Raw genomic sequence first — 258,344 nt, 5'->3', positions numbered from 1 at the left:
CCTTCTAATGTAAATCTTTAGAGCCCTCCGGACATCCACCTTATGCCACAGTAGCTCCGATGGATGACTCCCATGAGAGCAGAAATCCGGAAGAATGAGTTCCTGCTTCCTATGAAACGCTGTATTTATCTTTGGTACAAAGGTGGGGTCCAAGCGAAGAACCACCCTATCCGGATAAAAGACACAGAGGTCAGGTCTCACGGATAATGCCGATATCTCCGACACCCTGCGCGCAGATGTAACAGCTACAAGGAAGGCTGTCTTGATGGAAAGTAGCCTAATTGGTATAGACCTCAACGGTTCAAAGGGAGGCTTAGTTAAGGCCTTAAGTACCCACGTGAGGTCCCAGGATGGAAATCTCCTGATAGGCGGAGAATGTTTATTTGTGGCTCCTTTAATAAAGTCTCTGATCCAAGCATGCTGAGCCAAGGGACGAGACTCCGGAGTCTGAATCATGGTGGCTAGGGCTGCCACCTGTCGTCTCAAAGTATTAGGGGCTAAGCCACGTTCCACCCCTGCTTGCAGAAATTCTAAAACAGTAATTACAGAAGCTTCCCTAGGGTCCTGTGAATCTTTGTTGCAAAATTTACAAAACGCAGCCCAGGTCGCCTGATAAATCCGTGAAGTCGATGGGCGCCTGGCAGCCTGCATGGTATCTATGACCTTCTCTGCTGCTTCAATTTATGCCTTTCAAGTGCCAACCTGTCAAGTGTAGCCATTGAGGATCTGGGTGTTTCAGATTCCCCTGGCTCAACGAGATGATCTGATCCGGGATCCTCCACGGAGGTGACACTGAAAGTTCCACCAAGTCCGCGAACCACGGGCGACGTGGCCAGTACGGTGCTAGTAAGATCACCTCCGCTTCCTCGTGAAGAATCTTCTCCACCACCCTCGGGATGAGATTCACGGGGGGAAAGGCGTACAGGAGACCGGGAGGCCAAGATGACAGTAGGGCGTTGGTCCCTTCTGCCCTTGGATCCGGAAACCGTGTGAAAAACCGCGGGAGTTGAGTGTTCTGGCTGCTGGCAAATAGGTCCACTAGGGCAGAGGTCCCCAACCTTTTTTGCACCAGGGACCGGCTTTAAGCTAGACCAGTTTTCCATGGCCCGGTGGGGGGGGGGAGCTAGCTGTCAGCGGCGCCGTAAAAGGGGCGATCAAGAGAGGAATGGGTGAATGAATGGACGGAGGGTGGGAAGGAAGGAAGGAAAGAGGGAAGGGACAGGAACAAAAGAAGGGTGCAAAGGAAGCAAGGAAAGGTGTGAAAGGGGAGAGTAAGAGAGGAAGGAGTGAAAGAAGGGAATGAGGGAGGAAAGAAGGGAGGAAGGAAAAGGAAAGCAAGAAATGGAGGGAGGAAAGGAAGGAAAGAAAGAAAGAAAGAAAGAAAGAAAGGGGGAAGGGACAGGAACAGAGGAAGGAAGCAAGGAAACTTATGAAAGGGGAGAGTAAGGGAAGAAGGTAGGAAGGAGAAAGAAAAGAAGAAATAGAGGAAGGGAAGGTAAAAGAGAGAAAGAAAAAGAGCAAGAAAGAATGAAAGAAAGAGAAAGAAAGAAAGGCAACTTCAAAGAAAGGCTCACTGAGCATCTCTCACTCTCTCTCTTTCTATCCCTCTTTCTTTCTTTCTCTTCCTTTCTCTCTCTCCTCTTCCTTTATCTCCTCTCTCTCTCCCTCTCTCTTTCTCTCCCCCCTCTCTCCCCCTTTCCCTCTCTCCCTCTGTTGCTATCTCTCCCCCCTCTCCCTCTCTCTTTCTCCCTCTCCCCCTCTTTCTCTCTCTTCTTCTCACTTTCTCTCTCTTGTTTTCTTTCTGTCTCTTTTGCTTTCTCTCTCTCACTCTTTCTTGTTTTCTTTCTCACGCTCTTTCTCTCTCTTGTTCTCTCTCTTGCTATCTCTTTCTCTCCCCCCCTTTCTCACTCTCTCTTTCTCACTTTCTCTCTATCTTGCTGTCTGTTGCTCTCACTCACTCTCGTTCTCTCTCCGTTCTTCTCAGCGATGACGCGCGCACGCCCTGCCCGCCTCACCTTTGCGAGAGCACTTTCGCCCCGGGCTCTCAGCAAGGGGGTTTGCAGGAGAGGCGGGGCCGGCGAAGGTGATATTGAATGTCGGGGGAGAACGGGCGGTTGCGCGCGCTCCCTATCCCCCTGCTAGCCCACTCGGAATATTCAAAATAAGAAAAGCCTTCGCCGGCAAACATTTTTCTTATTTTGAATATTCCGAGTGGGCTAGCAGGGAGATAGGGAGCGCATGCAACCGCCCGTTCTCCCCCGACATTCAATACCACCTTCGCCGGCCTCCGCTGAGGAAAGCCTTTGCCGGCATTTCCTCTCGGCGTCAAGGAGGCGCAGCGGCGGGCGGAGAGAGGGAAGGGGGGGCAGCGGCGTCCCTCCTGGCCTTGGCGGGCCGCCCAACCCTCCCCACCTCCTGCAAACGCGGCGGGCGGCGGGGGGGAGAGCGAGGAGCCGGTTCCGGCGGGCGCGGGGCTTGGCTGGCTGGCGGGGGGAGCGCCGCTGGTGGTGCGGAAAGGCTGAGGGGGCCCTGGCGCCGCGGACCGGCTGAAAAGCCCCAACGGCCCGGTCCCGGTCCGCGGACCGGCGGTTGGGGACCTCTGCACTAGGGGAACCCCAAACCTCTGGGTCAACTGGTAGAACAGGTCTGTATCGAGTCGCCACTCTGACGGGTCCAGTGTAGTCCTGCTGAGCCAATCCGCTGTGGAATTGCTGATCCCTGCGATATGTTCCGCGGTCAGCGACGCTAGATGGGTCTCGGCCCAGTTGAAAAGCCGCATAGTTTCCTCCATAAGACGTTGAGACCTTGTGCCCCCCTGGTGATTCAGGTGGGCCCTGGTTGCTACATTGTCTGTTAAGATAAGTATGTGTTTGCCCTCTACTAGGGGGGCAAAGGCCAGCAGGGCTAGAAACACTGCCCTTAGTTCTAAGAAGTTGATATTGACCGAAGCCAATTCCTCCACTGTCCATTGTCCTTGGGCCATATGTCGTCCCAGGTGAGCACCCCACCCGTATAAACTGGTGTCTGTGGTGAGAATGAGACGGTCCTGAGTGCGAAAGGGGGAGCCCTCCTGGATTGCTGCGGTGAGCCACCACTTCAACGACTCCCTGACTCTCTTTGGTAGGGAGATAATCCTTTGTGAGTGGCTGACCTTGGCCCTCTGAGCTGGTAAAAGAAACCACTGAAGGCCTCTTATATGGTGCCTGGCCCAGGGAACTATACCTATGGCTGACACCAACGTTCCTAGCACTTTCGACAACAGTGCCAGCGGGGCCTTTCTGAGGCGGATCAAGCCGGAAACCAGACGATGAATATTCTCCTGTCTCTCGGGAGACAGGGTTACCTTGCCTGATATGGTATTGATGATGGAACCCAGGTGTTGTAGTCTGGTTGCCGGGGACAGCTGACTTTTCTCCACGTTTATAGTGAAGCCATGCGCTTCTAGTGTCCGTATTGTTCTGGCTAGGTCCTCTCTGGCCTGCTCGGGGGACCTGGACAAAATAATTATGTCGTCCAGGTAGGCCATCAGTCTGATAGAATGAGACCGAAGGCTGGCCGTCAGGGCGTCCAGCAACTTGGTAAAAGTCCGTGGGGCCGAGGAGAGGCCGAAGGGCATCGCCCTGTATTGGTAATGTACACCTTCTGAACAGAACCTGAGAAATTCCCTGTGTGTCGGGTGCACAGGTACGTGGAGGTAGGCCTCCTTTAAATCTATTGAAGTCAACAGGTCCCTGGAACGTATTGAGGGAAGAATAGTCTGTAAGGAGTGCATGTGGAACCTCCTGTATTTGATGTAGATATTGAGTTGTTTCAAATTCAGTATCATTCGGTATCCTCCTGAAGTCTTGGGTACCAGGAAGATCCTGGAGTAAAATCCCCTGCCAACTTCTTGTCGAGGTACCTGTTCGATGGCTTGTATTTCCAATAAATGGGCAATCTCTTTGCGGATCTGCTGCCTCTTGTGTAGGTCCCGAAGCCTCGGGCAACTTACAAAGTGATGAGGAGGAGGCCCCATGAATTCCAGACGAAGTCCTTCCGATACGGTGGCTAGAACCCACTTGTCCGAGGAAGTGAGCAGCCAGGAGGGGCTGAAGTGTTGCAGCTTCCCTCCTAAAGGTAGAGGTCCGGAGGCGTCATTTGGAATGACGATATCCCCTCTGGTTGCCTCCTCGAAAGGGCCGCCTGGACTGCTGGAAGCCTCTGGAACGATCCTTTTTTTTTTTTTTTTTAAATAATTTTATTTATTGATTTTTAACAATTTAAAATCACACAACATAAAACAGTGCATAGTGAAATGTGAATTGTGCCCATCACCCCGACATACACACATTCCCCACCACCAAATTGGGGGTATTTCTTTTTTAATCCACTTAACCCAAGAGCAATATATCTGTCTACATATTATAGAGTGATTCTAGTTTATTTCTTGTAGCTTGGTCTCGGATTCTGCTCGTCATATATCGTCTTACCTTGTCCCACCGTCCAATCAGCTGTCCCAAATCAGTTTCATTATCCAAATTTATCCTTTTTTCCATAATTTCAAATTGAATATGATCCACCATGTACCTATACCAATTTTGCATTGTCCATTTTGTCGCATCCTTCCAACCCAAAACTATTACTGCCTGAGCACTTTCTATTGCTGCTTTTTTTATTTCTCTAAATTCTCCCATCGCATTGCTTTTTACTAATACTGCCATTTCCTTAGTGATTGTCCATTGTATATTTAACATTCCATTGATATCCTCTTTCACTTTTTGCCAAAATTCCTGCACTATCGGGCATTCCCAAAACATATGCATAAACACTCCTTTATCTTGACAACCATGCCAACAATTCCCCCTAACATTCTGCTGAAAATGTGCAAATTGAACGGGAGTAAAATACCACTTATGTAATATTTTCCTTCTCATTTCCCTAATTCTTGTATTTTTAATTTTCCTTATATCTTCTACTATATTTTCCATTTCTTGTACCTCTACTAATATCTCATTTTGCCACCATTTAGTCAATCCATCAATCGTGTCCCCATCTGACTGTACTAGCAGTTTGTATATATTAGTTGCTTGCGCCTTTATCCCCTCACTTTTTTCTCTTATTATTTTCTCTAACCCTGTCTCCTCCCGCCATAATACTTCTTTATTCTCCCTTTCATTTAGATATTTACATATTGCATTTATTTGTAGCCACCTTCCCTTACCTAACCACCATTCTATGCGATTTCTACTTGGCCTGCCATCCTTCTCGTATAACTGTTCTATCTTAGTTATCCCTCTTCCCTTCAACTCTCCTATAACCCTGTTTAAGTTAATTTCGTTTTCTCTATTTATTACATAAAGCGATGACAGTTTAGATTTATATAATCCTATTTTCCCTTGCCATTTTTTCCAAATTTCCATAGTCCCTTTCATTGGGCCTATTAATTTTCCTATATCTCTCCTATTCCACTTCCTAAAAATTAATTCTCTATTATTCATCCCGTTTATCTGTTTTTCCAATTTCGCCCATTTATTTTCACTTAATTGCAACTCCATTAACCTTTCCATTTGAAAAGCTTCCCTATACAGCTCCAAACATGGAACACCCCATCCCCCCTCTTTTTCATTCGCAATTAACCACTTTTTTCTTATTCTTGGTCTCTTATCTTCTTCAATCCAATAATTTAATTTTTTGTCCCACTCTTTAACCTTACATACCGATAACCCCCCCGACAGCACCTGAAATAGGTACATCATCTTGGGAGCTATCATCATTTTTAAAGCTCTTATTTTAGAGAGTCTCCTTAGCTTTTTATCTTTCCAGCTCCTCATCTGTTTCAACATTTTCCTCCATGTTATTCTATAATTAATCTCTTCCATTTTCACTGGGTTTTTTAATAACCAAATTCCCAAATATTTTATTTTTTTAAGTCCTAATTTCAACCCTGATTCTTTCCTAATTTCTATCTGTTCTCTCGGATCTGTATTTAAACACATAATCTCTGATTTTTCCATATTAACCGACAGTCCCGATTCCTGCTTAAACTCTTGTAAAATATTTATTATACCTTTAATCATCTCCATCGGGGTCTGGGTCAATATAATTGCATCATCTGCAAATAAATTTATTTTCATTTCTAATTTCCCTATTCTATATCCTGCCCAAGTGTTATCTTGTCTTATCTTATTAGCTAAGATCTCTATTGCTATTACGAATAATTTTGGAGACAGAGGGCATCCCTGCTTGGTGCCGTTTAATATTTTAATACTCTGCGTTCTTTGTCCATTCACTCTTATATATGCTTCATTTCCTTTATAAATCTCTTTTATAGTTTCACAAAATTTTTCCCCCATATTTAATTTGTTACATAATTTATATAAATAACTATGGTTAACTTTATCGAACGCTTTATAAACATCTAATTTCAAAATTCCCAATTTCCTTTTAGTAGCGGTAGCATGGTGCATCACATTCATTACATTTCTAATTGGTTCACTTATTTTCCTTCCCTTCACGAATCCATATTGATCCTCTTCAATTATTTTTGGTAAAATATTTTCTAATCTATTTGCCAGTATTTTCATAAATATTTTATAATCCTGATTTGCCAAACTGATCGGACGGTAAGACCCAGGCTCTCTTAAATCTCGACCCATCTTCGGAATGGTAACAATTTCTGAAAGCTTCCATGTCTGCGGGATATCACGATTTGACAATATATTATTAAACAATTTCCCCAAATGCGGCAGCAAAACATTCACATAAGTTTTATAAAATTCCCCTGTAAACCCATCTGGGCCCGGTGCTTTGGCTTGTTTTAACCCTTTAATTACTCTAGCAATTTCATCTTGTGTAATTTCTGCATTCAAAATTTGTTTGTCTTCTTCACTTACTATTTTCCCAACCTTGAGGACTTCTATCTTCACTTGCTCCTCTTTATACAAATCTTCATAATATTTCCTCATTATCTCCTCTAACTGGTCATTACCATATCTAACCACTCCACTGGTGTCCCTCAATGCTAAAATACATGATTTTTCTTTCCTCTTCTTCAGATATCTCGCCATTTGCTGCATTGATCTTGTCCCCCAACTCTGTATTTTTTGTCGCATCGCCATTCTCATCTTATTCCATTTAATCTCATCATACACCATCAACTGTTTCTTTTTCAATTTCAGTAAACTATTCCAATCTCTACTTTTCGTCATTCTTAACTGCTCTTGTATCAAATCTATTTCCCTTATCTTCCTTTCCCTCTCTCTACCCCACCTCTTCCTAATATCTGCTTCCATACATATGCATTGTCCCCTCATGAAGGCCTTACATGCATCCCATACAATTGATTGTTTAATGCCCCATGAATTCCAGACGAAGTCCTTCCGATACGGTGGCTAGAACCCACTTGTCCGAGGAAGTGAGCAGCCAGGAGGGGCTGAAGTGTTGCAGCTTCCCTCCTAAAGGTAGAGGTCCGGAGGCGTCATTTGGAATGACGATATCCCCTCTGGTTGCCTCCTCGAAAGGGCCGCCTGGACTGCTGGAAGCCTCTGGAACGATCCTGATAAGATCCGCGATCATACCTGAATGATTGCTGGGAATATTGATTCTGGTGAAAACCTCTCTGCGCCTGTCCTTGTCCGGTAGAAGCATCCCAACGTGGGTTCTACCTTCTAGTGTAGGGAGTAAAACGACGGTCCTGGCGTTTATTGGACTTAAGGAGGACCTTCCTCTTGTCCTTGTCCTCTATGAGGACTTTATCCAAAATGTCACCGAAAAGCATCGATCCCTGCAGCGGAGCTGATGCCAGGCGCCATTTTGATTTCAAGTCCGCTGGCCAATTTCTCAGCCACAACAGTCGGCGTGACGACAGTGTAGTGGCCATGCCTCTACTGGCAAACTTAGCTGCGTGTAGGGTGGCGTCGGCGGAAAACTCAGCTGCGGCCTGCAGTTTGCTGATATCCTGGCGAAGTCTGGCCTACTCCGGGCCGAGGCGTGACTGCAGCTCCTGGAGCCACATCAAAGGGCCGCTTCAAAGGGCTCTCGCCGCTTCAAAGGGCTCACCCAGCCGCTTCAAAGGGCTCACCCAGCCCGTTCTCGGCCGTCCGGAGCTCGCCCAGGCCAGCCGCGGTGATCCCAGTGCTGGCGGCGGCGGCGGCGGAAGTCTCTGCGGCATTCCTCTCGCCGCTTTACAGCTGATTCGGGCTCCGGCGCTGCTTGCGAGCCCCTCCGGGGACAGCCGATCTCCTCGAGTCTCCCAGTGGGGGGGGCGGACCCCCCCACCTTCGGCTCGCAGCCCTTGTTTGACCGCTGGGGCCAGGGACTCTGGGCTGAGGTGCTCCTCTTGGGGGCAGTTCCCTCGGGGGGAAGCAGCCCCTAAGGAGATCGTTGGGGGTGTTGTCCGCGGAGGACAGAGACCCCTTCCTCCAACGTTGATCAAATCTGTAAGGAGACAAAAGAAACAAGATTAAACTGGTAATAACACCATTAACTTTACTTAGCAAAACTCAGTATGTCTCTACTCTGGGACTGAGTTTTTAAAACTGAGCTCATGGGGGGACTGCAAGGGGGCGGTACCTATTATTATGTAAATTTTTTACTCAGTCTCTACCAATAGGATTGGTTAAATACCCATGTTGGACTCTCCTTCCAGATGCAGTGGAGAATACTGCTGTACGTATAACTGCTTTCCAGTTGCCTTTTGGAAAAGCACCTTTGGGACAACCATGACCTGAATGATTTAGAATCTACATGGAGTGCTTTACAACTAACCAAAATTAGAAATACATCAGAAATAAGACAGGATTCATGCTCTTATAGCAACATGGTGTTTTCTGTCAAACACCATTTGGAAAAGAAATTACCTGGAAGATAACACATTAAACAAATAGAAAAGTTACTAAAATAAATCTCCACTTAGAATGGTAAGTCTAAGTCTTTTAATATCCAGCCAATGGTAAACCTAGCTGACCGTGTCTATTTTGGAAAGCAAAGAATAATCAGAACAAGTAATGTTGAACTATACAGTGAGGGGGGAAAGTATTTGATCCCCTGCTGATTTTGTACTTTTGCTCACAGATGAAGAAATGATCTGTCTGTGATTGTAATGGTAGTTGTATTTTAATAATGAAACAACAAACCAGAAAAAGGCATTTCAAAAAAGTTATAAATTGATTTGCATTTTAATGAATAAAATAAGTGATCCCCTTTCAATCAGCAAGTTTTCTGGCTCCCAGGTGTCTTTTATGCAGGTAATGATCTGAGATTAGGTGCACACTCTTAAAGGGAGTGCTTCTAATCTCAGCTTGTTATCTTTATAAAAGATGCATGTCCACAGAAGCAAGCAAACAAGCAGATTCCAAACTGTCCACCATGGCCAAGGCCAAAGAGTTGTCTATGGATGTCAGGGCCAAGATTGTAGACCTATACAAGGCTGGAATGGGCTACAAGACTATGGCCAAACAATTTGGTGAGAAAGTGACAACAGTTGATGCGATCATTCCAAATGAAAGAAACACAAAATAACTATCAATCTTCCTTGGTCTGGGGCTCCATGCAAGATCTTACCTCATAGAAGTTCAATTATCATGAAATTTTATTTATTTGTTGGATTTATAAACCTCCCAACTCCTGCCAGACTCTGGACAGTGAATGGTGAGGAATCAGTCCAGAACTACACAGAAGGATCTTGTCAATGATCTCAAGGCAGCTGGGACCATAGTCATCAAGAAAACAATTTGTAACATACTACATACTATATGAAGGACTGGAATCCTGTAGCATTTGCAAGTTCCCTCCGCTCAAGAAAGCATATGTACAGACCCTTCCGAAGTTTGCCAATGAACAACTGAATGATTCAGAGAAGAACAGGGTGAAAATGTTGTAGTCAGATGAGACCAAAATCAAGCTCTTTGGCATTAACTCAACTCACTATGTTTGGAGAATTTCTGCCTATGACTCCAGGAACACGATTTCCACCATCAAACATGGAGATGGAAACATTATGCTTTGAGGGAGGTTTTCTGTTAAGAAGACAAGACAACTTCACTTCATCAAAGGGATAATGGATCATATCTTGAGTGAGAACTTCCTTCCCTCAGCCAGGGTATTGAAAATGGATCCTGGATGGGTATTCTAGCATGACAATGATCCACAACACATGGTCAAGACAACAAGGGAGTGGCTCAAGAAGCAGCACATTAAGGTCTTGGAGTGGCCTACCCAGTCTCCAGACCTGGATGGGTGCCAACAGGCTCAGACTCAATCCTGGCAAGATGGAATGGCTGTGGGTACTGGCCCCCAAGGACACATCCATCTGTCCGTCCATCACCCGGGGGGGTATTATTGATCCCCTCAGAGAGGGTTCGCAACTCGATCCACAGCTAACATTAGAACACCATCTTTCAGCTGTGGCGAGGGGGGCGTTTGCCCAGGTCCCCCTGGTGCACCAATTGCGGCCCTACTTGGACAGGGAGTCTTTGCTCATGGTCACTCATGCCCTTATCACCTCGAGGTTCAACTACTGCAATGCTCTCTACATGGGGCTAACTTTGAAGAGTGTTCGGAAACTTCAGCTCGTCCAAAATGCAGCTGTGCAAGCAGTTTTGGGCCTTCCAAGACATGCCCATATCTCGTCATCACTCTACGCAGTGTTTCCCCACCAGTGTGCCGCTCAGCTTCTGGTCTCGCAACTTTTTGCTGAGAGTGCGAAGAGCAAAAAGTTGTGAGACCTTTTGGAGGAGGAAGAGAAGCTGAGCTTCCTTATTTGCGCCTTCCAAGTTTTCCAGCAGCTGCAGTGCCCCACCCAGCTGGAGCTTCCCTGGCAGCGGCAGCAGCAGGTGAGCTTTGGGGCCCGGAGGGAGGGCGGCAGCAGCAGGAGGGCGGTGGCAGCAGCGGCACCGGGCAGTAGCCGCTGGGCAGCGGCAGGGTGGTCGGCTGCGAGCCAGAACTCCAGGACAGAGGCACCGACGGCGGCGGCTGGACATGTTGCTAGACACCGTACATGCTGGCATTGCATGGCTGGCACTTGCCTGCTGGCTGGGCCGGGATGGAGGCTCCAGCCCCATGCCCAAGCCCAGCGCAACGCCAGCACGTACGGCATCTGGCAACACATCCAGCTGCCGCTATCGGTGCCTCCGTTCCAGAGCTTGGCCTCACAGCTGACCACCCTGCCGCTGCCCCATGGCTACTGCCCAATGTCGCTGCTGCGGCATGGTGTACAAGAAAGAGAGAGAAAAAGAAAGAAAGAGATAGCAAGAGAGAGAAAGAGATAGCAAGAGAGGGAGAGAGAGAAAGAGAGAGGGAGAGATAGGGGGAGAGAGAAAGAGAGAGAAAACAAAAAAGAGAGAGAGAAAGAGAGAGGGAGAGAGAAAGAGAAAGACAGCAAGAGAGAGAGAGAAAGAGGGTGGAAGGAGGGTGAGGGAAAGGCATAGAGGGAGGGAAGGAAGGAGAAAGAGAGCAAAAAAGAGAGGAAGGAAGGGAGAAACAAAGAGGGATGGAGAGAGAGGGAAAGAAAGAGGAAGGAAGGAAGAGAGAAAGGGGGAGAGAGAGAAATAGAGCGAAAGGAAGAGAGAGGTTTTTTTTGTCCAAACTTTTTTTAGCACCCCCCCCCCCCCCCACTCAATGTTCCCCAGGATTTTGTAAATATGAATAATGTGCCACGGCTCAAAAAAGGTTGGGAAACACTGACTCTGTGAACTACATTGGCTACCAATCTGTTTCCAGACACAATTCAAATTGTTGGTTATGACCTATAAAGCCCTATATGGCATATGACCAGACTATCTCCGAGACCGCCTTCTGCTGCACAAATCCCAGTGACTGGTGAGGTCCCACAGAGTTGGTCTCCTTAGGGTCCAGTCGACCAAACAATGTTGGCTGACGGGACCTAGAGGAAGAGCCTTCTCTGTTGGGGCCCCGGCCCTCTGGAATCAGCTCCCCCCGGAGAGTCGTACTGCCCCCACTCTCCTCGCCTTTCGAAAGAGTTTAAAAACTCATCTTTGCCGCCAGACCTGGGGTTCCTTAGATCTTCCCCATGACCAATGAATGTTTTAGTTTGGTTGTTGAATGAATGGTATTGATAGTTTTTTTTAAATTAGAATTTTAAAGATTGTTTTTTTAATGTATTATTAATTGGATTTTTATTACTGTTTCTTGTTTTTTTGTACATATTGTGAGCCGCCCCAAGTCTTCGGAGAGGGGCGGCATATAAATCCAATTAAATCTTAAATTCCATTAGAAAATCTATATGGAGGGAGCTGAAGGTTTGAGCTGCCAAACATCAGTCTCAAAACTTTAATGTCTTGGAGAGTCAAAGAGGAGTGGAACAAAATCCCTCCTGAGATGTGTGCAAACCTGGTGGCCAACTACAAGAAATGTCTGAACTTTGTGAATGCCAACAGGAGTTTTGCCACCAAGTACTAAGTCATGTTTTGCCAAGGGGTCAAATACTTATCTCATTCATTAAAATCCAAATCAATTTATAACTTTTTTGAAATATTTTTTGTTGTTATTCTGTCTCTCACCGTTAAAATAAACCTACCATTACAATTGCAGACAGATCATTTCTTTGTCAGTGGACAAAATCAGCAGGTAATCAAATACTTTTTCCCCTCACTTGCATACAAAGTTTGAAATCTGACTGTTTAACAGGAACTACAGTTGTATGGGGGTTCTAATATTGAGAAGTTGGAAATATGTTCCAGATGTCATAGACTGGTCGTTGGATATAAATAATATATCTGTTTTAGTAAAATGTAGCAATTTATGTCACAATGGTTGAAATTTTGTGGTATTTTATATTTTGTATTGTCAGATTATTGCATTGATCAGTAAACCACTGACTATTGTTAAATATAATATATAAAATGAGTTTCATCCTCCTATTTTCCACATTCCTTTTTAGTTTATTTGGGGTTGGGAATTTTCGTAGTCCCCCACCCACCTTTTTTCTATTAATGTTTTTAAGATTAAGAATTGTTTTGTTAATTGTGTGCGTTAATAATGTGCAATGAAAGGACAAGACATAATATGACTCAGCCCTGACATATAATTGAATGGGAGACCAACCAGTTCAGTTTGTCAAGAAAACTGCATAGATCTGTCCATGAAGTCAACAAGAATCAAGCTAAATTCATGGTTGGCTTTAGTTTTTCATGTGAAACAAAGGAACATATACATAAATGTTGAAAATCAAAACAACTTGCTTAAAATATTCAAGATTTTTATTCACTTTATCCATAGTTTGTTTTCCATTTCTTAACAGTTTATTCCCTACTTTTTATGGCATTGCTTTAGGAAAGAATAAACGTGGATAAAAATTTTCTGGATATTTTTCCTATTCGCTTTTCTACATTGACATTACACCTATAGTGTAATATTGTACAGAGTTGCAAGTAGGATATGCCACAAATGCCATTTAAACCCAACAATTTCCATAGAAGGAGTTAATTTTTCCAATCACAAATCTGTGAAAATCATCAAAATTTTACTCCTTTAACCCACTCGCACATATTTACAGGCTTGAAAGTTATCTACAAATAAAATCATTTGTCTCCCCCACACCCCCGACCGATGCATATATTGCAAATTGAATCAATTATTTACAAGTTAGAAAGCAATATTTTACTTCTATACATGTTATCACCTCAGTAGTGATTAAAATACACTTCTGGTGTATTTCAGTGAAGTTCATCATTTCAATATGAACATGAAAACTTTATGCTGCTCTGAAGCTATAACAAAAGAAAGCCTTCTACATTAATTGCTAATAAAACTTTGCCTTTGGATATTTTTCACAATAAATCAGGTTATTCATCGTGTCCAAAATATACATTTATACTCAAATTTGTTTGAAAGACAGTCTATAGTTTAAAAAATTATATAAACAAGAAACTCATGTGTATACATATGTTCATTGTGTAATCTTATTAGGAAGGAAATAACCAAGATTAAGAGAAATTATTGTCAAAAAGATGTTTGAGACCTTGGTTTTTTTTCTAGATAATGCAAATGGCAAAGACACAACCAACTTCACTTCATTAGAAATTTCATGAAATTTCTACAAAAGGAAGAAAACTGAACATACAAAACAGCTATTGACAAATTAGCAGAAATGTGATGTCTTATTTCCTATAAAAATAAGGTTCAATTGCTCTGAAGGTAGGCGAAGTAATCAAGAACAGATACACAATTTTGGAACACATGCACATACTATATAGCTTAATAAATGAATTTGGATTTTAATTTCATTTTGCCTCCTATATCTGGAATTATCATTGTTTTTGAATGTGATGGAGGCTGATTACTAAGAGGCTACATATATTCACTAATAAAATAACTGTGTAAGCTAATAATTGATATGAGCAGCAGCTAAAATAATTACAGTGAAATTTAGAGAAATGTTTATGTACAAAAATACATTGTTTCTAAGAACTGGAAAAAGTTCTACATATTAAACGTATTTACATGCTTTGATTTTCACACAATAAAAACACATTTATTTTGCCTTGATTTCTGGAACAAATTATACACAAATACATCAGATTATTTCAGACATTTTAAAATAATCATTTATACAATACATTTACAACTAAAAGTAATCAGTTGGTGGAAATGCAGTTTGTTGCACCACAAATTCAAACTAGGACCTTAAATGCACCTATAACCAGATTGCAAAAACCATTAAGGCTCCGTGAAGCTCTTGCCTCTTCAGCTTACAGTATGGTATGGAAGCTTGTGTGTACATACGTACACACATGCTCTTCTACTATATATATGGCTCTGCAGTCCGTAATAAATTAACAACTGTAACAGGAAAAGAAACTTTGGTGTTAAAAATATCAAGTGAAATATTCAACAAAATCAATTTAGTTAAGACCCAATATCTTACATATAATCACTTAAGTATTACTTTTGGGGGAAATCTTAGACTAAGTTTTGTGTCTTTACTCCAAACCTAATGACTTGTGTATTTAATTTTAACTTAACCACTTTTGTGCCACTGTGCTACTTGCATCAATGTGTGCATGCATATATGTGTATGTGTCTCCGCATATTATCCCATGTGTTGACAAAATGGTTCTTTATATGGTACAAATTCAAGAGCATCAGTAGACTGATAAATCTGTTATGTTTCAAGGCACAGAAGAAGTTAAGTCTTCAAGAAATAAATATATATCTATATATATCTATCTATATATATATCTACATAATATGTATTATTTAAAATCTTGTAGATAGTTATGGGTTTAAGAATCGTTCTATTACACAGAAATTTTGAAAAGTACCCTGGTCCAGGAAATCAGACAATCATGTGACTAGAAAGGCACACACTTTAGTATTTAATTGCCACACTGCAAGACTTATACTGTATGTCAATCTGAACTATTATTTGAGCAGGAACCTAAGTATTGAAGTTGCTCAAATTAACCATTTGCAGTAAGCATCTTTTATTTCATCAGCAAAATGACAGAGGAAAAAAATCCCAGAATTCATTTTACACAAAAAGTAGCAATATAAACTAGTTGTTACAAGTATCACTGTACATTTAAATTGATACAATTGTCTGATGCTTCCAGGGCCAGTAAGGACTAAGTTGCCATAGGTCTATTAGTGTTAAAATATCTCAATGATGAACTACCAAGTTATGATCTCTTAAAGTGCATTTATATTCAAGTCTCATGTGCATATTTCTACACATCAACAGAAAAACGTCATGTGACATTGACTTCCAAAATGTGATCATCTTTGCTGGGAATGACAAGGATTTGCATGCCAGAGCTGGAATTGAAGACCTGTCCAGGGGGAAATGATTGAAGTCGGGGCATGGGCAAACCTTTGTGTTCTGCACTGGTTGTTGAATGTATGCTACCTCTGCTCTTTATGCTACTGTTGTCAGCTTGATCATCCATATTTTTATCCACAGAGAGATTATCATTTTCAATCCAGCTATCTGTAAAAAAAATTAAAAATGTGAAGCTCTGTTTCACATTCATCTGTACATTTTTTAATTATAATTAGTTTGCTTTCACTCATTATTATCTAAAATTATCAAAGATTATTTATGAATGCATTTAAAGTAGTATATTAACATAAGAAGAAAATCTGACAAATTTATGACATCAGTTTCACTAAAAAGAAAAAAAGCACAACAGTTCTCAATCGTGCCAATGGTGGCATGTGGAGCCATATCTAAGGCACGCGAGGCATTGCCCTATGTCAGTTCCAGCGTGCTAGCCAGCTGATTTTCGACCTTCAGAACGGCTGGGGGGAGGCTGTTTTCACCCTATCTTGTATATTTTTTGATCCCTGAAATAAGTGCTTGGCCTTATTTCCATGCATTCAAAAGCCCGATTGGGCTTATTATCGGGATTTTGGGGGGAACAGGGTATATGTCATCAGAACAATAAGTTCTACAAACAACAAGATATAATACCTTATAAATTATTATTGAAGTCTCAAAAGCCTACTGTTTTTAGTTACTTTTGTGTTGGGTCATTGTTTCATAGATATTCCTTTACTAGATTTCTCAATAACAAGAAATTGCTAAAACTCTTCAGCAAAGACAAGAGTTTCCAATGTTCTGCCTTCACTGGAAAAGTTCTTAAATAGTCAGGGAGACATTTAGAGATGTATCAGCTCAATTCCATTTACATTAACATAAACAAATTTATGGTAATTTTTGTGTCATAAAATGATGTATAAGATTAACCAGATTTCAATTCCATGGGAGTTATATTTGTCAGATTTTGAATGGTGACGAATGTTTTAAACTATATTGGAGTTTTTAAAGTCTTTTTAGTCATATTAATTGGATATTTAGATGTATTTGCTATGTTCTTTTGATATGTTGTAAGCCGCCCCAAGTCCTCGGAGATAGGTGGCATACAAATCCAATTAATAAATAATAAATTTTGAACACATTCTGTAAGTTAGCTTATTTGAAGTACCTTGATTTAAAAATTGTTGCCCTATAATGCATTGTTTTGCCAAGTTCACATTTTTGTTCAAATTAAATTTAGCATTTTTCAGGAAACATCCACATCAATACCTATTAACCCAAAATAAATGTCTTTAACCATGAAGAATTTTGATAGTGTAATGCTATGAAGTAAAATTCTGTAGAGAAAGGACATTCTATAATTTTATGTTAGCAGTTTCTCACATAACTGTTAAATACACACATTCTTACCAGCATCAAGTTGCATAAAATGAGCAGAGTGATGAGGGAGATATTTAAATAGTTTAACATCAGGAAAAGGGAGGTATCCAGCAAAGAGGGGCATTACTTCCATATGCACTTTATGGGTTGCTTGAACTGCTACTGGCATAGATATTACCCCTGAGCTCTTTCCACAGACTGCCCAGTTACTACTGTCATCCACAACTAAAATAAAGAGAAAATGTTATTCAAAATCAACTATTACTTCAACTGGTCACAATGTAACATTGGAGATAACATCCTGTAAAGCAATCTTTTGTAAATTGATATCACCTGGTGCTTAAATTTACAGATTTGACATGCTTATAAAAGAAACATGGAAGTGTAACATATTTACAAGATGGAATTTTCAAGCATCCCACTTGTTAAGGTAGCAGTAAAACATATGTTTCTTTTTTTATATATTTTTATTAATTTTCTTTAAACACACGAGACAAACAACATTTAACATTAAAGGAGCTACCATTGCTCCACTTATCTTAGAAGTCTAGCTAGTACAAAAAAAAATCTAACTATAGTCAGATCAATACAGAAATACAATCAATTAATTAAGCAAATAATAAGAACAACATTTAATATTATTGATATTGTTTCTATCAAATAATATCATATCTGGAAAAACACAATTTTGTTAAAAAGTTTAGGATTATGATTTTACTAGTACTTTTAAAGAATCAACTTGACTACATTTATAAGATTCTTCTCTAAACATGTACACTGTTGTGTTTATAGTGAAGAACAATTTGATGAAACCATTAAGGTGTTGAGTTAGAAATTGTAAGACTCGGGCTCTTGTCTTTCCTCAACTCTGAAAAATCATGGGGCAACTTTGCTATTTGTCAGCTCAATTCAGTTCCACCTCACAAACATTGATGGGACAAACAGAAGGACTCAGCACTGTGTACACTGTCTCTAGTTCTTGTACAAAAAGTAGGATATAAATCTAATAAATACATAATATCCTGAAAATCAAAAGAAAAATGTTTGTTTTGGCAACTGATGCTAACATTATGGTTCAGTAAGTTATCAATCAATAAGTAATCAAACTAAATATTGAGTAATAAATATTTACTAACCTTCATACATCAGTTTGGTTGTACAGTATCCATCCGTTTCTGTTAATGCTTCATCTTTATCCACCTCCAGGAGGTCTAAAAGACGGGTAATTGACACTTCCAATGAACAGAGCGAGCCTGTTTTACAATATTCTGCCCCCAATGGGGGGGAAATCTCAGCTTTCACATTATATAATGTCTGGCAGGAGTATAATAATATTTATGGTCAACACACAAAAGATAACTTTTTCATACTATTCAAATTGATCAGAGATAATATATTGGATAGAATACCTTAATCTCTGAGTTACTACAAACACAGCATCACAAACATCCTATTGGGGAGGGGGGGAGGAATTCCCATACAAGTAAATTTTTTATGTTTAAGACTGACATTTATAAAAATTGCTACTGTTGCAATAACATAAAACATTTTGCTAGTCACTGCTTTGTAATTCATGTTTGGTACCCCAAATGCAAAATCTTAATGGTGATTACACTAGATAGATAAAACTTTGAACAATGAAACAATGATTATATAAAATGCTTTATTGCAAACTTGTATAAGTTTCCAACATCAGCAAGTTCAATAATGAGACTGTACAGTGGAACCCCGACATAAGAGCTGCTCGACTTAAGAGCTACTCGAGATAAGAGCTGGGAGAGGAGAGACATTTTTTTATTTTATTTTATTTATTACTTGGATTTGTATGCCGCCCCTCTCCGCGATACGAGCCGAGAAGAGCCGGGCTGGCTTACTTTCCTTCCTTCCCGCGCTGATGCAGAGCCACTCGAACAAAGCGTCGCGCCCCTCTGATGCTTTCGGCGGCTTCCGAAGCGACGCTGGGCTCTTTTGCCGCCAAAAGCGTCAGGGGGGCGTGACGCTTTGTTCGAGTGGCTCTGCATCAGCGCGGGAAGGAAGGAAAGTAAGCCAGCCCGGCTCTTCTCGGCTCGTATCCCGGCACTTGGTGAGTGGAGAGGCGGTCGCCTCCCCTGCCGCCCCACTCTGGGGGTCCTTGGCTTCTGCTGGGGGTGGGGGGATCCGAACGCTGTTTTGAATTTCATATTCCGAGTGGCCCAAACGCCAAAGGCGAACTTCCGCACCTCAGGAGTTAGCTCGCAAACGGCGCGGCTGTTTTAAAACATCGCTGCCGGCCTGGGGGGGGAGAGGGAGAGGGGGGAGAGAAAGAGAGAGGGAGAGAGAGAAAGAGAGAGGGAAAGGGGGGCGAGGGGGGAGAGAAAGAGAGAGGGATAGAAAGAGAGAGAGAGTGAGAGATGCTCAGTGAGCCTTTCTTTGAAGTTGCCTTTCTTTCTTTCTTTCTTTCTCTCTCTCTTTCTTTTTCTCTCTTGCTCTCTTGCTCTTTCATTCTTTTTTCTTTCTCTTTCTTTCTTTCTTTCTCTTTCTTTCTTTCTCTTGCTTTCTTTCTTTCTCTTGCTTTCTCTCCTTCCTTCCCTCCTTCCATTTCTTTCATTCTCCCTCTCTATTTTTATTTCTCTTTCATTTTCTTTCTTTCTCTCTTGCTTGCTTTCTTTCTTGCTCTTTTTCTTTCTCTCTTTTACCTTCCCTTCCTCTATTTCTTGCTTTCCTTTTCCTTCCTCCCTTCTTTCCTCCCTCTACAGGATTGGGTGGCAGTGAAGTTGAATAAATAACTACAGTTTAATGAATAAAAATAAAAGTTTGCCATGTTGATTGTTTTGGGTAAAAAGAGGAAGGGAAGGAAAGCTCTCAGCTTATCATCTTATTAATAAGTAAAGTTACATTTATTCTTGCAATGTCTTTTTGCATAATTTAGACTAACTTTGTGAGTTTTTTGAGGGCTGGAACCAATTAAAATTATTTACATTAATTCCTATGGGGAAAAGTCGTTCGAGATAAGAGCTGCTCGACTTAAGAGCGCAGGTCCGGAACGAATTAAACTCGTATCTCGAGGTACCACTGTACTAGAAACCCCACAGGGTGATCACAGTTAATGTAAATCCTTCTTGATTCTACAGTTTTAAAAAGCCGCTTGCCATAAAAAGACAGAAATAGGGCAAGTATAAAATATAAACCAATAAATGTCAAGTACTACAGTGGAAAAGTAGTATCTCCTGCACCAATTTTAATATAATTTGTCATTACTTATTGCATTCTAGTATTCTTACAAGATATTTAGCAACTTACAAAAAAGTTTTCCAGCTGGAATTCATAAGTGTACGGCTTCAGAGAAAAAGAGTGATCTTCCGAGAATGCAGAACAAAAGTTCATTGAAAATATGCACTGCAATGATGGGGGAAGCTCTTTTGTCCACTTCAATTCCCAGACAAAAAATATTGCTTGCTTACTGTAGATGTGCTAAGAATGAATTTTTAATTAATATTACATTAGAACTGTGTTGGCTAGCAACGGGTAAAACTGAAATATTTTCTAAATAAATACAACAATTATGAGTTCATTTATATATTTTCAGAACCAATGGCTTAACTTAGAAAGAGCTAATGTTGTCATTTAGGGAAGAAATGTATACTGACAGTAGATTACCTCACCTAATAGTTTCATGTAGATGTTAAATAAGAGTTGGGAAAGATTAGAACACTGAGAAACCTCTTATCTAGGACAAGAATTCTTCCATTTAACAGCACTTTTTGAAACTCACCCCAGAAGCAGAAACAGAACCATTACAATACTACACCACTCCTAACCCTGCCCCCTGCCAAACTAGTCCAAAAGGATGTCATGAAAGATGGTACTGAAAGGTCAAGGAAGGTTGGACTGATTGCATTACCTCTATCTAGTCTGGCCAACCATCATCAACAAAATCAACACCATCCTCAGTACTATATCCAGGTCTGAAACCCAACAAAAGCAGATAATCTGCTTTCTCCAGAGCACTTTCTCAACAACCTTCCCTACTGCCCAACATTACTGGATCCAGCAACAGTTTCTTTAAAAGATGGGCACTGCCTCTGTAAGAGCTAGAGAGACTACCCCTTCCCACAAATATGCAAACAGCATAATCTGAATCCAATTACAAATTTCATGGAAGGCCTTAACCAAGCAAGACCTAGATCTAATGCACAGGTGGCCATAGTTATAGCTTAAGCACCCTATCCACTTCTTTGGTACCAACAGGCTCAAACGCTTCCCAATTACTACAGTAACTTCTTCTTTAGTATAAATATTCTGCAGAAATATAATCAAATGTTTTGCATGCTCCTTAACTATTGATATATTCTACAGTGTGACACAATCTACACAATAGCCTTGCTTTAGCCAATGAAGGAAAAGCAAATTATCTTCTTAAACTTTCATTCTCTTTCTAATATCAGCTATCTGAACTCATGTTTCTCTATTTTCCTGAAGTTGTCTGGCCATTTCTATTTCTATGTATGGATCTATTTTTTTTTGCAAACTCTGAAAGCAAAAACTTTGTTAGTATTTAGGAATTAATGCAAATGTTTAGTATTTTACACATTCTTTTTTAGTATAAATTATGTATGCCAATCTTTCAAAGTCTCTAGAGCAGGCCATTTTGTTCTTTGTTGAAAAAGTGCAATTAGCATTAACCTTTTAATTTCTTTTTGTCCTACATGTTTAAGGAGTTCAATTATTTGAAAATAAATGCATTGTAATTGAAAACTGCAATTCAAATCATGAAAAACAGATTTTCATCTAATACCAGTCAAATAAAATTACATGTCTGCAATACTTTCTCAAAACCCTATCTCTATTGCTGCTTTTCAACGGCCTGTCAAAAAATCACAATAGCATTTACAGTAAGATTATTGGGGGGAAAAACAGCAGCCCAAACTGAAGCTAATAGACTCTCCATAAAGGTGCATTAGATGAGACAAGGGACTCTTGAAGTTCCATTTGTTCTTCCCAAATACTTTTCAGGCATTACAATAAAATGAGAGCTTTCATAATCATTTTTAAAATAAACACTTTGTTTTTTTGAAGCCACATATATGAAGATATTTATAACTTTTAAGATGCATAACAAAATTTGTGAAATTGAGCTGTAGTTCAAATCTATGTTTGTCATTACAAGAAATACATGTAAAATAATTACCTGTTCAGCTTTAGGATTTAGAGGTTGAAGACTTAAATCTTTATAAATGTCAGAACTTTTGAGATTATTGTCAGAAAATTGAAAACAGATTTCTGACATGTTCTGCACACAAACTTGTATATATTTCCTAAAGTAAGAAAAAATTAAATTAAAAATAAGAAACTATTATAGACATTTATTGCTATATACAATTTAACTGTGTGTGCATGCATGTATATAGAGTCTTGCAGCAGAATTAACCAAATGAAAACAACAGTTTTAAAAAACTGAGAAAAACATGCCAAATTTCATTAGATTATAGCCTAACCCTGAATTTAAATTATTTTTAAGCAAAGATCTCATTTGAAAGGTTAAAAAAAATCCCACCACAAAATTGACAGTAGACATCTATACATATCTACTTGGAAGAGTCAAGCTGAATTCAATCAGCTTTCTCCCAAGGAAGGTTCTGGTTTAGGGTTGCAGCTTAAAACATAAAAGGACCCAAATATAGCCTTTCATTTAAAAAGTATTTTCAAACCTCTTTGCTCATTCAAACTACCTACAGTAACTAGTAGTTTCGATAAGAAAAGCTTTTATGAGGGAATATGTTCTATGCACAACTCTCGGAGTGAACCCACCAACACAAAAGACCCTTATTTCATGGTAAAATCAAACTCTTTATTGATGAATGCACACATAGTGACAAGCAGATTTGAAAATGGCAAGGAAAAGGGAGTTATTTCTCTCTCTGGAGCTAAGCATCAACATAGTCTGGGAAAGGCCCAAACTTGGCCTAATTGGAATTTCTTAGATAACAAGCCCATTTATCATTAGTACCGTATTTTTCGGTGTATAAGACACACCTTTTTACTTCAAAAAAGTGTGCCAAAAACTGGGTGCGTCTTATACACTGAATGCTGTCGGGTGGCGGTTGATGGCGGAGGTGGCAGCCTTACTGTAGTCCTGCGGCGGTGGCTTTTCACACAGTTTGGCGGCTGGTGCCAACCGCCATTACCAAGCTGCATGAGAAGCCGCTATCACCAGACAACGGGAAGGCTTCTGCCGCTACTGCTGTCGGTATGGGCGAAACCTGAGCTTCTGTCCTCTGTCGCGTGACCACCTCTCTCCCTTGGTAGGTTCATTTCACTTTCTCCTCTGTAAACCAACTTCTGTAGCAACCTCTAATGCCGCTGCTGCTTCCTCCTCTGTAAACCAACTTGTTTTGTTCCAACAAGGGGAGGACAGGAGGCTGCTGCTTTCGCCACCACCGCCGCTTCTAATGGAGGCTGAGGCAAACAGGCAGCGCTGCATTCTCGTCAAACCGGTTTCAGCCATCCTCCTCAGCCGCCCCTCTTTGGACGGAACTGAAACATGGGTGGCTAAGGAGGAAGGCTGAAGCGGGTTTGACGAGAACGCAGCGCTGCCCATTTGCCTCAGCCTCCATTAGAAGCAGCAGCAGTGGTGAAAGCAGCAGCCTCCCGTCCTCTCCTTGTTGCAACGAAACAAGTTGGCTTACAGAGGAGGAAGAGACGAGTTGGTTTAGAGAGACCTCCTTTACTGGGATGAAGTCTCTTTGCATCCCAGTGCTGAGAGTCACCCCGGCTCGTCCTCTTCCCTCCCCCACCCTTTCCCCTCACTTCCAGCGCTCCCTCATATATGAAGGAAAAAACGAAGAATATGTTCCTGGCGTGGGCTTTGGAGACAATCCTGATCAGGGTAGGGATGGCAGCGAAGGAAAGTGTGTGTGCGGCAGGGGGAAGGAGAACAGGGTCCCTGTGGCAGGCAAGGACAGGCAACATAGGTGGCGGAGGGGGGAGGAATTGAGGGTCATTTAGGGTGAAAGGTGCACAGAGTGGCAGGTGACAAAGAAGCACCGCAGTCAGGTTTTTGGCTGGAGCCAGGAAAAGGGGATGAGGATGAGCCCCTTAGCCCTTCAAAGATGTGGAGCCTGGCCTTTGGGATCGGGCAATGCAGTGAGTCTCTCTCGGAGGTGGATCCCGGCAGCAGAGGAATTCTGGGAGTTCAAGTCCACAAGTCTTGAAACTGTCAGGTTTGAAGACTCCTGGGTTAGGGGTGCAAGGGACTTCAAACCTGGCAAGTTTAAGGCTTGTGGACTTTAACTCCCATGCCTGAGGTAGCATGACTGGTGGAGGAATTCTGGGACTTGAAGTCCACAAGTCTTAAAGCTGTCAAGTTTGAAGTTTGTAAAAAGTGTACAAGGTTTTAAAAGTGTACAAGGTTTTAAAAAGTATACATGGTTGTAAAATGTATTCTGCTACACTGGTATTTTATTAAACAATATAATACTACACCATTTGGTTCAGAATACAGTGGTACCTCGGTTCTCGAACGCTTTGGTTTTCATACATTTCAGATACCGAACAAAATTTTCTGCAAAAATTTGCTTCGGTATCCGAACAAAAATTCGGATACTGAACAGAAAATTTTGTTTACTATCCGAAATGTAAGATCTGAGGGGACGAGGTGAGAGGGAATAGGAGTCGGAATCCCGACACGCCCCTCCTGGCTGCCCTCTTAACAGCCTCCCAGTCTCTACCTTGTAACTGCTCCAAGCTGCAGGAAGGGTGTGTCTTATACACCGGTGTGTTTTATACACCAAAAAATATGGTATATGAATCAGCTCACCAAGATCCCAAGCAAAAATCCTTCAGCAGATAATGTCTTTTATTGAGGCAGAAACCATGGTTTTGAAGCCTTGTTAAAGCACACCCCCATCTACAACGTCTCCCATCAATGGCGTTGAAACTCCACACCCAATTACCCCAAATCCTTTGCCTTTATGCTGCCTGGAAGTGACATCACATCCCAAAGAGGCTAAGACTGTAAGCTACTATCTTTTACTATGCAACTCCTCTCCTCTCCCCTTCTCAGCAATCTCCTATATGAGGATATATCCACTGACTATCCACTGCAATGTCTTCCTCATTCCCCGACTGGGACCACTCCCCCATTGTTATATCAGCCTCCTCTAGTGGTTCCTTGGATTCACTCAGGTCACTTTCTCCCTCACTCTCTACATCAACTGGCAACCTCGCTGAGGGGCCTGGCTCATCCTCCTCAGAATCTGACATGACCTGAGGTGGACAAGGAACACTCACAACAGAATAGAAAATGAGAATACTGAATAGGTTACCTTATGCCTGCTGTTAATAACGAATGCTTGGCTTTAAAAGGAACACTGAAGGTAAGTGAAATAATAGTGGAGTAAATTGACCACGGACAATCAATGGTGACCTATATGAAATATATAATAAAATTATATGATATATTGCTTAAAATTTCTATTTAAATAAATGTTTAAATTTTGGGCATGGAAGAATAAGTGAAGAGCACAGCATAGCATAGCAGAGTGATGGCAAACCTTTTTTGGCTTGTGTGACAAAAGGGTGTGTGTGTGCATGCCCACACCCATAATGCAATGCCCTCCCCCCACGCATGCACACAACCCCTGCGTTCCCTCTGCACATTCGCACAGCCGCCTGCACTCTCCCCGCGCATGCACACAACCCTCACTGAAGCCCCAGACTTCCGGTAGGCCCTTTAGTCAATTTTTTGCCCACGGTTCAGGAGGCTTTCTTGAAACCTGGGGAGAGTGAAAATTGCTGGAAAGAAGGCCAAAACTGACACAGAGCAACACCTTTCATGCCCTCAGGTACCTCTACTTAAGAATGCCTCTACTTAAGAACTTTTCTAGATAAGAACCGGGTGTTCAAGATTTTTTTGCCTCCTCTTATGTTGTGGTTCAGCCTGAGCAAGATCAAAGACCAGCTGCGTCTCTGCTGGCTCCATGCCCGGGGGAGGCTGAGAGCGAAGAGGAGAGTTCTTGGCAGCCAGACTGGGGAGATAACAATCTGGAAAGTGACGAGGAAGAGGGGCCTGGGAGGGGCTCTCTCAAGCAAGTAGCTTGGAGTCTCTGGAGTCATTGGATGATGAGGCACAAGCTATCATTAATATGCGACAGAGACGCATAGATCAAAGGAGGCAGCAACTGAATAGATATTATCAGCGTTGAATGAGGAACACCAGGGCTTGGGTGTGGTCCTCATTAGCAGGGAAGGGTTTATAAGGCATGAGAACCATTCCAGCAGCGTGGAGTGTTATCACAGTGGAATTGGAGTTATCTGCCTTTTCTCTCAGCGTTTTGTTCCTGGCTCGTGGCCCAGCAGTCTTGAAGACCCGTGGGAGGTTTGTGCCTGTTAGCAACAGCCTCGTTTGTCATCAAGGATCCTGTGTTTTTGTATGAACAATTGCCTTCGTGTATCTATTTGGAGTTCCAGTGCTTTCCTGACTTGTAAGGACATTTTCTGTTGGCTTCTTTTCTCTTTACTGTTATAAAACTGTGTTTGGATTCAACCGGTGTGTCTGGCTTATCTTTTTGGGTTGGTCATAGCTTCCGGAGTGACCCAGACAGAATATCTTAAGAACCATTTTCTACTTAAGAACCAGAACCCTGAAAATTTTCCCAGTTTCCTGCCATTCCCCCTGGGTTTCTCTCTCTGGCGCAGTGTATGGGAGGCAGCCTTGCCTCAGGTGTATGGGAGGCATGTGCTCCTCCTCGCCACCTCAGAGTTCCTCTTTTTTAAAAAAACCTTAAGGTTTTGGAATTCTTTGATTCCCCTCACCTCATCTTCTTCCATCGGGAGCAACTGTCCTCCTCCTCTTCTTCCTCATCCTCCTCCCACCCAAATTCTAAGCTTTTATTTCTTCCCTAATGGGTTTGCACGCATCATTTGCTTTTACATTGATTCCTATGGGGAAAATTGCTTCTACTTACAAACTTTTCTACTTAAGAACCTGGTCACGGAAAAAATTAAGTTCTTAAGCAGAGGCACCACTGTATTAATATAGAAGTATTTGCCAGTTTGAAATATGATATTGACATCTGAATTTCATTTTTAATTAATTTAAATATTAACCTTTATTCATAATTTTTTACCTTTTGGTCAATTGTAGTCATGCTATTGTAAGACGTTTCTTTCTCTTTGCCTTTTTTCCGACACTCTTTACTCGATAGATTCTCATTTTCCATCATACACATTGGGACTGATGGCGAGTATAAAACTTCAAGTTCAAAGGTAATCACATGATAAGCAGGAATCACTGGTAAGCTGATGCTAGTGATTTTTTCAGATGACTGAACAGTTAATGATGCTTCTGATACCTTTTCTACAATTGCATGAAATATAAATTAGAGGCTATAATTTACATATGAATTAACAAATTATTCAACTTGTAACATATAAGCAAACTAAGTAACTGTTTTGAATGTTCCAAGCATGAAATAAAACATGTATTTCCCAGTTTTATTTTATTTGTTCTGAGCATTGTAACCGTTTCAAGAGAGAAAGGAGACAGAAGGAGATAAGTGTTTTCCTATCCAGCCAGCGCCACATTAGTGATCAGCCATGCCTCAAATTCTATTGCTTTAGACTGGATGAGCTGGAGTGGGAGATAAGTACTCACAATAAAATAGGACTTAAATTCCTTATTAGTCAGAAAAATAGCTGAGCAAAGGTTTTCTAAATTATTGTTATGAGAAAATTAAGGTTATGCATGTGTGTTGTATTATTTTGCAGGCGCATAATCCAAACATCTTAATAATGGTTGCTTGATTGCTTATGATTTGGCATAAATTATTGTTATTTGGTATAAATCAGTTTTGTTTTAATATAATATTTTTAGATACATACATGTTTATGTACATAAAATTATTGTATTAATAAAAAAAATATTTCTTAAGATCTCTATACATGTTCCTATGCCTTGCGGAAATTGACTTTCAAGTGCAACTGAGGTGGCTTATTTTGTTTTCCTATGAAAAACTCTACATCAACAAATCTACTTCAGAGGCATGTTGGCACTAAGATTGAGAATTCATGTGAAAACATATCCTCGTTAATTGACAACAGCAACAGATGTATGGATGAGTGCTAAGGCTTAATGTTGCTTTTAATGGTATTTCCCTGTGTTTTAAACCAGAGGTCTCCAACCTTGGCAGTTTTTCTGGCTGAGGAATTCTGGGAGTTGAAGTCCAAAAGTCTTAAAGTTGCCAAAGTTGGAGATCCCTGTTTTAAACAGCAAGGGAGAAAGGAGAAGTAAAACTTCAGAAATAGATTTGATTCTACTTATTTTTATAAATGTATGTATTAAATTTGGAAACTATCCATCCTCCTCGTGGAGAAACATATTATATCAAATCATAATTATGTTATGTGTTAAAATCTGCAATTTCATTGATTGTTTATAATGTGAAATCTCTTTTATCATAGGATTAAAATATAACAAAACTGAATTCCTTGGTGTAACAACAAAACTAAATACCTTGAGTATTTGAATAAATCACAGCTTTGCTTTCAGGATGGTACGAGACAGGCATGGCATCAGCATTACTTAGTTGTAGTGCATCTCCACTCTTTATAGTATAGTGGCCAGTAGTCACTGTAAATTTTACCTTCTGAGGAATGCCAGCCAAAAGGCTATCTGGAGAATAATGAGTTGAAAATAAGGGGTGTGGCAAAGAAATCATTGCTTGCACAACATAATTTGGATATTACTGAATCAACTACACAGATCTGTTTTAGTGTGTCTAATTGCCTAATCCTCATTTTTATCACATATAAACATTTAAAGACACAATACTGCGCCTGCAAGAGTTCAAAAATACCTTCCATCCTTCCATCCATCCATATCTAGTCTAGTCTAGTCTAGTCCAGTCCAGTCCAGTCCAGTCCAGTCCAGTCTAGTCTAATCTATCATGTCTTCAGGGAGGTTTGACTGTTTACATCAAAAACTCCAAAAGGTGGTCCAATAACTGCTGAATTAACAGCTTAGTTAAAACAGAGATACACAAAAGGGACAAACAGAACACTCATAAAGAAAGCACCATTAATTCTTTTATATTGGGACCACCACAAAGGTAATCAATATTGTTTACCAAAAAGTTTCAATGAATCAAATCACAAATTCTTTGGAGAAACATAGAAAATAGATGGCAGAAAAAGACTTAATGGTCCATTGAGCCTATCTTTAAAGTTTCTAGGTATCTAGAGCTGGCCATAGTATTTCAAATGGGCTCTGACTAATATCCTATACAGTGAGTTTATGACCTTCTTTTTCTTGCTAGTGATCTCTCTAATGATGCATCCTAAAATTTTGTTTGCCTTCACAGCTGCCTGGTTACACTGTTTGCTCATCAAGAGGATTCTTTTTCTTTCAAGTGCATGATCATACAGTTAGAAACAATAAACTGCAGTTTTCACATTTTTGATCAACTTCCCAGCAATACCAAATCATTTTCCATGTTATGAATGCCCCCAGGAAAATCAAGTCTACTATCAAGTCTATTGCACATATGAGTATTAGTTCAGCATTCACAAAACAATAAAATGCTGCTCTCAAATATCCTGTTTTCTATCACATAATCTATCACATGAGTGTTTCATCTTCATTTAATTATCTATGAAAGATTTCAAGGAAACTACTTTACAAGTAGGGTTTATTTGAAGAACATCTCATTTTAGATGAACAAGGAGCTGTGTTTTAATCCATTAGAAACAGCTTAAACTTTCACAATAAACGCAGAGAATGACGGCAGTGCCAGTAACTCATTCTATTATGTTCCATATTTTATGATATTTTCATATATTGCAATAGATACACATTAAAAAAAATAGTGCCATTAGATGGGCAGTGAAGTTCATTTGACAGTTCCCCTGGATTCATCAATGTATGATATTTTTACTTTAAAGCAACAATTATATACTGCAGTAAGGAAAAGTTTGTAAACTCTTTAGAACTATCTGCAGTAATGCAGTTTTGTTACTTCTAATAAGATGTAAGATTTAAACTGCTTTTAATGGAGCATTCATAATTTTTTTTTCTCAATGCTGAAGCTCCTTACATATTGTAATCATTAATAACCATTTTCAAGGTTTAAATGTATAAATTCCCAAAACAGATAACCAGTAACATCTTAAAATATATGTAAGTTATCATTTAAGAACAATCAAACTATACTGCTCAAAAAAATAGAGGGAACATTCAAATAACACAACCTAGATCTGAATGAATGAAATATTCTCATTGAATATTTCATTTGTAAAACTATTCCATTTGCACAACAGCATGTGAAATTGACTTGTGTTGCTTCCTAAGTGGACAGTTTGATTTCACAGAAGTTTGATTTACTTGAAGTTATAGTCTGTTTTTTAAGTGTTCCTTTAATTTTTTTGAGCAGTGCATATTTGGTCCAAGTACATTTAAAAAAAAAAAAAAGATTAATGGAAGATAGCTACAAGTTAGTTTGCAGCTTTTTTGTTTGAGAAATAATTTTAAAACTATAAGAAATAATAACAAAGTACAACTTTTAATTATTTGCTTACCAGTACTTGGTTCCACTTTTAGCTGTGGCTCCTGAGAATAGATATCATACTGCACAATTGGATAAATATGAAGTAGGGCAAACTGCATTTTGCCCACCGAAATGCATAACTGCCTGAGTGTATATGTTCCAGGTTCTTTGCCCTATGAGAACATTTGAAGTATTTATAGATTAACATTCTTAATGTTTAACTGAAGGCTATTTGTACAAAGCAAGAGATTGTGTAATTATATGTTGATCTGGTCAACATATAATTACACAAAATAGAATGCATTTTTCATCCTCAACCACTGGTATATTCTATATTTTTATGAACAGAGCAAAAAGACTTAGCACAGCTTCAAACGCACTTTTACATTAAATAATTTGAAGTCACATTAATTTACAGAAGAATAATATCTTGTTGCTCCTTCCATCGATTTCATCCTGTGAATACTGAGTTCAACTAAATGTGTTCTGTTATATGTAATAGGAAAAACATATATAGGCCAGCCAGTCATATACTGTACAGCTCTACTTTACACAAATAAATTCATGGCATTAGGAATTGTGCTATTTCATGTACATACATGTTTGAATTGGCCACTGACAATTAAATTTTCACATATGACCAATTATTTGGTGGTCTTCATACCCGGCCCCTCAATATCATGAGAATTTTCAGTTTTAAGAATGGAGGTTTTTTTGTTTCATATTCATCTATTTCAAACTGAGTTTTGGGTTTGCTTTGCTTTTTGTATTTTTTCTTCTCTGTCTCTTTGTTTGTATTTATTTCTTGTATTGGTCAATGTTTTTATGTACACAGTACAGTGGTACATAAAAACTTGTGAACACTTTGGAACTCTCAATGTTTCTGCATAAATATGAGCTAAAATGTTATCTATTCTCTAAAATATTATCTATTATCTATTCTCAAAAACATTTCATTTGTTCACCTTGCTGTGTGGCAAAAGTATAAAACATACCTGGGTTCTGAAAGTTATTTTATTGATCCCTGCTTCCAGTATTAAATTGCTACATTTTAATACGTGGGCCCCATCCTCCAGAGCCAACCCTATAGGTATTTCCAGTGAAGAGCTGCTCTCCTGTCTTCGTAACAGCATATGCACATTTTTGCAGATGATCCCTGTTGTGTTCAAAGAATTATCTGAGGGACTTCTTTCATACATTTCATACAACTCCAGCCCTTGTAAGCCACTTCTTGAAAGAGAGACACCTACAATTTCATTTGGAAAGTTGATAATACCATTGGAAGTCTTGTGCTTCGTAAGCCATTCAGCTGTCTTCCGGTAGCTATTTTTTTCAATGCTGAAATGGACATTAATAGCAATGTGATCCACATTCACTGAGATGGGCATCAGATTTACCAGCGTCAGTTCAATAGATAGGGTTCCACCCACATGAACCACAGCATTAGGAGGATCAAAATGTAGATTCTTCAACTGTGCGAAGGAATGCATGGAAAGCATAACTTTCTGCCCTGGGAATAAAATATAAATGGGATTTATGATACCCTATGTTGGCAGGATCACATTTCCATTTATCTAATTATAATAACCTTAAGGAGAAAGTAATTTCTTCATAATGTAAACATATTTAACTCAATAAAAATATATTACATCATTGATCCTGATTACATCATTGATCCTGGCTTCTGTGATTTCAAAAATATCAAAAATAAAAATATTCAAAAATATTTCAAAAATATTACTCACATACTTCAACTGTATTTTTCTAAAGACTAGAAACTTGTTGCTCTAAAAATCTAAAATCTAAAATTGAATTATCATATTTTGTAAATGTGATACAATTAATGGATTTACATAGAATTTAAAACTTAACTGCACTGAAATTATTTGTAATAAAAAAATAAATAAAAGGCAGGCACAAGTAAGAATCTTGAGAAAATTAAGTTATTATCTTGACATTCGCCGAATGAAGTTGATAGCTTTTAATGTAGTTTGATTTATTCCCTCAAATCTTACCTTCTGTTTCTGAGGGTTGTTTGGCAAAATCTAATATTTCGTGGCAAAAATGTTTCCGCTCTTCTTCAGTTAAATTATTATCACCAGCTAAAAGACTGCTTGTCTGAAGATAGCTGGTACAAAGATAAGGAAGGATTGGAAAACAATGTATAGACCAGTGTTTCCCAACCTTGGCAACTTGAAGCCAACGAATGCTGGCTGAGGAATTCTGGGAGTTGAAGTACAGATATCTTCAAGTTGCCAAGGTTGGGAAACACTGGTATATACAACTCTTCATAAAAACATCAGCTAATTATTTTATCTTCCATTGAGCAGAAATACTAAAAAAAAATTATAATGCAATAATTTTAGTAGTTCAGTAGTGATTTCATGCAAACAACATTTTTCTATATTCTTGATGCTTTATTTAAAACTGTAATTTAAATATGAACATGTGAAAATATGTATTTAAAGCAATTAATTGGGAGCAAGAGAAAGGGATCACACACACACTTTCTCTGTCCTCAATTTACTTCAAGTTCATTTAGTAACTATTCAAAGTTACAATGGCACTGAAAAAAATTGACTCATATCCATTTTTCACACAATCCTTGCTGCATCCCTTTAGTCAGACATTGGCAACTGACTCATATGATGGTTGCAGTGTCTCAGGGTCACGTGCTCATTGGTAAGCAAAGCCAGATTCACCTAACAACTGTGGCAAGAAAGGGCATAAAATGGGGCAACATTCATTTAACAAATGTCTCACTTAGCAACAAATTATGGGTTCAATTGTGGTTGTAAAGCAAGGACTCCTTCCCTCCCTCCCTCCCTCTCTCTCTCTCTCTGTATATCAATCTATCCGTCTTTTTTTTTCAAAGTTACATTTTTATTTTTAAATATTAGAAATAAAAAACCCAATGTGAACGGAATGGGAAATTTATCTTGTACCACCACTTGATGCCTGGGCAGACAGAGGATTAATTCATGGTACATCATATAGGGGGGGAGAGGAGAACAATGGAGGTTGAGCTTTATGTAAAAATTATGTAAAAAGAAAGCAAGCACAAATATACAGTATATCCGTTTTTAAAAAAAACCAAATTAAATAATTCCTACAGTGGAAGAAAAGGTTTTTGCTTGAAAAACACCATGAGGAATTTGCTTGGTTCTTTGGCAGCCCTGTCTAATGTAATGTTATTTAATGTAATGTTATTTAATGACCAAAGGGGCACCGGGAATTGAGGTATGCTGAATGCTGTTTGCAAATATAGAGAAGATATAAATAAAGAAAAGAGTGAATCAACTAACTCTGATTGAACAAAAGGAGTAGATTATTCTGAGATCATATCCATCTTTTTAAAAAGGATACTTTTCAGTTTGCCCAAGGTGCTTCTGACATTCTGCTAATTGCTTTCGTGTATGTGTAATAAGCAATGTCCATCCTTCAGCGAGATACGTTTTTAATGCACCTTGAAGATAAACCTCGGCTTTTTGAGGACTCTTCTTTTTCCTTAGGAACAAATTCACCAAGAGGAAGGGAAAAAAGGAAAACACATTAAATGCATTCATTTTAAAACTTTTATTTGTAAACCCTTTCTTTAGCTATTATCTATTACAACTATCAACTAATGTATAAGTGACAAATTCCTCATTTAATAAAGTAAATTCACTAATAAACATGTAACATTAGACTATAACTAAGCAATATTTTCAATTTTTGGTAGGTTATGTATTATTTATTTATTTATTGGATTTGCATGCCGCCCCTCTCCATAGACTCGGGACGGCTAACAACATAAAAACAGCATGTAACAATCCAATACTATAACAACTAAAAAGAAAAAACCCTGATTATAAAACCAAACATACATACAAACATACCATGCATAAAATTGTAAAGGCCTAGAGGATGTGCTAGTCAACAGAAAAAGAAAGTCTATTAAATTCTTCCCTAAACATTTATTCACATGCAAATACAACATTAAAAGTTTCAAAATCACAAAATACTCTCATTCCCTATTCTACATCTAAGATAATTTTTTTGTATTGTACAGAGAAGCCTATAAATTAGTGTATTTTATTAGCAAGAACTTTATTAAAAGTGTAACACCTTAATATACATAGGATTCCTTTTGCCCATTTCAAGAATCAATAAAATATTTAAGTGACAAACACAGTGTTCTAGTATCCTGGTTCCATAGACAGAACAGCATAGTTTGGCAATAATTGAATATTTTCCTCAAATAGAGAATGTGTGCTATTTCTGGCTACCACAAATAGCAGAATTAAACATGGCTTGGAAAATATTATCTTTTAAGATTTAATAAGGCTGCACCATCCTGTAATCGGTGAGATATTTAGCATCTGCCAAGATATGGGCAGGGAACCTGGAATTTACAGTTCTCCAGCTATTCAAAAGCACTACAGTGTGCTTTTATGGTTAAAGATGGAATGCACATAGTAGTTAGAGATACCCTTTTTAGAATATTATGAAATGCAACAATTCCAATAAGTTTATATACATGTAAAACTCTGCCAGATCCTTTCCAACAAGTTTTGCTGAGCGATTCCTTCCAATATTTTTGTACATTTCAATAGTAGCATGAGAAAGATCCTGTGGAAAAGAAACAAAAGGACTCAGGGTATATTAGACTGTTACAACTCATCCTGGTTCAAAATCAGGTTTAATTTAGCTAAATTCAGGAACATAGGTCTCCTAAAGTTGGTCTAAGCAAATAGACCTCCAAGATTCTATAACCTAAGATATTATTCAAGTCACCATTCAAAAATCATAAGCTTTTTAATGATAGAGCTCTTTTATTTATTCACCTTTCTTACTGTTACTAAGAGCATATTGAAATGAAACAGTTGACTTCAAAATTAAAATAATTTCCACTCCAGAATTCATATATAAATATAATATTTTTGAGGAAGTGGATTTGATTGATGTTCTTAGCCGAGATGTTTCATTTTGGATGTCCAAATTTTTTCACTTTATCTTCATTTTACTAAAAGTGATTGAGTTGCTAACAATTATGCTATTTTTCAAACTAGATTCTAATTCACACCTAAAAATACTATATTATTCTAACTACTAGTTATGTAGTTAGTGTTCAACATATTTTATAAATATATAAATACATAAACCATCCTTACCAAATAATGTTTTTCAAAAGCTTCTACAGATGATAAAGCTTCTTTGAGTTTCTTATAAGGAGACTGTGCTGTATTGGCTTCAGAAACAAAACATAATAGTAAACATAAGATTCAAAAGCATCATCCAGAGCTTTTCACTAAGTGTTCTGCTAAGGATTTCAATTTTAATTCTCACTATTGATGGATGGAGGAAATTCAGATGCAGCTATAATGCTACAGCCTCCATTAAAGGGGAATGTTCACTAGCAACTCTGCAACAAAAATCCATGCTATGTTTGCAAAGATAGAAACCTGCCACCAGCTATTACAGGTAGAAAGCTAAAGATAGTTTTTACATTCATATCAGATTTGGCTTTCAATTCATTTGTTGGTCCAAAGAAGGACAGCTGAATGGACTGTGAACATCTCTGTTTCTCAATTTCCCCTCCCTCTTGGGATGATACAAACAGTTTGAATTATTATATAAGGAACACACTACCCTCCTTTATCTTATTGGATATACTCTTCTGTTTTTCAACTTTCTTTTAAATAAAACACAAGTATTGAAACGAGATGTAAGATTCATTATTATAATTTAAGATATAGTTGGTAATAGTAAGGATATTGTTTATTTACATTGTTTAAGAAACATAATAACGATATTAAGAAATATATGTGCTACGATCTATAATGTATGATGTATAATGTTATTACTTTTCCAAATTTCTTCATTTTGTATCCTTTCCCTACTTCTCCCTTTCTTCTGTTCATCCTTTCCTTCCCCCCCTTTTTTTCCCCTTTTCTCTTTTTTTGTATTTATAAATAAAGTATATTTAAAAAAAACAAAAAACACAAGTATGTCACTAGCATGTACCCAAATAAATGCAAAACCAGAGATTCTAAACATTAATTATTACTTGAAAAGCATCAGTCTGTTTCATTAGCAGATATGTCGATACCTGTTTCAGGACGCTCAGCTCCAAGTCCTGCCAAAAGGTCAACTGTTCTATTAAGATCTTCTGAATTGGGACCTTTTTCTGACACAAGTCCACATAAGTACCCCAAAGATTTCAACTGTAAGAGAATTATAAACATGAAGTAACTTCCTTTTATGGTAATAATGTATTTTTAAAAAGACTTAGAAGTTTTTGTTAAAGTTTAGAAGTTGGATACTGACGAGTTTCGATAAAAATTAACAAAATTTAAATCTGCCTCTTAATATTTTAACATAGTTAACTGTATGAAATTTACTAAACTAAGATGTATAAAACATTATTTTGCAAATTTATTTTTTCAAAAGAATAAATAAAAGCAACTTGCAAGAGTGATATTTATAGGACATAATTAAGAAATTACATATATAATTGCATAACTGCACAATTGGCCTAATTGGTTTCCCTACACACTGGATTATACATAGATATATAATTAGGTAAACATAATGACCCAGCACATGATGTATGGAAAAGAATGACATATTGATAAAGTAACATGAGTGAGAAAATACTAATTCTCTCAGCATTTATAATCTAGTACAGTGATGGCGAACCTTTTTTGGCTCGGGTGCCAAAAGGGTGTGTGCGAGCGCAATGGCATGTGCGTGTGTGCCCATACCCATAATGCAATGCACTACCTCGCACTACCCCTCACGCATGTGCACAGGCCTCACTCAAGACTCTGGAGTTCCGTTAGGCCTATTGGGCTGTTTTTTGACATTTTCAGGGTTCAAGAGGTTTTCCTGAAACTTGGGGAAAGCCAAAATGGCCGAAAAGAAGGTGCAAAACCAGCTGTCTAGCATGCACATCAATGTTCCCTGTAATTTTTTTTCGGTGTGGGCAGAAAAGTATAGTGTCTGAGCGGCACATTTTCATGCCTGAGCACAGATGTCACCCAAGAGAATTTCAAAATAAAATACCATGTGTCTATAACAGTGACCTCAGAATGGGGCAACTCTGCTAAGTATCAAAATGCCACTTAAATAGCTGAGTTACTTTCAAACTACATTTTGATTTTCTTTCTCTCCCTATCTCTCTTCCTTCCTCCATCTCTTTTTCTCTCCCTCCCCCTCTCTCTTCCTCTCTCTTCCTTCCTCCCTTCCTTTCCTTCTCCCTTCCTTTTTTCTCTCTTTTTTTCTTCCTTCCTCCCTCTTTTTCTTCCTCTCTTCCTCCCTCCCTCCCTCCCTCCATTTATATTTATCTCTTCCTTCCTCTTTGCTTCCCTTTCTTTCTCCCTCTCTTTCTTCCCCCTCTTTCTTTCTCTTCCTTCCTTCCCTCCCCCCTTTCTCTCTCCCTCTTTCTCCCCTCCTCTTTCTTTCTCTCTCTTCCTTCCCTCCCTCCCTTCCCTTCCTCCTTCCTTCCTCTCCACTTCTCTTTCCCTCCCTCTCTTTCCCTTCTCTTTCCCTTTTCTTTCTCTCCACTTCTCTCTCTCTTTTCCCTCTTTCACCCTCCCTGTTCTCTCCCCGCGGAGGACCCACCCGACAAGCCTCCCCCCTCTGACCCCGGACTCCCATTCAGTCCCCATTCTGAAAACGGGAGCCAGCAACTCAAAGAGGAGGAGGAAGTGTGTGTATGTGTATGTGTGTGTGTTGTGCCCGGCTCAGCTTTTGGCAGTCCTTCCATTACCTCGGGTGAAATCAAGGGGGATATTCACCTCGCCATTGTCATTCTGGCCTCAGATGCAGAGGTGCCTCAGTGAGCGGAAGCGGAGACTCACCGCCTCCTCCGGGCGCAATCTCCGTCTCCTCCCTCAGGGCTGCCTCAGGGTGAACTTCTGCACCCCACCATGTGCCTCTGGGGATGGAGGGGAGGCTGACTGCCGCTTTTTCCGCACAGGGCGCTGCTCCTGCTCGCAGGAGTGTGTGTGTGTGAAGGAGTGGGCTGAGCAGCAGCAGCAGCAGCAAGCAGAATGACGGCCACTCGTTTGCTCCATCGTTCTTGTGTAAAGGAGGCAGAGGGGCGGGAGTGCTGTGAGAGAAAACAGCGCGGGGGTGGCGCTGTGAAGGTGCTGTCTGTGAAGCCTGAGGGAGGGCATGCGGGCGCCTTTATTGAATGCTGGAGGGGGCGGTGACAGCTGTTTCACTTAACAATCCCGCCACTCAAGGGGAGAACTTCTGTACTTTCTACCTCTGCACTTTCTATGGCCATGTGACTGGGCTGCCTGGAGGGAAGCAGCAGCTCCTGCCTGAGGAACCCATGGTGATGGCCGCCAGCTTAGCAGGAGGTGCCAGCGTTAGACACAGGCAATGGGAGAAGGAGAAGAAGTCGCGGATGCCCCCAGCGTCGCCTGCTGCGGATGGGCCAGTGCCAAGCCTCCCGGTTGGGGCTGCTGGGAGAGATTCTCCGCCTTTCTCTTTAAAGTTTAGGGTGGAGTGCTCAGCCTACCCCCAGAGGTGCATGGCAGGCTGGCAGTGGAATGGGGAGCTTGATCGCGCGCGACTTTCAGAGGAGGAAAAACCTTTGCCGGCGGAAGACTTCCCCACACTTTCCTTGGCGCTCCCCCCAACTCCGACACCCGGCTCCCCCACGCAGCCTTGGAAAAGACTGCGCTGGGGGTTGTTTTTATGTGGACGGCCGCGCGGCCCCGCACCTTAGAGGGAACGCTGATGCACATCCGTGCTAGAGCTGACATAGACCAACGCCTTGTGTGCCCTCAATTGCTGCCCCGAGTCTACAGAGAGGGGCGGCATACAAATCTAATAAATAAATAAAATAAAATAAAATAAAATAAAATAATAAAATAAAATAAATAAATAAATAAAATAAAAATAAAAAAGACTCCTGTGGCACCTGTGCCATAGGTTTGCCATCACTGATCTAGTATATAATCATCTAGATAGAGTGTTTGTGTGTGAGAGAGAGTTTTCATAGAGAAAACTTGCCAACTGGATAGATGAAGTTAGATACACTAGCTTGAACCATAGCCATCCAAATACATTCTGATGATACAATCTTGTCTGAAGAAAATACGATTACACTGCTATTCCATATATTAGTATATTACTGCATCAGTAAAACAATATTTCAAAAGTAAAATATTATATAGAGGAATATTTTTAATTAAAGGTATCATGATTTTAACAAAAAATATAGAATACTTCTTTTTTTGAAATCTATTTTAAATGTGATTTTTTGGGGGGGGGGGGAGAGTCACAGTCCTATGTGTTCTCAGGTCATTCCAGAGAGCCGGGGTGGCACAATGGTTAGAGTGCAGCACTGCAGTTCAAATCTCACCACCGGCTCAAGGTTAATTCCATCCTTCCGATCTGGGTAAAATGAGGACTCAGATTGTTGGAGGCAATATGCTGATTTTGTAAACAGAGAGGGCTGTAAAGGCACTATGAAGTTTATATAAGTTTAAATGCTATTGCTATTTCTGCTCACCTTTTCAGTAGCATAACTCCATAATCCAACTGTGTGGGAAACATTAGAATCAATTTGAGACCGATCACAACAACCTTCTATTCTTTGCAAAACCTCAAGGCAGCTTAAGAAGACCCAACAATCCAAAGCCCCAGGAGGAACAGAGACCTTAAAATAAAATCAGTTAAGAGATCAATCAGTATGAAGTTTATTATTACAGTTTATTATAACTTAGGACAAAAAAATATTTTTGAACGATTTTAATATGCCATTACACAACACAAAACTAGCTCTACAGAACAAAAAACCGATTGTAAACTGAAGAGGACAGAAATATAATGTTGTAATGAGTTTCCTTAAATTAAATATAAAAAATTACACAATATATTTAAAGTAAATAAACAAAAGCAAGAAAGAATGTAAGTCCATGTATCTGTAGTGCCAGCCAGAAGGAAGGGAGAAAAGGAAAAAGGATGTGGGAGAAGACAATCACAACAACTAAGAAAGAATAAGAAATTCATCCAAATCAGCCAGATATTGACAGCTAAAAAATAAGTACAGTGATACCTCGTCTTACAAATCTCTCATCATACAAACTTTCCGAGATATGAACCCGGGGTTCAAGATTTTTTTGCCTCTTCTTCCGAACTATTTTCACCTTACGAACCCGCCGCCGCCGCTGGAATGCCCCCCCCTCTGGACTTCCGTTGCCAGCCAAAGCGCCCGTTTTGGCACTGGTGGGATTCCCCTGCTGGGATTCCCCTGCAGCATTGCAAAATCCGGAGGTGGGGTTTCCCATGGAGGGGAGCCTCAGGGAAATCCCACCAGTGTGAAAACGGGTGTTTCGGCTGGCAAAAGGGGTGAATTTTGGGCTTGCACGCATTAACCGCTTTTCCATTGATTCCTATGGGAAACATTGTTTCATCTTACGAACTTTTCACCTTATGAACCTCATCCTGGAACCAATTAAGTTCATAAGACAAGGTATCACTGTACGTCTTATTTTCTAACGGTATACTAAAGTCCTCCTACACAGACAAAAACTGACAAAATATTTGGCAAATATAAAACAAGAAAACAAAGAATTACTTAGCAAAAATTATTTTTAAATATGTGCTCTTAAATATAATACTTGGACCATACTGACTGATATCAATAAGATTATCGCTTTTAATCGCATGCTGTGCTTCTACAGCCCCATACATTGCAAATTAGGTAGATAAAATGAGGAGAGCAGTAGTAGTGGCAAGAGAACTTCTGTTTTTTTTTCAATAGTAGAGATTGCACATAAGTAGATAGGATTACAACAGAAATTAATCTTTAATTTAAAACATCTGTTAAATTAAAAGTGGTAATATGAGTCTTCTACATGTCAATGCTTCCATTCTTTTATTTAAAATGTAATCCTATGCCAATGGGAACTTTAAAGTCCTGCCTTATTCACACTCTTATTCAAAGATTTACCTATAAACTTCTTTCCAAGACATCTCCATGCGTTTTTACTGACCCAACTAAATATTCTACCTTCTGCAATTATGCCAGGTAGATTTACAAGTGTCCCATTGTTAAAAGGCTATACTCCTATCTTTTAGGGCCTAGTGCATGCTTTATTGTACTCTTCTTTTTAAAAATTATTCTCTACTAATAGAGAATACTTTTAAGTTACTATCCAGATAAATCAGACACCTTATATGTTTTTCTTTTTCTATCTGATTCCAATTCAGGCATTATTAATAAGGTGGTGAAAACTTGTTTCTGCGACCATGGTTTAAAATTTATCACTTCTTCCAAATGGACATAATCACAGTCAAAGTTAGAACCATAAGGCTAAAAAATCTATATGAATAGAAATAACTTTATGAAGTTAATTGCAAAGAAAATGGAAATAATGTAATAATGCAGCACTTCTAAACTTATTGTGAGTTGGATCCATACTTTTCCTAGGCCTTAAGAAATAAGTAAACTTTGGCATTATAGATTGCTGAATTACAGTTTCTAGCGGCTATAGACAGTACACTGAATGACACAGGATAGAGGGAATTCTGAAATTTCTAAAATGGCACAATCTAAACCTAGGCACAATGTTTTAATGTCTAATGTATCAAAAGACATTTTTTAAAAATTGTATTTTCTGGCATCCAAAATATGAAATCTACTACATTATCAGAAACATCATAGAGAATCACAGAAGAAATAGGTGTATTTTCATTTTTATACATTTAGTCAACTTTTCCCCCAGAGGTGGAGTGACTTCATCCTGTATTCATACCTAAGAAATGGCCAATGCTATCTGCCTTAATTCACCTAAAATACTGATGCAACCTATTTTTGTAAAACAAAGACTGAATAAACTGTTTAAAAAGTCATTTGGCTATTTATAGAACCGTTACTCTAGACTACTTAATGGGCAACATTGTTTTTCTCAGCTGAAATGTAAGCTTATCAAGCTTTTAATTTCTTATCCAGTCTCAAGACATCAGATGTATGTTGATTCAAATGTGAAAGAGACAATTATTGCAAATTAAAATGAGATATAAAACAATTTTTATGCAAAATTAAAATATGCTTCCTGGAATTTCTACCCAACTAACATAAATCACTAACTGCTAGCAATCCTATTTGAAATTATACATCATCTCTATAACCTATCGCAAATGAAACATTTCAGATGCTTAAGCTTTAATTATTTGTTGGATATTTAATTATTTGTTGAATTACCCAGACTTACTTCAAGAAGCTTTAGCTCTTGCACACAATTATGAAGAAGTTCTAGTGCTCGCTGAGATACTTCCCATGGCCTCTGAAGAAAGATTAGTAATGTGCATTGACGAGAAAAAAGGTAACTGCGCAGATCTAACAGAGTGGCTTCCTGGTTCTGAATCAGTTCTCTTTTTTCCATATCTATTGGTTTACGAAGAACCAACCCATTCCAGCTTCGTACTGGCTGACAAAAAAAAGTCAACCAATTTGCCCCATCTATGATAAGCAAATATACACAATAAGGAACAGAACATATAAAAATATGTGAATATTCCAAAATTCTTTGATATTTTATCAATAACAAGTTTAAATAATCCCCATGGCCTTTAATGAAATGTTGCAAAGGAAAAATAATCAAGGAAATACAGAAATATACTCTTTAGCTACTTACCACCAGCACCAAAATTGACAACATATTGAGAAAACAGGGCATCCAGTTCATCATATTGCACCAGGGCATCTTCAAATTGCTGAAGCATTTCAAATACGAAAGCCAATTCTTCCTTTTAATACAAATAAAAAATATTATACATACACACCCAAACACAAACACTTAAAAGATACATGCACATAAGCTATCGGGTGTCAAGATTCAAAGTGTGCTTTTGCTGTTGCAACCATAGTCGCTTCTCAGCTTGCCAAGGAGAAGATAAAATGTAGAGAACAGACATCAAGAAGACGAGTGTAAGAACCAAGGATACTTCAGCAGGTGTTTTTCAAAGCCAAATACTTTTTCTCATAACAATACTGTTCTGGTCTGGCTGGCTACTCCAAGAATACACTCTTTACTACAGGTTTGTATTTTCAAAATAACACTTCTTTATTTACTTTCTTCCACATTAGAATTCGTCAGTATACATCTCTGGTATGCAAAATGCATTCCAAACTCACAGACGAAATAAATTCTTTCTAAATGACAGGCTGTCGACTTCAAACATCTCCTTATCTCTGGGTCAGGTTCACGCTACTTTAAAACAGTTTTATCATGCAATATAAAAACTCATTTCTCCGGAGAAATGGTGAAAGCTTCCATCTTGTCTATTTCACTTTGCAGAAAAGCATCCTTCATTTTCAGTCAATTCCGGATGTGAGGTAATTAATTAATTTACACACTTGTAATAGCATATTCAAAACCTCTCCCCCCCAAGTTCGTCTTTTCTCTTCTCTGACCTCCTAAATTTGGCAATCAACCAAGGACTTTTCTCTACACCCCCATTATCTGAAGAAGCATCATCAACCATACTAACATCCAATGGATTTTCTATTAAGTTCTTATCACCACTATCCTCCTCCACATTTCTTAAATCAGGGTAACTGACAGCCTCTATGTCTTCCTCCTCTTCTGAATCTGACATTTCCAAAGGCTGTCAGGGAACACCCACAACAATGTAACTGGACTATTGGTGGAAGGGAGAATCCTATTCTTTGATTATGTGGGTTTGTGCAGGAATTAATTAATTAATTGATTTTTAATCATCAATACCAAATTACTATTGTACACTGTTTTATTGTCGCTGTTAGCCGCCTCGAGTCTCTGGAGAGGGGCGGCATACAAATCTAATAAATAAATAAATAAATAAATAAATAAATAAATAAATTAGCTAAATCTGGTTTTGCCCTCTTCAGTGCCAAAATGATGTACTCAATAAAGTTTTGCATTCACAGATTGGATTGTCTTGACTGAGACTGCTTTGGTTGGGTTTGTCAGTCAGTTGGAGCCACAGTAGTGCAGGGTTAGAGTGGAGTACTGCAGGCTACTTCTACCGACAGCCAGCTGCCTGCAATTTGGAAATTCAAAGCTCACCAGACTCAAGGTTGACTCAGTCTTCCTTCCGAGATGGGTAAAATGAGGACCTAAATTGCTGGGGGCAATATGATGACTGTAAATGCTTAGAGACTGTAAAGTGGTATATAAATCTAAGTGCTATTGTAATTGACTTTGGATTGGCTTCTTATACAAGCAATGCTAAACCAGAGCTTTTTCTCGTGATTTTGGCTTATAGTCATTTTTATCATAAAAAGTTCTATTATTACATGAGTAGCAAAGCAAACCAATGTAAAAATATTATTTTAAATAATTATTTTTCATATATTGTTTTACTTTACCTGGACCATAAAGTAGTCACAAAAACTCCACCCTGGTTCTGTCCTCTTCTCTCTCAAAGTTCTCATGTCATCCTCAAATTTGCCTAGGTTTTTGGTAAAGGACATGAGAAGAAGTGTCCTAAGTTTTGTCAAGAAGGCATTCCAGGATTCCTGAGAGCGGGAAGTGTCTTTCAAAGGATCAGATAGAACTACGCATCTGTAACAAGTGAATAAATGAATATTTAGTCAAGGTTACACAATCAAATGGAACATAGTTTCTTTTTTCATATAGGCAAATGTCCCTGATGTCTTTTCCAGAGGACTCACCCTCCCATTTCTGCCCCATGTCTTTTAACTTCGGATTTCAAGGTTAAGAATTCTCTTTCTTGTTCAAGAAAGCACCACATCAGTCATATGTTGCTGTGACTTTCTCCTATAAGTGCCCCATGATCAAAATGTTCTGCAGTGTATTTTCATTAGAGGCTATTCTTATACAAATTTTGTACATGTAAATATTTACGATGCTTATATTTATATCGTAATAAAAAAGAAAAATTTAATCGTTCTATTTTTTTGGCTGTTCTCATGATAATTTCCCAAGAAGTCAAATTCAAAGTTCCGAGGGGTGGTGATGGTGGTGATTATGCAACATACAAGTTTAATAAAGTGTTATATACATTCACATCACCACACATTATAAATCTACATACAAAACTCTTAATATGTGTTACATAGATACATGTGATTATTACAAAACAATTGATAAATTTATCCAATAATATCACAATAGCATCATGGAACAAAGAAAATTTTATAATTTTTTTATAAAGTTTTATAATATGGGTTTTTAGTTGTTTTTATTATTGGATTGTACATGTTGTGTTTATTATTGTTGTTAGCCGCCCCGAGTCTGCGGATACATACATACATCCAAATCCAATAAATTATTATTATTATTATTATTATAATTATATTATAAAATCAGAAAAATCAAACAATAACAATGGAGTCTGCGGAGATGGGCGGCATACAAATCTAAATAATAAATAAAATAAATAAATAAATATAAGAATATAAGCAATCTATATTTACCTACATTTGAGAATAGGCGTTGATTGCTTACCTGAACGCCTCTTCTCGTACGGTGAGCGGGTACAGCAGTCACATGGGTTGCTCATGTCCAATCCGGTGGAACTGAGCCTAGTGTTAAAAAAGCTTGCCGGATCCGCCCCTTCCCCAGAATTCGCGAATCCATAGACTAGGCTCAGCTGTGAAGCTCTGTAGTGTTCAACTCTCATTGTTAGAGGAAGAAAGTTATAGGAAGGTAAAGAAGACACATACAAGGGCGGGAAGTGACTGCTGTACCCGCTCACCGTACGAGAAGAGGCGTTCAGGTAAGCAATCAACGCCTATTCTCCGTACTGAAGGAGCGGGTCCAGCAGTCACATGGGACATACCCAATAGATGGTCCCTAGGGTGGGATTAGATTGCTATCGTGTGAGATAACGGATTGGAGTACCCTTCTGCCGAAGGCAGCGTCCGCTGAAGCGTAAGAATCAATCTTGTAGTGCCTGATGAAGGAATTTGGCGAGGCCCAAGTGGCTGCTTTGCAGACCTCCTCCAACGGGGCTTGAGTCGCCCAAGCGGCCGAGGTGGCTGCGCTCCTGGTGGAATGCGCTGTGATGTTCCTTGGAACTGAGAGGGAGGCCGACTCATAGGCCTTAGATATAGTCCCTCTGATCCAACGGCCTATTACTGTCGAAGACACTTTGGCACCCATGACTCTGGGGTGATAGGCTATAAAAAGTGCTTCTGACCTCCGAAAGGGTCCTGTGCGTTGGATATAGATTCTCAGCGCTCTAATGAGATCCAGGGTGTGCCATCTAATTGCCAAGGGATGGTCTCGTTGGAGGCAGAAGGAAGGTAGGACAATATCCTGAGATCTGTGGAACATGGAACTGACCTTGGGTAAGAAGGTGGGGTCCAGTCGCAAGACTACCTTGTCCTGATGAAATTGACAAAGGTCCTGCCTGATTGAGAGGGCAGCCAGCTCCGAAATGCGTCGGGCAGAGGTAATAGCCACCAGGAATGCTACCTTAAAGGATAGGTACCTGAGGGACGCCGATTTTAGGGGTTCGTATGGTGCCTGCGTGAGGGAATGGAGAACCCGTGGCAAATCCCAGGATGGATACCTGTGGACCTTGGAAGGTCTGAGGTTGGCTATGCCCTTGAGGAATTCCTGAACTTCAGGGAAGGATCGGAGAGGCTGTCTGCGGGGACCCCCCAGGACAGATGAAATGGCTGCCAGATGACGCCGGAGGGTGCTGGTGGAAAGTCCTTTATGGAAGCCTTGCATAAGGAAGGAAATAATTCTGTGTATGGGGATGCACAGAGGGGAGAGACCTTCCTGTAGACACCACTGGTGAAACTTGGACCACGTGTGGTCGTAGATTCGATTGGTCGAACCCCTTCTGGCCTTTAAAATGACCTCCACTGAATCGGGGTCATGACCACGCAGTTCTAAGTCTCTCCTGATAACAGCCAGGCGGTGAGGTGGAACCACTCCGGGTCTGGATGGAATGAGGCCCCCTGCCGCAGCATATCCCCCGAAACGGGGAGTCGCCAAGGGTCCTGGACGGACAGCTGTTGGAGATCCGCGAACCAGGGCCGGCGGGGCCAATGAGGGGCGATCAAGATTACTCGGGCCCTCTCGGTGAGGACCTTGTGAATCACGTCCGGGAGAATTGGAATTGGAGGAAATGCGTAGAGTAGGCCTGGAGGCCATGGACTCCGGAGGGCATTGATTGCTTCCGCTCCCGGGGATGGAAATCTGGAAAAGAAGCGAGGGAGTTGGGCGTTCGCATTGGTTGCGAAGAGATCCAGGATTGGTAGGCCGAATCTGAGGCTGATTTGATGGAACAGGTCTTGATGGAGGTTCCACTCTCCTGGGTCTATCGTTGCTCGAGATAGCCAATCCGCCTGGACGTTGAGGCTCCCCGAGATGTGGTCGGCTAGGAGCGACCGAAGATGTTTTTCCGCCCAAAGGCCTAACTTGAGGGCCTCCCTCATGAGGGCCTTGGATCTCGTGCCCCCCTGTCTGCAGATATGGCTTTTTGTGGCAATGTTGTCGGTGAGAATGAGAACGTGCCGGTTGGGAATGCGAGGAGAGAAATGCTTCAGAGCCAGGGAAACGGCTCTTAACTCTAGCCAATTGATTGGCCTGGAAGCTTCCTCCGGGGACCACGTGCCCTGGGCTATCATCCCCTGGGCGTGGGCGCCCCATCCCGATAGACTGGCATCTGTGGTGATGACAAATTGATCCGGGCACCTGAACGGGGATCCTTTGTCCATGGCCGGAGACTTCCACCACTTGAAGGATCTGCGAACACTTGGTGGGATGACAATGCGACGATTTGAGTTGCTGTGCCCCGATCTCTGAAAGGGTAATAGGAGCCACTGGAGTTCCCTAGCATGAAGGCGAGCCCAGGGAATGATGCCTATGCATGACACCATCTTCCCCAAAAGGGAAGACAGAGCTACTATGGATACTGAAGAATTAGATAAAATGTTAGAAATTAACTCCCCTATACTGAGTTTTCTCTCGGGAGAGAGAAAAACCTGGGAGGATTCTGAATTAATAATGGATCCCAGGTGTAAGATGGATGTGGAAGGTTGGAGGTGACTTTTATCAAGTTGATGGAAAATCCATGGTCCTGAAGGACTGACATGGTGACAGAAAGGTCTGTTTTCACTTTCTCTAGGGAGTTCCCATGAATCAAAATATCATCAAGATAACATAAAATGTGGATGGGAGACGCCCGGATATAGGCCGCCAGGGACCCCAAGAGCTTTGTAAAGACCCGAGGGGCCGAGGAAAGGCCAAATGGCATCGCCCTATACTGGAAATGCCTGCCTTGAAAGGAAAAACGTAAAAATTTTCTGTGGCATTTGGCTATAGGAATGTGGAGGTAGGCCTCAGTGAGGTCTAAGGAGACCATGAAATCTCCCGTGTGGATGGCGGCCAAAATAGAAGATAAGGAGTGCATCTTAAACTTCCTATATTTGATGAATAGGTTTAGCTTCTTTAAATCCAAAATAGCTCTCCAACCTCCGGAGGACTTTGGAACCATAAATAGGATGGAGTAAAAACCCAGGCCCTTCTGACCGGACGGAACCGGTTGAATGGCTCTGATGGACAATAGATGAGAAATGGCCTCCTCCATACGGTTACAATCTGAGGAGGACCTGGGAGAAGGGCAGGAAATAAAACGTTTCGGGGGAGGAGAAATAAATTCTAAAAGAAGGCCTGTTTGAACAGTGTCAATGACCCAGGGGTCCTTGGAGGTGAGACGCCAATTAGAGGCGAAATGAGCTAGGCGACCCCCTATGGGAATAGAGGAAAGATTACCATCTAGGTTTTTTTGAAGCCCTGTTAGAGGACGCTCCCCTTTGGAAGCGAAAACCTCTGCCCCTGGAGTTCCTACCTTGGGAACGAAAGCGGGGGGAATACTGACCTGGAGATCTCTGATAGGAAGCCGCTTGATCTTGCTGGCGCCCTGGGCGACGAAAGGACTGCGTTTTGGTAGCCTTTTTTGTGGTTGGACCCAAAACTTTCTTCTTGTCCGTGGTTTCCGTGAGGAGTGGATCCAGAAGATCACCGAAAAGAAGGTCGCGCTTTAAGGGTCCCTGGGATAACTGCCACTTCTGGCGTACTCCCGCTTGCCAAGGGCGAATCCATAGGAGTCTTCTTGCCGTTGTAGAAGCTGCAATAGACTTAGCAGAAAATCTAGTAGATTGCAAGGTGGCATCAGCCACGTACTGGGCAGCTCAAAGACCTTGTTGAAGTCTTGTTGACCTCTCAAGTCATCGGGAGGAATATGCTGTTGAAGTTGGCGAAGCCACAGAAGCATGGCTCTGGAGAAAAAGGAAGCTGCTGCAGAACTTTTAATGGCCCAGGAATCTGCGGTGAATCCTCTTTTGAGCATTTGTTCAATCCGCTTGTCCTCTGGGCGGAGGACTTCCTCCGCCTCGCCTGGCACAGCCGCTGCCGAGTGAAGGATCTTGACAGGTTCATCCGGTTTGGGAAAGGATAGAAGCTCTTCATAGGAAGAGGAAAGTTTGTACAACTTTCTGTCCTTGGTGGAGGGATTAAGGCCAGAGGCTGGGAAATCCCACTGTTTGAGTAAAGCATCTTTAAACAATTTAGGCATAGGAATTACCTCGTTATCCTCCTGTTCCTCTGTGAAGTAAGGTAAATTCTCCTCCGGGGGATCAGTGGAAGTGGAGGCTTGTTTCTCCTGGGCCGCTAATCCCGTAGAAATTCTAGCTTTGAGGAGGAGAGATTTGAATAATTGAGAAGGAAAAATGGTAATTGGAGAAGGAACCTTTATTTGGGATTCCTCATCATCTGAGAGACCTTGAAAGGGATCCTCATCATCCTCCATATCCTCATATTCGTCCTTAGAGGAATCTGAATCATCCTGAATAGGAGCTCTAACCGCTGGGGAAGAACCCAAGGGGCGGGAGGGACGAGAAGGAGGAGGAGGTAAGGGAAGCTCATTGATGGTGGAGAGTTTGGCATCAATGGCCTTGGACAACACAGTAAAAATAGATTGGAACTCAGGAGGTAAACTAGAAATATCAGCAGGAATGGCAGAAGAATCCCTAAAGGCCTGGGAGGATCCTGGCTGGGGGGAATCTTCAATAATATCTGGTTCCTCTGGACCTATGCCCCATAGGTTAGGTTGGGGTCTGTCTAGGTTAGGCTCATCCAGAGATAACACAGGGACCCCAGAAGGAGGTAGACTAGAAGCCTCTGGGGGGTCTTGACTACTGAGTACTTGGGCCTGTACTTTCAAACGTTTTGCTGATTTGTCATGGATTCTTTGTAGGGCTAGGTCCCTTCTCTTCTCGGCCCTGGTGACCTTGGTCGAGGGGCGGGCCCCTGGAGAAGAGGAGGAAGAGGCCTGGGGGATACTAGTAATCTCATCGCCTGTAGGCCTGGCCTCTCTGGGACCTTTAGTTGTGCCTCTCTTGGGAAAAGTAGCCATAGTCTGACCATTAACAGAAGACAAGGCTGAGCCAATAACTGAATAATTAAGGAGAAGAATTTCAAGGACTTCCCAAGAGGAATGGATCCTGCTTCGAGGCCTCGAAGCTGCTGAGACTTGAGGTCAATCTGGGCAAACCCAGAGTTCGTGTCCCCAAATCCAGCGGGGCCAGCCTCCCTAAACTTTTTAATTAAGTAAACCAAGGCACTCTGGTTGGAGGCTTAGCCGGTGGAGAATTAAGCCTGGGCGTCCCAAGGCCCGCTCCGGGATCCACGCGGTGGACTGAGGCCTACGCGGCTGGCAGGAGGCCAACACGAGAGGCCTAAATTTAAAAAGGGCGTGAAGGCCTTCGCGCCGAAAAATCGCTCCGTAATATTTCTTAAAGGGGAAGCGATCGACTAAGTCCAGGAGACTAGAAGACGTCTCACTCCGCAGGAGGTATTTCTTAAGCCCTTTAATAATATACAATAATGAAACAATAAATCAATAGATTAATACTTGCACCAAGACCTCCAGGCCAAGGATTAAAAGAATCCACAAGCGGCAGCAGGGATCGTACACGGCAAAACCGCCGGGGGAAAACGAAACCGCAACTTCTCCAAAGGAAAAAAGCCGAGCCACAAACGGCTGGCGCTATTAGTGCAAGTAAATAATAATGGTAAAACAATTCTTACTACTTTTGAAGGAAAAGATCGAAGGGAAGGTGTTAGAATGTTGAACGAGCTATCACAATACAACCGCAGGATATGCGAACTGAGCGAATTCTGGGGAAGGGGCGGATCCGGCAAGCTTTTTTAACACTAGGCTCAGTTCCACCGGATTGGACATGAGCAACCCATGTGACTGCTGGACCCGCTCCTTCAGTACGGAGAATTACAATTACAATTTCTTAGTTATATAGTTACATTTTGCTTGATTATGTAGGTAATAACTTCTTTTCAAAGATAAAACGTTTTCAAAGCAGGAATTAATTAGCAATCTCCAAACTAATTTTTCACATATAAAAGGGTTAATCTTTGTACCTTTATAAATAACCTATGTTATTTTAGTCTGTTAATGGCTTAGATAGAAACACTAAGAACATACTGCTTCTAAAGGCTTCAGTGCATATTCAACGATGATTAGCACAGGTCTATGTTACAATATCAAGAAATCTTACCTTTCACTCTGCTTATTACAGAAATCATTTCTTATTTTATCTACTATAGACGTTCGAGGAAGGATATTTGTTTTGTTTTTTTTCTTGGCATCACACTCAACCACAACAATTAACCAATCCATTGAACTATGAACTTTCAGGACATTCTGCCATTTGGTGATGTCATCTTTTACAGTAGCTTTATATACTTCTGTATCCTAAGGATGTAAATAATGAATCACAAGATTACATTTACTACATAAATAAGGTTGAACTGCTTTTCTGATAATAGTAGCAGCAAAAATATTCACAATTATCAAGCTGAATGAAAAAAGGCCAATATCTTTTTTTTACAAAGAAAATCTTTTCAGACCAGAAATATATTAAACTAAGAACCATTTTTTAAAACACCTATCCCATATGTGTACACAATCCTCGACTAACTACAGTTCACTTAGTGTCTATTTGAAGTTGCAATGGTACTGAAAAAAGTGACTTATGACCATTTTTCACACTAACAACGATAGCAGCATCCCATGATCATGTGATTTACATTCGAATGCTTGACTCACATTTATGATAGTTGCAGTGTCCCAGGAGCATTTTTGCGATCTTTTGACAAGCAATATCAATGAGAAAACAAGATTCACTTAACAATGGTTTTAATAATTTAATAACTGCAGTGATTCATTTAACAAATTGGGCAAGAAAAGTCATAAAATGGGGCAAAATGCACTTAATAAATTTAGCTCACTTAGCAACATAAATTTGGGCTCAATTGTGGTCGTAGGTTGAGGATTATCTGTACTATGTGCTTTTTATAGCTGTGTGTTTCCATTGTTTCTTAATTTAATGTTTTATTTTGCAATATAAATATGTCAAGGTACAAAATCAAATACACAATATCTTCAACCAGCAAGACTTTTGTTTTGAACACACAAGATTACTTACACAACATTCTGTCCAATAAATATGGAGAAAAGGAAATGTCAGAAGAGCTTTGTTCCCTTCTTTAGGTAGTAGCTCTTCTTTAAATTGTACAAAATTAGATTCCAGATGGATCATCTTAGGGGCCCGTCCATATGACCTGAATAATATTTAGAAAACTTACATTAGTTGACCATATTGTCAGGTCCAAATAAACAGGAACAGGGATTGTGTTCAAAGCACTAAGGGTTTATTCTTCCTACCTGTTATACAAGAATCTTAGTAACTAACAGTTCAAGGTAACTAAATAAGGGTCAATGAAATGAGGGGCTGGACTTGTCTTGCATGGCTACACAATCACTTCAAACTGATTTTGCATTTAATCCATCCCTCCAACCTGCTCATCTCCTACATGTATACTAAACAAAGCTAAAAGAACAGACAGCATGCAGATAAATATTTATAGAAAAGGTAAGAAGGAAACAGTACTTAGTTTGGATGTGAAGATTTAATAATTTATATGAAGTATCATGTAAATGTACAAATTTCATATAATTTTCTGTTATAAAAAAACCTAAAATTTATAGAAGCATGTAATGAAAGAGAAAATGCTATACTGGATGTTTATTATTCTCAAATGTTTTCCCCAAAACATAGAAACATGCCTTAAAATCTTCATGCTTTATTTTAATTAAACTTTTTTATTTAATTATTTCAAGATATTACATTTTTTGTACATGATATGATTATGATATATGAAGATTTACTGAATTGAAGCCAGAATTCATTTTAGTTTTACTTAAGTAATTTAAAACACAATAAAGAAGCATATAACTAAGTTATATTGCCACATGCATTCCTCCTTAGCTTTGGTCTTATTTCAACTACTGACACATTTAACTGCTATTTCATATGGAAAATCATTGCTTGATATTTTAATTGTATGTTTAAATAGACTTTATTTGTATAATAAATGATTCTACATTGCTGGTACATACAGTAAATACATGAACAATGAAGGAAAATATGTATTACCGTCTCCATTCCATGGGCTCTTTTGGGAGCTGCTGAGAAAGTGTTGGATACAGAGAACTGAAAAGGCTCTGATCACCAGCACCTAAGAGACAAAAATATCAGAATCTGAACATTATTCTTGTTCAAATAAAGTTATTTAAAATAAAGTTACATGTATTATATATCTTGATGAACTGGCATAACCATTGGCAAACGTTTTGAATAAAATGCTAGTTGTTTTTGCATTTATATTTCTCAGTGAAGAAGATATTAAAGTTTTACAGATAAATACACAATCATAATCATAACCAGTAGTGCCCAAACTTTCTGGTTCCATGGACCAGCGGGAGCGGTGGCAGTGGGGAAGCGGTGGTTTTAACCCTGCACATGCACAAATAAAGCTTTGCGCACTTGCCCACCACTTATGTGGCCCAGTTCCCAATGAAACAAAAGAAGAAAGAAGACACTAATGTGAGCAGGAATTTATTATATGCAAGCTCAATGTGATTTCTGACAATTCTTTTATAAGGATGCCAGAAAATGGAACCATACAGATACCTTATACTTTTTATCCATATAAATACATCTACAGTATATCTAAATTAATTATAAATTAATTAATTAATTAATAGAACAACAACATTCAACACAAAAATGTTTGAATTTACCAAAAAAAGAAGAAGACAGATAATCCTTGAGTTTCAACTGTTCATTTAGTGACTGTTCACTAAAAAGTTATTTATGACTGTTTTTCACACAAGCATTGCAGCATCCCCATGGTTATATGATCAAAATCTGGATGCTTGGGAATTGGTTCATATTTATGACAGTTGCAATATCCCAGGGTCATGTGATCACCTTTTGTGACTTTCTGACAAGTAAAGTCAATGGGGAACAATCATATCGCTAACTTAAGAACTGCAGTGAATCTCTTAAGAACTGTGGCAACAAAGGTTGTAAAATGAGGCTAAGCTCAGTTGATAAAAAATCTCTCTTAGCAACATATATTTTAGACTCAATTGTGACCATAAGTTGAGAACTGCATGTAAATTGTATTTTTAATTTTACTTATTTTGTTTCTAAACGTCTGAAATGAATAAATTCAGAACTAATCATAGTACAGTGCTACCTCTACTTACAAGCGCCTCTACGTACGAACTTTTCGAGATACGAACCGAGTGTTCAAGATTTTTTTGCCTCTACTCACGAACCATTTTCAATTTACGAACTCTTCTCTTGGCTGCTGCTGCTACAAGCAGCTGCCAAAACAAGCGCTTTTAAGTTTGCAGGCTCTTATGATTGCAAGGGAACTGGAGCCAGGTTTTGCTGTGCGGTGTCTTTACCTACCCATCCCTTCTGCTAAAAAACGGCGCATCCGAAAAGCTCTCCGCAGCCGCTCCAGAATGGCGAGTGGATAAAGCAAGGCTAGCGGGATGCTTGGAGGGGCAGCAAAAGGGGACATATGGAGGAAGTAAGGCATCCAGCCGCCCCCTTTTGCTGCCCCTCCAAGCCCCCCCTCCTATTTCTCTCTCCATACATCCCCTTTTGGTGCTTGTCCAACCACCCCCTCGTATTTCTCCCTTTATATGTCCCCCTTTGGTGCTTGTCCAAGCCCCCCCCCATTTCTCCCTTCATATGTCCCTTTTTGGTGCTTGTCCAAGCCCCTCCCCCTCTTATTTCTCCCTTCATATGTCCCTTTTAGGTGCTTGTCCAACCCCCCCTCCTATTTCTCCCTTCATGCGTCCCCTTTCGCTGCCTCTCCAAGCACTCCGCTAGCCTTACTTTATCCATACGTCCGCTTTCGCTGTCTCTCCCCGCCTTCCGTTCGCCTCGCTTCTAAAGTTTTGGATTTTCCTGATGTGTTTGCATGCATTATTCGCTTTTACATTGATTCCTATGGGAAAAATTGCTTCTTCTTACGAACTTTTCTACTTACGAACCTGGTCACGGAACTAATTATATTCGTAAGTAGAGGTACCACTGTATAAATAAAAATTTATGCTTATATGGAGAAAATGCTATAATCCACCTTATAATAGTACCATCTGTTGCATTTGTTTAACTTTGACTATCTAAAAACTACAACTGGGACAAAATTCCAACTATCCTATAAGTGACTATACTTTGTATTTGATAATAATCAGAAGAGAATTATACATTACAAAAAAATATGGTGATTGAATGAAATTGGGAGGAGGGCTGTTACTCATTTGATATGAATAAATGGGACGAGTGGGACAAAAGTATGGAAAAAAAAATGGTTCCAGCTAGAAACTTAAGAATGACTTAAAATGGTTATTAGTTAAATTCAGCCTAGAAGAAAGACCTTTGCTTCAGCGTATCCATTCATGTATATCGATTGCAAAGAAATCAACCTAAAATATGATTATTTATTTATGATAAAAAATATTTTAGAGAATTAGTGAAACTTGATTGCTTCTGCCACTGTCAGGGAATCACCGGCACCAGAGTTGAGTTGAGTTAATATTTCCAAATGAGTTTTAAGTATTGCAAAACAAATATATTTAATAACTTTGATTTGAAGAGAAGGATGCTGAATAAGAGAATTGTTTATATTTAATATCACTTAAGCTATCCCATTACAGTACTACTGTATATAAGTTACACTTAAAACGTACAAAGCATAGGCAATAAACACAATACTTTTTCAAATATTCTGATAAGAGCATAAACTTTCAATTTATTTCAGGCTTTGCACTTATCAAGAGCAAGGAACTGCCAACATACACTTAGTAGTTCTCCAACTGCCCGAAAAGAAATATACTTTATGCCAGAACAAATATCTCCTCTGTGGCTTATCACAGCCTCGAAAGCTCATTTTCTTATTAGAAGAAAAACAAAAGTCCTGGATGGTACTTTCCTTGCTTCCCTAGTTTTGGAGGCCTAAAATAAAATTCCATGTTTTTTTCAGATTACAATTAATCCAGATTAGTTGTATTTCCTATTACTTGATGGATTTTTCATGGAACATGTTTTATTGCTTGGGCTATTATTAAATTGTAATCCTAACATCGTCCTTATTGAAAGGCAGCCTCATAATTATATATGGAAATCTATAAATATTGATATAATAACATAAAAATTAAAGATCAAACAAATTATTCTCTTCCATAAAAAGAGAACAAAAAGAGATAAAAAGAAAAAGATGAAAACATTACACAAAGAGAAATGAATGGAACCATGGATATATCAATGTTATTAGAATGTTCATCAGACCAAATCTGAGATTTGAGTAGAGACCTTTTTAATTGCTATTTCCCATGTGAATTAACACAACTGTGGTCTTCCAAAAATATGGGGCACAAAGATTTAGCGATCAGGGACCTGTTTTCATGACAGACAAACCAACCCTTTTTGTCAGAAAATAGGCGTTGATTGCTTACCTGAACGCCTCTTCTCGTACGGTGAGCGGGTACAGCAGTCACATGGGTTGCTCACGTCCAATCCGATGGAACTGAGCCTAGTATTAAAAAAGCTTGCCGGATCCGCCCCTTCCCCAGAATTCGCGAATCCATAGACTAGGCTCAGTTGTGAAGCTCTGTAGTGTTCAACTCTCATTGTTAGAGGAAGAAAAGTATAGAAAGGTAAAGAAGACACATACAAGGGCGGGAAGTGACTGCTGTACCCGCTCACCGTACGAGAAGAGGCGTTCAGGTAAGCAATCAACGCCTATTCTCCGTACTGAAGGAGCGGGTCCAGCAGTCACATGGGACATACCCAATAGATGGTCCCTAGGGTGGGATTAGATTGCTATCGTGTGAGATAACGGATTGGAGTACCCTTCTGCCGAAGGCAGCGTCCGCTGAAGCGTAAGAATCAATCTTGTAGTGCCTGATGAAGGAATTTGGCGAGGCCCAAGTGGCTGCTTTGCAGACCTCCTCCAACGGGGCTTGAGTCGCCCAAGCGGCCGAGGTGGCTGCGCTCCTGGTGGAATGCGCTGTGATGTTCCTTGGAACGGAGAGGGAGGCCGACTCATAGGCCTTAGATATAGTCCCTCTGATCCAACGGCCCAGTACTGTTGAAGACACTTTGGCCCCCATGACTCTGGGATGATAGGCTACAAAAAGTGCTTCTGACCTTCGAAAGGGTCCTGTGCGTTGGATATATATTCTCAGCGCTCTGATGAGATCCAGGGTGTGCCATCTAATTGCCAAGGGATGGTCTCGTTGGAGGCAGAAGGAAGGTAGGACAATATCCTGAGATCTGTGGAACATGGAACTGACCTTGGGTAAGAAGGTGGGGTCCAGTCGCAAAACTACCTTGTCCTGATGGAATTGACAAAGGTCCTGCCTGATTGAGAGGGCAGCCAGCTCCGAAATGCGTCGGGCAGAGGTAATAGCCACCAGGAAAGCTACCTTAAAGGATAGGTACCTGAGGGATGCCGATTTTAGGGGTTCGTATGGAGCCTGCGTGAGGGAATGGAGAACCCGTGGCAAATCCCAGGATGGATACCTGTGGACCTTGGAAGGTCTGAGGTTGGCTATGCCCTTGAGGAATTCCTGAACTTCAGGGAAGGATCGGAGAGGCTGTCTGCGGGGGGCCCCCAGGACAGATGAGATGGCTGCCAGATGACGCCGGAGGGTGCTGGTGGAAAGCCCTTTATGGAAGCCTTGCATAAGGAAGGAAATAATTCTGTGTATGGGGATGCACAGAGGGGAGAAACCTTCCTGTAGACACCACTGGTGAAACTTGGACCACGTGTGGTCATAGATTCGATTGGTCGAGCCCCTTCTGGCCTTTAAGATGACCTCCACTGAATCGGGGTCATGGCCACGCAGTTCTAAATCTCTCCTGATAACAGCCAGGCGGTGAGGTGGAACCACTCCGGGTCTGGATGGAAAGAGGCCCCCTGCCGCAGCATATCCCCCGAAACGGGGAGTCGCCAAGGGTCCTGGACGGACAGCTGTTGGAGATCCGCGAACCAGGGCCGGCGGGGCCAATGAGGGGCGATTAAGATTACTCGGGCCCTCTCGGTGAGGACCTTGTGAATCACGTCCGGGAGGATTGGAATTGGAGGAAATGCGTAGAGTAGGCCTGGAGGCCATGGACTCCGGAGGGCATTGATTGCTTCCGCTCCCGGGGATGGAAATCTGGCATAGAAGCGAGGGAGTTGGGCGTTCGCATTGGTCGCGAAGAGATCCAGGACTGGTAGGCCGAATCTGAGGGTGATTTGATGGAACAGGTCTTGATGGAGGTTCCACTCTCCTGGGTCTATCGTTGCTCGGGATAGCCAATCCGCCTGGACGTTGAGACTCCCGGAGATGTGATCGGCTAGGAGCGACTGGAGATGTTTTTCCGCCCAAAGGCCCAACTTGAGGGCCTCCCTCATGAGAGCCTTGGATCTCGTGCCCCCCTGTCTGCAGATATGGCTTTTTGTGGCAATGTTGTCGGTGAGAATGAGAACGTGCCGGTTGGGAATGCGAGGAGAGAAATGCTTCAGCGCCAGGGAAACGGCTCTTAACTCTAGCCAATTGATTGGCCTGGAAGCTTCCTCCGGGGACCACGTGCCCTGGGCTATCATCCCCTGGGCGTGGGCGCCCCATCCCGATAGACTGGCATCTGTGGTGATGACAAATTGATCCGGGCACCTGAACGGGGATCCTTTGTCCATGGCCGGAGACTTCCACCACTTGAAGGATCTGCGAACACTCAGTGGGATGACAATGCGTCGATTTGAGTTGCTGTGCCCCGATCTCTGAAAAGGTAACAGGAGCCACTGGAGTTCCCTAGCATGAAGGCGAGCCCAGGGAATGATGCCTATGCATGACACCATCTTCCCCAAAAGGGAAGATAGAGTGACTATGGATACTGAAGAATTAGATAAAATGTTAGAAATTAACTCCACTATACTGAGTTTTCTCTCGGGAGAGAGAAACACCTGGGAGGATTCTGAATCAATAATGGATCCCAGGTGAGCAATGGATGTGGAAGGCTGGAGATGACTTTTATCAAAATTGATGGAAAATCCATGGTCCTGAAGGACTGACATGGTAACAGAAAGGTCTGTTTTCACTTTCTCTAGGGAGTTCCCATGAATCAAAATATCATCAAGATAACATAAAATGTGAATGGGAAACGCCCGGATATAGGCCGCCAGGGACCCCAAGAGTTTTGTAAAGACCCGAGGGGCCGAGGAGAGGCCAAAAGGCATCGCCCTATACTGGAAGTGCCTGCCTTGAAAAGAAAAACGTAAAAATTTTCTGTGGCATTTGGCTATAGGAATGTGAAGGTAGGCCTCAGTGAGGTCTAAGGAAGTCATGAAATCTCCCGAGTGGATGGCGGCCAAAATAGAAGGCAAGGAGTGCATCTTAAACTTCCTATATTTGATGAATAGGTTTAGTTTCTTTAAATCCAAAATAGCTCTCCAACCTCCGGAGGACTTTGGAACCATAAATAAAATGGAGTAAAAACCTAGGCCCCTCTGATCGGAAGGGACCGGTTGAATGGCTCTGATGGACAATAGATGAGAAATGGCCTCCTCCATACGGTTACAATCAGAGGATGACCTGGGAGAAGGGCAGGAAATAAAACGTCTTGGGGGAGGAGAAACAAATTCTAAAAGAAGACCTGTTTGAACAGTGTCAATGACCCAAGGGTCTTTGGAGGTGAAACGCCAATTAGAGGCGAAATGAGCTAGGCGACCCCCTATGGGAATAGAGGAAAGGTTACCATCTAGGTTTCTTTGAAGCCCTGTTAGATGAAGCTCCCCTTTGGAAGCGAAACCCTCTACCCCTGGAGTTCCTACCTTGGGAACGAAAGCGGGGGGAATACTGACCTGGAGACCTCTGATAGGACGCCGCTTGGTCTTGCTGGCGCCCTGGGCGACGAAAGGACTGCGTTTTGGTAGCCTTTTTAGTGGTTGGACCCAAAACTTTCTTCTTGTCCGTGGTTTCCGTGAGGAGTGGATCCAGAAGATCACCGAAGAGCAGGTCGCGCTTCAAGGGGCCCTGGGATAACTGCCACTTTTGGCGAACTCCCGCTTGCCAAGGGCGAATCCAAAGGAGTCTTCTTGCCGTTGTAGAAGCTGCAATAGACTTAGCAGAAAATCTAGTAGATTGCAATGTGGCATCAGCCACGTACTGGGCAGCTGCAAAGACCTTGTTGAAGTCTTGCTGACCTCTCAAGTCATCGGGAGGAATATGCTGTTGCAGTTGGCGAAGCCACAGCAGCATGGCTCTGGAAAAAAAGGAAGCCGCTGCAGAACTTTTAATGGCCCAGGAATCAGAGGTGAATCCCCTTTTGAGCATTTGCTCAATGCGCTTGTCCTCTGGGCGGAGGACTTCCTCCGCCTCTCCTGGCACAGCCGCTGCCGAGTGAAGAATCTTGACAGGTTCATCCGGTTTAGGAAAGGATAGAAGTTCCTCATAGGAAGAGGAAAGTTTGTACAACTTTCTGTCCTTGGTGGAGGGATTAAGGCCAGAGGCTGGAAATTCCCACTGTTTGAGTAAGGCATCTTTAAACAATTTAGGCATAGGAATTACCTCGTTATCCTCCTGTTCCTCTGTGAAGTAAGGTAAATTCTCCTCCGGGGGATCAGTGGAAGTGGAGGCTTGTTTCTCCTGGGCCGCTAATCCCGTAGAAATTCTAGCTTTGAGGAGAAGAGATTTGAATAATTGAGAGGGGAAAATAGTAATTGGAGGGGGAACCTTTATTTGGGATTCTTCATCATCAGATAATCCCTGGAAAGGGTCCTCAACATCCTCCATCTCCTCGTATTCATCCTGGGAGGAATCTGAATCATCCTGAATAGGAGCTCTGACCGCTGGGGAAGAACCCAAGGGGCGGGAGGGACGAGAAGGAGGAAGAGGTAGAGGAAGCGCATTGATGGAGGAGAGTTTGGCATCAATGGCTTTGGACAACACAGCAAAAATAGACTGGAACTCAGGAGGTAAATTGGAAATATCAGCAGAAATGGCAGAAGAATCCCTAAAGGCCTGGGAGGATCCTGGCTGGGGGGAATCTTCAATAATATCTGGTTCCTCTGGACCTATGCCCCATAGGTTAGGTTGGGGTCTGTCTAGGTTTGGCTCATCCAGAGATAACACAGGGACCCCAGAAGGAGGCAGGCTAGAGGCCTCTGGGGGGTCTTGACTACTGATTACTTGGGCCTGCACTTTCAAACGTTTTGCTGATTTGTCATGAATTTTTTGTAGGGCTAGGTCCCTTCTCTTCTCGGCCCTGGTGACCTTGGTCGGGGGGCGGGCCCCTGGAGAAGAGGAGGAAGAGGCCTGGGGGATGCTAGTAATCTCATCGCCAGTAGGCCTGGCCTCTCTGGGACCTTTAGTTGTGCCTCTCTTGGGAAAAGAAGCCATAGTCTGACAATTAACAGAAGACAAGGCTGAGCCAATAATTAAATAATAAGGAGAAGAATTTCAAGGACTTCCCAAGAGGAAAGGATCCTGCTTCGAGGCCTCGAAGCTGCTGAAGAGTGAGGACAATCTGGGCAAACCCAGAGTTCGTGCCCCCAAATCCAGCGGGGCCAGCCTCCCTAAACTTTATAATTAAGTAAACCAAGGCACTCTGGTTGGAGGCTTAGCCGGTGGAGAATTTAGCCTGGGACCCCCAAGGCCCGCTCCGGGATCCACGCGGTGGACTGAGGCCTACGCGGCTGGCAGGAGGCCAACACGAGAGGCCTAGATTTAAAAAAGGGCGCGAAGGCCTTCGCGCCGAAAAGATCGCTCCGTAGAATTTCTTAAGGGAAAAGCGATCGACTAAGTCCAGGAGACTGGAAGGCGTCTCACTCCGCAGGAGGTATTTTTTAAGCCCTTAAATATATTTATACGATAAATAATCAATAATGTAATCGATAAATACTTGCACCAGGACCTCCGGGCCAAGGGATTAGAAGAATCCACTAGCGGCCGCAGGAATCGTAACCGGCAAAACCGCCGGGGGAAAACGAAACCGCAACTTCTCCTAAGGGACAAAGCCGAGCCGCTTTTTTACTTTTTTCCTTTAAACGGCTGGCGCAATGGTGCAAGTAATAAATAAAGACAATAAATCTTACTATTTTTTGAAGGAAAGATCGAAGGGAAGGTGTTAGAATGTTGAACGAGCTATCACAATACAACCGCAGGATATGCGAACTGAGCGAATTCTGGGGAAGGGGCGGATCCGGCAAGCTTTTTTAATACTAGGCTCAGTTCCATCGGATTGGACGTGAGCAACCCATGTGACTGCTGGACCCGCTCCTTCAGTACGGAGAAAAACTTTCAGCTATTGAGTTTTAACTAGCATAAAAATTGTATGAAGCAAATTTAAATCTCTTTCTATAAATTAAGTTGCAAAATTCATTCTAATTGCAATATATTGAGTAGCATAAAAGCAGCAGTTATATAATCATGGATTACTGAAGCTACAAGCCACTGAAAATAATTACTGAAAACAATTATTTAGTTTAAATATTTATAAATTTCTCAGAAAGGAGCTTCTATAGTTACAAATAATTTTAAATATCTTTTGAAATAGCAATATTTACCAGCTAAAACTAAATAATATTTAGATAGAAGATAATAATTCTGAAATAGTTTGCAAAGTTATAGTTATAGGTAGCAGAAAAGACCATGCCCCTTTGGTTCCCCAAATGAACAGAGACTGTGGAAACTTCACACTGGACTTCAAGCATCTTGCAGTGTGTGCCTCTGCATTCTTCCTCTATACCCCATATTTTGGTCCTTGGTTTCTAAATGAGATGCAAAAGTTTCCACAGTCTGCGTTGATTTGAAGAACCATGTCATCTGCTGGTGTTGGTCCACTGTGCCTCATTAAGTCCAGGGTCAACGTGGCTGTCTACCAGAGATTTTGGAGCGCTTCATGCTTCCTTCTGCAGATGAGCTTTATGGGAATGCTGACTTCATTTTCCAGCAGAACCTGGCACCTGCCCACACTGCTAAAAGCACCAAAACCTGGTTCAATGACTGTGGGATTACTGTGCTTGAATGGCCAGTAAACTCCCCTGATCTAAACCCCATAAAGAATCTATGGAGCATTGCCAAGAGAAATATGAGAGACCGAACAATGCAGAAGAGTTGAAGGCCGCTATTGAAGCATCCTGGTCTTCCACAACATCTCAGCAGTGCCACAGGCTGATAGCTTTCATGCCACGCCACATTGAGGCAGCAATTGCTGCAAAAGGAGCCCAAACCAAGGACTTAGTACATATGCATGCTTATACTTTTTAGAAGTCCGATACTGTTCTATGTTTTACTGACTGCATATAATATTATTTGGCAATTTCTTCCTCTTTTGAGGCTTTAGCAGCATATATTATCTGTTTTGCCTCCTGTCTCATTTTATACACCTCTCTATCAGCTATACATCCAGACTCTTTATACCTCCTATAGGCAGCCTTTTTTTCATTGACTATAGCCCCTTACATCATTGCTAAACCATAGAGGTTTCTTCTTCCTTTTACCTTTAGTTATTTGTCTTACATACAGTCCAGTGGCTTTTAAGATGACCTTTTTTAATACAGTCCACTGGGTGCTCGCTCCTGCCATTTTATCCGTCCCCTTTAATTCATTATTTAAATATCCCCCCATTGCATTAAAATTTGTTTTTCTCAAATCCAATACTTTGGTTGCAATATAGGATTGCTCACAATCAGTTTTTACATCAAACCACAAACATAGATGGTCACTGCAACCTAAATTTTCTCCCACCTTGACCTCTGAAACCCAATTCCCATTCATAAAAACTAAATCTAGAATATTCTCCCCTCTAGTTGGTGTCTTAACCAGCTGTGCCAGAGCTTGAGTTGGAAACTGACCAAGGAAAGATTCAACCTGGAAATAAGAAAGAATTTCCTGACAATGAGAGCGATCAACCAGTGGAACGGCCTGCCAGCGGAGGTTGTGGATTCCCCAACTTTGGACACTTTTCAAGAGGAGATTGGACTGCCATTTGACTGGGGTGCTGTAGGATTTCCTGCTCAGGCAGGGGGTTGAACTTGATGACCTATAAGGTCCCTTTCAACTCTAATAATAAATAAAAATAAAGGCCTCTACTATATTCTTACTTTTGCATGTAAGGGCACTGGGGATATTCCAGTCAACATCAGGCATGTTAAAATTACCCATAACCACAATATCTCCCTTTACTGCCATTTGGGTAATTTCATCCACCATCTTGTTGTCATATTCCTCAGATTGCCCTGGAGGCCTATAGATCACCCCAATTCTAATGACAGAACCTTCTTTATTTTGCATGCAAATCCAGAGAGTCTCCAGATCTTTACATGTATTTTGAATTAGTGTTGTTTTTAGACTTTCTTTAACATAAATGACTATTCCACTTCCCCTTCTCTCTATTCTATCCTTCCTATACAGTGTATATCCTGGTATGGATATTTCCCATTCATTAGAATCCTTAAACCATGTCTCAGTTATGGCAACCAGATCCAAATTATCTCTAGATATTATGGCCATTAACTCACAGAGCTTGTTGCTCAAGCTTCGAGCATTCGTGCACATTACCCGAAGAACATTATTTTCATTATTAGTTTGCCCCTTATCAACAACAACTACATCTATTTTATTTGCAGCTCCCTTTTCATAAGCTTCCAGAAACTGATTTATCCTCATTGGTCGGGGACAGAAATCCTCCACATCAGTTACATCTCTGTCCCCTTTACCTAGTTTAAATGCCTGTCCAAAAAAGTTCTGAATTCCTCACCGAGCACCCGGGTACCTCTATATGATGGATGCAAACCATCCCTCTTAAACAACTCCCTATTAGACCACCTACTGACATCATGACTTACATAGCCAAAACCTTCAGCTTTACACCACTGCCTTAACCACACATTAAACTCTCTGATACAAGTTGTTTTATCCTCCTGGCCACAAACCAGTAATACCTCTGAGAAAGTCACTGAATCATTTTACCCAGCTCCACCCTTAGACATTGAAAATCTCTTTTTACTACATTAACATTTCTCTGGGACAAATCATTTGTGCCAAGATGCACCACCACCATCGTGTGAGATGGTGGATTTGGGGTTTTCATGAGCTGTACTCCATAATAATCACAATCATGACAAACTGTGGCTTGAACTATCTTGTCTTGCATGTAATGAGTCTCTCTCATATATTACATTTCATCTTTTAAGTTGCATTACTGAAATAAATGAACTTTTGCACGATATTATAATTTTTCGAGTTTCACTTGTATATTGCATATGATATAATTTGTATGACAAGGACAATTAAGAATGCTACTCTGTAAATCATAAATATCTAACACCCGAAACATTGTCATAGCTGTATAAAGGCATTTCAAATATCTATTGGAAATGTAACTGTGAAGAAGGTATTTTCTATTATCACTGGTGAACCTGTGATAAAGCAAAGAAATACTGTAGCCAGATTTTTTTGTTTTGAGTCAGATTTTTTCAATACAAAGTTGAAAGCAGAAATTTTTCTTTTAAGGCTATTGGTTAAAGAACTTGATAGAAACAATCTCAAATGCAAATTATTATTATGGATTACAGCATTCCTGTCAAACAGGATTACAGCATTCCTGTTAAACAGGCCTCAAGTGGTTAAAATAGGAAGGACCATATCTACCCTTGTCCCTGTTAAAAGCGGTGTCCCCCAAGGTAGTGTACTGGGACCAACACTCTTCATTCTCTACATCAATAACTTTTGCAATCACATCTCTAGCAACTGTGTCCTCTTCGCCGACGATGTAAAACTCTTCAACGCCACCGATAACACAGCTATTCTCCAAAAAGACCTAGACTCTGTCTCTGATTGGTCTAACACCTGGCAGCTCCAAATCTCAACCAGCAAATGCTGTGTCCTCCACATCGGTAAAAAGAATCAGAACTTCAAATATAAACTGAACAAACAAAATCTTGCAGATAACCCCCCACTCAGTAAAAGACCTCGGAATACTAATATCAAATGACCTAAATGCCAAAGCCCGCTGCAACAACATCGCCAAAAAGGCTTTAAGTGTAGTCAACCTAATCCTATGCAGCTTTTGCTCCGGAAATCTCACACTAATTACCAGAACCTACGAAACTTTCGCTAGACCCATCCTCGAATACAGCTCATCTGTTTGGAACCCATGCCGCATCTCGGACATTAACACCATCGAAAATGTCTAAAAATACTTCACCAGAAGAGCCCTTAACTCCTCCACTCGAAACAGAATACCCTACGAATCAAGACTTACAATCCTAGATCTTGAAACCTTAGAACTACGACACCTAAACACGATCTAAGTATTGCCCACAAGATTATATGCTGCAATGCCCTGCCTGTCAAAGACTACTTCAGCTTCAATCGCAACAACACAAGAGCACACAACAGATTCAAGCTTAATATTAACCACTCCAAACTTGACTGTAAAAAAATATGACTTTAGCAATCGAGTTGTCGAAGCGTGGAACTCACTACCAGACTCCGTAGTATCATCCTCTAACCCCCAACACTTTACCCTTAGACTATCTATGGTTGACTTCACCAGGTTCCTAAGAGGTCAGTAAGGGGCATACATAAGTACACCAGAATGCCTACCGTTCCCTGTCCTATAGTCTCTCCTATATCTCCTATATCTTCTCTTCTATCCCTTCTATCTCTTCAATCTCTTCTATCTTTTCTGCCATTCTCTCTAGTTATATTTTACTCCTATATTTTCTCTTCTTTTCTCTCTTTGATACATTCTACTGGTATATGTTCTCTATAACCTTCATTGTGTATTATTGTGTATTGGACAAAACAAATAAATAAATAAAATTCATAACTTATTATATGATGAATGAGAATCCTATATGCGCAAAAATGGAAACACATGTCAATTTCCATAATGGAAGAATGGATGGAAAAATTGATGGAATTGGCAGAAATGGCAAAATTTCCATGTGGAAACTGCTTTGAAAATCATATGAAACTTTCATTTTAGGTTTTGATGATTAGATTAACTATAAAAGGCTATTATTTACTAAATATGTAACGCAAAATGTGAGGTTGTAATTCTTTTACTTATTCTACTGCGCTGGAAAAAAATGGAAGTCACTGCATTTTGTTTCCTCTTTATCTTGGACCACGCTCCAGTTCCTTTATGATCTTTCTTATCATTTATATTTTATAATAAACTTTAATAAAATTAAAAATGCTGCACTGTACACACATAATATTACACATAAAAAGACAATTTACTAACTAGTAAGTACAGTAAGCTGGACACATACCTAGTATAGCCATCAAGGCAGAGGACACATCAGAGCAGCTTGCCTAACTCACCCCAAAGTTAGATTTGACATGAATACTAAATGGGGGAAGGAATCTCTAAATATATTATCATCCTGTTCCTGGCAATGCTATCCTCTTCCTGGTGCGTAAATAAAAATCCACCAAGATGTGAGCTTAACAAAATGTATTGAGGACTAGATCCTATCACTGAAAAATTCTATCCCTTAAAGTAATCTCCCAAGCAGTCTAACTTTAGTGTGGACCGCTGTCTTTTAAACCATACTTTTATTTTGCAGCACTTAAGGTTCAAGCCTTGTATGAAAATTGTGTAGATTTTAAATTTGCAATTAATTTGATTTTTAAGTTAAGCTATTCTACTGTATAGAGACAGTTATCATACAGGTTCCTTGACAACTATCACTTGAAAGTCTATTTCAGGGCTATTTTACAAATAAATCAAATCCCAGGGATTAGGTGAAATTGAATTTTTCTGCCTATTATTATACTAAGTCCCTGGTTTCTTATTTGAATAACATAGCCTACTAGCTCCCAAAACTGGGAAATAAGCATATTACCATATTTCTTTATGCAGATGACAATGTTTTGTTTTCTCTCGCTCTGGCTATTTTCCTTAACCCTGCTGCCCTGTTCAAAACCACTATACACTTGTACTGTTTTCGAGTCTGTGTGACTTGCACGGAAAATTCTTACTTGTTTATTTTGCTCATAAAGGGCTGTGCCCCCCTGTTTTTTTCAAGCATGTCACTTTATAAATTTTTCTAGGCCCCTAATTCCAAATATTTTCAATAACTTTGGCATTGAATTACCAGTTTGAACATTTCTGAACATAATGAAATGAAAATTGAACTGAAAACATTGATGCTTATTTGTTTATTTTGCACATAAATCCCCCCTGCTGTGTTCAATTATTTCAATTTATATAAAAATTATGCTGTTAATTTCAAAATTACATACTTGTTTTTCGCATTTGGAGCCTAAAAAAAATTTAAAGTGAAAATGGTTGCAAGCAGCCGGGGGGGGGGGGGGGGGACTTATTTCTGATTTTTAAAAACCAATAAGCATTATTTTTTATTTCAATTTTCATTTCATTGTGTGCAGAAATGTTCAACGCAGTTTCCAAGGGAAATAAGTTTTCAAATTGACCAAATATAAGCACTTAAAATAAAGAATTTTGAGTTCAAGTCACAAACTCGAAAACAGTACAAGTGTGACTTTTTTTGCCCAGCAAAAACTAAGCCCCCCCCCCCCGCCCAAAAAAATTATGATAGAGAGAACCCCTGAAATGATGAAAAGTCATAAAATTTCAAGTTTCAGAAATGCAGGGAAAATTTTTTACAAGGTCTCAAACTTCGATTTCGAGTCTCACAGACTCGAAACATAACAGCAGGGTTTAAAATGGAGCTTCCTTAAGATATCCCTTGCAACTTATTGAGGCCTCCTAGCCTGCATAAGTTTACATGCACTGGAGGCCAGGCCTCCCAGGGCCTACCTCCTATTGAAGCACCTCCTTATTCCACTTAGTGACCCCTAGTGCCACTTAACTACCACAAATGGGAGAGCTGAGAAGACAGTCATTGAGTTAAGTGGTCACATGAATCTCATTTAATGACCACTTCACTCAATGACCAAAATCCCAGGATCAATTGTGATTGTAGGTCAAGAATTATCTCTAAATCAACTCATAGTGTCAAAATATAGAAGAATTTAACATTAACAGCACCAACAATGACTATTGCAAGGAAATTAAATTTACTAAATAACTAGATTTTAATTTGCCACAAAAATTAAGACAATGATGCCATCAGCTACGGTTCTGAAGGAGAAATCTCTCATCAAGGTACCAGAGTTGATCAGCTCTTCATCCCATCTTTGAATTCTTATGGTTCTCACTATCGAACATAGAAACATAAAAGATTGACGGCAGAAAAAGACCTCATGGTCCATCTAGTCTGCCCTTATACTATTTCCTGTATTTTATCCTAGGATGGATATATGTTTATCCCAGACATTAACAACCCTCTGATATCTATGCTTCAGCCAGCTGCAAATCCACTGGACTATCCAGAGATTAAATCCAATCTTCACTAATATATCTATCAGCTCTTTATGTGGAACATAAAGGTTTTGCTGAAGTCCAGATAGGCAATATCCACGGCACCACCTTCATCCAACACCTTTGTGACATAGTCAAAGAAATCAATGAGATTAGTCTGACATGATTTGCCCTCAGTAAAGTCATGCTGGTTTGGGTCCAACAAGTTATTGGGTTTTAGGTGCTGATTTATCCTCTTTTTGAGTACAGTCTCCATAATTTTAACTATAACTTGATGCCAAGCTAACTGGCCTGTAGTTACCAGCTTCTTCTCTACTGCCCTTCTTGTGGATAGGCACAACACTGGCCATTCTCCAATCATCAGAAACATCTCCTGTTAAAAGGGATTGGTTAAACAAATCAGTCAGGGGGGCAGCAATGACAGATCTGAGTTCTTTATTTGGATCAATTTTATATTCTGTTCCAAAGTTCACTGTAATTGCTATATTTTGTACCAACTGCAGCGACATTATCCTGTAAGGCATTGTAAAATTGTAGAATTCATTGCATCCTTTTAATTAGAAAGTTACCTTAACCTGAACAAAATGGAACTTCCAGTTTCAATAACACTCACTGCCAGGGAATACAAGTTGCTGCGGAAGATTATTTCCTTCAAGGGTTTGATTTTAAATCTTCTGAAGGATTTGGTTGCCCTTTGTAGGAATCAGGATGCTGATTCAGAAGCATATTCCCTGAGACAATAAATGTTATTGTCAATAAATACATTTATTCTCAATAAATATATTTTCAATAAATACCGGAGGAGAAAAAAAGAGGAAAAGAACAATACTGAACTGGGCTGCAGTCTTCACAGGAAGACCTGCAAATGTAGAATTTCCTGAAATTTTGCATTTGGGTTTGTTTTTCTTTTTTCCAGAGAAATAAAATAAAATGGAGAACTTGGCATACATTTGGACTTATTCAATCAAGTAAGCAGAACAGCAACATTAATTTATTAATGTTGATGTTCTGCCTACCTCACTGAGTTGAGAGAGGACAGACAGAGTCCTCATAAATAAAAAGTCATTAAAAGAAAACAAGTCCTGAATCTGATCTTTGGTCTTTTCTTTTTTTCTGAAAATGTCAACTTCATGTGCAAGCTGATATACAACTAAATTGCACAACTTGCCCTTTGTATATTGAAAAAAAATACTGTGTTTCCCCAAAAACAAGACAATGTGTTATATTTTTTTGAAATAAGCGCTTCGCCTTACTGTCATAAACTCAAAAGCCCGACTGGGCTTATTATCAGGGGATGTCTTATTTTGGGGGAAACAGTGTATTATGATCCAATATTGTAAAATACCCACACACATCAAATTCTTCCTAGCACATAGTTTTAGAGTAAAGGTTGGATAGCTATTAATACAAAGAATTTTCCTGTGCATTTTATATATGGTATAACAGCAGTACAACCTTACAGTGATTTCTGCCATTTTATAAACGTAGGAAAAGGTACGAGAGAAATGCTAATAGTAATTTCATAATATCAGAAAGTCTCATACTTTATCCTATTTTTAAAGAAAGTATATGGAAATATCAAATTTCCTGGAAATGTTGCTCTCTTTCCCATTTTTAAACCTCTAAATCACCTACTAATCAACAGAAATTCCTTCAGGATAGAAGGAATCCAATTTTTACCATCTCTGGTTCAGCTCTTTATGTCATCTTCCCTGTTATTTCAAGAGATTTCTTAATATTCAAGACGTTGGTTGGTGTCTAGGAGAGGCTATCGGGGGGAAAATAAGCAACATCTTCCTCGTGAACTCCAGTTGTAGGATTTCAGCATCCGAGATGATATTAACTGCCATAAGGATTTGGAGAAGGGGAGGCAATTCATTTATTAAACTTTCTGTCACTCCAATCCTCCCTCCAGACTGACTCTAAGAAAAGTGGAAGTACAACAACAACATCAGCAACAACAACAACAAATCAAAAAGCAATAATTTGGCCAACAAGAAAAAGGATCAGCAATATTTTCTAAATTCTGAGTAACTAGTGTACTTATGTAATTGCCATCTGAGATTAAAATGAACCTACAATTGCTTTTAAACAATACTTCAATTTGCTTTTTGACACAGATGAAACCATTTTATTCAAAAGCCCTATAAAAGGAGGGGGGCAGTCCTGAACTTTAGCACTAGGATGATAAAAACTAAGAAGTAGGTTAAGATAAAGCTAAGACTGATTATATAACAGCTGCACCACTTCAGCAATCCTTTCAAGATATCAGAATGCTACTCTTAAATGAAAGATAGAATGATGTATGAAAAATCAGATTCACAAAGAGATAGAAAGTTTCCAAAGACCCTGCCAAGTAAATGGTTTTAAGGTTATAAATTTATAATCACAAAAGTAATTTATAATGTATACTTGCTAAAATCAAAAAAGTTATTTAAATCAAGCCAAATTACATCATGCAAAATGGTTGAAAGCATAAGCAAGAGGACTATCTACTTTTAGAGCTGCCTGAACTGAAAGTAATTTTTCCCAAGCATGAAAATCTCACAGTTTTTTAATTAAGATAAAAGCAATAATGACAAAATCATTTAAATTACTTTTTGATTTTAGCAAGTATACATTATAAGTCCTTTGTTATGAATATTTAATTATTAGCGGTGTATTTACTTCTAGAATATGTCAGATATTTTAAAGGGATTATCTTTTTATCTCAATTCATCTACGGTATATCAATTTGTTTATGGTCTGTCTGCAGACAACCATAAACAAATTTTCTTGTCTACAGATTTTTATTTTAAGCGACTTACATAAAATGATTTAAAAAATACAGAAATTAGAATACAAAATTTTAAAATGCACAAAATAGAAATGTAATCAATTTACACAAGTTCTGCTATTGTCCCAGAGATCCGAGGCAAAGTACAGATAGTCTTCGACTTACAGCGATTTATTTATTGACTATTCAAAGTTACAATGGAAATGAAACAAGTGACTTATGACCATTTTTCAAACTTATATGACCACTGCAGCATTCCCATGGTCATGTGATTGGCATGTATTTATGATACCTTCAATGCAACCTTTAGACAAAATCAATAGGGAACTCAGGTTCATTGAATAACCATGTTATTAATTTAACACAGTGGTCCCCAAACTATGGCCCGTGGGCCGCATGTGGCCCACTGAGGCCATTTATCCGGCCCGCGGGTGAGTGACAGGAGCACAGGTACATACTTTTATTTTAGCTAAATTCTCTCCTTAATGTTCCTTCAAAAGTACAACACCAATTATATTTCTAACTTATTAATCATTATGCCAAAGTGCTTCCTTCTTTCTTTAGACTAATGTCAGACTAATCTCATTGAGTTCTTTGACTATGTCACAAAGGTGTTGGATCAAGGTGGTGCCGTGGATATTGCCTATCTGGACTTCAGCAAAGCCTTTGATACGGTTCCACATAAAGAGCTGATAGATAAATTAGTGAAGATTGGACTTAATCCCTGGATAGTTCAGTGGATTTCAAGCTGGCTGAAGCATAGACATCAGAGAGTTATTGTTAATGGCGAGTATTCTGAGCAGAGACAGGTTACAAGCGGTGTGCCACAAGGGTCTGTTCTGGGTCCTATTCTTTTTAATATGTTTGTGAGTGACATAGGGGAAGGTTTGGTAGGGAAGGTTTGCCTATTTGCCGATGACTCTAAAGTGTGCAATAGGGTTGATATTCCTGGAGGGGTCTGTAATATGGTAAATGATTTAGCGTTACTAGATAAATGGTCAAAGCAATGGAAACTGCAGTTTAATGTTTCCAAATGTAAAATAATGCACTTGGGGAAAAGGAATCCTCAATCTGAGTATTGCATTGGCAGTTCTGTGTTAGCAAAAACTTCAGAAGAGAAGGATTTAGGGGTAGTGATTTCTGACAGTCTCAAAATGGGTGAGCAGTGTGGTCGGGCGGTAGGAAAGGCAAGTAGGATGCTTGGCTGCATAGCTAGAGGTATAACAAGCAGGAAGATTGTGATCCCCTTATATAGAGCGCTGGTGAGACCACATTTGGAGTACTGTGTTCAGTTTTGGAGACCTCACCTACAAAAAGATATTGACAAAATTGAACGGGTCCAAAGACGGGCTACAAGAATGGTGGAAGGTCTGAAGTATAAAACGTATCAGGAAAGACTTAATGAACTCAATCTGTATAGTCTGGAAGACAGAAGGAAAAGGGGGGACATGATCGAAACATTTAAATATGTTAAAGGGTTAAATAGGGTTCAGGAGGGTAGTGTTTTTAACAGGAAAGTGAACACAAGAACAAGGGGACACAATCTGAAGTTAGTTGGGGGAAAGATCAAAGGCAACATGAGAAAGTATTATTTTACTGAAAGAGTAGTAGATCCTTGGAACAAACTTCCAGCAGACGTGGTTGGTAAATCCACAGTAACCGAATTTAAACATGCCTGTGATAAACATATATCCATTGTAAGATAAAATACAGGAAATAGTAAAAGGGCAGACTAGATGGACCATGGGGTCTTTTTCTGCCATCAGTCTTCTATGTTTCTATGTTTCTATGTTTATACATTTTTCTATAAACCAAGACAACCTTGTATAGCCATTCAGATGTTAACAAAAGAAAATTAAAAACAAAACATAAACATATATGAATTTCAGATTTCTTTCTCCCCCCCCTCTAAATAGTATGTTCCCATTTTGTTTTTTACTTTAAAATAAGGTATGTGCAGTGTGCATAGGGATTTGTTCATAGTTCTTTTTTATACTCCGGCCCTACAACAGTTCGAGGGACAATGAACTGGCCCCCTATGTAAAAAGTTTGGGGACCCCTGATTTAACAATTGCAGTGATTCACTTAACTATGGCAAGAAAGATAGTAAAATGGAGCCAAAGTTAACAACTGTCTTGCTTAGCAATAGAAATTTTGGGGTCAAGTGGTGTTGTAAGTATTTTGTTCAATTTCTCTGAACAAAAAGAATATCTGTACTGTGCTATATAAAGATTGAAGGCACTAATATAAAAAATAAAGCTGCTATATGAAACAATACTAATCAGCAGACAGGCCTTTCACAAGGCAAGAAAATCAGGAAGGGAACCCTAAACATATCATATTACGTCCCCGTCCCCGCCCCATCTAATGAAGGCTCCAGGTCATATCTTACATTAAAATTCCTAATAATTTATTTTAGACACCACAATGGCTGTGTGTGTGTGTGATAAGCAAACCAAAATGCGGCTACAATTCAGTCATAGAAGAAATCAAACAATATTCTCTTTGTGCTATGCAGCGTATTATTAAGATCAGTGGCATACAAAATATTTTACAAGAGGTAATTATTATAACTGTTCCTGTAAAAAGAAAAACCAATATCAGCCTTCAATTGTTAGTACCTTTACTTAAATATTTAAATATACAAGGTAATACTATCATATGATTGCTTAATTCCTCTATTGTTTGTCTACTTCCTCAGTGAGATCTATTAAGTCCAGAGAAAAATAGGACAACTGAGAATGTTTATTAACTCACTGGAGATTAGCTTGCTTCAAAGTCCTCCATGAAACTCCACATCCAATATGTAGTTTGCAAGCTAAATATCCTAGGTATAAAGGAAAACTTGCCTCCCAAAATATTGATCTTCCTTTAAAAACACAGTGGTATCTCTACCTACAAAAGCCTCTACTTACGAACTTTTCTAGATAAGAAGCGGGTGTTCAAGATTTCTTTGCCTCTTCTCAAGAATCATTTTCCACTTACAAACCCAAACGGAAAAGGCAGGGAGAAGCCTCTGTGGGACCTCTCTAGGAATCTCCTGGGAGGAAACAGGGCCAGAAAAGGCAAGGAGAAGCCTCTATGGGGCCTCTTTAGGAATCTCCTGGGAGGAAACAGGGCTTCCACCCTCCCTGTGGTTTTCCCAATCGCACACATTATTTGCTTTTACATTGATTCCTAAAGGAAAAGTTGCTTCTTCTTACAAACTTTTCTACTTAACAACCTGGTCACGGAACGAATTAAGTTCATATGTAGAGGTACCACTGTACCATGTTTTGGCAGTTCCTAACATTTTAGAAAACTTAATGAAGAAAATGAAAGAATACAGCATTCAGTAATTTTAAAAAATCTCTAACTATAAAAGACAGTGACAAGTAATTCACAATGGAAAATACAGTATTTACTGCTTGCTATCATTGTTGGGCTGCTGAGAATTTTTTTATCTTCTGGATGATCCTTTTCTTTGCACAAAATTTTCTTTGCACAAAATTATTTTCATTTTGTTTTGAAATTTGTCACATACGTCCATTCTTATAAAGACTCTAGATTATATTCCTCACTATAAAAACAGAAATATAATATTCTTCACCCTAGGCCAATTACTACCTCACCACCCAAATCACCATTAAATTCTGTGATAGTACAATTTATAAGCAAAAGGCTTTTGTTGCACCCTACTTTGATAAGCCTCATTGTAAGAACAAGGCAAAGAACTGAAAATAATGAGAAGATTCTGCAGGGTCCATCCTAAACAACCCAATATTCCTCACTATAAGAAACAATATACAGTGTTCCCTCGATTTTCGTGGGGGATGCGTTCTGAGACCGCCCGCGAAAGTCGAATTTCCACGAAGTAGAGATGCGGAAATACACCATTTTTGGCTATGGACAGTATCACAAGCCATCCCTTAACACTTTAAACCCCTAAATTACCATTTCCCATTCCTTTAACAACCATTTACTCACCATTATTACTGGTACTCACCATTGAATAAGACACTTAGTGATCCTGATATTTATAAACATAATTATTTATTAACAATAATAATTTTTTTTGTTATTTATTTGCAAAAATCATTAGTTTGGCAATGACGTATGATGTCATCGGGCAGGAAAACCCACGAAGTATTTTTTAATTAATATTTTTTGAAAAACCGTGGTATAGGCTATTCGCGAAGTTTGAACCCATGAAAATCGAGGGAATACTGTACTACAAATTATATATCCTGTGTAAACAAGAAAGTTACAGACTCTGAAAAATAGATGGTCATGTTGCTGAAAAGAAAGGACAAAAAACAGATATGAACCCACTCCTTTATCTCTCTTCAATATCCATTTTATGCTATCTAAAATGGATATTGGAGCGATTTTGTAAAGAAGTAGTTTGTTTTACTGACTACAGCAAGATCTTGATATAGATCCATGATGGCAAACCTATGGCACGTCTGCCACAGATGGCATGTGGAGCCATATCGGAGGGCGCGCAAGGCATTGCCGTATGTCAGTTCCAGCCTGCATGCACGCACTACCCAACTGATTTTCGGCCTTGGGCAAGACTGTTTCGCCCTCCAGAGGTTTCAGGGAAGCTTCCTTGAAGGCTCCACAGACTGAAAAACAGCACAACGGGAAACCAGAAGTTCATTTTCTGAAGTTCCAATTTGACCGTTGGGTGTTTTTTTATTGTCCCAGGCTTCAGTGAGGCCTGTGCGCATGTGCAGGGATGTGGGGCAATTGTGTGCATGCACAAGAGCAACGCAGGTGGGATGTACATGCATGGGGGGGAATGGGTGTGGCCATGTGAGTCCATGCTAGCACACACATACATATCCTTTTAGCATGCAAACCAAAAGCTGAATATTAAAGCTAATGGATATTCCAGAATAATTTATTCTTCTTAAAAACCTTTATCATGAATTAGAAGCTAATGTAAGAAATGTATCTGAAAAAACTGTATGGGCCAGAATAGGAAATGAAATAAAACAAGGACTAATACAGTATCTACATCTCATGCAGGATATATATTTAAAAATGGCAGAATTGAAAAATATGCCATGAGATTAAAACTGGCAGAAATACTCTCAATCTGAGTTATGTAGATTATGATATTCTGTTTGCTAAAGGCAAAAATATTTGGGAGACCTAATTATAAAAGTGAAAAATAAAAAGTGAAAAATCTGAGTTAATGTAAAATATCAAAACAAAATGAATCAATTGGCTTATTTTTTTCTAGGATTGAATTTATTGGTGGTAGCAGAAAACTGAAGTTTTGGTTTGGTTTATTTTATTTTCTAGTTCAAGAGTAATTAAAGGAGTGAGTGTACTGGCAAAACAGATTAATCCCAAGAAACTGGAAATAGCAAACTTTGGTAAAATTGTGACTGATAAATACATTTTAGGACAAATATCAAACTAGTTAAAGATCTTTTTTGAGGTAATGAATGACAATAAACACTGAGAAAGAGAGAAGAAAAAAAGATAAATGTCTTCAAATTAAGTAGTTGAAGGTGGTTATCCAGAGTACTATGGACTAAGCATTCAATCCTAGAAAAAAATAAGCCAATGTTTCCTTGAGACAATGATCAGCAAGCAAAAACTTACATATTTCAGACACTTGCAGCAAGCAGATGATGGACTAGAAAATTACTATTGTATAGTTAACAAAGTTTAAAAAGATAAATTGGATGGATTGGATGAAAACACTATTATAAGTTGAGATAGCAAACACTGGTATACAATAACCAAGAATGGAATAAGTCACAATGGCTAACTAACTGCAATGCCTCAAAATCCAATTCATTGATTTCCATACATGCTATCTTTGATTATAAAATTTACCGTATATTCCTGCAAATGCTTTTTTAAAAAGTTGCAATTCTTTTCCTTTTTCTGTTTGCCGGGTACATCAATGGGGCCCTCAAGTTTCCCAACAGAAAATTCCCAGAATTTGGCATAGTCAAAGTAAGCTTCCTTCCAGGCAACAGAGAATCTACTACAGTATTTTAAGAGCTCATGGGAATTCAGTAGTACTGGTACAGACATAACAATTATATTTCATTTTCTTTGACGACTTTGAGAACTCTATCTTCAGTAACTTCAATTTATCTCTCTTTAATTGTGAATATGTATTACTGGTTTAATTAAATTAAATTAAAAACTATACTAAAAGGAAGTTTAAATAATATACAACTAAACGTCTTAACAAATAAGTTGTATACCACCCAGGTCACGTGTTATGTGTGATGAATGGCTATATAAATTCCCATGGTTGCAAGCCACCAAACAAGTTTGGGCTCATAGTCTAGGATGTTGAGATTCATTAATACTTAACTTTATGGGGGGGAAACTCCTCTAAAATATGGAGCAAAATCTTCCGTTGCAATTTGTGGGTAGAATTTGGAATATATATTTTAAATAAATTACTTTGCAACATTTCTTTCTGAATTTCAAACAGATTTTTGTTTTGATTCACAACAATGCCAATTAACTCAAATATGTTTTAAACCCTGGGTGTCAACATATTTGATGGAGTTGATGACTGAAATTAAACTTTCATATCTAAAACAAAGGAATATTTTTAAAAGTCAGCATTAAGGACATTTATGGTTTACATATTAAGTATTCAAATATCGAGCATCATTATTTTCTCTGCTGGAGATGTAAGAAATTTGCATTGGCACAAATGATTTGGTCACTAACATCTTTCTGGAATAATATTTAATGTAATGTATTTTAGTGTCAAAGATGTTAATGGTATGTTGACAGTTTGGAATTACACTATTTGTGAGCAGTTATGATTGCTACTTAGAGAATTGTTTTCAGAAATTTGAAAAATAGCAATATTCCTAATAGTTAAGCCTGAATTCAAGAAAATGTGATAGTCTTTTTCTAAAAAGCTTATTTTTCTTGTGGCATAAATTATTACTTTCTGATTTAGAAATCTGTTTACATTTGATTAATATATAACATACATTGATGGTTTCTTCCTTTTCTGATTTTAACTAGTATAATAATAATATTTGCTCGTACCACTGATAAAAATTAATCTCTATTATTATTATTGTGTTTACGATGTATTTATACATGAACTAGAACCTATTTAGCATTTCGAAAGCCATTCCGTCTCAGACTAACCCACTTCACAGGGTTGTTGTGGGAAAAACAGGAGGAGGAAGGAGTATTACATATGTTTGCCCCTTTGTTATTTATAAAAAATAATTATTAAAAATAATAAAAGTTGGATATAAATAAATAAACAAAACTGTAAAAATGGTAATTTAATTGCAAAAGGTGTTATCACATTCCTACATTTTTGCTATTGTAGTCTAGCATAGTTATTCTCCTATAATATGCATAATAATTTCAATAAACTATGTAATGAGTGTGGACAAACTTCAGCAATTTCAAGTATGGTTTGGGGAAGTTTGCTTGCTCTTGGCTGCCACAAAAGTGGGGAGCAGGCCTGGGCATTTGGGTTGGCTTGGGCATTTAAAGCAAGCGGGTGTGAATTAGTCCTATGAGAACTGGAAGGGAATTTTGCACTCATGAATTATGGTGCTGATGAGCGGAGTTGTTTATACTTCCTCAAGACCAACTGTCCTGAGATTCCAAACCATCCTGAGATTCCAGATGTGAGAATTACCTACAGAGGAGCTTTCACATAACATCAGGCAGGATATTGATTGGACTCTCAGTGCTGGAACTTGGGGGGAAGACTTGGGGTGACTTTCAATGTGTAACTTTCACATGCGAAGTTTTAAGGCTTAACATTCAATTAACAATAAAATTCAATTTCATTTATAACTTTTAGTGTTTATATTGGCAATACATAACACACTCTTTTATTAAACAGAATGAAGCTAAAACTATAAATATATTGAAAAAATGCAGACTAATCTCTGATAGAAACAAACATAATCAAATGCAAACAATCAGTGTTCGTCAAGTAGAGTTGTTACTAAGAAGTCAATAAACGTAAGTTTAGAAATATTCTAAACTAGTGATCAAAAAATGTTTCCTCCAACCATTTGCTAATCAGCATTAGGCAAGCTGTTATTGTTCATCACACATATCACAAACTAATTTACCGTTATCAACGTTATCAAGATTAAAATTCTAAGACTAAATATTCTGCATGAATGAAAACTTGATAGAAATATATTTCTACTCCATTGCTGCAACAATTCAGATTATTTCTTCTTTGTTCATTTCAAAGAAATATGCATGATGGGACAATCTGTATTGTTATATATATTATAAAAATATACATGATGGGACAAGTTGACGTTTCCCCATTTCTAAGAGGTCTGTAAGGGGCGTGCATAAGCGCACCACTGTGCCTACCCTCCTTGTCCTACTGTCCTATTGTCTACTTTTATTCTTACTTTGTACTTTGTACTTACTTTGTACTCACTATTACTATCCTATACATGCTTGATAAATATAAATAAATAAATAAATAAATAAATAAAAGCTATAACTTGACTTAAGCTTTCTCATTCATATTACAGTATATTAATTTCAAAATTGAGGATTATTTATCCTGCTTCAAAATAGATCTACATTCCTTATGTTCTTCTTCTCTTTAAAATTGCCACCAGTTAAAAGTGAAAAAGGCTGTTAACATTTTCATCTTCTCCCATAATAATAGTTATAACACAGTCCTTCAAATGACAGTAGGCCAATTAGGATAACCTCACTTTCATAGGCGAATAAACAACTCTGCTAATAGCCAGCACATAGCAAAAGGCTTGATAATGCGAATTTCCTGTAGTTGTATAGGTCAGTGTTTCCCAATCTTGACAACTTGAAGAAATTTGGACTTCAACTGCCAGAATTCCAAAATTTCTACAAATTTCTTCAAGTTGCCAAGGTTGGGAAACACTGGTATAGGTCATACAAGTGAGAGATCTGAGGCCAGTGTGAATTCTCCGTTTTCCATCCGAGTTGCCCAAACTCAGATTTCTACAGTTCCTTGAGCAACTCGCTTTCCACTTTTCCCAGGTTTGTTTTGAGTTGGAAAGTGACACTGGGATATTCAGCACACGTCTATGGGTGTGGGATTCATGTGAACCAAAGGAGGCAGCCAGCGTAATGTACAGATCCATCCTTCTAGCGGTCCCTTCCCTTCTGTGAAAGAGACACGTGTGGAATCGTTTGACAGCCAACCACCCTCGGTGCTAACAGACCTCTCCCCCCCCCCAAGAACTGCCCCCCGTGCAGAATTACTGGAACAGGCACCGAAGAGAAAGAGCCTCGGCAAGGATCCCCCTCCCATTCCCCCGTGGACCGAGTCTCGGCGGTATAAGCTGAAGTCAACCTCGGCTTTCCGGTCAACCCCACAAGGGTGAGCCGACACCTCGCAGGGTGCCCGTAGCCAAACCTCCAGGCAGCGACACCCGACATAGGAACGCCTCCTCCCCCCCCCGCGTGCAAATATATATATATATATATATATTTAAAAATCCGCCTTTCCCGACGCCAAAGCTTCCCGCCCCTCGCCGGCGACCCTGGGCGGAGGATGCATGGAACGACCCGGCCGCAGACTCGCCCGCCCCCACGCCCCCGCGGCCGCCCGCCTCCCTGCCGGCTCACTCACAGGTCACGATGGGCTTGTTCTCCATCGTGTAGACAACCGGCGGCGTCTCCCCCGTTGCCCTGTCTTCGCCCGGCACCCCTCGAGTGGCCGCTGTGACTGCTACCGCCGCCGGCGCGAGTTCCATGGGCAGGCAGGGCGATCAGCCCCGGATCCTGCCGCTCCGAGCCATGAAGCCGCCCCGCCGCGCCTCCCGCGAAGAGACCCTCCTGAACCCCTCCCCTCCGACCCCGGCCGGCCCCCCCGCGCCGCCCTCGCGCGGCTGGTCTCCGGGCTCGAGAAGCGTTTCAGCTTCATCCGCTTCCTGTACCGCCGACGAGCATTACTCCTTCCGGCAAAGGGAGAAGCGGATGTTAAAGGGGAGGGTTGGAATCCGGTGTGACCTCCGACACTACATTGTTTTTAAAGGGGAGTGTGCAGTGGAAAGGAAGGGCAGGGAGAAGAGCAGGTAAGGGCGGGTGGGAGATGCCTGGCGTTCCGTAGAAAGACTTGTTTGCAAGGGGGCGAGCCGAGCAAGGCTAGAGATGTTTTTTTTCTGGGAAAGGAATATGAGCTTGCATTATTTATTTCTACATAATGGCTCCCCCCCCCTCCCGAGGAGTTGATTGCAGGCGCCTTCTTGATTTGATCTTAGCAAATAGGGGCATAACATGAGATACACCCCGGCACAGTATCGTTGCACTTGCAGTTAAGTAGAATAAATACATCTTACCAATAAGTCACATTTTAAAGCCGTGAATATTTTTATTTATTTGCAGCAGTCCTGTAATACCTGTTGTATCATTCTAGACAATATCCAGGTAGGCCTTGCTTACCAACTGCCTCACAATTATTGTATTCCTAAAACAAATAGTGATTCAAGGCACACATGTGCAATGGTCGGGGCATCCTTCAGACATGTGATCGCTATTTGTAAACTTCACAACTGGAATGTATACTGCTCAAAAAAATAAAGGGAGCACTTGAACAACACAATATAACTCCAAGTAAATCAAACTTCTGTGAAATCAAACTGTCCACTTAGGAAGCAACACTGGTTGACAATCAATTTCACATGCTGTTGTGCACATTCAACTTTGTTCAGAACAAAGTATTCGATGATAATATTTCATTCATTCAGATCTAGGATGTGTTATTTGAGTGTTCCCTTTATTTTTTTGAGCAGTGTATTTTTACTTGTGATAAGCAGAGCTAATACAGTACTATATTATTATGTACAGGTAGTCTTGAACTTACAGTCACAATTGAGCCTCAAACTTATGTCGCTAAGTGGGACATATGTTAAGTGGATTTTGTCCCATTTTAAAACCTTTCTTGCCACCGTTGTTGAGAGTGAAATGCCACCTGTTAACTTAGTGATGTGGTTGTTAAGTGAATCTGGGTTCCCCATTGACTTTGTTTGTTGGAAAGTCACAAAAGGTTATGGGACCCTAAGATAATGCAGCTGTCATAAATATGAGTCCGCTGCTAAGCGTCTAAATTTTGACCCTATAACCCAGTGTTTCCCAACCTTGGCAACTTGAAGAGATGTGGACTTCAACTCCCAGAATTCCCCAGCCAACATTCGCTGTCTGGGGAATTCTGGGAGTTGAAGTCCAGATCTCTTCAAGTTGACAAGGTTGGGAAACACTGCTATAACCAACCATGGGGATACTGCAACAGTGGTAAGTATAAAAAATCGCCATAAGTCACTTTGTTCAGTGCTACTGTAATTTTGAATGATGATTAAATGTTGGGTACTATCTGTACTATAGTTCTAAATACAAACAGAAGTATTTTAAAGATAAGAGATATTTATTTATTAAGTTAGTTCAATTTGTATGCCGCCCAACTCCCTAAAGACTCTGGGCGGTTCATAACCAAAAAGAACAAGACATATAGGATTAATATTAAAACATCTAAAAAGAGGAAACATTTAAAAACAATTTAAACCCCACAATAAAACCATACATATAATTTATAGCCGAATCACAATGGCACCGCAATCAAGAAAAACATTATAACCTTTGTTTGGAGATTGATCTAAGTTATTTTTTAAAAATCCCATGTATTTGGCTGATTGTGCTTATACATTGCTATTCTCACTTAATGACCACACTTGAGACCAGTAACAGTCTCACTAAGTGGACAATCACGTGATTGGGCTTATCTTATTTCCTCTTTGGTTGCTAATTAAAGCAACATGGTAACTAAATAGAAAATCATAATGTGAAAGTTACTCCACTATAATTGTGAGGCAGTCGGTAAGCTTGCTACTTTTATGCAGTATTCAGTGATAGCTGCCTATATGTTTGCATGGGTTCAGGTAGTTTTCTACCTACAGTGCAGATAAGTTATTTATTTATTTATTTATACTTATTTATACTTATTTATTTATATTTATTTATTCTCCTTAGACTCAGGGCAGCTTACAACATGTTAGCAATAGCACTTTTTAACAGAGCCAACATATTGCCCCCACAATCCGGGTCCTCATTTTACCCACCTAGGAAGAATGGAAGGCTGAGTCAACCTTGAGCCGATGATGAGATTTGAACCGCTGATCTACAGATTTACAGTCCGCTTCAGTGGCCTGTAGTACAGCACTCCCTGCTGCGCCACCCTGGCTCATTATCCAATTATTAATTATTATCCAAGTTATCCAATTTTTTAGCTCTATGAAGGCAATACATGTTGGATTAATAAAGTTTTTCATGTTTGATTACTGCAGTAAAGTTTTTTTTAAAATCCTGCTTTCTTCAAAGTTGAATTCAGAAAAAAATTGAGCAGGCTTTTTTCCTTTTCTTCAGTTGTCTCATCTCAGTCTACTTTTCTTTCCCCTTTCCTCTTCTCTTTCCAATGTAACTTTCCTTTTTCCAACTCTGCTGAAAGGGGACTACACAGAGTAGTTCTCTTAACCCTTATGACTGGTTGCCAAGTACCTTGTGTTCACATGATTGCCACTTGCAATCTTCCCTGCCAGTTTGTGCAGATTGTCAACGGGGAAGCAGGAAAGGTTGCAAATTTTTGCCGCCTCCCTAGATGACTCCCTCTTGTCTCTGGGGGCTGAATGCCTTGCTTGAGTCTTGGCAGCTGAAATCCAAGCATGCATGGAGCCCAAAATTCCTCCCCCCCCCCCCCGCCTTCATAGAGAGCCCCAGATAAGCAAAGGAGAGAAGCTCCATGTCTGCTTGAACTTCTGCGACTGAAACTGAGGCATGCATGGAGCCCAAAATCTCTCCACAACCTGCGAGAGAAACTCTATTTGCTTAAGGATTCATGAGATCATTTAAATGACCACAGTGGGAATACTGGGATTGCAGTCATTAAGTGTAACAGTCATTTGGTTGTTGCTTAATACCACTTTGCTCAGTGACCAAGACTCTGATCTCTACTGTGGTCATTAACCAAGGACTACTCAGCGTATATTCTTGTCTCCATATGTGACAAGGATTTGTGTGTGTTGAAAGAGAAAATGACTGGATTATGCAGATGACAGAGACCAACCTGAGAATGAGGTACTTGTGAAGTAAGATTGCTATAGGAGTCTATTCTGTCTATTCTCTAAACTCCTGAACTTTGCAAACTATTTTTAACATTTCCTATGAATCTTTGGCTTTTCTTCACAAATGGATTACATGCAGTCAACGTTCACAGTCCACTCTTGCCAATTACCAAGAATCAGATTCAATCTTTCAGGTACTATACACTAAAAAAATGTATCAAGTGTATCAATTAAGAACAAAATGGGTGTACAAACAAATATATAAAATAGTAAATAAATTAATTTAAAATACATTTCTGCTAGCAGTACTGCCACCCCTACCCACCCCCCATCCTAATATTGAAGATAAATCCTTCTGAACCCTTCTGTCTCTGTCTATCTACAGTATTTTGCAACTGGCTCTTATTTTGGCTGGCAATGTCTTCAAAAGGAAAGCGAAAGAGCTCCACTTCAATTAAGGAAGGAAGGAAGAAGCGAAGGAAAACCATCAACCTTGATTTGAAAATGAAGATCATCAAAGCGTATGACGAAGGGAAGAAGGTGAACATTATAGCACAGGAAGAAGGGCTGGCTCATTCCACCATCTCCACTATTCTGAAGGATAAGGAAAGGATCAAAAAGGCTATTAAAGGAGCATCAGGAACAGATGCCATTATAACAAGACACCGAACAGGCCTCATCCATGAAACAGAAAAACTACTACTACTTTGGATTGAAGATCAAATCCAAAAGAGGAATCCGATTAGCCTTTCTCTCATTCAGGCCAAGGCGCGTAGCATTTTCACAACACTGAAGGATAGAGCAGGCCAGGAATGCACCGAAGTGTTCAATGCCAGCCGTGGCTGGTTTATGCGGTTTCAGCGAAGATTTAACTACCACAGCACACGCAAGGCACGTAAAGGAGCAAGCGTTGATGAAACCGTCAAATGTTTTCTGGATGAACTAGATGATATTATTGCAAAGGGGAGCTATTTGCCTGAACAGATATTCAATGTGGAGGAAACCTGGTTATTCTGGAAAAAAATGCCAGAGCAGACCTATATTCACAAAGAGGCCAAAACAATGCCTGGATATAAAACATTTAAGGAGAGAGTAACCTTGCTCTTGGGTGGAAACGTCTCCGGATTCAAGCTGAAGCCATTTCTGGTCCACAAATCGGGGAACCATCGTGCATTGAAAAACATTTGCAAGCGCGCCCTGCCCATTTATTACCGATCCAATCAGAAGGCTTGGATGACGCAAGTCCTTTTTGAAGATTGGTATATGAATTGTTTTGTACCTGAAGTAAAGGAATATTGTTTGCAAAAAAAGATTCCTTTTAAAATTCTCCTGCTCCTTGACAACAGACCTGTACATCCCCCACATCTTCATAATATCTATCCAGATGTAAAAGTGGTTTATCTACCCAAAAACACCACCCTTCTTTTACAGCCTATGGACCAGGGAGCTATCACAATATTTAAAGCCTACTATTTGCGTGCAGTGTTTGGCAGAGTCATCAGTGTGATGGAGGAGAATAAGAGGGTGACATTGCGTGAGTTTTGGAAAAATTATAATATCCTCCATTGCATCAAAAACATTGCAGCAGCATGGCAGGATGTCACTGTGAAATGCGTGCAAGGGATTTGGAAAAAGTGTTTAAAATGTTTTCCTGTCCTGGTAAATAATTTTCAGGGATTTGACCATAACAAAGATTTGGATGAAATAAATAAGGAAATTTTGACACTGATGAAATCCCTTGATTTAGAAGTCAATGCTGAAGATGTGAAGAGTTTGATAGCCTACACTGAGGGAGAACTTTCCAATGAGGATTTAATTGAACTGAAAGTAGAATTGGAAGCACGAAGGGTCAAAGAAGAAGAAGAAGAAGAGGAGGAGGAAGAAGAAGAAGAAGAAGAGCAAGAAGAAGAGCAAGAAGAGGAGGAGGAGGAACCAGAGGAAGAACCGAAGGAGGAACCAGAAGAGGAGGAGGAACCAGAAGAAGAAGAGGAACCACAGGGGGAGAAACCAAAAGAGGAGGAAGAAGAAGAGGAGGAGGAACCAGAAGAACAACCAGAGGAGAAGGGGAAAAATGTAGAAATTCAGCCCCAAAAGTTCAATGTGAAAGCATTGACTGATATTTTCCTGGGAATTAACCAAAGTTTATCAAAATTGCAAAGTATGGATCCAAATGTAGAACGTTTTGGAAAAGTGTATCAGGATATGCATGAAATCTTAAAGTGTTATCATGAAATATATGAAGAAAAAAAGAAAAAATTGTGTGCATACCAAAATTAGTGGGTTCGTTCCTCATCCCTCTTCCCATCCAGACGAATAGAAGATTAAGACAATCCTCAACCATCAGCCAGCTATCCCAATGTATCCAACTTTTCCAAAAACAGGAGAAAAGACTGTAATTTTGAAAGACCGATAGTGATGCTTAATATATTGTAATTGTAAAGTCAGATTTTGTAATCATTTTGTTAAAAATGTTCAGTTCTTGAAAGATAAATTGAGTTTGGAAAGTCAAAGTAAATAATACGTTCCAGGCATATGATTATTCACTTAGTGACTGCTTTACTCCACTTAATGATGGGGAAATACTGCAAGATCATAAACCCAGTTGCAGTCACATAATTTTCTACTTAGCAACCAAGTTGACAGTCCTAAATCTCCTAATTATAGTCACTAAAGGAGGACTAAAATGTTAAATTTTAAATTTTAAATAAAGTAATCTATATAAAGGACTAAAAAGCAAGTTTTTAGTTAAGACTTTATTTAAAAAAAGAAAATGGCTTTATAAGTGAATGATTAAGATCCAAAAATTTAGGCAGAATATTATAGGATTTGAAGGCATATAAAATGCACAACAGTTTTATTTTTGCATCAATGTCTTGAAATCATGTTAGACCCAAAATTAGTGGTTATCACTAATATCAGCTGCAAAGTATTTTTGCACTTGTGGCCCATTACTTGGGCAATTTGAAAGGTGGCTAAATCCTATTTATTAATTCAACTTCTATGCCACCCAATCCTATCTTATCGAATGAGAACCTATTTTCACCACAACCTTTTTCTCCACATTTAAGGAAAGCAATTGGTATTTTTTCCCTCTCAGCCATGATACTTCATGAGTAGAAACCAAGTCAGAGGAACCCACCAATCACTTTCCTTTAATTCCCTACATTAAAATCACAACAGCTGAACAAGTTACTCTTGTTCCTCTAGCAGTACATGGTAAAACCAACTGAATTTGTATTAGCCTACTTTTCTGCTGTCTTAAGGAAGGGTAGAATGCACATTAACATGGTTGTGAGGAAGAGCTTTTATTTTGTAAAATACATAGGATTTCTTGCACTTCTTAAATTGTTGTGTTGTCTTTTTTTTTTTTTTAGATTTTCAGATTTTAGTGTGTTGTATCAGTCCTGGAAGAAGACTTAAACAAATAAACTGAAAAACTGCAGCTAAACTTTTCATTATGTTGCACTTATATTGTGCTTGACAAGGAGAGGAAGTGAAAAATATTAAAAATCCTACATGTGATACATTAATTGATGTGATTCAATCACACATAAATCCTTTCACAAAATCTAAATTAGAAAATACTTATGCAGATGCGGACAGCCATTTCTTCAGATGGAACTGCTCCCAGTATTGCTATTTTTCCATTCTAGGAAGATCTAGAATCATTTACTAAAATCTCATTATATACAGATGTGGCCAAAAGTATTGATATCCTCTGCTTTTTCTTAAGAGTCACAAGTTTCCATAAAATAAATTGAAACTGATACAAAGAAATGGCATCTACTGTTCTTTAGTCCACTGTCCCAAGGGCAGATGCTTTTATTTTGTTGTATGATTTAGCATATTCTTATAATAAAGTGAAAATGTCATGGGCGTATTTACTAGTATTCACTAGAACTTAAAATACATCGTTGGATGTTAGCGATCTGTTAAGCAGAAACTTTAATTGGTATCTTAAGTGTCTTCAATCTTGTAATCAGTTGCTCAGCCTATTTGAATGGAGCAAAGTACTCGAGCACTTTGTGTTGTATGTATCACAGTGACTATAGATAAGAAAAAGAAAAGCAGATTATGTGGAAAGGAAGATGGTAAGACCAATCATACCATGTTTCCCTGAAAGTAAGACCCAATCAGGAAATAAGCCCTAGTCTGGTTTTTAGCATGCTCCTAATATAAGCCCTACCCCCCTAAATAAGCCCGACGTGCGATGGCACTGGAACAAGGCAGAAGTGGGGGAGGCAGGTGATTCCAATGCATGTTGAGATAGTCTGCTATACCTCCCCATTGCCTCTGCCTGCTGCCAGTCCACCACGTACCTGCCTCCATTAAATTGGGTGTCAATCTATCCCACCGTCTCTCAGCTTTCCCACAGTTGCAACAGAGCAGAAGACCGTGTGGCACAGTAGGATCACCTGCCCTCCCCCCTGTGTCTCTCTCTGCTGCCAGTGTGGCAGTACATCGGAATTGCCTGCTTTCCCTCTCAATTCTATCAAATAAGACACATTAATTCATTGGCAGGGGCTGATGTTTAATGTCCCTAGGCCTGTTGGCACAAGTGAGTCTTCAGACTCTTGCAGAAGGCAAGGAGGGTGGGGGTGGTATGAATCTCGGGGGGGGGGGCTGATTCCAGAGGGCCGGAGCCTCCATAGAAAACGCTTTTCCCTTAGGCCCCGCCAAGCGACATTGTCTAGTTGACAGGATTTGGAGAAGACCAACTCTGTGGGACCTAACTGGTCACTGGGACTCATGCAGCAGCAGGCAGTCCCATAAGTAAACTGGTCTGATGCCATGTAGTGTTTTATAGGTCATGACCAACACTGAATTGCATTCAGAAGCCAATCGACAGTCAATGCAGCCCACGGAGTGCTGGAGAGACACGGGCATACCTGGGAAGGTCCATGACCACTCACGGCCGCATTCTGCACGATCTGTAGCTTCTGAACACTCTTCAAAGGTAGCCCCATGTAGAGAGCATTGCAGTAGTCGAACCTTGAGGTGATATGTGCATGAGTGACTGTGATTAGGGACTCCCTGTCCAGATAGGGCCACAACTGGCGCACCAGGCAAATCTGGGAGAACACCCCCCTCACCACAGCCGAAAGATTATAGTCTAAGGTCAGCTGTGGATTGAAGAGGACTCTGGAGTTCCAGGCCCTCTCTAGGGGAGCAAAAATTCCTCCCCTAGAGAGATGGACAGACAGATGGGATTGTCCTTAGGAGGCAAAACCCACATCTACTCCATCTTGTCGGGGTTGAGTCTGAGCCTGTTGGCACCTATCTAAATCCTAATAGCCTCCAGACACCGGCACCTTACTTTTACTGCTTCACTGAGTGGACACAGGGTGGAGATGTGTAGCTGAGTGTCATCACCATACTGATGGTAACTTATCCTGTGCCCTTGGATGATCTCACCCAGTGGTTTCATTAAACAGCAGGGGTGAGAGGACCGACCTCTGAGGAACTCCACAAGGGAGGGATCTAGGAGTCGCCCACTTACCCCCTGCTAACACCAACTGTGACCGACCAGAGAGGTAGGAGGTGAGCCATTGTAGGATAGTGCCTCCCACTCCTAACCCTCCAGCTGGCACAGAAGGATACCATGATTGATGGTATCAAAAGCCGCTGAGAGGTCAAGAAGCACCAGGATAAAATAATAAGATACAAAAATATCGTAAAAGAAAATGGAAATATAAAAATGAGAATAGAATTAGAGAATGAAGGCATAAAATTAGAATGGTGGGAATACCTCCAGATCAAAACAAGATATGTCAAAGAAAAGAAAGATCGAGGAATTGAAAAAGAAAAGATATTGAACAAAATACTATCAGGGACACATGAAAATTAATTAAGAAATTTTATTGCTACCTACTAACCCCAAAATTAGAAACGGTAAAAATAAAAGTAAATAAAGAAAAATGGAACCAAAACTTTAAAGAAGAGATAAAATCAGAGGAATGGCAATCAATATGGGACAGGAACTATAAATTGACATTAGCCACAACTTACAAAGAGAACTGGATAAAAATGTTTTATAGATGGCACATGTCACCCGCCAATTTAGTCAAGATAGAAAAAAAACAGTCCTCTAATTGTTGAAAATGTAAAAAAGAATATGGTACGTACTATCACTTATGGTGGGAGTGTGAAAAGATCAAAACCTATTGGGGGAAAATAGATATTGGCTTGAGGAAATTTTGGGAATTAAACTAGAAAAAACTACAGAGTGCTTCCTTCTAGGAATTTTTCGTCAACATCTGGATAAAAGCCAGTTATATTTGGTCATCCATTTAACAACTTTCAGCCTTCCATCCTTCCAAGGTGGGTAAAATGAGGACCCGGATTGTGGGGGCAATAGCCTAGCTCTGTTAAAAAAGTGCTATTGCTAAAATGTTGTAATCCACCCTGAGTCTAAGGAGAAGGGCAGCATTAAAAAAACCGAATAAATAAATAAATAAATAAATAAATAGACTGCAGCCAGAATAGCATACGCACAAATGTGGAAAAATGAAGAAACACCACAGGAGGGGCAGAGAAAATTATATATTGTGCAGAGATGGACAAACTAACATTAAAACTCAAAAACAAAGAAGAATCTATATTTTATAACTGTTGGGATTTATTCTATCGCTGGCTAGAGAAAAGGCCACACATCACAGCATACTAAAGTATTAAAGTATAAAGAAAAATTACCTGGTGATAATGTATAATGGAAATTTGGAAAATTAAGATGTTTATACCAATTAAGATTATTACTCTTCTTTTTTTCCTTTTCAATCAGTAATTATTAATTATTATTTAAAATAGGCAATAGAAAATGTACATAGTATCATTATACAGACTTGCCGCACACTCGCCCGCTTTTTATTCTTTCTTTTTTTTAATTCTTTGTAATTTTTAAATGTATATGTTTGTATTGTTTGTTGTATATATATATATATACAGGTTCAAGTCCCAGTGGGTATGGCTAGCTGATGAGGCCAAAATAAGGCCGAAATAGATCTATCCTAGTCTCCCTTAATTTTCAAATTCAGCTTAAACATGTGACACATACAGATAGAATTGTCGGCTATCAATAAAAAAAAAAAAATTAACTGCCTTGGAAATGGCCCTGGGTTGGGCCGAGAGGCAAAAAAGGAGCTGTGGTGTTCCTTCAATATACCAGGGTGATTCGACACAAAATGTAACCCTTCCCTGGTACAGAGCTGAAGGGATTGGATACTGTAGCCTAGAGGATAATTCTCTGCCTTACAAGGCAAAGGTTGCAGGTTCAAGTCCCAGTGGGTATGGCTAGCTGATGAGGCCAAAATAAGGCCGAAATAGATCTATCCTAGTCTCCCTTAATTTTCAAATTCAGCTTAAACATGTGACATATATATATATATATAATATATATATATATACATACATACTATATATATATATATATATATATATATATGTGTGTGTGTGTGTGTGTGTGTGTGTGTGTCACATGTATATATATATATATATATTTGTTTTCTTAGATTTTCACTGGTACAGGTATGACGGTCTTGGTATATTCGGGTTTCTTCCCATGTAGGATCCTACACGGGAAGAAACCCGAATATACCAAGACCGTCACATCTATATATATATATGATGAGGCCAAAATAAGGCCGAAATAGATCTATCCTAGTCTCCCTTAATTTTCAAATTCAGCAAAAAAAAAACATGCGACATATATATATGTGTGTGTGTGTGTGTGTGTGTGTAAATAAAATTTAATTTAAAAAAAGAAGCACCAGGATAGAGGATTGACCCCTATCCCAGGCCCACCAGAGATCATCTGTCAGCACGACCAAAACAGTTTCCGTGGTGCAGCCAGGCCTGAATCCTGACTGTTGAGGGCCCAGATAATCGGCTTCATCCAAGGACCATTGGAGCTGGAACGACACCACCTTCTCAACATCCTTCCCTATAAAGTGAAGGTTGGAGACAGGATGATAGTTGTTTAGAACAACTGGGTCCAGGGAAGGCTTTTGGAGGTGGGGGCGCACAACTTCCTCCTTGCAGGGAGCCGGAAAGGACCCCTCCCTCAAAGAAGCATTGACAATCTCCTGCCTAGCTCCGTGTCATCTCGTACTGACCGAAACCAGCCAGGAGGGCTGCCGATAGGCCGGTACTACTGGTACTGGCGTCAGGGGCCCGGCCAAATTGAAAAATGGGGGGGGGGGTTTGACCCGCCACTGTGTGCCAGCCCCCTGGGAGAGAGAGAGAGAAGAGTGGAAGGAAGAGAGAGAGAGAAATGATAGAAAAAAGGGGAGAAAAAAAGAGAAATGAGAAAATGATTGAGGCAGAGAATGACAAGAAAGAGAGAGAAACAGAGAGAAGTGACTCTTGATTTAAAGCATATGGTAAAAGCATTTAAATAACAACAGAGAAAAAAACCCAGCCCTCACTTGTTTTTATTAATAGTTTTGCTGGTTGTTTTAGTTTTAATAGTAATGTATTTTGGTTTTTTTAAATTATTAATTTCTTTTAATAAAAAAGAAGGTGTTTGTTTGTTTGTTTGTTTATTTATTTATTCATTCATTCATTCATTCATTCATTCATTCATTCATTCATTTATTTATTTACCAGTCCCAAGTTTTTCCTTATTTCCAGATTGCATTTCTTCTTGGTGAGGTTCCGCCCATTGCTTCTTGTACTACATCTGCTCTGTGGCAGCCCTTTAAGGATTGGGAAACTACTATTATATTCCCCCTCAGTTTTCTATTTGTTGAGCTAAACATACTCGTTCTCTTAGCCCTTGGTCATAGGATTTAGCCTCTAGGCCAGGGGTGTCAAACTCAATTTCATTGAGGGCCACATCAGGGCTGTGTTTGACCTCAGAGGGCTGGGGGAGGGCTTGCCCAGGGTGTGTGACCATGGTGGCATGGCACGGGATTTAGGGGCAGTAGTTTTAAAATGATGGGGGGGGCAGACACTTAGGCTGTATGGGGCCCCAAAATTCCTGATGGCGGCCCTGCACAGGTCCAATAAGCTTACTAGGCTTACTAGGTTATTATTCGGTAGCCACCTTATGAATTGACTGTCCAACAGTTTTTGACAGCTGATCTAAGCAAGACAGCCTGGCAGTTGATTGAAAGAGCTATGGATTGTCAGATGGTTTTCCCATCAGCTAATGAAGTTTAGAAAGTAGAGGAAAGCAAAGCCAGAGAGCTTCATCAATGTCCACACAGCTGAAATCAAGACATAATCCAGCAGAAAAGCAGAACAAAGGAAGGCTAGGGAGCAGTATTAGGGACTGGAAATGTTATGCTAGTATAACATTTTGCTAGTTTAAGGATGGCTGAGTAAAATTTTAATTGAACTGCAGGGAAAAAGTTTAAAAATCATGAAGGCTGTAAATGTCGGCACATATATTTTGCAGTAAGTGTTTGTGTTATTTATTTTTGAATAAGGATGCATGTGAATCTGAATGTCAAAGTCTCCTCTTTGGATCCAGTGTGAATTGAACAAGCCTTCACTGGTGTGGTGCATCCATAACAGGAAGCAGCTGTCAAGAGAAGACTATTAAGAAGGCTTCATTTGTTGATTCAGACCACAAGCTTGTCTACTCCAGCATTCTCTTTGCACACTGGTCAGTAATGTTCCCCTGGAAATCTCCAAAGAGATTGCCAGTGGTAGAATGGGAAGGCATGCAGTCTCCCCTTTCACATCCCCTTGATGGGAATGAAGGTATTTTTCTGTTGTATGCACAATACATAACATCTATCATACCATGTAAATGTCAGTCATACACACCTCTGCAACTTGTGCTGTACATGTATTTCTCTACCAGCTTCTAGTATTTTCAGTTCTCCATGTCAATAAGGGTAAATGTTGAGCCCTGGAGAAGCAAATTAGCATTCTAGAATCATGTTTCTATGCTAAATGAGGTGCTTTTGCTATCTGAATTATGGTGGTACCTTAATCATATCATCTGATCTCAAATTTTCAAACCCAGGGGATACTGTTCTTTCTCTCCAATTCCTTATTTCCTTTTGCAATTCCTTGTTTCCCTGGGGAAGGATATCTATTCCATGATCTTTGGTCATAATTAATCCATGACTTTTAGCATGGCAAGGTCAACATGCAAGTGATAATTCATGTAAATCTTATATTCATTTGTTTACTTATTTCATAGTCGGCTTTTATGCTTTTAAGACTTTTATTTTTTTCTATGAAAATAATACCTCCCTGGATTTAAATACTTTAGCTCAAAACTGAATACCAGATTATTTCTCATATCACTATTGTGAGAAAAATGCACTTTAAGAGCTTTTTTTTTTTTTACACAGTTTAGTATGCATTACATTTTTCTGGGGTTTTTTTCTATTTTGCTTTCAGGCAGCAGGTAGGAAGATTGAATACATTCAAGTGGGTAGCACCAATTAATTATATATCGGAAGTATATGAAGTTTAATTACTTTATGCCCTTTCAAAGATTATAGCAGATAAACCCCCAAACTGATTTTTCCAGTATCCCATGGTAGTTCAGATTTAGGTGTGATTTAGAGAACACGTACCTTTAAATTAATCATTTCTCTTGACGCGTGCGTGCGAGAGAGAGAGGGAGGGAGAGAGAGATTTTCCTAGGCATAAAGTTTGTGTGAAGGACATTTCACAGATGAAGAATGAAGATACACCCCTCCCTTCACCAGATGGCTAACTTTCAGATTAAGGAATTAAGATAAATCAGGTTATGATAAAATACTTCATACAAAATAGAAGCATAAATTTATATTAATCTATAAACCACTAATAAAGAAGAAAGCATGCACATATGAAAAGTGATTAAAATATTTATAACAGAAACATAACATTGAATAATATTTAAAATTTTGCAATTTCTATTTCTGATTGTTCTTGCGTTCTGGCTTGAATCTTGATGTTTACTATATTTTAAATGACGTCTTCAAGCATTATCAGCAAGAGTAGGATTTCTCCAAAGTTTACTTTGGAGAAATATTATTTGTCGAGTGAGAATTTTTGTTTTTATTGGGCTTTATTGTTTTGACAATTTTGTTCTTGTTATGATTATTTTAATTGTTCTTTTTGGATGTTCATATTGATTTGTAATACGTATTTCATTAGCCCTCCAGAGTTGTGAGAATAATTGCATAAATAAATATTTCCTTCTGAATATCAATACTTATTGTTTTTAATGACTTGTTTCTTTTTTTTTAGTTTATTTGTTGGTTTTTACACATAATGACTTGTTTCAATATCAATACTCCTTGTTTCATTCAACAACCATTCAAAGTTATGATGACATTGAACAAGTGGTACTTACAGCCAGTCCTAGAGTCCTAGAAGTTCCAGACATCCCAGCATCCCATAGTCATATATTTTCAATCTGGGTCCTTGGTACTGCCTTGCTCAGATTACACTTGTAGCACTCCATGGTCATGATCACTGTTTACAATTTTCCTTGCAAAATAAATTTACAAAGTAAATAGGAAAACTCACAGTAAGTCACTCACACCCTCCCCCACCTGGCAGCAGCTACCTCTGGCCCTGTCATACTTGCAATGTGTTAGATTTGCGTGCAATTGACGCGAGCCACAATAACAGTTCAGTACTTTATTTTTTTACAAGCAGTAGTGGTAGCAGAACTGCCAGCAAGCTCCAGATAAGCCACAAGAGTTTCCCTGAAGGCTGCTGGCCACTGACAGTCGTTCATAGTTCCCGCTGCATGAACAGTGGCTACTATGCAAATAACTTGATGTAACACACTGCATGTCGCACCTTATCTGTCTGCCAGCCTGCTTGTGAGCCGCCCAGGACTCACTTAACAACCTGCATTCCTTGCTTAACGATGGCAACGGGGAGTGCCCGGATTGCGATTGCTAAGAGTAGCTGTCTTATTGCATTGTTTAATGATGCCAATCCCAATTATTTTTCTTAACTGAGGACTATCTATGAAGCATAGTAATTGTCACATAAATTGGATAGGGTGGGCAAGCCCCAGGCCCCTTCCTGAAATGTCCTTACTATCTAGTGAGGCCTAATAAGTGTGCCTTCTCCATGGCTATCCCTACCTTATGGAACACCTTCCTACTGACACTCTGCAGCCCCTTCCTTGATAGTCTTCCAGAAGACCATTAAAACTTAGCTCTTTTCCCTGGTACCATGGTAAAGTAGTAGAGCCTATGAAAGGTTGTGGAGTCAAAGAAGATCCCATAGCAGATTATAGGTTTGCTTAATAATTGTCATTGTTAAGCAAACCTATGGTCTTCTATGGGACCTTCTTTGACTCCACAACCTTTCATAGGCTCTACTACTTTACCATGGTACCAGGGAAAAGAGCTAAGTTATAAAATTGAACCTGCCAGGTGAGTGACCCAATTAATGACCATCACATATTCTGACATGATGGGCAAGTTCCATTACGGTTGGAAAGTGATGACTACCTATAAATCATTTTAAATGCTCTAGGCAGTGGTTCTCAACCTGGGGGGTTGGGACCCCTTTGGGGGCCAAAAGACCATTTCACAGGGGTCGCCCAAGACCATGGGAAAAGACAAATTTCCCATGGTGTGAGGAACTAAAGCTTCCATTCTTCTGCCTTAGAACATATATTTATTATCCAACCAATCAGGTGTTTACAGTGGGGGTATCCCTCTGACCTACCTGCCAATCAGCTTAAAGCTCTGTTGGGAGAGTTGGCACTAGACTTGGTTGAGAGTCACCACAACATGAGGAACTGTGTTAAGGGGCCATGGTATTAGAAAGGTTGAGAACTACTGCTTCTAGATATTATATCAGCAAGAAAATTAAAACTGGATTTCTTGGCCAGCAGCTAGCACCTTTAGCAAATGGCAGTTGAGATACATTTACATTTCTATCTGGGCAAATGTACTGTATATTGAATTCAGCTTAGATCGGGATTAGAGGTATGGGGCAAGGCAAAGTGGGAGGTTTGTTGGTTGCAACCTCTACTAACTTTTCTTTCTGTCACTGTGTCCTGCTACTTACATTATTTTTACATTTTTATGTTACATTGAATTTTGTATTTTATATTGTATTTTCCTTTTTGCAGTGCAATTTGGGTCTGCAATCCATAATTACCTCAGGGACCTTCTGCTGCACGAATCCCAGCGACCAGTTAGGTCCCACAGAGTGGGTCTTCTCCAGGTCCCGTCCACCAAACAATGTCGCTTGGTGGGACCCAGGGGAAGAGCCTTCTCTGTGGTGGCCCCGGCCCTCTGGAACCAACTCCCCCCAGAGATTAGAATTGCCCCCACCCTCCTTGCCTTTCGTAAGCTGCTTAAAACCCACCTCTGCTGCCAGGCATGGGGGAACTGAGATACACTTCCCCCTAGGCCTTTAAAATGTTATGCATGGTATGTCTGTATGTATGATTGGTTTTTATATAATGGGTTTTTAACTGTTTTTAGTATTGGATTATTGTTATATACTGTTTTATTACTGTTGTTAGCCGCCCCGAGTCTGCGGAGAGGGGCGGCATACAAATCCAATAAATAAATAAATAAAATAAATAAATAATAAAATAATAAAGTTACTTTTAGTTATGGAGTGTTGTTTCAGAAAAATCCTGGATCTTCCTCTCCAACCGCTTTCTCAGAATAGTGCTCAGTTGACATTCAGTAATGTCAGGGTGACAGGTATCTAGACTAAGCCCCTCCATCCTGGCAACTTATCCCTTTGGTATTGTGAATCCTACCTCCCAGGCATCTGTCTATTTAATTCCCTCCTGCCATAAGGTCAGTTACTGGTTGTTGTTTTTCCTGCCAGCAGGTGATGCTTGTGGCAATAGAAATGGAGCTGGGGAATATATTTGACTACATTTCCTTAATTTGTCCTGTATTAAAAGTGTAAGGATAGCAGCAATCACCAGTCAAGAAATGAGGCACAATAGGACTTGGCCATCATCAGGGGAACGTAATTTACATTAGCATATATTTAAACTGATTCAAGAACTGAGGAAATGGAAATTAATGTGGCTGTGTGGGAAAGTTCTAAGCTATGGTACATTTTGTTTTTGCTTGGTGTGTTTATTATTTAGCCATTGTTTATTTTTAATGCACTGAGCAAACTCAGTTAATTATGGTTTATTGACTAAAGTGTTTCAAATACAACTTATGAGTCATTGAATATCAGTGCAGAATTAGTCATAAATGTTTGCAGTTCTTTCATTGCAGAAAGATGACATTAGAAATAAGCATATAAGGATAAACCAATAAGCATGTAAGGAATTTGGGAAATTGATGAAAATGGAAGCAAACAGGAATAATAAAGTACTATGCCTCAGTAGTATTCAATATTTGTAAATTAGGCCATTCTAGATTTTACTCTTCCATGTGAATATTCAGCATTTCTAGTTTCTTCTGATCCATGTGAGGAATATTTTGTATTAGCTTTGGAGTACCGGTAATCATGCTTTATTGCATCATAATGCTTTTTCCCCCTTTCCTTAAAAATATTGAAGGGGGTGGAGAAAAAATGTGATGTCTCCTATCCAACCTCTCTTAAGCAGAAGGAATTGTTTTCAACTTAAGTACAGTATAATTATTAGTCTGGAAAGTACAAGACTGGAAGAAAAATCTAAAGGACAGGTAGACCAGTTCGCTTAGTAACCATGCAAAGTTACAACAGCACTGAAAAATGTGATTGATGACAGTTTCTCATAGTAACGATGTTTGCAGCATCCCCATGATCATGTGACTGAAAATTCAGCTGCTTGGCAACCAGTTCATATTTATGACCTTTGCAGTCTCCCAAGGTCACATGATCACCTTTCTAACAAGCAAAGTCAACAGGGAAGCCAGATTCGCTTAACGTGTTAACTAATTTAACATAATAATATTTTATTTTTGTCAAGTTTCCAATAACAATGATAAAAATACCTTGAAACATTGATTCAAAGCTGCAATCAAATAAACTAAGTTGCCCAACCTATTGCCATTATGGCTGGGATAAGACTGTAATTGCAGATATTGGGAAGGCACCACACTGGGAAATCTTCTTCTAATAATTCCTATGAGTACTCAGTAGGATTTTCTTTTAAGCAATCATAGTTGCGTTGTGAGTGGCCCATGGCCGGCTCAGCTGATCACGGACTTTGAGGAGAATGAGCTAGGTCTGTCTGGGTATGCTAGGCCAGTGTTTTTGACAGCTGAACCTGAGAGTGAGAGTGAAGGGGAGTTAGAACCTGGGGGACCACCAGAGACTATAGAACCTCCAGCTATGGTAATGTCAGAGTCAGAGAATAATGGCTACATTGAGACCAATTATAGATGCTAGAATTAGAAGAATGAAAGATAGACACAAATATCTCTATAGACGTAAATTCAGACATTGAATATCTCTATGTACATGTGGCCATCCCTGGGAGTATAAAAAGAGAGGCTTATGGGAAAGTGGGTGTGGAAGATTGCTACAATGGAGAGGAAAGACTTGTAGCAGAGAGCCGTTCCTAATCCTCCTGAATTCTGAAATCCTGGCTTTGTATGGAACTTAGTGAGGCTGAATTGGCAGTCGGTCTGGCATTCCGATGATCTCATTGCTGTTTTTTTAGCATGTTTCTTGATAAAGACAATTGTATAAGGTTGCCTTTGCATCCGAGTCTTAATTGTAGATTAATTATTGGTAATTAACCAGCCTGGGCAGAACAAGTTGTCAATTTTTTAAATTTGGAGTACGGTATTTAGTAATTTTCAATGAAGGGAAAAACAAAAGTAATTAAGATAATGTGATGAATAGACTATTCTGGTTTCCATTCTTGAAATCAATTACTGTATTCATATAAGAACTGCAGATGTTAAACAAATGTTATTCATTAAATATTCTTTATATTATAAAGTATAATAATGGAACCAATGGAAATTTAAAAACCTCATGTAGTTTGGACAGCATTTAAAAAATACAATGATTTGACAGAAAAGATTCTGAATAACATAAAGTTTAGGTCTCAAAGCACAAGTTAAAAAACTACATATTTCTGTAAGTAGGTATAGCCATGATGGCATATTTTGTCTCAGAAATATTTATGTGGACCACATGATGTTTAATGCCTTTCTCAAAGTGAAAACGGGACAAGGAGAACCAAGTGTTTGTATATACAGATATGTGTGAAAACTCAGTATTGCAGCTGTAAATAATGGGTTAAAAGAAAGTCATTTAGCTTACAGTAGAGTTTAACAATCTATTCAGCTGCTATCACACATTCTCTTGTACAAACTCCAATGAAAATAAAAATACATTTCAAGCTTTATGAAAACAGGCAATCTTATTTTAAGAATATCAAAATGTTAAACACTTAACAAGTAAAATCTTACATCAAATCATATGAGAATATTGAAATCCCATGAGATTAACATTTTTGCCTAAATCCGTAACTTATTTAATATTTTATGAGATTTTTGACCATTTAAAATTGCTTGTACATTTTCATTTGATTTGCCATGATAATCTATTTGCTGTCTTTGCTGTATCTGACTTCTGTCTTATAGCATTAAAATAACATTGGGCAATGTTTAATAGCTCATGGCTACACTATAGCCTTGTGGTCTTCTACAGCAGGGGTCTCCAAGTCCAGTTGTCTCCTGAAAAAGTATCTTTGGGACAACCATGACCTGGATGACTGAGAATCACTAAAGAACATTTGGGAATCTCACATTTGGATTGGGTGGCATATAAATCAATTAAATTCAATTCAATTAAAATTAAAATTATTTATTCATTCCTTCATTCAATTTCTATGCCGCCCAACTCCCTAAGGACTCTAGGCCAGTGTTTTTCAACCAGTGTGCCGTGGCACACTAGTGTGCCGCGAGACATGGTCAGGTGTGCCGCGAAGCTCAGAGAGAGAAAGAAAGGAAGAGAGAGAGAAAGAAAGCAAGAGAGAGAGAGAGAAAGAAAGCAAGAGAGAAAGAGAACAAGAGAGAGAGAGAGGGAGGGGAGGAGAGAGAGAGAAAGACATAGAGGGAGGTAGGGAGGGAGAGAGAGAGCAAAAAAGAGAGGAAGGAAGAGAAAGAAAGAGGGATAGAGAGAGAAAGAAAGAGGGAGAGAAAGAGGGAGGGAGAGAGAAATAATGCAAAAGGGAGGAAGAGAGAGAGAATTTTTTTGTCCAAACTTTTTTTAGCGCCCCCCCCCCCCCGCCCCACTCAATGTGCCCCAGGGTTTCGTAAATGTAAAAAATGTGCCGCGGCTCAAAAAAGGTTGAAAGTCACTGCTCTAGGCAACTCACAGCAAAAATATAAAACATCAATAATAATATCTTCCGACCATTAACTCTCCTGAATAAAAAAAAAAAGTAAATCGCCATAGGTGTGGCTAATATGAATTCATTTTCTGTGTCTTCTAAGGGTGGGAAAAAGTTTGCTTCCAGAAGGCCTTCTATTCTGATTCCCTTTCTTAACTTCAATCACTGTCCGCCCCACACCCAATGCAGGCAAATGGATTAAAATTGGTCGTGGCCTATGCCACTGCCTCACCCCATCAGCATCAGGGCTCTGCAGGCCTTGTCGCTCCAATAATATCCTTTGCCACCCATCCAGACCCCACGTGGAGATGGGTGGCATTGCAGGACCAGAGAGAGGCTGTGGTTGAAGGAAGGGTGCAAAGGGCTCTGCCGGAGGCAGTGGTCTCCTTCCTGACATGGAAGTCCAGATAAGGCCATCTGGAGCTCCGCAAGGCAGGTTGTCTGTGTGTCCCACTCTATGCTCCACCCAAGAAATGGGACAGAAACTTTGCTTCTCTACCAAAGGTGAAGCAACCCAGTGGGCAGAAGAGTGTGGCTTTTCACCTGGGTCTTTCTGCCTTTCCATTTTCCCTTTCCTGGATGGACCTTACCTCCCCACCTACTTTGTCTTTTGATTTGTCTTATTTTTTATATATAGGAGGCAGCCAGCCATACCCTACCCCACTTACTGCTTGGCACGTGGTGGCAACAACCGCCTAGTGGACATGCTGCGCAGCTGCCTGTGTAGAAAAATAAATAAGATATCCCCTGAAAATAAGGCCTAATACTTATTTGGGGCCCATAAAACCAGATTATCTCCAGAATCGCCTTCTGCCACACGAATCCCAGTGATGTTAGGTCCCACAGAGTTGGCCTTCTCTGGGTCCCATCAACTAAACAGTCGTTTGGCGGGACCCAGGGGAAGAGCCTTCTCTGTGGCGGCCCCGGCCCTCTGGAGCCAACTCCCCCCAGAGATTAGAATTGCCCCCACTCTCCTCGCTTTTTGTAAGCTCCTTAAAACTCACCTCTGCCGTCAGGCATGGGGGAACTGAGATATTCTTTCCCCCTAGGCCTCTACAATTTATGCAGGGTATGTTTGTATGTATGTTTGGTTTTATAAATAAGGGTTTTTTAGTTGTTTTAGTATTGGATTGTTACATGCTGTTTTTATCACTGTTGTTAGCCGCCTGGAGTCCACGGAGAGGGGCGGCATACAAATCCAATAAATAAATAAATAAAACCAATAAATAAGAAAGACCTGGTTTAGGACCAGGTCTTAAACACAGTATTAAAGTCCCTATATAATAAATACAAAAATGAGGGTTTTTCAGATTTAGACTTTAGCAGAAAAACATTTGAAAAATAGCAGGAAAAGTGGTGAGAATAGCATAGATATCTTTAATTGATATATAAGTAGACATAAAAGTAGAGTATCTGTTGAGCTTTTCTCCTGATAACTTAATGCACACATCAGTCTTTAATGCAGCCAATTTTGTGGTATGTTTGTTATTGCTTTCTTTTAGGACTTACAGTTCCAATGGTGACACTTGACCAATCTCAATTGGTCTCAGAAAACAATACAAGATCAAATTAATACATAGGATAGAGACCACCAAAGAGAATTGTTTCTTGGTTATATTTGAGGCTGGAAGAAAAAATATATAGGTGGCAAGGGCAAAACACTTCAATAATACATCCAAAACTGCATGGATGCAGTCATCTTAAATCAAGGTAAATTTGGAAATATCTATCCTTAAATATGAAAGCATTTACCACCCCATCTTTCGTGAAGATGTCTTGCTAATTATTTTTCATGTACAATGTAGCCTTCCTTATTCTAACAGCCAACACCACTAAATTTGTTTTTTTCTAATCTGATATGGAACCATCTTCTGCTGACATGTCTTGCTGTATGCATGATTGGCTTTATTTGGCAATGACCATGGTAAGGAATGGCAGGGCTGAGATCTGCGCATCTCCTATTGGCTGTTTATAGCTGTTGTGGACCTGCCCTCCAGAAGTGATTGCCATGTAACCTCCTTGGCCATTTTGATTTGTGCTATTGGACTGACATGACATTAGGTGAGCAATAGTATCCATGTTTTTAGAGAAAGTAAGAAACCAGAACCTCTCTGAAGTGATCTTCCAGGAAGGATATGCTTTTTTCTGCATAGGTTGACAGGCAGACAGGAGGATATGTATTGATACTTAAGGGTTCAGATATGTCTATGCTTATTACATCACTCTAGTGATCTATGAAATCATGCCTCTTCTACCAGCCCAGTGCGGGAACTATTGGATAGACACCACCCCCCCTACGCACACACATACACACACCTTGGGCAGGAAAATTATCAATTTACACCTTAACTTGCCCCAAAGTAAATCAACCAAAGCAGAATGATGTTTGCCTGTAGGGACAGAGCAAATCTTATTGTTGGGAAAACTAACCCAGCAGGGAATTCTGGGATTTGAAATCTATACACCTTAAAGTTGCTAATTTGAGGAATGCTGCTCTAAGTGGATGTTAGTCGTCAGGCATGGGGGAACTGAGATATCTCCCCCGGGCCTATACAATTTATGTATGGTATGCTTGTGTGTATGTCTGTTTAATAATGGGTTTTTTTTAATATTTTAAATTGTAAATTATTAGATTTGTTATAAACTGTTTTTATTGTGTTGTGAGCCGCCCCGAGTCTACGGAAAGGGGCGGCATACAAATCTAATAAATAATAATAATAGTCAGTCCCCAATGGAAGGTAACAATATAGGAGAGAAATAAATAAGAATGCAGTCTGGATTATCTGCTTTAGCCCAGCTCATTAGCTGCTCAGCTCTTGTCCACAAAGCCACACTCTTCTGTCAGTCCCTGTTGTTCAACACTGAATCAAATAATAATAAGCAGTTGGAAACAGTGGATTTTATCTTTCTACAGATGTCCAATATTCACTTTTGCATAATGCGCTTTCTGTACGACCCAGCCTATTTAGTCAAGAAATAATCTACTTGTGAAAATGAAATGAAATCTGCATTCTTCATTTAGATACTGGAAATATACAGATTTATTTTCATCTGAGTAGTCTATCTATTATTTGGGATGCAATTTAAAACTATTTAGAGGTTGTACATGGAAAGTGTTGTGATTTGTTTAATCCTAGTGAAATGAAAGCACTAAATTAAAACTAACTGGCTTGCCTCTCAGAATGGTAGGCACCCCATCATTGGAGGTTTTCAAGAAAAGGTTGAGTAGCCATTTGTCTGAAATAGACAAATGGGTACAGACAGGGATTGGACCAGAAGACCTGCAAGGTCCCTTCCAGTCCTATGATTCTATGAATATTTCTACGGATTAGGGTACCAGATAGCATCAAATTGCAGGAAACCTGAGTTAACAATATACAGTAGTTCCAATGAAGTGTGCAGCTAGCTCTGTATAGGCAATTGACAGTGGATAAGGTGAACCACCTTGTTTTCCTAAGAAAGCTACATTACCAAGCTTAATAAATCCAGTAACTAACCACCCAACTGACCATCCAACTGGGTTATTGGTCACAGAAAGAAAAAAAAGAAAAGCTTCATATTCAGGCTTAAGTGCTTCCACTTACCTCAAGTAGCTCTTTGAATCCTAATTATTATTAGACCTACAACTTAATCCAATATATCCAAGCCCCAAGCAGAACATTGAAAATGTAAAGTAAAAAGTGTGAAAGATTGCCATATTTAAATGATGATCAAAATGCAATAATCAAGACGAGAAAGGAAAAGGAAAAGAAAATTATGATATATTTTGTTTATTATTGCTCTCAAAGGGCTTGATAGTCAAATATACAGGCTATGTTCTATTAAACAAGAACAAAATAGTGGAAAGTATAAAATCTATTCTTACTGTTCCAATCCAAAGAAACTGATATTCTTTATGCCATACACTGCTATTTTAAGAAATATTCTTTCACATACACTCTGCTTATTTGTTATTTCGTTTGAAAGACAAACCAAAAAAATGAGCTATCATTGTGCAGTGTTGTACACTTTAGTTGTCAAAGTGGATGCGTTTTTCAAGACTTCAAACAAAATTTACTATGGTTTTAAAAACAAAGTATGATCAGTATGTTAGGATATGAAAATAAAACACAAGTGTGACCTATGTTTGTCCTCCCGATAATAGGCATGCACTACCTTCCATTATCTGTCCTAAGCAGAAAGTGGACCTCTGCTTATTCTTCCTAGTAGCAATATTCTCAATGACTCTCCCTCTGATCCCACCCTGTCTTTTATCTTTTTAATCTATTAGCACAGAACTCCTTATAATCCCAACATAAGACATGAGGCCTTTCTACTTGTCTTTTGTTAAAGTGTTTTCAACATCTTTGCCAGAAAGCAATTCCATACCATCTGCCAAAGGCAAAAAACTTCCAACAAGCAAGATTTATTTACCAAGCTTAAAAAAATTGTTTGCCTAGTCAGAAAACAGAATAATTCTTAAGGATTTAAAAACAAACACAAACAGAACTATTTATTGAGTGAATTATACATCATATATGGATTCTGCTCCTTCTCCCAAAATCACCTTATTCAGCCTACAATGAAGTGAATCAGAGTTGTCTGTCCTTAGAGACAAGGTGAATATAATTCTTTTTAGGAAGGATTGCTGTTTATTCTGGGTCTGGAACAATGCAGCAAAAAGTAGTATTCTAAATATGAATGAGTTCATGCGGAAAATAAATGATTGTGCATCGAACTTTGCTGTAGTAGTTCCCACTGCTAGAGATGAGTTACAAAGCTGCAAAATCAAAACAGTATGAAAATACTTAAAATGAATTCGAAAAGAGAACTTTAATTGTGATGTTAGTGTTTGAAGTTAAAATATGACATATTTACCCTTGGCTATGAAAAAATAATTATTTAGTAGAACTGTTCAAATAATATAAATTAGATAAGGGTCTAAGTTTATGAAGAATTTTAATTATAAAGCTGAGTCAGATTCTGTATATATATATATATATATAAGGATGGATGGATGGATGGACCTGATGCCAAATTTCTTTCCAACACTGAAAAAAAGGAAACCACAATGGCCACATGCTAATAAATGAATACTTCCTTTCTAAGTATTTGCAAACATCAGTCAGCACAGGTATAGATTAAAGGTATCTGCTTGCAAATTCTATGAGGTTTCTTTCTGGTGGTAAACTATTTACATACAAAATCCATTAAAGAGCTGCCGTATAAGTCTAAATTTGGTTGGCATGCAGTCCACTTCAGCCTCATAGCTTTCTAAATGGAGGCACCGCCCATGCACTGGAATTGGATATGGATGCCACATAAAGCTATTTAGCTCGTCTAGGTATATATCCAAGCCAGAGAGAGTAAAAAACCATTAGTGTAACATTAGCATGGCAGAAAATTTGTAAAAAAGGTATAACTTTACCCCAACCTCCAATGTTTAGGTATTAAAGCAACTGTTGGTTTACATGGCAACATATATGGATAACCAGCCAACTTAGATCCTACCGCACCATCTCTTCTGATTGCAGCTTAAAATATTTTCAAGTAAGCATATATCAGATTCAAGTCCTAGAGGTACCATCTTGTCCCCTAGTTCTGAATGCAAGATCTTTCCATACTGCCTTGCTGGTTTTTTTCATGTGTTTCATAACACACCATGCAGAAGAGTTTGAGCAGAAGAGACTTTTTTTAAGAAACTCTCAAGACCCAGAGACTGAGCACTCTGAGATATGCCCATCTAAATTACTGGCTCATCATGACACTTTTTTTCTTCTTCTTCTTCAAAGAAAGGACAAAGCAAAGCAATATCTATATGAGCAATTGAGCCAAACATTTTTCAGTTTTAATTATGACAACATTGAGTAGAAAGATGTTCAAAAATGAAAGAGACTAGAATTGCATTACGTTTTAGGAAGTTTTGGTTGAAAATATGCATTTATCTGTTGGATGATGCTATTATCAAAATACCACTGTTTTGTGGAAGGTAATAATTATTAAAATAAAAATATCTTTAAAATAAAATGTCTGGAAGAATGATGCAGCTTTTTTTCCAAATGAATCTTCCACAAGAAATGTTTGTAAATAAATTAGACATTGTGGCTTATTGTAGCAAGAAGAAACATTCCATAATTTCTCTTGCAAAGCAAATGTGACACTCTTAAAAGATAAAGTTATCTGAAGATGCTTGTATTTCCCTCTGAATTAATCTTTCTGTCTGCCACAAAACAAAACAACCCCACCCCATGAGATTAGGCCAAATTTCTCTCAAAAATTACAAATACAAGGATCCTTGGTCAGGTAAGTAATCAGCTTTTTCCATGCCTCTTGAATCTTCCAAATTCTTCAGTCTTGGCTCAAGTATTGTTAGTTAGCAGTTAATAAGAAAAGAAGATAAGTTTTCTAAGTGTCTTTCTTTCCAATGAAGTTAATTTGATAACATTGTCTTTTATAGTCAAAATGCATTTGTAAAATTATTTCTTTTTCTTGAATTCTTGGTTGCCATAGCTGGAGCCTTTTTCTATTTCCGTTACTCCTATCAGCCTGCGGCCGCCAAAGGATACTTTATATAGGAAAGAAAAAAGATTGCATTATTCCAGGAGTAATTTCAACATTCAGTAGTGCAAAATGTATGTAAACATAAAGATTCAAACACAATCCAAACACTCCAGATTGGATATTCTCTCTGAGGTTTTTTTAAAGTGACAAACTCTTACATCAAGATAAAATCTATAAGTTAAAAAAAATGGATATATATAAATATGCATTACTTGTGTAAAATGTATGATGTTTCTACCAGGTATTAGGAAAAGGAAAAGCAATTCTACTGCCACGTTACCTGAGAACAACTCTTCAAAAGAAGAAAAATGGTTGAGATAGACCCTTGCTCAAAATTTGAGTCAGAATCATTCCTATTAACTAAGGGGTATCTTCCTAGATACACTTGTACAGCTAAGCCACCATAAACAAGTGTCCAATGTTAGGCTGAATATCAAAAGTTAGAGAGGTATTGCATTGCTCAATTGCAAGGAAGAAATCTTTGAAATTCTTAACATGCATGATATTTCAATAGGCTAGATCAGTGTTTTTCAACCAGTGTGCCGCAGCACACTAGTGTGCCACGGAACATGGTCAGGTGTGCTGTGAGAGAGGAGAGAGAAAGAAAGAGAAAAAGAAAGCAAGAGAGAGAAAGAGAGAGAGACAAACACACACACAGAGAGAGACAGAGAGAGAGAGAGAAAAGAGGGGGGAGCGAAAAAGAGAAAGAAAGAAAGAAAGCGAGAGTGAGAGAGAGCAAAAGAAAGCAAGAGCGAGAGAAAGAAAGCAAGAGAGAAAGCAAGAGAGAGAGAAGGAGAGGAAGGGAGAGAGAGAGAGAGAAATGAGAGAGAAAATGGGAGAGAAAAAAAGAAATGAGAAAATGATTGAGGCAGAGTGAGAGGGAAGAGAGAGAAAGAAAAGAGAGAGAGAAGTGACTTTTGATTTAAAGCATATGATAAAAAGCACCCAAAGAATAAGAGAGGAAAAACCCTCTGCCCTCACCTCTTTTTGGAAAGAATAAGAGAGGGGAAAAAACCCAGCCCTCACACAATGGGGGGATATGATGACCCACTTTACAATTGCAGCTACTTATGAAATTACAGCTCCAATTGTGGCTAAAAGCCAAGGACCTTCTGTATGTACAATCTTATATTTGAATTAAAATACAGTGGGACCTCTACTTAAGAACTTAATTCGTTCCGTGACCAGGTTCTTAAGTAAAAAAGTTTGTAAGTAGAAGCAATTTTTCCCATAGGGATCAATGTAAAAGCAAAAAATGCGTGCAAACCCATTAGGAAAGAAATAAAAGCTTGGAATTTGGGTGGGAGGAGGAGGAAGAAGAAGAGGAGGAGGAGGACAGTTACTGTTGAAGGAAGAAGGTGAGAGGGGAATCAAAAAAATCCAAAACTTTAAGGTTTAAAAAAAAAGAGGGACTTTGAGGCAGCGAGGAGCAAGCACCTCCCATACACCCAGTGCCAGGCTGCTTCCCATACTAGAGAGAAAAACTCAGGCAGGCGAGAGAGGCGTCTGCTGCTGCTGCTACCTGCTTCCTCTTCCTTCCCATGCTGAAGGATTCCCCTCTCCTCTCGCTCGCTCACTTTGTAGCCGGCGCCTTTCCTTCACTGAGGTGATTCCTCGATTTGGCTAAAGCTGAGTTGATTTGACTGGGGCGAAGTGCCCCCTTTTGCCCAGGTGCTTCAGGAGGCAACCTCGCGCAATGACTATAGCGAAGTGATTTACTCCCTTCTCCAAGCACCCAAAGAAAGCAAAATGCTCCATTCTCTCTGGGCTGCCACAGCCTCCTTAAATGCCACCGAAAGGCTCCTCTGGCAGCCCAGAAAAGCCCGAGATGGCCAGGATTAAAGGGGGAATGGCAGGAAGCTGGCCAGGCCTTCGTGCCGCTCTCAAAATTTCCTGGGAAATTTTTCCGGACACAGGTTCTTAATTAGAAAATGGTTCTTAAGAAGAGGCAAAAAAATCTTGAACACTCGGTTCTTATCTAGAAATGTTCTTAAGTAGAGGCGTTCTTAGGTAGAGATATCACTGTACAGTGGTACCTCGAGATACGAGTTTAATTCGTTCCGGACCTGGGCTCTTAAGTCGAGCAGCTCTTATCTCGAACGACTTTTCCCCATAGGAATTAATGTAAATAATTTTAATTGGTTCCAGCCCTCAAAAAACTCACAAAGTTAGTCTAAATTATGCAGAAAGACATGTTTTTAATGAAGAAATGTACATGTACATATAAATGAATAATGAAGTTTCTTTCACTTAACTTGTAAACTTTCTTAAACTTTTAAATTTACATATGTTCAACTTCTCTGCCACCCAATCCTGTAGGACAGAGGTCCCCAACCCTTTTTGCACCAGGGACCGGCTTTAAGCGATCAAGAGAGGAATGGGTGAATGAATGGACGGAGGGTGGGAAGGAAGGAAGGAAAGAGGGAAGGGACAGGAACAGAGGAAGGAAGCAAGGAAACTTATGAAAGGGGAGAGTAAGAGAGGAATGAGTGAAGGGAGGGAGGGAAGAAGGTGGGAAGGAGAAAGAAAAGAAGAAATAGAGGAAGGGAAGGTAAAAGAGAGAAAGAAAAAGAGCAAGAAAGAAAGCTGCAAGCACCCCCCCCCCGAACCCCCCAGGTTGGCTGCAACCTTTTAAAACACGTGCGCCGCTTCGCAGCTGTCTCCTGAAGCCGAACGCGGAAGTTAGCGTTTGGCTTCAGGAGACAGCTCCTTGGCGCTTGTATCTCGAATTTGGGCTTGTAAGTAGAACAAAAATATCTCTCTCCTCCCAGCTCTTATCTCGAGTTGCTCTTAAGTAGAGCAGCTCTTATGTCGGGGTTCCACTGTACAGGCAAAGTAGAGACTCAGCATGACCAAGCAATTGAAACTGGGGAAAAGGGAAAAAAAATATATCATCTTTATATATCTACACATAGGTTAAAGATGCTACTTTTGCATCTTTTATATCATTAACAGAAATACATCTCCTGGATTTTTCCTTTCTCTTGGTAAATTGATTTCATCTATCAAATTCTATAATTAGCACACTTTTGCTTTCTTCTATTTTTTTCAGTGGAAACTTGAACTAATAAGAATCTGTAATAGTTCTAGGACAGCTAGCCAAAGAATAAACGTAAAATGGACAAAATAGATACAAAAGCAAATTTCAGTTCTAATGAATGAGTTATAAAAAATTCTCAATGCTAGTAATGCAATATACAAAATACTGCTTTACAGTGAATTTCATTTCTTAAAATTCTGAGAGGAAGGGGCTCAGCAGAAAATTTGAACGATTGTTCTGAAATTAGTCTAAAATGTTAAAAAATATGTCACAAATGATTAGCTACTTTTTTTTGTTAAAGTGCCAGTTCAAAACAGAAATAATATCAAGAGATGTTATTTATTTCAATTGTTTTAAAAAACAACTTACCATATTTTTCAGAGTATAAAGCACATCTTTCCCCCCGCCCCCCCCCCCCAAAAAAATTGGGTGAAAATTTATGTGCATCTTACAGGCGTTTTTGGCCTCCCGAACCCTCTCTACATCACGTTTTTGCTCTCCCCAGCAGGCCACAAACGGGCAGTGCAGAGTGCGTCTGGGTGCCTGGGAGGGCGAAAACCTGATGCACCAAAAACTGTTGTTTTCTTATTTTCCTCCTGTAAATTTAGGTGTGTCTTATAGTCTGGTGTGTCTTATATCTGAAAAATATGGTAAGTCCTGAAATCCACTTCCCCCCAACATAGTTTGGAGAAAAAAGCATTCTCTTGAAACTAAGTCTCAAAACATGGGTGACTCTCTTGCAACGAAAGCCAAAGAATCTCATAATCATCCTTAAAAATGGACACTTGTATTATGGCTTAAATATTAATGGAATTCTTGATTAACCCAAGGTTTCTTCTTTTCAACAGCATAACCTGGACTATCCATTTATTATTTACACATTAGTAACAACCAGGAAAGAATAGGCCTTTCGGATCAACTGCAAATCATCTAGAAAAGTGAAATTTTATTCCATCCTTGCAGAGGAGAGCAAATACCTATAAGAAAATTTATGATTTGGAGACTGATGTGTAATGTCAGTTCATGGGGTGAAAGGAGTCAGGGCAGGGGTGTCAAACTCATTTTGCATTAAGGGCATTATGGTTATCCTCAAGGGGTCAGTTGCATGATGACTCACAGCGGCCAGGTAGGCGTGGCTGGATAGACGTGACTTGGTGGTCACAGCTGGGTTTCTGTAACACGGTGGGCTTGACTGGGTGGGCACAGGCAGCTGACTCGGGCTAGAACAAGTCGCACCAGCTAACTTGATGTGGAGACAATTTGGTGCCCCACAAGCTTACCTCCCCAAACTGCTGGAAGCCATTTGTGTGGGCACATACACACACACACACACCACATTACGTTTTTGGGGACTTTTATCCATAGAGGATGGAGAGGGCATTCCCCCCAAGCCTAGGCGTGATTGGCAGTTTACAAACTCATATGTGGATAAAAACCTCCATGTCTGGAATGGTGTGTTGTATGTGTGCGTGTGCATGCATGCGCACAGCACACCAAAGGAGACATTCATTTCCCAATCCCAGGTATCACTGATATCATTAGCATTTCTCTGTCCGGTGCTCCCTCCCAGTAAAGCAGGAGGAGGATGACACTGCTACGTGTGGAAGCACAGAGGAGAAAGTTTGCAGGAAGCAGTTTCCTCCAAGCCTAACTTCTGCCATGACAAATCTCTAGAGAGTAAGAGGATGAGGCAAGGGCGCAGCTCTCTCCAGTCCTGCACAAGGGAGGCTGGCCCTTCTCGAAAGAGGAATTCCCGTTTCCAATAGAAACATAGAAACATAGAAGACTGACGGCAGAAAAAGACCTCATGGTCCATCTAGTCTGCCCTTATACTATTTCCTGTGTTTTATCTTAGGATGGATATATGTTTATCCCAGGCATGTTTAAATTCAGTTACTGTGGATTTACCAACCACATCTGCTGGAAGTTTGTTCCAAGGATCTACTACTCTTTCAGTGAAATAATATTTCCTCACGTTGCTTTTGATCTTTCCCCCAACTAACTTAAGATTGTGTCCCCTTGTTCTTGTGTTCACTTTCCTATTAAAAACACTTCCCTCCTGAACCTTATTTAACCCTTTAACATATTTAAATGTTTTGATCATGTCCCCCCTTTTCCTTCTGTCCTCCAGACTATACAGATTGAGTTCATTAAGCCTTTCCTGATACGTTTTATGCTTAAGACTTTCCATCATTCTTGTAGCCCGTCTTTAGACCCATTCAATTTTGTCAATATCTTTTTGTAGGTGAGGTCTCCAGAACTGAACACAGTATTCCAAATGTGGTCTCACCAGTGCTCTATATAAGGGGATCACAATCTCCCTCTTCCTGCTTGTTATACCTCTAGCTATGCAGCCAAGCATCCTACTTGCTTTTCCTACTGCCCGACCAAACTGCTCACCCATTTTGAAACTGTCAGAAATCACTACCCCTAAATCCTTCTCTTCTGAAATTTTTGCTAACACAGAACTGCCAATGCAATACTCAGATTGAGGATTCCTTTTCCCCAAGTGCATTATTTTACATTTAGAAACATTAAACTGCAGTTTCCATTGCTTTGACCATTTATCTAGTAAAGCTAAATCATTTACCATATTACAGACCCCTCCAGGAATATCAACCCTATTGCACACTTTAGAGTCATCGGCAAATAGGCAAACCTTCCCTACCAAACCTTCCCCTATGTCACTCACAAACATATTAAAAAGAATAGGATCCAGAACAGACCCTTGTGGCACACCGCTTGTAACCTGTGTCTGCTCAGAATACTCGCCATTAACAATAACTCTCTGATGTCTATGCTTCAGCCAGCTTGAAATCCACTGAACTATCCAGGGATTAAGTCCAATCTTCACTAATTTATCTATCAGCTCTTTATGTGGAACCGTATCAAAGGCTTTGCTGAAGTCCAGATAGGCAATATCCACGGCACCACCTTGATCCAACACCTTTGTGAAATACTCAAAGAAATCAATGAGATTAGTCTGACATGATTTGCCTTCAGTAAAGCCATGCTGATTTGGGTCCAATTGTGCTGGAAAGGATGCTGGCTTGTTGGGGCAGCGTTCCTTCACACAGATCTCCCACCACCTCCTCCTCCTCCCTCCATATATCTGTTAAGGTAGAAGTTGGACTCGAGGAAATTGCTTCATGTAAACTTTCTCCTCTGGGCATCCACACACAGCAGTGTCATCCTCCACTTCCTGAGCTGACTGTACAAGTAACCTTTGAAAGAATTGGCCACTTGAGACAACTGGCTACATGAACATTTCAATTCAGTTTTTATAATCCACTCTAGCCAATTCTATTACCTGCCCCAACAAAGCAGAGGAACACAATAATCAGAAGAGGGGATCCACTTGCAAAAATTCCAAAGCCAAATTTGAAAAGAGGAGAAAGAAGAACAGCAGCCCAGAAGAGAAAGTTGAGAAGTGTCCATGGTCTTCTGGGAGGTTTAAATTGTTGCCCAGGAAATAAGCCTTCTTGATTATACTTCTCTTGTAAGGCATCCTGGGGGAGAGAAAGAAGATTTGTTTAATGTTCTAATTACTTATGCTTTCTTCTATATATCTGTATACTGTATTGGTAAATGTTGATAGAATGGCAAGGACAGTTCCTCAAAAAGGAGAACAGGTGAAGACAAAAGAGTGCTCCCTCTGTGCCCCAAAGGTGCATTTTCAAAAGGCAACTGCACTTTCTTTGTTTTTGCTTGAAGACGTTTCATTTCTCATCCAAAAAACTACTTCAGTTCTGACTTCAAGCAAAAATTAAAAAGTCCAGTTGCCTTTTGAAAAAGCACCTTTAGGACAACCCTTACTTGGATGACTGAGAATCTCCATAGACCCCTCTTGCTCTCCCTCTCTCTCTCTCCTATCCATCCATCCATCCAAATTCAATGTAAACATTCTGCCACCAGCAGCAATCAAATTATTTCAGGAAGTCTAGACAAACAGTATGAAAATTCAACATACCCATTCAAGTATGTTTGATCAACATTCTCTAACACTTTTCTACTTAAAACTGAAGATAAACTTTCCAAAATTAAATATAGACTCAGATACTAAAGCATCAAAAAAGAAGAAAATAAAAAGGTACAATTCCAGTTTTTAAAATTTATTTTATAGCTAACAGTAATCATTGGAGCAAATCAGGTTAGGGGTACTTTTCTAAGGAAATACACAGATGTGATAGCAGAACAATTGTATTAACTCTCTTTAAGAACTTCATAAATAATCATGTAAGATCTTTATGACAGGGCTTTCTCACTGCAAGAGAAAAAATGCTTGGAGTTATAAATATTGTTTATTCTAAAATAATTGCTCTATTAGCACATACAGTAGCTCTGCAAGTTTTTAAATGCAAAAAACTCATTAATGCAAGCAACCTATAAGCCATTGTGGCACAGTGATCAGAATACAGTACTGCAGGCTACTTCTGGCTGTCAGCAGTTTGGCAGTTCAATTCTCAGAGGCTCAAGACAGCTTTTTTTCCTTCCGAGGTTGGTAAAAAGAGGGTCCAGGTTGTTGGGGGCAACATGCTGACTCTGTAAACCACTCAGAGAGGACCGTGAAGCACTGTGAAGCAGTTTATAAGTCTAAGTGATATTGCTATTGTCATTTACCTTTTCCTGATAAAGTGTATGAAGCCACTTTGCTGCTTCTTTTTCATCCAAAGGGATATCTTCTAAAGGAAACCTCCTACGTTATAGAAAAAAGGTTTAATAAAGATTTTTTATTAGAGTAACAATAATTATAACATGAAAATATATTCAGGATTAAAAGATGTTAACATTGTTCTCTCCTTACCAGACCTCTATATCCTATAAAAATGCATTTTATGAATGTACCCTTACATTGTAAATACCGGTAGGTAGAACAAGTGACATATGAAAATGTTGCAGTTATTCAATGTAGCCATCACTTAGACTGCACTTAAAAGTATATACAGTGGAACCTCAACATACGAGCAGCTCTACTTGCGAGCAACTCGAGATAAGAGCTTGGGAGGGAGCGTCATTTCCGTTCGCCTCCCGAGCTCACATCCGGGATACGAGCCACGCCTCCCTGACTCTTTCGGCGAAGGAAGGAAGGCAAGGAAGCGCCCGGCTCCTCTCTGCTCGTAGTATCCCACTTGGTAAGCATTCGCTTGGCTTCTGCTTGGGGGTGGGGGGGTCCTTGGCTTCTGCTTGGGGGTGGGGGGGCCGTCCCCGCTTTAGGAGCAGCAAAGAAGCCACGCGCCGGTTTTGAAAGATCGGAGCCAGCATGGAAAGCTTCCCCAGGCTGGCTCCGATCTTTTAGAACACACGCGCGGCTTTTCCGCTGACTCCTAAAGCGGGGAAGTTCGCCAGGAGTCAGCAAAGAAGCCGCGCATGTGTTTTAAAACATCGGAGCCGGCATGGGGAGGCTTTCAATCAGCCCCCGAGCCCCCAACCCGGACTCGGGGGTTGATTGAAAGCCTCCCCATGCCGGCTCCGATGTTTTAAAACACACGCGCGGCTTCTTTGCTGACTCCTGGCGAACTTCCCCGCTTTAGCAGTCAGCGGAAAAGCCGTGCGTGTGTTTTAAAACATCGGAGCCGGCATGGGGAGGCTTTCAATCAACCCCCGAGTCCAGGTTGGGGGCTCGGGGGCTGATTGAAAGCCTCCCCATGCCGGCTCCGATGTTTTAAAACACACGCGCGGCTTCTTCGCTGACTCCTGGCGAACTTCCCCGCTTTAGGAGTCAGCGAAGAAGCCGCGCGTGTGTTTTAAAACATCGGAGCCGGCATGGGGAGGCTTTCAATCAACCCCCGAGTCCGGGTTGGGGGCTCGGGGGCTGATTGAAAGCCTCCCCATGCCGGCTCCGATGTTTTAAAACACACGCGCGGCTTCTTTGCTGACTCCTGGCGAACTTCCCCGCTTTAGGAGTCAGCGGAAAAGCCGCGCGTGTGTTTTAAAACATTGGAGCCGGCATGGGGAGGCTTTCAATCAACCCCCGAGTCCGGGTTGGGGGCTCGGGGGCTGATTGAAAGCCTCCCCATGCCGGCTCCGATGTTTTAAAACACACGCGCGGCTTCTTTGCTGACTCCTGGCGAACTTCCCCGCTTTAGGAGTCAGCGAAGAAGCCGCGCGTGTGTTTTAAAAGATCGGAGTCGGCATGGGGAGGCTTTCAATCAGCCCCCGAGCCCGGGTTGGGGGCTCGGGGGCTGATTGAAAGCCTCCCCATGCCGGCTCCGATCTTTTAAAACACACGCGCGGCTTCTTTGCTGACTCCTGGTGAACTTCCCCGCTTCAGCCGACGTCTTTTCCCCTCAGCCCTCGGGCTTGCACGCATTAATCGCTTTTACATTGTTTCCTATGGGAAACAATGTTTCGACATACGAGCTTTTCGACGTGCGAGCCTCCTTCCGGAACCAATTAATTTCGTAAGTCGGGATTCCACTGTATTACCTTTTTTCTCTCTTAGAGTATCTTCAATTTTTTTTTAAAAATGTTTTTGAAGATGGGCAAAATGCCATTATTACACTCTTGAGCAATCACTGTAAAATCTGAAACAATAGCTTAACTTCAAAGCTTTCAATTTCAAAAATTAAAATCAATGAATTATATTTACTGAATTGATAGAAGTAATGTTTTTATCTCCTTTGATTTTAATGATAATCTAACATTAAAAGATGAAACGCCATGGCTACAAGACTGAGCTCTAAGCACCCTTGAAATCTTGACTTTACCATGAATTCTTGCAGAAGAGAAGCAGCAAATAAGAACAGGCATAACAAAGAACTCGAACAATGAAGTAACTGGGATACCACCACCCCAAACCTGTTTAGATGAACTTCCAATCATTGCTCTTGGCAGAGTGGCCCTATGAAGAGCCACTATGAGTTACCATTTTGCTAAATTTTCTGCACAGCCTCTGTAAGATTTTATGTATCAAATTAACCTTACAAAAATTTACTTAGGCTGCAACCCTATGAATACCTACCTGGGAATAAAACCCTCTGAACACAATGGAACTTACTACTGGGTAAACATATATAGGCTTGCACTATTTATTCATAGTTATGTAGAAGGTTGCTGAAAGGTTGTACAAGTCTGAGCATGGCCATCCATTGAATATTTTGCTTTTAGAATATCCACATTGAACCTAAATGGCTACAAAAGTGGCATACATCTGTAACCTCCAGTACGATATATGGCTACACTATTAGTTTTCCCTTGGTGGACAGTCTCTGTATAGAGCTCTCTAAATTATCTGTCAGTGTACTGTATGGTCACATCCTGCAATAAATTTGCCACTAGAGGGAGCCGATAGCAAAGATCATATAAGGAACAATTTCCTTATCTGAAGCCAATCCTGAATATGGAAAAAAAGCATTTGCCTGATTGCAGAAATGTGAAATATATTTTATGTAAAACGTATTGCATTGATTTACAGTCCCCCAATCTACGGCAGCACAGGCAACCTCTGCTAGATTTTCATCTCATTCAAATGAATTCAAAGACTTAATTAAGCTCCTTACTGCTGTCTTAAAAATAGAAAGAAAGAATGGAGGCTGAGTATGGTTGCAAAGGAGTGCATTCTACAGATTAGGAACAGCACCGGAGGAGACCTCTTCCATTTTTCCAAGATGTTGATTTTATATGACATATTTTTGAAGTTTTGAAAGTTGTATAACTAGGGACCATAATGAGTTTTCATACTAAACCTGAAGTCAAGTGAAACAACAGAGGGTAATTTACCGAATTTTAAAGAAATTGATGATCTTAGATCCATATATTTGCTTCTATCCACTAATATTCATATTAAAACAAGTCTCTTCCAAACTAGCTCTGAAAAGCTAAAGATGGGAAAAGTATAGAGGTGTGGGATGGCGTTTTATTGCAATAATGCAATGACAGCTCTCAAGTTGCAAACCAGGCTTAAAAACTCACCTGACACACATATCTGCTTCATATTTCTTTCCATAAAGAATTCCTAATAAGGATGGGTTTTTGTTTCCTCTGAAGTTTAATGTTACATCATACACTGCTGAAACTAACACAAGAAAGATAACATTATTGTTTCAATATTCAAATGGAATATTGGTGGAGTTCAAGAGTTATTAATTACCGTATTTTTCGGTGAATAAGACACACCCTTTTCCTCACTAAAAGAGGCTGATAATTAGGGTGATCTTATACTCTAAATGTAGCTTCCCCCCTAACTAGCTGCTAAAGATCTTCCCAACTCTTACCTTGCAGGCTCTTTTATTCTTCTCTGCGAAGAATGTTTTCCAAGCCCTAAGTCTTTGCAGGGTTTTTTTCATTACTCTAACTTGCTCTGAGTAAATTTCTTTCCAGCCCTAACCAGGATCTAACGATGTTCCCAGCTTTTACCAGCTTGCAAGCTCTTTCATTGCTACTCTCTGTGAAGAATGTTTTCCAAACCCTGTCTTTGATTTTTTTTCATTCTCTATTTGCTTCAAATGTTTCTTTCTAGCCCTAACCAGGTGCTAACAATGTTCCCAGCTTTTACCAGCTTGCAAGCTCTTTCATTGTAACTCTCTGCCAAGAATGTTTTCCAAGCTCTGTCTTTTTTTGCTTTTTTCCCATTGCTTTACTTGCTCCAGATGTTTCTTTCCAGTCCTAACCAGGTGCTAACAATGTTCACAGCTCTTACTGGCTTATAAGCTCCTTCATTGTTTCTCTCTGCAAAGAAGAATGTTTTCCAAGCCCTAAGTCTTTGCAGGGTTTTTCCATTGTTCTACTTGCTGATAATGATGTTCCCAGCTTTTACTGGCTTGCAAGCTCTTTCATTGTTACTCTATCAGAATAATTTTTAAGCCCTTAACCAGAGGATAAAATAATGTGCTGAAGCTCACCAGACTAAGGAGGCTAGCCAGATTAATACCTGGTAAGCAGATTCCTTTCCGTATTTTCCTTCGCAAAAACTAAGGTATGTCTTATACTCTGATGCGTCTTATACTCCGAAAAATACAGTATATTGAAAGGCACACAAACATATATATTAGGACTATTATCAGTATATCTATATTTCAGAATAATGGCTGCTGGAGGCAGCAAAGAGTTTTAGTGATCATGCAGATTTTTGCAATCCAGCTGTGGTAGCTCTAGAATTACAGTGGTACCACTACTTAAGAACGCCTCTACTTAAGAACTTTTCTAGATAAGAACCAGGTGTTCAATATTTTTTGCCTCTACTTACATTTTCTACTTTAGAACCCGAGCCCGGAAAAATTTCCCAGGAAATTTGAGAGTGGCACGAAGGCCCGGCCAGTTTCCTGCCATTACCCCTTTTATCCCGGCCATCTTGGGCTTTTCTGGGCTGCCAGAAGAGCCTTTCGGTGGCGCTTAAAGAGGCTTTGGCAGCCCAGAGCGAACGAAGCATTTTCATTTCTGTGTGCTTAGAGAGGGAATAAACCACTTTGCTGTGGTGACTCCCTCATGCTGCCTCCTATACACCCGGCATGAGGTTGCCTCCCGAAGCGTCTGGGCATGGAAAGGCAAAAGGGGGCGATTTGCCCCGGCTAGATCAACCCTTCATGGCACCGGACCAGATTATCTCAGGGACCGCCTTCTGCTGCACGAATCCCAGCGACCAGTTAGGTCCCACAGAGTGGGTCTTCTCCAGGTCCCGTCAACTAAACAATGTCGCTTGGCAGGACCCAGGGGAAGAGCCTTCTCTGTGGCAGCCCCGGCCCTCTCGAACCAACTCCCTCCCAGAGATTAGAATTGCCCCCACCCTCCTTGCCTTTCATAAGCTTCTTAAAACCCACCTCTGCAGCCAGGCATGGGGGAACTGAGATACTTTTTCCCCCCTAGGCATTTACAATTTTATGCATGGTATGTCTGTATGTATGTTTGGCTTTAAAATAAGGGTTTTAACTGTTTTAATATTGGATTTTTATATGCTGTTTTTATTACTGTTGTTAGCCACCCCGAGTCTACGGAGAGGGGCGGCATACAAATCCAATAAATAAATAAATGAATGAATGAATGAATAAATAAATAAAAAATAAACAAACAAATTCGTCTTCAGTCAAACCAAGGAGCCACCACAATGAAGGAACGAGCGAGAGGAGAGGGGAGCCCTTCAGCATGGGAAGGAAGAGGTAGCAGTAGCAGCAGCCTTTCGGTCAAAGGAGTGGGAGTTTTCTCCCCTCTCGCCTGCCTGGGTTTCTCTCTCTGGCACAGTGTTTGGGAGGCAGCCACGAGCCGGGTATATTGGAGGCGCATGCTCCTTCTCGCCTCCTCAGTCCCTCCTTTTTTTTTTTAGCCTTAAAGTTTTGGAGTTTTTTTATTCCCCCTCACCTAACCTTCCTTTGGCAGCGACTGTTCTCTTCCTCTTCTTCCTCCTCCTCCTCCCACCCAAATTCCGAGCTTTTATTTCTTTCCTAATGGGTTTGCATGCATTATTTGCTTTTACATTGATTCCTATGGGAAAAATTGCTTCTACGTAAGAACTTTTCTACTTAAGAACCTGGTCATGGAATGAATTAAGTTCTTAAGTAGAGTATACCCACTGCATATCTGTGGGTATACCTGAATCTGGAAGCCCACCATTCTCTAAATGTATTGTGAACAGATTATGTCAGACAGATTATGCAAAATCTTGATGGTGCAATCATTTCAACAAAAGATTAGTGTTATGGTTATAGATTCCAGCGTAACTACAATGTAATAACTTACTTATTTGTTCCTGTTCTTTCAATAGGTTCGGATAATATCAAACCCATGTCTGTCTACAAAAAGATAACTGAAAGCCATGGTCTCAAGACAATTTCAGACTTTGATTTGGATGCAGACTATAGAGTAATCCTTGACTTATGACCATTTGTTTAGTGACCAAAATTACAACAGCACTGAAGAACGTTGGTTATCATTGTTGGCCCTCATAGTTCCAGCTCGCCATAAATAAGTCCATGATGATGTCCCTATAATCTCACAGTGACATGATTATGGGCATTTGGCAACTAGTTCACACTTACAACCTGTTGCAGTGCTCCATGACCTCATTATTGCCATCTGCAACCTTCCTTGTTGGCTTCCTCAGAAAATCAATAGGAAAGTCAGCAGGGAATGCTGGGGTAAGTCTCCCCCACCTCTGCATCTATTGTTTAGTTCATAAAATCTACTACATAAGTAAAATTAACTGTGATTAATTAGGTAAGCAAACTGGAGCACATATTACAAAATATTTGATAGAATTTGGCAAAATCACGTTAGTCCAAAAGCCGAGGTGGTGCAGTGGGTAGAGTGCAGTACTGCAGGCCACTAAAGCTGACTGCTGATCTGTAGGTCAGCAGTTCAAATCTCATCACTGGCTCAAGATTGACTCAGCCTTCCATCCTTCCAAGGTGGGTAAAATGAGGACCCGTATTGTGGGGGCAATATGCTGGCTCTGTTAAAAACTGCTATTGCTAACATGTAAGCCACCCTGAGTCTAAGGAGAAGGGCGGCATTGAAAAAAAATCGAATAAATAAAAAAAAGTAAATAAAAATGATCTAAGTGAGCAGGAAATTTAATGAAATGTGATAGTAGCATAAATCAAACTAATAGTAAGTTGTATCTGGTGGTTTCAATGGCTGCTATGGGGCAAAAGAACCAGTTCTTAAACATTTAGCAGCACTCCACTGATTAAAGGCCCCCCTAAGTTTGGGGATGGTAATTTAATTTGAATATGTACAGGTCTGAAAGGGATGTGAAGCCTATTTAAAAATAAAATCTTTTGGGAGACACATCAAATGTCATTTAAAATCAATGTCCTTATGAATGTTTAATAGCTTATGCCTTAGCAAGAAAGGAAACCATAGAGAGTTTCTCATGTTTTGCTTTGGCCTCAAATAAAACCAAATCAGAAAGCACTTGGGGTGGGTGTTAGGAAGAAAAATATTTTAATACAATATGTTGAAATGTGTATTCAAACGTTGCATTTGGACTTACTGATGTCAACCTGGCTTTACTTTTTAATGTGAAAGACTAATAAATAATAAAATAATATAATTGGTTCTCTATCAGAGAAAATAAATCGAGTGAATTCTAAACCCATTTAACTTCATTATCCACAGTGCTCCCTTAATGCTGCTGGCTGGAAGAATGAAGTTAAACATTTAATTCATCCGTAGTATTTAGCCAGCCAATACTTCCTATTTAACACCTTTTCCTATGTGGTATAACATGAGCTTACATCTCATATACGTGCTGTGAGTGCAAATTAGGCAATGTTTGAACATCAGCCAGCTTTAAAAAATAAGCTTAGAAACATAAAGTGTTAAGTAGCATTATTAATTTCTTTTAAAAAAGGAAATGAATCAAAGTATTGACATTTATTTATATTATTCACTATTTAAATACTAAACACTATATTAATACAGATATTGCATGTTGAAAATTTTAATGACTATCACAACAATTATGCTAAAAAACATAATATGCATATTCACAAACTGTGTAAGAGAGGCCAAATTGGTACCTGTTCCCCTGAGACATTGGACAGCAGTCGTAAAACCTTTGGTTCTGGGCAACAAGTGATATTTGAGTTTAGGCAGTCCTTTGGATTCAGCCACTTCCATACTGATACGATGCTTAGTTTCTGTAAACCGAGTTCCTTCACAATATAATAGAAACTGTAGCAGAAAAGGCAGGGAGGAGAGAAATCTTGCATTAAAGTACTGCTAAATGGTTTTACAGAAAGTTTTAGGGCATGAAACATAAAATAAACATGGGTTTAAATCTGGGTCAAAAGTCCTTTGCCTTAGAATAAAGATTAGAGAACATTCATAGCCTTTTGCCCTGAAAGCTTCTCCTATTAAAAAAACCCATTCTGATGCAAATATTGCTACAGATTAAAGTTTCTCAATTTTGGCAACTTCCAAGATGTGTGGATATCTTCCAAAACTTCCCAGCCAGCATACTGGTGATTAAAGTCCACATATCTTAAAATTGCTATGGTTGGGGAACACTGTTGTGGATGATGAAGGTTCTCAACATTCTTATCTCATCTCCAGAGCTCCCCTTATTTGTAGAAATCCACCTTTAACAGATTAACTGAGTTGGAAAGGAACAGCAGCAATGTAGCAGCAGTTTATCCCAAACGTACATTTTGGAATCAGAACACAAACCTGCCCACTGCAGTATTTTTTTCAAAGCCAATAAACCCTGCAATAATATTTAATTCTTCAAAATCACTATATTATTCCTAAATAAATGCCACCATCACTGGTCTGTGTTGCAACAATTCAAATGAGAACTGCATGATAGCAACGTTTTGTGCCATGGTTGCCTTATTTTTCCAGCCCATATAGGAAATAAATGCCCCAGCTCCTGTTGTTGAGTTAGATGCTCTGAAGCAGGGGTCTTCTTGGGTTGCCTTGAAGCCAGAAGCCTTTTTGTGAATAGTGTCCCCATTTAGACAGGGTCCCCAAATAGCACAAAAAATTATCTGTATTAAAAGAAAGGACAATACAAGCTTGAACTTCTGAAAGCCATGGAGATGGTTTGGTCAAAGATGGCCCTATTGCTCTTTTTAGAGTGCTCTTTTTGAACTCTGTAAGTGCATTTATTTGTACCAGTAAGTGATAGCATTCTTCAGTTATAATTGATCTGCATATACTGTACGTTACATCCGTCTGTAAATGACTAAAGACTGAATGTAATGATGTCTCCTGTAAAAGCTATGAATTTAATTTAATAATATTATACATCTATGTATGATGGGAAAAACAGATTGTGTACTGTATATGACCAATATTACACCTTATGAAAACACAGTACATATATCTATACAAATCAATATTTCTCTCTATCCTATTAAACGAATTGATGTGTGTCACTTACCCACATATACTCGGGATAATCAGCTAGACGTTTCAGCCCTTCCATAACAGTGTCTCTATCTTCTTCCCATTTTCTTTTGCAAAAAACGATCTCTAAGAAGTACCATGTCCATCCAATTATGGGCACAAACAATAGTTCTTTCTTTGCAAGAACTTTTGAACTCTAAAATACACACAAACATTATTTATTCATCTGAAATATATCATTGGCAAATTCAACCGCTTTCAAACGTGTTCTGAAATAGCCTAAATCATTTATCTAAAATTATCTATTTCCTGGCCAAAAGCCTGTGGTGTAGGTCAGGTTGAACAAATAACTGTCCCATGAGCACCCAACAAATTCAGAACAAAGTGTGACTTGGAAATTGTGCCTCCCCAACTAAACTGCATTGTATCTCTTAGATTCAATTTATTTTAATTTAATCAATAAGTTAGCACAAAATAAATACATCTAGTCTAACAGCTTCCTACTCTTGGATATAAAAAGGAAAAACACAAAATGTCAAATTCCCCAATTCCAAAGAAAATAACGTTAAGACCACTCACCCCTAACACACCAAACCGCTCTGTCATGGTCCAGCCACACAGAAAATCTATTTCAAAGTTGTGGTTAAGAATGATGATGACGTGTTCTTTTCCAAACTTATCAATTGTGGCCTGATCTGTGAATAAAGTGCATTCTGTTCCAGACCACCATTCCAGCAACATTACTAACTCTAGATCATGGGAGGGGGAAAAAATCAAGGATATTAGGTATGATAAAGCCTATATTCCAACTTGATCTTTGCTTAGTTAATAGATGTTAATTCTACAATTGCATTACTTACAGAGGATAGAAGAAAGCAACATATAATGCTGATTTATCATCGTGCAGACGCAAGCACAAATTGTAAAACAGTAAGTTTTCTAAATTTCAGTAATGCTTGGAAATTTTAATTGAATAAAATTGACCAAGGTCTGCAATGCACTTTAGTCCTAAACAGGAGCATCATTTTTATTAATAAGAATAATACTGTTTTTCAAAAACTCTTACAACACCAGAGGCATAATGTTTCCAACTTGCCAGCTATTAAACACAGTTAAATCCATTCTGGTTTTTGCATAGGACTATATCTTTATTCTATTCTTCCTTCTTTCCATTCTGCAGCAACATTTCACTCGCTTGACATTTCTTATTAACACAATATAACTTGCGACAAAAATGAGAAGCAAAGCTGAAATGCTGACTTCCCTAGGACTAGAGAAAATTGTGTGTGTGTGTGTGTGTGTTTTAGTCTACTCAATCATAATTATTACAGTATTTTTCCAGTACTAAACACTGTTGGTTGAAAATTGAATAAATGGCAGTTAATGTTCTACAAGAATTTACCAGCTAGCCCAAGAGTAAGAGAGTACAATTAAGGTACACTGTTAATAAGTTCAACCTTTAAGCTTCTTCATTTTAATACTTCGTTTAAATATTAATACATTTAGCTTTGTTCAATCTGATGATTGGCAAGCCTAAAACAGAATTATTTAGTTCCTAGGCAAAGCTTTTTGTTCTAAAACAGAATTATTTAGTGTCTAGGCAAAGCTTTTTGTTCTCAGTGCTATGGATCTCAAAAGCCATGAAACAGGGCTTTAAAATTGCTTTAACTGATATTTCCTAAAAGTTATTATGATTGCCTTCTTTTAAAATTTGAGTTGAAATGGATCAGGCCACTGGTTCCTACTTCACTGAGATATCCTGTAGGGCATTTCCTTGGTGCTTTTTTTCTATTTATTTAGAAGTTTGGACCTAAAGGAGAAACATGTATCTTAACTAATACTTGATAGCAAATAATGAGGTCACTATTAATTAGTTGTCTATCTTAATAAACATCTGCAACAAATAATCACTTTAATTAGCAATTCAGATACACAGTAGATTTGCTATTTAAAAAGTAAACAAGAGGGTTAGAGAATTTAAGATTTACCATAATTGTTTCAGCTTTACTTGCTTAAATTTTACTTCTGTTTATACAAAGTGTAGTTTGTTCTAAATTTTTCAGAATAAGGTCAGGGTAATCAAAATCTTTTAAGCTAGCATTGCAGTACAACTATACTGTATAAAGACCTGAGATAGGCACTAGGGGAAGGTCAAGGTTGAGGGACAATTAAATTGTTTCTTGGACAACTTAGTTAAATAAATTCCAATTCAACAGAAGGTTTGTTTTTGGCATGCTGCAAAAAAGTTTTGTTTTCTCAACAGTTTTCAAATAAAGAAGTGAAAGGCATAGGCATAGAAGTCCTCAAAAAGGTTGATACAGTAACATACACAACATTTTTCATGCTTTATGGCTGAAGACAGTGATCCCAAAGTTTATACAACTTATTTAAAAATCTGCTCTATTTATTACTTTTTGCAACAAAGTCTGGAAGAAAACAATTACTAGAATAAATATTAAAAATAAACATATAATCCAAAAGGTTGAGGGAACTGATACATGCAAAGAGGGGAAAGCTAGTAAGATAAATGGATTTTCATTTTAAAATAATTTTAGAAATAAAAATATTTTCCTCTCCAGTGATTATGAAGGATGATAGTGGATGGGATTAAAAGCAGTATAAGAGAAGGATTTTCTGATACTCACTTGAAAAATCTCCTGAATGGCAACATAAAAGATCTATGCTATCAGGACAGATAAACTATTATATGTTGGGGTGAGGTGGGGATTGAATAAGGGTAAGCAAGGGAAGATGCTAGCAACTCCACAAGGGGTGCTTTAGGTATTAAAATGGTGGGAATTGTGAGTTCCTTCTCCACCTGCTATTTCCTATTCATCCCACAGCTTCCATACCTACAACTACAAAGACTTGGAAAATAAAAAAAAAAGTATTTTGTGTCCATGCACAAATAATTCAGATACCACTTCTTGAGATCATCCTACAGGTCTAATACTTGTGCGTGCAAATACGTTTCTAAAGCACAATCCTTTATTTTGCTCCAAAAAAGGATATTGTAAAGCAGGGATGGAGAACTATGGCCCTTTTATATGACTTGTGGGCTTCAATTCCCAGAATTCCTGAGCAAGCCATGCAGGTTCAGGAATTCTGAGAGTTGATGTCCACAAGTCATAATGGGGTCCATAGTTCTCCACCTCTGTTCTTCAGTGTGAGAAGAAAGCAACAATCTGAATATGTCACATTCCATGCTAATGCAAAGAAACTATAATATACTCACGACTCCACAATGAATAGGAAAGGCGACAGTTTACTCGTCGATAGAACTGCTTATTTATAGGCCAGAGGATTAGAGTGCATAGTTGGATGAAGTTAATGATGAAGCCACTCACGACAAAGACAAATCCAATCAGGAGGTGAACTATAAATTGGGTCTTCAGAAATGCAAGTTTGCCCATGTTAGTCCCTTAGTAGCGTTTGCAAGGTCCTTCACTCAGAATAACAATCCTACAGAAAGGAAAGAGAAACACTGCTTAGCAAATAAAATGTTTGTAATCTAGGGAGTAATTGGGGAGAGGAGGAAAAAAGACACAGAGAGCTTTTCTACTTCATGTAGCAGCTTGGGAACCATAAAAGACATTTTTGTCACCAGGCCAATTTCATTCAGGTTCTCTCTCTGGCTGTGGGTCAGGAATTGGTTAGCACTCTATGTAACAGATTCATTCCCAAGCAATAGTAATGGGAACTCTTGCTATTCAATGACAACCCACTTGTAATATACAAAATGGTTTTCCAAAAGGCTAGTCTCCGAAGACACAATAGTTTTAAAAAGTTGCTTAGGTATGAACAGGAAAATAAAAATGCCTTGTTTTTATACACAGATCTTGATCTTAAAAGATCTCTGAAATTTTAAATGTTTCACATTGGCTCATATTAAAAATATACAGGACTGGCCTAATTTCAAGGACATTTTAGCTTTTGCCCTGCAAAAGTTCCTTAAAAAGGGATGGACTACAGTACAGTATTAGCTTTTCTTCCTTAGCTCCAGATAGAGATGTCCCAAACATACATAGAAAGATTCTGGCAACATGTACTTTCTACCACAACCTCCATCTTATCTCCAGCTCTAAGTGGAGCAGTCCTAAGTTATCTCTGGTTTGTATTCTATTCCAACACCATTCAAGGGTCGTCTCATAGCATGTAAAATATTAGGTTTTGTCGTACTTGGTAGAGGAGAGAAACCAGATGACAAAGATAACACAGAAAGAACAGGTTAGCAGAATTGTATAGTCAGCATATTTCATATGAGTGTAGTCTTCTTTTGACTCAAGTACAAATAGCAACTGCTTGGAATGAGGACTAAGGAAAAAATAAGTATAGGATTAATAGGTGATGCCTTGGCACACTTATTCCCAAGTAACCTTTTTGTCAAAACTGACTGATACCCAAAGAAAAATGCCCCCAACCAACAGGAAGGCTTCATATCTTAGTTGTTTAGAACTGAATCTAACCTATGTTTGGAATAACATTATGAACCAAGGTCATCCAGTTTTTGACTCAAGAAAAATTAAATCCTGTAAGAGTTTACCTATTTTTAAATGGACTGGAGTCTGCCCCACCCAAAAAAGTATACATATTATAGTTCTGCATTACTCCCACAAAATTCCCTGCTGGTTTTGTTGCAAAAATATGACCATCCCTCTGGAAAGTATACTTTTCTTGTGTTGCAGAAGCCAAAAGAAAGAAGTAACCATTTTATTTGTATCAGGGAGTTAATCCAGTGAGCAGAGCTCCTAACATGTTTTGTTACTCCAGAAATAAGATTTGACATTTCAAATGTTAATATAACATCTCTGCTGTGCCACAGATTTTTTCATAGGACAGAATCTGCTAGCTTAAAAGTATTTCCATTAATGTCAACACTGCTCAAATCAAATTATGATAGAAACCTAAAAGCTTAAACTCTTGTAACCATACATTAAGATTCAATTTTTTGAGCACTTTTAAGTATTAGAGCTCATGAGGCAGGAATCAACAGTGTATAGTTCAGACAGAATAAACTTGGAACAGATGTCTTTTGATTCTTAAGTCTGGGGGAGGGAATCACTTTCGGGGGAGAGTGGGAGAAAAAAGGCCTAGGATTTAAATCTTAGGCGGTGCCCCCCCCTCTATCTATTATCATCTATCTTCTGTGTTTTGCAAAGGGGTTGACTTTATTATATGAACTGCTGCTCTCATAATACATTGTGATTACATTAGCTATTAAGGCTGCTAAAAACTAAAATCTGCCACATCTGGGCAATTATAAGTTCTTAATTTCCATCTGTATAGACCAGGGATGCCAAACTGGCGGAACACGGGCCAAATACATCATGCGCAGGCCATGCCCACCCCAACTCCGCAACGAGGGAAAAAAAACATCACAAAATGTCATCTGACAGCAACGGCAACGTGGAGCCATGAGTTTGACACCCATGGTATAGACCAGAGGTCTTCAAACTTGGCAACTTTCAGACTTGTGGACTTCAACTCCCAGAATTCTCCAGCCAGCTAGAGAATTCTGGGAGCTGAAGTCCACAAGTCTGAAAGTTACCAAGTTTGGGGACCCCTCCTATACATGTATTGATGTGACATCAATACTTGGGGTGATTTCAGAGCAGATCACAAAGCAATTGATCTTCCACCACTTTGAAAACAATGAGGTAAGAAATATATTAACATTTGTATGTACTTGTGTGTACAGTAGTACCTCTAGATACGAGCTGCTCCACATGCGAGTATTCCAAGTTACGAGCCATGAGGGGAGAGAAATTTCTGTTCCAGACCCGAGCTCAAATTCGGGATACGAGCCGAGCCTCCACTAGGTGGCGCAAGAATCCTTGCTTCTGGTTATCTCGGAGGGGAAAAACAAAGTCTAAAGCCATTTGTTCCAGATACGAATTGTTCGACATACAAGCTCTCTTCTGGAACGAATTAAACTCGTATCTAGAGGTACTACTGTATCTGCTTTTAAATCAGTGCTGACTTCTGGGTACAGCCTGGACATGTTCCTGCAATTTTTTTGGCAAAACGTTTAGAAGCAGTTTGACCTTGCCCATTTTTAAGGAGTAAAAGAGAGTGACCGGCCCAAGATCACTCAGATAGTTTTGTGCCTAAGGCAAGACTACAGTTTACAGTTTCAGGTTTCTAGTCTGATGCCTTAACAATTACACAAATGGGCTCATACCAACAATAGGTCTTTCCAAATTAAATTAATACTTTTTGATGGAGTAATTTTTGTATTGGAAAATTTTAGTAGCAAAATTGCCAATAACATCAAACTAGAATAATACCCTAGAAAATGGGAATAAATGCACAGGACCAAGAAGAAAACATTTGGTTGCTAATGTTATTTCTGAAAAAAGAATAATGGTTTGCATAAACTGAAGTATCATTTCAAATCAGAAAAAATAAATATTCTACTTTACTCTGCATGAGTCAAACCCCAATTCATCATATTTCAAAAAGAATTCAGATGAATTGAAAAACATTTGAGAAAAGCATGATAATTAAACCAAGCCAGCTTTGGACATGCAAAGCTAATTTGAGAAACTGGATTTGCTGAACAACCATGTGATTCCCTTAACAACCACCAGGTCCCAGGTTTTAGTCCCAATTGCGGTTCTAAATTAAGGAATACGGTAGCTGTAGAGTAGCTACAGAAAAATTGTTGGAGAAAATTTTTTGACATCTTCCTTTCTCTGGGAGGTGAAATGAAAAGTCAATTTTTGCCATCCCTCATTCCTGTTCTGTTCACTTTTTATTTTACTGTTTTCTAAGATTTTCTTTTTTATTGGTATCATTGAAAGGAAAATAAATGTATTAACAACACACCTCACAAACATTTTCATTTGTTCTATAGATCAGTCTAGAGCAAATAGATCTTTGAATCTGCTGTGTCAAGACTTCTCAATATCTGCCCGTTTTTCTTTTCCCATTGTGATACTACTAAAAAGGAGAAATTATGACTTTTCCTCTATCATTTTTAAAGTGCAGGTTTATCTTTTCCCCTGCAAGCAGATATAGAAACAAAGAACTTTAAGACTTGTGGACTTCAACTCCCACAGCATAGCTGTGCCAAGTTGCCAAGTTTGAGGACCCCTGAATTAGAGGAAATCTTTCATGGAGATCTGCATTAAAGGTACTCTTGAATAACTTTTCCATTAAGCCACTTTTATGCTATGGGCATAAAATTATGATTTATCTTTATCTTGCAAATGCTTCAACTTCACAAATATTATAATTTGGTAGATATGCTTGTAAGATTTAAGAAAGTTCATTTTCTCCCCTATATCCTGCTTCTTTGGTCTCTTGTCTAATAAGTAACAGTTCTGTTTTGTTAGTGTCTTATCCTTTATTTTTCCTAACATGGCTAAATGCTATAGAGCGTTATTTTTAAAATTAATATGGAAAGTGGGAACTTCTTTTAGTTCATCTATATATATTTAAAGATCTGTATACCAATTCCATTCTATTACACACTGTTCATTTAGTGTGCCTTTTACAGCCCTGGACATTTCTAATGTTGGGAAACTGACCATGAGGAATATTTTATCTACAAAGAAGAACGGTACATAAATCAAGTAGTCAGCTGGCATTTAAATGGATATTAAAAAGAAGGGCAAATCTGTAACAAATTTCACAAATTATAATCTGATATTATTAGCTGCAAGAAACACACATTCTATCAAGTAATATCTTTGACATTTAAGACTTTGGATAAAATTATATTAGTAAATCCCACAAGATGGTGGTGCCTTGTTCGGCTGTGGCTGCACTGGCTCTTGATGGTGAAAAGTTTTTAGAGGGAGCTAAGAGATATAGGACTCATGGATTGGAAGGTTTTGATGTGTTTGAACAAGGTAGTTTTATAAAGTTAAGGTATGACCAAGAGTTTTTATTGGCACAGAGTATTTTTAGCTATTTTTGAATGATTGGTGAGTTTTTCACCATGTATATGTATACATTCGAACTAGACCAGAGGCGGGCGGCTGCCGAAACTGGTTGTTCAGATTATGTGAGGGTCGGAGAACCAGAAAATCTGACCATCAGCTGGTCCCACCTCTTGCTGGTTTTGGGCCATTTGGGGGCAAAAAAATGCCCCCCCAAATGGCCTGAAAAATATCCTAAAACAGGCCATTTTTCCCAGGCCAAAATCAGCCGGAAAAACATCCGGAAAACAGCCGGAAAACTGCCAAAAACCAGCGTACCCAACTTCTCTTCCTCTTACATTCAGCTTTCCCAGTCTAGCTTGATGCAGCCTCTCTTCCTTCCCCTCACACACAAACACAAATATCTTTCTCCGCTCCTGCCCCTACCCACCAGGGACCTCTGGATTCCCTCCCCAGCCCTGCCTGTCATACAGCTATCACCCACACAAGTGATGTTGAGTTGACCATGGCCAGTCACATGACCCCCCCCAGCCAGTCATTAGAGAATCGGTTGTTAAAAAATTTGTAGCCACTGAACTAGACTGTGGTGTTTACTTGTGTGTGTGTGATTATATGCATAACGGTTATCTTTTGAGAGGTGAATTCAATTCAATTTTTAATTTAATGTTCGCTGATTAGTGTACTATTCCATTCTATTACACAATTTAAATAGTGACAATAAAAGTTTTATTCTTTTCTCTTCTAAATATTCAAATAAAGCATGTTTTATAGCAGTTTTAACACTGTAATGAAATATAAACATTTTGATAGTGAACATATTTTTATGATCGAGACAGCTACTTTCATGATTGCTCTTAATAGATTTTATTGTTCTATAAAAACACTCCTGAAATGTTTCGTGAGGCTTTTTGCATTTTCTTGCACAGCTCCTTACTATAGAGTTGCAATAGAAGACTTAGCCAGAGGGACCTTTACTCAACACTGGCTAGGGTGGCAATTTCAATTCTATTTTTAAATGCATGGAGCTTGTCATATCATCACTATCCACTTGAATTCCTGCAAGACATATTGGCATTTAAAGACTGCTAAGAAGCTGTGCCTGGTCCAGAATGGAGTGGCTCATGTGTTCACTCCACATGTTATGCTATCAGCCATGCACTGGCTTCCAACAGATACTTCAAAAATGTTGGTTTAAAACCACATATGACTTGGCATCTAGGTATTTAAAGTCTGCCTCCTCCAATTAGACCTGTCCCTGTCAATGAAATTCTCTAATGAAACACAGTTAATATAGTCCTGTTTTGAACGTATTCTTTGGAACATCATTCCAACTGAAATCTGCCTTCCTATCTCCTTGATGCCACTCAGGAAATCACATAAAACCTAAGTTCATTCATCGAGCATTTATAGATTGTGGTGACACTTCCACTTGTGTTCTTCATTGAATGACAGTATTGATCAAGTCTGGTTATGTTACAGATCGATTTCTTTTTATTATCTTATTACTCTTACTAATAGATAGATGTATAAATAAATATAGATTTGCTTCTTTATATAAATGTGAACACAATTTGCTTCTTTGCATAAATGTGAACACATTTCTTCCAGAAATCTCACACATTTTTTATTATATTTATGGGAAAATAAACAATAGTAGACAGAAGAAAGTTATTGTGTCTCTTTGGAGCATTGCTGTTGGCAGTTTTTATATCTGGCTTAATATTTTTGTAAATATTTGTACACTTTACTCCCCAGTTGTCCCATTACTTTGTACACTGATTTAAATTAATTGTTTTTAAACATGGAAATCTCTTGACATAGTATGTTTCTTAGACATACATTCCATATTTATTCTTTCAGTTAGCAGTCATTCTGCTGTGGCCTCTCTACGTCCCATGCAGCTAGTCATGGATCCCGAGGATCGGGAGAGTTTGTGGCACGGTATCATAGGCCCGTGCATCTGGTACCCGAGTCCAATAACGAGGAGGTTGCTGAGGATGTGGTGTCAGAGGCTGATAGCCAACCAGGGTCTTTTGCACCTACCAAGGTGCACATGAGTGACTGAGGAGAAGAGGAGGAGCCTCTTCTTGATGCTAGAGCATGCAGAGCTGCTAGAAGGCAGGAATGGTTAAGCAAGAGGAGGTCTCTGCGTGAATAGATCTGTAAAACAATTGGCCACGCCCTTAGACTTTTTAAGGCTTAGTCACGTCATGATTCAGTGTGGAAGTCAACTTTCTCAGATTTCTCTCTTAGATTTCTCTCTTGGATGTTATTGTTTAAACGATGAATTAAAAACTGGTAAGTTGGACTAATTACATTCGTGCTTCCTGCCAATTCAGTGTTGGGATCTGTGTGACCAAAGAAATGATCTGTTTTGATTTTGGTTTGGACTCTGGGCCATTGTGGGAACACTAATTAGCAGCTGGCACCAAACAGACCTATTTCCTGATTTTCTGAACTTTTAAATCCAAACCTCACTGCTCATAAAATGTTGGAAGTAAAATCTTAAATCTTGTAAAATCAGTGTGTGGGGGCCCTATTTCCAGGGGGGACTCGTCACTGGGACAGAACACATTCTTCTGTGCTCAACCAAGCTTCTTTGTGTTTTGGACTTGCATTTATATTTTTTAACTCTTCCCAGAGAGGTCTTCCCCACCAATGTTAAAATTTAAAAAGAAATACTGATAAATTGCTTTTCTGACCATCATAAACCCATCCTTATTTATTCAAACTATTTATTTACACAATGTTTCCCCCCTCTTTACGTAGGTTATTAATGTTATTAAATGCAACACCCAGTCCTTTGATAACTTTATTATCAGTTTTTACTTTGAGCACACCAGCCCATATTAAAAATGAAATTCTGTTGCCTGCTCTCAAGGGAAAGTGTATATCTTACCCAATCACATTCATAACACACATATACACATGCTATATACATACATATGTACTTGCACCATACATATATACACATATATACTGTGTAATAATCACTGTCCATTTAGAATACGTAGCGGAAAGAGGTAACTTGAGAAATCTCAAGGTTGATGCTGTATGGAACAAAACTGTGACTCAATCTAGATGTTCTGCATCAGATAACGAAAAGCCTCCTCCCAGAAGGTAAGAAGGAAAACTGGTGATGAAGATGTGCTGTGTCCACGGGGGGCTGCTGCCCAGATTGCGGGGGGGGGGGGAATGTAGTGGGGTAGCAAAAATGGAGCTCCACCCCAGAGCACCCAATTTGCACTGAAAGATGTTGAAAGCAAATGCAGGGTGTCCTGCATAAGCCACACCTACAGTGTAGTAGTAAAACTTTTTGTAGCCCTTCACTGGCTGTGTCCTAGACAATCCTGTAGACTCTGCTCAAGCATTGCTTATGTGCTACATCCTGGACAGAAGGAACTGAATTACCAATGATCTTTTCTGCTATCCTCATCACTTTCTGCACTGCCTTTCTGTCCAAAGCACTAACGCTTCCAAACCAGACAGTAAGGTAATATGACAGGATGCTCTCCATCATCCATCTATAGAAAGTGGTAAGCACCAGGGAAGGAAGATGAACTTTTCTCATGCAATACAGAAAATGTAGGCGCTGCTGAGCGCGCTTCACCAGAGATGGTAACCAGCTAGAGGGTAATGGGCAGTTCAGAAATATGACGAATGAATGAATGAATGAAGAGGGTAGTAACAATTCATAACATATTTCCTCTTTGAGATCCTAGGGAGAGGAATTAAAGCCTTATGAGAAGTTGGCAATTACCAAATTGCAATTTCTAATGACATTCAAAGGAAATAACCAAACACGACTGGCAAATAGTCATACAGAAAGTCCTCGACTTATAACCTTTCCTTTAGTATTTGGTCAAAATTACTACTGCGCCGAAAAATTACCATTCACACTTAATGATTGTTACAGTATTTCCACGCTCACATGATCAAAATTCAGACGCTTGCAACTGATTCATGTTTGCTGCGTCCTGGAATTATGTGACTTACCTCTTGCAACTTTCTGACAAACAAAGCCAATGGGGAAGCCAGATTCCCTTTACAACCATGTTACTAACTTAACAACTGGCAAAAAAGATTGTAAAATGGGGTAAAACATACTTAATAATTGTCTCACTTAACAATAGAATTTGGGCTCAATTAGAGTGATAAGTTAAGAACTACCTATATTAATCATTAAGTTTAAATCCAACTAATTTATTGTCTGCATTCTATGGAGTAGTTTTAAAGAACACCACAGTCTAAGGCAAATTGAGACCTTGGTCTATAACTAAATTAATTTCTATAATTAGAAATAGACTCTGCATATTTACAATGCTCCAAATGTTCAGTGCTTATTTTTAGACCTTCCTGTCATGTTAGCCGTCTTAGCACTGAAAGAAGTTCTTACTACTAATAAAACTTAATAAGATTCATGAAATCAGCTAAAGTACATTAGGATACACTCAAGTTGTCTCTAGAGATCAAAACTCTGAATATTCCCCAATTAAATGTAAAGAAAAACATGGGGAACGATATTGTTCAGAGATACTTTAAAGCATAACAATCAACAAATATACGGACTGTTATCAACAGTGGATTCCTACCAGTCTGTCTGGGTGCTCTGTTCCGGTAGGGGCCCGCCAATTGTGTAATCGTACGCATGAAGGCTTTGCTAGGCCATGGACAATGCCATCTTTTTTTTTTAACTGTTTTTTGGCTCTCTGTGCATGTGAGAGGATGTAAATGGAACCCACCCCAACTGGTATTCATAATTTTAGCATGGGAAATTGAAGAGGTTCCTTTTCTTTAAGTGCCCAAGTATTTCCAGCTTGCAGAATTCTACTTTACTATAATATGTTTTCAAGGATGGGGCATTACTGTTGATACAATAATTTTCTTTTTATTCCGACCCAAAAAACATAAGAAAAGGCTTAACATTGGAATTCCACTGCTTTGGTAATTTGGTTACATATTTGGTAATACAATGAAAGCTAGCTAGATTATCAGAGTAGCGTTTGCTTGTGCTTTGTTGTTCCTCCTTGCTATTCAAAGAGGAAAATACATTTATTTGTATTTTATATTTTGATAAACTAATAAAAAATGTAAAACACTCTTAATGTTTTTCTATTGTCATAGAAAGAAAAACTTTTGTTAAGAGAAAACAGTCAGAATGCCTTTTATGTTCATTAGGTCACCTATACATAGCCCTTGTCTTTCCTTTTATGCCAACTCATATGCTTGCCACTGCAAGAATCTTCCAGACAGATGATTTAAATGTATTTTAAAAGGGCTCTGGGGAAAATTTGCAGTGCAAGCATACAAGCAACCTACCTACAGATGTCTAAAAATTTTCAGATGTGTAATCTGAAAGTTTAGAAAGGAAACAAAATAATAGGATTCACTAAATAGGAATAGCAATAGCACTTAGATTTATATACAGTTTATATGCAGTTTACAGAGTCAGCCTATTGCCCCCAACAATCTGGGTCCTCATTTTATCAACCTTGGAAGGATAGAAGGCTGAGTCAGGTGAGATTCGATCTGCCAACCTGCTGGTAACTGATCAGAAGAAGTAGCCTGTAGTACTACACTCTAACCACTGTGCCACCACAGCTCTTAGCCAGGAATCCCAGGATTCTTTTGGAAGACTTGTTATGTTACCCAAAACAAGGTGTAAGACAGCATGGAAGAATACGGTACTCAATTTAAGCTCCAAGCAAATCTATTAAGTGAATAGTCTTTAGAATTATGTTGCACTAACTTTGATAATTTAAAGCTGCATTAAGGCTACTGGTAATCCAAATGAACAAAGAAGCTGTTTATTTATTCAGAGTCTCTTAATTGTGCCAGTTATACTTTTAAAAAATGACATTTTGTCTTGTGTGATTATATAAAGCTGCGTTTTTAAAAATGGGACATACCGGTAGGTCATGAACCATTACTACATTACATACTTAAATGGTTTGCTATGCATTCTTTTGTGTAAAGTTTTATTCCAGGAAGAGTGCAATAAATGTTTGATGCATCAGGTTTCTATGCATTGCTACTCAGAAGTAAACAGTTGTGAGTTTAACTGGATTTAATTCTAGATTAGTAAGCAAAAAATTGCATTCTTTTACCATTTCAGAAACAGACAAGCAATGGTCCAAAATTTACCAATTCAAAAGTAATTGTGATCTGAATCGGAGCAATGATGTAATTGAGATTACCAAATATCCCAAATTTTAACTTTAACTCCATTTAAATTTATCTAGTAATACGAAAGAGTATCTTTTTCCGAAAACAGATAAATCTTTCATGAATATCTTTGTGAAACAGTAGGTGCAATGAACTCTTTCAAAAGTTCACATTTAGTGAATGTTGGCCATCCAATAATAAATCAGTAATATTAAAATTGGTAATTAAACTATTAATTGACAATTAAACTACTATCCTAACCCCTCTCCCTCATTTCCTTCTGTTCTGTCGGGCTCTCTGGTAGAATCCTCGCAAAAATTCACAGGTACAAATTTCAGACACACACACGTTTGAAAATTCAAAACAATGTTCTTTATAATGAAAATTCACTTAAACTAAGCCCTCTTTTGGTATAGCAAAGAGCACTCGTCTCCAAACAAACTGGTAATTTATACAAGTCCCTTATCAGTTCTGTGATAATTAGCTTGCAGCTGTGAGGCAATTTACAGTCCTTCTTTCACAAAGTGAAACACACTTTGCTCTGGTTTAGTTTCAAAGCGGGGGAAATCAGCACACAAAAGGTCAAAGTCAGTAAAGCAGTCACGAAACACAACAATCAGATAATCCTCCACAATGGCCAAACCCACAGGCTGCTATTCATAGCAGCCTCACTAATTACCACAGCCCCACCCAACCACAGGTGGCCTCATTTTCTTTTATAATAATCTCTCAGTTGTTGTTGCCTATGTATCGCTCTCCGCATGCGTGGCTGTATCATTAACTCTTGTTCTGAATCCAAGGAGGAGCTAGATAATTGATCTCCTTCTGAGCTGTCTGCCACACTCTCCTCCTCCCTGTCACTCATGTCTTCTTGGTCAGAGGAACTTTCATCAGCAGATTCCATGGGGGAGGGGGGGCAAAACAGGCCTGCAGCATGTGGATGTCTCCCCCACATCCACAGTCCTTGCGGCAGGAGCTGGGCCAGAGCTAACCACAACACCTTCCTAATGTGACACTGGGTGGTTAGCAACTCAACAGGTCATCTATGCAAATTAAAATTCATTTAAACTAGAACTTTTAGTATTCCAAATATTCCAGGAATTAGGTATCCTTTCAGTAAACTGAATCTAATGTCAAAAAATGTGAAATAACTCCACTCCAGCACTGATGCAATTAGATTCCAAAAGAGCTATATGCATGACTTAGATCACACCCTTTAGATGGGCCTTGGCAACCCATAATGACCTCAGTGACATAATCAGGAAGAATGAAGCAGTATTCCCAGTGATATTTAGCAATTGAGAAACTTGGTAAAAATATAATGTCTTCATAATTGACTTCCAATATTTGGGGAACTGCCACAAAGAAGAGGGGATTCTCCAAAGTGAGAACAATGAATTAATGGAATAGGTTGTTCCTAGAAAAATGGGTTTTCCAACCTAGGAAGGTTTCAAAAATAAAACAATCAGGACTGGAAAAACTCTTTGTAAGATAACACTTATATGATAAACCTTTATCATGGCTACAGGCAAGGCAACTTTTCATGAAAGGAAATTTAAAAAATGACCTAAAGAGGTTCTGACATTAACAGAGGGAAAGCAAAGTCTCCAGTTTGGAGGACGTTGTAAGAGAAAAATGAGCTAGAAATTTCATGAAATTATTAACTGATTTGATAGAAGAGAACTACTTAATGAAGGAAAAAAGATGATGCAACAAATCGTATTATTTAAAGAGAAAGCCATACTTTGAGGTTTTAAATGCACTAGAAGGGTCAGAGTGAAATAAACTTGAGAGTGGAACACATGGATGCATGAAGTGGAAAATGAAGCTTCAATTGAGTCTTCAAATAGAGTCCAGATGGTCATTTATCAGAGATTCCTTGGTGGATCTATACTGAGCAAAAAAGATAAGATGACTTCTAAGTTCTTTTCCAGGTCTATGATTTTATGATGTTGAATGGGAAGACCCTCAAGGAATTTCCATTTAGCTGCATAAGAAATCCCTTTCAAAGGTTTCCAAGTAGCCATCAAAATCAGACATATAGTGATACCTTGTCTTACGAACTTAATTGGTTCCAGGACGAGGTTCGTAAGGTGAAAAGTTCATAAGACGAAACAATGTATCCCATAGGAATAAATGGAAAAGCGATTAATACATGCAAGCCCAAAATTCACCCCTTTTGCCAGCCGAACCCCCCGTTTTTGCACTGCTAGGATTCCCTTGAGGCTCCTCCCCATGGGAAACCCCACCTCCGGACTTCTGCGTTTTTGCGATGCTGCAGGGGAATCCCAGCATCACAAAAACGGGTGCTTCGCTGGCAACAGAAGTCCAGAGGTGGGGTTTCCCAACGAGGGGAGCCTTCGCCTGGCAACAGAAGTCTGGAGGCGGGGCATCCCAGCAGTGGCGGCATTTTTTTAAGGTGAAAATAGTTCAGAAGAAGAGGCAAAAAAATCTTAAACCCTGGGTTCGTATCTTGAAAAGTTCGTATGACGAGAGGTTCGTAAGACGAGGTATCACTGTACTGTCTGAAACTGTGGAACTGATTTCTCCAAGCTGAAAGCATAGGAACTCAAAGTCCAGAGAGAAGATTTGCCTCTAAAGAATGAAGAACAGCTCAAGTTAGCTTGGAAGGAAAATGTATTCCTGATAGACAATACAGAGCAACAAAGCAAACTAAACCTGTTGAAGTCATCAAGGTGTTATGAGAATGCAGCTAATCCTTGTTTAGATTCAGTAGTAGAGAATGGGTGAAAACACATAAAATAGCAGATCTACTTCAATAACAACAACAACATCACCACCAGGTGATTGAAGATTTTACCAGATCTCAGAGGATCCATTCTCCTCTAGCTTGACTTCACTGCTACAGATTAGACATAGCATGTATTCCTTTTAAACAGATAAAACTTGGATTTGTTCAAGTAGTAGGAGCAGTAGGTTGAAAAATTTAGATAGTACAGTATCTATAAAAGGGGGATATTCTGGCTATGTGTATATAGTGTGTGGGCAGGTATAGATATACTGTAAATAATAGGTATCAATATAGATATGTTTGGCTGTCAATAGACTAGTTATGAGATTTTAGAAAACAGTCTTCATTGACTGTTCTAAATAAATGCTTCACTGACAAGCAATCACCCTACATAAAAAAACACCTTCAGCTGTGGTTTAGTACCACAGAAGGCATTGTATCTATACTTAAGGACCCCAAAATGTTGTAACCTGGATTTTAAACACATATTCCACTAAAATGAGCCTTCACTCATTTTATTGACTGGTATAAAAATATTTGTATAACATCATATATCCAAACTTGCACAAAACTGATGAAATCCACAACACTCTTTCAACTCTGTCTTCACATACCTCAATACTCTTTGAGGCTTTCTGGAAAGTTAAAGGGCCAGTGGCTTGCTAGATTTCAATGGAAGTATGTTCCATTAAGCAGGGACGACCCCAGAAAGGATATACTTCCAAGGTCTAGTCATAGGACAACATTTAAGGAAAGGAATCTGGAGCGTGCCTATGCTATCTGATCTGGTGAAAAGGACATGTACCTTCTGGGAGAGGCAGTCTCACAAGTAATCTACTCCTTTGCCATGGAGGGGTTTAAAAGTACTGTAATAGCAACATTTTGATGAAAGAAAATGTAAAGCTAAGTGCAGCTTGTGCAACTACCCATTAAGCTATGTACACAAAAAACTAGAAAGACAGGGGAAGCCATTTTATTGTCTAAAATGTGTTTGTTTTATTCCAAATATTTATATCTATTCTCAGTTTAAATGATGCTTATAAGAAAACGAAAACCACAAATACGATTTCAACAAATGAAATACATAAATTATATAAGCACAAAAGGCCGAATATGCTATTTAAAATGCCTAGGAGATAATAATTGCTTTTGTAGACATATACTTCTGAGGCTAAAGCAGCGGTGGGCTACAAGCCGGAACGCTAAATTGTGCTCGCTGCCATGACTCTTAAGTGCTTATGGGATCAGCACACTTTTGCTTCTCCACCTGTGGTGGTAGCAAAATCGCGCACGGAGCTGCAGGTGCGCCCGTGTTTCGGTGAGGTTTTTTTGCTTCTGTGCATGCCGAAACACGAGCGCACCTGCGGCTCCATGCACAATTTTGCTCAAGCGGAGAAGCAAAATCGCGCTGGCCCCACAAGCACTTATGAGCCGTGGCGGCGAATGCAATTTAGCGTTCCGGCTTGTAGCTCACCGTTGGGCTAAATATACTACAGGAAAACCTTGGTTAACAACTGGCCTATTTAATGACACTTCAAATATATCCCAGCGACCAGTTATGTCCCACAGAGTTGCCCTTCTGCAGGTCCCGTCGACTAAACAATGTCGTTTGGCGGCACCTAGGAGAAGAGCCTTCTCTGTGGCAGCCCTGACCCTCTGGAACCAGCTCCCCCCGGAGATCAGAATTGACCCCACCCTCCTTGCCTTTCGTAAACTTTTTAAAACCCATCTCTGTCGTCAGGCATGGGGGAATTGAGATATCTCCTCTCCCCAGGTCTATACAATTTATGCATGGTATGTTTGTGTGTATGTTTTGCTTTTTTAATAAGGGGTTTTTAGTTACTTAAATATTAGATTTGTCATACATTGTTTTATTATTGTTGTGAGCCGCCCCGAGTCTGCAGAGAGGGGCGGCATACAAATCTAATAAATAAATAAATAAATAAATAACAGTGCTGTAAAATTAGTTTTATGGCTGGTCCTTGAACTTAAGATGGCCACAGTGAGCTGTGACCGGTATTTGGTTCTTCAGCCAGCTTCTGCCCAGTAAGTCAATGGAGAAGCTGGCAATAAAAAAATTGCAAGTTATAGCTACATGATGTTGCCTTTAACATCCATGGATGATTTGCTTAATGGCTGCAGTGAATCTAATGTCTTAAATCCAGCGTGGCTACATTTTATTCAACCATGTCATTTAGTGACTGAGATCCTGGGCCCAACTGTGGTTGTTAAGTGAAGACTCTCTGTTATCTTAAAAGCTGAGCCATTTTCTTTCAGCAAAGACTGGGATTTGTCTGAGGTCTGAATACCTGCTACAAATAATCTTCTATGCCACACATTAACCTACTTTATAGATACATGCATTTTCAATATAAGGGTATGTATATAATAGAAATAAGCAATGTATAATGTTTCTTTCTCTTAAAATTAGAACTTACATCACATTGCAATGACATGCATGTATAAATGTCATGGCCTAGGCCAGTGATGGCGAACCTTTTTTCCTTGGGTACTGAAAGAGCATGTGTGCATGCTATTGCACATGCACGATTGCCCGCACCCATAATTCAATGCCTGGGTAGGGTAAAAACAACTTCCCCCACTCCCTGGAGGCCCTCTGGAGGCTGGAAATGGCCTGGTGGGCCCAGTAGGCTCGTGTTTCGCCCTCCCCAGGCTCCAAAGGCTACCCTGGAGCTGGGGGAGGGTAAAAGCACCCTCCACCGTCCTCCCAGAGGCTCTCTGAAAGCCAAAAGCCCCCTCCCAGAGCCTCTATGCCAGCCAAAAATCAGCTGGCCGGCACACATATGCATGTTAGAGCTGAGCTAGGGCAACGGCTCGCGTGCCAGCAGATATGGCTCCGTGTGCCACCTGTGGCACCCGTGCCATAAGTTCGCCGTCATTGACCTAGACCAAGACACAGCTGTTTATTATACTTGTGCATTTTAATTATATATTTTTTATTTTTAAAAAATCATTGAAATGGTAAAGAAAAGTTTATGGCTACAGAAACGGCTAGATTTAGTACCTTATTTTGCACATCTATTTTAGGCTATTATTTGCATAATAAAGAACTTGGCAACAGAATTCTATATTACTCTTATATCTGAACACAGAGCAGTAAATATATTTTACATGATCTAACTTTAATTGAACAAACCCATCATTATGTTTTGATATTATGTAATGTTGCAGAAAAAATTATATATGTGAACTTGAATATTTTTAGAATAAAAATATTTCCATTTGATTTATTTTTCAAAATGAATCAGCTTTGTTTAAAAAAGAGGTTTAAAGAGATACAGTTCTCTGTTCAATTTTTATTTAAATGTTTGACATCCATATATGGATACATATATACATACACACTTTCTGTCAGGGTAAACAATATTATGTAAAACACAGAATGGAAGGAAAAAATAGTAAACTGAAGGGATGAAATAAGAAAAAGGAAATACTGTTAAATTTAGGTTAATCCAATACTATTCCAGTACTATAATGCACTGTCCCTTCTGTCCTTGTAAAATCCTTCTTTCTGCCATGTTTATCCATTGATTCATTCACTATAGTTTTTTACGTTCTCATTTTCTCTTTTTGAGGATCACATGAACGCCATCCAGAATATCTCCGGGACCGCCTTCTGCCGCACGAATCCCAGCGACCGATTAGGTCCCACAGAGTTGGCCTTCTCCGGGTCCTATCGACTAAACAATCTCGTCTGGTGGGTCCCAGGGGAAGAGCCTTCTCTGTGGCGACCCTGACTCTCTGGAACCAGCTCCCCCCAGAGATTAGAACTGCCCCCACCCTCCTTGCCTTCCGTAAACTTCTTAAAACTCACCTCTGCCGTCAGGCATGGGGGAATTGTGGCATTCCCCCCTCCCCCGGGCCTATACAATTTATGTATGGTATGTTTGTGTGTATGTCTGGTTTAATAATGGTTTTTTTTTAATGTTTTTTAAATTTATTAGATTTGTTGTGAATTGTTCTATTGTATGTTGTGAGCCACCCCGAGTCTACGGAGAGGGGCAGCATTCAAATCTAATAAATAAATAAATAAATAAATAAAATAAAATCCAAATGTGATCTTCTCAGTCGTCACCATACTCTTGATCCAGACACTCTTTCTTCTTAGATTTGTTTTGCAATTGAATCTTCATGGCCTTTTTCTATCTAACCAATCAACTAGGTTTTGAACTAGTTTTGGTATGACCTCAGCAACCATTTATTCTCAATCCTTTTATTTCACCACACATTTCTGAAGTACCATGTTCTCACTCTATTTGTTACTTTTATATTTCTCTTAAATACAGAATTCTCATTTCCATAAAACAAAGCATGCTTCTTTTAAAAATTTCCACACCACATAACAAAACATATACAAGTAGTCCTTGACTTACAACAGTTCATTTAGTGACTGTTCAAAGTTACAACACTGGAAAAAAAATACTTATGATCATGTTTCACATTTATGACCATGATCATGTGATCAAAATTCAGATGCTGTGTCATATTTATGATGGTTGCAGCATCCAGGGGTCATTTGATACCCTTTTGAAAACTTCTGACAAGCAAAGTCCATGTCGAAGCCAAATTCACTTTACAACTATGTTACAAACTTAACAACTGCAATTATTCACTTAAGAAACATGCCAACGAAGGTCATAAAATGGGGCAAAACAGCAACAGAAATTTTGGGCTCAATTTTGGTCATAAGTTGAGGACTACCTGTTGTACATACTCCTAATCAGTTGGAGGATGATGAAGATATTGAGGACTCGGATTCAGATAGCGTTTATGAATTAGTGGAAGGCCCGGGGTTACAGGTAGTAGAACAGGTGGGAGGCCAGCCACAGGATGGGGCTATGAGTTCAGGATCTAGCGAGGGAGAATCAGATGCTCGCTGGGTTAACCCTAAATTCAGAAGGGTTCAAAAATGCAGAGAACAGAGGTCTTGAAGAAGATATTAAGGAGAGGAATGGGTTAAATACTGCAGTGATGTATTTGGCACATCAGGGGGTCAGTGGAGAAGAATGGTGGAGTTTCAACATTGCCAAAGGGAAAATGGATGTGTTTTTGCCGCGCTAAAGTAAGCAAAAGTAGTTCTGTGTTGTTAACTGTCAATTCTGCTGTTTTTCAAAGTTATGCTGTTAGGAAAATAAATCTTGTTAAGTGGAGCAGGAGGAGGAATGTGAGGAATGCAACTAAGAGAGATAATGGACCGAGTGCATGTATGGAATGTGTTTGAATTACAGGAGAGCGGAGAAATAAATGGAGTTTCTTTATTCATGAAATGATGCATTTAATAAGAGTTGTTTGTAATTGCTAAAGTTCTACCAGAAACCAGAACACTACCTATACCAGTGATGGCAAGCCTTTTTTGATTCACATGCCAAAAGGGTATGTGTGCATGTGCTAGCACACAGGCACATGCCCATACTCATTCCCTACCCCCACATGCGTATCCCCCACACTGACTCTGCGCATACACACAATCTCCCCTGTCCCTGCGCATGTGCATAGGCCTCACTGAAGTTTGGGATGGTGAAAAAACAGCCAAACAGGCAGCAATGGGCTACGAGCCAGAACACTAAATTGCGCTCACCGCCGCAGCTCGTAAGTTCTTGCAGGACCAGCGCAATTTTGCTGCTGCACCTGTGGAGGTAGCAAAATTACACCTGTGTTTCGGCAAGGTTTTACCTGCAGCTTTGTGTATGATTTTGCTACCTCCACAGGTGCAGCAGCAAAATCGCGCTGGTCCTGCAAGAACTTATGAGTCGCCGCCGCAAGCGCAATTTAGCATTCCTACTCGTAGCTCACTGCTGCAAACAGGCAAACTGAAAGTTCAGAAAAACAGATTTCCGGTTTGCCCATTGTTCTGTTTTTTGCAATCCGGAGCTTCCTGAAGCCCCAGAGTGGGAAAAACAGCACATCGGACAATAGGTTCGCCATCACGGACCTATACTAACTTTTTCTACCAACATTTGGACATCTTAAAGTTTCTCTATTCATTTTACTATATTTAATCAAATTCTACAAAAATTCATTGAATTGTCTATTTATTCTTTGATGTTTGATACTGAATAACACTCTTGAAGTGCAGGAGGAGTAACATAGACAGGGCAGCAATCTTTGGATGAACATCTCAAGGACAAGAAGTGTGTGTCGAGGCAGTGCGGATAGACCTTAAGCTTTGTGAAGAGAATAGGCGTTGATTGCTTACCTGAACGCCTCTTCTCGTACGGTGAGCGGGTACAGCAGTCACACGGGTTGCTCATGTCCAATCCGGTGGAACTGAGCCTAGTGTTAAAAAAGCTTGCCGGATCCGCCCCTTCCCCAGAATTCGCGAATCCATAGACTAGGCTCAGCTGTGAAGCTCTGTAGTGTTCAACTCTCATTGTTAGAGGAAGAAAGGTTATAGGAAGATAAGGAAGACACATACAAGGGCGGGAAGTGACTGCTGTACCCGCTCACCGTACGAGAAGAGGCGTTCAGGTAAGCAATCAACGCCTATTCTCCGTACTGAAGGAGCGGGTCCAGCAGTCACATGGGACATACCCAATAGATGGTCCCTAGGGTGGGATTAGATTGCTATCGTGTGAGATAACGGATTGGAGTACCCTTCTGCCGAAGGCAGCGTCCGCTGAAGCGTAAGTATCAATCTTGTAGTGCCTGATGAAGGAATTTGGCGAGGCCCAAGTGGCTGCTTTGCAGACCTCCTCCAACGGGGCTTGAGTCGCCCAAGCGGCCGAGGTGGCTGCGCTCCTGGTGGAATGCGCTGTGATGTTCCTTGGAACTGAGAGGGAGGCCGACTCATAGGCCTTAGATATAGTCCCTCTGATCCAACGGCCTATTACTGTTGAAGACACTTTGGCACCCATGACTCTGGGGTGATAGGCTATAAAAAGTGCTTCTGACCTCCGAAAGGGTCCTGTGCGTTGGATATAGATTCTCAGCGCTCTAATGAGATCCAGGGTGTGCCATCTAATTGCCAAGGGATGGTCTCGTTGGAGGCAGAAGGAAGGTAGGACAATATCCTGAGTTCTGTGGAACATGGAACTGACCTTGGGTAAGAAGGTGGGGTCCAGTCGCAAGACTACCTTGTCCTGATGAAATTGACAAAGGTCCTGTCTGATTGAGAGGGCAGCCAGCTCCGAAATGCGTCGGGCAGAGGTAATAGCCACCAGGAAGGCTACTTTAAAGGATAGGTATCTGAGGGACGCCGATTTTAGGGGTTCGTATGGTGCCTGCGTGAGGGAATGGAGAACCCGTGGCAAATCCCAGGATGGATACCTGTGGACCTTGGAAGGTCTGAGGTTGGCTATGCCCTTGAGGAATTCCTGAACTTCTGGGAAGGAGCGGAGAGGCTGTCTGCGGGGGCCCCCTAGGACAGAGGAAATGGCTGCCAGATGACGCCGGAGGGTGCTGGTGGAAAGTCCTTTATGGAAACCTTGCATAAGGAAGGAAATGATTCTGTGTATGGGAATGCACAGGGGAGAGAGGCCTTCCTGTAGACACCACTGGTGAAACTTGGACCACGTGTGGTCGTAGATTCGATTGGTCGAACCCCTTCTGGCCTTTAAAATGACCTCCACTGTATCGGGGTCGTGACCACGTAGTTCTAAATCTCTCCTGATAACAGCCAGGCGGTGAGGTGGAACCACTCCGGGTCTGGATGGAATAAGGCCCCCTGCCGCAGCATATCCCCCGAAACGGGGAGTCGCCAGGGGTCCTGGACGGACAACTGTTGGAGATCCGCGAACCAGGGCCGGCGGGGCCAATGAGGGGCGATTAAGATTACTCGGGCCCTCTCGGTGAGGACCTTGTGAATCACGTCCGGGAGAATTGGAATTGAAGGGAATGCGTAAAGTAAGCCTGGAGGCCATGGGCTCCGGAGGGCATTGATTGCTTCCGCTCCCGGGGATGGAAATCTGGAAAAGAAGCGAGGGAGTTGGGCGTTCGCATTGGTCGCGAAGAGATCCAGAATTGGTAGGCCGAATCTGAGGCTGATTTGATGGAACAGGTCTTGATGGAGGTTCCACTCTCCTGGGTCCATCGTTGCTCGAGATAGCCAATCCGCCTGGACGTTGAGGCTCCCCGAGATGTGGTCGGCTAGGAGCGACCGAAGATGTTTTTCCGCCCAAAGGCCTAACTTGAGGGCCTCCCTCATGAGGGCCTTGGATCTCGTGCCCCCCTGCCTGCAGATATGGCTTTTTGTGGCAATGTTGTCGGTGAGAATGAGAACGTGCCGGTTGGGAATGCGAGGAGAGAAATGCTTCAGAGCCAGGGAAACGGCTCTTAACTCTAGCCAATTGATTGGCTTGGAAGCCTCCTCCGGGGACCACGTGCCCTGGGCTATCATCCCCTGGGCGTGGGCGCCCCATCCCGATAGACTGGCATCTGTGGTGATGACAAATTGATCCGGGCACCTGAACGGGGATCCTTTGTCCATGGCCGGAGACTTCCACCACTTGAAGGATCCGCGAACAATTGGTGGGACGACAATGCGACGAGTTGAGTTGCTGTGCCCCGATCTCTGAAAGGGTAATAGGAGCCACTGTAGTTCCCTAGCATGAAGGCGAGCCCAGGGAATGATGCCTATGCATGACACCATCTTCCCCAAAAGGGAAGACAGGGTTACTATGGATACTGAAGGTTGAGATAAAATGCAAGAAATTAACTCCCCTATACTGAATTTTCTCTCGGGAGAGAGAAAAACCTGGGAGGATTCTGAATTAATAATGGATCCCAGGTGTAAGATGGATGTGGAAGGTTGGAGATGACTTTTATCAAAGTTGATGGAAAATCCATGGTCCTGAAGGACTGACATGGTGACAGAAAGGGCTGTTTTCACTTTCTCTAGGGAGTTCCCATGAATCAAAATATCATCAAGATAACATAAAATGTGAATGGGAGACGCCCGGATATAGGCCGCCAGGGACCCCAAGAGCTTTGTAAAGACCCGAGGGGCCGAGGAAAGGCCAAATGGCATCGCCCTATACTGGAAATGCCTGCCTTGAAAGGAGAAACGTAAAAATTTTCTGTGGCATTTGGCTATAGGAATGTGGAGGTAGGCCTCAGTGAGGTCTAAAGAGACCATGAAATCTCCCGTGTGGATGGCGGCCAAAATAGATGATAAGGAGTGCATCTTAAACTTCCTATATTTGATGAATAGGTTCAGCTTCTTTAAATCCAAAATAGCTCTCCAACCTCCGGAGGATTTTGGAACCATAAATAGGATGGAATAAAAACCTAGACTCTTCTGACCGGAGGGAACCGGTTGAATGGCTCTGATGGACAATAAGTGGGAAATGGCCTCCTCCATACGGTTACAATCTGAGGAGGACCTGGGAGAAGGGCAGGAAATAAAACGTTTCGGGGGGGGAGAAATAAATTCTAAAAGAAGGCCTGTTTGAACAGTGTCAATGACCCAGGGGTCCTTGGAGGTGAGGCGCCAATTAGAGGCGAAATGGGCTAGGCGACCACCTATGGGAATTGAGGAAAAATTACCATCTAGGTTTCTTTGAAGCCCTGTTAGAGGACGCTCCCCTTTGGAAGCGAAAACCTCTGCCCCTGGAGTTCCTACCTTGGGAACGAAAACGGGGGGAATACTGACCTGGAGATCTCTGATAGGAAGCCGCTTGATCTTGCTGACGCCCTGGGCGACGAAAGGACTGCGTTTTGGTAGCCTTTTTGGTGGTTGGACCCAAAACTTTCTTCTTGTCCGTGGTTTCCGTGAGGAGTGGATCCAGAAGATCACCGAAAAGAAGGTCGCGCTTTAAGGGTCCCAGAGATAACTGCCACTTCTGGCGTACTCCCGCTTGCCAAGGGCGAATCCATAGGAGTCTTCTTGCCGTTGTAGAAGCTGCAATAGACTTAGCAGAAAATCTAGTAGATTGTAAAGTGGCATCCGCCACGTACTGAGCAGCTGCAAAGACCTTGTTGAAGTCTTGTTGACCTCTCAAGTCATCGGGAGGTATATGCTGTTGAAGTTGGCGAAGCCACAGAAGCATGGCTCTGGAGAAAAAGGAAGCCGCTGCAGAACTTTTAATGGCCCAGGAATCTGCGGTGAATCCTCTTTTGAGCATTTGTTCAATCCGCTTGTCCTCTGGGCGGAGGACTTCCTCTGCTTCGCCTGGCACAGCAGCTGCCGAGTGAAGGATCTTGACAGGTTCATCAGGTTTAGGAAAGGATAGGAGCTCCTCATAGGAAGAGGAAAGTTTGTACAATTTCCTGTCCTTGGTTGAGGGATTAAGCCCAGAGGCTGGGAAATCCCACTGCTTAAGTAAGGCATCTTTAAACAATTTAGGCATAGGAATTACCTCGTTATCCTCCTGTTCCTCTGTGAAGTAAGGTAAATTCTCCTCCGGGGGATCAGTGGATGTGGAGGCCTGTTTCTCCTGGGCCGCCAATCCCGTAGAAATTCTAGCTTTGAGGAGGAGAGATTTGAACAATTGAGAAGGAAAAATAGTAATTGGAGAAGGAACCTTTATTTGGGATTCCTCATCATCTGAGAGGCCTTGAAAGGGATCCTCATCCTCCTCCATATCCTCATATTCGTCCTGAGAGGAATCTGAATCATCCTGAATAGGAGCTCTAACCGCTGGGGAAGAACCCAAGGGGCGGGAGGGACGAGGAGGTGGAGGAGGTAGGGGGAGCTCATTGATGGTAGAAAATTTAGCATCAATGGCCTTGGACAACACAGAAAAGATAGATTGGAATTCAGGAGGTAAACTAGAAATATCAGCAGGAATGGCAGAAGAATCCCTGAAGGCCTGGGAGGATCCTGGCTGGGGGGAATCTTCAATAATATCTGGTTCCTCTGGACCTATTCCCCATAGGTTAGGTTGGGGTCTGTCTAGGTTTGGCTCATCCAGAGATAACACAGGGACCCCAGAAGGAGGCAGGCTAGAAGCCTCTGGGGGGTCTTGACTACTGAGTACTTGGGCCTGTACTTTCAAACGTTTTGCTGATTTGTCATGGATTCTTTGTAGGGCTAGGTCCCTTCTCTTCTCAGCCCTGGTGACCTTGGTCGAGGGGCGGGCCCCTGAAGAAGAGGAGGTCGAGGCCTGGGGGATATTGGTAATCTCATCGCCTGTAGGCCTGGCCTCTCTGGGACCTTTTGTTGTGCCTCTCTTGGGAAAAGTAGCCATAGTCTGACAATTAACAGAAGACCAGGCTGAGCCAAATAACTGAATTATTAGGGAGAAGAATTTCAAAGCCTTCCCAAGAGGAATGGATCCTGCTCCGAGGCCTCGGAGCTGCTGAGACTTGAGGGCAATCTGGGCAAACCCAGAGTTCGTGTCCCCAAATACAGCGTGGCCAGCCTCCCTAAACTTTAATTAAAGTAACCAAGGCACTCTGGTTGGAGGCTTAGCCGGTGGAGAATTAAGCCTGAGCGTCCCAAAGCCCACTCCGGGATCCACGCGGTGGACTGAGGCCTACACGGCTGGCAGGAGGCCAACACGAGAGGCCTAACTTTAAAAAAGGGCGCGAAGGCCTTCGCGCCGAAAAATCGCTCCGTAATAAAATTCTTAAAGGGGAAGCGATCGACTAAGTCCAGGAGACTAGAACAAGCGTCTCACTCCGCAGGAGGTATTTTTTAAGCCCTTTAACATTTATACAATAATGGATCAATGAATCAATACTTGCACCAAGACCTCCAGGCCAAAGGATTAAAGGAATCCACAAGCAGCAGCGGGGATCGTAAACGGCAAAACAGCCGGGGGAAAACGAAACCGCAACTTCTCCCAAGGAAAAAAGCCGAGCCACAAACGGCTGGCGCTAATAGTGCAAGTAAATAAATAATGATAAACAATTCTTACTACTTTTGAAGGAAAAGATCGAAGGGAAGGTGTTAGAATGTTGAACGAGCTATCACAATACAACTGCAGGATATGCGAACTGAGCGAATTCTGGGGAAGGGGCGGATCCGGCAAGCTTTTTTAACACTAGGCTCAGTTCCACCGGATTGGACATGAGCAACCCGTGTGACTGCTGGACCCGCTCCTTCAGTACGGAGAAGTTTTAAGTTTTTGAGAAAAGGGAGAAAGGATATAACAATACTCCTCAAGTATCTAGAACAGCGGTCCCCAAACTACAGCCCGCGGGCCACATGCGGCCCACTGAGGCCATTTATCTGGTCCACGGGTCTTTTCCAAGGCCGCACTGGAAAAGCAGTGAGAACGTCCCCCTCAATCTCATCTCACCCGAGGTAAATTAAGGCTTGCCAAAAGCCGAGCTGGGCACAACACACACACATACACACACACACACCCGCCTCCTCCTCCTCTTTGAGTTGCTAGCTCCCGTTTTCTGAATGGGGATTGCATGGGAGTCCGGGGTCGGAGGGTGGAGGCTTGTCGGGTGAGTCCTCCGCAGGGAGAGAAGAGGGAGGGTGAAAGAGGGAAAAGAGAGAGAGAGAAGTGGAGAGAAAGAAAGAAAATAGGCGTTGATTGCTTACCTGAACGCCTCTTCTCGTACGGTGAGCGGGTACAGCAGTCACATGGGTTGCTCATGTCCAATCCGGTGGAACTGAGCCTAGTATTAAAAAAGCTTGCCGGATCCGCCCCTTCCCCAGAATTCGCGAATCCATAGACTAGGCTCAGTTGTGAAGCTCTGTAGTGTTCAACTCTCATTGTTAGAGGAAGAAAGAGATAGAAAGGTAAAGAAGACACATACAAGGGCGGGAAGTGACTGCTGTACCCGCTCACCGTACGAGAAGAGGCGTTCAGGTAAGCAATCAACGCCTATTCTCCGTACTGAAGGAGCGGGTCCAGCAGTCACATGGGACATACCCAATAGATGGTCCCTAGGGTGGGATTAGCTTGCTATCGTGTGAGATAACGGATTGGAGTACCCTTCTGCCGAAGGCAGCGTCCGCTGAAGCGTAAGAATCAATTTTGTAGTGCCTGATGAAGGAATTTGGCGAGGCCCAAGTGGCTGCTTTGCAGACCTCCTCCAACGGGGCTTGAGTCGCCCAAGCGGCCGAGGTGGCTGCGCTCCTGGTGGAATGCGCAGTGATGTTCCTTGGAACTGAGAGGGAGGCCGACTCATAGGCCTTAGATATAGTCCCTCTGATCCAACGGCCTATTACTGTTGAAGACACTTTGGCCCCCATGACTCTGGGATGATAGGCTACAAAAAGTGCTTCTGACCTCCGAAAGGGTCCTGTGCGTTGGATATATATTCTCAGCGCTCTGGTGAGATCCAGGGTGTGCCATCTAATTGCCAAGGGATGGTCTCGTTGGAGGCAGAAGGAAGGTAGGACAATATCCTGAGATCTGTGGAACATGGAACTGACCTTGGGTAAGAAGGTGGGGTCCAGTCGCAAGACTACCTTGTCCTGATGGAATTGGCAAAGGTCCTGCCTGATTGAGAGGGCAGCCAGCTCCGAAATGCGTCGGGCAGAGGTAATAGCCACCAGAAAGGCTACCTTAAAGGATAGGTACCTGAGGGACGCCGATTTTAGGGGTTCGTATGGTGCCTGCGTGAGGGAGTGGAGAACCCGTGGCAAATCCCAGGATGGATACCTGTGGACCTTGGAAGGTCTGAGGTTGGCTATGCCCTTGAGGAATTCCTGAACTTCAGGGAAGGATCGGAGAGGCTGTCTGCGGGGGCCCCCTAGGACAGATGAAATGGCTGCCAGATGACGCCGGAGGGTGCTGGTAGAGAGTCCTTTATGGAAACCTTGCATAAGGAAGGAAATAATTCTGTGTATGGGGATGCACAGAGGGGAGAGACCTTCCTGAAGACACCACTGGTGAAACTTGGACCACGTGTGGTCGTAGATTCGGTTGGTCGAGCCCCTTCTGGCCTTTAGAATGACCTCCACTGAATCAGGGTCATGCCCACGCAGCTCTAAATCTCTCCTGATAACAGCCAGGCGGTGAGGTGGAATCACTCCGGGTCTGGATGGAAAGAGGCCCCCTGCCGCAGCATATCCCCCGAAACGGGGAGTCGCCAAGGGTCCTGGACGGACAGCTGTTGGAGATCTGCGAACCAGGGCCGGCGGGGCCAATGAGGGGCGATTAAGATTACTCGGGCCCTCTCGGTGAGGACCTTGTGAATCACGTCCGGGAGGATTGGAATCGGAGGAAATGCATAGAGTAGGCCTGGAGGCCATGGACTCCGGAGGGCATTGATCGCTTCCGCTCCCGGGGATGGAAATCTGGAATAGAAGCGAGGGAGTTGGGCGTTCGCATTGGTCGCGAAGAGATCCAGGACTGGTAGGCCGAATCTGAGGGTGATTTGATGGAACAGGTCTTGATGGAGGTTCCACTCTCCTGGGTCTATCGTTGCTCGGGATAGCCAATCCGCCTGGATGTTGAGACTCCCCGAGATGTGATCGGCTAGGAGCGACTGGAGATGTTTTTCCGCCCAAAGGCCCAGCTTGAGGGCCTCCCTCATGAGAGCCTTGGATCTCGTGCCCCCTTGCCTGCAGATATGGCTTTTTGTGGCAATGTTGTCGGTGAGAATGAGAACGTGCCGGTTGGGGATGCGAGGAGAGAAATGCTTCAGAGCCAGGGAGACGGCTCTTAACTCTAGCCAATTTATTGGCCTGGAAGCTTCCTCCGGGGACCACGTGCCCTGGGCTATCATCCCCTGGGCGTGGGCGCCCCATCCCGATAGACTGGCATCTGTGGTGATGACAAATTGATCCGGGCACCTGAACGGGGATCCTCTGTCTATGGCCGGAGACTTCCACCACTTGAAGGATCTGCGAACACTCAGTGGGATGACAATGCGTCGATTTGAGTTGCTGTGCCCCGATCTCTGAAAAGGCAACAGAAGCCACTGGAGTTCCCTAGCATGAAGGCGAGCCCAGGGAATGATGCCTATGCATGACACCATCTTCCCCAAAAGAGAAGATAGAGTAACTATGGATACTGAAGGGTTAGATAAAATGTTAGAAATTAACTCCACTATACTGAGTTTTCTCTCGGGAGAGAGAAAAACCTGGGAAGATTTTGAATCAATAATGGCTCCCAGGTGAGGAATGGAAGTGGAAGGTTGGAGGTGACTTTTTTCAAAGTTGATGGAAAACCCATGGTCCTGAAGGACTGACATGGTGACAGAAAGGTCTGATTTCACTCTCTCTAGGGAGTTCCCATGAATTAAAATATCATCAAGATAACATAAAATGTGGATGGGAGACGCCCGGATATAGGCCGCCAGGGACCCCAAGAGCTTTGTGAAGACCCGAGGGGCCGAGGAAAGGCCAAATGGCATCGCCCTATACTGGAAATGCCTGCCTTGAAAGGAAAAACGTAAAAATTTTCTGTGGCATTTGGCTATAGGAATGTGAAGGTAGGCCTCAGTGAGGTCTAAGGAGACCATGAAATCTCCCGAGTGAATGGCGGCCAAAATAGAAGACAAGGAGTGCATTTTAAACTTCCTATATTTGATGAATAGGTTTAGTTTCTTTAAATCCAAAATGGCTCTCCAACCTCCGGAGGACTTTGGAACCATAAATAAGATGGAGTAAAAACCTAGGCCCTTCTGACCGGAAGGGACCGGCTGAATGGCTCTAATGGACAATAGATGAGAAATGGCCTCCTCCATACGGTTACAATCTGAGGATGACCTGGGCGAAGGGCAGGAAATAAAACGTTTAGGGGGAGGAGAAATAAATTCTAAAAGAAGGCCTGATTGAACAGTGTCAATGACCCAAGGGTCCTTGGAGGTGAGACGCCAATTTGCAGCGAAATGAGCTAGGCGACCCCCTATGGGAATGGAGGAAAGGTTACCATCTAGGTTTTTTTGAAGCCCTGTTAGAGGCAGCTCCCCTTTGGAAACGAAAACCCCTACCCCTGGAGTTCCTACCTTGGGAACGAAAGCGGGGGGAATACTGACCTGGAGATCTCTGATAGGAAGCCGCTTGATCTTGCTGGCGCCCTGGGCGACGAAAGGACTGCGTTTTAGTAACCTTTTTTGTGGTTGGGCCCAAAACCTTCTTCTTGTCTGTGGTCTCCGTGAGGAGAGGATCCAGAAGATCACCGAAGAGAAGGTCGCGCTTTAAGGGGCCCTGGGATAACTGCCACTTTTGGCGAACTCCCGCTTGCCAAGGGCGAATCCATAGGAGTCTTCTTGCCGTTGTAGAGGCTGCAATAGACTTAGCAGAAAATCTAGTAGATTGTAAGGTGGCATCAGCCACGTACTGGGCAGCTGCAAAGACCTTGTTGAAGTCTTGTTGACCTCTCAAGTCATCTGGAGGAATGTGCTGTTGAAGTTGGCGAAGCCACAGCAGCATGGCTCTGGAGAAGAAGGAGGCTGCTGCAGAACTTTTAATGGCCCAGGAATCAGCGGAGAAACCTCTTTTGAGCATTTGCTCGATGCGCTTGTCCTCTGGACGGAGGACTTCCTCCGCCTCGCCTGGCACAGCCGCTGCCGAGTGAAGAATTTTGACAGGTTCATCTGGTTTGGGAAAGGATAGAAGCTCCTCATAGGAAGAGGAGAGTTTATACAACTTTCTGTCCTTGGTAGAGGGATTAAGGCCAGAGGCTGGAAAATCCCACTGTTTAAGTAAGGCATCTTTAAATAATTTAGGCATAGGGATTACCTCGTTATCCTCCTGTTCCTCTGTGAAGTAAGGTAAATTCTCCTCCGGGGGATCAGTGGAAGTGGAGGCTTGTTTCTCCTGGGCCGCTAATCCCGTAGAAATTCTAGCTTTGAGGAGGAGAGATTTGAATAGTTGAGAAGGGAAAATAGTAATGGGAGGAGGGACCTTTATTTGGGATTCCTCGTCCTCAGATAAGCCCTGGAAAGGGTCTTCATCCTCCTCTACATCCTCATATTCATCTTGGGAGGACTCTGAGTCATCCTGAATAGGAGCTCTGACCGCTGGGGAAGAACCCAAGGGGCGGGAGGAACGAGAAGGAGGAAGAGGTAAAGGAAGCTCATTGATGGAGGAGAATTTGGCATCAATGGCTTTGGACAACACAGCAAAAATAGATTGGAACTCAGGAGGTAAACTGGAAATATCAGCAGAAATGGCAGAAGAATCCCTAAAGGCCTGGGAGGATCCTGGCTGGGGGGAATCTTCCATAATATCTGGTTCCTCTGGACCTATGCCCCATAGGTTAGGTTGGGGTCTGTCTAGGTTTGGCTCATCCAGAGATAACACAGGGACCCCAGAAGGAGGCAGGCTAGAGGCCTCTGGTGGGTCTTGACTACTGATTACTTGGGCCTGCACTTTCAAACGTTTTGCTGATTTATCATGAATCTTTTGTAGGGCTAGGTCCCTTCTCTTCTCGGCCCTGGTGACCTTGGTCGAGGGGCGGGCCCCTGGAGAAGAGGAGGAAGAGGCCTGGGGGATACTAGTAATCTCATCGCCTGTAGGCCTGGCCTCTCTGGGACCTTTAGTTGTGCCTCTCTTGGGAAAGGTAGCCATAGTCTGACAATTAACAGAAGACAAGGCTGAGCCAATAATTAAATTATAAGGAGAAGATTTCAAGGACTTCCCAAGAGGAATGGATCCTGCTTCGAGGCCTCGAAGCTGCTGAAACGTGAGGACAATCTGGGCAAACCCAGAGTTCGTGCCCCCAAATCCAGCGGGGCCAGCCTCCCTAAACTTTGCAATTAAGTAAAACCAAGGCACTCTGGTTGGAGGCTAGGCCGGTGGAGAATTTAGCCTGGGACCCCCAAGGCCCGCTCCCGGATCCACGCGGTGGACTGAGGCCTACGCGGCTGGCAGAAGGCCAACACGAGAGGCCTAGATTTTTTAAGAAAGGGCGCGAAGGCCTTCGCGCCAAAAAATCGCTTCGTAGAATTTCTTAAGGGGAAAAGCGATCGACTAAGTCCAGGAGACTAAAGGCGTCCCACTCCGCAGGAGGTATTTTATAAGCCCTTAAATATAGTTTTATACAATAATTAAGCAATAATCCAATAATAAATACTTGCACCAGGACCTCCAGGCCAAGGGATTAGAAGAATCCACAAGCGGCCGCAGGAATCGTAACCGGCAAAACCGCCGGGGGAAAACGAAACCGCAACTTCTCCCAAGTAAAAAAACCTAGCCGCTTTTTATTTTTTTTCCTTTTAAAAACGGCTGGCGCAAATAGTGCAAGTAATTGAATAAAGACAATAAATCTTACTACTTTTTTGAAGGAAAGGTCGAAGGGAAGGTGTTAGAATGTTGAACGAGCATTCACAATACAACCGCAGGATATGCGAACTGAGCGAATTCTGGGGAAGGGGCGGATCCGGCAAGCTTTTTTAATACTAGGCTCAGTTCCACCGGATTGGACATGAGCAACCCATGTGACTGCTGGACCCGCTCCTTCAGTACGGAGAAGGGAAAGAGAAGGGGGAAAGAGAGAAAGAAGTGGGGAGGAAGGAAGGAGGGAAGGAAGGAAGGGGGAGAAGGAGGGAGAGAGAAAGGGAGGGAGGGAGGAAGAGAAATAGCAAGAGAGAGAGTGAGAAAGACAGAGCAAGAGACAGAAAGAAAGCAAGAGAGAGAGCAAGAGAGAGAGAAAGAAATAAGGTATGTGCAGTGTGCATAGGAATCTGTTCACAGGGTTTTTTTATAGTCCGGCCCTCCAACAGTCCGAGGGACAGTGAATTGGCCCCCTGTGTAAAAAGTTTGGGGACCCCTGATCTAGAACATCAACAATGATATTGCAAGAAAAAGTCCATTTTTAAAAAATTCCAGCATTGCAGGACAGAAGATAATTGATCTATACAGGTAGTCCTTGATTTACAATAGTTCATTTAGTGATAATTCCATAGCACTGAAAAAAGTGACATATGATCATTATCAACTCTTACAACTGTTGCAGCATCCTGACAGTCACGTGATCAAAATTCACATGCTTGACAGCTGACTCCTGTTTATGATGGTTGCAGAGTCCTGAACTTATGTGATCACCTTTTGTGACTTTCTGTCAAGCAAAATCAATGGGGAAGCCAGATTCACTTAATAGCTTTGATATTAGCTTATCATTTTAGGATTCACTGAAAAACAGTGGCAAACATAAAATGGAGTAAAGGTCACTTAACAAATGTCTGAACTTAGCAACAGAAATTTTGGGCTCAATTCTGGTCATAAGTCAAGTAATACAGAATTAATATTCCAACCAAATGTTAGAAAAAACTTTGTAACAGTGGAACCAAGGAAGTATACTCTCCTTAACTGCATGCTGGGCAACCAGGTTCTGGAATGCTTTAATTTGGATTCCTGTACTGAGCAGGGGTTACATTCCATATTTTAAGTGGCCCCTACCAACCCTATCACCGCACACTTAACATTCAGGTCAGGGGTGGCCCAAAATGTCTATTCTCCAGAAACCTAAACTTTTAAGGACTCAGCTAAACTTTTAAGGACTCCCATGCTGCTAGATATGTTATTTTATTTTAGATTTTAAAAAGTCAGTTATATACTGTATAGACAATAAAGAACTATTATCTAGCCTTTTCCTAGCCCCGAAAGAGGAATTTATTTGCTCAGTGTTTATTTAACTATTTTCTCTGATCTGAAGAGCACTGGTTTCCACTTTGCCAACTTTAACTTTTACAGCGGTTCGAGTATTAATGTTGCCTAACATTTCCTTCAAAAATTATTGATTATACAGTCAACTGTTACACTCCTTATTGCTTGTTTATAGTTACCAAAATTACCACAGTTACATAGATAATAAGAGAATGGGGGGGAAATTAAACAAAACAGTTTGTGGATGTTGGAATTCAGGGGTGCCTATGGTTCAAAGTTCATAGTTCAGCCAATTTATGGTGATCACTAACCACCATCACATATCCAATGAATAAACCATTCCATTGGGGTTTTCTGTCTGATCCTACCCACTCTGTATTACATAAATTGTATTATTTCAAAGTGTACTCTGAACAACCTTTGAACCCCACCCCCACCCCCAAAAAAAGCTTGATAAACAAATCAAAACTCTGTGCCTTTTTCTTGGACAGTTATTTCTGAACTTCATTCGCAAGTAAAAATACTTATGTTCAGCTGAAGCAGAATTAAAGATATAAGACATTTCCTTCTATTTCATCTAAAAGATTCCTCTAATGAGGGTCAACGTAAAAAAAAAAATCCATATATAAAATTATTAGCTACTGTACTAAATCATATCAGTGATAAGCACATTGTTCAAAACTCTTTTTAAGCAATTACTGAGCAAGATGCTACAGTACTTACCAATATAAGTAGTAGGAAAGAGCCAGGACAATCAGCATGGAACAAACACCTGTTAACAAAAACATTCCTGATCGGTTTGTCAGCATATTTTAAAGAAATTTTTCGTTTTCCAGATAATGGCAAGAAAAAAGCAACTGGAATTTAGCAGTCCTTGCTTGAAGAATAAATCTTCCTTGACATGCAAGAAGGATTATGATCACAAAAACACCGGAGTTGCAAATCTGAAAACACTGTGGCCACTAAAAAAGCCTTCTCAGAAACTGTCTATTCTCCCAGCACCATTTCTTTTCTCAATAGCATTATTGTTAAACAATCCAAATATTTAAATACAATTTAAAGAACCACAATAAAAGCAAAGAAAACATAAAGACCTTACAGTAAACATTACTGTCAGCACTGATATATTGAGTCACTGACTTAATCCAATTATTGTCTTAAGGTAAACTGCAATGCAAAGCTTCACAAGATCTTGTGTTGCACAATGGGGGAAGAGCAAAGGATAAGATAATAAATGGAGTGGTGTAGATATGGACATTTTTATAATTTACTCATGATAGAATCAATTCTTGTTTTTTAAAAAATCTAGAGTGTATCTTTAAATTTATTTATACCATGCTTTTTATTAGAAACATTTGCATTTATAACACTTATTACTTTAAAATAGATTCATAAAAGAAAGGCTTTGGAATAAAACTAGGATAATTTTTTTTTAAACTACAGTATTTATTTTCTAATAGCTACTAGCAGCTCAAATAATATAAGTCTGTTGGATAAAATACATATGTATGGATACAGTTCATATAGCTACCTCAATTACTGTATTTATGTGTGTGGCATGCACACATTGTACAAAGCTTTAAATTAGTTAATTTATAGCATCAAATCAATCAGAAAGATACGAAAATGATTCAGAGAAAAACTGAACTTTCTGCCTTTGAAAGTCCAGAGTATTGCAGGTTTCCTTCTGTATATGAATATAGTTGACCTTGCAGGGCTGGGGGGGGGGGGGTGAGAGAGGTGATGGCTCTCTGATAGTGACATAAGCATCTAACTAATGACTTTTATCATTTTCACAATTGCTTGCTCTCGCTCTTTCTCTTAAATTTCTTTAGGCTACCTGATCTGGAGGGTAAGAAGCAAAAAGAGACAGATTTATTCCACTGCTCTTTTTTCAGTTTGTGCTCAATTGTAAAAACACACAGTATTTGTGATGAAGAAATGTGTAAGCCACATGTTCAATCTTCAAGAAAAGAAAGATCTTATCAATCTGCAAGAAAAGTTCTTCAGGAATCCTTAGGAGGCACCCATAATTAGTAAAAACCAAACCATGTTAGCTCATAAGGAACAAAATATCAATATTCACTGTATAACTGGCTTGCTAGCACAGAAATGTACAGTATATGCTTCTGAGTTTTTTATTAAATTTTTATGCTGCCCATCTCGCTGATACAGCTACTCTGGTGGCTTACAATTTGATAAATGGTTAAAAAAAAAGTCCTACAGAACAATTAAATTTAGAAGAATTAAATAGAAAAGGTAAAAACCAATACAATGGGTGATCTGGGGGTGGGAATTTTCTCTATCCAATCAGCCACCACAATGGAGCAGGCCCCTGTTGGGATCATAGGCTAGTTCAGCAGAATGTTTCACCAAGCAAGATGGAACACACATCAGATGAAGAATCCAGAATGTACATCAATTTGTCCACAGTGATTCAACTATGAGATCTTCTGTTAAACCCAAATGGAGATTAAATACTGAATGCTGCACTGATACTGATCCAGATATACTGTAACAATAAACATTATTCGCCATGCTGAAAAGAAGCCGAATTCTGATTCTAATTCCAGTCTATATAAGGTTAAAATTATGTTTCTGAAGCTGAGTTAAATCTACAAAATAGGCAAAAGGAGACAGTATATGTTACTTCAAAATTCTCAATGTTTGGTTTAGGAAGGATGCACAACGGCAATTGATTTCACTGAGATCTATGTCCATACCTTGCATTGGCATCCTTCAGTCTCGAAAGACTATGGTAGGTGCTCTGGATTCCATATCTTATAGTCAAGAAAAAGAGGCACACATCCAAAAAGAAAAACATTTATAGTTCTGTTTATTTAACAGAGTTCCACAATACCAAACTTTGATTAATAGAAAAAAGGAATTAAAATATAAAAGGGCTATTATTATGCACTGGATTATGTGTCAGATATGTATTAAAATTTTGGAATGTGATAAAATAACCAACTGTAACTATATTGGGTTCCTAATGAATTATTCAAAATGCTTTGATTTCCCAATAAGACTAAGACTTAAGACTAAGAAAAGCACCTCATTTGTCCTAAATGAATTTGACAAGAAAAAAATGTGGGGAACAATTAACATAATATGAATATAAGTTATGTAATCAAGGGATATGAAGTAGCTACAAATGTGGTTGCTTTTCTCTCTCGTATTAATATCTTCTAAATAGGAAAGGTCTGATAAAACAAAATATTTAAATGAGTTTAGATGTGCATTTAAGGCCTTCCCCTTTCAACACAAACAGCTCCAAATGGATGGCTAGTGTTAGAATCCTTCAAAAGGCTACATTTCCATTTCTAGCCTGGCATAGTGGACCAACAAGTGTGAAGCTGATGTGAAAACACTAAAGAACAAGTAACATCAGCTTGTTCTCTGGTCTGGAATATAAAGCTAGTAAAAAGTAGGAGGGCTAAAAAAAGATAATTAAGCAAACACAGTGTGCAGCTGTTAATGTATTACTTCTGTCTCCTGTAGCACAAAAGCTTTCCAGTAGTTTTAAAAATATTTTAAGTACTGTACTGTATTATCATACATTCAACTATTGTTTATTTTATGTAATATAATCCTGTATCATAATCCTTTAATGGAGATGTGATCCCCTTGCTTGGTGCTAAATGCTATGGTTAGAAATATCTCATGAATCACAGATTAGTGCAATTTGCATGTCATTTTCATTAACAAGGTAAATGCCAAAGATCAGAAGATGTACCTGTCCCTATTAGCTGGCATTATTGACTTATACCATTCTGGAAATAGATCAACTTTTAAAGGACTTGCAAAGCAGACAGATGGGCAAGTTGGTTTATTCTTATCTTCTTTTAGTTATTGCTCCTGAATATTTTCTCAAACATTTTCATGCATCAGCAATGTAAGAAACAGCTCTCTGTTTTAGATTATAAAGAATAATTTAGATTTTTGAAAACTGCATAGAAAAACTATTTACATCTTTCAAAAGTAAAGACAATCTTGCTTAAAAATCTGTGTTTGGGGGGCTGAATTGGGGGGAGGGGGGATTCAGCTGGTTCTAACTGCTTTGGCGAACTGCACAGTTTGGAAAACCAGTAAATCACACCACTGGACGACCCCTTCCCTCCTAGCCCTTCTGCCAAATGGGCAAGTCCACAGCGCATCTCCCCCCCCCCCGCCGCCGCGGTATGGAATAGGACTTTTAAGCTCCTACCGTTGCCCATGCCTGCTTCTCTTCCAGGGTTCAGCTGTGTGCATTATCCACCAGCTTTTCTCCTTGGCTGGCCGGCCCCTCTCCTTTCACCCTGGGCCAATGGGCTTCAGCCCCCCGTCTCAGGCCCTTCATCATTTGCCAAAATACAGTTCACCCTGGGCTTTTGGGTGCACAGAACAGCTTGCCGCCAGTCAATAGGATGACTGCCAATGCTGGCAACCAGAAGCCATGGCATGATTGATGAAGGGGCTGGGAAGCTTTGGGGAAAGTGCTGCAGCCAAATGGCCATAGGCATTTGTTAGGAGAAAGAATGGGAAGGGGTGAAAGCTGCCTGTACCTGATCCTGCCTCCAGCTTTTATTAGTCTATTTCGTAATTGTGTGCAATGGCAGGCAAGTAATTAATAGGGTTTTGTTGCCATATTCTCGATGGTTCAGCTGATCCAAATTCGGACACTTGGCAACTGACTTGAACTTATGACAGTCTGTGTCCCAGAGTCATGTGATCTCCCTTTGTGATCTGACCAACAAAGTCCATGCGGAAGCAGGATTCACTTAGCAATCATGTGACTTACTTAAAAGCTGCAGCTATTTGATTAGTATGGATGGCAGGAATGGTCATAAAATGGGTGAAAGCTCACTGAACAGCGGTCTCGCTTAGCAATGGAGATTCGAGGCTCAATGGTGGACATACAGTAAATCAAGTGGTACCCTTGCCCTTCCCTTATGAGTGTGACAATCATCTTTGCTTTCAAATTCTCAATCTGGTCCATTGACGTCCATTGTTGGATGATGTTTGAGTAAGATGCTCATTTTAACAACACTCTGGGCTCAATTGTGGTCATTAGTCAAGGATTATCTCTTCCTTCCTCTGTATGGCAGCCTTGCCCTAGCAAACTCCTTCCTTTTTTCTGGGAATTTTCCTCTCTGTTAGAGGCACCAACCCAGATTATATAAATTCTTCTGCTGGAGCAGGGGATTGGATTAGATGTCCTCTGGGATCCCTTCCAGCCCTGGATTGCTGTGCTGTTTCAAAGAGCCCTCTAAAGTGCATTTAGTGCCAGGGTTTGTCATGCTTTTTCTCCCCCCCCCTTCCTTCCTAACTTCCTCCCTATCTCATTCACTTTCCCTTCCTCCCCTTTCTTTGTTTCCCTCCTTTTCTTTCTTTCTATTTCTTTTTCTCTCTCCACCCTTTCTTTTCTTTCTTGTTTTCCTTCTCCCTCTTTCTCTTTTCCCTTTCTCCTTTCCTCCATTCATCCATATCTCATTCACTTTCCCTAACTTCCTTCCATCCCTTCCTTCCTTCTTTCCTTCCTTCCTTCCTGCCTTCACTCCTTGTTTCCCTTCTTTTCTTTCTTTCCCTTTCTCCTTCTTTCTTTTTCTTTTTGGATTTTTTTAAACTAAAAAAAGAGCAAAATTTCTGGCTAAACGTGCCCATTGCAGAAATTGATGCCTTAACAACCAGTTCATGACTGCCATAAAAGTCAATTTAATGACTGCCATAAAAATGGTTGTAAAATAGAGTCCCACTAGACATATGACAGAAATTCTGGTCCCAACTGCGGTCATTAGTGAAGGACTACCTATAGTTGAAAATGGTCTTTTTTTACCTTTCTGGTTTACAATATGATTTACTGCAATTAGTAACATCTAGATCAGTGATCAATTTTGGCCATCTATAACTTGATATAGAGATATAGAGAAACAGCATTTTGATTTCCTGAGTCATTTAGTTCAGAAAATATTAAATACTCTTAGCCAACAAATATTTGTTAATTTCAATATTTTTTATGAAGGACTTTGAAAATACAGGATATTTTCAGTTAGAAAATTTCCAATAACATAATAATAATAATAAATAATAATAATAATAATAATAATAATAATAATAATAATAATAATAATAATTTATTAGATTTGTATGCCGCCCCTCTCCGAAGACTCGGGGCAGCTCACAACAACAATAACAACAATGTTACAATGGAAAACAAATCTAATATTAAAAGACAGTTAAAAACCTCATCATTTAAAAAACCATGCAACACACGCATACCATACATAAAATGTAAAAGCCTGGGGGAGGTGTCTCAGTTCTCCCATGCCTGGCGATACAGGTGGGTCTTAAGTAATTTGCGAAAGACAAGGAATGTGGGGGCAGTTCTAATCTCTGAGGGGAGTTGATTCTGTGCCTTATTCTATTGTTACCTTAACAATTTTCCCAGATAAAAGCAGTAATAGAAATAATGCAGTAAAAGTTACAAATGGTGCTTGACGTCCATGTAGTTTTCTGAAAAAGGGAGAATAATTTCTCAATAAAAGCCTTTTTTAAAAGCATGAATACAAAAGGATGTTCCTGTCGGAATAAACTAAGGTGGGGAAGCAGTGGTCCTTTTCACAGCTCTAACCACTTGGCCAATAGTGATGAATGTTGGGAGTTGTTAAACGACCTGGTGAGCCACAGAATTCCTGCCATTGATATAATAATTTATTTAATGACCATATTTGGTCCAAGCAAATTTACCGTTAAATACACTGCAATTGCTTCATAATCAAAAGCATTTCCCAAACACTTGGTAAAAATATGCTGGTAGAATGAATGTTCTGTCTTGAATATATAACTGCTTGGATAGGACCAAGGGACATTATTCTAAGTTAATTAAACTGGGATCATACAGACTCAGATCAAGCTTCAGCAACAGATCTCTACTGCAATATTTATTTTTATAATAGTTCTCTAGGGATCTATTTGAGGTTGTGTTTACCTCTGTTAATTAAAGGAATACCCCCATGGGAAACCGATACCGCTGCTAAGATTGCAGTACAGTTGCATTATTTTTTTAACCAATGAGAATATCAGAATTCTTATGGGCTGCTTTCTTTGTTTTAAACCAGATTTATTTTAAATTTTAAAATATTATTTGGGCGAACTATCCAATGCAATTTTTTTCACAATTAAATATTAATGAGATATTAGCCAAATTTCATAACTTGATTCTCTCTGTGAAGATTTCATAGGATTTCAAAGAGTTAAACAATCTGTTTAATAACTATACTGTATACTCATTGATATTGCTTAGCCACTTCAACTATTTCATATACCATAACAACTTCTCTACCCTCCAGAAAGCCTACCAGTCAGTGATTTAGAGGCATCTTCTCTATTCTGTTATATTCTTTAATCCAAAACTATGTACTCTTCATTATATATATAGCCCTTCTCAAAGCACCCAAGCAGCGTATCTTCTGAATGTGTGTGTACACTGTACATGTACAAATGATATTGCCATTAAGCTAGCTAATGAAGAAGTGGATCTACACATAAACATTTGTAGATGTTGTGATAGCTATTAATAAGCATATGTCCATTTTTCATTTTCTTATATGATTCAATGTTTCATTGTTTCCAATATAAAATCACTTTATTCCTTAAAATTATTTTAAAATGTTGACTTCTCTGTTCCAGAAGATCCTCGCATACAATGTAATTTACCAGCTTACTACTTTCCTTATTATTTGTGCAATTTTTATTTCTGCAATTTATATGCCGCCCAATTCCTGTTGCACTCTGGGCGGCTAGTGATTAGCGATCTGCCCATTCAGACATATTGGGAAAGGATCTTTACTTGCTCAACAGCAGCAAAAATCAATAGAACCTGGGGGCAATTTAAAGAGTAAATAGAAAAACAGAAAACAGAAAACAGTACTGAAAGACAATTGCTTAATAGTGTATAAATAGTGGGAGAGCATTACAGAAATGTTCTGGAAAGCAGTAAGAAAATCTGCCATTAAGCTTTTCCAAACACATGCCAATGACACATTAAGCTAAGTTTATCAGCACTAGTTGAAGAATAACAGCAGTTAAGAACAACAGTTTGAGTTTTATGGCCTTTTATATTGCAGTGTCAATAAAAGCTAGGTATGAACTATGTTTTCTTTCCCCAGATTCCAATAATCCAAAATGACTCCAACATCTTGTTAACTCTTGTTATCTTCAACCACCTTGTATGATATTTGGACTGTGTAACTTCTATTGCTTTTTTGCCTATCTGTAAATAATAATAATATTGTTATATTTTGTACTCAGTCTGATTCATTGACTGACTAACCCACATTGTTACATTAACTCTACTTAAAGTTTGTTGAAGGTTTATTACCTAGACATTCTAACAGTATTAAAGATAATTTAAAAAAAAAAGATATCTACAAGCCCATTAAATTAGCAGCAGATTTTCATCTATCTGAAGTGTTTCTGATTTTTCATTATCAAAATAATTGCAGCTCAAATTAAAATGAAAACCTTCACAATGACCAACTAAGCAGCTCAGAGTTGCTCAGCAGTGAGATAGGCAGCATAATCAAACAAATAAATAGTGAATTTATACGAGCATACCTTTAAAAACATTATTTATAAGCACAGCTCAAAATGTAGTTTGGAAGTTTAACTGGTCTGAGAAAATATTATCCTGATATCCAACTTTGCATTTTTATTCGTTGCTGAAAATTAAAAATAAATGAATACTAGAACTAAAAAATGGAATGCATATACATTCATTATCAATCTTATGAATGGATATTTAAAATAAGTTTTCATTCACATCTATATTATTATTATTATTATTATTATTATTATTATTATTATTATTATTATTAATTGGATTTGTATGCCGCCCCTCTCCGTAGACTCGGGGCGGCTAACAACAATAATAAAAAACATCATGCAAATCCAATACTAAAAACAACTAAAATACCCTTATTATAAAACTAAACATCCATACAAACAAACATACCATGCATAAATTATAAAGGCTTAGGGGGAAAGAATGTCTCAATTCCCCCATGCCTGAAAAGAGAGGTGGGTTTTAAGGAGCTTACGAAAGGCAAGGAGGGTGGGGGCAATTCTAATCTCTAGGGGGAGTTGATTCCAGAGGGTCGGGGCTGCCACAGAGAAGGCTTTTCCCCTGGGCCCCGCCAAGCGACATTGTTTTGTTGACGGGACCCGGAGGAGGCCCACTCTGTATAATGGCAGCTCCTGGAGAGATCTGGAAAGTTACCCCTATTATTAGAAGACTATTGATTACAAAGTCTGCAATATAAATAACGGTAATAGAACCTGGAAGCGTGATCACCATGTTCTATAGGACAAGTTGGTCAATTTGGATCATAGACTCACACTGAATTCCATGAAACATAGGACTGCGGTCCTAGAGAAGTCTCTGTACTTATTTCAATTGAAGTAAAAGTTCTCATTTAATTTTCAATGTTTTCTATGACTGTGATTTCTAGGGCCTATGTAGCATTCTTTTCTTTCAAGACTCTTATTCAGATAAATGTAGATGAGCCTTTTTCTCTATCCATCACTGCAAGTAGGATAGCAAAAACACAAGGCACCTCTCAGTGTCTTTCCAAGCTCATAGAATTAAAGGGAAAAGCCATTACCCTTTGCTCCTCTCTGTGGTTCTTCCAATTGGAAAAGAAAAAGGCATCCAAAGATTCACAATGAACTGCTTATTTGCAGACTTATTTGAAGACAGATAAGCAACTAGAAGACAAGGACACATTCTACTCCATTTCTACACTTTCATTGCTTCCAACCAATTTCAATCTTTAGCTGGTTCCTCTACTGATTGTTTATCATTATCCATTCTGATTGCAGAAATCAGGCTGGGTGGATGAATGCCAGCAATCTGGAAAAAATCAGACCCTGGTACTGGTGATCAAAAAAGCAATCAGGATACAAGTCCAAAGAAGGAAGTAGGATCAGAAGAAAAAATGGTCTAGGCTAGGGCTATGATGGCAAACCTATAGCATGCCGAGCCATATTGGTGGGCACATGCTCAGGTCCGATGTACATGTGCACACCAGCCAACTGTTTTTCAGGCCTTCTGGACCCACAAAGAGTCAAGAAACTGGCTGTTTTCAGCCTCCGGAGGGTGCTCTCTCCCCAAACTCCAGAGCATTTATGGCCTCCGAAGGGCTTCCGGGGGGGGGGGGGGTTGAGGAAGGAAGTTTTTATTAATTTATTATTTATTTATCTATCTATCTATTTATTGGATTTATATGCCACTCCTCTCTGAGGACTTGGGGCAGCTTACAATATATAAAAACAATACAAAATATCCAAATACCCTCCCCAGACTCCTAGAAAGGCTCTGAAGCCTGGGAAGAGAAAAAAAATGGGCCTTCCAGTCCAATGGAATGTTTCTGGCCTCCAGAGGACCTGGGGGGGGAGAGAGGCCATTTTCACCCTCCCCAGGCTCCTAGAAAGGCTGTGGACCTTGTGGAGAGCAAAACGGGCCTTCCGGTCCAATTGGAAGTCGGCAGATGGAATGTTTCTGGCCTCTGGCGGGGCTCTGGAGGGCCTCTGGGATGGGGGCAGGCTGTTTCACCATCTCCAGCCTCTTAGAAAGGCTCTGAAGCCTAGGGAGAGCGACAAATGTGCATGACATTGCATGCCAGGAATGGGGGGGGGGGTCGTGTGCACATGCATGGTGGGCACATGGAATTATGAGTATGGGCATGTGTACGCACAACCCCCTTCCCCCCATGTCCCCCCCCACACACACACACTTTTGGCACACGAACCAAAAAAGGTTTGCCATCACTGGTCTAGGGCAAACCCAGAAAGGAGACACATGCTAAACTTAAGGTAGGGGAATCCTGTTGCTGAATATCAGCACCCAAGCAATACAGCTGAGAACTGCAGCATCAAGAGCGCCACAGGTTTCCTAAACTTGATACAAGTAAAGCTGCTAGAATATGAAGACTATAAAGTTTTTTCTGCCCAGGATGAGCCAATAGATAGTGGGAAATATTGATCCAAAATAGATTAGATATGGCCTTTTCCCTGGAGGGAACCCCAGGGGCCTAAAGCCATTAGTAAATAAGCTATAAAGTGGTCTTGCTTTGGACAAATGTTGAACCAAACTGTTATTGTCTTTAATCTTCTTTGGCTGAGATCAGGGAGGAAGTTCTGAAATAATCCAAAAGAGAAGACAAAGTTCTAAGACTAAAAGATCAAAAATGCCAACAGATTTTTGCAGAAAGCTGAAGGGAGGAGAAAAAGATGCTAAGAATAAAACTTCAGTAGGAGCTCTGTAAGAAAGCTGATTATTAGGTAGTCGTAGGAAAGCTCAGAAAAGCAACAATAAGATCTCAAGGAGAGGGAAAAGCTGAGCCTTAAGCTTCTGAGATCATCAGTGAATTCGACCAGATGAAGAATTAGGATAAGGACAATTTGATACTAAAATACGCTTTGTGTTCTAAGTCAGTTACTTTTTAATAGAAAAAAAGAGACAGCATTGCAAATGTTGAGAACTAGAAAATGAGACATTGAGGTTAATCCTGGTGACAGAGTTACTACAATGGCCCTTCAAATCAAATATCTTGTGAAAAAGTGTAGCAGAACCATTGCCAAAAACTTTCAATATTTGAATATGATGGTGAGGATATTCCTTGAGCTATTTCCTTGAGATATTTCCCACCCATATCGTTAATCTCCAAAGACAGAAATGAGATTTTTCAATTAGCCTCACCATAGCAAACTTGGGTTTGAAAATGCTAGTCCCTTATCATGCAACATCTCCCAAACTCCACTGTCATGGGCAAGTGCTCCTTTCCTCTTTTTTCCAAGCCCCTGACCTTGCCTTGTATTATTGGACATCTTCTATGCTCTTGATTTTTGGCTGCATTCCAAATCAAAATCGCTATCTTGCAGTCTACATCCAAATACGTAAGATTGAACGGGAGAGCGATAAGGTCTTCTTGGGTTAGAAACAAATTTCGAAGTACCTCTGCGATTAGCATAAGGCAAGATCTTACGTTTGTCCTTATCCTTGGTTAGCAGCAGTTCCAAAGCAGGTCCAAAGAGATGTTGTCCATCGAAAGGAGAGGTAGCAAGTTTCCACTTATGTTTGGCATCCGCTTGCCAGGAGCAGAGCCAGAGCATCCTACGGGCCACAGTGGAAGTTGCCATAGTGCGGGAGGCGAATCTGGCTGCTTGAAGTGAAGCGTCCGCAGTGAAGCGCGCCGCTGCTAGCATCTTGGCGATGTCTTGCTGAGATCTAGTATCATCAGGTGAAATCCTTTCTTGTAGATCCTGCAGCCAGGTCAAATTTGCCCAGGCAAAGAAAGAAGCCGAAGTGGCCGCCTTCACTGCCCAGGCACCAGTTTGGTGATTTTTTATGAGAGTCTGCTCGACTCTTTTGTCCTTTAGCTTCATCAATTCTGCTGCCTCTCCCGGGAGATTGGGGGGGGGGGGACAAGAGGGCGGTAATGGGAGTGTCCACCTTGGGTGGCTCCAGGGAAGGGGCTAGTTCTGGGCCAACATTGAAGGGCATGGGGCCTGCTGAAGGGAAGAGCCACTGTTGTTGAACTGACTCTATAAACAGGGGTGGACAAGGTATTACTTGAGCCTCAGGCGTGTTTAGGGAAAAGAGGGAGTTAATGTCTAATCTAGAGGGAACTGAGGGGTTTGTTGTAGCCAATTTTGCTGCGTTCCTAGCCTTGAATAACAAGGAACGGAATAAGGAGGGATGGAAGAGCCCTGCAATAGCGGGGGGGTGGGGTGGTCAGGGGGGATACCTTCATTGTCTGATAGCTCCAAATCCGGCCCTCTATCCTCCTCCTCTGCTGTGCCACGAAACTCTGGTGCATAACTCATATGACGTAGGGTCTGAGTAACCAGGGCCTGAGGTGAACTCAAAGGGGCTGCAGAAGGAACTGGTTGGACTGCAGCAGGATTAGAGTCTTGTGTCCCCCTCATCATCTGCATGCATTGAGACATACTCTGGGAGACTGCTGCCGAGATAACAGCCTGTATATTGGCAGGATCCTGAAACCCCTGAATGACCGGCACATACTGATAGGCCATGGTAGGAACTGCAGCAGGGCTTGAATAGGCCTGAGAGAGGGGAAAGGGTGCAGAGGGGAGAGGAAGGACAAGAAGTATAGAGGTAGGGGGTACATTTAAGGGCTGGCCTGAAGCCCCCAAATATCAGAGTCTGTTAGAGCCAAATTGTGGGATTCCATTAAAACTGAATCTGCCTGGTCAGTAGGAAGAGCTGCAACCTCAGTGCACACTTCTGCCTTGGATGCTTTATCACAGAGTCTCGTTAAAGCCTTGTGCATCCTGATCTCAGATTTCTTTGAGGCCTTAGTTATTTTAGGCCTGGTCTCCTTAGCCTTAAAGACTCTCTTTTTTGAGTGCGCAAAGGAGAACCCCACGTTGCTGGGGCCAGGAGCATGAGAATCCCGTTCAGAGGTAGATAAGGAGACCCCAGAATCTTGTTCTGCCGAGGCAGGGGTTGCCATCACTAGGAGTAAAGACAGGCCCAGACAAAATGGCGGTTTGTAGTTAAAATGGCTACCAAGGAGGGAGGCATAGATTGTCTTAGTTAGATAAGCCTCAGTGAATAATATTGCAGCTCTCAGTTCAAGATGGCAACAAGGTAATGGCGCCGTTTTATTTAATCTTTTTTTATTTCTATATATCCAAATTTAAATTAGCAATTTCGGCTTAGCTGCTTCGAAAACCCACTTCAGTGTCCTCCAGAAAACACAATTACGCAGCTCTCAAAATAGTCCTAAATCACGGACAATTGAGGGGATGGCGCATCGCGCTACCGCAGGAGCCGGTCAGCTGATAGGCGCTGATAAAGAATGGTGAAATACAGGGAGCCGGGTGATTGCAGCAGAGGAAATAATGCCAAAATTGCTTTTCGGGCTGATGCCTGCCTCGGCGACTTCTGTCGCCGGCTCTGAATGCCCCCGGGAAGGACTTGGCTGCTAGAATCCTAAGATCACCTCCCCCGCCCGGTTAAGTAAGGCTCCAATTAATCTTGTAAAGGAATCGTTATAACGCGGCAGAAGAGTCTGGGCCTGACGAATTGGAAGGAAGCCTTCCGTCGCTCTCAGAATGCCTTCCCAAGGCAGCAGCCAAAAGGGAAGGAGGGAAACTCAGGGAGGGTTTATTATAATTATTATTTTTAAAATTTAAGGATTTACCTGGAAAGTAAGGAAGAGGATAGAAATAAAGGTGAAGTAACAGTCAGTCAGTGAGTTGACCACACATGTCCTGCTGAGGACTGAGGAAAAAAGTGGGAAGACTGACAGAATTTGAGCTTTTATAACATGGGCTCAGTCCTGATTGGTTGACGGACAGAGGTCAACCCACTGACTGTGGACTACTCCAATGATTGGAGAAACTAAATCCGCCTGCCTCACAAAAGGCATATGGGATTGACAAGATTTACCACAGCAACAACTACCTGAAGCAGGATTGTATCCAACTATAAATGTGAGAATGGAGGAAAGTATGGAGTTTTATATAGAAACTAAATTTCTAAGATGATCCATATTACTTCGGGCTTTGGGTATAAAAATAGCATCTCCATACATATCGTCAGGTAACTCTACCAATTATACAGTTATAACTGTGAAATACTGCTTGAAGCTGTAATATAAACAAATATATTTGAACTAATTAATGAATCAAAATTGATATATGTGAAGCAACATCAACTGATGATAATTTTTTACTTTCAGTGCAAACAACTAGCTTCCATAATTATTACAATTTATCATAATCACAGTCCCTGCTATATTTCCAAAACATATGGTAAAAGAAACTGAAATCATCATCTCCTGCAGGCTAGGATAGCGATTCTGATGCAATAAATGATAACTTTTTAAAAATACTAAAACATGACCATTGTCAGATAGGATGTTTCTTGGAAAACAGTGTTTTCAAAAGCAATTTTAAATACTGTGCAGCAAGAATAGCAAGTAGTAACACCACTGTAACACATGAGCAAGCATTAGAAGGCGCCTCCAAGGCATACATTGTTGAAAGAGTAAATTTTCACAAATACTGTACTATCAATATGCAATGCCTAGTGCCACCTATTTGAAATTGCATAGTGACCAGCCAAATTGCCATGCAAGTGTCCTGCAGTCTACTAAGCAAGAACATGGGAGAAAAATAGAACTGTAGAAAATCAATTGTACTAGTACATATTCATCAAAATATTCAAATATTCACTCTCGTTCTAATTCTTTCAGTGTTTCATACAAAAAGTCCTTATGTTTTGTTGTGATTCAGCCTGAGGCTCCTCAGGGACCGGCTGGAGCTCTGCCGGATCCATGCCCAGAGGAGGAGGACAGTGAACAGGAGGGGGAGGACCAGGCAGACGGGGGAGAGGAACGTCAGGAAGAGGAGGAGGGAGAGCAGCCTGAGACCCCCCGGGGGGGGGGGGGCTCTCCCCAGCTAGTAGCCTGGATTGATTGGATGAAGACGCACAGGCTATAATAGACATGAGGCAGCGACGAGCAGCTCAAAGACGGGGCCAATTAGAAAGGTATTTCCATCCCTGAATTGGCAACAGCTGGGTTTGGGTGTGGTTCTCCTCAGCAGGGTTGAAAAGGCAGGCCCGACCTTACAGTCTTGTGGAGAGTTATCAACTGGGAGTCCTGTGACCTTGCTTCGATCCTCGGCATCTCTGATCTTGGCTTGTGGCCTAGAAGCCTGGAAGACTTGGGGGAGGCGTGGGTTTTATTATCTCCAGCGTTGTTTTTGCCAGCAAGAATCCTGTTTTATTGCCTGGCCTTCGTGAAACCTCTGTGAAGCTTCATAGTGTTCCTGTCTGTAAGAACAGTTTTTGTTACCTGTGTTTGATTTGAATTATATAAACTGCCTTTGCTTTTTACCAGTGTGTCTGGATACTCTTTTTGGTTGGTGTTGGCGTCTGGGGGGACCCAGACAGAACATGTTTACTCTCATATTCTATTAGTAATGTGCACAGCTGTACCTAAATGGAAAGCTGATATAAATTTGACATTACAGTAGTACCATGGATGACTTTTTGATAAGACATAAGATTTCCAAGTTAGTACAGAATACACTTACAGGTACTTTGCAAAGTCAACTTTTCTATGTCAGTGAAGATTCTCGAGCAACCAGTAGACTTCATCACTGAGGAAGCTACTTCAATAAGCTGTGTTGAGAATAGGTGCTTCAGAAGAATATTGATGTCCAACTTGCTTCAACTTACAAAAATTTAATAAAAGAAGTCAAGAAATAGGGAGATGCAGACTAAAAAGGAGTGAGAAAAAGACATGGTACAGGTAATCCTCAAGTTATGACCGTTCACTAAGCAACAATTCAAAGTTATGACATCCTCTCAAAGTACTTATGACTTGGTCCTGAAATTACATATGTTGCAGTACCACAGTGCTCATTTGCCCTTACAACCAGAGACATTGCAATATGCCCAGGGAAGGGCTGCCCGTCGCCGGTGCTACTGATGTACTACCGGCAATGGGTGTAGGCACGCGTGCGTCCTGTGGGAGTGCACTTTGGTGCGAGATTTGGTTTACTGCGCATGTGCAGAAGCTGAATCTCACGCACAATTCGGTTTCCTGCACATGCGCAGAAGCAAAAAACCCACTGAAAATCAGTGAAACCTCACACACGCAAGTGTTCTTGCGCAAGATTTGGCTTCCTGCACATGCCCAGAAGCTGAATCTCATGCCAACGTGCATGCCCACCCATAAGTTGGAGCTCCATTTTTCCAACCGCAACTGTGCATCTGACCGTACCAGCTGCAGCCCAATACTGAATATGCCCCCTGCCTATTCCCCACCCCCCATCCTGCCCTCCACAGGCACTGGGCTTGCTTTGCCAGCCCATCATATGAGTTCCTCCCCACCCTGTCACGAATCACTCATTTACCTTTAGAAGTCTCTAGAGCTCTAGAATAGGTTGGGCCTTGTGGTAGAAAAGCGACTGTCTCTCTCAGAAGCTGGCAAAGCTGGGGGGGGGGGGTGTTTCCCTCCTTAGATCTCACGTTGTTACAAACACTTGTTTTTGCACCCAGAAGAAATCATCCATAACAGGGGTCGCAAACTTTTTGGGATTCGTGTGCCAAAAAGGGGGTCAAACATGTGCATGCCTATACTCATAATTCCATGTACCCCCTCCTGACATGGGGTGGCATGCCTATTTTTCGTTCTTCCCAGGCTTCAGAGACTTTCTAGGAGCCTGGGGAGGGTGAAAACAACTTCCCCCCACCTCCAGAGGTCAGAAATGTTCAGTTTGCTGACTTCCGATTGGTATTCTCTCTATATGCACACAGAAATTCCTGACTAGCAAAATTTGGAGATAATTACATACAATCTTTATCGCAAAATGAAGTATAGCCTTATATACTACCTACAAAGGTGATGGGAAATGATGAAACATCTTCCATCTTAGTTTTTTGAACCCTCTTATGAATGCAAATCGATATAGAAACACCTTTTTTGCACAACCTTTATATAGTAGCTGATCAGAAAATACAAACCTTCACTATTAAACAAGGATGAGTCATTGCTTTAAAATTAGTCAATTTCCAAACTTCTCCTAGTAGGCTTGGAACATTTTCCTTCTATTGAGGAAACAAATAGACCGAGACCGCCTTCTGCCGCACGAATCCCAGCGACCAGTTAGGTCCCACAGAGTTGGCCTTCTCCGGATCCCGTCGACTAAACAATGTCATCTGGCGGCACCCAGGGGAAGAGACGTCTAGAGAAGCGATGGAGGAAGAGTAAGTCTGAATCCGACCGATGTGCCGGTGCCTGGAGGCTGTTGGGATCTGGATGGGTGTCAACAGACTCAAACTCAACCCTGATAAGACGGAGTGACTGTGGGTTTTGCCTCCCAAGGACAATTTTATCTGTCTGTCCATCACCCTGGGGGGGGAATCATTGACCCCCCCTCAGAGAGGGTCTGCAACTTGGGCGTCCTCCTCGATCCACAGCTAACATTAGAGAAACATCTTTCAGCGGTGGCGAGGGAGGCGTTTGCCCAGGTTCGCCTGGTGCACCAGTTGCGGTCCTATTTGGACCGGGAGTCACTGCTCACAGTCACTCATGCCCTCATCACCTCGAGGCTAGACTACTGCAATGCTCTCTACATGGGGCTACCTTTGAAAAGTGTTCGGAAACTTTAGATCGTGCAGAATGCAGCTGTGAGAGCAGTCATAGGCTTCCCCAAATATGCCCATGTTACACCAACACTCCACAGTCTGCATTGGTTGCCGATCAGTTTCCGATCACAATTCAAAGTGTTGGTTATGACCTATAAAGCCCTTCATGGCACCGGACCAGATTATCTCAGGGACCGCCTTCTGCTGCACGAATCCCAGCGACCAGTTAGGTCCCACAGAGTGGGCCTTCTCTAGGTCCCGTCAACTAAACAATGTCATTTGGCGGGACCTAGGGGAAGAGCCTTCTCTGTGGCGGCCCTGGCCCTTTGGAACCAACTCCCCCCAGAGATTAGAATTGCCTCCACCCTCCTCGCCTTTCGTAAGCTTCTTAAAACCCACCTCTGCTGTCAGGCATGGGGGAACTGAGATATTCTTTCCCCCTAGGCCTTTACAATTTACACATGGTATGTCTGTTTGTATGTTTGGTTTTTATAATAAGGTTTTTTTTAGTTATTTTAGTATTGGATTGGATTGTTACATGTTGTTTTTATCATTGTTGTTAGCCTCCCCGAGTCTATGAAGAGGGGTGGCATACAAATCCAATAAATAAAAATAATTTTTTTTTAAAAAAAGAGCCTTCTCTGTGGTGGCCCCGACCCTCTGGAACCAGCTCCCCCGGAGATTAGGATTGCCCCCACCCTCCTTGTCTTTCACAAACTCCTTAAAATCCACCTCTTCCGTCAGGCATGGAAGAATTGAGACATCTGCCCCAGGCTTATATAGTTTTATGTATGGTATGCTTGTGTTGTATGTTTTTAAATTAATGGGTTTTTAGATATTTTTAAAATATTAGATTTGTTCACTGTACACTGTTTTACTATTGTTGTGAGCCGCCCCGAGTCTGTGGAGAGGGGCGACATACAAATCTAATTAATAATAATAATAATAATAATAATAATAATTATTATTATTATTATTATTATTATTATATAGCAATATTCAAAAATATTTGAATATTTCAGTATTTAATTAGTTTGGTAGCCATTTGTTTCCTTAATAATCACCTGATTTTTTTCTTGAAAAATCACTCTATCCTAATTTAAGTTGACTTAATTAAATTTTATTTATTAAATGTATATATTATACATTGTTTAGAGAAAACTAGCATCAAGACAGACTAAAAACACTATGTATGAGTTATATGCCAAATAAAGCTTCTTCTTGAAAGATACTTGTGCACTGCAATATAATTTTTAAGTTGCACCACCAATGTATACCTAAAGAAAAGTTAAGCCTTGCTGGAGTTTGTTAAATGGAAACGTACCCAAGGGGAGGTGCATTCTCCTTTATTAAAAGTTTGTTTTTTCATCTCTCTGAACTAGCTGACTCTTGGTCTGGTCCGACAATCCCAAGAATACTGTATATTTGTACTTTTATGTTTCAAAGGTGCACATGGAGTTGCTTGATTTTATTGCGGATGTAGAAAATAACCAAAGGAGGAATTTGGAACTGGTACTTGAAGTATTAAAGCAGATGCTTCCCCCAGAAGGCTTCAACAGTTGCTTCAAAATCAAATTGATTCCTAATGGTCTATAAATGCATACTTCTGCAGATAATACCTCCACTGCAAATGCCAGTCAAAGCAAAGTTGCCAGAATGGTTGCATTAGGATTAAGGAGGGTGATCTCTGGGCCATAATGGCCCTTAAGAAAATTTATCCTGTTGCCAGCATCAATGTGGAAGATGATGCAGAAATGAGCAGAAGGGTAAACAGTTTTACACTCAACACCACTGCCCTTTTTGAAAGAAGCAACAGCAAAGGAAAATCAAAAACTCAAAACACCTTCACCTCATGACAATTTTCAGGTAAGTCATTTAGCAAGATCTATGGCAGCGGTCCCCAAACTACGGCCCGGGGGCTGGATGCGGCCCGCTGAGGCAATTTATCCGGCCCGCGGCAGCCCACGAGATTTTATCAATAGATATAATAAGCTCCCGAATCTCCTGTCAACTCACAGCAGTCTGCTGCTGAGTGAGGAGGCGGTACAGAGGCAAGGGGCAGGAAGGATAGGAGGGAGAGAGAGAGAGAGAGGGAGAGAGAGAAAGAGTGAGAGATACAAAGAGGGAGAGAGAAAGAAAATGAGTGAGAGAAAGAGAGAGAAAGAGAGAGGGACAGAGAAAGAAAGAGAGAGAGGAAGAGGGAGAGATAGAGAGGAAGAGAGAAAGGGGGATAGATGGAAAGAGTGAGAGAGAGAGAGAAAAGAGAAAAATGAGAAAATGATGGAGAGGAAATGAGGGAGAGGAAAATGAAACAAATGAGAGAGAAGGAAGAAAAGAGAGAGGGAAGAGAGAAATGGAGAGGAGGGAGGGAGCGAGGGAAGGAAGGAGAAATGGAGGGAGTTTGTTGATTTAAGTTTAAATTTACTTGTTAATAAAGAAGTATACTGTAAATTACTTTATTACTTAATTATTTAATTTCTTCTTTATTTTAAATATTATATTTGTTCCCATTTTGTTTTTTACTTTAAATAAGGTATTGCAGTGTGCATAGGGATTTGTTCATAGGGGTTTTTTTATAGTCCGGCCCTCCAACAGTCTGAGGGACAGTGAACTGGCCCCCTGTGTAAAAAGTTTGGGGACCCCTGATCTATGGAATGGAACTGATGCACATTATCAGACAATCTCTGAAACATTACAGAAAAAAAGATGATGGTATCCCACACTTCAAATAACTGTGATGAGTGAATTTCTAGCAACATTACAAGTCGATACTATTATTTCAAGGCAAAACTGAAGATTGTTTGGCCCTACTAAACAACAATTAAGTTTATTTTTAAATATCCAGTCTTCAGTATTTTCCTCCGCTTCAAAAAAGTCTTAGATTTTGACCTGCATGAAGTTGTTCTTTTGTATCATCAGCTGCAAAGCAAAGGATGAAAATGTTCTTGGCAATGCTGAGAGAGAACAAAAAGGAAAGTACTTATCCAACTCTGCTGCTGTGCCAGATGTTTATACCGCTTGGCAAGAAGATATAATGATGCCATACAGTAACTATCAGAGAGCTATTGCAGTTACAGAGTAATGCAAATTCTGCCTTTTACAATTGGATTTAATTTCAGATTAGTTTTCCAGTTTTCAGATTAGTTCAGTGCAACTTTGCATTTATTTAGAAACAGCAATGAGCCAATTGACTCAAAAAGTTAAGCAAGACATTGCCCAATTATCATCTGCATGACAGACTACAAGAAATTACCAAAGATAGAGGGAAGCTAAGAGTTTAAAAATAAGTTTCAGAAAAAGGCAACATAAATCAGTTCCGCTTTATTGACAAGTATGGTTCATGAAGTCATCAGCAGTAGATTGCAGCTGAAAGATTTTACTCTGTCTAAATCTCCTTCAATATAATGAAGTATTTAATTTATTATTTAATATATTATTTGTTTGATTAATAAATTCAATGTTTTATAGAATATTTAGGATAGTATAAGATTACATATTTATATTTCCGCTTTCCCAACATGAGAAGCTTGGAGCTCTTTAATCAGATATTAAAATCATTCAAATAACTGTTAAAGAAGTACAGTAGTACCTCTAGATACAAGCTGCTCCACGTGCGAGTATTCCAAGTTACGAGCCGTGATGCGAGCGAAATTTCTGTTCGACACCCGAGCTCAAATTCAGGATACGAGCCAAGCTTCCACTAGGTGGCGCAAGAATCTCCTTGCTTCCAGTTATATCGGCGTGAAAAACAAAGTCTAAAGGCATTCGTTCGAGATGCGAGTTGATCGACTTACGAGCTCGGGTCTTGAACGAATTAAACTCGTATGTCGAGGTACCACTGTACTAAAAAAACTATGAATTTGCATTGTTCTGGATTCAATCAGGTTTCAGCAAAGATAATTTATATTCGGTTACCAGCGCTGGGAAGTCATTCTGTTACACTCTAATTAATAGGATATTGATCTTGAAGGGAGAATAGACTTCAAATAAGATACACTTATTAAGCTATAATAATACATAATATAATTCCTTAGCATAATTTAATAATAATCTTATTTCTATCCTAAACTGCAAGGTAAGCAAAAAGCATAGTTTTGGGTTATCAATCTGGGCTGTAAAATCTGAAAGTGTAGATGTCTTCAAAGAGATGCAGTAAACCCTAATTTTATCCTGCCCTTTATGGGTCCTCCAGATTTTTGCAGCCTGGTAGCTCTTCCATAACTAATAAACTGGAATGAAACAGTACATTTTATACCAAGATTGATCATGGTGTATCCCAAGCAAACTTTAGCATCAATCATCTAATCTATCCATCTAACCTATTTGACTTTTTAAAATATTTTTAATAAAAAATACAACAGTCAAACAATATTGCAAAACAAAGCACTGGCATCTGGCATTGGACCAGAGTACCTCCGGAACTGCCTGCTACCGCACGAATCCCAGCGACCAGTTAGGTCCCACAGAGTTGGCCTTCTCCAGGTCCTGCTGACTAAACAATGTCGATTGGCGGGACACAGGGGAAGAGCCTTCTCTGTGGTGGCCCCGGCCCTCTGGAATCAACTCCCCCTGGAGATTAGAACTGCCCCCATCCTCCTTGTCTTTCGTAAACTACTCAAGACCCATCTATACCGCCAGGCATGGCGGAATTGAGACACCTTTCCCCCAGGCTCTTTATATTTTATGTTTGGTATGTATGTGTTGTTTGGTTTTTAAATATGATAGGGTTTTATATGCTTCTTTTTTAATATTAGATTTGTTTCGCTATAATATTGTTTTTTTATTATTGCTGTGAGCCGCCCCGAGTCTTCAGAGAGGGGCGGCATACAAATCTAATAAATTATTATTATTATTATTATTATTATTTGTTTGCGGTAATGTAGCTGGAATTCACAAAAACCTCACTGAGACTATAGAAGCATTCCTGGGGATGAATGTTTTCTATTAATTTGGTGTTTTGTGATTGATTATGCTCATCTGAGCAAATATGAAAATGCTAATTTCCAATGGCATTTTGAGAGAGTACCCGTTATATTCTTCTTAAATTCCATATGTGCCCATTGAACCAATTTTGTTCTCAGATATTTTTTACTACATGGTTTTCTGAACACTATAAGGCAAATAAATATAGTGGGATAACAAGAGTCTTGTGAAACATCAAATTTATTTATTTATTTATTGGATTTATATGCTGGCCCTCTCCGTGGATTCATAATATAATATAGGCATAGTTAGATAACAAAAACTAACCAATTACATTTTAACAAAGTGAGTTGTAGAAACTCAGTCTAGCTGGTTATTTATAGTTCGGTTTGTTATATAAATACAAATATTAAAAAAGGGATTTTTCTCAACAAATCACATGAAATTAACCATGCTAAATTATATGTAATGCAAATGCAACCTTATTTTAAAAATACATTATTAGGAGTCTGAAGAAGGACTGAAAAGTAGTCAGGAAGGATTGAAAAGTAGTCAGGAAGGACTGAAAAGTAGTGACGGGAGGCTGAGGAAATAATATAAGGGAGAATAGACAAAAAACATCAACATATAGAAGAGCAGTCCATCAGAACTACAAAATAAGGCCCAGGAGAAAAGTCTGGGAAGAATTGTTGCAAACCATTCAGAGGATTAATGTTAATTAAGTTTGCTGCAACAGAAAGGTACAGGATGCAAGAGTTGAATAGTTATGTCAATATACCAGTCAAATGGTAGAAAACAAAAGTAAAAGAAGCCATCTATCTGTGGCTTAAACAGCAGAAAAACAATAGAGAAAGAAGGGACTGTGAGTTCTAGTCCTGCCCTAGCACAAAGTAACCAAGTGTTCTTACACCAGTCATTCTTTCTCGCCCTAGGAAAAAAGCAGTGGCAAACCACTTCTGAAAAACTTTGCCAAGAAAACTGCAGGGATTGTCCAGGTAGTCACCAGTAATCAGTGCTGACGTGAAGGCCACAAAGAGAGACAGAGATAGTGATAATGATGGGGAAACGCCTTCCCATGTGTATATGAAACACGATAGATCATATTCTATTCTTCTGTCATGTTTCAGAAGTCACTTAAGACCTGGTTCTGGTCTGGGGGCTGGGAGTTAAAGTGTTTGTTCAGCCCCCATTGAGGCTGAACATTTTTTAATATTATTGTTTTATTCAAGTTATTGTTTAAACTATTGTAAAACACCCAGAGTCTTTTCTGAGTTGGCTAGTCTTAAAAATCTAATAAGTAAAGAAAATAAATAAAGATACTGGGATGAGGAAGAGGTGAGGCTTACATTTGCCAAACGATAACTTCCAGGAGTGTATAACTTTGGTCATGGTGGATGAAACTACTGGAGCAGTAATTCAGCAACATTTGGAAAACAGCAAATTTCCTCTCTGTGATTACAGGTTTTAATTGCATTTTCTTTTTGGGGTTCAGAGTTATCAAGGGAAATCACATATCTGGGCCAGAAAGGCAGTTTACTCGACTAAACAAAGGTGGTTGTTTTTTTGTTTGTTAATTTGCAAACATCTAGAGATTATTTTCAGAAACAATCAAGCAATCAATTCTAATTTAAAACAAAACAAAAGATGATCCCATTTATTCCACTGTAACGGGTGCCACAGGTGGCATATGGAGCTATATCTGCTGGCATGCAAACTGTTGCCCTAGCTCAGCTCCAACATGCATGTGTGTGCTGCACAGCTGATTTTTGGCTTGCTCAGAGGCTCTGGGATAGCATTTTTGGCTTCCAGAGAGCATCAGAAGGATTGGGGGAGGGCGTTTTTATCCTCGCCAGGTTCCAGGGAAGCCTTTGGAGTCTGGGTAGGATGAAATTCAAGACTACTGGGCCCACGAGAAGTTGGGGGAAAGGCCATTTCTGGTCTCCAAAGGGCCTCTAGGGGGGGGGGAGCTGTTTTCACCCTCCCCAGGCATTGAATTATGAATGTGGGCACTCACGCATGCTCGTTTGGCACCCGAGGAAAAAAAGGTTCACCATCACTGGCCTAGGGTGTAACAAAACAATACTCTACTGGTATATTTTCAAAGAGGTCAAAACCTGGCTATGTAACCTTGCGTGGGGGGACTTAAGGGCTCACCTAGCCATGGGGCTGGTTGGCTCCATAATTCCCCTGCCCGTATTAACAACTCTTAATCTCCCCATTTTAAATCTTTCCATCTGATGCAATTTTATAATATTTTTTAATATTTTAAAATGTTTTATCTTATTTTGTTTATTGTATTAATTAAATTGTGCACTGTACACTGCCCAAAGCCCCTCTGTGAGGGAGATGGGTGGCTAATAAATTTGATATATAAATAAATTGCATGAGAAGCTTCAGTCTACCAATCTATACAAAATTGGATGGAAACTCTTCCTAGTTTTATCTTAAGCCTTTCACATCTGGGAAAGCATGAATCAATGGACAGTGTTTAAAAAGGCAATGACATGTAGAACAATATTCCTGTGTCAGCAACTTTGCTGACAGTTGAAATGGAGATTTTTCGTTGAAAACCACATCATAGCAAAGAAACGATCAAAACTATATTCAAAACATACTTCTAGCTCCTGATTTTGTTTTGGTGGGAGAGGTAGGTGTATTTTAAAATGGCCCTGAAACACTTACTGTGGAAATTGGATGCAGTTGTACTATGCATATATTTTCCAAATTTGTATGTGCTGTATTCTTGCTGCTTCCCCAAATCTCTTTTCAAGAATTATTGGAGCATGATAATAACACATTACCATTCTTCATTGTAAATATATTGACTCTTTATTTTCCATATTCATGTCCCATGTTTCCTCACATTCAAAGATAATATGAATATTAATAAAGGAAGGAAGAAAGACTTTCATGATTTTGTAACCATGAGCTTAACTACCTGTCCACAATGAATAACCACTATTATCTGCTTGCTGGAATTAGGATGAAATTAGAATGAAACCACTATTACTATTCCTAGTTCTCAAAGGCCTGATTCAAATAAAATATTCACTATGTCAGCTTGATGTAGATCTTAAGATTCTGGAATAGCAGCAGAGGAGTGTTATGTACACAACCTTGAATTCCTAAATGAAAGATGGGCTTTAAACCTATTAAATGAATAAATATATGGCTTATAATGTATATGCCATAGGCTGTTTTCACACAATAATGAAGGTTTGTTTTTTACCTTAATGTTTTGTATGAGTTCTGCTACACTGGCTTGAAAACCATAGCTTCTGACTTAAGAGATATGTGAACTCTATCGATTTGGTCATTTAGTAAACCATTATCTTAAATCTTAATCTCTTCATATCTAATGCAGTTTGCTTATATTGGGCCTAGTATGACATATGAACCAATACATATTGCCTTTAATAACAGGATACCCCAGCAATTATAGCTTACAAAAAAAAAATTGTGGTTTTTTAAAGTTTTAACAGCACTTGCTGTAAATGCAACAAAACCATTTTACATTTTTGTCATAGGTAAATGTCACTGAGATTAATGGCATTTGTTTCTAATAAGTTAAATATAACCATTGTCCCAGAACCAGTCTTTCAACTACAATTTCCATTTTTCCAAGCTACAATGTTCAAGGTTAGTCTGGAATCAGGTTAAGAGAATTAGATTTCACAATATGTGCAAGATATCAGGTTGCTAAAGTCTGGTATACTGTATAGGCATATACCAAAGGCTTATTAATTTTCTTAGGGAAAGCAAAAGGATAGGCATGTTGAATGCTTCGAGGAAAGCATCTAAAATCTACTTCTAAAGAAATTCAAATTGGATTATAATATTATTCAACAATTAATCACAATGCTGTAACAAAACTAAAATAAAAGTAAAATAACTGGCTAACAAATTGTATTCAACAGTAGTCTTTACTGGGTCTATGTATACATGGAGGGAATTACACAGTGGGGTATCGCAAGGTTCCACCTTAAGCCCAGTACTCTTCAATATCTTCATAAATGACTCAGATAAGCGAATAGGGGAATTTACCAAATTTGCAGATGATACTAAGATGGCAGGAATAGCTAACACCCTAAAAGATAGGCTCAAGATCCAAATGGATCTTGAAAGACTTGAACATTGGGTCCTATCTAACAAAATGAATTTCAATGTAGAGAAAAGTAAAGTTTTACAATTAGGCAAGAAAAACCAAAAGTAAATATAGACTGAGTGAAACCAGGCTTAATAGCAGTAACCATGAGAGGGATCTTGGGAGTCTTAGTGGGCAACCAGGTAAATATGAGCTAGCAGTGTGCAGCGGCAGCCAAAAAAGCTAATGCAACCCTAAGCTGCATTAACAGAAGGATACAATCAAGATCAAGTGAGGTACTAATACCTCTATATAAAGCTTTAGTAAGACCACATCTAGAATACTGCAACCAGTTTTGGTCACCACAGTGTAAAAAAATGTTGAGACTCTAGAAAAAGTGCAGAGAAGAACAACCAGGCTGATTAGGGGACTGCAAACTAAAACATCAAGAATAGTTACCGGAACTGGGCATGGCAAGTCTAGTGAAAGTGAATAGCAGTATTTCAATATTTGAGAGACTGACACAGAGAGGAAGGGGTCAAGCTATTTTCCAAGGCACCTGAAAGCCAGACAAAGAATAATGGATGGAAACTGACCAAGGAGAGAGTCAACCTAGAAATAAGGAGAAATGTTCTGACAGTGAGAACAGTCAACCACTGGAACAGCTTGCCTTCAGAAGTTGTGGGAGCTTCATCATTGCGTTCAAGAAGAGATTTGGCTGCCATTTGTCAGAAATGGTGTAGGGTCCCCTGCTTGAGTGTGTGAATCTAAATGAAAGCAAACAATTCCCCCTGAAGAAGTCAGTTAATTTTTAAAAGCTTGTCAGCACTAAACAAAAGTGGTATAGGGTTCTGTTAGATTGTTCTTTTAGTTCCTGGAAGCGATAGTCATCATATAAAAGGAGCAGGACTACACTATAATCTTTCCCTATAACCTTTCCTTCAAAGAGAAAAAGAAGCACATTTATAGAGAAGCATACATAGCAAAGTAAGGGTCAAACTTACTTTGTGTACTGTTCTGCTCTGCTCAACACTTCCTTTTCAGCTCTCCCAAATCCCTCACCAAGTCTCCTGCCAAGAGCTTCTGTCCTGGTGCCAGTGTCTCAGCTGTTCTGAGAGCATAGTATTTTCACAAGCAAGAATGCCATACACCTTTTTATGCCACTGGCTGTGCTCCAATTTCACAAAAAGAACCACCCAAGACTGGGAAGAACTTAAAATTCTGTACATGAAGGTTCTTTAGAAACATTTTCCTAAAGAGAGCCTCATCATCTTTGCCCTTTAGGTGGCGTGGGCTTTCAAAGGCACTTTCAGTGTGTGGGGTACTCAGGAAATGGATATACAATAATAAATAACAGTACCTGCCAAGTAATAGAGGAATCTAAACAAAGACCTACCACTGAAAACTGAGTTCATTTTCAGAAATATATAATGTATCAAAACCCACAATAACTAAGGGTCAGGAGATTGTAAAATATTGTAGGATGCCTCACCATTACATTACTGATAAAGATAACTTTAACACTACTCCTTAACAAATATAATCTGTTACCTATTGGCTACTCTAATAGGACAAAAACATACAGTACTGACCCAAAGATGCCTCCAGTTGCCTCTTGAAAACTCACCTTTGGGACAACCATGACCTGGATGATTGAGACTCTCCATAGACTTACAGTATTGACTTAATAGTTTTCTTTGCCATCCTTGTTCATTTGCCTTGTGGTTTTTTTTGGCACTGTTTTTGGTTTTAAGTTTTTTAACAATTGTAAACCAGGCAGCATACTATTATTATGGCTGGTCAAACAATCAGTCAGAATTTTGATGAAATTTGGCATTTTGGTCACTTATCAAGTCTTTCCCAATGACCTGGAATAGGCATATATTCTTGTTTAATAATATTAAATAAATACTACAATTATTTATACAATTATACAATTATATTCAAATGTACCATTGTTGCTAGTTTGTCATGCCATTGTTTGTAGTTACTCTGGGATCTTTTTGCAACAGCTAACTAGGTGATCTACTGTTTCTTCAGCTTCTTTGCAGAGGTAGCATTTACTGTCTGTTACTATATTCTCAATTGTGGCTTTATATGACTGTTCTTAAGAATTAACCCATCTCTTTTCTGCTCTTAGCCATCGCCAGATCTTCTTGTCATCACTTCTGCCTACGGCAAGTAGGATGCTTGGCTGCATAGCTAGAGGTATAACAAGCAGGAAGAGGGAGATTGTGATCCCCTTATATAGAGCGCTGGTGAGACCACATTTGGAGTACTGTGTTCAATTCTGGAGACCTCACCTACAAAAAGATATTGACAAAATTGAACGGGTCCAAAGACGGGCTACAAGAATGGTGGAAGGTCTGAAGTATAAAACGTATCAGGAAAGACTTAATGAACTCAATCTGTATAGTCTGGAAGACAGAAGGAAAAGGGGGGACATGATCGAAACATTTAAATATGTTAAAGGGTTAAATAGGGTTCAGGAGGGAAGTGTTTTTAATAGGAAAGTGAACACAAGAACAAGGGGACACAATCTGAAGTTAGTTGGGGGAAAGATCAAAGGCAACATGAGAAAGTATTATTTTACTGAAAGAGTAGTAGATCCTTGGAACAAACTTCCAGCAGACGTGGTTGGTAAATCCACAGTAACCGAATTTAAACATGCCTGGGATAAACATATATCCATTGTAAGATAAAATACAGGAAATAGTAAAAGGGCAGACTAGATGGACCATGGGGTCTTTTTCTGCCGTCAGTCTTCTATGTTTCTATGTCTCTCATCCCCCCCCCCATGTGTGTGTGTGTGTGTGTACTTGGTCATGACACACTTTGCCTTGCCATATCTCTTTTCTATTCTTCACTTAGTCCTTCCTGTAAGCCAGTCTGTTTGATACACAGCAAACCTTCTTGGTGTATTAATTTCAGTACCTCTTCTTTACTGTCCTTCAAACATTCTTCCAATGTTTTTTTTTCTTCTTCGTCTGGTATACTTGCAATATTTTATCTCCAGCGCCACTCCTTGGTAAGCACATCATTGTGTGAATGAATTATGTGATTACCTTTTTTGTTGTTTTCTTATCCAAGGCTTTTAATTCTGCTTGAGGCCAGTCCACTATTCCAGCTGTATATCTAATTGACTGGAATTGTCCAGGGGTTAATTGCTTTGATAGTATTTCCTTCACCAACTTTAAATTTTGAAATCTTCTGCTCATTACGTACCATATTTTTCGCTCCATAAGTAAGATGTACCCCCTCCCCCCAAAAAGTGACTGAAAATGTTTGTGCGTCAGTGCCAGTCCTTTGATAAATAGCAGACAAGCCACCGCTGTGGAGTCCTTTTACAGTGCTGAACCCCGCTCCGTCTTTGTCACTGCCCGCCCCTTCTCTTTTCCATAGTGCAAGAGTCAATAGGCAGAGCTGGCATATGAGAGGACACCTATCTGTGGTCTTCTCAGGCTCCGCCTTATATATTTTTCTTGTTTTCTTTCTCTAAACCTAGGTGTGTTTTATGGAGTGAAAAATATTTACTTATAACATTATACTTGACTTCAATATACTTGACGCTGTCAGCCTGGAGAATGCCCAAGTATTGGTAGTGATTCTTTTCATCCAGACTCTTGATTTTATTTCCATAGTGTATAGCGATCCCTCATTTTTTGTGGAGGATGCGTTCCAAGACCACGCGTGAAAAATGAATTTCTGTGAAGTAGAGGAAATATACTTTTTATGTATTTAATGAGTATTTGGACTTTTAAAACCCACCCTTTGGAGTCATTATATAATGTTTCTCAGCTGGAACTACATGTGATATCCTACCAGTTTCTTTAATAGAGTACAGTAGTACTGTAGAATTTTATGAATTTTTAATGGATTTAAAGTTTTCAATGGATTTAATGGATTTAAGCCCCCTTTGAAAACCCATGAAGTAGGGAATCCATGAAAGATGAACCGCGGAGTAGCGAGGGATTACTGTATATGGATTCCTTCTGTTTTCACTATTTTCCCCATTTATTGTAAGGGTGGCACATTTGTCCAGTCCAAATTCCACCGCAATCCCTTGGCTCTATATGCAGAATAGATTCCATTTCAGATGTTGTTTTCTATTTAGCTTCAGATCATTATGTGACAGATGTGAGAGTGTCCGGCAGAAGTATTTTATGTTTGTTAACCATAACCTGACTTTGTCAGTATTGTTCACAGAGGAATCAATGCAATAACAAACAGTTGAGGTGGTATTATATAGAGATAATAGGTTCAGGAAAGATTATTTAAAAGAACTTTATAAGAGGATATAAATAAGTTGTTATGTGAAAAAACACTGAAATACTGTTTAAAGCCATAAAATAAGTTAAACTAATAGCTTTATTTCAACAAGTATGCATAAAGACTGTGTGGATAGAAAATGAAAAAAATTCAGGTATCTTAATATATTCTATACTCAAAAACCAAAATGAAAGAAAAATATGTATATTATCAAACCATGGCACTAATTTCTCATCAAAGTTTTGCTTAAAATTTTACAAGAAAAGAATAAGAGAGGGAGGAGAAAGAATGTCAAATTAACAGTCAGGTTTCAGAAAAGGCAGAAGCCCGTAAAAGGCACAAAATAAAATTGCTAAGCTAAAATGGATTAATAGAAAGAACAAAACAACACAGCAACAAAATTTGCTTTTGCTTTATTCATTTTATGCCCAAATTAGGAATTTATTAAGGCTTTCAGGAATACTTAGATATCTGATCTTTTGAGGAATCTTTAAAGTGAATGAGAAGTTACTGTAAAAACACAGGAATTTGTAACAGAAAAGTGAATAAGAAGAAAACAAACACATAGGAACAGATGGCTAAAACACAAGAGATTACAGGATTGATCCTAGAAAAGCTAGAACATTGTCATAGATGTTTGAATGGTATTGTCCATGCAATGACCAGACTGATCCAATATGTTTAATAAACTAACTACTTGTGTCATGTTCCAAAGTTCAGTAATGATATAAATTAGCTTTTAAAAAGTGCTTTCCTCATAAGGTCCCTATAAATAGAGGAATACACTCCAAATATGCACACATCTTTCTTCTTAGCATTTTCCCACAAAAGCAGGATCCACTGTTGTTGTTTTGTTTGGGGTAGGGGAGGTAACCAAGTATTGATCCATTGGTTGCAACAGCAACTGGCCGACTGGCTTGTCACCAGAACCTGACATCATGGGCTGAGAGAGAATGACTGGCCCAAAATCACCAACCAGCTTTCATGTCTAAGACAGGAACAGAACACAGTTTTTCCTGGTTTCTAGCCTTGTGCCTTAAACCAACAAACTAAACTGGCTCTCATTATTATTATTTGCAGTCCTAGGTGCTTGGGAAGCGCCCGACTGGTGATGAAATACGAAATCCAGCATAGTGATCTCGTTTGCTGAGTTGCAACAGAAAAGTGAATAATAATAATAATAATTATTATTATTATTATTATTATTATTATTATCATGAGCATCATCAGTCAATGTGTTCCCAATACTCCTTTCCCAGAACTTTCTAATTACACTTTTGTAAGCAACATTTGAAATTATCTCTGACAGTGAGAATTATACAATTATGTATGGATTATGTATGCAACTATTGCATCCATTAGTATCAAGCAAAAAGTGCAATCACATTCCCATCATCTGAAAAGTCAAATGGATTAGAGTGATCAAATGATAATTCAGAATTAGATTTCTAATCAGATTTAGAAATCAGAATTAGACATTCATTTTTGTTAGCATATTGAACTAAATTGAAATAAAAACTTGAAAATGCACAATTTCTCTGAAACTGCTGAAGTAAATTTTTAGACCAAAGTTCTGGCTGCATGAGCCTCAAAGGATAAAATGTACACCCCAGTAAGATTCAAGAAAAAATGTAAAAATATATGCCAAATCAGTTAAAAGCAAAATGGGCTGTAGCACACAATGACATTATATAATAGACGTGGCAAAGCCAAATGTAAGAAATGATACAAAAAATTGTGTGAACATTAAACTGACAGAACACGGGAATCAACATTAATCACACTGCATGTACATCTGAAAAGAAGGAAGTAGGGGAAGAAACACCCCTTCCAGAAATGTATTTTTGTCAAAAGGAAGTATTTGGCATGAAAGTTGGACAGTGAATTAGATCTCATTTGAAACCCACTGAATAAATGGGACATGTGTTGAAATTAATGGACCTGAGCATTTGAAATGAATTAGACTTGCGCAACTACCTGGATGCAACCCAATAACTTTTATTATTATTAGTTTCAGAAAAGTAGCTGAGGGCAAAATGCATTTTTTAAATCTTGATGTAAACTTCTTTTAGACTAAGTGCAAAAATGTTGTGGAGCAATTCAGCAATTCAGTTCACTAGACCAGGGGCCAACAACCCACGGCTCTGGAGTCGCATGTGGCTCTTTCATCCCTCAGCTGTGACTCCCTGTCACTGATCAGTGCCACAATTTTGAGAGGAGCTTCTGGGGTTTTTTTTTGGGGGGGGGGGGAGTATGGCGTTCCAGGAAGAGACTCTATGGCAAGGGACAGATTTTCTGGTCAGTTACACAATTGATAAGGCTTTCTGTTAGGACAGGTAGAGGAAAAGGGACATTACACTATGAGGTGACTCTTATGATGAAGGGAATAGGACTTACGGTCGACTCCAGTATTGAACAGGGGGCTTCCGGTTAGGATCTTTGTGGCTTTTTGAGGGTTTAAGATTGCCGACTCCTGAGCTAGACAGAATCTTTCAATTCTAAATCCTTACTACCATGAGCCTAACTAGGAAGTTGGCTATGTAAACTCTTTTTCAGTGTTCTATCCATTTCCAGATTGTGCTACCCTTGCCTCCCACCCTTTTTAAAAAAATATATTTCCTATGTGCTGGGAAACTGCTACCTCACTGTAGTGCTTTACGTCAGCTCCCTATTTGTGAGCATCCTCACAACTTCAGAGTCCAGAATGGACAGTTTTCCATTCAACTTGGCCATGCTAAGTATGAAAAAAATAAGAACACCTATCAAATAAACTGTTTCATTTAGATTTTAGAAAACTAAATGTTAGAGAACTAGATTGCCCTACCACTTTCTTTTAAATATTACATTTTTATCTGTATATTTATTTATTCTGGGTTGAATGACATTTGATTACAAGACTCTCTATAATAAAGAAAATTGCAAAGCAAGTATGCTGTAATACCAAGGCCTTAATGTAAATTCCCTATCTTTGGGTACACATTGTAATCAAAGAACATTGTGGTATTGATAAACTGACCCAAACATTGAAAGACTTACTGTATTTATTTAGAAATTATCTCTCTACATAAAAGACTGAAGGTTGAAAAATGCAGTAGCACCCATATACTCTGTGTGTGTGTGTGTGTGTGTGTGTGTGTGTGTGTGTGTGTAAGACTATTATGAATCAGTAACTACTGTAATAAGTATAATTCACTTCCAAGATCTCTTGGTTGTATTTACATAGCATAAATAGTACAGGCTACAAGGCTATCATAGTATAGCACATCTGATTGGCATAGATTTAAATTTTAATTAGAAATATACCCATCCTGCCAAGGTAGGTAAAATGATGATCCAGACTGTTGAGGGCAATACCCTGACTCTGTAAACTGCTTAGCGAGAGCTGTAAAGCACTGTGAAGAGGTATATAAGTCTAAGTGCTATTGCTATTGTGGTAATCATGAAAAACATAAAGTGGGGGGGGGGGTACAACATATGAAACCACAAATTATCTATATAATACTACATGCTAGTTAATGGTTTAATGTATCATTCCATTCTAGCCTACATAATTAATTTTCAGTTCAGTGTATGGTGTGAACAAAAGGAACTGGGTTAATTTAATAATGTATGTCATCCGAACACAATGACACAGTCTGCCAGGATCAAATGAAGGATGACAATCTTTTCCAGTCTGTCAGTAATTACTCTAAAATACTCATTTTTCCCTACAATGCTTGTATTCTCTCCACAGTGCAGACCTTGACTGCAAACAGATCAGAGGCAAAGTAATGGTCCCAAACTAGCTCTCCCCTTGCCAGCAAGCAAACTCGAGCCAGTCGTGCAAAGAAGCAACGAATAAGGGCAGAAATAAAACGCAGCGCTTCCTTTCATCGGCAGCAAACGAGGAGGCGCTGAACGGCAGTAGGGACCGAGGCGTGGCGCGTAAAACCATCGGAAAGCGCCGGCTTGGCGCAAATTAAAAAACGGACGGTGTCAAATCAAATGGAAACCTCAATACAAAAACTAACCCGCGCGCCTCACACACACATACACGCACAGCCTCCGAGACAGCCACGTCCACCCACCGAGCGGAAGCTGGCGGGGAAAGGGATGAAACCAGGGGAAGAGGGGACGCTCGCTCACCACCACCCCCAACGCACCGAAGCGAAACGCGGAGCTCTCAACGCCGTTTCGGCGAAGGGTGGAAAAGCGGATTCCTCCATTGTAAGGTCACGCGCAAAAGCAAAAAAAAGGCGAGCGGAGGGAGCAGCGCGAAGCCGACTGCTGGGCAAAAGGACCGGCCCGGGGGGGGGCGGGGGTCCCTGGGAGGACTGCAGCAAAAGAGACGGCGGCGTGGAAGGGCTTTGCAGGAAGAAAGGAGGCTCCGGCGCTCAGGGGAGGGGGCGGGGGACTCGTCAAGCTCGTCTCCCGATGAGGTGGGGTTGAGGGGGGGGGGGGAGGGAAGGCGAGTTCCCACCAGCCTGCCCGGCCTCGCTGCAGCACCCGGAGTTCCCCGCCGAAAGCAGCACGACAAACCTGCAGTCCTCGCCGCCCCCGGAACTTCTGCTCCGCGGCTGCTCTCCAGCTCGACTCCCGGAGCCTCGATCCCGTGGCCGCAGCCCCTTCTGTCCTTCTCCCCGTTTAAAGCAGCCCTGCCGACACTTGGCTTCGGCGCCGGCGACCGAAGCAGCCGCCGCCTCTGCGGACCCTGGGACGCCGCTCCGAAAAAGGGCGTCGAAGGAATCCTGTGGAAGCGGCGCCGGGATGGAAGCCTTGTGCCCAGAGTGCGGCAGCAGAACCCGCTCCGCCTGTGCGAGTGTGTGTTCGAGGGTGCCTCTGGTGTATGTGTGTGTGTGTGTGTCCGTGTGTCCGTGTGTGCTCCCAGCAGCCGCTACTTCCTGTGCAACGACAGTTCAGTTCCTCCCGAACCAAAAGGCAGGGGAACGGGGCTGGCGGCTGAAGAAGGGGGGGAGTATGGTGGTGCCGGCAGCAGCCTTGCTTCAGTCGCGGGAGCCCTGAGGGAAGCCAGGGAGCTCCGGCCTTTGCAGGTCGCTTGAGGGGAAAAGAAAATACCTCGAATTTGCCTCAAAGGCGCCTCCCTTCTTTCCTAATTGGAAGTTGGAGCCGCGGAGAGTGGGAAGGCGCGACCTCCGCAGCCCGGCCCCGCGTCCGGCTCTCAGAGATGGGAACAGAAGCCCCGCCGACGGCTCGATGGCGCGCACGCTACACGGCAGAGCGGCAGCTGCTCCTTCCCAGGCTCGCGGAATGCGGGAAGCGGCAGCCGCGTGGTTGCCGGCGTCGAGGTCTTTCTTCGGTCGCCGTGGTTAATTCCACGTTATTTTTTTTTCACCTCATAGCTCGGTCCCGCTATTCATAGGCGTCACCCATTCATGTGAGGGATTGGAATAGAATAGAATTCTTTACTGTGCGATTGGACACACAAGGAATTTGTCTTGGCGCGTATGCTCTCAATGCATATAAAAGAAAATATACATTTGTCAAGAATCATGTGGTACAACACTTAAGGATTGTCATAGGGGCCAAATAAGCAATGAAGAAACAATCAATATTAATAAAAATCTTAGGATACAAGCAACAAGTTATACAGTCCTAAGTGGGAGGAAAAGGGTGATATGAATGATGAGAAAAAACTAGTAGAAATAGAAATGCAGACTTAGTAAAAAGTTTGACAGTGTTGAGGGAATTATTGGTTTAGCGGAGTGATGGGTTGGGGGGGACTTTTTGTGTCTAGTTGTCTTGGTGTGCAGTACTCTATAGTGTCGTTTTGAGGGTGACAGACTCAATGATTCCTCTGTAGAACTGTATCAGCAGCTCCTTGGGCAGAAATAGATTGTTTTGCGCCTTTTAACCTCTTATTTAAGGTGAGGGTAAAAGGGGAGCATCTTGGTTAGAATAGAATAAAAATTAACAGGAGGTTTTCAATAGGTAGTTCGACTAGTTCTGTTTGGCCGCTGAAAAATGAAGTAGTGAAGGAAGGACCATGGGTGCTACTCTCAACTTCCACTAGGCACTATTTGCACAGATGCCCCTGCATGCCCCTGCCCCTGAAAGCGTAAGAAACAGCCTTCTCGTTTATAATTTTTACCTAATCCTCCCTCTTCAAGATATTAAAGTTTATGAATCTTGTACAGTGATCCCCCCAGTTTCGCGCTCTCGATCATTGCTAATCGCTATACAGTATTGCGATTTTTCCACCCGGAAGTAAAAACACCATCTGCGCATGTGCGCCCCTTTTATCTATGGCCACGCATGCGTAGATGGTGGAGTTTGCGTTCCCCGGGCAGATCAGCTGCTGGGCGGCTTCCCTGGGTCTTCCCCCTCTTGCTGGCGGGAGGGCGAGCGGCGGGCATCAGGGAGGAGCCGGGGTTTCCCCTTTGCGTGGGCGGCCAGTAAGACCCCAGCGCCGCTTCCCAGCTGAGTCCCGAAGCCAAACGCGGAAGTTCGCCTTTGCCGTCTGGCTTCAGGACTCAGCTGCTGCAAGCGAGCAGCCGGGCGGGCGGGCGAACGGGCAAGCGGCAAGCGATCTTGGGGTTTCCCCGTTGCCCAGGCAAAGGGGAAACCCCAAGATCGCTTGCCGCTTGCCCGTTCGCCCGCCCGCCCGGCTGCTCGCTTGCAGCGCCGCAGCAGCGAGGAGGCGGGCGAACGGGCAAGCGGCAAGCGATCTTGGGGTTTCCCCGTTGCCTGGGCAACGGGGAAACCCCATCTTCGGCTCCTCGCTGCTGCCGCGCTGCAGAGCAGATCAGCTGTTGTGCGGCCGAAGGGGTCTTCCCTGCCGCCCACACGCAAACTCCACCATCTGCGCATGTGCGGCCATGGAAAACGACGCGCATGCGCAGATGGTGTTTTTACTTCCGTGCCGCTACATCGCGAGTTTACGATTATCGCGCGGGGTCTTGGAACGGAACCCTCGTGATAATCAGGGGATCACTGTACATTGGTCACTTTAGTTATTTGGTCACTTTAGTTATTTGAGTTACATTGGTCACTTTAGTTATTTGATAGATTTACATGCTGTTTTCAGATTTGACACTGACTTGATGGTACCTAGTCTATTTTCCAGGTGGTCACAATATTAAGAATAAAAATGGAATAGTATTAATATTGTGGTTTAAGTTGATAGCAATAAGTACACACAATTGCATCACGATAAATTGTAACTTGGTGTAGTGAATCAATAAGCCATGTTAAACATAGGTTTTGTATGGGGTATAAAGCAGCCAGCATTCTAAGTTAGCTGCTAGTAGCTTAGTTGACCTAATTTACATTCACAGGTCTCACTCTACTCAACAGACTTGACTCCTTGGTTTGGAGGTTAGTGCAAGATCATCAGGAGATAGTTAAATGCATCAGCGTAGAGCAGACCTGGGCACGATGTGGCCCGGGGGCTGGATGCGGCCCTCCCGCTGTCTGTGACCGGCCTGCGGAGGTCAGTCCAACCTGTGCGCGCGCAGACAAGACCAAAAGCCGTGCGGTGTTTCCAAAAGCCGTGCAGTGGTGTTGGACAGCTTCACCACCTGCACGCAGAAGCAAAAGGCGAAAAAGTGGCAGTCGCATTGTGCTGTTGCTCGGCTGATGGCGCTGCCTACACCAGAGCTCTGGCCTCTCCCTCTCCACTTTTCCTGTAAGTTGACTTAACCTTCTTTGGGAATTCACAGCGGAGCCTCTCCCACTCCCAGTGGGGGGAAATCAGGTTGGGGAGCAGGGAGAGAATTGAAAGACTGAGAATGGAGAGAAGGAAGAGAGGAAGGAAGGAAGGGGAAATGGTATTACTCTGGAAATATAAAACTATTAAATATGAATCTCTCCCCTTTTATGGAAAGCAAACAAGTTCCTTGACAGATAAAAATAGAAGTAAAAAGAAACTAGACAACTTTAGGATTTTTTTAAAAAAATGAAATAATCAGCATTATATGAATTGAATGAATTATTAACTTAAAATTGGATAAAGGAACTTTCCAGGATCATAATGTTTCATAATTTGGAATTATGAATATGTATACTATATACCAGGGATGGGCAATTAATTTATAATTATAATATAATTATAATATATAATACAGTATATAATATAATATAATATAATATAATATAATATAATATAATATATAACTTTTCTAGATAAGAACCAGGTGTTCAAGATATTTATTTATTCATTTATTCAATTTTTATGCCGCCCTTCTCCTTAGACTCAAGGCGGCTTACAGCATGTTAGCAATAGCACTTTTTAACAGAGCCAGCATATTGCCCCCACAATCTGGGTCCTCATTTTACCCACCTCGGAAGGATGGATGGCTGAGTCAACCTTGAGTCGGTGATGAGATTTGAATTGCTGACCTCAGCTTCAATGGCCTGCAGTACAGCACTTTACCTGCTGTGCCACCCCGGCTCTTAGTAATATATAATTATATATATATATATGTGTGTTATATAACATATAATATAATATATAATTATAATTTATAATTATAATATAATTAACTCAGTTCTACCCAGTAATATACAGTATTGGGTAGAACTGAATTAATTATATTAGTCCAGCCCTCTAAAACTATCCCAATTTCTCATGCGGCCCTATGGCAAAAGTATGGAGAGATTGTGGCTTTTCCCCTGTTTTTTCTGCTACCAATTGGTATGAAAAGAAACCTAGGCTTACTAATCAGCAATCTTATCAAATGACAAACCTTGGTTTGGATTGCTGTTTACATAAAGGCAAAAAGGAGCTGTGACGTTCTTTCAATATACCAGGGTGATCCAACAGAAAAAACATATAGCCCCTCCCTGGTACAAAGCTGAAGGGATCAGATCTGGTGGCCTAGAGGTTAATTCTCTGCCTTACAAGGCAGAGACCCCAGGATCAAATCCCAGTAAGGGTATGGCTAGCTAATGAGGCCAGAACAAGGCCGAAATAGCGCTATCCTAGTCTCCCTTAATTTTAAATATTCTGCAAAAATGTGTCATGTGTGTAAGTGTGTATGAACATATATAAGCTGCATTTCATATTGTGAAATATGCAGAAATCCAAATGGAACAGTTCCAAACATTTTCTCCTTCCTACATTCAGTGAATTGATCATGTGAATAAATTGTTTAATTTTCCAGTTCCACTCTGCAAATAAATGTTTCTCCAATGCCTGTATTTTGATGTGAACTATGAATATGAACTACAGTGGTCCCCCGATTATCGCGAGGGTTCCGTTCCAGGACCCCTCGCGATGATCGGTTTTTCGCGAAGTAGCGGTGCGGAAGTAAAAACACCATCTGCGCATGCGCATATGGTGTTTTTACTTCCGCCGCAGCAGCAAGGAGCCGAAGATTGGGGTTTCCCCGCCGCCCACGCAAACTCCTCGCTGCTGCCGCGCCCGCCGCTTGTCCGCCCGCCGCTTGTCCGCCGCCTGCCTGCCCGCGCACCCGCCCACGCCGTTCGCTCGCGCCGCTTCCCAGCTGAGTCCTGAAGCGAACTTCCGCGTTTGGCTTCAGGACTCAGCTGGGAAGCGGCACTGGGGTTTCCCCGCCGCCCACGCAAACTCCTCGCTGATGCCCGCCGCTCGCCCTCCCGCCAGCAAGAGGGGGAAGACCCAGGGAAGCCGCCCAGCAGCTGATCTGCCCAGCGCCATCTACGCATGCGTGGCCATAGAAAAAAGGGCGCGCATGCGCAGATGGTGTTTTTACTTCCGGGTTGAAAAATCGCGATATAGCGTTTCGCAATGATTGAGATCGCGAAACTCGGGGGACCACTGTATAACTGTATAGAGGTTCTAGACACGATAACTTTAGTCCTCTCAGGGATCTTGATAGAGGAGTTTTGCATATTCACAGTGCCCATAAGAACTTGATCATTAAAGTCCAAAAAGAGTCATTCGTAATATCAAGATTATATACTCTTCAAATACTGAAAATAGAGCACACAGAAGGTCAGGAGTTGTTCTCTTATCATGCTTGAGTAAAGGGCCCAAAGTAATGGATCTAAGTTAATAGAAGGCAGATTCTGAATGTATGTAAGAGATTGGGGGGGGGGGGGGATTCTGTAACAGTAAAAGTGATTTGAGAGTGGAGCAATTTACCTGGGGTTGGGTTAGGATTAGGACTTCTTCCCCTTCCTCAAGCAAGTAATAGGCTGCTATTTATCCGAACTACCTTATGTTAAGATTCCTATATTGAACAGAAGGATCCTGTAAGTGTTAATTGTCGTTGCTATGTGGTTATGACTTAATCTTCATCTGATAATAACAAGTTGTATGTTTTCCTTGGCTCTCCTGATGTTGAAGTAATTTTTTCCTCTGCCATCGGATGTAATTCTGCAAACTATTTGACTTTCAGAGTGGGACCAGCCCATCAGGTCTTGCCACTGTAGGCTGATAAAGATACTCTTTTATTCAGACTTTGAATAACTGATTTTCTGCATGCCTATTCACAAGTAACCTTATGCATTTAATAGTATTAATTGCCAAACAAGTATAATTAGGAAAATAGCCTTAAATGGACATCTTTGTGTGGATATATATACATATGAAGAAAAACACATGTAGTTGCTGTAGGAATAAATAAATAATTACCGTTGTAAAATAATTTGTTCTTTGAAAAAGGGTTAAAATTAAGTTTTGAATGCTAACAAATGATTTGAATTTGTCATATTGAGAATGAGTTATAAGATTGGTATTCCTTATTTCTCACTGGTGATATTTAGTCACATAGGGGTCTGAAAGGTGTGTGATTTCTCACTGTATATGATCTGTCTGTGTGATTATTGAAATAATTTTGTTTGATTTCATCTTATAATTAGTATCAATGTTCAGGTATGTTTGCATTTCAATTGCATTTCAATGAACATTAATGACAAATATTTTTCAATCTTCACTTCTGTTTTGTAAGAAAGATGTTAAAATTTATGTACATTTGTGTCTGTATATATAATCTGAATTAAATAATGAGACCAGATAACATTTCACTTATTTTAAGTTTAGTCTCACTAATAAAATATAATTATGTCTATGGAAATTTGAATAATTACAACCACAAGGCTTATTAAAGAGTATAATTAAGTTGAAAATGCCCTCCTTACATACTCTCAAGAAAAATAGTTTGGTGTGCCTTCTAATTTGTACCATTCCTTCAGGACAATTTTAGAATTGCATTTCAAGATTACTTTCTTAAATCTTTCAATCTTCATTTCTTTTCTTGAACCATGGCATGAAATACAAATTTGGTGTCTTTATCCAAAAGATCAACTCAGGAGTATTAATCAAATCTAGGAAGCTCTAAGTTGCTAAAAATGCTTATATAACCATGTGGCCACAACAGTGTATTTATTATATAAATAGGGGATAAATATTAGCTAGCAGAAACATTGTCAGTTGTATTTCTTTGGTTGAAATTACATATTTGTATTAGTTTACATACCATTTGGTGCAAAACGAATATAAAGACAAACTTCTAAGAAGGAAAAGACTGATTCAGTGTTCCCTCTAACGTGAGTTGTGCGCTATAGCGCAGGTGATTTGAGATGTCTGCCCAGCGGAGGTCTGACTTCTGCGCTGGAATTGGCAATTAGAATAAGGTGACCAGACCTTGATCATTTGTCCCGACTCCAAAATGCGGCATGACTTTAAAACTGACTGGATTGGATTTCTACCCTCGAGAGAAAGAGAAAAGCCCAGCCGGCTAATTTCCCCTCTTCCCCCCACCCCTCCAAAATGCGGCGTGATTTTAAAACTGACTGGATTGGATTTCCACCGTGGGAAAGGAGCGGGAAAGAAAGAAGGAGAGAAAAGTATGGCTTTTTCTAATGGGATATTGTATTTTTTAAATTCTCATTGAAGGCATTTGTAATTGCTTCTAAGTGATGTTGGTTTTGCTTTTGCAAAAAAAAAAAAATCAAAACAACCTCCTTAGGTGCAAGTCAGCTGAAAGTCCTAGACAGACTGAAGGTAGATAATTCATTAACAATCAAGGCATGTCAAACTGATCTGTGTTTCCTGAACTAGATACTGGATATTGGATACTAGATGTAGAAGTTGTTTATGGTTATTCCCAGTTTCTGGAAGTATTGTCTACAAGGTGATAACATGTTCCTCTAAAGAGATGTCTCTTGTGGCTTGTATAGATATTTTAAAATGTGAAACATTTTCTAACAACCAAGATGGAAAGGACCTTGGAGATTTTCTAGTCCAACCCCCTGCTTAGGCAGAAAACCCTACAGACAAGTGGGTATCCAACATCTTCTTTAAAACTTCCAGTGTTTGAGCATTCACAACTTCTAGAGGCAAGTAGTTCCAGGGATTAATTGTTCTCACATTCACTCCTTGCTTCTAAGTTGCTTCTCTCCTTGATTAGTTTCCACCCACTGCTTCTTGTCCTACAGGTGGTCTGGAGAATAACTTGACTCCCCGTTCTTTGTGGCAGCCTCTTATTTACATTGTAAATAAGCTGTCTCAGACAGTTCTCTTAAAACAGAACTCTTATAAAATTGAACATTAAGTAATATCCTAATATACATTTTGAAACTTTGAACTAGAGGAATCAGCAAATGTATGATACTTCAGTGACTGGACAGATATTTAGCAAGATATTTAATAAATTCCACTGCTGGTTGGCATTTATAGCCAAAGAAACATGCAAACAATTGTAGCCTTCTGTTAAAATGAAGCTTTCTGTGAACATAATATACTAGTTGGGAGCAAATATACCTTTGTATTTCCACTCAAAAATTAGTTTGATTAACAAAGAAGATAAAAACAAGGTTTTATCATGGTTAACATGGTTTCTTGATGGTAAAGATATATTTAGGCAGGGGTCCCCAAACTTTTTACACAGGGGCCAGTTCACTGTCCCTCAGACTGCTGGAGGGCCGGACTATTTAAAAAACCTATGAACAAATCCCTATGCACACTGCACATACCTTATTTTAAAGTAAAAAACAAAATGGGAATGTACTATTTAGAGGGGGGGGAGAAGTCTGAAATTCGTTTATGTTTTTAATTTAATTTAATTTTGTTGTTTAATATTAGGATGTATTAATTTGTAAAATTGGATTAGAATTTTAGAACTATATAGAATTACATAGGTAAAATTAATGGAAGATACATAGGATAAATAAGGGGTTTATGATATGTACTGTATGGTTTTATGAGTTTGCATTATGAATTTAAAATATACTTGGAAATGTAGAGGATTGATGAAAGTTAATAATAGTAAATACTAAATGCCTGAAAAGTAATTGAGCTTGGAAATATTGAATGAAATTATAGAAAAGTAAATATGGAAATATATTAATTGATGCATTGGTGTTCAGATAGATTTTCATAGTATTATTAGGTTACTATAACACTATGATAAATATTTAATAAATGAAGATTTTAAAGCATGGATTTATTAATAGTTGTGTTTTTGGTTTTTCTGATTGTTTTAGTTTTAATAGTAATAGATTTTGGTTTTGTTTTATTATTAATTTCTTTTAATAAAAAAGAAGGGAAATTTTTTCCCTAATTAGGAAAAAGTTGTAAAAGGGTTTTTTGTTTCTTTTAAGAAGAATGTATAAAAAGGAGGAGTAGGCATGATGGCCTATCTGGATTTATAAGAGGATAATGATATTAATTGAAATATAAAATAACAGAATAACATAGTGGGAAGGGACCTTATTGTGCCTCAGGACTGAGCCCAAATAATTGGGTGACATCTGTGGGGGGAAAAACAGGCGTTCAGGCATGAAAATTTATTTATTTATTTACTTATTTACTTATTTACTTACTTACTTACTTACTTACTTACTTACTTACTTACTTACTTACTTACTTACTTACTTACTTACTTACTTACTTACTTACACATACATACATACATACATACATACATACATACATACATACATACATACATACACACATACATACATACTTCTATGCCACTCGGTCCCAAAGGGACTGCCGCTCAGACACTATACTTTTCCACCCACACCGAAAAAAAATTAGAGAGAACATTGGACTGATTAAGAGAAACTGACAAAATATTCATGTTGTTGGCTGTTAAAAAGCTTGGCTTAAGAATTGAAGGAGCTTGGAGAACAATGCAATCTCCCAGGCTCTTGGAACAGTCAAATAGAAGATTAACTTGTCCTATTGGCACCACAGAAGATTGCTGGAGACACAATTATAATAACGCCTCTTTCCTTTTGCACCTGTATAATTTAGCCTACTGAAGTAATATGTCTGCAACATTGTCAATTACTCAAGATACCTATTTAGAAAGTTACTTAGCAATCAATTTGGGTTGCATTATTATATTGCACATCACTTTCATCTGTGAGAAGAAGAGCTTTTATGCAACCATTGACCATTTTCAAAAGTAGTCCACTATGGGAGTGTTTCCCAACCTTTTTTGAGCCGCGGCACATTATTCATATTTTCAAAATCCTGGGGAACATTGGGGGGGGGGGGAACTAAAAAAAAGTTTGGACAAAAAAAATCTCTCTCTTCCTCCCTTTCGCTCTATTTCTCCCTGCCTCTTTCTCTCCCTTCCTTCCCTTTTTTCTCTCTCTCCATCCCTCTTTCTTTCTTCCTCTTTTTTGCTCTCTTTCTCTCTCCCTCCTTCCCTCCCTCTATGTCTTTCTCTCCCTCCTTCCCCTCTCTTGCTCTCTCTCTCTGTCTCTCGCTATCTCTCTTTCTCTCTCTTTCTCTGTCTCTTGCTATCTCTGTCTCTCTTGCTATGTCTCTCTTTCTCTCTCTTGCTATCTTTTTCTTTCTCTCTCTCTGTCTCTCTTGCTATCTCTCTCTCTCTGCCTCCCTTGCTATGTCTCTCTTTCTGTCTCTCTCTGTCTCTTGCTATCTCTTTCTTTCTCTCTCTGCCTCTCTTGCTATGTCTCTCTTTCTTTCTCTCTCTGTCTCTCTTGCTATGTCTCTCTTTCTCTCTCTCTGTCTCTCTTGCTATCTTTCTCTCTCTCTCTGCCTCTCTTGCTATGTCTCTCTTTTTTCTCTCTCTCTGCCTCTCTTCCTATGTCTCTCTCTCTCTCTCTCTCTCTCTCTGGAGCTCCCTCTCGCCGCTGCCATCTCCTTACGACTGCCTGGGGCCGCTGCAGCCGGCACCCTCCCGCTCCCACCGCCAGTGCCCTCCCGCCGGGCCCCAAAGGACACTGGTTGCCGCCGACGCCAGGGAAGCTTCAGCTGGGCGGGGCGCTGCCGGTGCCTCCGACCTGGAGCTCCCACTCGCAACTGTCCCCCAGCTACTGCCCGATGCTGCTGTTTCCGGCGCTCTCCTGCTGGGCTCCAAAGAAGGAAGGCGGGGGAAAGGAGGTGCAAAGACTGAAGCTCTCCTTTCCCCCGCCTTCCTTCTTTGGAGCCCAGCAGGAGAGCGCCGGAAACAGCAGCATCGGGCAGTAGCCGGGGAGCAGCTGCGAGTGGGAGCTCCAGGTCAGAGGCACCGGCACTGGCAGTGTCCTGCCCAGCTGGAGCTTCCCTAGGAGCTTCGCGGCACACCTGACCTTGTCTCGCGGCACACTAGTGTGCCACGGCACACCGGTTGGGAAATGCTGCACTATGGTATGCTGAAAGATGGAAACCGGTACAAATTTCTCTGTAACTCTCTTATAGTTATTTAATAAATTTTGTCACCCTGGTCTATTGTCTCCCGGTTGGCCACTGGGTGCAGCCTCTCAGGTTCCTCTGGAAGTTGGCTTAGGGCTCATCCAAAAGAACACTAAACTCATCTTCAAAAGAACTCTGACCAATTGCCCCCATCCATTTCCTTTGTAGCCTCATCACAGTGTTTGTCAACTGTCTGGACTAAACACTTGGAGTAGGTTTAGACAAATGTGCAACAGGCTAGCCACCTGAGTCAACATTTGCCACCTTCTCAGTCCCTTAAGGATAATTATTGACCGTGTTAACTTACTGAAAAGATATAATTTTGGTCTGAGTGGGGAGCAACAACAGAAGTGCCACTGATTAGCTCATAATGCCTGTGGTAGGACAAGGTTCTGCTTTGGGGGCTATGGGTAATGGTTAAGTACAGGTAACCAAGTGCATGTCAAAATCACATTGATCATCCTTTTAAAAATATTTCATTCCACTTGATTTCTGCTATCTCTTGATTCATAACCTTTCCATTATGCATCAATGTTTTGGCTGTTGAAGACTATTTATTTTGGGGAATTTTTTTGGAATATTTCTTTGGATTTTTTTTCAGGTTCTTTTTTCTGCGCATGCTCAGAAGCTAAGTTTCTGGCACTGTGCATGTGTCTCCATCTTGTTTTTGACTCAGTGTTTTGGCTGTTGAAGACTTTATTTTGGTAGCATTCATAGGAAGTACAGAATGGAGAGTTTTTATTGTGGTAGCTGTGGGATTTGGTAAGAGTGGCTTACAATGAAATAGAATTTGGATTTCCGAGGAACATTTTGTCAAATTACTTTGACCATACAATGAGCGTTTGTATTTGACTAATTGTTGAATAAAAGTAAAAAAGATATTAACAGAAATATACAATGTAGTGTAATAGCTGTGAATAAAGCCTGAATTTTAAGAGCTGGTTTGGGTACATTAATAGAGAAAAATAATGCAGGAAACATGCACCTTTAAAAATAAATTGCAAAGAGATTGAGGTTTAATCAAAACTGAAATTTGTTTAGCTTACTGTATTGTGCAACCCCATTCCATTAAGGTCTGATCATAAATCAACCAAACATAACCAGCCACAGTAATATCGTACTGTACCTTGCACTTTTTCTCTTGGTCAGAACATAAATAGACCACTTCTTCTGCAGGTCAAATAACTAACTAATCTAGCATCCTTTTCGAAACTGTGGCTAGAGAAATGTTTCCAGCATACATACAAGCAGGACACACAAAAAAATTGATGAATTGTCTTCCTTGCTTCCAAATTAATGCTTGAGGTTAAACCAGCTTTCCCCAAACTGCTACAGTATCTTCCAAATGGGTTAGGATTACAATGCCTACCTCATGCTAATTGGAAATTCTGGAATTAAAGTTCCATCCGGGGGGGGGGGGGGTGTTTCGAACTGGTTTGAAAAAACTGGTAGTGACCTGCAGTTGATGTCACAAAGACATTACTGAAATAGATTGGTCGGTGCTGGTCCATGGGCACCGCCATCTTTTTAAAAAATCAGATTTTTTCCTCGAATTTTTTCTTCTTCTGAGCATGCACAGAAGCCAAGTTTCCGGCACTGTGTGTGCTGTCGGCATTTTGTTTTCAGGTCTTTTTAAAACCAAAATTGGGTTGTTTTGTACTGCACGAACCAATTGGCACATAGCTTTTTAAAGTAGAGTACAATTATGGAACAATCGTAAGCAGTTTCCAGTGTCTGTTGTAGACTAAATTAAAATTCATTTTTAAATTCATCTTTAATGTTTAGGAATGCAGGACTAATGAAACCTTTCATCCAGTTCATGGTGACTGTTTTTATGAGTTTTTTTGGCTGTGGATTTGCAGAGTACAGCAAAAGTCTTTGAAGCGATAGGAAGCTACTTCTAAAATTAGAGAGCTACTGTGAATAGAAGATGCTTGTTTTAAGACAGGCAAGTTCTACATGAAAATATAAATGGCTTGAGTGGGAGTAACAATTTGTCATCAACTTTGCTCTACTGTTCATGTTTCTACTGGAATATTATCTGTAGATCTTCTTGAATGAAGATTAGATAGTTTGGGTTTCTCACTAGGATTCTGCACTAGGAAATACAGGTGAAACTCGAAAAATTAAATAAAAGAAATAGTAAAACAGGAGATAGAAATAACCCCGGAATTCTATTTACTGGGTATAACCAATCAGAAATATAAGAAAAAAACTTTACATTTAGTTACTCCTATTTTGACCGCGGCCAGGATAATATATGCGCAAAATTGGAAAGGGGAAAATATCCCCAAAGAGGAGGAAGTTATTAAAAAAATATTAGATTGCACTGAAATGGATATGATGACAAGATGGTTAAAAGATCAAGAAGACACAGAATTTTATGAGATATGGAACAAAGTGTATATATGGATAAACAAGAAGAAATATTAAAAGTAAAAATAAACAAATAAATAAGAGAATTGTATTAGTAGAGATATTATTTGAGTATTATGTTAGAATAAATAGGGATAATTAGTTTATGTATGAAGATTTTTCATAAAAAGTTAAACAAATTTCTTCTTTTCATTTAAAGTAATAAGCTGACTTTAAGCATTTTTTTGAATGTATTCTTTTTTCTGTACTGAAATTTTACTTCTAGAATAAGCGGGGAAGATACAACCCCATCTCTATGTTATATGTATGTTTGTCAGTTTTGTCTATTTTAAGAAATTAATAAAATTTATTGGGGGGAAAAAAGAAACTCGAAAAATTAGAATATTGTGCAAAAGTTCATTTATTTCAGTAATGCAACTTAAAAAGTGAAACAATATACCAGAGAGACTCATTACATACAAGGCAATATAGTTCAAGCCATGATTTGACATAATTGTGATGATTATGGGGTACAGCTCATGAAAACCCCAAATCCACCATCTCAGAAAATTAGAATATTACATGCGATCAATAAAACAAGGATTATACATAGAACAATATTGGATCTCTGAAAAATATAAGCATGCATATATACCCAGTACTTGGTTTGGGGCCCTTTTGCAGCAATTACTGCCTTAGTGTGATGTGGCATGGAAGCTATCAGCCTGTGGCACTGCTGAGCTGTTATGGAAGACCAGGATGCTTCAACAGAGGCTTTCAGCTCCTCTGCAGTGGACCAACAACAGCAGTTGACATGGCTCCCAAATCTGGAAATTTTGCATCTCATTTGGAAACCAAGAACCCAGAGTATGGAGGAAGAATGGAGAGGCACACGCAGCAAGATGCTTGAAGTCCAGTGTGAAGTTTCCACAGTCTCTGTTGATTTGGGGAACCATGTCAACTGCTGTTGTTGGTCCACTGTGCTTCATTAAGTCCAGGGTCAACACAACCGTTTACCAGGAAATTTTGGAGCACTTCATGCTTCCTTCTGCAAACAAGCTTTATGGGGATGCTGACTTCCATTTTGCAACAAGACTTGACACCTGCCCACACTGCCAAAAGCACCAAAACCTGCTTCAATTACCATGGGATTACTGTGCTTGATTGGCCAACAAACTCGCCTGACCTGAACCCCATAGACAATCTATGCGGCATTGCGAAGAGAAAGATGAGACACATGAGATAAAATAATGCAGAAGAGCTGAAGGCCACTATTGAAGCATCCTGATCTTCCATAATATCTCAGCAGTGCCACAGGCTGATAGCTTCCATGCCACTCCTCATTGAGGCAGTAATTGCTGCAAAAGAGGCCCAAACCAAGTACTGAGTACATATGCATGCTTATACTTTTCAGAGGTCTGATATTATTCTATGTACAATCCTTGTTTTATTGATCGCATGTAATTTTCTAACTTTCTGAGATGGAGGATTTGGGGTTTTCCTGAGCTGTACCCCATAATCATCACAATTGTGACAAATTGTGGCTTGAACTATCTTGCCTTGCAAGTAATGAGTCTCTCTCATATATTACGTTTTACCTTTTAAGTTGCATTACTGAAATAAATGAACTTTTGCACAATATTCTAATTTTTCGAGTTTCACCTGTAGAACTTCTAATCTGAACATGATTACAACACAACTAGAAGGCTGAGTAGAGATGGAGATAAGTGGTAATAGTATCATTTAGGTAAGATGCGTTTTAAATGTCCTGAATATTGGCCAAGTACATGTTTCATTGCACAATTCATGATTTGTATGACATCTTTATGGTGTAAGATATTTTTTTGAATCTCCATATCACACTTGAATATTGAATAATAAGAATATATAGGACCATGGGACACCTTGATGAATCAATACAAAACCAAAAAGTAGAATACAATACAGGCATCTAAATGTAACATTTGTAGAAAGCGTGAATTTTCAAATGAATGGGACCGTGTTAATAAAATTGTAACATAAGGAATCTAGCCTTCGAGCCAACTCACACCAGCCTGGTATGTCTTATCAGGATATTCCCATGACAACCCATTGACCTGTTTCTTTTCACTTAGACAATTGCTGTCTTTTTGAAGACAATAATGGTAGAAAGGCAAGAAGTATGATATGTGTGCATGCATCCATTATCTGTCTGTCTGTCTATCATTTATTTTTGGGGGGGTCCCCTCCAGTACTTACTGCTTATATAATAAACATTTCAGTGTTTTAAATTGTCTTGGATCCTATGTTATGATTTCATATATTGTAAAGGGTAGGATTTAGGAACAAGGGTATTCATTCAGTTTATTTAATCATATATATCCATGAAAGCGAACCTATGGCACACAGAGTCCTCTCTGTGGGCACATGCGCCGTCGCCACGCCAAGTTGCTTTCTGCCCGACAGCAGACTTCATGTATAGCTCACACCACTCTTCCCCATCCCATTTGCAAGAAACGACCGAACCTTTTTGCTCTGTTCAGCGAATTATCTGAATGACCCATTGGCTGGCCCTTCCCCATTCCTCCCCGACCCTCCTTATCTCACCTTGCATTGGCTGCTCATCAGAGTCACGCCCGCTGCCCAACTGTTCTTTGACTGCTCTCTGGTTCCTTGCCCATGTCTGCTCCTCGCTTGCTGTTGCTGCATGTCCGGACCATGCAGCTCAGGCCCAGCTGTTCCCACTCCTCACCTATTGACTGTCATCACCTGCCTAATTTTTGGTAAATTGCTGTCTATCTGAGTGACTGCGTGACACCCCCCCCACCTGTTTGCTTGCCATCACCACTTGCCTAGACCCTGTAGCCCAGGCCCAGCTGCTCCTTGCCCGCTTGCTTGCTGTCGGTGTCCACATGCAGCCCTGGGACATCCGCCCCCTTGCTAGCCAGGAGCACTGCTGCCAGCCGCTCCCCTGCGCCCACCTGCCTGCCTCTGTGACACCCAGTAGCATTTAACGACACCGCAGCCCTTGCCACCTCCACCAGGAAAGACCCTGAAGCTGCACTGCCAAGGATCCGTGTGGGCTGTTGCAAAGGCAGGGCAGACAAGGCTGGCTGGAGGCTGCCCAGAATGTGAGGCTGGCATGAGGAGGAGGAGCTTGGACCCCTTGCCCGCCTGTCTGCCTCCATGCTGCCCGACAGCTTTTAACAGCACTGCAGCCCCGGGACATTCACCCCCTTTCCAGCCAGGAGTCCTGCTGCCAGTCGCTCTCCTGGGCTCACCTGCTTGCCTCGTTGCTTCTGGCTTTTAACAATGCCTGCACGGCCTGGGATCCACGTGGGCTGCCACAGGGGGAGGGCAGGCTTGGCTGGCTGGACGCTGCCTAGAACACGAGATTGACAGGAGGAACCAGCACCTCTCACCTGCCTGCCTGCCTCCGTGCCACCTGGCAGCTTTTAAACCTGGTGCCCTGGGAAGTATCCACAAAGAAGCCCAGTCCAACACTCACTCAGGCACCACACTGACAGGTACATAGAAAACCTAATTTTTCTAATCTAGAAACAGAAGTTGGGGAAAAGATTAAATAGGTTCTTCTCAATACTTGTATTCTCTACACTTAAAATATCTAGAAATTTTAAGTGTAGAGATGCAAGTGTTGAGAATTACCCATTGCATCTCTTTTTCTGCACTAGGAACAAATAGTGGGTTTCTTTTAATTTTATTCAAATAATAAAAAAGTCAATACAGTTAACTATGAATTGGCTTTCCAGTCCCTCCTTGATGCACTTTTTTATATTGGATATCTAGTTTAAATGCGAAAGAAAAATCAATGATATATTTTTCAGACCTTTGGAGGCTCACACTGTCAATTGTTCACACTGCTCAAAGCTATTTGTTTAAATCAAAACTAATAAATGTTAATTAAGTTTAACTAAAAAAGGGAACTTTAATTCCAGAATGCCATTCTTTAAACTTGTGAGATTAAAAGGCTCTGGATTAAATGGTACTCCTGGCAAAAGATGGAGAAAAGTGTCTTGTTTTTAGACATAATTGTTTAGAAAGGTGAGTTATGAGTTTTCTTTTACATCATCAGAAATTTAATTTCTTACCTAGTAAAAATGCAAAGACGAGTACAAGGAGCAAATAAGACACCATGCTGGGATTGGGTCTGGACCAAATCTTACTTGTGCAACAGAAACCAACTCTCAGCCTCCCTTGTGGCTCCATGAAAAGCATCCCCCCACATGGTCGAATGTCTGAGGAGGCAGGGGAGGGCTGCAAGTGTCCTGGTTCATCCCAAGGGGTTCTGGGAGTGGGTGTGAATTTCCCTAGACCAGGGGTAGGCAAAGTTGGCTCTTCTATGACGTGGACTTCAACTCCCAGAATTCCTGAGCTAGCATGATTGGCTCAGGAATTCTGGGAGTTGATGTCCACAAGTCATAGAAGAGCCAACTTTGCCTACTCCTGCCCCTGACAAACAGTCCCACAGCCCTCTCCATTCCCTCTTCTATGAAATTGCTTTATCTCACTCCCACTTGTGCTGGTGGTCAGCAAATTCAAAAGGAACTCCCAGCTGGGAATCACTGCTCTAGATTAGCTGATTCAGGGAATATCATTTCTTTAGTATTAACTATTTTTGGCACCAGATGACCTGAGCACTGCATGTGTTACTCTCAAACTTACAAAGTATGAGTCAAAGTTTGAAAAATTATCAGTGTGCATACGACAGCAAAAGGCACATTAATCAAAAGCATGCCAAATGCAAACTTAATGACACATGAATTCTTTTTTCTAAAAACCTAATTACTCAGATTAAATTGCCGTGTTGGCACTTCGTGATAAATAAGTGGGTTTTGGGTTGCAGTTTGGGTCCTTGGTCTAAAAAAGGTTCGCCATCACAGCCCTGGGCTTTTCCATCTTTTCCCTAATGCATCTTTGCCAATTCAGCAATTTGCTCAATTGTATAGTAGAGCAGAATAGGAAAATCTCCAACACTTTCCAGATTTAGCTGTAGGCCTCTGTACCTGGTTTCTGAATGTTCCTGTTAAAATCCTGCCACCCCTGAAAAGCTCTGCACAACTTGCATGGATGCAGCCCTCTTTATCAATGCTAGAAACTGTTCTGAGTGCTCTATTCTGTATACCTGAAAGAATTGTCCATGTATGAATAGGGTAGGTGAGTTCAAGCACACGTATGGTTTGATGCATACTGGCTTGGGATATTTGTATTCCTATTTATTTTAGGATATGGCCTTCAGTGGCCATATCCTAAAGTCTCCAATGCACTTGCCTAAAATTGAGGCGGTCCATTTCTTTGAATAATTAATGTTATTCATTACCTAAATTAATGCAACCTTTGGAATAGAAAATGTTTTCCATCCCAGCTTGTAAAGAAACATTGTGATTCTGCCAAACAGCCTTTCTATAGACTGGAAAGATCAGGTACGAAAGGTATAGCTAGGATCACAGTTATGATGTTGTAATATTGTAACTACCTCATTCAGTCTCATTACACCCATATTGGCTATGAAATTATGGGAAACACTACAAAAAAGATTGCGCTGAGCTTATCTTGCTGCTTATGGTAAGATTTATATTAAACCAAAAAAGTTAATGAGAGACTATATTTTAGTGCAAGCTTAAATTTGTGTATTTTAGTGTAACTGCAGGGGAGAGATGGCAAGCTGATTTTAAAGGCTTTCCAAAAAGAGAATTATAATAGTAATAATAATTTTGGCCTTAGTCAAGCTGAAACAGAGAGCTTCTAGCTTTTTTACTGGAGATTTTTTTCCTCGAGCCCAACTCTCATAAAAATAGGAGCATACTTTGACTTTTGGTTCCACAGTGTTAGCGTTCCAAATAGCATAAGAAGTAAATAAATCAGAGTCTAAGGCTTCGCCTTCTTCAACATTCTAATTTATTAACAGGGCTGTGTTAGCACCATAGGTGCACCAATATTACAAATGTAAAGGTACGAGGGTATCTCCACCTGAGTTAAAGTTCATTTCCTTGCATCTCCTCCCACAAGCCCATCACATGAACCATACATCTTCTGCCAGTGTATCCTGCAATTTCTAGCAGCTTCCGGCCAGATGCTGAACAAAGGCTGACCTTGAGAACCTAAAAGGTATGTGTCATGGCATGCAGCCATCCCCTCCCCCCGCACCCCCTACCCCAAGTTCTCACAGCAAGAAACATTCTAAAGCATTTAAATGTGGCAGACCAGAGATTTCCATAAAATATGGCTTTGGCCTGACAGGTTTCTCCAGTTGTGCTAACAGGGCAATCTTAATAAATTAGTCCCAAAACAATAAATTTAACAAACCAGAAACACCAGTGGTAATTGCACAATCATACTTTTTTACATGGGAATTTTTCAAATAAGAATTTAATAAAAAACGTTCCCTTTAAGAAGCCAAACTTATAGATATAAAATGGAATTTGATGGAAAAGGAAAAACCCCCCACTAATATCAGAATTCTAACATACTAGATTAAGATTTGAAGGTCCAGAATCTCTTCAGAATGTATTGTGATGAGGATGTCTAGTGAGAACCTGAATCTCTTGAACAAATGTTAAGCAGCCTTTTTGTCTCTTCATTTGAGGATTATCTTCAGTTTCATAGAGTGCAGAGGATGAATGAAAAGCAGCCTTTTTGTTTTGCCAATTATGCAAGTCTTCCTATCTGGTATCATTGGCTTGGCTAGCAAATCAGAAAATTATTTTGGAATAGAATAGGATAGGAATAGGATAGAAATTTGTTATTGGCCAAATGTTTATTTTATTTATTTATTTATTTATTTTATTTGTTTATTTATTTATTGGATTTGTATGCCACCCCTCTCCGTGGATTGGATACATAAAGAATTTGTCTTTGATGCTCACAAGTACATATAAAAAATACTGGTAATAGGTTATAAACAGCGGTGGGCTACTAGCCAGAATGCTAAATTGTGCTTGCTGCCACAGCTTGTAAGTGTTTGCGGGGCCAGCGCTATTTTGCTTCTGCACCTGTGGAGGTAGCAAAATCATGCATGGAGCTGCAGGTGCACCTGTGTTTCTGCATGCGCGGAAGCAAAAAAACCTCAGCAAAACACGTGTGCACTCGCGGCTCCGTGCTCGATTTTGCTACCTCTACAGGTGCAGAAGCAAAATCACGGTGGCCCCACAAGCATTTAGGAGTTGTGGCGGCGAGCACAATTTAGCGTTCCGGCTAATAGCCCACTGCTGATTATAGATAAAGAGTGTCAAACCCAAGACGCACTGTCAGATCTGGCCCATGAGGTGGTTAGATCTGGTCTGCAGAGCCTCCCAAGAAACAGGAAAGGACTGACCCACAGGGCAGTGGTAGCAGAGGGCTCCAGAGCTGCAGAGTGTGCCAGCTGAGGGCCAATGGTTTCTGGTTGCAGCCGCTCTGCCCCCTGCCTCACCTCATTCCATCCCATGGGATGCACCTTCTGCCCCATCTGCCAGTGACCCTGGATTCCCTCCCTAACTCTACCTGACACTCACAAACAGCCCACACACAAGTGATGTTGAACTGGCCATGCCGCCGAGCCACACCTAATCAACTGCAACCCCCCCCCCGCCCCCCAGCCACACCCCTCCCACAAATATGACAAGAACAAAAGTTGTAGGTCTTTCATTGCTATCATACTGCTTTAATTTTGTTGTCCTCTTGTTCTGCACTGGACACATCACCAGAGAGGTGTCCATTAAGTCACTGGAAAGGAAGCTCCACTTAAAGAAGAAATTACTGTTTTTAATCCGATAAAAGAAATAATTACTTGCAGGCCTGGAATAGACCGTACATTTTTGGGAATGGAGGTCAAAAATCTCCACCACCATAATCTTGTGGACATAATCAGTCCACTTAGGAAGCAACACTGATTGACAATCAATTTCACATGCTGTTGTGCACATTCAACTTTGTACAGAACAAAGCATTCAATGAGAATATTTTATTCATAATCTTTAAAAGTTGTGCTCAGGGTGGGATCAGGAAAAAATTAAACTTTATTTCATTTCATTTACAATGAATTAAAATTGTAACTAATATGACCATTCTCCTGTCATGTTTTATAAAAGCTGGTGGAGTCAAGTGACACCCACATGGATTAAATTAATTAATTTTGTCACGTCTGTTCTACAATAGATGGGCAACTGTTATTTAATTGCAGCACAATTTAAGAACAGTCCTCTGACACCTTGGAAACTAATTGATATTTGTGTTTCATAAGTGTTTGATGAATCATTGATGGATAAAATCAGCATCAAATATGTGTGATAATAAACCAGTAGTTAGAACTCCCATAAAAACAGTTAGTTTACTAAATAATATGCAGGCTGATATATTGAGAGCAATTGGGAAGGAAAAATTTGAGAGCAATTGGGAAGGAAAAATTTGAGAGTAATTGGGAAGGAAAAATTTAATCCTTCTTTTTGCAGCCACAAGTATAGCAAAGCTGCCCTTCCCCCACTCTTGCTATTCATGTTAGAAAGCAAAATCCATTTGACACCAAAGAAGCTTTTAAAAGATTAATTCTCACAACTAAATGCTAGAATAAATTTGGTAGTTTTGGGGGTGACATGGAATCTTTGCTGTACAGTGATCCCTCGATTTGCGCGTTCTCGATTAGCGCGAAACGCTGCAACGCGGTTTTTCAAAAAATATTAATTAAAAAAATAAAATATAAAAATAAAATATAAAAAAATAAAAAATAAGTCCACGCTAGTTCTCTCTCTCTTTCTCTCCCTGTTGCCGGCGTGGTATATGAGAGAGAAAGAGAGAGGCAGAGGTCGGGCGCATTATCGGGAGGTGGAGGCGGCGTGGGGACGCTGGGTGCCGGTTCCCTGAATGGAGACCGCCGGCCGCTCAATCGGGCCGGCAGGGAACAGAATGGAGCCTTCCGCGGCGGGGCTGGTAAGGGGGGGAGCCGAGGGGGGAGCTGAGCCCAGCCCCGTGGCATTCGCCTTCCTCCCGAGACTGATCGTGGGCTCCTTCGCAACCTCGGAGAGCTTCCTGGTTTTCGTGAGCTTTCATGCCCTGGAAGCTCTCCGAGGTTGCGAAGGAGCCCACGATCAGTCTCGGCTGCGGGTGGGAGGAAGGCGAATCCCCCGTGGGCTCCGTTACATCTTCCGCTGCCAGCCAGGCCATGCTGGCGGCAGCGGAACAATCGCCTTCCTCCCGCAGCCGACTGACCGTGGGCTCCTTCCCGAGCTCCCTTCCTAAGCCTCCCGTTTTCTCTCCCCCCCTCGCCCCTTCGCCTCCCTGTGTTCCTAGGAGAAGTGCTGGGGATTGAGGCAAGACAGACCTTCTGCTCCTCACCAGCACTTCTCCTAGGAACACAGGGGGGCGAAGGGGCGAGGGGGCGGAGAGAGAACGGGAAGCTCAGCATTCCGTCAGCCGCAGCGCTGGCTGTCAACTTTTCTTTTTAAAACTGGGCAGGAGCTGACTTGCCTCCCCAGTGCTAAAAAGAAAAGTTGACAGCCAGCGCTGCGACTGACGGAATGCTGAGCCTCCCGTTCTCCCCCCCCCCACCTCGCCCCTTCCGGTTTCGGCGTTCGGCAACGGAGTCCGGCGCTGGGGCCATGCGGGGCCGCTCATCCAGGGGGGCGTGGACTGGCAAGTCGCCCTCCTTTCTCTTTCTTTCTCTCTCTTATACCACACCGGTAACAGGGAGAGAAAGAGAGAGAGCGGAGGGCACCTTGCCGGTCCACGCCCCCCTAGATGAGCGGCTCCGCATGGCCCCAGCACCGCCCAGGCAGCTTGCTGCTTGCCGTATTGCAGCGAAGAAGGCGAAGCAAGGCTCCAAGCTGCAATACGGCAAGCGGCAAGTGATCTTGGAGTTTCCCCTTTGCCTGGGCGGCGGGAAGACCAAGGGAAGGTTCCTTCAGCCGCCCAACACCTGATCCGCTCCGCAGCGCGGCAACGGGGAAACCCCATCTTCGGCTCCTCGCTGCTTCCACGCTGCGGAGCAGATCAGCTGTTGGGCGGCTGAAGGAACCTCCCCTTGGTCTTCCCCGCCGCCCACACGCAAACTCCACCATCTGCGCATGTGCGGCCATGAAAAAATGGCGCACATGCGCAGATGGTGGTTTTTACTTCCGCATCCAGTATAATGCGGAAATCGGTTAGCGCGGGAGGTCTTGGAACGTAACCCCCGCGCTAATCGAGAGATCACTGTATTTGCATCCAGTAAATCACGCAGAGGGATTGTGATGTAGGAGGAAAACTGCTTGTTGGAAGAAATGTGTGTATGGGTTCAGTTCCAAGTGGGGGGGAAAGACATTGGAAACATGTAGACTGCTTGGAAAGATGGTTTAATTGTGGACAAGAGAACATGGTTTAAGTTTCTGAACAGAAAAAGGTGATCACATGTTTCAAAATGTTGAGTTTTATTCCCTCTGTTGAGGCCCACCATAAGAGTTTCCTGTTCCTCTACAGGGAATGTATCCCATTGGCTGTCAGGGGGCGGGGTCTTAGTTAACTAGACTTAGTTTGTGTCCTGGGCTAGTTTGACTGCTGGCTGATGCAATCTTCCCAGATGCCATGTGCTGAGATGGCAGAGGGCTAATCCTATCTTTGTTATGTAGAATAGACTGGCTCAGTCCTTAACGGCCCATTGACAAAGATCAGGAGCTGAGTTTCTGCTTCTCTGAGTTTGTAGTTCTCTTTTAGGGAAAATATTCTGCCTTTTTAATATATCCTAAAATACACTGCTCAAAAAAATAAAGGGAACACTTAAACAACACAATCTACGGTAACTCCAAGTAAATAAAACTTCTGTGAAATCAAACAGTCCACTTAGGAAGCAACACTGATTGACAATCCATTTCACATGCTGTTGTGCACATTCAACTTTGTACAGAACAAAGCATTCAATGAGAATATTTCATTCATTCAGTCAGAGGTCTTCAAACTGGACAACTTTAAGACTTGTGGACTTCAACTCCCAGAATTCTCTGGGAGTGAAGCTTGAGCTGAAGAATTCTGGGAGATGAAGTCCACAGGTCTTAAAGTTGCCAGGTTTGGGGACCCCTGATTCAGATCTAGGATGTGTTATTTGAGTGTTCCCTTTATTTTGTTAGCAGTATATTTAATTTTTCTAGGAGAGGGGTGGGTTTTAACTTCCAATGCTGCAATAGTTTATAGTAGTCAAAAATCAGGAGGAACTTTTGGTGAACTAAACTTACTGAGATACACGAAGTGGCTAAACTGATGGATGTAGCATTTAAATTAGAATGAGGTAGATGGGGGAAAGGGTGGTGAAGACAACAGTTATGCAGATACTTTTTAAAAAAATTAATAGGAGAATATGTTAAATGTAGAACTAAGTCTAGTGAATACAATAAGATTTACTTCAAAATGTATATTCAAATTTCTACAGGATACCTGTCACTATCCAGGATTTTCGGTACTTAGAGGTGCAGGCAAATATTTGGTTTACTTACTGTATTTACTTTATTGATGTGGAACAGCTTGGGTTAATTTTGCAATGCATTACAGATGGTTTAAGATAATTTTGCTAGTTCAGTTTTACAAGCTAAGCTACCCACCTACACTTCTGCCAACTTCAGAAGGTCTAAGAATGAGATTGATCATACATTCATGAACATATGCATATATCAAAGACTAAATAATGGAAACAGATTGTTGGGGAGTGTTTTTCTTTCTTTCTTTTTACTCAGGGGTGTCAAACTCAATTTCATTGAGGGCCACATCAGGTTTGTGTTTGAGCTGTGGGTTGTGTGTGGACAGAGTGGGTGTGGCTAGCATGATGTCACTTGTGTTGTGGGGCACCTGTGGTGGCCCGACATGACTTTAAAAAAGATTTAACTTCCAAAGATGAATAGAATTTGGGATTTCTAAACCACCAGTAAACATTGTATTCCGGGCTCTAACTTTAACAGCGGAGGGATAAAGAACAGTTTTCTGCTCTCTCTTACAATGACAAAATGAAATAAATTACCAATTCGAAGACAAATGGAAAATAAAATTAATTGATTTATTAAAGCTACAAGAACATATTTAGCTTTGTTTGGTTTGCCTGTTTTTTGGATTACTACTACTTTTGGATTACTTGCTGATTGCCTGTGGATTATTTGCGAAGACTCTCTTTCTACCTGCCTGGCATTGAGAAGCATAAACTGACTCCATTTTAAGCCTTAAACAACGGAGACGTTGCCTGCATTTGTTCTTTGACTGTGAAATACCATCTGACTCCATTTTAACATAAAAGAAAATCATATATTCGACTTTTCTTTGCATTGGAAAATTGGAACTATACAGAAACAACTACATAGAAGTTTATTTTTTGTCATCACTGAACCTACAACATCTTTTATTAACAAAGACCATCTACTTTATAAGAAGATCTTAAGTACATAATACCTATATTTTGTTCCTTAAATCAATTCTTTTTTTCTCCTCTTTTTGTATTGCTGTTTTATTGCTGTTTTTAAAAGTATATTGATTTAGAATATATGCATTGTTAACAAACCTTGGTTTCCTGCTCTACCTTAACTAAACCAAATTAAAAACCCCTTTCTTTTTTCTGCTGCTCTCTCTCCCACAAGACAACCTTTCTCTGTCATCTCTTTCTCTTTCCCTTCTTCTCTCCCCACTCACATTTGCCTTCTCTTAAAGTTCTTGGTTATATTTTTACCCTTTTTCCCCTTTACTCTTTAATAGATATTCTCTTTCGTTTTATTCTGTTTTCACTCTGTTTTTATCCACCTCTTTTTTTTTCTTATTGCTTTTCCTTAAACAAAGTATTATACTCTTTACTCTTTTTTTCGGTTTTTTAAATTTAAAGTTAAAAGGAAATTTATAGTGAATTTTATTAGTGAGTTGATTAACATTTTTGTGGTTTTTACTAGGTAATAACATATTGCCATTTATTAAGGGAAATTGGTTATAAAGTTTATTGAACAATTTTGGGATTTATAGTGGTTTTCTTCGTTTCACTTAATACAAATTGATAGTAATTTTAAAATTTGAAAATGTCAAGCACTTCAACCTATGTCAAAACAGTTAAGAAACAAGCAGCAGCTGCAACTTCTTCTCCACAAGGTTTGCCTCACCCTTCCCCGACGCATCAAGTTTTATCTGTAACCATGTCTACCAAGGAGAAGGACAAAGAAAAATCTCAGCAGCCTACTCTGATAACAATACAAGAAACTCTAAAAGCAATGCAGGACTTTATGTTTAAATCTCAAGAGGATGCAGCCCAACAACGAGAGGCTATAAAGGATGAGGCAACACAACAAAGAGAGGCCATAAAATCAGACTTGGCTGAATTTAAAACAGAGATGGCTGACCTGAAAGTAGACATGGGAGAGGTGAAGGCGCAGATGAAGGAAATGCAACAAACTTTACAGGAAAGTGAAGATCGTGTTAAAAAAGTTGAAGAAAAGACTGTTAAAATTGAAAAGAGAATGGATTACTTTGAACACAGAGCTGACTCACGATACAGAAGATATGATGAATCAATTACTCACCTCGAGATGCAACGTGCTTCGTATGGGCTACGGTTTCAAATTATAATAGAAGAAAAAGATGAAGATTTAAAGATGACTATGGCGGAAACCATTGGAGGAATACTCCAGGTTGACCCTACAGAGATATTAAAAGAAATCGATGAAGTTTTCAGAATTTCAAATAGCTACATCCGTCGCCACAATCTCCCGAGAGAGATTCATATCAAATTTGCAAGAAAGACTTTGCGAGATGACATACTGCATTGGGCAAGAACTTCTAAACTACAACACAAAGGAGTTGAAATAAAAATATTAAAACAAGTCCCAAGAGGTGTCAGAGAAAGTAGAAGAGATTACCATTTCCTAACCAGAATTTTGATCAAAGAAAATATAACTTTTCGTTGGCTTATTCCAGAAGGGATAGCACTGACCTGGCGTTCCAGAAGATATAAGCTGGAAAACTTGGAACAAGCAACGGATTTCTTTGAAAACAGTGGCATAAGTCACCTGGATCAATCAGCAAACCAACAAACTGCCCAACAGCAACCAGCGCAACAGCAACCTGTGCAAGAACTAGCAATCCAGCAGGTGCAGGACATGGGGGCCGCAGCTCTGATGGTAGAGCAGGACCAAGGCGCTAGAAGAGTTCAACCTCAGCGCGAAACTAAAAAACCAAATAAATGACAACAAGTAAAGACTTAAAGATATTTTCTGTTAATGTGAATGGACTTAATGAACCAAGAAAAAGGAAACAAATTTTTTCCAAAATCAGAAACCAAAATGCTCAAATAGTAATACTACAAGAAGTGCATATTAAAAAAGGTAATCAGAAACTATTATTATATCCCAAAATTGGAAAAATGTATGCTGCATTAGCAGACCAAAAAAAAAGAGGAGTAGTGATGTATGTTGAAAACTCTATAAATTCCAAATAAATATATAAGGATGATGAAGGTAGAATTTTGATTGTACAAGTTGACATTGAACCTAGACCTTTGGTAATTGTTTCGATTTATGCCCCTAATGAAGATCAAATAACATTTTATAAAAAATTGCATCAAGTAATAACAGAGTTAAATATTGAAAATATGTTAATAATTGGTGATTTTAATGCTATTACAAACAGACAATTAGATCACTCGGGGGGGGACAACAAAAGTAAGAAGAGAAGTAAGAACTTATTGCCTAACACTTTCCAGAAAATGAAAGTGGAATTACTATTAAATGACATTTGGAGGGAAAGACATCCCCACAAGAGACAATACACTTTTTACTCCAACCCCCATAAAATTTGGACAAGAATAGACATGGTATGGGCCTCAAAAATAATTGCTGAACAAATAAAAGAGGTCGAGATAGATGTCAACATTTGGGCTGATCATAATCCTGTGGTAGTCTATATGAGAACTAAAAATAAACAGGTTAATTGGGGGATGAACAGAAATATCTTGAAAGATAAGAAATACAAGGATTGGATTGAAAAAGAATTAAAAATATTTTTTGAAATTAATAAAAACTTAGATACTACTCCACAAAATTTATGGGATACAGCTAAAGCATACATTAGAGGATTAACGATATCCTACACAGCAAGACATAACAAGGAAAATAAAATAAAATATGAACAATTAATAAATGAATTAAAACAATTAGAATCTTTATCACAACAACATAAAGAATAGAGATTTGAAAACAGAAATGAGTGTAATCAAACATAAAATTAGATTGATAGAACAAAATCAAATAGCTGAAAAGATAAAAAGAGCTAAACAACATTATTTTGAACACGTGAACAAACCAGGCAGATGGTTAGCATATAAACTTAGAAAACAGAGGCAATCAAAACTTATTAAAAAACTAGAAGATAATGATGGCATAATAAAATATGATACAGAAGGAAAAGCAGATATTGTGAATAATTTTTTTAAAGAACTATACACAAAAGATATTACTAGTGAAGATGAAGTTTTTAATTACTTATAACATTCAAAATTACCACAAATAACGGAGGATCAACAGAATATTATGGATGGACCAATAACAATGGAAGAACTTTTAATAATAATTAAAAAACAAAAAAACAATAAAGCAACTGGCCCAGATGCTATACCGGCAGAATGGTATAAAATAGAAAATGAAACAATAAGAAATAATATGTTAGAAATTTTTAATGAATGTAGACTTGAGGGTAAAATTCCTAAATCTTGGACAGAATCATTAACAACCTTAATTCATAAGCAGGGTACGGCACCAGAAAAAATTAAAAATTATAGGCCTATATCATTATTGAATGTGGATTATAAGATCTTTACTGCTATATATGCGGACAGACTTAAAAGAGTTATAAATGGAATAATACATCAAGATCAAAATGGTTTTTTGCCAGGCAGACAAATCAAAAATAATCTTAGAATTGTCATAAACACGTTAGAATATTATGAGCAACACCCAGGGAAAACATTATCTTTAATGTTCTTAGATGCTCAAAAAGCTTTTGATAATCTTAATTGGATATTTATAAAAATGCAATTAAATAAAATGAAATTTGGCACAAAATTCATTAACTTAATAGATGCCATTTACTTAAAACAAACAACGAACATAATATTGAATAATGAACAATTAACAACACTTGAGATAAACAAGGGAGTTCGCCAAGGTTGCCCCTTATCACCGTTGCTATTTATTATGGCTTTGGAGACTTTATTAATTAAAATAAGAACAGACCCTAAAATAAAAGGCCTAACTGTAGGTGACGAGACGTACAAAGTTCAAGCCTTTGCAGATGATTTAACTTTTATAATTGAAGAACCGATTAAGACAGTCCCAATATTAATGCAGACAATAGAACAATATGGAAAGGTAGCAGGTTTAAAGATAAATAAAAGTAAAACACAATTTTTAACTAAAAATATGAGTAAAATCCAAGAAAACAAGTTAGAACGTATCTCTGGAATAAAGATTGCTAAAAAAGTAAAATATTTAGGAATTTGGTTAACAGCTAAAACAATAACTATAAAAAATGATAACTATTTAAAATTATTGACAGAAATAAAAAAAGATTTAGAAATCTGGAATAATTTGAAAATATCTTTTTTAGGAAGAGTAGCAACAATTAAGATGAATATCTTACCTAAAATTTTATTTCTATTCCAGGTAATCCCAATAAACCCAGGGAGTACTTTCTTCAAAAATTTAACAAATATAGTTAAAAAGTTTTTATGGCAAGGGAAAAAAGCAAGAATAAAAATAAATTGTTTAGAAGATATCAAAGAAAGGGGCGGATTTGGACTTCCAAATTGGAAATTATATTATCAGGCGGCCGCCCTAACGTGGATTAGAGATTGGATTACTCTAGAAAATAAAAGAATATTAAATTTAGAAGGGTATGATCTTATGCTTGGATGGCACGCCTTCATATGGTATGATAAGGAGAAAAATCACTCATATTTTAAAAGACATACATTAAGGAAATATCTACTAGAAGTTTGGAAAGACATAAGGAAAAACCACTTTTTAACTATTCCAGAATGGCTTGCCCCTCTAGAAGCAATAATACACCCAAAATCTACAAAAGACAAAAAAATTATGCGATATAAAGATTTACTAAATGACCAAATGAAATTAAAATCTAGGACTACATTACAAGATGAAGGGATAACAATAGATTGGTGGCATTATGCCCAGATTCGATCTAGATACCAGAAGGATAAAACACTTTTTGTTAAGCAATTTAATTACTCTTAATCAAACAAAAACAATAGGGAAAATTTATAAATTCCTTATTGCACATAAAAATATAGAATTGACCCTAAAAGATAATATGATAAGATGGTGCAAAAACATTGGTAAAGAAATAGACATAGATACATGGGAAAAAGTCTGGGTCAACAATTGGAAAATGACCAAATCAGTATCATTAAAAGAAAAAAAATTAAAATGTTTTACAGATGGCATCTCCCACCAAATAGAATAGCAAAAATGTTCCCTAAAACTTCTCCATTGTGTTGGAAATGTAAGAAAGAAAGAGGAACCTACTACCATCAATGGTGGACATGTGGTAAAGCTAAAATATATTGGAAGATGATAGAGAAAATAATAAAAGAAACGGTAAAGCAGGAGGTTGAAAACACCCCGGAATTTTATTTATTAGGAATTACCAACCAGACCTACAAGAAAGAAATTTTATATTTAATTATACACATATTAACAGCGGCTAGAATAACGTATGCGCAAAATTGGAAGGGGGAGGAAATCCCCAAAGAAGAAGAAGTCATAGCAAAATTATTAGATTGCGCTGAAATGGATATGATGACAAGACGTTTAAATGATCAAGAAGATACTAAGTTTTATGAAGCATGGAACAATGTTTATAAATGGATAGATAAGAAAAAATAAGATATACAATTTATAGTTAATTTGTTGTATTTGGTTTTACTTGGGTAATAATAATACTAACATTAGTTCAAATTTATTGTTTAATGACTAAGGTAGAATTAGTTTATATATAAGAATTAGTTTATATATAAGAAATATAGTAAGAATCTTGGTTTTATATACATATTAGTAACAATGTGAAAAACCTTAACTCAAATTTAACAATTTTTTTAATACTCAACATATATCTAATTATGTATTCTTTTTCTGTATTTGAATTTATACTTTCAAGATAAGCGGGGGAAATGTATCCCCATTCTATTTTCAATGTTTGTATGTGTGTCTGTCTATTTTAAGAAAATCAATAAAATATATATTTTTTTAAAAAAAATATTTATTAAAGGCAGACAAAAGTTTGGCGATGACATATGACGTCATCGGGTGGGAAAAACCGTGGTATAGGGAAAAAACCCGCAAAATATTTTTTAATTAATATTTTTGAAAAACTGTGGTATAGACTTTCCGCAAAGTTCGAACCCGCGAAAATCGAGGGAACACTGTACAAGTAATATATTCAATCATTTTTCTAGGGTGCACACCTGTCAGTCTAGAATTCTTATCCCCTATAGCAGTGATGGCAAACCTTTTTTTACTCGAGTGCTGAAAGAGCATGTGTATCCGCTATCTTGCATGCGTGAATGCCCGCACCCATAATTCAATGCCTGGGGAGGGTGAAAACACATTCTCCCCCCCCCCCCAGAGGCCCTCTGGAGGCTGGAAATGGCCTGTTTCCCAACTTCTGGTGGGCCCAGTAGGCTTGTGTTTCACCCTACCCAGGCTCCAAAGGCTTCCCTGGAGCCAAGGAAGAGTAAAAATGCCCTCCCCCATCCCCACGGAGGCTCTCTGGAAGCCAAGATCGTCCTCCCAGAGCCTCTGTGTGAGCCAAAAATCGGCTGGCCGGCACACAAATGCACGTTGGAGCTAAGCTAGGACAACAGCTCACATGGCAGCAGATATGGCTCCGCTTGCCAGCTGTGGCACCCATGCCAAAGGTTCGTCATCACTGCCCTATAATGACCAGGTTAGCTGCTAAACACAGGACTAAGATTGATGGAGAAAGAAAGCTGAGACAGGAAGATAAGACAGAGGCCTATTATAAAGCCAATTCCTATGAAGAATGCATTGTACATTACCCTTTGTTCTAAAGTATAATGCGATTTCTTCAGTTGGAATGTTATGCAATCCTAGCCATTGTGATTACTGAGCCAGCATGTAATGGTGCAACATGAACTGAACTCAGCTGTTGTAAGCTAGCCAGCAAAAAGCAATTAAATCAAGTGAAAGAGACTCCTTTCCTTTCCTGTACTTTACGCTTTGCTTTGCTTGGCTTGGCTTTGCTTGGCTTGGCTTGGCTTGGCTTTTGCTTTTGCTTTTGCTTTTCTTTCTTCTTCTTTCCCTTTCCTTTCCTTTTTCTTTCTTCTACAGCCCGAGTGTTGCCATCACAGCATGTTCTGGTATACGCTCAACTTTTCCCATTCCGATATCTGAGCACAATGAGGTATCCCAGATCATTTTATTACAGGAATTCTCACAATAACTCACAGTTATGATGCGATTCTTCTGCAGTATAATCTTTCCCATTGTGCAGGTAAAAAGAGGTTGAATTGACCCCAGCTCTGGGTGTAGCATCTACATGCTGGCTGGCTTAGTGACTGAAGACAAAAGACCTGCTAGAATGTTCTCCCCAATTACCCCTCATCCCGAGTCAGAGCCAATAGGAATACACAAATGTGGTCACATATAAAACTACATAACCCAGAGTGCAATTTCACTACATTTCCCCTAATGCAATATCTTAAAGAGACATGCCTAAATACAGTTCAACTATCTCTGTCTCTGGGGACAGCACACTCCCTGCTTGGAATTTGAAAAATTCCACACTAACTAGAGAATAAATTGAAATAAAGATATAGGCTAAATAGTGCAGCTTAACTATCTTACTAAGGCAAACAATGCATAGCGTAAGCAATGTAACATAACTATCTAATTGACTAAATAAAGGGCATAGAATAACAGTCTATCCGAACTAAATAACAAAGGTAAATGAAGCATATCATCAAACAATGCAAACACTGGGGTAGACACAAGGCATGCAAAGCTTGAGGTTCAGCTTGATCTGTCTTTTCAGCAAGACTAGGTTGGTAACTGGTATGGCATAGATCTTCTTAGCAAACGTCTTTTGTGCCGGGCAGAACTTGGAGCACAAGTCCCATGTGCCAAGAGTTTGGAGATGTGTTCTTGTCCTGCAACAGGACAAGGAACAGGTGCAACCAGGACAGGAACAGGAACAGATTGACAGGAACAGGTGCAATCAGAACTAGAACAGAAACTGGATCAGAATCTGGCCCTGGAAGAGAAACTGGAACAGGTTCCACAGGATCAGGAACAGGAGCAGATGTTGTAGGAACTGGAACAGGATCAGGATTGGAAACTGGACCTGGAATAGAAACTAGAAGAGAAAGTGGGAAAGGTTCTACAGGAGCAGGAGTAGGAACAGAAGCTGGAAAAGGGGCTTGGAAGTTATGCTTCCCACCGTAGATTCTGGTATATGCCATGGCTGCTATTGTTTGCATGGATGCATCTGAGAAAACATGCAGCTCTCTTCTCGTCATGGTGGCAGGCAGGCATTGTACACTGATGCCTTGAAGACTGCTCAGGGAGGTATGTCTTGACTGCCTTTTTCATTTCTGCTCTAGCTTTTGTGAAAGGTACACTCCAGAGAATGGCAAGTACCACCATTCTTTGTTCCTTTTGGGAGATGGGGTAAGTTAAACGTGTCAGTTCTGGATCATCTTGTCCATGAACTCCATCAGATGAGCTTTGATTTCAGGCTTCTTGTTCATAAGTCTTCTCAGGTTAAAAAGGTGGGAGGAAGCTTGCTCATGGTTTTTAGGCGAGTGTTGAAAGGGCAGTGGTGCAACCCAGCTTCTGCTAGTGTCTTGTTTAAATTCTCCTTCTATGAGCTGTAGAGAACATTTGTCCTCTATTGAGGTGGCTAAGTCGTTGTCCTTGTTGTTGTCCTCTATTGATATGTCTACATCATTGTCTTCCTTGTTGGTCTGGAGTACTGTCACTTCTAGGACAGGATTGTCTTTGAAAGTTATGAGCTCTTCTTGGCATGGCTTCAAGTGGGGTATACTGCTTGCTACTTCAGGCAATGCGATTTGGCTGCGATTACCTGGCAACTTGTCGCATTCTGACAATGGTGGTAGTGTGAATGTTGCACTCCCATCTGATGATTCTATGCAGTATCCAGTGGTTTTCCTCCCCGCCATGCACTGGTATCCAGCGCACGCTGATATCATGTAGCGTGCTTCCTCGGTCAAAGAGGTCAAGAAATGCAGACCTAGATAATGATTGGTTGCTTTGTGTGTCTATTATTGCATATGGTTTCACGGCCTTTTCCAGGCATATCTCTGGATATATCTGGTGTCCCATGTTCAAGGGGTCTTGTAGGTTTGACGGGAATGTCTCAGCTTCAGCATTGAGGTTACACTTCACAATTGCTTGTGAACCTTCTGGCTGGGACTCCTTCACCGCTGCTGAAGGATCTCCTTGGTTACCCTTAGCGTCTTGGTCCATCAGGCTATGTTTTGTAATGGTGAGGGAGGGATCTTGTGATACAGAGCGTGCGATGTCACATGCCTGACCTTTTGGTATCTCTGGTTGATGAGATTCACCTCCCTGCTGTAGCGAATCTTGTTCTTTTTCTTAGGCCTTGCCACTGTTGTTTGGGCCTGTCTTCTTACTCATCAAATGGTTAAGTTTGGCTATTTCTTTCTTTTGTTTGGCTACTTCTTCTTTTAGTTTGCCATTTGTGCCTCATGATTGGCCTGTGCTCTGGCCATTTCTTTCTCGTGGTTGGCCCATGATCTGGCCTTTTCTTCCTTTAATCTGGCTAATTTTGCTTCAAGTTGTGCCTCTTCATCTTTGATGGGTTTGAAAAAATGAAATCTGTGTAGGAGGAACTTCGCTCGTTCTTTGTTTGTCTGCTGGATAGCTTGTGTGTCCTTCAGAAGATCCTCGTCTTGTAACTCCTGTTGAGTGTCGATTAGCTGCCATTCACAGTTTTTCCAAAGTATGCGAGCTCTCTTGGACTCTTCATGTAGTGATCGAATGCGACGTGAGGAAAGCTCTTCTTCCTTGATGTTGGAGAGATATAACAATTTCTTCCAAAGTTTTTCCATGTTTTGGTAGTACTTGTTCCATTCCTCATATAGGCTCTGCTGTGTGTTGAATTGTTCCCACTTCATATTTAGTTGCTTGTCCACAGCCACTAGGAGGTGCTGTTTGTGTTCGAGAGCGGGAGGTACCTGGGCTTTGTTCTTTGCTGTCTGCTGCTTGCTGTTGCTTTGCTTTGCTTCTTGCCAGACTGGCTTGTTAGGCTATGCTTGGCTTGCTTTGCTAGGTTTTATTGGGCTTTTCTTGGCTTGCTTAGGTTCGCTTTGCTTGGCTTGGCTTGCTTTGAACAACAGGGTGCGCTAAAGGCTTGGTAGAGGGCTACACATGGCTTGTTTGGTTTTAGTGTGTTTAGCAAAATTCAGCTGGTGGCCAGTACAAGGAGGCAGCAGGCGTATTCTAAGCTTTGGTGTATTTTCACTGAGATTCAGAGTGTGACCACCAGATGGCGCTGCTTCTTTGCTAAGGCTTGGGCGTATTCAAGTGGATCTCCACTTCGACCAGTAGATGGCGCCGTTTGCTAGTAAAGGCTTAGGTGCACTGGCCCTTTAATTCCTTTGTCTAAAGGGAGCCATGTGCTGTTTTCTAGAACAATCATTCAATTCTCAGGCATAACTTTAATATAGGCATCTTAGTTAGTGTGGAGAGAAGCAAAGACTCTGAGTTTGTAGATCCACAAATAGTTGAAACAGGCAAGCACAATATCCTTTAAATGCAAACTTTTCCCAATCAGATAACTCAGCACAATGAGGTATCCCAGATCGTTTTATTACAGGAATTCTCACAATAACTCATAGTTATGATGCGATTCTTCTGCAGTATAATCTTTCCCATTGTGCAGGTAAAAAGAGGTTGAATTGGCCCCAGCTCTGGGTGTAGCCTCTACATGCTGGCTGGCTTAGTGACTGAAGACAAAAGACCTGCTGGAATGTTCTCTCCAATTACCCCTCATCCCGAGTCAGAGCCAATAGGAATACACAAATGTGGTCACATGTAAAACTACATTACCCAGAGTGCAATTTCACTACATTTCCCCTAATGCAATATCTTAAAGAGACATGCCTAAATACAGTCCAACTATCTCTGTCTCTGGGGACAGCACACAGGATGTATCGCAACGTTTTCCCATTTGTGGAGCTGGGGTGGGGTGGCCACAGACTGCCAATTTGGCATCTCTGCACAGATAGGAGTCTTTCAGATTTCTGCTTGTCATTTAAAGCCCATCAGTGGAATCCAACTAAGTAGTAACAGAATTACAGAATTGGATGAGACCTTGGAGGTTTTCTAGCCCAACCTCCTCCCTAAGCAGAAGATCCTAAACTCATGATGGTGAACTTATGGTGAACTTATGGCAACCCACCACTGGTTATAATATAATAACATAAGGAACCGGGGTGGTGCAGCAGGTAGAGTGCTGCACTGCAGGCCATTGAAGCTGACGGTAGATCTGTAGGTCAGCTGTTCAAATCTCATCACCGGCTCAAAGTTGACTCAGCCTTCCATCCTTCCGAGGTGGGTAAAATGACCCAGATTGTGGGGGCAATATGCTGTCTCTGTTAAAAAGTGCTATTGCTAAGGAGAAGGGTGGCATAAAAATCGAATAAATAAATAAAATAAATAAATAAATTACATGGTATTACCTTGTTGGGTAATTACGGTAAATGTCTGCAAGCAAACAATTAAGATCAGGGAGTACCAAGGATTCTTCAATTCATCTTTGAGCTACATATATTCTCTCCTATTGAAGGTCTATTTGTTTTAATCAAAGGAGATAATGAGCTAGCTGAACACTACTTTAAAGCTTGCTAGTACAATTCAAAGGTCAGCTTTTCTTATTTGGATGAAAGTCAGATTTTAATGAGAATTGTTACTAGTGTTTCTATCATATTTGGCATAGTTTTGTTTTTATAAGACTAGTTAAGACTATGACCTGCATAAGATAAGGTACTATAAAGTAGGTTTTCCAAACTATTGCAAACAACTCAGTTTTTATTTATCAAATTACACAGTACAAGCTCATAAAACTATAAATCAAAGTTACATCATGTGAAAAATCATTCAGAAACATCAGCAGCAAAACAGCATGTATAAGAATGGCACATATGATTTAAAATACACTTTCAGTAAAAGTCAAAGAAAATAAATAAGATATAAAATCCAAGTTAATTATACTACCACTATTGAGAAGGTTGTACTTCTCAAGCCCACCAATCTTACAAAAACCTAAAAGTAGGCCAACAAATAGGTCTTCCAGTTATAATTTTGATAAATGGTAGGGTTATATGGGTATATATAATTGCAGTGTTAAATGTACAAGACTGATCTGGTTCAGACAAAGCCATCGTATACATAGATAAAGCAATGAGCTGTTCAACCATTGTTTATTTCATAAATTACATTTGGCTGTTTCAGCAGAACGCAGCTAAACCATAAAATGTGGTTTTCAAATAAAAATACTTTATAGAACACAAAGTCAACAAAGCCAATAAACATTGGCTAGACTTTATCTAACATGTTTGAATTGGTTTTGTAGTATGTTTTAATTGCTGGTTATTTTGTATGAGATGGGAAGCTGTATAAATTAGACAAACAAATTATATAGAATTCTTAGAATAGAATAGAATAGAATTCTTTATAGAATAGAATAGACAAAATCAAACAAAGCACTTTATGGCATTATGAATCCAAGGGACACAAAGAATGTTAGCAAGAAAATCTACCCACAAAATTTTATTATTAATTTATCATAAATTAGTACTCATCTGTAGTAGAAAACCAACTTGTTTTAATTTTCCAATTTTTTGCTATTTTTAAGTGATTCTTCAGTGGGTGTTATGTAGATTTCTTTTAAGCGAGAGGCAGCTAAAGATCTTGATCAAAATAAAAGTCATCTTCCTTTGTGTTTTATTATTTTCTCTTGTTTCTGTTGTAAATAAGTTAACAATTGTGATTTTAGGTTAGAAAGCAAGAGATTGTGGAGTTTAAGTCCTGCCTGGCCATGAAAACCATCTAGATGACCTTGGGCCAATCAGTCTTACCCAGCACAAGTCAAAGGATTCAAAGGATTGGTATTATGAGGAAATAGGAGGAAGGTATGCTGGACGTACTTGCCACCTTGAATAATTTTTGAAAATAATAAAGGATATAAATAAATACAGATAAAACAATTACTGTATTTTTCAGAGTATAACACACATCGGAGTATAAGACGTGATTTAGTTTTGGGGGAGGAAAATAGGGAAAAAATAATCTGCTTACCAGTTATATTCATCTGACTAGTCTTTGTCTGGTCATCTTCAGCACATTAGTTTGCTGGTTTTGAGCCCACTTGGTTGCTTTTTATCTCTTAGTTGTGGATAAGAAACAGTTTCTAACACACTTTACTTCCCTCTCTCTTCAGAGCGAAAAAATGAGAAAACTAGGCAAAGGGAGGATTAGCTAGCAAAGCAGAGAAGATCACTTTACTTGTTAGCACCTTGCTAGGGCTGAAGCAAAGCATGGAAGATTGCTTCACTGTTAGCACCTCCCTGGGGCTGAAAAAAGGCTCAGCTGATTGTCAGAGGTAGCAGCAATGAAAGAAGCAGGCAAAGGGAAGATCGGTTAGCTAGCAAAGCACGGAAGATCACGTTAGCACCTCAATAGGGCTAAAAAAAAGCTTAGTAAAAATTACATTTGGAGTATAAGATGCACCCAAATTTTCAGCCTCTTTTAGGGGGGGGAAATACAGTATGCCCCTTAACTCCTGCTGCAGCTTTATATGTCTGACTTTTTTTTCCTGTTCTTTTCCTACTGTAATAATCTTTATTATGCCATGCTTGTACTGGCAACCTTCATCACTTCTGCCACATATATATTTAAAGTTTAGACCACCTATAGATTATAGTTGTCGGCTATAAAAAAACCTATCTGCCTTGGAATATGGCCCCTAGTGGGGCCGAGCGGTAAAAGGAGTTGTGACATTCCTTCAATATACCAGGATGATTCGACAAAAATCACACATAACCCTTCCCTGGTACAAGCTGATACAGGAGTTGAGCCTGTAGCCTAATGGCTAAGACTCCCAATAAAAAGGTGTGGCTACCTGATGAAGGGTAATAAGCCAGAAATAGATCTATAGTAGTCTCCCTTCCTTTTCATTATTAGCAAAAATATGTCACACACACACACACACACACACACACACACATATACATACACACACACATACACAAAATCTGGAGGTAATGTTAGAATGTTTGCATTTTTACTGCTCTAAATCCAGCCAGTTTGATCAGACTTATTCAAAAATAAACTATATGTGCATCCTTACTTTCCAACTGTACATAGAATTTTAAAATTCTGGAAACTTCAGATCGTGCAGAATGCAGCTGCGAGAGCAGTCATGGGCTTACCTAGGTATGCCCATGTTTCACCATCACTCCGCAGTCTGCTTTGGCTGCCGATCAGTTTCCGGTCACAATTCAAAGTGTTGGTTATGACCTTTAAAGCCCTTCATGGCATTGGACCAGAATATCTCCGAGACCGCCTCCTGCCGCACGAATCCCAGCGACCGATTAGGTCCCACAGAGTGGGCCTTCTCTGGGTCCCATCAACTAAACAATGTCGGTTGGCGGGCCCCAGGGGAAGAGCCTTCTCTGTGGCGGCACCGGCCCTCTGGAACCAACTCCCCCCGGAGATTAGAACTGCCCCTACTCTTTCTGCCTTCCGTAAACTCCTTAAAACCCACCTTTGCCGTCAGGCATGGGGGAATTGAAACATCTCCCCCTGGGCATGTTTAATTTATATATGGTATGCTTGTGTGTATGTCTGTTAGTATATGGGGTCTTTTTTAAATCTTTAAATATTTTAAATTTGTCAGATTATTTATGATTTTTTTCCACGTGTTGTGAGCCGCCCCGAGTCTTCGGAGAGGGGCGGCATACAAATCTAAGTAATAAAATAAATAAATAAAATAAAATCTTCAGTATATTAGGGTTTGTGTCCTCAAGATATTTTGTCATAAATAAATATGTGATTTTTTTGAATTTTGAGTAAAGATAGCATTTCAAAGAAATATGAAATGAAACAGCACGACATGCTATCATAGATGCATGGATATGTTGCTTAATACTTTTACAGCATTTCATAAAACAGCTTCATTCTCTTACATTTTTGAAATGCAGTAAAGATTACATTGACTTTCAACATAGTTCTTCCATCATTTTGTGGAAATAAATATCCATGTGGTTCAGGTCCAAGCTGGGAGAAAGACACTGGAAACATGGAGGCTGATTGGAAAGATGGTTAATAATAATAACAATAACAATAATAATAATAATAACAAATTATTATTATTATTATTATTATTATTATTATTATTATTATTATTATTATATTTGTATGCCGCTCCTCTTTGAGGAATCGGAGCGGCTCACAACAACAATATATAATGTACAAATCTAATGTTAAAAGAACAATTTAAAACTCTTATTATAAAAAACAAACACACAACATAACAAACAATACATAAAAAACTATAGTAGCTAAGGGGCATATCAGTTTCCCCATGCCTGGCGACATAAGTGGGTTTTCAGGGGCTTTCAAAAGGCAAAGAGCATAGGGGCGGTCCTAACCTCTGAGGGGAGTTGATTCCAGATGGCCAGGGCCGCCAGACAGCATTGTTTAGTCGACGGGACCCGGAGAAGGCCAACTCTGTGGGACCTAATCGGTTGCTGGGATTTGTGCGGCATAAGGCGGTCCCAAAGATATTCTGGTCCGATGCCATCTAGGGCTTTATAGGTCATAACCAACACTTTGAATTGTGACTGGAAACTGATCGGCAGCCAGTGCAAGCCACGGAGTGCTGACAAGACATGGGCATATCTGGGAAAGCCCATGATTGCTCTCACAGCTGCATTCTGCCCGATCTGAAGTTTCCGAACACTTTTCAAAGGTAGCCCCATGTAGGGTTGCAACTGATGCACCAGGCAAACCTGGGCAAACACCCTCCTCGCCACAGCTGAAAGATGGTGCACTAATGTTAGCTGTGGATCGAGGAGGACGCCGAACTTGCGGACCCTCCTCGAGGGGGGTCAGTAATTCCCCCCCTCCGGGGTAATGGACAGACAGGTGGAATTGTTCTTGGGAGGCAAAACCCACAGCCACTCCGTCTTGTCAGGGTTGAGTTTGAGCCTGTTAACACCCATCCAGACCCTAACAGCCTCCAGGCACTGACACATCACTTCCACTGCTTCACTGACTGGACATGGGGTGGAGTTGTAAAGTTGGGTATCATCAGCATAGTGATGATACCTCACCCCATGCCCTTGGATGATCTCACCCAGCGGTTTCATGTAGATATTAAATAGCAGGGGGGAGAGGACCGACCCCTGAGGCACCCCACAAGGGAGCAACCTAGAGGTCGACCTCTGATCCCCCACTAACACTGACTGCGACCAGCCAGAGAGGTAGGAGGAGAACCACTGAAGAACAATGCCTCCCACTCCCAACCAATGTTCCCTCTAATTTTTCTGTCAAGCCGCTGCAGAAATTGGTGATAAATTAATGTCTTGCCACACTACTACCAGTTCGGATGTTACCTGGAACTTTGACAGCTGCACTGGAGGGATTTGACCAGGCTTTTCACAATCACACCCAAAAAAAAAAGCAGGAGGTAGACGCACCGGGAAGCTGCTCTTTCAGTGTCTGGCACTCCCGTGTGCGTGAAGGCCAGTTGGCTAGCGCAGCAGAACCTGGAAGAGCAATGGGCAATGGCTCTTCGTGCCCAAAGAGATGGCTCTTTGTGCCACTTCCAGCACACATGCCAAAGGTTCACCACCACAGATTTAAGAGAATTATTTATTAAAAGAAGTGGAAATTGATGCTGATGAAACTAAATGGCATTTGATCTTAATTGGAATGGATATTATTCAAATCTACATAACTTTATGCTATCTATGCTATGTCATTTAACTAGGAGTATAAGATCTCAAAAAAAGAGGATATATTTGCATATTTAGCCTCTTCACATCTAACCTTTGGCGGATATAATATTTTACTTCCAAGTTATTTTTGTGAAAAATCCCAGATTTTTACTCCATACTTCACTGATCTTCCTGTAACTCGACCAACACATTCTTCCCTGATCCTTCATCTTTAATTGCCGTTTGACAGCAAAACTCCTCACCTAAAACTCCAGGACCAATTACTGTATCTTTCTCTTTTCTATCCAACCTGCCTCATTCAATGCTTAACTGGAAGAAGAAACAGAGAAGCCTCACAGTAGCTTCAGTGTTCACAGAAGTGACTCTGAGAGTCTTTCAAATAAACTCAAACAAGGGCTTCCACCAGTCTTTGAACTATGAGATTAAAAAACTAGCAGAGATTCACCATTTGGAGTAGAATTCTTTCTAAAGTCCTTATAGCCCTGCTCCTATTATCTTTCAAAAAAGCTGTGACCACCTGAACATATTCAACACAGATAATGATTGGAATACAGTAGTACCTCTAGATACGAGCTGCTCTAATGCGAGTATTTCCAAATACGAGCTAGGAGGGGAGAGACATTTCTGTTCTACTCCCGAGCTCAAATTCGGGATACGAGCCGAGCGTCCACTAGGTAGCACAAGAATCCTTGCTTTTGGTTAGAATTCTTGCTTTTGGTTATCTCGGAGGGGAAAAAAGTTATTTGTTCCAGAATACGAGTTGCCTCGAGATACAAGCTCCCTTATGGAACGAATTATGCTCGTATCTAGGGGTACTACTGTATTTCCTAGTATCATTTCTATACCTCCCATTAATTGCTGTCACTAATGTGGGATGAGGTGAAGACAGGTGCTTAGGATGGCTAATTTAACCTTATGTAAACTTGTCCAAGTAACTGATCACAGATGACAAAAAAGGAAGGTGTGACCCTAGTGCTCAACGCAACCCTCTTTTCATACCTGTGGCCTTCATTCCATATCAATGATCTGTGACTATTTCTGGTGCATTGCTATTCTGAAAAACAAATGCTAGAATCATGTCCAAAATAGCCAGCTGACAAGTCACAGGCATGGAAAGGTATGGGGTGAAATGGGGAGGTAACCATGAGTAGAACCCATCCAGAACTAATCTGCAAGTAATGATAGTCCTGACAATGAGTGACCAGAGTATCTCCTTCTGATTTCATGGTCTGCAATAGTCAAGGTGGATGACTGAAAACTTGCAATTCTGATTGCTCAGCATGTAATAATGGTCATTCCCATGGTACTTAATGTGATCATGGGGTAGGCAAAGTGGTACCCTTGTCGCTCATCCTTGGTTAAAAGGAGAACAATTTATTTTGTTTCTTCCTAGTTAACTCTAGTTAAAAGCCGGAGTGGTGCAGTGGTTAGAGTGCAGGCTACTACAGGCTACTTCAGCAACTGTTAGCTGTAGTTCAGCATTTCAAATCTCACCATCGGCTCAGCTTTCCATCCTTCCTATGTGGGTAAAATGAGGACCCAGATTGTTGGGGGCAATATGCTGATGCTGTAAACCACTTACAGAGGGCTGTAAAAGGACTTTGAAGTGGTATATAAGTCTAAATGCTATTGCTATTTGTTGTGGTTCCGTCTGAGGCCCCTCCGGGAACGGCTGACCTTCTGTCGGTTTCCAGCTCAGAGGGAGAGGCTGAGGAACAGGAGGTGCAGACAGACGAGGAGGAGGAATCCCAGGCTGAAGAAGAGGGAGGACAGCCAGAGTCCCACCAGGGGGAGCTCTCCCCAGCAAGCAGCCTGGATTCCTTAGAGGAAAGTGCACAAGCCATAATTGATCTGCGACAACGAAGAGCTACTCAGAGACGGAATCAATTGGCTAAATACTTTCAGCATTAAAGTGGCAACAGCTGGGTTTGGGTGTGGTGCTCTTGGGAAAGGCTAAAAGGCAGACCCACCCTTCCTGGCTTGTGGAGTTTTATCTTTGAGAGTCGTGGGACCTGACTGTGAACTTTGGCGTCTTGGAATCCTGGTTTGTGCCTTTGACTATTGAAACCTTGGGGGGGGGGGGGTGCCAGCAAGAAGCTTGCTGTATTGACTGGACATCAGGACCCTGCTGTACCGTATTATATCCTGTCTGTTGGGAAGAACAGGTTTTCCTCTGTGCTTATTTTTTCCAGTTATAAAATACTTTTGGCTTTTACCAGAGTGTCTGGCTGTTTTTTCCAGTTGGTGTTGAGGTCTGGGGGAACCCAGACAGAACACTATTACTATTGCTAACTTAATATTGTAGCACCCTCCCCCCAAGAATGAAATGTTTTGGGGGAAATATTAAAAGAGGCAGAATGTTATATTTCCCCAAAGGAGAAATGGAGAAAAAGGCAGAAAGCAGCCCCAACAGCCTCCAGCAGATGCTTGAAGCCTTTAGAGATGGATCTTTTGTGCCCATTAAGAAAGGGCCAATCTGTTCACCAACAAAACAGTTCCAGTTGATGGGATTAAGAAGGACAGGACATGACTTTTCTGACTTCATAGGATTAAACCACCAACATTAGAATAGCAAATAACAGGAAGCTCCTGTTCTTTCCCAGCCATGAGCCTTTCCCCCCAAGAAATGGGTCCACTTACACTGATTTTACAACATTTAAGCATTTACTCCTAACATTTTCTGAGTAGTGAGATTTGGGTTTTTAAAAGTTCAGAAAATCAGACAAATAAGTCTCTTCGGTGCCAGCTGCTAATGCGTATAAAGCAGTTTCAATGCCATTTTGTAATCTGTCTGTCTCCTCCATATAATCTCAGCAGATCTTTTAGAATTTCTAGATCCCCTGTATAAGTGTGGGGAATTTCTGCCAAATTTATTATGTATCAATTTTTTTCTTTAAAAAAAAAAAATCTAAACCATGATCTTGTTTGCCAGACAGCGCATATATATCATTTCTTGAACACTCTTACCAAATATTAGGGATACTCCTACTTTTCTCAGATGTCTTTGTCAAGAAGTGTTAGTTCCTCATATCAGGTGCTAACCATGTTTGAACCAGCTTACGTGTTTGTATGAGATTGACTTGTACCTTATCATTCTTCTTGGCTGGCCTTGTCTTAAATCCTCCATTTATAACTAATTTTTTAGTCCTCAATGCTCATCCTTAGGCTGAGCAAACAATTCCCAGTTGTTTACAAGCAAAGCTGCTGAAGAATAGGACCATGAAATTGGAGTTTTAGAATTACTTTTCTTGATCTGTCCTCTCAAAATGAACTGTGCAGGCAAATATGGGGTGCTTTCATACTAGATGTTATCATGTACTGGATTCATAGGATTTGATTATGTCCTCCTCTGTTTGTAATGCTCACATCTTTCCCCATTGTTTCTTTATACTACTTTTGTTTCCAAAGAAAATCTGTTAAGAAGCAGCCTCCATCTGGATGGATTTGCAGTTCTATGTAGAATAGTATAATTGTTTCAAAAACACAACATGTTACTTACTGAGGAACGGCAAAGACTTTAACAATTGTTTTAAGAGTTGATTGTTAACGCATGAGAATTTGCTATTCCTCCTCCAAAAGTCTGTGTAATCAATATATTTTCTCCTTCATAGAGATAATTTATAGGTAGCAGTAAAAGATTATCTTCTGATGTAAGTTTTCTGGAGAAAACTTGTATTTGCAATAATACCTGCATGGGGTAATTTGATGATACTGTATGTTTTTGGCATTTAATTATACTGTACATTTTTTTTCTACACAAAAATTGTCTGTTATAGAAATCATGTATAAAGTGGGACTAAGGAGACCAATTAATGTCAATTCTCCTGGGAATATGTTTAATAAGAATGTGCCAAGTGAGAATAATTAAATTTGTTTTATTTATCACAGAAAGCAAATTTAACTTCATTGTGTAAATACTAACATTGGTAATACGTAGGAACGATAATTTAAAGTCTTTTTCTTTAAAGAAAAATGTCAAGTTGCATTTTAAATATAGGCACAAGACCTCCTGAATTCTGAATTGCGCTATGGCAGACCAAATGCCATATTCCCAGATGCTATTTGGGGTGCTGACACACTAATTGTTTTGATATGTCAAGATATCAGCCAGACAAGCTGAATACAACTCATAAAAACAAAAGCTTCATATTTTGTGAATTGGCCCATAAGCTCAAGAAATTCATATATAACTTCTAATGGCAGTCCCTAAATAAAATGCTGGTCAAGTTTAAGTCTTAGAAAAGCAGGGATGAAAATTATCCAAATAGTTAAAGAAAAGTTATTGTTGATTTTTGTCATATTACAAATCATGTTGATTTGTGTGGCTTTAATCTTAAATAAATTCTATAATTGTAATTTATTCTCAGTTTACTTATTCTAGTCATGGCTATACATTAGTAGTGAAATCCAATTTTTTTTACTATCGGTTCTGTGGGGATGACTTGGTGGGCGTGGTGTGGCTTGGTGACGTGGCTTGGTGGGCCTGGCAGGGGAAGGATACTGCAAAATCTCCATTCCCACCCCATTCTGGGGCCACCCAGAGGTAGTATTTGCTGGTTCTCTAAACTACTAAAATTTCTGATACCTGCTGGATTTCACCCCTGCTGTACACATTACTGGTCAGCTTATGGTTAAACTGCCAGTGGCACAGAAATTGCTCATATAGTTTTTGCAGCAGCAGCATTGCTGCTTTTTATATTTAAATTTACCACATATACTCAACTATAAGTTGCTCCGATTATAAGTCAAGGCACCTACTTTTTGTTGTGGTTAGCTCTGGCCCAGCTCCTGCCCCAAGGAATGTGCAGGAGGATGTGGGGGAAACATCTACATGCCGCAGGCCTGTTTTGTTCCCGATGGAATCTGCCAAGGAAGCCTCCTCTGACCAAGGAAGCGTGAAAGACATGGAAGAAGGGAGTTTGGCCGATAGCCCAGGAGGAGATCTATCATCTGTATCATTCCTGGATTCTGAACAAGAATTAATGACACATCCGCGCAGCTGAGAAGCCCCACCGCCCGGCTGTCGTCTTTTAAAACAGCCGGGGGGCTTCTCGGAGGCCTACCGAACGCCGAACCCAGAAGTTCGGGTTTGGCATTCGGGTTCAGGAGGCCGCCAAGAAGCCCCCCCGGCGGTTTGAAAAGGTGACAGCCACGCGGTGGGGCTTCTCAGCGGCCTCCCGAACCCGAACTTTTGCCAAACTTCTGGGTTCGGGGTTCGGGAGGCTGCCGAGAAGTCCCGCCGCCTGGCTGTCACCTTTTAAAATCGCCGGGGAGCTTCTCGGCAGCCTCCCGAATACCGAACCCGGAAGTTCGGATTTGGCGTTCGGGTTCAGGAGGACGATGAGAAGCCCCCCGGCTGTTTCAAAAGGTGACAGCCACGCGGCGGGGATTCTCAGCGGCCTCCCGAACCCAAACCTTTGCCGAACCTTTGGGTTCAGCGTTTGGGAGGCCGCCGAGAAGCCCGCCGCCCGTCTGTCACCTTTTGAAACAGCCGGGGGGCTTCTCGACGGCCTCCTGAACGCCAAACCCAGAAGTTCGGGTTTGGCGTTCGGCGTTCGGAAGGGCGCCGAGAACCCCCCCGGCTGTTTCAAAAGATGACAGCCGGGCAGCGGCGTTTTTTTGCGGGGGGGGGGTTTCGTTGCACGGATTGATTTTACATTGTTTCCTTTGGGAAACAATGTTTCGTCTTACAAACTTTTTGTCTTACGAACCTCCCCCGGGAACCAATTAGGTTCGTAAGACGAGGTATTACTGTATTATATTTTTTAATAAAATACCAGTGTAGCACAATACTTTTTACAACCAGGCATACTTTTTAAAACCATGTACACTTTTTACAAACTTCAAACTTGACAGCTTCAAGACTTGTGGTCTTCAACTCCCAGAATTCCTCGTCCAGTCATACTAGCTCAGAAATGGGAGTGAAGGCCACAAGCCTTAAACTTGCCAGGTTTGAAGACCCTTGCACTCCTAGCCGCTAACACAAACAAACAAACAAACAAACAAACAAACAAACAAACAAGGACAATTCATTTTGTTAGTTGTTCCTTTAGTCACAGAAATGGCTAGTGATAGAATCATTTACAATTACTATACTATACCATACCATACCATACCATACCATACCATACCATACCATACCATACCATACCATAATACTATACCATGAGGTTTTCAAAGACCCCTCTCTTGACCACTCCAATTTTTACAATTGAAGTGCATGGAAATATATGGTGATGATGATAAACCTGAAATATTCTTTAAAAGGAGTGTTTCTAGAGCTTGGATCCCTAACGCTGGCAACTTTTAAGACTTGTGGACTACAACTCCCAGAATTCCTGCACCAGCCATGCTACCTCAGGAGTAGGAGTTGAAGTTCCACAAGCCTTAATCTTGCCAGGTTTGAAGACCCTTTCACTTCTAACCCTAAATCAGGGGTCTTTAAACTTGACAGTCTTAAGACTAGTGGACTTCAATTCCCAGAATTCCTGCACACGGAGACCGGGCTGTGGAGGTCACACTTTTCCACCCTCCGCGGCTCTAACTTCCAATTAGGAAAGACAATGCCGGCACTGAGGCGCTGCCAGTAAAAGATCCACTTGGTACCAATGTTCCCTCTAATTTTTTTTGGGTGTGGGCAGAAAAGTATAGTGTCTGAGGGGCAATCCCGTCAAGACTGGGCGACATAGAAGTCAAAAAATAAATAAATAAAATAAATAAATAAATGTACTGTATTTTAAATTTATGATTTGATTTTCTTTCTATCTTTCTCTCTTCCTTACTCCCATTCTTTTTCTTTCTTTCTTTCTCTCTTCCTTCCTCTCTTTTTTCTATCTGTTTCTCTCTTCCTCCCTCCCTCTCTTCTTTCTCCCTCCCTCCTTCCCTCTCACTCTTTCCCTCTCTTTCTCTTCCTCCTTTCCTTTCTATTTCTCTCTCTCTCTTTCTTCCTTTCTCTCTTCCTTCCTCTCTTTTTTCTCTCTCTTCGTTTTTCTTCTGCCCTGCAACACCACTCACGCGCACAAATACGTTTTTGGGGCCAGAAGCACAGGGGCTTCCTGGGAAACTTTCCCTTTTCTCACCTGGGACTGGGAGAAGGCGGCCATTGGATTTGGGGTGAAAGGGCTCAGAGGCAGCAGCAGGAGCCCCGCCATCAGCCCGAGCAATTTGCGTGACGAAGTAGGAATGGGAGGGCGCCGGGCACCGGGCAGTATCCGTGGGGCAGTCGGCTGCAAGTGGGAGCTCCAGGACTGGAGGCACTGATGGCGGCGGGTTGCCATACATTGCTGGCACTGCGCTGGGCATGGGCACAGGGCTGGCACTGTCCCACTGGCTGGGCCGGGATGGAGGTGCCAGCCCCATGCCCAGCACAGCGCCAGCATGTACGGCGTCCAGGGACAAATCCAGTCGCCGCCGTTGGTGCCTTGCAGCCGACTGCCCCGCCGCCGCCCCGCTGCTGCCACTGCCCTCCCACTTGACCCCCTCTTGGCACAACCTTCTCTGCTCACCCTGCTACACCGCGCCCGCCAGAGCTGCCTGCCCCTGCTGCCCTTGCAGGCCCACCTCAGACCCGAGCCCTTCCTGAGAGCTGCAAAGCTCACCTGCCGCCTCCAAGGAAGGAAGCTCAGCTCGGGGACGGGCCCGGAGCAGCAGCTGCTGCCGCCTACTCCACCCCGCGCTTCAGCCGCACTGGGGTCGAGTAAGCCGAGGCTAGGCCCTTCGCCCCTGGCTCCAAGGGGCAGCCCCAAGCGTGGGTGGCAGGTGAGCACCGGGAGGGCCTTGTCGTCACCAGGCCAGGGAAGAGCTCCTCTCCCCTCACCACGATCCGGGATGGCGTGGCTTTGCGCTCATTCAAAAAGTTAGTGCGCGGGGGGCCCCTGATGGCTGCGCGGGCTTAGAGAGTACACTGCTTGGGATGGCAGCAGGGAAAGGAGGAGAAAGAGAGCCAGAGTTACCCACATCCGTGGAGGAAAAGGAAAGAAAGACAAACCCTCGTCTCTTTCCCGGGAAACTTATAAATTTAAAATCCTTGTAGCCGGCAGGAGAGAGAGAGAGAGAGAAACGAGCCTTCTCCGGTGAAGCTGCCTCAGCCAGGAAGAGGCGGTACCTGCCATAGCTCCCTCACCCGCCTGAGCCACCAATGCTTGCCGGGCTCCTGCAGGGCGCCCTCTTGTGGTGACTCAAGTATAATTCTAGGTCAGATTTTTCAGCCCATTTTTTGGGCTGAAAAACTCGACTTATACTCGAGTATATACAGTATATTTATATGGGGTGGTTTGTTTTAAGAACAATGGAACTGGAAGAATATAGTCCTGTTGTGTGGGAGGAGTTTAACCTGGTAGCATCTGATGAAGTGGACAAGGCTGTGGGAGCTGTGTGCTCCTCCACCTGTTTGTTGGACCCGTGTCCCTCCTGGCTGGTTTCAATCAGCAGGGAGGTGATGCAAAGCTGGGGCCTGGAGATTGTCAGTGCTTCTTTGAAGGAGGAGTCCTTTCCGGCTCCCTACAAGGAGGCAATTGTGTGCCTCCTCTTCAAAAAGCCTTCCCTGGATCCGGCTGTATTCAACCTCTAGTGTCCTGTCTCCAACCTTCCCTTCATTGGGAAGATTGTTGAGAAACTGGTGTTGCTCCACCTCCAACAGTCTTTGTATGAAGCCAATTATCTAGCTGCTTCCCACAACAGTTTGTCATGGTTGTCAGCTACCTGCCCTTAATCCTTTTCTGGACGTATTATGCCTCATACTAATAAATGGTTCCCAGCTACCTGCCCTTAATCCTTTTCTGGGAGTATGCCCATGTCACACCAACACTCTGCAGTCTGCATTGGTTGCCTATCAATTTCCAGTCACAATTCAAAGTACAGTGGTACCTCGGTACTTGACCACAATTCGTTCCAGAAGTGTGGTCGAGAACCGATTTGGTCGAGTACCTAATTTATTTATCCCATAGGAAATAATGGAAATGGATTTAATTGGTTCCCAGCCCCTGTTAACTCGTTGGGAACCAATTAAATCTATTTTCTTTATTTCCTATGGGATAAATAAATTCGGTACCCCAAGCTGCAGGAAGGATGGGGGCGGCTGCAATCCCGGCAGCTTTGTGGGGCTCCTTTCCTCAATGCTTCGTACCTGTAAGCAGCTGCAAAAGCTTTCTCCTTCTGGCTTCCCTTTGAGGAGCAACAGCGCCGGGAACATCATGTAATGAAGGGAAGCTGCTGGAGCGGCGGCAACTGCTGAGATAGCTCCGGCGGCTTCCCTTCATCATGTGACGTTCCCGGCACTGTTGCTACTCGAAGGGAAGCCGCCACTGGGAAGGAGAAAGTTTTTGCAGCTGCTTACAGGTAATAAGAGGAAGCAATGAGGAAAGGAGCCCCCCGAAGCTGCCGGGATTGCAGCCGCCCCAACCTTCCTGCAGCTTGGAGCTCTTATAGAGCTCCTCAGCCCCCTGAAGCTGCTGGGATTGCAGCAGCCCCCGGCGGTAACATTTCTGATAGTGAACAAAATTTTCTGTGGCTGTTCGGCATCCGAATTTTTGTTCAGATACCAAAGCAAATTTTTGCCGAAAATTTTGTTCGTTATCCGAAATGTACAAGAACCAAAGCGTTCGAGTACCGAGGTACCACTGTATTAGTTATGACCTATAAAGCCCTTCATGGCATCGGACCAGAATATCTCCGGGACCGTCTTCTGCCGCACGAATCCCAGCGACCGATTAGGTCCCGTCGACTAAACAATGTCGTTTGGCGGGTCCCAGGGAAAGAGCCTTCTCTGTGGCGGCCCCGACTCTCTGGAACCAGCTCCCTCCGGAGATTAGAACTGCCCCCACCCTCCTTGCCTTCCGTAAACTCCTTAAAACCCACCTTTGCCACCAGGCATGGGGGAATTGAGATATCTCCCCCGAACCTATAGAATTTATGTATGGTATGTTTGTATGTATGTCTGATTAATAATGGGTTTTTTAAATGTTTTAAAATTATTAGATTTGTTATGAATTGTTCTATTGCTGTTGTGAGCCGCCCCAAATCTACAGAGAGGGGTGGCATACAAATCTAATAAATAAAAATAAATAAATAAATAAATTATGCCTCATATTAATAAATGGTTGCCAGCTACCTGCCCTTAATCCTTTTCTGGGAGTATTATGCCTAATAAAATATGCTTGAAAACATGTTAATTTCTGCCTTTATAAAGTTGACTGAAAATGAAACTCTGGATTGATACACTGTGTTTATTTGTCTTTTAAACTCCCATAAATTAAATTGCAAATTTCATGAACGTCTGTTGGAAATTCAAAGAGGAGCTAATGGTCTTAAACACTGTAAACTGGCTTATTACTGTCCCATGGATGTGGCCTTTTTACAAAGAATGGTGAACACATTCATCTGTGCGCAATATGTTTTAAAAATATCAAGTCCAATTCTCTGAGATACAGTAGCAAAGAAATGTAAGAGGACAATATTGTATGTTCATAGAACAATAATGTGAATTTTGTTCCATGTGGCTCAGTAAAAGTAGATGAATACAGATGGGAACAAATATCATCTTCATTCCATAATCAATTCCTTTGTCCTTTTGCTGAAAAGAAGCTAAACACAATTGCTTAAATGTAATCAAATTTTATTTTCTACTACTCTGTGTACTTTTAAGATAACACTTTTGCTAAATATTAACAAGGGCAGATGGATTAAAGAGGTACTGTACTGTTTTTCTAGAAACACCATTAGTGGGTTGCTTCTAGTTCAGCGAACTAGTAATGGCAGCAACGGCGGGAAGCTCCACCCACCCAGGATACTTCTGCATGAACTGATAGCAACAGGATTTAGAACCCACTACTGAAACCGATGATTATTTATGTCCATCTTGTAGAACTGTGACATCCTTATTTACTGTATGCCATAAATGTTCTTAGACTACAGCATAAAATCCATACAAAATTGTCCTGGTTGTGGAAGATTACATATGCATCTAGTAAGTGGGGAAAGGGGCTGGGAATAATAAAGAGAGAGGTCTGTCAGGTCTGGACCACTGAACTTTAGATGCCAGCAGTGAATGTCAGCAAAAGAATTCTGAAATCTTTAGTTCTTGAATGCATCTCATGATCTGCTACATCTGATAGGAATTACTATACTGTATTTTATTTGGTGCTAAATGGAAATCAGGATCCTTGGTTTATTCCTCTCCAAACATATTAACATCATAAAGCTGCTTTTTGCTCCTCTTTTTCTTGCAAGCCAATACATGCATGCATGGGTGTATGGACACACATATATATTCATAGCAACTGTGTTCATATATCTTACCAAGCCATTATACAAAGTTTACAAACTACGATAGGTTCATATGATTTATGATCCTTCCTGCCACAGGATTGCTGGAATTTAGCTAACTATACACTGTAGCACTGTATGCTACACCAGTGGTTCCCAAAGTGGACAGTAGAGCCCTCTGGGGATGGGTGGGATGACTTAGAGGGGCGCTAAAAGGCAAGGGTAGTAGCAGGGGGTGCTACGAGGCAAAGGGGTGTCAGTGGGGCGCTTAGAGGCCATGTGGAAGACAGGAAAGTATGTCATGGCAATGGGGAAGAGAGGTAGCAGCCTACTCCTTTCCCCAAAGCCCTGCCATGCTTGGTGGCCTTACGTGCAGCCTTCCCGGCCGTCCCCCATGCCTTCCAATGTTGGCATTCAGCCCGGCCAGTGGGTGGGTGAGCAGCTCTTGGTAGAAATGCAGATGCTGAGAGGGGTGGCGGAAGGGCAAGCAGATATCGCTGGACTACTGCACATATACCCACACTGTTTCTGCAAAGACAGAACCCCTCCCCATTGAAGGTCAATCCAAAGAGGGGACGGGGATGCTGCAGAAAAGACCACCTTCTACACATGCCAGCTTCATGGCATTTAGGGCTCCAAAGCAGCTCACTGTCTTCTCATCCTGCCAGCTGCCTGCAATTTGTAGATTGGCTTGGCCAACTGCTGGTACCACTCTGGGAACTCTGTCTGCAGTGCTGGGTTGGAAGTCAGTGGGTTGCTTTGGAGCCCCAAGTCCTGCGGAGTCGGCATGGGAGGCATAGGTGGAAGGCGGCCTTTTCTACAACATGCTCCTCCTGTTTTTAGATCGACTTGCAGGGCTCTGCCTTTGCAGAAAAGGGGCGAGTGGTTTGTATGGAAGATTGGGGGGGGCAGCCCTCTGGGAGGGAGAGCAGGGCCAGAAAAGGCACAATAGGCACATTTTTCCAGCCCATCCACCCACAGTGCCGTGAATGAGACAATCGGCTGAAAAAGAAAGAAGAAAAGAAAAATGGTAGGTAGCAAAGAAGAAAAGGAAGGAAAGGAAAGAAAGAAAGAAAAAGAAGGAAGGAAGGAAGGAAGGAAGACTTATGACCACAATTGAGTCCAAAATTTGGGTTGCTAAGCAAGAGTTGTTAAGTGAGTTTTAACACATTTTACAAGATGACCACACCTACCCAGTTCCTTAACCATCAAACCATGCCCACCTGAAGAGAGTGTGGGGCACTGAGGATGAGTTTGTAGCACCAAGGGGGAAGTAGACTGAAAAAAGTTTGGGAACCACTGCACATATTATACACCTGTGATGGCGAACCAATGGCATGCATGCCACAGGTGGCACACGGATATCAGAGAGCAAGCGAGACTTTAATTTATTAGACTTGTATGCCCTGTGTCAGCTCCTGTGCGCATATGCATGCTGGCCAGCTAATCTTCGTCCTTGGTAAGGGCCATTTCACCCTCTGGACGCTTCAGAGAAGCTTCCCTGAAGCCCTGGAGGCAAAAAAAATCACCCAATGAACAAACTGGAAATTCAGAAAAATGCACTTCCTGTTTGCTGTTGTGCTGTTTTTTGCACTCCAGAGGGTTCAGGGAAGCTTCCTGAGGTCCCAAAGTGCAAAAAACAGTACAATGGGCAAAAGGGAAGTGTGTTTTCCCGAACCTCTGGTTTGCCTTTTGGGCATTTTTTTCACCTACCAGGCTTCAATGAGACCTGTGCGCATGCATGGGGAGGGGGCACTGAGAGTGTGTGTGCATGCATGGGGGAAGGAAGGGGTGTGGGCATGTACATGCATGCTAGCGCAGACATGCACCCTTTTGGCACGCAAACAAAAACCTGTTTGCTATACACTTTCTTAGTCACTGCTAAAAATCAGATGGATCCTGACAGCATTAATTGATCATTCTTAATAATGAACTACCATATTTTTCAGAGTATAAGACGCACCAAAGTATAAGACGAACTGTAGTTTTGGGGGAGGAAAATAGGGGGGGAAATCTACCTACTTCTTCGGAGGGAATAGGAAGCCGGGAAGTTCGTTAACACCTAGTTAGGGCTAGTAAAAAAGCTTTAAAAAATAAAGCTACATTTGAAGTATAAGATGCACCTAAATTTTCAGCCCCTTTTAGGGAGGAAAAAGGTGCGTCTTATACTCCGAAAAATATGGTAACTCAAAATCAAATCAAACCTTTATTGTCAATGCACAACATGCGAACTATGAAATTGAATGAACCTCCTTTGGTGCAGCTCTCTCCAAAACAGGAAATACGTCTCAATAACTCAATAAATGAAATCCCTAAACCCAAATAAGTAATAACTAACACACATTCCCATATACTTATATATATGTAACCAGGGATGGGCAGCAGGCAGGACAGGATGCAACGCAATTCCACCAGCGGAAATGAAGATGCGTGTGTAGCACCAGCTGATCGGCGACTGTCACTTCCTGGATTACTGGTCTCGGCTCGGCTCTCCTTTTTTTCCATGCTGCTGCTGCTGCATCTGCTCTCCTTGCTTTTTTCCTCTTTCCTCCTCCCTGGCCTTGGACAAGCTTCCCTCTCTCCTCCCCTTCAGCCTCACACGGCCACCTCCTGCCTGAGGTGCAAGCAGGTGTGTGGAAATGACGCTGGCAGCATTTGTGCTTCTGGCAGCACCTGTTCACCTAGCTTCCCAGCCTGAAGCAGGGGGCAACCCAGGAAGGAGAGCACGAAGCAAATTGTCACTGGTAAGGTTGTAAGTCGAGGACTTAACAGTTCACTTGAACAATGATGATTGTTCAAGCCACTCCCACCTGGTCACATGGCTGACAAGCCACTCCTACCCAGTCACATGACCATTAAACCACACCCACAAAATAAGCCACACCCGCAGTGTGGCAGTAAAAATTTCGGCTACCCATTACTGTATGTAACATTATATTACATTGGTATGAAAATGTTGCATGTTGCACTGACCCTGCAAATCTATCATATTAAACTTAAATGTTGCATTCAGAAAACTGACAGCCCATGGATAAAAGCTATTTTTCAGGCTATTTGTTCAGCTGGTTATGTTTCTATATCACCTGCCCAATTATAGGAGAGTAAAGAAGTGCTGACCAGGGTGTGAATCATCCCTGAGGATTTTCTTCATTCTATTGAGGCAGCAGATCCTGGCGCTTTTGTCCAGTGGTGTCAGGGGACAGCCCATAACTTTTTGGACTGCTCATCACCCTCTATAATGCTTTTCTGCCCACAGCTCTCAACTACATCTTCCTACCTGTTTACATCTCACCATAGAAAATTGTTTTCTCATCTCTGGTTTGTGCCTGAATGGGGAAATCTTGGAAACTGCAGCAGGAATCTTTATCCCTCATTTCATTAGTTCTTCAAACTCAGTGTCTTTCAAACTTGATTTTAAGATTCTTGTTGAGTAATTTAATCCTGTTTAGTGCAATTTGAAGACATGGTTTTATACTGAGGCTCTGTTCTAAAATGGCTCAGTGATTATTATCTGCATTTATTCTGCACTTTGCACTTCAAAAGAACGTAGCTCTCGTTTGCAGATGAATATCCGCAAGGGTGCATGAAGAAATTGACTATTTTTGTTAAAAAGGATGGCATTTCAATGATTTGGCCCATAAAAGTATAATAAAAAGTGAAGTTATTTGTAGAATACAGTAGCTCATTTCTAATCAAACATCTTTGGACTCTATCTAGAAGGTCAATTTGGCATCCTGATTTAACTGCCAGATGCTGAGCCAGTTCCTTGTCCGTCTGTCTGTCTGTCTGTCTCTCTCTCTCTAACCTCACCTCCCCAAAAAACCCCACCTCTCTGAGGAACTTCTCATCAGAATTTGAAAGTTTCTTTCATTTATAACAGCTTGAATATTCTGTTTATTTGCTTATTTCCCTTTATCAGTGATCTCACTGATGCAAAAGGATGATTGTATGTCAAATTTATTTATTTTATTTATTACTTAGATTTGTATGCCGCCCCTCTCCGAAGACTCTGTGATCGTTGGCATTTTGACAAGAATTATGTCACTGGAATTTGGACTTAAATTCATATAGCATGTGTCTGTACTGTATGTAATGTTTAAACATGGCTTGCACAAACAGAGTGTAAATAGATCTTTCTGCACAGCAGTCATTTTGGCGTAAAATAGTAAGACACAGAGATGTTAATGAGAATACTTGGGGTTTCATTTCACTTAGGTTTATGGGAGCCAAGAGTTTGCTGTTGTTCAAGGGTAAGGGGAGGTCACACTACATACTGTATTTGCCACTTTAGACTATGGAAGTTTTCCCCCTGATTTTTCCTATTTTTAAATATACATTTTCTGTATTTTCTGGTTGTATTCTAATAAAATGACTGAGCCATAATTATATATGCTTATTATACCATTGCCACAACAAATCTAATGGTGGTCTAAGACTTTTGTGTGGTATATATGGAGAGGTTGTTATCCAAATATTCTTTATCCGTATATTCTGTACATACTCATTAATAAGCCCACCTGTGGAAACAGACCCTCAACTTTTAAACCAAAATGCAATGAAAAATGTGCCATCCACAGATAAGCCAATTGAAAATATTAAAACATTAAAACAAGTTTGAGGGTCGGCTTATCTGCAGGTGGCACATTTTTCATGATATACTAGTTAATACGTGGTTTTGTGCAAGAATATTCTGTAACCTATAATGCAAAAGATAATTCTTCCCTTGAAGAACAAAATAGAAAATATCCCATAATATTCTTTTGCTGGAGAGACGGAGTAACGACACGGACACCAGAGCTGGATTTAAAATTGGGTCATTTTTATTAACATAAATTTGCATAATTTATTCAAATACTTTGCATAAATTAGCATAAACAACTATGACCCGGAACTGGACCTGCAGGGTCAAACAAATACTTCCGGGGCGGAAATGACGTTATGCCAGTAAACATTCCTGGGCAACACATGGGCGTATCTCGATGCAAGGTCCAGGTGAGGGCCAGGCCGTCACCTGTGACCTTTTCTGCCATGCTGTGCATGAGGGGGGTCCCACCGGCTAACCCGAATCGGGGAATTAAAGGTGCAGGACCCAAAGACAGGTTCCCCCCAGCTGCTCAGGCAGAAACTCCCTCCATGAGCTTGCAAAGAACCTGTCAATCATCCCCAAAGATGCCCAAGGGAGAACGCGCGGTTGCTAAACCACCCAATTTTCCGCCCCTAACCTGCCTACCCAAATGACCAAAGGTAAGCCAATTAACCTAATTAATGCAAGCACCCCCTAACCGCACAGCCATCACCCCAGTGTGGAATGGGCGAAAAAACAGCTCAGCTAAAAGGCAGAACTGCAAAAAATTCCCATTCGGCCCCCTAAGGGCGACCCCTAAGCACACTGCAAAATAGTGGAGGGCGGGCGGGTGTCTGCTCTGAAGCTTGGTCCGGGCGAAAAGGAAGAGCCCCGGGCCTGCTCGCCCTTATATAGGGCAAGCAGGCCCCGCCCGGACCAATCAGGGGCCTGGCCAATCAGGCCCCAGTCCCCCGAGCGAAGTCTCGCATCGCGAGACTTCGCCCGGGATCCAAGATGGCGGCCGCCATGAGGGACCGTGTCTCCCGGTCCCTCCAGCAAAG

General features: G+C 40.6%; 3 protein-coding genes across 5 annotated transcripts; 1 reads left to right on the top strand and 2 right to left on the bottom strand.

Annotated features, from left to right (window-relative positions):
* Positions 1–15,405: 15,405 nt before the first annotated feature.
* Positions 15,406–82,988, bottom strand: TRAPPC10 (trafficking protein particle complex subunit 10). The gene is made up of 23 exons (XM_070750510.1): positions 82,783–82,988; positions 54,140–54,221; positions 53,129–53,264; positions 52,199–52,395; positions 45,011–45,206; positions 43,296–43,407; positions 42,873–43,120; positions 40,166–40,312; positions 36,746–36,860; positions 35,808–35,884; positions 35,174–35,265; positions 34,021–34,161; positions 32,670–32,782; positions 31,650–32,164; positions 30,686–30,827; positions 28,626–28,784; positions 27,241–27,470; positions 25,438–25,538; positions 22,302–22,428; positions 20,414–20,584; positions 18,271–18,448; positions 17,165–17,359; positions 15,406–15,925 (listed from the first exon to the last, which is right to left on the bottom strand). The coding sequence occupies exons 1-23, from the start codon at positions 82,904–82,906 to the stop codon at positions 15,687–15,689; spliced, it is 3,837 nt and encodes a 1,278-aa protein (XP_070606611.1). The 5' UTR covers positions 82,907–82,988; the 3' UTR covers positions 15,406–15,686.
* Positions 82,989–83,197: 209 nt separating this feature from the next.
* LOC139167325 (tigger transposable element-derived protein 1-like) lies at positions 83,198–90,040 on the top strand. Its single transcript, XM_070751790.1, has 2 exons — positions 83,198–83,466; positions 86,649–90,040. Exons 1-2 carry the CDS (start codon positions 83,430–83,432, stop codon positions 88,538–88,540), a joined length of 1,929 nt encoding a protein of 642 aa, XP_070607891.1. The 5' UTR covers positions 83,198–83,429; the 3' UTR covers positions 88,541–90,040.
* A 17,213-nt stretch (positions 90,041–107,253) lies between these two features.
* On the bottom strand, positions 107,254–199,746 carry AGPAT3 (1-acylglycerol-3-phosphate O-acyltransferase 3). 3 transcript variants are annotated; one of them, XM_070750517.1, is made up of 10 exons: positions 199,048–199,746; positions 163,811–163,859; positions 130,097–130,323; positions 127,441–127,610; positions 126,896–127,057; positions 125,532–125,685; positions 120,991–121,093; positions 117,700–117,775; positions 116,390–116,588; positions 107,254–110,043 (listed from the first exon to the last, which is right to left on the bottom strand). In XM_070750517.1, exons 3-10 carry the CDS (start codon positions 130,272–130,274, stop codon positions 109,955–109,957), a joined length of 1,131 nt encoding a protein of 376 aa, XP_070606618.1. In that variant the 5' UTR covers positions 130,275–130,323; positions 163,811–163,859; positions 199,048–199,746; the 3' UTR covers positions 107,254–109,954. The 3 variants fall into 3 exon arrangements, with proteins under 3 accessions (XP_070606618.1, XP_070606617.1, XP_070606619.1); XM_070750516.1 differs by lacking the exon at positions 163,811–163,859 and having other exon boundaries at positions 199,048–199,695; XM_070750518.1 differs by lacking the exon at positions 163,811–163,859 and having other exon boundaries at positions 199,585–199,695.
* Between the last annotated feature and the right edge of the window lie 58,598 nt (positions 199,747–258,344).

Source organism: Erythrolamprus reginae, chromosome 4, assembly GCF_031021105.1.
Source record: "Erythrolamprus reginae isolate rEryReg1 chromosome 4, rEryReg1.hap1, whole genome shotgun sequence".
NCBI lineage: Eukaryota > Metazoa > Chordata > Lepidosauria > Squamata > Dipsadidae > Erythrolamprus > Erythrolamprus reginae.
Note: the sequence above shows the minus strand (reverse complement) of the source record. Positions and strands in the feature narration are given on the sequence as shown.

Excerpts from the sequence above, each read along its gene's own strand:
- LOC139167325 (XM_070751790.1), top strand. The coding sequence starts at position 83,430 with ATGAGATACACCCCGGCACAGTATCGTTGCACTTGCA. Across the intron at positions 83,467-86,648 it reads ACAGTATCGTTGCACTTGCA|TATTTTGCAACTGGCTCTTA; the intron begins GTTAAGTAGAAT and ends GTCTATCTACAG.
- AGPAT3 (XM_070750517.1), bottom strand. The coding sequence starts at position 130,274 with ATGGGCAAACTTGCATTTCTGAAGACCCAATTTATAGTTCACCTCCTG. Across the intron at positions 121,094-125,531 it reads CCAATGTCTCAGGGGAACAG|TTTCAGCAGTGTATGATGTA; the intron begins GTACCAATTTGG and ends TTCTTGTGTTAG. Across the intron at positions 110,044-116,389 it reads CCTCTGCTTTGTTGGGGCAG|TATCCTTTGGCGGCCGCAGG; the intron begins GTAATAGAATTG and ends TCCTATATAAAG.
- TRAPPC10 (XM_070750510.1), bottom strand. The coding sequence starts at position 82,906 with ATGGAACTCGCGCCGGCGGCGGTAGCAGTCACAGCGGCCACTCGAGGG. Across the intron at positions 35,885-36,745 it reads AGCTGAGCGTCCTGAAACAG|CCAATACAGCACAGTCTCCT; the intron begins GTATCGACATAT and ends TTGTTTCTGAAG. Across the intron at positions 20,585-22,301 it reads TAAATCCTAAAGCTGAACAG|CACATCTACAGTAAGCAAGC; the intron begins GTAATTATTTTA and ends ATTCATTCTTAG.